Source organism: Panthera pardus, unplaced genomic scaffold (genome assembly GCF_024362965.1).
Source record: "Panthera pardus isolate Hobbes unplaced genomic scaffold, ASM2436296v1 HiC_scaffold_13, whole genome shotgun sequence".
In the NCBI taxonomy this organism is placed as follows: Eukaryota; Metazoa; Chordata; class Mammalia; order Carnivora; family Felidae; genus Panthera; species Panthera pardus.
Window position 1 is genome coordinate 190,804,211 of NW_026526688.1, and position 288,358 is coordinate 191,092,568.

General features: G+C 36.1%; 2 protein-coding genes and 1 pseudogene across 17 annotated transcripts; 1 reads left to right on the top strand and 2 right to left on the bottom strand.

Annotated features, from left to right (window-relative positions):
• The first annotated feature begins 71,370 nt into the window (after window positions 1-71,370).
• On the top strand, window positions 71,371-239,043 carry LCORL (ligand dependent nuclear receptor corepressor like). Of its 14 annotated transcripts, none has more exons than XM_019453616.2 (9): window positions 71,371-71,683; window positions 124,829-124,894; window positions 135,206-135,285; window positions 136,164-136,293; window positions 182,295-182,546; window positions 205,409-205,502; window positions 213,553-218,363; window positions 224,850-224,876; window positions 238,742-238,849. In XM_019453616.2, exons 1-8 carry the CDS (start codon window positions 71,533-71,535, stop codon window positions 224,873-224,875), a joined length of 5,610 nt encoding a protein of 1,869 aa, XP_019309161.2. In that variant the 5' UTR covers window positions 71,371-71,532; the 3' UTR covers window position 224,876; window positions 238,742-238,849. The 14 variants fall into 14 exon arrangements, with proteins under 14 accessions (XP_019309161.2, XP_053757635.1, XP_019309165.2 ...); XM_053901656.1 differs by having other exon boundaries at window positions 71,638-71,679; XM_053901654.1 differs by lacking the exon at window positions 71,371-71,683 and adding an exon at window positions 72,308-72,745.
• A 1,805-nt stretch (window positions 239,044-240,848) lies between these two features.
• NCAPG (non-SMC condensin I complex subunit G) lies at window positions 240,849-286,705 on the bottom strand. Of its 3 annotated transcripts, XM_019453623.2 has the most exons (21): window positions 286,397-286,702; window positions 285,002-285,205; window positions 284,293-284,521; window positions 281,460-281,605; window positions 281,119-281,203; window positions 279,889-280,081; window positions 279,051-279,200; window positions 274,307-274,447; window positions 273,208-273,331; window positions 271,351-271,437; window positions 270,851-271,030; window positions 268,558-268,668; window positions 265,036-265,155; window positions 257,933-258,160; window positions 248,327-248,508; window positions 247,888-248,062; window positions 245,056-245,217; window positions 244,448-244,586; window positions 243,963-244,049; window positions 242,472-242,541; window positions 240,849-241,538 (listed from the first exon to the last, which is right to left on the bottom strand). In XM_019453623.2, the coding sequence occupies exons 1-21, from the start codon at window positions 286,505-286,507 to the stop codon at window positions 241,415-241,417; spliced, it is 3,048 nt and encodes a 1,015-aa protein (XP_019309168.2). In that variant the 5' UTR covers window positions 286,508-286,702; the 3' UTR covers window positions 240,849-241,414. The 3 variants fall into 3 exon arrangements, with proteins under 3 accessions (XP_019309168.2, XP_019309169.2, XP_019309170.2); XM_019453624.2 differs by lacking the exon at window positions 274,307-274,447 and having other exon boundaries at window positions 286,397-286,705; XM_019453625.2 differs by lacking the exons at window positions 247,888-248,062; window positions 248,327-248,508 and having other exon boundaries at window positions 286,397-286,701.
• LOC128776813 (U6 spliceosomal RNA) lies at window positions 275,009-275,109 on the bottom strand (annotated as a pseudogene).
• Window positions 286,706-288,358: the final 1,653 nt, after the last annotated feature.

The following is a 288,358-nucleotide window of genomic DNA, read 5'->3' on the forward strand; positions in this document are numbered from 1 at the left end:
GGGATTATCTCTCCCCCACTCTTTCTGCCTCTCTCTCTCCCTCTCAAAATAAATAAATAAACATTTAAAAAATTACTTAAAAAAAATATTCTACCTCAAAAGGGACATCAATGGCAAACTGTTTAATGTCATCAACTCTACTGGTACTAAAGATTAGTCCTGAATAAGAAATTCTAAAATGCCCTAAAATCTTACAACTCCTATTTGGAAGGAATTTAATAGAAGTTTCTTTGAATTTGGCTATAGTCTTAAATAGTTGCATAGTCTATAAGCGAGTCATGACATTTTTCTAAAAGGAAAACTGTTCTAAAAAAATGTTAAAAAATCAAATTTTGATTACCAAAGAAACAACTGAATTTTAAACCTATGCTGTCTATAAAAGATATTATAAAATCACTGTCATATGAAAAAATGATCAAAAATTATGCAGCTAACAAATGAAGAATAGGTATTCCAGCAGTGTGGCAGAAATATTTATTTTTCTCAATTTTAGGATTTTTGTGGTATTTCTTGGATTTTTTAAATGTGTAATTTGTTGTATTTTCTTTTTTCATTCTTAATTAAAGGTTTACTTTTGTTCTTAATTTTTGTACTGATAATTTTGTGTTGTTTTTCTTAAAGAGGGTCCCCAAAATTGTATAAACACTAAACTCTACCCCTGAGTTTGGACATTATTGCAAGGCATTTTGTTCTCTTCTCTCTAGTCTATTCATCCTTTAATGCTCAGCCCAAATGCCATCTCTATACCACTGTTCTTTGTGTTGCTGCCTATTTTCACGAAGGAAAGAAGAAATTCAAACGTTTTAAGCAACTACTCTTCTGGACAAATCATGCTATGTGCTTTATGACATTACCTCACTTAATCCTATGTTTCTTGAAGGCAAGGCAATTGTTTTTCATATTTCCCAAAATAAAAAAATAAATGCCGGTAGTAATGACTCTTGCCTTTAATGAATGCTATTATGTTAATTTTATGTCTTAACTAGTCCCTCTTAAGTATGTTGACTGAAGATAACATTTAACCCTTTGGGTGACCCATTTTAAACGTGGACATAGTTTCCCAAAATGCAGCTTCTGGTTAAACCATAGTTTCTTTGCCCATACACACAGTCCTTCCAAATGTTACAGTTGCGGGGGCAAACTGTGCATTTATACCCAAGATAATCACACGCCTGTAATTGCACTTAAAACTCTTGGGACTCTGGTACACTATGTTTTCTGTATCTCACTCTGCCTGAATATATTCCCTTCTAACTAATCATAGTCAGTTCTTAACATCCCCACTGAGAATGACACTCTAATCCTCAGGGATTAAGCAGACACTGCCCCTGGTCTTCAGCATTACATTGTTAATCCATTAGGATTAACAAAAGTACAATTTGAAAAAATGAGGAAATAATTCCACTGCCCATAATTTAGGATGGCAAAATCAGATCGATTAAGGCTGCCAACATATGATATAATTAACACAACCATTGTATGGAGGATATTGCAGCACATATGGTATGATATGTAAAACCAAACAATGTTTTTTATAATGTGTGAATATAGATATTATAAAGTTAAAGATCAAGTGGAGATCTCTTCCTTAGTTCCTCCTTGGGCTGTGTTTTTAACATGACCCTGACTCTATCAAGTGTCAGTTTCATATTTGGTGATGAAATTGTCTATTTAAATAGAAAGTTATAACCAGCATTTTTTACTTTATATGTCAGGTTCTTAATAGTTTCCTAAATAACAAGGAACACTCTTAGTCAGTTGGCATTTTCCAGTGTTTTAATTGCCTGCTGTGATATAATTATTGTGACATTTTGGGATGTTTTTAACATCCTGAATTAAATATTCTGACATCCCACAGAGCACTTCATGAAAACAGTCAAACTGTATTCAAGTCATTAGCAGTCTACAGCTGTCCTTTAATATTAAAATTATTTTCCAACACAAAACACAGATGAAAATTAAAGTATTTAACAACTTTGAGCTCGGGTTAGATTTGAGTTCTATATTACCCTAATTTATCAGGGAAAGAAGATCAGGGTGACTCTGAGATTCTCCCATTAAACTTTATCTAAAGCACCAAATGAATTAGGGCCACCTCATGATAAAAGAAAATGAACAAAATGTACTGATTTTAAAAGTGCAATTAGCCTCCCATTACATAGCCACAAATTCTACATCAAGGATAATCACCAGAACACTACATCTCTTTATTGTCCTGGAGAGCTGGCTTGCTTTTTTTTTTTTTATTCATGCACTTGTCTACCCATCTATCTGTTTATTTTTTTAATATGGTATGTTCAAATAAAACCTGACAGATAATTCAGGTAACTGATATATTTTAAATAACAGACTCCACACTGTAATTCTGTGGCAAAGTCCTAATGGGTTTCCAAAGGGAAGGCCTGCTAGATGGACCACTGATTAGCATAGATAACGCACCATTGTCACCTGGATGTCTTATTAGCATCTCAAATTTAGCACATCTGAAACCTTCTCCTTGATTCCCTTACCTTCTCCTCCCACAGACTCCCCCATCTCAAGAAATGGCAACCCCATGCTTCCAGTGGCTCAGCCCACAATCTCATCAATATCACTGACTACTCTCTTGCTCTCAAATGTAATCCAAACCATCAGAAAATCCCATTGACTAACATTCAAAATATATGCAAAATTCAGCACTTCTCACCACCTCCTCCTTTGCCTCTTACTTAGTTCAAATCACCAGCATCTTTTTTTTTCAATTGAGGTAAAATACACATAAAATTTGCCAAGTTAACTATTTTTAAGTGGGTATTTCAGTGGAGTTAAGTACATTCACAGTGTTGTGCAACCATCACCACTATCCATTTCCAGACCTTTTTCATCATCCCAAACAGAAATTCTGTGTTCATTAAACAATAACTCCCCATCCCCATCCCTATCCCCATCCTTATCCCCATCCCCATCCTCATCCCCACCCCAGCCCCTGGTAACTTCTAGTCCACTTTCTCTATGAATCTGATTTTCCTAGATACTTCATATTAGTCAAATCATACACTATTTGTCTGGCTTATTTCACATGGCATAATGTTTTAGAGCTTCATCCAGATTGTAGAAGGATCAGAATTTCATTTTCTTCTTAATCTGACCACTGGATGTCTATACCACATTTTATTTACCCATTCATCTGTTGATGTACATTTGGGTTGTTTTAACCTTTTGGCTTTTGTGGATAACGCTGTTATGGAACCTGGTATACAAGTACCTGGTATATGGAACCTGGTATACAAAAATCTACTTTTGATTTCTTTGTGTACATATCTAAATGGAATTGCTAAACTATATGGTAACTCATTATCATCTTTTGAATGAACACTAGTATTCTGACTAGCCTCTCTGTATCCACCCTGGTAACTCCATAGTCCGTTCTCCCCACGGTAGTTAGGGTGATCCCTTTACAACTTAAATTACATCATGTCATTCTCCTGTACAAAGTACTCCATGGTATCTCATTGTTAGAATAAAATCTAAAGCCCTTCCTATGAACTGCAAGAATCTCCATGATCTGACCTCTGCGAGCCTTCCTGACCTAGCCCCTGTCACTCTTCACCTTTGCTCACCCTCCAGTCTACCAACCTCCCTTCTGTGCCTCAGACCTGACATTCACGCTTCTGCCTCAGGACCTTTCCACTGACTGCTTCCTCAGACTAGATAACCAGATAGATAACTGCATGGGTCCATCCCCCATTTCTTCAAGGTCTCTGCCCAGATATAACCTTACCAGCACTGCGTTCTTTACCTCCTTATCTAATGTAGCCCACAACACACACACACCATTCTCTATCTCTCTCTTAACCTGCTATATTTTTTCCATAGACCTTCTTACACCTGGAAAATCATAAATTTCTTGGTTTATTTATTAATTGGCTGTCTTCTCTCACTAGAAAGTAAAATTCCAAGGTCAGGGACATCATATTGTTTATTGCTGTGTTCCAGGAGCCTAGATGGATGTTCAGCACAAACAGGACCTTAGTAAGAGTGGCTGATGTTTCTGTGCTCACTGCCCTCCCTTCTGCTCTGAAAACAGGTTCTGGGTTTTATCCAAAGGGTCCTGAACATCAGAGATACCAGCCATTTGCAGTCAGTAATGGGCTCACTGGAAACTAGTATCTTCCTAATCATCTCAACTGCTCTTTCCATGGGAGTGATGGCGAATAGAGGGGATAGAACAGATTTGGGTTTTTTTCCAGTAATTTATTTTTCCTTATTATTTGTTATGTTCCTTCTAGAAAATGTAGGGAATCTAGGTGAACACAAAAAAGAAATTAAAAATCCGTAATGTGCTAACCAAAAGGTAATGATTCTTAATGCTTCCATGTATATCCTTCCAGTCTTTTTTCCTATTTATATTCATTTTTCCTAAAAAATGGAACCAAATACATATTTTTATATCCTGCCTTTTTCACTAAATGGCTTGGTCATGAAATATTCTCTGACAACATTATTCCCAATGGCTGGGTAATATCCATTGTGCATAAGTACCATAATTTAACCCTGTATATTGGGCATTTAAATAGTTTCCCATTTTTCTGTATTATCAGCAATGTGGCATCTTTAAAGCTAAATCTTGCAGGCTGCTCTGAAAATGTCCTCATGATTAATTCCTAAAAGTGGGATTTGGGGGTCAGTGACTACAAAGAGTTTTAAAGATTTTCATATGTACTATGAATTTACAATCTTCCAAGCAGGGCAGGAGAATATACACATTAGGGGTGCCTGAGAATTGTCACCAAAGCTACCACAGTTGCTCAGTGGAATAAGCAAAACTGACCTCAGGATTAGGCTCACGTGGGGTTGGACTGGGAGGAGCATAAGCAAAGGAGATTAGAATACAGGAAAAGTGCGTTGATGGGAACTAGAGCCAGAAATACAAAAACAGACTTTACCTTCTTCACAGTCTTTGCACTAAACTGAACAAGGTGATAAACAGTAGTACTTCACGCAGGCACAATGGTCACAGGAGAAAACAAACACGACAAACTTTAGTAACAACAGTGGATGAAATTTCAAATCACTGTAATTGTTTCAAATGCTTTGGGCCAACTTCTGATCAGATTAAATCACTGTGTGATGTGGTCATGTGACTGACAGAGAACTTGTACTAGAAGGGGGAGGAGCATGTTCTTCTTCTTTGTAGTTCAAATATTAAAATTTGTTTTATAATGCGGTTTAATTACAGGAACATTTTAAAGAAACATGTCTGTTTTTCGAAAGTTTATTTCATTAAAGCCTGATCATATAAGCTGTGCAACACCTTATCCAGATATAAGCTGAAATGGAACATACTACATGTCACTGAAAGTAAGCAAGCTAATGAGGTCAGTACCAGTGTCCACACTGTTTACAATCTGTTTATGAAAATGCCCACGTGGACCAAGGGACAGCACCACTGTCAATCTATTAAAAACTGGTAAAGCTAATTTTTCTCATTATTAGATGAAATTAGCATCTGCAAGTACTACTATTCCTTCTTGTACTCCACTTTGGAAATCACTGTTCTAAGGAAGAACGTGTTATGCCTTAGGAAAATATAATTACAATACCATATAATGTGATTTATACTTTTCAAAGCACATTAGTGTCTGCAAAGAGCTGTCAGTACTCACTGCCTCCACTTCTCACCATCCAGTGCTCAATGTCTTCCAAACACCCTTCACCTTTCGAATGAAGGCTTCCTTTTGGTGAAAAAATAAATTAAAAAAAAAAATACTTCTCAGTCTTCATCTGTCTCCATCCCCTTTCAACTGTCGAGATGGTTACTATGCCTTGTCTCTTTTTGCTTCACAGCTTATTGAGGCATAATTTACTTACCATAAAATCCAACCCTTTTAAGTAAAAAATTCAATTCTTCTCAGTAACTTTACAGAACCATGCAATCATTACCAAAGTCCAATTTTAGAACATTTCTATCACTCCGCAATCATTACCAAAGTCCAATTTTAGAACATTTCTATCACTCCAAAATATCCCTCAGGCCCATTCATCCCTTTTTTCTTAAAAATTCCCTTTGTTTGGTGCTGTGACAGCACATTCCTAATTTCTCTATTGTCTTTTTCCCTTGGCCTTTCCCTCCTACTCTATTTCACCTTTAAATATTGATATTCCCTTACACTCTGGTCTTAGGTTCTCCTTTCTTCTTACTCTGCACTACTTCCCCAAGCCACCCCGTCCTCTCCATGACTTTAATTGCCATCCCTTCTACATCAAAACCTCTTCTCCATCCGGGGTGCCTGGGTGGCTCAGTCGGTTAAGCGGCCGACTTCGGCTCCGGTCATGATCTCATGGTCAGTGAGTTCGAGCCCCGCGTCGGGAGCCTGTTTCAGATTCTGTGTCTCCCTCTCTCTGACCCTCCCCCATTCATGCTCTGTCTCTCTCTGTCTCAAAAATAAATAAACGTTAAAAAAAATTAAAAAAAAAAAAACCTCTTCTCCATCCATATCGCTTTCCTGAGCTCCAAACCTTTGTGTGTTCACTTGTGTACCTGCTGCTTTCCGTGGAAGTCTAGAGACATCTCCAACAGAACATCCCTAAAAATGAATTTGTTATTCTCAGCCAACCCAAACTTCTTCCTCCTCCACTGTCTCATCTCTCTATAAAGATGCCACTAGCATCTTTCACTTAGTAGCTCATACCAGAAAACCTGAACATTATCCTTAACTCCTGCCTCTAACTTATCATATCCAGTGCATCCCTGCTCTCCACCTCCAGGGGTACTCCCCAGCCCCAAAGCACCTACGTTTCTTACCTGGATAACTATCATAGCCTCCGAAGATTTTTCTGCATCCACTCTGCACACTTTCTACGCTTTCCCCCCTCCCCTGCCCCCACTGCTTTCACAAACAAAAAGTTCCTATAATGAAAATCTATTTAAAATGTTTCAATGGTTCCTATAACCCTTAAAGTAGATTCGAAGTTCTTTGGTTTTCCAAGTGTCCATGGATAAAGAAAATGTGGTATATAATACGATGGAATATTTGTAAGCCATAAAAAGGAAAGAAATCCTACCATTTGCTATAACATAGATGAACCTTAAGGGCATTATGTGAACTGAAATAAGGAAAAATTCATTACCACAGCCTACAAAGCCCTTCACCATCAGATCCCAAATGATCCCCTAAGTTCACATGCATCCCTCTCATTCTTGCTCACTGAAATTCCACCACAGTGTTAAGGCACCAAACTTCCCTCACAGAAGGTTATTTCCTCTCCCTGAGATGTTCTTCCCTGAGTCTCTCTACCTCTCAGTCTTACTCATCCTCAGGCCTTCACATATATGTCCCCCTCCCAAGAAAAACATTCCCATTCAGTTTCCCTGAAATACATACTCCCACGTAACACCCCCGTTTTATACTTGTAGTACTCATCATAACTGTAATTAAATAGCAATCTACATTATTTATGTCTGTTTCCCTCCCTAGGCTGTAATCTCCATGAGGACAGGGACAATGTTAGATTTGCCTCATGGCTATACCCTTAGGAGCTGGCTCGGTGCTTAACACATAGGAGGCACTCAGTAACTATTTACCCAAGGACTGCATGGTTTCATTTGGTCCTTGCTGAAATCCTCAAAGATAACCAAAAACATTCACACTGATTGGAAAAGAAACTAGCATTCAGAGAAGGTAGGTAACTTGCCCAAGATCAATCACAAAGGATTTTAGAAACATAAATAGAATAATGCATTGAGCAATTTAGAATGCTTGCTTAATCAAAACTGAGTAATGATTAATGATACTCATTTTCATTAATATTGTTCAGCTTTTAAACAAATGTTCCAGCCAAGGAACAAAAGGAATTAGTCAGCCTTAGGAAACAGAGTTACACTAACTCAAAAAATACTTGTGAGTTAGAAATTAACACATATTAAGTTACTCCCTCTCAGGAAAACCTAACCCATGGCCAGCCTACTATTTGTATGCACTATTCGTAGAAAGATGACTGATAAAAGCAATTCATGGTTTCTCCCATTGCTATACTCAATCACCACATACTGAATAAACTGCTATGAATCAAGGACTCACTGTATGGGATAGTATAGTAGACAGTACCACACCTATTAAGCACTTTACAAATGTTTGCTGACTGGATATACGAATGAGCCAAAACTTGAACCCCCAACTTTCTAATTTAAATTTTACATGTAACTTATACCTCAATTATAAAAAAATCTACACATAATTTCTTGAGCCTCCTTGTTTCTGGGAATTTACATGAACTAGCTTTTTAATGGTACTACCTACCAGATTACCACTACTAGGCACCTTAACATTGTCAGAACTCTCTGGAGAGAAAAAACAACAATTTGAAATAAGATGTGAATGTGTAACAGACACAAGAATCTTCTCTAATAACACAACAAATACACCAGTAAAAACGAAGGATTAAAAGCAACAGATATTATTCAACAAATACCTGTTGAATATCTACCATGTGACACATAGTGTCAATAATGATGTCAGCCACATTTGTGTAGTTCTTTAGAGTTTACAAAATCTTAATACCTACTCTTCCTGGTGCTTCTCAGGAATGAACTCTAACACTACAACCTGTGGTCTAATAGCCACTTGATTTCTGATCCAATCCCTCTGAGACCCAACAACCAACATAGTGACAGCAGATTAGTCCTATGAGTTTAGTACTCAGTGTGCTAAAATGAGTCCTGGTCTCTCCTAAGCACACCAAACCATGGCGTTGCCTTTAACACTTTTGGAAATAACCCCTATGACTGGTTCTTCCACAGGTCCTGAATAGGACTCCAGTTCTTTCCCTAGACCTGGAGTCTTGCCCTAAACCTCATCTAAATACAGCCTTGAAAATTACACTAAAACTTGCTGGTCCACTGTCAATGAGATTGAGACCATGTCTGTGAAATTTCCCCTTATAGCAGAACAGAGTAGGCCCAAGTCACTAGTCCAGCAGGTCAACCTCAAGAGTTGATATCAGGGCCAGACAAGCCTTGACCAGGCTCTGTAGACATCAACATTACCAGAAGTGATGGTCAGAAAAGCCAACGGTCACAAAGGCCGCACCTTAAACCTGGGCCAAGGATTTTACTTATAACCAACAAGAGTAGATGATACAGAAATATCAGGAACACAGTCTGAGTCAAGAATCAAAGTGGGTAAGAAGCAAAAGGTTCCCAGGATTTAATTTTGAGACTCCATTCCTATTAGTACTGAGTTAGTAAATGGCTGGGTTAAAGGCACAGGCATGAAGGGAAAACTGGAACTTGCAACCAAAAGAAAACTAGGGCGGGTCCTTATAACAAGATAAAGTGTATTATTCCCATTTTACAAATAGAAAACTGAGGCTTGAAACCTCAAGTGATTTGCCCAAAGAAGAACCCTGGTCAAGGGCTAAGATACACCTAGCACCAGACATCCTAATAAACACTATAAAAGCTTGTTGACTGGATAAAGGAATGAGCCAAAATTTGAGCCCTAATTTTCTGATTCATATTTTACATGTAACTCTTGAGCCTCACTATATATAGAGTTTCACATAAACTTGCCCTTTAATGGTATTTTCTACCACCACCCTGCCTCCATTAGTGCTAAAGGAAAGCCAAATAACTCATGATTAGAGTCAGGCGGGTCTAATGTGAGTCACTTTTGCAGAGGCAAGTTTTAAAAGAGAAACAGGAATCTGCAGAAAGATCTGCCTTACAGTGGCAATAAGTTAAAATGTAAAAATGGAAGCCATCTATTTGCATGTTCCTGAGAGAAACCAAATTTGCCTCCCTGGAGAAGCATTACAGTTTATTTCTGTACCCCAAAGGCAAAATCACAGTGGACACAAAAGTGCTAACTTAAATGACATCCCGGAAATGACAACCTCTACATAAAATATTCCTCTCTCAACCCTCTTTTCTCTATACGCTGTCTGGTCAAAGCAAGGGGTGGAGAGTACCTATATGTTAATGCACTGAATATATTAATAATAAACATTTGTTTTGAACTCTATTTTAAATTAGTAATGAGACTTTCAGACAGAGAGCTCAGTGGAAGTCTGTGTTTGTGAATAACATAGGTTAATCATTGAACCACCCTATGAACTCACCGGGCACTATATAGAATAAACATATGACTACAGTGTGTCCTTTTTTGCCCCTGTGTTACTTAACTAACAGCCTAAGCTTGAGAGGACATTCTTGTAAATGATAGAATAAAATGTAGAAAATAACAATGAGACAAGCCAAAAATCTCAACAGATGGAGACATGAAAGGTTAAGGCTGACATTCCTTCTTTAAAGTCACTGTGATAGGATGAGGGTAGAGAAATGTCAAACAGAAGGGAGGTAAAACAAATGAAATTCACCACAGTAGCTGGCTTATGTCAAAATCTCAAAGGTGACTAGAAAGGCCTTTCAAGTCTAAATAAAGATGGAAAAATACCAATAATTATGTCTTCTATTTATCACCTTTCAGTAGCTGGAGACATTTTACAAACTTTAACTCATTAATCCTCACCACATGACTGTGAGTCAAGTGGTTGACAACTGGTCTACCTTGTTTCACAGAAAAATGATGAGACCCAGGGGATGGAATGAGTGGCAGAGTTTCTGCACCATGCCTGTAGGGCAGTCGGGGAAGGAATTTAAGAAATTCTAGCAATTCTAAAATTCAGACGCTAAACCCACAGAAACTTGGGCTCCCAAAAGAAATGTACCATTATAGCACAATCCAAAATCCTAAGACTGGAGAGCTATTTTCTTCTAATTAGCTGCTGGAACTATAATTCTCTGATCTGTTCCTTCTAGGTGTTAATGAGAATTTTTCATTTTTGAAGAGAATCTTGATACTGTCAGTAATAATAAATTCGGAACCAGAGCTTTAAGGTCATATGCCATTATGATGAGGTCCACATATTACCCTGTACCCATATTACCCTGTACCTGTATCATTGTTCAAAATATTTGTTGTCACTCTCTGAAGAACATTGTAATCAAGTGTGGTCTGGTGACTTGTGTTGCCCTTCTCTGTGAGAAGATGAAATAACCCTACCCTGTTGATGTTACGCCTGACCATGTATCTATCTTTGGCCAATGAAAGGTAGGCAAAGTCGCATCTGTCACTTGTGAGGAAGCTTTAAGGATTAACACATAGTTAGCCATGTGCATTTCCCCTCTGCTGTGAGACCTGCAAGTTGCAGACAGAGATCATGCCATCAGTTCTCCCAGTCACACAGCTAAAAATGGACAGAGCTGTGATTTGAACAGAGACTACTGAGCTCCGGCACCTGTTCTCCTAGCCATTATTCTGTAATTCCACCACTGTAACAGTGTGGCCTGAAAGAGTCTGGTTGAATTATTCAGTAGAAACCATATAATCAGCAATTTCTTTAGGCACTGGTGAGAAACAGGCTGAGGCTTAGAAAGGTAATGATCAATTAAATGTTTTTATTTTTTGTATGCATGTTTGAGATCTTTATGTAAGAAGTATATTTTAATATTAGGTAGAAACCTGTTTATACTTTAAGAAAGAAGAGACTCTGTCTAATAGGCTAACACCTGCCCTCAAGGATTTCAATTCCAATTCTTCACTCCCAACAAAAGCTGGCCAACTGAAAACTTCTGAGTTCCACTCTCCTCTTTGTAGGGCCTTTTAACAATGGTTACTCTTCCCAATCATTAATTCTTCTTCGTTTCTGTTTTTCTACTCTGGAAACAGAGATCCAAACTACAACCTTTGAATATAAGCTCCTATGCCATTCTGCCACTTCCCAGTCTTCCCCATGAGAGTAATCAGCACCTCCATTAAGCCAGTGACTCAGGACCCAAATCTGGAGACACTCTTTGATTCCTCTTTCACTCACATCATTCATTTAATTCTTCAGCATATATTATCATTCTATCTTCAAAATACATTATACATCCCACTATTTCATGCATATCCTACCACTACACCCAAACTCTGAGCATCAATGCTCCCAGGACTAAAGCAATAGACTCCTAACTGGTCTCCCTGCTCCCACTCTTGATCTCCTACAAATGGTTCTCCACAGAGCAGCCACAGTGATCCTTCTAAAAGATAAATGGGATTGTGCCATTCTCCTCCTTTTAACCCTCTAAGGGCTTCCCACCAGGGGTAAGCTGGTCAATGTTTAAAAACCTGTGTGAAATCACTGAGCACAGTGCTGGGAAGAGATGTTAACAGTCTGATCTTAAGTAGCATAAATGGGCTCCAAAATTTCATGGTTCCCACCACACTTAGAAAAAAGTCCAGAAGGCCTACTATGACTTCAAAGCCCTACATGGTCTGCTTCTACTACCCCTCAGACCTCAATGTTCTTATTCACGGTCCTCCAGTCATACTGGCCTCTTTGTTGTTTCTCAAACATCCCAAGGATATGCCCATCTCAGGGAATGCTCCTGCCACAGACACTCACAGTGAAGTGACATAGCCTCACTTCATTCAAGTCTCTACTGAAATGTTGCTTCCTCAATACACTAATTAGGACCCCTCCTTCTCCAAATCCTTACCCCTGACAGTTTTAACACATTCTACTAAAATTGAATTTATCTGTCTATAAATCCACTGGGGATGTAAGCTCCTTGCAGCAAAGGACATTGCCTTGTTCACTGCCATAGACCCAGCATCTAAAAAATTTCCCTTAACATTACAGATGCTCATTAAGTAATGACTGACTGAATATATGAATGAACAAAGCAACTAATGAATGATATTTCTCAAAATAAAAATACAGAAATATGACAATATGACAATATGGAAAGGAGTATGGGGCAAGGACAAGCATCTGTCCTAACGGAGTCCCTGAACAACAGTGAGACCCAACTTATAACTGCCTTGGTCTTTCAAGCAGGAGTTGGGGAAACAAATGACAAAAGTGAAGACTGAAGGCAAAAATAATGTGATAAAGAAAAAAGGCAAGACTCAGGTACAAGGAGCTAGAGTTGTTTTAAAGAAAGAAAAGAATAAGGACAAATTAAGCATAATTCTGATCTAGTAAAGAAGGTCCATGAGTAGTGGTCAGGATAGTCAGGCACTAATCCAAATACTGCCACACACATGCTAAGAGATCTCAGCCAAGGGATTCCACCCAGTTTCATAATCTATATTTAAAAATCTATAAAAAGAGGGAATGCAATGTCACGGTTTCTCAGACCATTTGTTACTGCATAAGATTATATGGTTGCAAGCAACAGAAACCAATTCTGGCTACCTTAGGCAGTAGAGAACTTTAGAAAGGGAGATCGAGTAGCTCTCAGAATCAAAGGGAAGCCTGGAGAACCAGATCAGGCAACTAAGCACAGGAACTAAGGTGGGACACAGTATTTCACAGCAAGAATAGAATGATAATACTACCAGTATTAGCAGCTGCAGTTATAACATATACTGTAGTAAAATATGTACCAGGCACATCCTAAACTGTTTTGATGTTCTAACTGATTTAATTTTTAATTTGAACCTAGGCTATTAGGCTCCTGAGTCTCTGTTCTCAGCCACTCAGTATACCACATGACTTCTCTGACGGGTAGTTACTTCAGGGCCCCCAGTGACTTTACCCATTTTCCTGCCCTTGTGTTATTTCACCAGGATTCAAACTCCCAGGAGAGGCAGCACAACTGAAAGGATTTGGGGCTATTTATTACCCAGCCCTTGGCTAAGGGTGGATGCTTCAGTTGTCGGATCTACTCCTGAGAATGCACAGAAAAGAGCAAAAGGAACTCTCTTAAAGGGAATTCTAGGTGGCACTGCCTAAAGCAATGGGAATGGATCTCGTGCAGCCAAATACAAAAGTCTCTTGCACACCATTCCATTTAATTTTGTAATTAAGGTTTCTAAGATTTCCGAGATCCCTCTCACCCCACTATGTGACTGATTTTCACAAAATCTCTTAAGAGTCAAGCAGAAACAGGCACAAGACAAACCAGAATAGGACACTAATGTACTTTATAGAAGGAAACAAGAATAAGAAAGAAAATTGAGGACTATTTCCTGACCTTTTAATGTGTATCAGAGCACTGTGCTAACAGCTTTACATGTAATCTCATTTCATTCTCTCAATGTTATGAGATAAGTATTTCACATGAGGATATTGAAGGTTAGAAAGATCTAATGATTTGCCCAAGGTCACACAGCCAGTAGAACTGAGACTTACCCCAATTTGTCAGTTTAGAATTTTAATTTTTATAATTTATAAGATATTAAGATATGCTTGACTGTACAAAAATTCGAGTGGTCTTTTAGGTGATGGGAAAACAATCCTAAGCATACATAATATGCAAATTATTTTATAATAAAAGCCTGAGAAGATTAAATTAAACCATAAATGTGAAAATAGCTTTAAAGCTAAAAGCACTAATTAGACTGAATGTATTATGTTATAATTAGTATTCGGATATTAAAATCACATATTGATTATTGAACCAGCAAAGTAATAAAAAAGAATTTCTTTTATAATAAAAGCATCAAAACCTTGAACTTTCCTTATAATCATGCATATTAGGTGTTGACAGCCCTGTTATCTCCAGCCCAGGGAAGGAGAAAGCAGGGAAAAATGGAGAAAACTGAGAAGGGAAAAAGGTTGAATGCTGATGATGCCTTCCAGTCACCCTCGAGTCAAGTGAGTTATCCATTCAATTTAACCCTCCATTTCCCTTACAAGGAAAAAAATCGGTTCACTTGTAGGAAAGTTTTTGCTGGCAATAACCATTATTTCAAATCGTTTTTTTTAATTAAGGGGAAGAGAATGCAGAGAAATTTCTTTTCTTCTCAAAATACAGAAGACGAAACATCAACGAGAAAGATGCAAATAAATAAATAATCAGTCTTACAGATCCACATATTTATCTATTTGTGAATATTTGCAGATAGGGGTGGCTACATCTACATATGCAGTATCCATACAATACACAGAACAGAAATAAACACACCAGAACTTTTAGCCACAGATAGAAACTGCAGGTAATGCAGGTTAAGTCATTAACTAATTACACGACTCTGGGCAAGTCACTTGATTTCCTTTTGCCCTTTGGTCCACACCCCCCCAGATGGGCACTACACAGAAACTCCCTGAAAACCAGATGTTACATCAAAGCCAATATTTCCTGGAGGCCAGCCTTGCTGACTTCTTTGAAAAGCACTAAATTTAGAAGTAGCGTGCAAATAACACTGCTCGGATTAAACTCGGTTATTAGTGGTCCAGATGATAATCAAAGACAAACAGATGGTCGCTTAATGAATGTTATTGGAAGGAAGGCATCTTTAAATATAGGATTTGTGTGAAAAGTTTGCTTTTTCTTACAAGTTATTTTGATGATTATGTTAGAATATTGGCATCTCTTTTTAGAATATAACCTTGTGGAGCCTCATAGACATGTTGAGCAAGATCAAAGCTTTGGAGAGCCAACGATAGGTTTCTCCAAGTCTAATAAGCAAAATTATGCAGTTAGAATGGAGATCAAAAGCCTCAAGAGAAAGCATATAGTTATTGAGAGTCAGAGTACATATCTTAAGGAATCAGAGATGTCAAGTATACCTAGCTTTTCAGAAACCTGGCATGTGAAATCATGTCTATACCACTGCCAGAATGAGGAATGGTTGTTTCTTTTACAAAAGATTTATAATAGGATTCCTTGTGACCCAGAGGAGCCTAACAGCATTTAAAACAGGTTTTATTTGTTTTTTGTTTGTTTGTTTGTTTGTTTTTTCACAAAGCATGCCATTCTCCTTGCTCAGTCAGTGGCTATATTTCAACCCCTTCTATAAGGAGGAAAGCACTACAAACTACATGCTAAACCAGGCAAGACAGCTTTCCATGTTACAACTGGAGACTGAACCAGCATCAACTCATGCAACTGATGTAAAAAGTGTCAGGCACTTGTTACAAAAGGCATTTGTCAAAAAAAATAAATAAAATAAAACAAAACTACTCACACTTACCAGTTTCCATGGAGTACAACTGGGGTTGATGGAGGCATAACTCTGAAGGTTATATATTACTCAGGGTCCATTCAGGATTCAGAAACCACACTAATTGAATAAAGAAAATATTCAACTAACTGAATGTTGACTATAAAGTATTCTTAACTAGATGTAAAGTTATTAACTAGGTAACTGAAGGAGTAAAAAGTAATCCTGGGCTTCTAAATGCTTCAACCAGCTCTCTGGTCGGAGAAACCTGATTTGCAGCATTCGCCAATTTCCATGGTGTAAATACTCCCAGTGTGGCAGACTGGCAGATTTCCAGCTACCAAAGTTTTACTGCCTTGCAAAATTTCTGAAAATTTAACAGTGGGTTTTCACAAGCCAATATGGGCTGATTACGAAAAGAGGTAGCAACTGTAGGAAACCGCTCACACCCTTGGGGCTGAAGAATACAAAGAGGCTGCAATTATTCAAATTTGGAAGCTTGGAGGGGCCCCACAGAGCTGAACCAGAGATCTGAGGAGGGAGCGCTGCTGCACAGCTGCTGCTGGTAAGAGAGCTGAAAAGAAGCCCATGGGCCTGAGATCCTAAAAAGGTGTGGGGAAGCCTGTCTGAGCCTTGCCATCCACCACAAGACCGCTGCCAGGCGCCAGCGCCTGCTCCACGGTAACCACGGTAACCACGTGCAACCAAAAGGCTGGATCAAAAACAGATATGTCGGAGGAGATGCAACAGCACTCTGTGCAGTGTGCTATTCAGATGTTGAAGAAACGTAACAGAAAAGGACCATTAGGAAGTTTGACAGGAAATACAACCCCGCATGGGTAGGCATCGTGGGGAACTTCGGTAGTCACCTGCCCCATGAAACCAAACGTATCTACTCCTACTTGGGCCAAGTCCTCATTTTCTGTTCAAACTGGATTACAAGCACAGACAGTGCCACACACCTAACGCTCCATCCAAAAAACAGGGACTGCAACCTAAATTCCACGTACCAGAGGCTGAGATCTTGAGGCTTGCCTAAGAGAACACTTCGATCTCTGTTTTGTGAACCTTTATCGCCCTGCTTTGTGCAGGGCATTCTTTGTCCTACCGTGTTGTGGTTACTTAAAAATTAGCAAAACAGCTTGCATCTGTATTTTCTATTCCATGCCTCTTGGCCTTTTTTTTTTTTTTTCCTCCTTACTCTGCTCCTTTCCAAAAACAAAAAACAAAAACAAAAAACATAATAAATCAACAAAAAGGAGATGTGTCTGGTGCTGCTACCTCCGAAGTGGCGCACAATATCTGGAAATGTCAGAAAAAAACGTAAACGAGGTTCAGTTACGAGTCCGGGAAGGAACTCCGTCGCATTACGGAAAAGCTTCACCACAGCGAAGGTCACAGGAACAGGAAACAGATTGGAAGCCAACAGGAAGCAGGCGGGAAGGAGCACACCCTTTCCGCCCCTTCCGCTCAGCCCCGCAGTCTCCCTCTAGGGCCCCCTAGTGGAGGAGTAGCAGGGAGTGTCTGCAAAGCCGCTCGTAGTTTGCAGAGTCTGAGCCTCAACCCTGCGGAGCTGAATCTAGGAAGGAGGGTTTGGAGCTGAAAGGCAATAGCTTAATAACTGGCACAGTTATAATCGGAAGAATTATGCCTTATACTTGTACAACTCTTCACAATTTGAAAAGCTTTTTAAAAAAAATTATTTGAAATAACGACTACGATTTACCACTGAATATTTACAACGTGCCAGGCACCATACTAAATTCTATACACAACCTATCTCGCTATTTTCACAATAATCTTGTAAGATATTGTTAGCCCCATTTTGTGTATGAAGAAATAGAAGTACAAAAAGATTAAAGAAGAGTTGCCAAACATTGCACAGGTTGATGGCAATGAAGTGGTTCTCAAACAAAAGTCCTTTGACTTCATTTCATCACTCTGCCTCTCAGCCACAAGGTATCATTTTCAGTCGAGGAAAGAAACCAAAATGTCAACACCAACTTCATCTAAGGTTTACTCAGGAAGATTTATATTAGAAGATTTATATTCTTAATGGGGCATAGCAGAGATGGCATTAGTCCTAACAGGGCTTGCTCTCAGCCATGGCTTGGAACAATTGTTGTGGTATGCAACAAAGACTCCAATTAAGAGGTCTATCTGTTAGAGTTGGAGGTCTGCTGGAAGTCACAGAACCACAATAATGACCAAAATAATTCAGGGGTTTCAGTTTTCTCATGTAAAATGAGCTCAGAGTTTGGCAGTCCAAGAATGATATGATAACACTGTGATGCCTTCGAGGATCTAGGTTCTTTCTAATTTTCCACTCCATCATTCTTCCCTTGCAGGTGTCTTCCTTTCTTGTGCTGCATCGCTGTGACAACGCTGTTCCTTCATATCAAATGTTGAGTCCATGTCTTAGTTAAGAGGGGAAAGACAAAGGGCAGCTAATTCCTTTACAAGAATTTTCTCAGAAGCCCCTCCCAGGAACGTCTGCTTATAAGTCATTGCCCAGAACTGTGTCCCATGAGTACTCACAGCTGAAAGGGAGGCTGGGAAATGCCTTTTGTAGCTAGGGATATTTTACACGATAAAATAGGAGTGCAGTGAGTTTGAAAAAAAGAAAGGCTGGATATTGGTTTGCCCATTATGCACATGAATCACAAAACATAAACAGGACTGGTAGGATCAACAGCATATCTCCCCTTTACCTATTTATCTGTACCTTTTCCCAACCTCTTCACTTTTCATTAACTCTGTGACCCAGATTTCACAAGGCAGCTTCAGTTGAAAGTATTCACCTCTTTGTCTCCATAAGTTCCCTCATACTTGCCAGCCCTGTGTCCTGACTATGGTTTAGAAAATGTGTCAGTATAAACTACTTACTTTTTTTCCTGTCGTATTATTTAACAATGCTTCAGTTTCTTTTATCTGTTGATTTAGGCAAGGCTGACTTTGAACCTAAAGTCCCAGAATGTCTGTCTGTTTGTCTGTAGTTGTTTTGTTTTGTTTCGTTTTGTTTGTTTACCATTTTGACAAACTTTTGTCTTTTCAGCAATTCAATTTAACATTCTTGAGGGTTTGGGCCCATTACTGAACCACACTGATATGTCAAGAGGGCATATTACACATATCATATGGAGTGATATTTTCCTTCAACCAAGTAGCTGCTCTCCTTTTCATTTAAGGTAATTGTGAATTTGACGAGTGAGGGTTGGGAGATCTAAAAGCTAGGCCTGTGAGCTATTTGCTCTCTCCCTCACCTCTCTTCATACTACCTTAACCATAATAAACAGACCCTTAAACAACAGGTGGAGTTCAAGAAGATGGGAAAGTATTCCAAGTAGGCACAGCACCCTGCACCTCTTTTCCTGTTTCTCTTCCTTCCTCTCCAAGAGATCATGGTCATGAGAATCAATGGTGGCCAAAGACTTACTAGGAAGATGTGTGAGGTAAAAGGCAGGTGACACACTATAATTACTTTGCAATATCTTAGACTTCATTTTACCAGATTTTCCTAAGATGTTGATCTCTGTGTGCATTTGTGTGTTTGTGTATGCCCTTAATTCTACACACCTATACCACCGCAGGAGGCCCTTATGCCTTTTTTTCCTCTTTCTCTCCTGTTTTTTTAAATAGATTTTTAGGACAATTTTAGAATTGCAGAGAAAATGAGCAAAGAGTACAGCATTCCCATGTTCCCATAAACCCCCCCTAACACACACTATACTTTATTATTAATATCTTACTTTAGTGTGGTACATATGTTACAATTAATGAGCCAATATTGGTGTATTATTATTAAATAAAGACCATAGTTTATTAAGATCACCTTAGTTTTTACTTAATGTCATTTTGCTGTTACAGGATCCCACCCAGAATACCACACACACATGTACTTGTCACGTCCCTTTGGCCTTTTCTTGGCTGTGACAGTTTCTCAGACTTTCCTTTTTTTAATGATCTAGACAGTTTTGAGTAGTACTGCTCAGGTGTATTGTAGGATGCCCCAAACATTTTTCTGGTGTTTTTCTCATGTTTAGTCTGGGGTTATGGGTTTGAGTGAAGAATATTATAGAGGTAAAGTGTCTTTTTCACCACATCATATCAAGGGTACATACCATCGACATGACTAGTTATTGTTGATGTCGACCTTGATCACCAGGCTGAAGTAGTGTTTGTCTGGTTTATCCACTATAAAAGTCACTCTTTTCCCCCCTTTCTATACTGTCTATGTTTTGCATGGAAGCCGATGTGTGCAGCCCACACTAAAAGAGTGAGAAGTTATGCGCCCCCTCTTTAGGGTAGAGTATTTACACAACTTACTTGGATGTTTTCTGCATTGGAGATTTGTCTCTTCTCCCCCATTTATTTATCTACTCAACCATTTGTCTATGTCAGTGTAGACTCATGGATATTTGTTGTATGCTTTGGGATATAATCCAATACTACTTTATTTTTAAATTAAATTATTTAAAATTAAATTTGTTTGGCTTAAATTGTTCCAGCTTTGGCTACTGTCATCTCTTTCCATTGCCTCCTGTGCCGCCTCAACATATACTTTTCAATGTGAGTGGTTTTTTTTTTTTGGGGGGGGGGGGGTTGGCCCTTCCTTACTTTTGGGCACTATTAAATACACCAGGCTCATCTTATATTATTTCCTGCCCCAGTCCTAGAATCAGACATTTCTCCCACTATATTTTCATTTTTACTGTCAATTTTAGTTCTTTCAACAATTGGGAGAAATGGTTTCTATCTAGCAATTAGCAGCCCTGGCAGGCAACTCCAAAGCAGCATGGGCAGTAGAAGGAACAGAAGGAATGACAGGAAGTAATCCTGTCACCATCCTCATCCCTTACCATTGAGTCATCTGCAGCAGCAGAGCCCTGGACAATTACCCTGGAGGACTAGCTGCTTCCAGCTTCTAGCCCACAAAAGCAGCCTAACTGGGAAACTGGCCTATCAAGGGCCTCCCTGGACATGTCCTGAGCCAGGGGGCAGGCAGTGGAGGATTCTTTGTTCAGTAAAGATGCATGAGGTGCCTGTTTCCTTTTGCTTCCAACAAAGAGATGAGAAGCAAACACAATAAAATAAGTTCAGAAGATGCAGATCCCTAAGCAATACAAGGAATAGGGGTTTCACATCGTCCTTTCCATGGAGTTCCCAGGAATGGAGTCATAATTTCAGATTGCCAGAAGAGGAAAGCCCATCTGCAATAGGAAGTCACTTCCTGGGCCCTAGAGTGGATGCTTTCCCTCTAGAAGAACCTCTTTTCTCTCTTTCCTGTAGGGAAAAGACTTTTCCCTTTACCTTACAAAGAGGGATCACCCATGCAGCACTTCTGCACCCTCCAGAAATGGTTCAAACTCTGATGCCAAAAAAGAGAAGGATGAAAGGAGCCCAGGGAAAATCTCTGGTGAAGATGGAGATATTCACAAGCCCCTCAAGATATCTAGATACCCTTATGAGAGTTGCCAGTATGTGCAAAGTGGCTAGTGAGTCGTTCAACAAAGCAACGTCAAATAAGAAACACTGCCATTTCCTGAAGGTGCTAGAAGTATGTTGGTGGGACCACCTTACAGAGAAGGGGATCCAGCAAAGTGTGTGCTCCTGAAAGTGTCAATAAATGGATGGAAGGAAAGAGATCCCAAAAAGCTGGCTGGAGTTTCCCTTCTGGTGGTTCTCAGAGGCTGCTTCTTCCAGAAACCCTCCTTGGTCCATGGGCTGGCCTGGGCTGGGCATCTCTGAGTATCTAAGGCTGTGAACTCTCATTCACTTATTAACAAATGATTACTCAGCCGCTAACAGGAGTCGAGCACTGAGCTAGGTGCCAGGGAGAAAGAGATGAATTATACTCTGCCTCAAAACTCACACACCAGAGAATAGGAAACCAGGGTGAGGGATTACAACATATCAGGATATAATCACAATATCTTTACCATGTTGAACGACAACAGTCAAGACAAAATAAGAATAATTGCCCAGGCTGGGAGGCAAAGGAAGGCAGCGTGGGTAAGGAAGAAACTAAACAGAGTCTTAAGGGATGACAATTAATCCTCCAATTCCACTCCTTGACCTTTCTTCATATTACCTGTTATAGTATTATCATATTCTTCTCTTTACTCAGTTATTTTTTTCTCTTTAATTTCTATTGTAGTTACTTCTTTGACTCACTCACTGTATCAGTCAGGGTTCCACCAGAAAAACAGAACCAATAGGATATATAAAGAAATAGGGATATATAAAAATAGAGAAAAAGAGAAAGAGAGATTCATTGAGGGTAGTTGGCTTACACAATTGTAAAGCTGGCTAGGCACGTCTAAGATCCTTCAGATAGGCCGTGAGGAAGGGTACCTTGGAAACTCTCCTACAGGAGCTGATGCTTCAGTCCACAGTTAGAATTTTTTCTTTCTCCAGGAAACCTCAGTTCTGTTCCTGAAGACTTTCAATGAGTTGGATCAGGCCCACCCAGATTTTTCAGGATAATCTCTTACTTAGAGTCAATGGATTATAGATGTTAATCATCTACAAATACCTTCACAGCAACACCCAAATAAGTATTTCATTGACTAACTGAGCTTCATGCCTAGCCAAGTTGACATTCATAGAACCGACCATCATACTCACCTATCTTTTCCTACGATTTGCCCTGAGGGCACCATTCACAGAGTGCCCTCTATCTCACACAATGAGATAGATTCCTCCAGGAGCTTCACAATGTGGTAGGCCTGTCTCTTCAATGATTCCCCATCTCTCCTGTCCCATCACCGACTACAACGTCAAGACTGCCTGGACACAGGCCTGGCCATAGCTGCCTGTCTAGGCATACCTAGTACACAGATCCCTACTGAGCATTTCCTGGATAAGCAAACAAGACTATTGTAATACATGTGGAAGGGGAAAGGACAGATAATCATTCAGAAAGATGGTAAATGCAAACCACATTATTTTAGACTCTCCAAAAAACTCTCCAAAAAACAAAAAAGAACTTCCATTCCTAACCCTTCCTTCCCTTCTCCTTTATTAAAATGTATAGAACAGGAGTTCCTGGATGGCTCAGTAAGTTAAGCATTTGACTTTTGATTTTGGCTCAGGTCATGGTCTAACAGTTCATTAGGTCAAGCCCCATGTCAGGCTCTGCCACCGAGTATGAAGCCTGCTTGGAATTCTCTCTCTCCTTCTCTCTCTGACCCTCCCCTGCTCACATGCACACATTCTTTCTCTCTCTCTCTCTCTCTTTTTCTCTCTCTCTCTCTCAAAAATAACAAATAAATAGACATTTTTTTCAAAATGTGTAGAACAGAAATTAATTGTTCAGTCCCTGTGGTCAAGTAGATTTGAAATCTACTTGACAATTTCATAACCACTGTGAACCTCAGTTTTTTCACCCATAGCATGGAAAAATAATAGATCATACCTTGGAGAACTGTTACAAGGATAAAATGAGAAAAAAATATATGCAAAAGCGCTAAGCACAAAGACAAGCATATTATAAAGTTTTTTTTTAATTAACTACTATTATCATTAAGTACCTACTATGTGCCAGATAGAGTAGGGAATACTGAGATTAGTAAGATCCTTGACTATGGGGACTATAAAATCCAATGAGAAATATCCGACATATAAACAGTCCGACAATACACTGTGAAAATTCCACAGATGAGTAAGCAGAGAAAGAAATAAGTACTCCAGCCTGGGGATTAGAAAGACTTCAGAGTAGAAACTCCAAATAAGCTGGGCTTCCAAGGACCAGTAAAGCCTCCCTGAACAGAAAGGTAGAGAAGGGCATTGTAAGCATAAGGAATAGCATGTGTAAGGGGCAGAACAATGGGAAAGCAGTGTGCCTAGACAAGAAGTTCAGTGTGAATGGAGCACAGGGGGCATGTGGTGGGGGGAGGAGATATAGGGGAAGGTAGAGGAGGTGAAGAAGTGGGGGGATGGCTACAAATGTATCCATCTGATGAAGACTGATATGGCATGCTGAAGAGTTTGGCCTCTATTCTGAAGGCAGTTGGAGGCTGACTTCCAACTCTGCTTTGGGCTATGGAGCAATTGTACTGTAAACTGATAAAGCAGAGTTTGTATTTACTCATCTACAAGCTAGACATAGCAAATGCACAGATCCCCATGGGTATATTCCTCACCAAGGTCATCAGTAATCGGAGCAGAGGAGGGCCAGGAGGGTTATATATACCAAAAACAAGTCAACCATGGCACCCATCCAAGCCCATCACCATACATCACCCCACATGGCTAAACTTACAGAGGATTTGGGGAAGAAGAAAATTCTCTTAGCTAAAACAAAGGACACATCTCCAAACTTCTCTCACTTCTCTTCCTTCTACATTCACCAGTTCTGTACCACTTTACCCATTTTACTATTCCCTCCTCCTTCAGCACCTGCTTCTCTTGGCTTCTAGGACCCCTCATTCTCCTGGTTGTCTTCCTGCCTCATGGGATGCACCTTCTCAATCTCTTTTGCTAGTTCTTAATGTTGTAGCCCCAGGTTGCAATCTTTGGACCTCTTCCCCATCTTCACTCATTCCCTAGGTGCTCTCATGCAAACATATTACTTTAAATACCATCAATATGCTGACAATTTCCAAATTTATATCTCCAGCTCAGACTTCTCCCTTGGATTCCAGACTCTGTGTTTGATTGCCTGCTCAATATTTCTACTTGAGATGTCAGGCATCTCAAACTTAAAATGGATAAAACTAAACTTTTTGGTCTTCCAAGCCACATCTGTTCAGTAAACATAAATCACATGAATCCTTTTAAGGTATAAATCTTATCATCTCATTCCTTTACTCAAACCTGTACAAAATTTTCTCTGTTTAATCACATAGTAAATGCCAAAGTCCTTACATTCTACAAAGCCTTAACTATTGAATTCCCACTCCTTTACCTGCCTGACATTGATCTCCTATGACTCTCTACCTTGATCTTTCCACTGCAGCCACACAGGCTCTGTTACTTTTTCTCAAATACATCAGGTGCACAGTAGCCTCAGAGCCTTAACACTTGCTGTCCCCTCTGCTCAGGATGCTTTTCCTCAGATGATCGAAGTTCAGATGTCATTTTCTCAGTAAAGTCTTCCCTAACCACATTATTTAAGATGTTAACTCCACCACCATCAATATCCTTTTCAGAACCTTCTATCTCTTCTGCTTCATTTTCTCCAAGGCACTAGTCACCATCTAACTGGACATGTCATACATTTTTACTTGTTAATTTATTGTCGTTTTTCTGCCTCCTGTGCTGCCAACACTAGAAAGTAACAACACATGAGGATTTTTTTTTCTGCTTTTTTTCACTGACTTATCCCAACTGCATAAAACAGAGCCTGACACAGAGGAGGTCAATAAATATTTTCTAAATCAGTGAAGCAATATAAGGAGAAAGAAATGGATTTAGAGCTTGAAGACACAGGTTTGAATGTAGATTCTGTAACTTATTTTATCTACCATTTTGTCAAATGATTTATCCTCTTGGCCTCAGGTTCCTCATCTGCAAATTGGGGATAATAACCTCTGTTTCACATGTATGTAGCAAACATTAATTAAGACTATGTATAAAAACACAATATAGTGGGCACTCAACAAATGATTATATACTCATTTACCTTCTTTAATTTTTCTGACAAATCAAAAAGCCAACCCTGTAATAGATTAGAGTTTCATCCATTGCTAAAAGTTCTTAGAAAAAGTATGATTTGTAAAAACTGAGTTTAAACATCTAAATTTCATAAACATTATCATTTCCATAATCTGCATTTTATAAACATTATTATTTTTATACTACATATTAACTCCTCAAACGTCAAAAGGAAGTTAGGGTCCAGATATATTTTGCTAATTAAGATGATAGACTAAAGTAACAGGTTGTCCGTTTTATGTCAGGTATTCATTCACAAAAAATTTTATTTTGCAAACATTTATTAAGTTCCTGCTATGTTCCATGCACTGTTCTAGGCCCTGAAGATAGAGTAGTGAAAAGTTGCTGACTTCATAGCATTCGTATTCTAGTGGGGAAAGAAATGAACAGATATATTGAGACAGTAATGTGTTACAACAGAAAAACAGTAGAAGGGAGCAGAAAGTGATACTGAAGACAGAGATATTTTTATAAGATAGTCTGATTAGGTGAAATATGATCAGAAGCCTGAATGAAACAAAGGACTAAGCTATGGGAACACCTAGGGAAAGAGTGTACCATGCATAGAAAACCATAAAGAGAAAAGCCCTAAGGTAGAAACAGATTTGATATGTTCAAAAAACAAAGAAACAAAAAGAGAGTCAGTGTGGCTATAGCTGTGTAAGTAAAGGAGAGAATAGTCAGAAATGAAGTGACAGATTACCTAGGGACCACAGCATGTAAGGAGTGACAGGCACTGGCTTAACTACTAGCCATTAACCTTTAAGAGATAGGATGTATTTTATAATTACATGGCTGATGTTTGGTTAATATTTTGGCATATGTCACACAGTTTTTTTCTAGGAATTTAGTAATGCTTTTTTGTTGTTTATTATTGTCATCACACTATAAATACAGTCTGGAAACTTGTTTGTTTGTTTGTTTGTTTTCAAATTTTTATTTACATTTTAGTTAGTTACTGCACTACTAGGTATTTACCCAAAGGACACAAAAATACATATTCAAAGAGGTATATGCATCCTGATGTTTATAGCAGAATGATCAACAATAGCCAACCTATGGAAAGAGCCCAAATGTCCATCAACTGATGAATGGATAAAGAAGAAATGGTGTATATATACAATGGAATATGACTCAGCCATCAAGAAGCTTGCTTTTTATAGTTCATGTATCACACATTTTGCACAGACCTTTGCATTCTTGGAACATATATATTTAATGGTTGTATGATGTATCACTATGCTTGTGTGCTCCAATTTAATTAACCATTCTCCACTGTAGTTGTTTTTTATATTTCACTATTGTACATAATGCTCAGACTTGGATTAAGATGGTGGGCCAGGCTAACTTTCCCTCCTATCTGTCCAAAATCTCTAGAAATGACAGAAGAAATATATCGGAAGGAGAGGGGAAAAGGAAGAGGAGAAAGTGGGCAAGAAAAAGAGAAAGATGAAAAGAGAGAAGAAAAAGAAAAGGATGAAGAAATAATTTTGCTATCTGTGGACCAGAAGTAAGCTCATCATCAGTGGACTAGAAATTGGTAGGAATCACTAAAAGATAAAAACCGAAGGGATCAGATGAACATAGGGAATCACAATACAAAATATACTCAGAAGGATGCTATGGAAGTCCTACCAATGTTCCAGGTCAGATACAATTAGTACAAGGAGCAGGAGAAACCTTTTAGCTCCTATCAGGGTGTCAGCTGAGGAACTATAATCAGAGAAGCTTTGCAAGTCAGCCCTTCTCTGAGCTCCTTCATATTGAAAAATTAACAGTAGATTCACTGCTCTGGACTACAGACATGCTTGTGATGGAGAGTTAGGAGAGTGCCTAGGGAGCTAGTTCCACCTGAGCCCCCATATCCATAAGTCCAGCATACCCTACCTATATCCACCTATATCCAGCATACCCTACCTATATCCACCCGTAATCACCAAATTCTGTAGCCAAAATTACCATTCACACTGAAGCACTGAGGATTTCTCAAACACGGAGATGAGCAAACAGCATGCATCTCTAAACACCACTAACTCCACAGAAGAGAAGTGAAAATGGTTCTGGAATAGCAGAATAAGAATCTCTCAAAATCTACCCCTCCATGAAAGCAATGAGCACACTGGAACATATTATATAAATTAATACTTTCAGAACTCTGAAAATTAACAAAAGGCTTGAAACAATCCAAGGAGTGTTTATTAAAGAAAAATGACTGGTTTTCAGTAATAACAGGAAGCCTTTGTGGTACTTTAACTTACCCTATTCCCATCCGCTCTCCCTAGTTTTATAGTAGGCTTGAAAACCAACAGCCTTGCAACTATAATACTTATGAAAAACAGCATCCCATAGCCAACGGGAGGTACAGAACACACTTGGAATCACCAAAAATCTCTGTTACAAGAGAATTATCATTATTTGACCTGTCAGGCAGCTCCCCGGTATCATAACAGTGTGTTCTTAGATTCTGCATGTTAATCTGGCATCTATTAAGCATAGGGCCAAACTAAAAGCTACATGTTTACCTCTCTTCTGCATGTCAGCTTCCTTGAAATTCACCTGTCATGTGCTGATCCAAGGCTGGGTCCCTATCCACCTTCTTATCTGACTCTCACACACCAAGCCAATATTTCCCCTGCCCTAAATCATCTTAAGGCCAGGTACCAGGCAACTAGAGACCACGCCTATAGCCCAAAGTATGTCAGAATTATTCAAACTGGTCGATCCTAAACTATTTATTCTGTCTTGCTTTGCCTTTCCTTCAGAAACCTCAATAAATGTTCCAGCTGAGTCTTTCCCCTTAAGTCTGCTTCTACCTAACCAAGCCTGGTATTTCCCCTGTGGCTTTACATGGTATGGTGCATCCCCTTCTATCAAGAAATATAAGTAAAAAATTCTTCTTTCAGTAGGCTTGGCCTCTGTGTGTCATCATTCAGTCATATCCCAGGTATAATTTTAAAACACCTAGAAATTCCCACTCAAAGGACTTATCTTTACTTGACCTGACTCAAGAGCTGAATCAATGTAAACAGCCTTTTCTACGGGGCATTTATTGGAAAAAAAAAAAAAACAGTGGCAATTATTTAATATTACAACTGCCTGGGTGAGGATTAACAGTTGGGGCAAACACAGAGCTAACTAAAAACTTCAAAACATATTTTTTTAAGCTAAGTAATGAGACGTTCATGGAAGGTTTTGAAAGCTCCCACATATTCCTGGGAATCTAGAAAATAAAGTGCATACACAGTACTGGGTACATGCCCAGGAAAGACCTGAGAAGGCCCTTATCTCTGACCTTTGACTGAGCTTAAGATTCTGCGAAGTAGAAGGTGAAGGCTGAGGCAGAGCTGTAAGTACCAGAACGTGGAAACTATGCCAAGCGTATGCACAGAACCCTTTGACAAAGCCAGGGAGAATTGGTTCAAAGCATTCAAGGAAATGCCTTCTAATCTTCAGTTGACCACTAAGCTAATTGAACAGAGACTTCAGTGACCACACATGACAAAAAAAAAAGTGGCTTTACAGAATTCATTCCAAAAAATTGCTACAACAAAATTCAACAACAACAAGCCATGGGGAAGGGGAGGAAAAACAGTTTTCAGAATTGGCACATTAGATTATTTTAAGTATCTAATTTTCAACAAAAAAAGAATGTGAGAAATAAAAAAAAAAAAAACAGGAAAATATGGCCACACACACACATACACACAGTAGAAACAGTTTCTGAGGAAATCTGAACATTGGACTTACTAGACAAAGATTTTAAATCAGCTGTGTTGAGGGACCCCAAGACCACTCTCTGGCTCATGATTCACTAGGACTCAGAGAATTCAAAAAACCTGTTATACTCATGATTACATCTTGTAACAGAAAAAAAATATATAGCTATTAAAATGAGAATGGAAAAAAGCACATAGGGTAGGGTCCAGGAAAAACAAGCTTCCAGCTGTCTTCCCCCAGTGGGATCATATGGACAATGTTTAATTTCCCAACAATGACTATGACAACATGTGCGGAGTACTGCCAATCAGGGAAGCTCCCTAATTTTGGAGCCCAAGCCTTTTATTTGGTAGTCATTCATGCCATCTCAATAGACCTAGAAAAAGCATCTGACTAAACTGGATCTCCAGTTAGGATAAAATACTCAGCAAACTACGAATAGAGAGGAACTCCTCAATCTGATCATGGAAATCTGAAAAAAAAAAAAAAAAATCAGAATTAACATCGTACTTCATGGTGAAAGACCGAATGTTTTTCCCCTTCTGATCAGGAATAATACAAAGATATCCACTCTCACCATTTATATTGGTGCACTGTACTGGAGGTTCTCACCAGGGACAGTAGACGAGAAAAATAAATAAAAGGTATCAGATTGGAAAGAAAGAAGTAAAATTATCTCATTCACAGATGACATGATTATGTAAACAGAAAGTTCTAAGCAATACACACACACACAAACTATTAGATCTAATAAAAGCGTTCAGCAAGATGCATTCAGCAATATCAGTTTATGAAAGTCATATACATTTTATATATTAGCAATGAACAATACAAATATGCAATTAAGAAAATAATTCCATTTATAATAGCATCTAAAGGAATAAAAATACTTAGAAATAAATTTAACAAAAGAAATGCAAGACGTATATACACTGATAACTACAAAACATTGTTCAAAGCAAATAAAGAAAATCCAAATAAATGGAAAGACAGATGTTTATGGATTTGGAAATCTTGGTATTATTAACATTGCAATACTCCTCACACTGATCCACACATTCAGTACAGTCTCTATAAAAAATCTCAGCAGCCATTTTAGCAGAAATTGACAAGTTAATTCTAAAATTCATATAGGAACACAAAGGACCCAGAAAAACCAAATCAATCTTGACAAAAAGCATAGTTGGGAACCTTGCTGATTTCAAAACCTGATACAGAGCTACAATAATCAGGGATGCCTGGGAGGCTCAGTCAGTTGAGCGTCTGACTTCAGCTCAGGTCATGATCTCTCAATCCATGAGTTCAAGATCTACATCGGGCTCTGTACTGACAGCCCAGAGCCTGGAACCTGCTTCAGATTCTTTGTCTCCCTCTCTCTGCCTCTTGAACTCTGTACTCTGTCCCTCTCTCTCTAAAATAAATAAACATTAAAAAAATTTTTTTTAAAAGCTACAGTAATCAAAACAGTGTGATATTGACATAAGAACAGATGTATAGATCCTGGAATAGAATTGAGCATCCAGAAAGAAACCCTTGCATTTATGATCAACTGATTTTCAACACAGGTGCCAAGAATATTCAATTGGGAAAGAATAATCATTTTAACTAATGGGGCTGGAACAATTGGATCTCCATATGCAAGAGAATGAGGTTGTATGTTATCCCTCACACCATCTGTAAAAATTAACTCAAAATGAACATATATGTGTAATTATTTTAAAACTCAACACATTAGGGCACTTAGGTGGCTCAGTCAGTTAAGTGTTTGACTCTTGGTTGCAGCTCAGGTCATGATCTCACAGGTTCATGAGTTCAAACCCCACATTGGGCTCTGTGCTGGCAGCATGTAGCCTGCTTGGGATTCTCTCTCTCTAGGACCCTCCCCTGCTCATGCTGTCTCTGAGTGTGATTATGAATATATAAATATAAAGAAAGAAAGAAAGAAACTAATGTTTATACATAATATAAATAAATGCATTTCAATAAATATATTTATAAATAAATATATATAATTTTAAAAACTCAAAACATAGATTTAATGTTTATACATAATATAAATAAATACATTTCAATAAATATATTTATAAATAAATATATATAATTTTAAAAACTCAAAACATAGATTGTATAACATAATGAACATAACTGAAGATTAATATGAGCCAATGCTCCCAGAACGCAGTATGAAAGGACAATGTGTTAAATATATAAAAGAAACTTCAAGAAATATGTCAACTGGATTCAGAAGTTTAGAACTCATTTAACAGGATTTCTGTAAATAACAGCACAGAGAATGTAGGAGAAGAAATAACCAATGAAATAAAAGAAGAAAATTTCTCAGAACTAAAGAAAGATACAAATTTTTCAATCCAAAGACTCTAAATAAATATGAATTTTCAGAATTCCAAGGAAAAGAAAAAAATTGTAAGTGCTTTCAAAGGAAGGTGACATGGGAAGAGGGGGGGATTAAAAGATCCACTACAAAGTTCTGAGAATTAGGTTGGCATCAGAATTTTCATTAATTTTAGATTCTAGATATAAGGGAGCATTATCTTCAAAGTTCGAAGGGGAAGTGATTATGAGCCTACACAAAAAAGTATTCGTATTATTCTAAAATTTTCACTTTTAAAAACTTGGTATAACAAAAACTTCTTAAAGGCATAAAACAATTTAAGACAATACAATTGGGATTCATTGAAAAATTAAGGCACACTATTTCCATTTATTCAACATATGTGTATTGTGTTCCTACTATATAGCAGGCAACATCGCAGTTACCAGCAACACAAAGATGAACAAGATACAGTCTATTCTCATTATCTTGGGTTCAGTATTTGCAAATCTGACTCCTTGATAAAATTTATTTGTAACCCCAAAAATCTATATTTACAGTCATTTCCAGGCATGCACAAATTTGAAAATTTTGAGATGTCTGATATACACATTCCCAAATGAGGGCAAACAGGAAGACACTGCCTTCTTATTTCATCTTTCATGTAAACAAGTATCTGTTTCATGGATTATTCATTACGACATTTTCCTCACTTTTGTGCCCTTTTTTTAGGGGGTGGTATCTAACTGGTATTTAAAATTTTAAATTTAAAAAGCACACCAAGCATGGTGGTATAGTGCTGCATAGTGTTCCTGAGCATAAGAAGCTTTTGATGTGCCTTATGGAGAAAATGTGTGTTAAATAAGCCTTGTAGTGCTGTAGTTCAATTGTTAATAAATCATCAATATATAGTAAATAAAGTGTATTAAACAGAAACACACAGTAAAAACAATACAACTGTATTGATCAGTTGCTGAAAAGATTGTGACCAAATGCTCACAGGAACCTGATCCTGTATTCATCTTAGGAACAAAGCTTCAGTATTCACTAATTCAGTGTTCACATGACCTTATAGAAATAACCGCAATGAGTAATGAGAGTAGACTGAATATTGTTTGCCCTCAAGTACAACACAAACTTTTACAAATATACATAATGTTGCATAAATTTAAAAAAAATTTAAATCCCCTAAAAGCCTGAAAATAAACTTCAACTATAGTCTTTAAACTTTCCCAGCTGCTTTATCTCTTCTTTCACTATCAAAAATGTTCTACACATAAACTACCAGTTCTATCCTTCTTAAATTCCTAAAAACATGGTAACATTTATGCCGGTGATTGCACCAGTCATCTTTTCTGGGTATTAAAGCTCATTGCATTTCTTCTTTATTTAAAAATCATTATATAGGGGTGCCTGGGTGGCTCAGTTGGTTAAGCGGCCGACTTCAGCTCAGGTCACGATCTCGTGGTCTGTGAGTTCGAGCCCCGCGTCGGACTCTGGGCTGATGGCTCAGAGCCTGGAGCCTGCTTCCGATTCTGTGTCTCCCTCTCTCTCTGCCCCTCCCCCGTTCATGCTCTGTCTCTCTCTGTCTCAAAAATAAATAAAACGTTAAAAAAAAAAAGTTTTAAAAATCATTATATAAAAAATAATAAATAAAAATCTATAATTATTGTTTTAGACATTTTTAGAATTTCTGTGGGCGTCTCAGATATAAAATCCATTTTATGAGGGGGGAAATTTCTATTTTTTAATCTTTAATATAGGTAACCACTTCCTTTTTTTAAATAAATTAGCCAATAATTAACTAGTGAGAAGTGGCGATACACAAACAAATAAAATTAATAGCACAAAAACTGGAGTACAAGAAATGGTGAGCTTAATGAAGACAAACTGGGAAAATTTATCTTCATATTAATTTTTCCAAAAAAGAGATTTTTAAATTTGTTTCTTACTCCCTCAAGAAACAGAACACATTCATCAAGAAATAACCTTTTCTTGTAATTATTCTCCTTTATTTGCATATTTGACAAGACTTGCTTCTGTCAACCACTTATCTGTAGTACCACGATTTATGAGAGAGCTAAAACGCAAGGATTAATGAGAATATCAGACTAACATATTTTGAAGGCATTGTTACTCTTGTAGTCTTTGAACAATAAAACTACTAAGCTTGTGTACCATTTTGTTAATACAGGGAATCAAAATTCAAGTGTGAGAGAGTGGAGAAGGAATTCTAAAATCCTTCAGCTGTTTTTTAATGTACCTAATTGTCTCTGTTGTGAGAACTAAGAGGACCACGATTCCCAGTTTGCTGGGGGAGGCTGTCCACTATATATCAACATAGTTTTTTTTTTAATTTTTTTAATGTTTATTTATTTTTGAGAGACACAGACAGACAGACAGAGCATGAGCAAGGGAAGAGCCAGAGACACACAATCCGAAGCAGGCTCCAGCCTCTGAGCTGTCAGCACAGAGCCAGACACAGGGCTCAAATCCATGAGCAATGAGATCATGACCTGAGTGGAAGTCCAACACTTAACCAACCAAACCATCTGGCACCCCCATAGTTCTTAATATCACTTCCTTCCACTGGAAAAAATGTCCTGGCAGTGAAGGATATGTGGAGAGAAGGATAGATAGATGGGGGTAAATATCATTCTCTTCTTTATTTTGCCATTCTCTTGTGTAGTATTCTTCCCTGTGGTCTACCATTGTTTGCTCTGGCCCAAGATAACACAGATTTTAGGATAAGAACCATATGATCCTGTCAATCGATGCAGAAAAATCATTTGACAAAATTCAGCATCCTTTCTTAATAAAAACTCTCGAGAAAGTCGGGATAGAAGGAGCATACTTAAACATCATAAAAGCCATTTATGAAAAGCCCACAGCTAATATCAGCCTCAATGGGGAAAAACTGAAAGCTTTCCCCCTGAGATCAGGAACAAGACAGGGATGTCCACTCTCACCGCTGTTGTTTAACATAGTGTTGGAAGTGCTAGCATCAGCAATCAGACAACAAAAGGAAATCAAAGGCATCAAAATTGGCAACAATGAAGTCAAGCTTTCACATTCTGCAGATGGCGTGATATTATACATGGAAAACCCGATAGACTCCACCAAAAGTCTGCTAGAACTGGTACATGAATTCAGCAAAGTTGCAGGATACAAAATCAATGTACAGAAATCAGTTGCATTCATTTTTTTTACTTTTTTTAACGTTTATTTATTTTTGAGACAGAGAGAGACAGAGCATGAATGGGGGAGGGTCAGACAGAGGGAGACTCAGAATCTGAAACAGGCTCCAGGCTCTGAGCTGTCAGCACAGAGCCTGACACGCGTCTCCAACTCACGGACCGCGAGATCATGACCTGAGCCGAAGTCGGCCGCTTAACCAACTGAGCCCCCCAGGGCGTCCCAGTTGTATTCTTATACACTAACAATGAAGTAACAGAAAGACAAATAAAGAAACTGATCCCATTCATAATTACACCAAGAATCATAAAATAACTAGGAATAAACCTAACCAAAGATGTAAAAGATCTGTATGCTGAAAACTATAGAAATCTTATGAAGGAAATTGAAGAAGATATAAAGAAATGGAAAAACATTCTGTGCTCAATGATTGAAAGAATAAACATTGTTAAAATGTCAATACTACCCAAAGCTATCTACACATTCAATGCAATCCCAATCAAAATTGCACCAGCATTCTTCTCAAAGCCAGAACAAGCAATCCTAAAATTTGTATGGAATCACAAAAGACCCTGAATAGCCAAAGTAATTTTGAAGAAGAAGACCAAAGCAGGAGGCATCACAATCCCAGACTTTAGCCTCTACTACAAAGCTGTAATCATCAAGACAGCATGGTATTGGCACAAAAACAGACACATAGACCAATGGAATAGAATAGAGATTCCAGAATTGGAACCACAAAAGTATGGCCAACTCATCTTTGACAAAGCAGAAAAGAATATCCAATGGAAAAAAGACAGTCTCTTTAACAAATGGTACTGGGAGAGATGGACAGCAACATGCAGAAGAATGAAAGTAGACCACTTTCTTACACCATTCACAAAAAAAAAAAAAAACCCTCAAAATGGAAAAAGGACCTGAATGTGAAATAGGAAACCATCAAAACCCTAGAGGAGAAAGCAGGAAAAGACCTCTCTGACCTCAGCCGCAGCAATTTCTTACTTGACACATCCCCAAAGGCAAGGGAATTAAAAGCAAAAATGAACTATTGGGACTTCATGAAGATAAAAAGCTTCTGCACAACAAAGGAAACAACCAACAAAACTAAAAGGCAACCAACGGAATGGGAAAAGATACTTGCAAATGACATATCAGACAAAGGGCTAGTATCCAAAATCTATAAAGAACTCACCAAACTCCACACCAGAAAAACAAATAATCCAGTGAAGAAATGGGCAGAAAACATCAATAGACACTTCTCTAAAGACATCCGGATGGCCAACAGGCACATGAAAAGATGCTCAACGTCACTCCTCATCAGGGAAATACAAATCAAAACCACACTCGGATATCACCTCACGCCATTCAGAGTGGCTAAAATGAATAAATCAAGAGACTATAGATGCTGGAGAGGATGTGGAGAAACGGGAACCCTCTTGCACTGTTGGTGGGAATGCAAACTGGTGCAGCCACTCTGGAAAACAGTGTGGAGGTTCTTCAAAAAATTAAAAATAGATCTACCCTATGACCCAGAAATAGCACTGCTAGGATTTACCCAAGGGATACAGGAGTACTGATGCATAGGGGCACTTGTACCCCAATGTTCATAGCAGCACTTTCAACAATAGCCCAATTATGGAAAGAGCCTAAATTTCCATCAGCTGATGAATGGATAAAGAAGTTGTGGTTTATATATACAATGGAATACTACGTGGCAATGAGAAAGAATGAAATGTGGCCTTTTGTAGCAACGTGGATGGAACTGGAAAGTGTTATGCTAAGTGAAATAAGCCATACAGAGAAAGACAGATAACATATGTTTTCACTCCTATGTGGATCCTGAGAAAGTTAACAGAAGACCATGGGGGAGGGGAAGAAAAAAAAAAGGTTAGAAATGGAGGGAGCCAAAACATAAGAGACTCTTAAAAACTGAGAACAGGGGCGCCTGGGTGGCGCAGTCGGTTGGGCGTCCGACTTCAGCTCAGGTCACGATCTCGCGGTCTGTGAGTTCGAGCCCCGCGTCGGGCTCTGGGCTGATGGCTCAGAGCCTGGAGCCTGCTTCCGATTCTGTGTCTCCCTCTCTCTCTGCCCCTCCCCTGTTCATGCTCTGTCTCTCTCTGTCTCAAAAATAAATAAACGTTAAAAAAAAAAAAAAAAAAAACTGAGAACAAACTGAGGGTTGAGGCGGGGTGGGAGGGAGGGGAGGGTGGGTGAGGGGTATTGAGGAGGGCACCTATTGGGATGAGCACTGGGTGTTGTATGTAGACCAATTTGACAATAAATTTCATATTAGAAAGAAAAAGAAAGAAAGAAAGAAAGAAAGAAAGAAAAAGAAAGAAAGAAAGAAACACAGGTCAAAAGCTGCTTCTTCTTATTGAGGAGTGAAATGAAAAATTTTTATCAGTTCATGTTACAGAAACAGTTTTATTTAATCTGATATAAAATTATAAGATAATTTTTTTTTTGTTTTCTGGCACCCAATCATAAATGTTATACCACCTCATACGAGCAATTGCAAAAATAAAGGTAGAAACAGACTTCTGTACCCTATCACATCACAGCTCAGTCAAAAGAAAAATTTGGTCGTCTGTGTCAATATGAGAATTCCAGGCCTTTGGGTGCAGACTAAAAATAGCACTTTGGACTACAAAGAAACCACAGACTTCCAAAGCATCGAGCAGAAGTAAGTTGAAGAAAAAAAGATTTCTCTGCAATGTTTTTTAGTTGACTTGCATTTTATTTAAAATAGTTGGTAATTTTCCTTACAAAGGAGTAGACAGCAAGTATTTCTTTTCCATTTTAATAATAATATTAATAATAATGATGATGATGGGGTGCCTGGGAGGCTCAGTCTGTTAAGCGTCCGACTTGGGCTCAGGTCGTGATCTCACGGTTTGTGAGTTCGAGCCCCAAGTCTGGCTCTGTGCTGACAGCTCAGAGCCTGGAGCCTGCTTCCGATTCTGTGTCTCCCTCTCTCTCTGCCCCTCCCCCGTTTATGCTCTGTCTCTCTCTGTCTCAAAAATAAATAAACGTTAAAATAAATAAGTAAATAAATAAATAAATAATGCTATTACCTTTCTTACCACATCTAATTGTTATAAGGAACAAATGACAAAATAGATATAAAATCAGGTTGAAAGTTGGCAAGTACAACACAAATCATTCAAATGGTTTATTAGTAGAAATAGCATTAACAGTTTAACTAATGCCTAATTTTAACAAATAAACATAAAACTTGTTAGAAATATAGCCAAAGTGTTAATGTGCATGCTTTTGATGTGTTTGGCAACAAAACATTTTTTTCTTTAAGAAATTAGATTCACTGTGATACAGTCTTCAGATGTTCATGAAAGGCCCTCATTATTTCAAATGAATGAAATTGTAAACTGAAAATATAGGGTTAAACAGAGCTTCATAATGCTTTTATGATCCTTATTCATTTTCTACTTTATATCATGGGTAAAAGTATATACCTTATATCTCATTCATATCCTAACCTCTCTGAGGACAAAGTTCCTGTTTGATTTATCTTTGTAACTTTCCCAGAACCTTTGCACATAGTTGAGAACTTAGTAATTTTAAGTCAAAGGCATCCAACAGAAAAAAAAGCAGCTAGTTTCAAATCCAGGTCTAGATAGATAACATCAAAAGCCTTGTCCTTTTCTGATACCATAGCAGTACCATAAGCAAGTCTCTCATTTTGTGAAACAGTGTTGAGGGTTCTACGGACAGCAGGTCTTACACATATTTCAGATGTAAGTCAACCTATACACTTGGCTTTAGGTTGGAAGTAATTTCAGCTCCCCAAGTTGTGTTCCAACGTCATGTTTTTCTCCCACCCCACCACCCCTGCTCTCCTCATCTCAAACCTTTGCCTCCTTGGTTCTTCTCCACAAAGAAAAAGTACCTAGAGCCCGTTAATCATATGAGCTCAAAGTAGATGCTGATAGTAACATCTCTACCTCCAGAAAGGACCCACAGAATTCCTCTGATTTGAATTCAAATTGATAATCCATATTTTGAAAACGTTAAAATACAAATGTTTTCCATCAGCATCCTTGTTGACATTAAACTACTGAAGAGCTTCACTACTTCAAAGCACTTGTATGCCATTTTGTCCCTGTGTCCCCAGTGCTGACCTCACCATGGCCAGGTGCACTCAGAGAACACTGGTATATAAAGTCATCAGTTGGGTTTGCCTCACTGCTTGCTTTTCCTGGCCTTGTTCTCTAGCATCTGGATTCTTAGGGAAAATACTGGAGAAAGTAATATCCAAGAAATCTATTAATAACTATTGTCCTACATTTTCCCAAAGCATGATCCTCAGAAAAATGGTCCCCAGAGATGCTCTACACACACACACACACACACACACACACACACACACACACACGAAGGAAGGAGGAAGAAGAGAGAGGGAAGGAGAGAGAAAGAGGAAAATAAGGAGGTGGAGAAAGAAGGAGAGAAGGAAGGAGGAAGGAAGGAAGGGAAGGAGGGAGGGAGGGAGGAAAAAAAGGAAAAAAGAAGTAAAAAGAAAAAAGAGAAACTGCATACCTTACATTTGATTGCAGGTTGACAAGAGATTTTCACAGCCCTTTCTTCCCTAAGGGCAGGAAAGAGGCCTCTGTTATGCCCCAAAAGCTAGTCAGGCCTGTGGAAAGTGCTTAACAAATATTTGTTCATCAAAAAAAAAAAAAAAAAAAAGTAAATGCATTTTAAATACTAAATACTCTGAGAAGAACTACAGTTTGAACTGTCTTTTTTCAGTTTTGCTTCACTCAGAATTACCCAAATGTATCTGAACACAAAATCGTTTTTTCAAAGAAATAGTGTTATGTGGATCACATTCTAAGAAATGTTGATAGGCATGGTAAATCAAACCAAGGAAAACCTATTTTGCTCTAAAGGTTAGGAAATATTTTGTTTGAATTCTCTAGAATCTTGACTAGCTCTGAAGACACTTCCACTTTTATCCAGTGGTCTGAATAACTCCCCTTAGAGAGGGATGTTCAAGAAGGAAGTAGCAACCTTAAAATCTTTTCAATTCTGCTCAGTTTCCTGACATCATGGGAAAATTAACCAGCTCAGTTGTAGGAGATAGCTCTGAGTTCTCAAATGGACTATTTTCCTCAGACTGTGTAAATACCAGTTTCTCAGATTTTTGAGATAAAAATACAACACTTTATCCCAATGTCAACATAATTTCTTAAAGGTGAAGAACAACAACAAAATCTTGAACACTACCAGTGACTTAGTTCTACAAGCATAGAAAGAACTAAGAATCCCCCCAAAATTTTAGAATTCAAACATCTGAGTTTTATATTTTTAAACGTTTTTTGAGACCAAATGTTAAAAGAAGTAGGTTGCATTCTTTCAAAATTGTTAACAGTGATCTTACACATATATGAGATTTTTTTTTAATTTACCCAAAGTTTGGTTAGCTCCAGTTCCTCAAAGGAGACCTAAATGCTTTTAGTTTTCAAGTAGATGTATAAACAAGATGGCTGTCCCCTCCTTTGTACAGAATTATATGTTTTTTAAATATACAAATAAACAGGGGCACCTAAGTGGCTCAGTCAGTTAAACATCTGACTCAGTCTCCGCTCAGGTCTTGATCTCAGGGTTGTGAGTTTGAGCCCCACTTTGAGCTCCACATTGGGCATAGAGCCTACTTATAATATATAGATATATAATATATAATATATATATATTAGAGATAGAGAGTCTCTATTCCAAGAAGTTCATTACCTTTCAGAAACCATACAGATACAAAGTATAAACACAAATATTGCACTGACATGACTCAGCTGAAGCAAATTAGTTAGCAGTCTGAGCCTCAGTTATCTCCTTGTGAAATAGGCATACTTAATAGACCTCACTCCATAGGTTATTGTAAAACTGATGGAAAAGTTCCTAGCACACAAAAATCATTCAATGTTAGCTTTCATTCTTAGCCTAAGCCCCTACTTTCCAGAAATTAAAAATAAGATCCAGACAGCATAAAAGGGGTGGGTGTCCAAAGCAACATAGCTAGTTAGTATCAGAGCAGGAATTGTAACTTAAATTTCCCAACACTGATGGAGTTATCATCATAACAACAAAAAAACAAAAACAACAAAAAAACAGCAGTGAGAAAAATAACTTGAAAACACATAAAACTCAATGCACAAAGGAACTGTAAATTGACACAACTGTGAGAAACAATTGATTTAAGAGTTACAGAAACACTTGAGGGAATGAAATGGTTATATCATAAGGTTGGTCAGGATGGCCACACAAGAATACTCCTAAATCAGGGCCCCCCGGGTGGTTCAGTCGATTAAGCACTGGGCTCTTGATTTTGGCTCAAGTCATGATCTCATGGTTCGTGAGTTTGAGCCCTGGATCAGACTCTGTGCTGACAGTGCAGAGCCTGCTTGGGTTCTCTCTCTCTCTCTGCCCCTCCCCTACACATGCTTTCTCTCTCTCTCAAAATAAACCAACTTAAAAAAAAAAAAAAAGAATACTTTTAAATCATATTTTGATTAAAAGCAGGAAGCGGAAAGATGGAGAGAAGGCAGCTGGGGGCAAGAGATGGTAGCAGACGTTTGAAGGCTGTTAACAAACTGCATGCCAGGACCAGCAAACAAGCTCTCCTTTCCACATTGAGACTAAGGCCTGGAGTAGTGATGACCAACATTTACTGAGAACTCTCTATGTGTCAGGCACTACTCTTACTTCTATCCAACATACAGGAACCCAGTAAAGTAGGTACTGGCATGATTTTCACTTCCAGGTGAAAAAAAATGAAGGTCGAATATCTTGCCTACAGCCAAATACTTCATAAGTGATGCAGCCAAGAGTTAAACCCAGGTAAGTCTAACATTAGACCCCAAACCAATTTTATGCTAGAAAGGAAAAAGGGAGAGGAAAAAAGCAAGGGAAATATGATTACTAAATGTTTTTGTTTTCTTTGTAGGCTTAAACTTAAAGTATTTTATTAAAAGATAAAGATATGTTTTTGCAAACATGTACATCCATGTAAATCATTGCATACATGATTTTTACCAATTTTCTGGTATATTTTAAGGAAACTGTTGAAAGTAGTATATAAGTTGGGCTTTTTTAAGTCAAAACAACCAAATTTGAGAGGAGAGGGTTCCATGTTTTACAAAAGTTCAAAAAACTTTCTGGTACAAAGAATAAGTTAAATCCAAAGATTCCAAACATAATCACAACTTATTTTTAAAATTCAGTCCTATCTGACTACATTTATAAGTGGTAAAGATTCAATAGCATGAAACTTCAAAATGATGTAAGGTGTAAATGAATCAACAACAAAAGGAACAAGAGATTGGTATAGTATATCACGAGGCTTGACAAGATGGGCAAATTCAGCTTTAAGGTGTTAAAATATGTTCATCTTGCCATGCTTATTAACAAGAGTGGAACATTAAGAACACAAGACTCTGGGATCCTACAAACCTGTTTCTATCCCAGATCTGCAACTCAACGGCCACGTGAACACAGCATATTACTTCATTTCACTAAGTTTCATTTTCTTTATGTGCATGAGGAAGATAATCTCTATTTCACATACAGTAATACACATAGAGTGTTTGTCACAGGGAGTGCTACATAGTAGGCATTACAATTAATTTTAACACTACACAGATTATATTTTGCTTTGAAATTTATAATTTTGTAAATGCTACCAGTGACAAATTGAATAAATTATACTTAGTTCTCATTTTCTTTGAACATTTACGTCTCATTCTCTTTGAATACTTCATCACTCATTTGATCCTTTGACTTCTCCTTGACCTTCTCTCCTTTCCTAACTTCTGTAATGTTGAACTTTATTGTCTTTCTGCCCATCTCTGTGATTGCAGTTATTCATTTCTTTCTTCTCCTATTCTCTTAGGGTGAAGTAGCCCAAAAATTAGCCCTTGGCATTCTTTCCTCTCTTCATACTCTCTTCCTTGAAGCAAACTCATCCACTCTCATAATTGCCTTAATCACATCTAGGTAGATAGCAACCTACTCTACCTCCATACTGACTCCTCACATGTACTCCTCGCACATATCCGGCTGACTCCAGACATTTCTATGTGACTGTCATGCAATTTGCTTTCACTCATCATGACTAAAATGCCAGTCACTGCTGACCTTGCTGTGGCCTCTGTGTATCATCATGCATCATTCCAAACAAAAGGAACATACTCTCAATGTAAGTAAAAAATGAATTGACTAGAAGGCTATGTGGGCTAGTTCACAGGATCCCTGGGAAGGTTGGAGAACCAGCCTCAGAAAATAGGCAGAAATGAAGGGGAGCAAAAACACAGCCAAAACCCCACAACAGACCCAGGTTGCTAAGGATGCTGCCCTTATGTCATGACTACCCAACACTTACTCTCTTGCTACTGGGCTCACAACTCTGCCTCCCAGAATTATCTCTGATCATAAATTGCTCCCTTACATCACTTCCTCAAGAACCAGAGCTCCAGATGGGAGCATATGATGTTCCCACACTAGGTCACAAAGTTACATTTTAGCTATTCAATGTAGAAGCTAAGAGACAGATGATGTGTTCCCATACACACACTTCTGGCTCCTATGGTGGAAGGTAGGACGCTGCCTTCCTATTTTAGGATCCTTTCAAAATAGAAAGAATATTTGGGTGCTGGGCAGCCAAATAAAACATATGCTTCTATACCTTCCAATAAAACTAGCTTTTCTGTCTGACCACACTGCTTTTGTCATCAGCCCACGATCGCTATGTGTATCCTTGATCATCAATATGTTTTGGGGTACTATAAAACTTTCCTCACAGTGTCTCTATCCTAGTCCAGTATCTCATCACCTCATATGGTGCCTTTGAATGATCTTCTCCCTGGATCCCTGCCTCTAGATTCTTTTCTTACACATTTGTGCTGGGCATTTGCTCTTTTAGTAACAGTGCTCCAATTTTCTTTAGATAATTAACTCTCCTTCATCGCATCTGGGACCGTTAATCAAGGTGACCTGATTTCCAATGCAATAGCTGATCCATGACCCATGATAGACCATCACATGCTTCCTCTTGGAATATAGATATTGACCAGATGTAACACAAAGACTGAAAATGGTCATATCTAATTTATTTCAGGTGATATGTTATAACAGTTCTGTACAGTAATTCCTTCTACCTAGACTCCTAGAGTGTACTTGATCCTGTGTTTTTCCAGTCTGATTCTCCTGACTTCCCATCTGTGGGTTCCCCCCCAAAATGACTTTTAACTTAGTTTTCAACCACAACTCTCTGATTAAACACTACTTTAAAATCCATTTTTTTCTGAAATATCTCTTTAATCATATGGCTGCTCTGTTCAAAAACTTTCAAAATCTTCCCACAGGACAAATACAAAATCTTTTCAAATGTTTTCCAAGGCCTTCCCCACCATGGTCACAATCTGTTATGGGTTGAATCATGCTCCCGCCTCTCCAAAATCATATGTTAAAGTCCTAATCCTTCAAAATATGACCTTACTTGGAAATAGGGTCATTGTGAGGTAATTAGTTAAGATGAGGTAACACTGGAGAAGGGTCAGCCCCTGATCTAATATGGCTATTGTCCTTATAAAAAGAACATGAGGTAAAGAGAGATACATACAAAAAGAAGACCACATGAAGACACAGAGAGAAGACTATCTATAAGGAATGCTGAAAATTGCCAACATTTTGATCTCAGACATCTAGACTCCAAACTTTGGGCAATAGTTTAAGCCATCCATGTTTGTGGGTGTTTTGTAGCCCTAGGAAACTAATACAGTATCTTTCTGGATTTAGCCTCTACACTTCCTAACAAAAATAATTTTCTCCAATAGAGAAAATTGTATAATAAAAATTGTATAATAAAAATTGTATTGTATAAACTATACAATTCTCTTTATTTTTATGTACACTTGAAATTTTTTTGTAATAAGAAATTTTTCTCAATCCCAACAGATTTTCTTCCAGGAACTTCACAAGCTGATTCTAAATTTTGTATACAGAAGACCCAAAAAATCTGGAGAAGAAAAACAAAGTGTGGGAAAATGCTTATCAAGATTTATTATGAAGTTATTTTAATTAAAACGGTGTCTTATGAACACAAAGATGAATAAATTAACCAATGGACCAGAATTAGAGTACAAAAAACAACAACAACAACAACAAAAACAGAACCATGCATGTATAGAATCTTGATATCTGGCAGGCACCACTCTACAGGTAACTGAATGCTGCTGGGACAGCTGGTAGTCCACATGGAAAAAATAAAAGTAAAATCAAATCCCTACCTTATGCCGTATATACAAATCAAATTCTAATGAATTAAAAACATGTGTGTGATGGTAAAACTTTAAAACTTTTAGAGGAAAATATAGGAGAATATCTTATGACCTTGGAAAAGCAAATGATTTCTTAAATGCAAACTATTAAAGAAAAGACTTATAAATTCTACTATAATAAGATTAAGAACTTCTTTTCATCAAAAGACACCATAAAAAGTGTGACAAGACAAATCACAAACTATTGAGGATAACTGTAACACAAATAACTGACAAAGGATTGGTTACCAAGATACATCAAGAACTTCTCTGGCTCAAAAAAAAAAAAAAAAAAAAAAAGTCAAAACAACTCAATAGAAAATTTTCCAAAGTAATGGGACAATCATTTCACTACAAAGGAAAGCTAACTGTCCAATAAACATGAAAATGCCCTCAACTCCATGAATAACAGAGAAATATAAACTAAGACCACAATGAAGCAGATGATATACCCTCTCGATTAACAGAAATTAGGAAAGATAACAATAACAGATACTGACCAGAATGCTGCTGGTGAGAACATAACTTGGTGCAATTACTTTAGAAAAGAATTCAGCATTATCTTGTAAAGTTGACCATTCGCATCCCTACAATCCAGTAATTTAACTCCTAGGTATATATCCTAGAGAAACAAGGAAACATATTTAAAAATATTCATGTCAGTGTTGTTTCTAGAAGCAAAAATAGTGGATCTAACAAAAATATCCAATAACAGAAGGTTGGATAAATTATAGTATGTTGACATACTGGATTATTATGTAGCAGTGAAATGCAATGAACAAAAGCTATATATGACAGTAAGAATATAATGTTAAAAACAACCTTGAGCAGGAAAAAGGCCACAGAAGCTTACACTGAGTATGATAAAACTCATAAACAAGCAAAATTGAATAATACATTGTCTAAGGATACATGTATATATGGAATTTATTGCTAATACAAACACAAGCAAAGGATAAACATAAACTTCAGGATAGAATTTATCTGACTGGGATAGAGAAGAGGAGGCCCGGAATAAGAAGGGAAGTGTCCTAAAAGAACACAAATGGTTTCAATAGCATTAGTAATATTCCATTTCTTAAATTTAGTGGTGGGCTGAATAGTGTTGGTTATGGTTATGCATCAAATCTTAATAGATATTGCATGAGTCCTTTTTTTTTTGATACCTGATATGTAATAAAAAAAAAATTAAGGAAAACGTCTCCACATTCTGAGATGATATAGATTAGTTTTATGGCTACATTCTTTGCACTGAAAGCATTAATGCTCATGGTGTTTATCTTGATGTATGACAGAGGGTGATTCTCTATGTTCATTTTTTTCCCAAAAAGTTAATACATCCATTTTCTATTGTCGCTAACACACTACCACAAATTTTGCCTAAAACAACATACATTTATTAGCTTATAGTTCTCTAGGTCAGAAGTAATGAAGTTCTTTGTTCAGGATCCCAAGGAACTAAAATCAAAAGTGTTGGCTGAACTACCTTTCTTCAGTGGCTCTGGGGAAGAATCTGCTTCCAAATTCTTTCAGACTGTTGGCCAAATTCTGGTCTTTGTGGTTGTGGGACTGAGGTCCACAATTATTGTCAGCTGGAGGCCACTTTTAGCTCCTGGAGGCTTCCCATATATGTAGTCAGCAATGGAGAACCTACCTCATATGAATCCCTCTCACATTTCAAGTCTCCTTCCAGAAAGAGCTTATCCCTTTATAGGGCTCATCTGATTAGATCTGGCCTACCTGGATCATCTCCCTATTTTTAAAATCAGCTGATTTAGGAACTTAGTTACATCTGCCAAATCCCTTCACAGCAGCACCTAGATTCATGTTTGACTGAATAACTGGGAGAATGTGTATCCACACCAAGAGTTACAAATTTTAAGGGTCATCTTTGAATTCTGCTTACCACTATTCTTAGTTATGAAACTTAATTTATTAAATAATTCCTCCCGTTGCCACTTAGTTTTTTATGGCTTCATCATATTGCATATGGTTATATATACATCAAGATCCTGTTTCTAGGCTACTTATACTTTAATACTGATCAGCTTATCTTTCTTATAGCATTTCAATGCAATAATTCTTAATTAGAATATTTATAATGTATTTCAATATCTGTTTGGCAAGTTTCCCCATTGGCAAATTTTCTCTCCATTGCTGGTGAAAGCAATCCAGTGCAAACTAACTGTTAACATTTGTAAATCATATTAAACAGTACCTAACATATGGTCAAGGTGTCTAATGCATAAAAAACTAACATTTTTGGACTTGTCTTAAATATTTTCCCATCAGAGAGGCCTCTGCTGACATTCCACACTAAAGTGGTCTTCCCATCACTTTCCATTCTAGGACCTCTTTTAATATTAATCACAGCCTTTATCTCTACCTAGTATTTTCTTATTTGTTTATTTATCTGTTTGTTTTATTTGTTTGTTCGTATAGTCTGTCACCATCCATTAGAATAAATGTATTCTATGAGCATAAGGAGACTTGCTCTGTATGTGCTAGATATTCAATAAATGTTGCAAAAAAGAAAAAAGATGTAGATTTACGGGAAGGATACTGAACTGGTCATAGAATGTAAAAATTTGTAAAAAAAAAAATATATATATATATACACACACACATATATATATATACGTATATATATATATATACGTATATGTATATACATATATATGGAACGAAAGCTCTGGAGAGCTCAACACCTGGAACTGGCAACTTCATACCTTCAAGACATTGCTGATCTTAAGGCTTGTCACTGCTTGTCTCTCAGGACTTTTATTTTCTGCTGCCACACATGAGTTTTCTCCAAGTGGTAGGAAACATGGCTGCATGCAGTCCCAGATTTATTCTTTCAGCTTCACGTCCTGAAAGCCAGTGGAATAACTCTCCTAGGTTCAGTTTTTTAAACACTGAGATGGTTTCAGATCGTCTCAGTTTGGTCTGAGCACTTAACTTTTTTTTTTTTTTTTTTTTGCCATTGCAAGTTTGTTTGTTTTTGGTAAGTCAAAAATTTTTTATGAATAAAATTTATTGTCAGATTGCCTTACATACAACACCCAGTGCTTATCCCAACAAGTGCCCTCCTCAATGCCCATCACCCATTTTCCCCTCACTCCCACCCCCCATCCACCCTCAGTTGGTTCTCTGTATTAAGAGTCTCTTATGGTTTGCCTCCCTCCCTCTCTGTTTGTAAGTTTGTGTTTTTTTCCTTTCCCTTCCCTTATGGTCTTCTGTTAAGTTTCTCAAGATCCACATATGAGTGAAAACATATATCTGTCCTTCTCTGACTGACTTATTTCACTCAGCATAATACCTTCCAGTTCCATCCACGTTGCTGCAAATGGCATGATTTCATTCTTGAGCACGCAAGTTTGTACCAGCTACTCTAACAAGGGAGATGAAGTATTATTTTAGGCCCGGTCTTGATTACTCACTTACCTCTGCATGCCTCACAAAATTGTGTCTACTACAGCCATCTCATCTATGAATATGGTTTATCTCTTTATGTCTTCCTTTTATTATCTCTCAACAGAGATTTGTACTTTTCTAGATATTATATTTTCTTGTTAACATTACTCTTATGTCTATTTTCTGTAGCTTTGTGAATTGCATTTTTTTTTCTTCTTCTCAGTAGTTATTCCTGCTAATATGGAAAATGCATTGATTAATTTGTATTTGTTTAATTGGCTACTTTGCTGAATTCTGTAGTTTGGAATGCCATAATAAAAATTCTCCTGTTTTTAATATTACAAAATAAGGAATCTACATTCGAGAACTTTTACTTTTCATAATGGCCATCTCTCCTACAGTTGTCATCTTGAAAGTCATACAATTCTAGAACATATGCCCATTACCTGCTCCTCTTCTCTGAGGACTTCTCCCAAGCCCATTCTGTTTCATCCAAAGTATTGGGCCTTTGTACTGGGTCAACTCTGTTACCCAACCACAGTCAATTAGACAAGGTGGACTAAGGAGCTCTCCCTATTGGGCATTGACAGCCTGGAATAAGGAGCACACATCAGTTATCTGGAGGTGCTGAGCTTGTATACTGAAGGCAGAACTCGTTTTTGATCAGCCGTCTTTTCCCCTCCTTACCATCACCATGTGCATAGAAAAGTAGAAAAAAAAAGACTAAAAAGGGAGTTGGACTGAGAAGTAATGATGCAGGTATGCAAATTATAATGGATTTTGTGGCTTCAGAGGAAAACAGAGAAAGAGTAAATTTGGATCATTTGTCAAATTCTGCTTTTAGATTTACCAAACACAGTTCTTTGTGTATTTGGATTTCTCCAAGATATTCTTGTTTATTTCAAATAAATTGCCCCTCATGTTAAGCTATTTTTGTGTGGGTTTCTGCTACTTGCAAATAAAGAAACTCTAAGAAAAGAAACTATATCCTATTCTAATCATTCTTTCATTGTGCAAGACATTTTTGACATAATTACTCTAGAATTGTCTTCCAAGATTTGGACATGATCTTACATTTGATGGCATATCTTAATCTTTAAAAAAATTACAACGACCAAAGTCTTTCAAAGATGTATAACTTACACACATGAGATTTGAAGAACACTCACTGAATATTCATTTTATGTTAAATAATAGGCTTAATTGTTTTATAATAACAACTTGTTTCTGGAGCATATATTCCTGGAGTTAGTGTATGAATGAAGTTATGAAGATAAGTTCAGGAATTAGATTTTCTTGGTTCCAATTCTGGCCCTGTCACTTACTGAGTAACAGCGAGTTATATAGTTGTTGTGAGAGGTAGATAAGATAATCTATAAAAACACTTAAAACAGTGTCTTTCATGTAGTAAGTGCTCAATAAATGTTAGCTATTGTTACTATTACTACTAATAACACTATTATTACTCTTACTATATGCACTGTGTAAAGCAATGTGGTTACAAGGGAATATCTACCGAACGTTAGAAATTTCTGTCTTCATGGATGCACAATCTACAAATAATCATTTGAACTTGAAAGGAATGGAAAATCATGCTCTCCTTAATGATATAATTGTGTGAAATTGTACACAGTAATACTTTAAATGAATTAAATAAATATAAGTAGCTTACATAACATAGTAATTTTCTCAGAAGACTGATTTAATGTAAAAAACATTTGGCCACTTTTGAGTAAATAACCTATTAGTGCTTTTGTCATTCGGAGCGTTTCTTTATTCCTGAATACTATTTAGTCTCTGGTATTTATTGAGCATTTACTATGTGCCATATTCTAGGTGCTGTGGATACAGCTATAAATACAAACAAGGTCCTGCCTGCATGTAGCTTGAGTTTTACTGTAGGGAATCAGGCAATAAATAAATAATATAATAATTTTGGGCACTGATAAGTTCTGTGAAGAGAAGAAAACAGAACAAAAGAAGAGTAACTGAGATGACAGATTACTCAGTGAGTCCCAGATATCTGAGGAAGTGACACTGAGTAAAATCTAAACAGTGATAAGGACCAGCCTAGAGTATTGTATGTGTCTGTCTCAGCCATAAAATCCCTTGTGGCCATAAACTCGGCCAAAGTTTGTTTAATTCCTTGTTTTTTAATTGCTGATCCTTCAAATCTTTTTTTTTTCACTAGTAGTATTTGGGCACAGAAAAAAGCATCTGAATTTAAAGCCTGTTGGCAACTCATACTGACTATTTTAAAAGAAGTCTATCTTCCTTGTCACATTTTGAACTGCACATAATGATACAAAACTAGGAGGAGGTGCAGTAAACACAAATTTTGTTACCCAATATCCCTCCTGGAATGACTGAGACCAGTTCTGGAGTCCAAGATATGGGGAACTTTGTGTGAACATACCAAGCAGAAATCCCTCCTCATTTTTTTAAAATTGAGGTATAATTGACATACTGTATTATTTTCAGATGTACAACATAATGATTTGTATGCATTGTGAAATGATCACCACAATAAGTCTAGTTAACATCCATCACTGTACATAGTTACAGAATTTTTTTCTTATGATGAGAACTTTTAATATCTGCTCTCAGCAAATTTTAAACAGGCAATCCAGTATTATTGACTATAGTCGTCATGCTATACCTTACATCCTGATGACTTAATTTATAACTGGAAGTTTGTACTTTTAGACTCCCTTCACTCATTTCACTGACCCTTCATCCCCACCTCTGGCAACCAACAGTCTGTTCTCGGTATCTTTGAGCTTGGGGCTTTTCTTTGTTTGTTTTTAGATTCCCTATATCAGATTGTACAGTATTTGTCTTTCTCTGTCTGATTTATTTCACTTTGCATTATGCCGTCAAGGTGCATCCATGTTGTCCCAGATGGCAAGTCTTCTTTTTTTATGGCTGAATAATATTTCATTGTGTACAACTTCAGTTTTGCATCAGAGATTTTGGCAACTCTTTCTAGTTCTGGGAGAATAATTAGGCCTCATGGGAAACCTGGACGAGCTCTCGGAGGAAATAAAATCCTTATATTATAATGTGTGTGTTTCACAATTGCTGCAAATTCTGAACATGCTAAATGCTAAATCAAGCTGTATTTGTGAACTTATTTCCAACGAGTCTACTAAAAACTCTTAGCAAAATAATGAGTTCTGTTACTTATAGGAAGGAAATAGAAGTAATATTCAAAGGCTAAACTGAAAAAGATGCAAAGAAATGTAAAATCAATGAGCCCAGGAATTTTTAGGTTAGGTGTCTTATGCGTCCCACCGCATCTGATCCACCTTTAGCCAATATCACCTCTAAATCTTATCCTTTAAGCCTCCATTGAAATGTCACTTTGAGGTTATATCCTGATCACTCTGTACCAAAAAAAAAAAAAAAAAAAAAAATCTACTCTATCCCCCTATTTTATGCTCTCATTACATTGGTTTTTTTTCTTCATTACCTTACTTTGTTTCTTTTAGAAACCTTCCCCCAATTTGCAGTAATTTGCAGTAATTTGCTTGCTGTCTGCTTGTTCATCATTAAACAACTAGACCGTAAGTTCCTAAGGGCAGGGAAGATGTCTACTCCAGTATGTTCTGGGTTGTATGTCAAGCACCTTCAGAGCACCTAGTATGGAGCAGATACTCAATAAATATTGGTGGAACGAGTGAACGAATGCCATCCTCTCTCCCTACTCAGCTCCATCGCCACCAGACGTTCCATTTTCATCAACTTGTTCTTGCCCACGTTCTCACTGCCCACACCTGACCATCAGCATCTACTTCCAGCCTCAGAACCACTGTTAGTTTGGGTTCTTCATGCACTGCAGAAAGACACTCTAATGACTGGATAAGAGGAGCTGAAATCTAGTTCTTAGTCTGTCTCCAGCTGTGAGTTCTGGCATGCACTGTGTCCACCTCAGAGGGAACACTTTTCTTAAATCTCAGTCTCCATACAGGCTAGCGGAGGCCCCTTCCTGACAAGTCTCACTTCTGTGCTCAAGTCCATCCTCTGCTTTGTACCCTGTTATGGATTGAGTTGTGCACCCCACTTGCATCTGCCACAAAAAGAACATACTGAAGTCCTAGGTGCCAGCACTTCAGATTGTGACCGTATTTTAAAAAGGGGTCATTGCAGATATAACTAGTTAAGATGAGGTCATACTAGAGCAGTGTGAGCCCCTAATCTAAAACGACTTGTGTCTTTATAAGAAGGCAACCATGAAAAGACAGAGACATGCAGGGACAATGCCAAGTGACAATGAAGTCAGAGATTAGAGTAATGCAGCTGCAAGCTGGATCTCCAAGATTGCCACCAAGTCACCAGAAGCTAAAAGAGGCAGGGAAGAATCTTCCCACAGACTCAGAGAATGGCCCTGGCTAAGGCTTGATTTCTGACCTCTGGCCTTCAGGCCTGTGGGATAATACATTCGTGTTGTTTTAAGCCACCCAGTTTGTGGTTCTTTGTTATGGCAACCCTAGGAAACTAATACACATGCCTAATATCTTCTTACTTTGTCAGGTGAGGTGGTAAACAGAGACCAAAAAATAAATGAACAAACAGACCCAAAAACCCTGTTTACTGTCTGCTTAGCAGATACCTTTCTCCCTGCATCAACCGTTTTTCTCCTCAGTTGGATAAAAGTCTATTACTCCAAGGCAGAAGCTATAATAAATTCAAGGAAGTCCTCTCTACACAATCAGTAATGTAGCTGATTTCATACCTGAGTTTGCACAGAAAGTCTATTGTGGAATCATTTCTTTGAACTTAGAAATTAGACTTTACACAAAGTTTCCCTGCTGCCTACTACATAGAGCTAGCTTTGCAAAATAAATCCAGTGATTAGAGGGGCGCCTGGGTTGCTCAGTCAGTTGAGCACCCGACTTCGGCTCAGGTCGTGAGCTCGTGGTTCATGGGTTCAAGCCCCGCGTCGGGCTCTGTGCTGACAGCTCAGAGTCTGGAGCCTTCTTCAGATTCTGTGTCTCCCTCTCTCTCTGCCCCTCCCCTGCTCATGCTCTGTCTGTCTCTGTCTCTCAACAATAAATAAATGTTAAAACAAATAAATGTTAAAATAAATAAATAAATAAATAAATAAATAAATCCAGTGATTAGATACTAATGGCTGTCACAAATGTATTTGGCCAGACGATGATTAGAAAGAATATCGGGGCGCCTGGGTGGCTCAGTCGGTTGAGCTTCCGACTTCGGCTCAGGTCATGATCTCACTGTTCGTGGGTTCGAGCCCCGCGTCGGGCTCTGTGCTGACAGCTCAGAGCCTGGAGCTTGTTTCAGATTCTGTGTCTCCCTCTCTCTCTGACCCGCCCCCACTCATGCTGTCTCTCTCTGTCTCAAAAATAAAATAAACATTAAAAAAAATTAAAAAAAAAAAAAAGGAAGAATAGAAGCTTCGTCACCCTAAAACATTCCAAAAAAAATTTCCCTTACCCCTGCCACGTGTTGAAAATTTTTAAAAATAAAATTTTCTTCACCCAATTGTATGCTCTTTTTATGTGTCTATCATAGACAGTCTGGGAGAAAAAAAAAATAACTAGTTGAAATACAAAGATATTAATGGCCAAAGAGACAATGAGGTATATTCAGACCAAGATATGAACATAGAACTTATTGATCCTATAACACTAGTTTCCCATCTGCAGACAGAACAGAGTATTTAAATATAAAGTAAGCAAGCTAGTAAAGCCAAGCCAAACACTTTTGAGTGGGTACTCTACCACTACAGTATTAACATTAATACTGCAGTATTACAAAGATTACTGAAATACCAAATTCATCCTTTTATCATAAGAATACTTTCAGAAAGAAATAAAACCAAGTTTATTAAAGCAGCATTCTTTGACCTCATTTCATGAATGGAATCCATGGTGCTGGCCCAAATGACGTTTTTATTTTTCACCTTTGCTAAAAAATTTAATCAAGTAAGTTATCTTTTTTTAAAATTATTTTTAATATTTATTATTATATCTTTCTTTTGAGAGAGACAGAACATGAGCAGGGGAGGGTAAGAGAGAGAAGGAGACACAGAAGCTGAAGCAAGCTCCAGGCTCTGAGCTGTCAGCACAGAGCCCGACGTGGGGCTTGAACCCACAAACCGTGAGATCATGACCTGAGCTGAAGTTGGATGCTTAACCAACTGAGCTACCCAGACACCCCTCAAGTAAGTTATTTTTGATAAAATTTACTAGTTAATAATTTTTTTGAACTTTTTGAAAAAGAAAATTATTATGCAAATACATTCTAATTCTAGAATGTTTGCAAATCCGGGCTTGAATTGAAGCTTGTAGATGTAGTTCTATATGGATTGGGAAACGTCACCTTTATGGCCATCTCATTAAAATGAGATGGTGGATAAAAATTTATTTTCTGGAACTTTCACAATATGAAATATTTTCCATTTGAATCCTCATGCAGCTATACCATGAAATTCTAAAAATTTCAAGCAAATTACCCTGCATGGTAGTATTTTTTTAGTGGAGCAAACAATTTTAAACTAGCCTTTCATGTATTTTAAGGATGAAAATGAGGGTTGTCTGGGTGGCTCAGTCAGTTGAGTGGCCGACTCGTGATTTTGGCTCAGGACTTGATCTCATGGCCTATGACATCCAGCCTCACATCAGGTCTGTGCCTACAGCTCACAGCGTGGAGCCTGCTTGTGATTCTCTCTTCCTCTCTCTGCCCCTCCCCAGCTTACCAACACATGCACTCTCTCTTTCTGTCTCAAAATAAATAAACATTTAAAAAAATCCTTTTAACAAGATGAAAATGAAATATTCACTGAACAGCTTCAGTTATTAGAAGAGTGAATACATTTAAGGCACATTTTCATGTATAATTCTGAAACTGTCTCACTTATCTGGGAGAGAAAAAGACAAATATTTTTTAAACTTCCCTGTCCTTCCAAGTGCTTCTTTTTAAAAAACTAGTTTCTTTTTATCCACTCATTCATTCATTTACTTATCCAAACACTTACTGAGTGTTTGCTTTCTGTAAAGCGCTGTTAGATGTTATTATTTTATTATTCTACATATGTGAGCTTTTTTTCTTTAATGTATATGATCTTTAACAAAATCCAGGTGTTTTCCTGGAAAAACAAAAGTAGTAGTGTTCTTCTCTAAAGGAATTAAGCAAATAATCTAGGGGAAATTATGGCAGCTGACCATAGCCATTAGTACCCATGGTAGACTGCATGATTGGCTCAAAATTCTTCTTTCCCTTCCACAATGTGCCAAGGGCCATCATGGGCAGAACACGCATCCCATCCCACTGACTTTGGACTTGACTGTGTGACTTGATTTGACCAGTGGGATGTTAGCCAATGTGATATAAGGAGAGGATTTAAATGTTATGTTTTCTTGCTTGTTCTCATGCACTTTTGCCATCTTCCTGATAAGACCATGCCCCAAGCAGCCACAGATTCCAAAATGAAACATGGAGAGTATATATAAGCCTGACCTGTGACCTCTAGCCAAGCCTACCTGATCCCAGAAAACCCATAAGCCTGTCAAGCTGAAAGAGGCAGAGAGAGGGAAGCAGGGAAGGAGGGAGGGAGAAAGAGAGAAATGAACTTAGGAAAATAAAAAATTAAACTCCTTGGCTATTCATTGAACATAGTCCTAACATGTTGACAACTTATTTTGGTTATAGATTTTTAGGATCAACCTGTAAAGCACAGAAGATTTAAATGTGATCACAGAATAGATTGTAAATGTTATCAAATTTGATGTAAAAATACAGATGATGAAAAGTAGAAACTGAAAGGGACAGAAAGAGCAAAGACAAAGGTAAGGGTGCTAAAAACCTTCATCTTGAGAGACAGAGAATCAAATATACTGTCTGTTGAAACAGGCAATAAAAGTATATTATATATATTTTAAAGTGTAATCACTGTATTAATTTTCTAGGACTGCCATAACAAAATACCACAGACTGAGTGGTTTAAACAGCAGATACTGATTTTCTCATAGTTTCAGAGCTGGAAGTCTGAGATCAAGGGGTGGGCAAAATTTATTTCATTCTGAGTCCTATCTCCTTGGCTTGCAGATGGCCATCTTCTCATCGTGTCCTCATGTGGTCTTTTGTCTTTGTGCACATTACCAGTGTCTCTTTGTGTCTAAATTTCCTCTTCTAATCAGCACACCGGGGCCTGTAGTTTGACTAATCACCTCTTTAAGGACACTGTCTCCAAGTGCAGTCATGTTCTGAGGTACAGGGTGTTAGGATTTCAACATATAAATTTTGGCAGAACACATTTCAGCCCATAATAATCACAAATGTATTGAAAAGTAAATATTAAAATAGTGATAGACCTATAATGAAAGATAGGAGGAGGAGAAAACGGGTAGTTTGATGGTATCTAAAATTGACATTGAGAAATACTGGCAGATGTAGATTACTAAGAGATGTGAAGCTAATTGAGGGCTGCCACACAGAGTCATGCAAATTCCACAGGGTACAACTGAATATGGCAGCTCTGATTGACCACAAGAATAAATATTAATATTAACAGTCAAAAATTAAAAGTAGTTTTCTTTGGGAGAACAGAACTGGGATTGAGGAAGGGAAAAACAGACTTTTTTTTTCACTAAAAAAAAAAAAAACATTCAATACTAATTTACCCTGAAATACACACACACACACACACACACACACACACACACACAACTTGGACAAAAAAATTGAACTGCCATTGAATAAAATAAATAAATAAGAATTTCATGTCTCCTTTGCCTTCTCCCCATTACTGCCTATTTCTAAACCTTATTAGGTCTTGAATAGATTATGATAAAGTCTTATAAGTGTTTTCCTTGCTTCTAGTACCCTCCAACACATCCTGCAATGCTTCTAGAGTATTCTGTCTCAAATAAAAATATGACCTTGTCAGTGATCCTTGCACCCCCTTTTTGATGTTCCTTATCATGGGAGATAAGAAGACTTTCTCTCTTATAACTCTCTGATAACTCTCTTAGTGCCACTTTTTGTTCTCCCCAGACTAATTGTTTGAGGTTTTTCCCATTCATCATGCTCTTTCTGCCTTTAGTCTCACATTATCTGGCTGAAATGCTTCCTTTTCTAAACTTCAACATTCCTCCTCCCCTCCCCAACTCATTGCCTCCATTTGGTTTATTCTTGTCTTTTCATCCAGTTGTCCAGGTAATTGGCTTTAGACAGAGCTCTTTTACAGGACTTAGCTTCCCTCTCTCCTTTTGTGAGCTCTGTTCTTTGGTGTTGGCTTCCCTCCTGAACTCAAAGTAGTTAACTGGTAGATGTGTGTAGCACATCTCATGGAAAAGAGCAAGGGTCTCTCCCAAACCTCACTGTGTCTCATTGGCCTTGGACAGGTAATGTGGCTATACTTGGGCCAATCACTATGCCAGGGGAACACCATGTTCTGATTGGCCAGTCCTGGGTCACCTGCCCACAGGAGATGGAGTCAACTCCATGGGAAGCAGATAAATTGGGAATAGGAGAGGGAATGGTCTTCAAGGGGAAATCAAAATGTAACTTCTAAAAGGGAAGTGTACAAATACTGCACAACAAATATTATACACTTAGGTCATGGTTACAAAAACGGATTCTGTGGCTTATCACTGAAGACCCACTACCTAGTGTAGTAGCACTTGACAAATGTTAGGTGCCCAAAATGTTTGTGGAATTTTTATGTCTGAGGTATTGTTTATGACTAAAAGATACATTTTATGATAATGTGTGTATCTTAAATACTGACATTTTAGGGGCGCCTGGGTGGCTTGGTCGGTTAAGCGTCCGACTTCGGCTCAGGTCATGATCTCACGGTCTGTGAGTTCGAGCCCCGCGTCGGGCTCTGTGCTGACAGCTCGGAGCCTGGAGCCTGTTTCAGATTCTGTGTCTCCCTCTCTCTCTGCTCCTCCCCTGTTCATGCTCTGTCTCTCTCTGTCTCAAAAATAAATAAACGTTAAAAAAAAAATACTGACATTTTAAAACCAAATCATCCACTTTATACAAATGCAAGTTGTTTAAGATATTTCTGTAAAAAATGAACAGTATTTTTGTAGCTGCATATAAATTCCAGTTGTATTAAGTATGCAAAGTGGAATTCTGTCACATTTTTATATTTACAGTTGACCCTCAAACCACATGGGTCTGAACTGCATGGGTCTACCTACACACGAATTTTTAAAAATAAATGGAATGCTACGTGGCAATGAGAAAGAATGAAATATGGCCCTTTGTAGCAACGTGGATGGAACTGGAGAGTGTTATGCTAAGTGAAATAAGTCATACAGAGAAAGACAGATACCATATGTTTTCACTCTTATGTGGATCCTCAGAAACTTAACAGAAGACCATGGGGGAGGGGAAGGAAAAAGAAAGGTTAGAGAGGGAGGGAATCAAAACATGAGAGAATCTTAAAAACTGAGAACAAACTAAGGGTTGATGGGGGTGGGAGGGAGAGGGGGGTGGGTAAGGGGTATTGAGGAGGGCACATGTTGGGATGAGCACTGGGTGTTGTATGGAAACCAATTTGACAATAAATTTCATATTAAAATAAATAAATAATAAAAAGTAAATAAATACATTACTATAAATATAGTTTCTCTTCCTTATGGTTTTGTAAACATGTTCTTTTCCCTAGCATTCTTTATTGTAAAAATACAGTATATGATACACATAACATACAAAATACATGTTCATCAACTGTTCATGTTATCTGTAAGGCTTCTGGTCCACAATAGCTAGTAATTTTTGGATAGCCAAAAGCTATACTTGGATTTTCAACTGTGCAGGGGCGTTGACACCCCTGACCCCTGCATTGTTCAAGAGCTGTCTGTACTGCTGTTTTGTTTGAACTGAGAAAGTCATGAGAAATCCATCCCAAAGTAGTTGACATTTTGGAGGGCTTTTTATTTTATTTCATTTTTAAAAAATCTATCTTAACTTAGAGTGCTTTACAACCAATGCTTTAAAAGAAAATGCTGCTTCGGCAGTAAGTTTTGCATAATCTTTAAAGTGCCAAAATAAACCCTCAGACAGATCAAGGGATTCATAATAGAACAAGAGTCTGCTTTTTAAATGCATAAAGAGCACATCTGAAGGTTTATTCTCAAAAGTGAGTATGTGCAAACCAGACCCCTTGGAGGAATGGAGGTGTGCTACCAGGCATTCATTCTATCTTGACAACTCAGTTTTTCCGGATAGCATGATGCAACTATTTCATTAGCTGCACGCGAGCCACTTGATTCTTCTCTCTCCCTATTCCTTGTAGAACCTATCTGGGCAGCTATTTAATGATACCAGGCCAAATTCTTTCTTCCCTTCTTCCTGCCAAATAGTACCATAATTGTCATCAAGATGTGATCATCTGTTTCACATTACTTTAACTCATGCTGAATGAAAGCACCAGTGTGATTTGCCATGTCACTTCTGCTCTTATTCTTGAAAAGTAGAAAATATGTGAACATTTCTTTTTATTCCTTTTTCCAAATCATAAGACCAGTGAATAAATTAACATTGTCCTATTCGAGGCATTATACTATTTTATTAGAGAAAAACAGATGGCTAGAATGGAAAGAGGTTTTAAGGGAAGAAATTTGTTGGGGGAGGGAGAGAATAAAGACTCTACTTAATAGAATATAAAAGCTTTCACAGTCCAGAAATGTTCTGCCCAGTATGGTAGCTTCTATCCACATGTTAACTATGAAATGTGGCTAATCTGAATCGAAATGTGCTGCAAGTGTAAAATACATACAGAATTTCAAGAATTTAGGATATATAAAGAACATAAAATACCTCACTAATAACTTTTATGTTGATTATATGTTGAAATGATGATGTCTTAGATGTATTGGACTAAATAACATATAGTCTTAAAATTAATTTCACTTTTACCTTTTAAATGTGGCTACTAGAAAATTTGTAATTGTGCATGTGCCTTGCACTGTGTCTCATATTTCTACTGAACAGAACTGGTTCACAATTTATATGCCAAGAAATGAGAATGATCAGATGAAATGTAAGGAAAAATAAAATCACATTTTTAAAGTTTATTTATTTATTTTGAGAGATAGAGGGAGAGAGAGTGAAGAACAAGGAGAGAGGGAGAGAAAGAATCCCAAGCAGGCTCTGTACGTCAGCGTGGAGCCCAACACTGGGGTCAATCTTGCCAACAGTGAAATCATGACCCGAGCTGAAATCAAAAGTCGATGCTTAACTAACTAAACCACCCAGGCACCACAGAAAAAATAAAGCCACATGTAACAAGCATTCTCAAACACTATTTTCTGTTCTGAAAAGGCTTATTTGTAAGAATATTTGTCTCTCTAATAGAAGTCAGGGCAAAGTAGGTAAATTTTTTTCAATAAAGTGGCTATTTGTTTTTGCCTGTCTGGATATCTATATTCCCTTTTTCTCTTAATAGCGCCCTGGTATTCCTTTGAGGAACCATCTTTCCCTGAATCTGAGTCCATGTGGTTAGAATGAAGTTGATTCATGATGCTAGAATTGGTCATGTCAGCCAGGCCTAGCCAATCAGAATATTCCCTTGCCTTGGTCACAATAATTGGCTCAGGAGATTGATATAAGTTGGTTAACAGTAAATTAGCTCTAGAGTTTGGACTAACTACTGAAAAAAGAGGTGTTTGGTAATCTGGAGGATTAAGTCTATAACTACTCATGGCCACCTTAGCCAGTATATGGGGAGATCTGATCTAAAAATGAAGACAACCAAGAGGAAAGCAGCGGTAAGAGACAGTAACAGATTATTATTATTCTTTTTAGAAGTGAGAGTTCTGCAAGCTGTAACTTCTTTTTTTTTCTTTTTTTTTAAACGTGTTTACTTATTTATTTTGAGAGAGAGAGAGAGAGAGAGCGAGCAGGGGAGGGGCAGAGAGGGAGGAAGAGAAAGAATGCTAAGCAGGCTCCATGCTGTCAGTGTAAAGCCTGACGCAGGGCTCAGCTGGATCTGACAAACTGTGAGATCATGACCTGAGCTGAAATCAAGAGTTGGGCACTTAACTGACTGAGACACCCAAGCACCCCAGAAACAGATTATTTTTAGTACTTAGATTCATTCTATGACTAAAGCTATCATCTGAAATTTTTCAGAATTTTAATAAATTCCTTTACTGATCAAACAAATTTAAATGTAATTTCTGTCCTTCAAAACAAAGAAATAAGACTAATGTAAAGGGATTATCAAATAGGTAAACAATCTGCATTCATACAGTCCAGTGAATACTCAAGGAGGTTTGTCTATGTTTGAGTAACTGTGCTAAGTGCTGATGGAGGAGGGCACAAATTTGTTCATTATTATCATCCATCCATCCATCCATCTGTCCATCTATCAAGGAAGCACTGAGTGAGATCCTCTTCCATGCCAGGCATTACTTTAATCACTGGAGAAGCAGAAATAAAAATTCAGACTGGCAGACACTGATTATTTTCCTATTTTCTAAGTTATCTATGGGCCTGTTACTAGTTCTTTTTGCTCTCTCCAATAGTGTTCCAAGTTTCCAATTTTTCACAAATCAAACCTGTTATATAATTTCTATTCCATTTTTGTCTCGGGAAATTCTTTCTTGGATCCCTCCCCATCCTACTCACATTTGGACTTGCTTTCAGGGTTTGCTCTCAATTCTCATCTGTGACTGCCCTTCCTTACCTTCAAAATTCCTTTGACCTCTCCCTTATGTTGGATTCCCTGTTTCTTTGTTGTGAAGAAACACATCCTCCAGCAGTATCCTGAAAAGGAGTATATGGGAGATAAATGTTTTGAGATCTTGCAAGCCTGAAAACCTCTATTCTATTCCCATAATTGACTGATAGTTTGGTTATTTCAGAATTCTAAATTGGAGATCATTTTTAGTTATAATTTTGAAGACACTGCTCCATTGCCATCTATCGAGAAGTCCAATACTGCTCTGTTCCTTATCCATTGTATATGGTCTACTTTTATTCTCGGAAGTTTTTAGAATTTTCTCGTTATTCCTGGGATCCTGAAATTTCATGGTTATGTCTTGGAGTGAAACCTAATAATCTAGAGACTCATTTCCCTCAGTTCTGAGAATTTTCCTTTTATTATTTCTTTGATAATACTCTTTCCTCATTTGTTCTTTTCTCTCCTCATGGAACTCATCTCTTGTTGGTCAAATACTGGACTTCCTGGATTGATCTTGAAATTTTCTTATCTCCTATTGTCTGTCTCCATATATTTTATTTTATTTTTATTTTAGAGGGGGAGAGAGAGTAGGGGAGAGCATCAGAGGAAGAGACCGAATCTTAAGCAGACTCCATGCCCAGTGCAGAGCCCGTCACAGGGTTTGATTCCACGACCCCAGGATCATGACCTGAGCTAAAATCAAGAGTCAGATGCTCAACCGACTGAGCCACCCAAGTGCCTCTCCATATTTTTTTAACACTACTTGGGAGAAATATTCTATCTCAACACTTCTATTGAATGCATATTTATGAATGAAACTCTTAAAACATTTATTGGATGCTCTGTCTACATGGGTAGGCTTGTGACTGATGGACTTTACTAAAGTGTGATCAGGCAGAAGGCCAGTTTTCTCTGGGGAGATTTTCAAATGTCAGCATTTGTAAGTCTTTTCTGTGATTCTTCTGAATTTCTTTTGAGAAGAATCTCCAGTTTCCTGCTAAAAGGTACAAATCAAAGTTATGAGTATTGTAAGAACAAGTTGGGGGAAATTTAGCAAAATTGTACTTAATCTGTGTTTAGTCTGCAACTTTAGCTCCTCCTTCTATCACACTTGTTGTCCTCAAATCCATAATCTCTCCAGTCCAATTTCTCCAAAGAATAAATTTCCTATCTCTTGCAGAAGTTGGGATAAAGCCTGGCTGTACCTGGTGCGGAGGCAGTCAAGAGGAGGAGGTGATTGTCACAGCTTTTTACACAATCTTCCAACCAATTCCAGGCTTTTAGCCCTGTCTCTCACCTCTACCTCTGCTTGTAAGTCTCTATTTCCTTGGGAAAAGGAGAAAGAAATCATGGAGACCAATGATATTCAAAATCGTTGCTGAGTTTTATATTTAGATTGTTTTTTCTTTCAAGTTTATGATTTAGAGCTTAATGACTTTAGTGCATAAGAATAAGATCACACCATTTTGCCTATTAAATTTGAAAGCCTCTAATAGGATAATATTAGATTGTTCTTTACTCCCATGGTTGCATAAGTGATTATTAATTATAATTTAAATCTATATTATAATTTAAATCTTCAAGTATGATACAATTTTGACATACTGACTACTAAGTTAAAAGGTGCTAAAGCAATATCCCAACTTCACATATTTATTCCCATATCTTCTTTATAAATGTGAATCATAGGTAATTTAACTGCTTCTTTCTTTTCTATCTTAATTTCACATCTGTTCCCTAGGTGGATATTAATATGGGCCACTATCATATTTACTGTTTAAATAAACCTTCTTTATGGTATTATTTTAAAGTAAACTTCAATCCACTGGATTTCACTTTGTAGCTATACTGCTGGGCCACTTCATGGGCCTCATCTTTATTTGCATTCTGTACTATTTTAATATCAAAATAAATATTTTTTATATGTTGAAACTGAGAACCAATTCCTAGCTATTGTCAACAGCATGGAAAAACAATCCCAAATTTGTAAATTGTTCATATTTCTGTTCCCTAAGGCATTTTGGTAAGTAAATCAATGAACTTTATTCATATGAGACATTACAGTTTATTCTGTATCAGGAGTTTCAACATACAGAAATGCCAAATGATGTTAATTTCTTGGTTTCGAATATAACCTCTGTAAAATCCACACCATCTCCTTTTGCCACTGTCTTGACATCAAGAATGAAAAATAAGTTTGAATTTATGAGTAGGGCTTAAGAATGGTGGTGGGACGGGAGTGAAAGAAGTCTTAAATCTTTCATATTTTCTTCCCAATTTGTTACCATTTCGTTTCAATTCAACAAAAGTCTCTTTGGTACCAACTAAGTATAGAACGCAGGTATACAGAAATGATGAATACTCAGGCCTTGACTTCACAATCTTCAAGGTGGTAGAGTAGAACAATAAGAAACATTCATAAATAATGATAATACATGGAGGAATATACTAATACCCATAAGAAAAAGTATAAATAAAATGTGTCAAGAGCACAGAAAGGAGTAGTTTGGAGGTACTTAGTTTGGAGGTACTGAACAAACTCAATGAGAGTAGAACAGCTTGCAAGTGTCAGATGGGGGGCAACAGAACACCTAGTTTGGCTGAATGATTGATATATTAAATACTGAAGGATGATACTTTTGTGTTTGTATCACTATATTCTTCCAAATCAACAGTGTTCCCTCATGAAAATCAGGTAAGTCTAGGTTTCTCAATTTCTGATTCCTTACAAGGCAGCTTTATCACCTTCTTTTCTGCTTGCCAATATAAAGCGGTGGTAAATCTGGAAAGACAGAGTTGGAAATTCTAGCTCCACCACTAACTACTTAATGATGTTGGATAAGTTCAACTCACTGAGCCAATTTCTAATTCCTTCTCTGAGAAATGGGAACAATAATAAAAGTACCGTGGCACTTGGATGGCTCAGTCAGTTAAGTGTCCAACTTTGGCTCAGGTCATGATCTCAAGGTTCATGAGTTTGAGCCCCACCTCAGGCTCTGCGCTGACAGTGCAGAGCCTGCTTTGGATCCTTTATCTCCCTCTCTGTGCCCTTCACCCACTCTCTCTCAAAAATAAATAAACATTAAAAAACTTAAAAAAAAATAAAAGTACTTGTTGCATAGGGTTATGGTAAAGGTTAAGTGAATTAATAATGCAAATAAATGCTCAAAAAATGATGGTTATTATTATTGTAAAAAGAATCAAAATTAGAAATTAGGAAATCTGATCTTCAGTTTGAGTACTACTACTTATAAGCTGTGTGACATACACAAATTGCTAATCTTCTCTGGGCCTCAATTTCTGTATCTGCAACAATAAGGAATTGACCTATATCATCTGTACTGTCTCTAAACTATAATAGTCTAGGTGACATTTTTATTTGACTTTGATACTAAACTATGCAATTGGACTAAATTGGCTCAAATCGCCACCATTAAGCATATAATACAGTGAAATTATTAAAAGGCTGAAAATGAAAGTGATATTGAGTTAGGCTGGGGGAGTAGTTTCAAGTGGACACAAAAAGAGTAATGATAGATCAGGTCCTATTATCATCTGCCTGGGTACAAGAGAAAATATATGTTAATAGTATTAAATTCAGATTCCAAACTCAAAGGTGTATGATTTTGTTTTTTTAAAAAAATTAGAAAACATGCTTACCCTAATTTCACTATTGGTTATCCTGACAGTTGAGGGCTTGACTCTTCCTAATACAGTGAAAATTGTGTCCAAATAAAATATATTTAATATGAAGATGGTAACAGGGTGTAATAGTAATGCTTAAAGAATACCTAATGGTGGAACTGAACAAAGAACATCAAGAAAAAATATCTGAGATAGCACCTATACTGGATCACCTATCATACCTATTTTTATGTCTATTAAGAACAGTCTTGAAATAGGAAATAGGTAGACATTATAATATAAGAAATGAAGTGCATCACTGTTTCTGCTTCTTCAATTTTTATTCCCTGCTGTGAAATTTTATCTTTGTTCCCGACAAAATGTACCAAAAAAATGTTGATAGTATCTGGAAATGCATCAAGAAGACAAAATTATTCCTCTATTTTAGATATCTCTTAATTATTTAACTGCAGTATTGAAATTAAATGCACCAGCATGTATATCTGAGATGATGGTATCCTTGGAGTCCATACTCTCATGAGAAAAAGAATGCTGAGAAATCTTTGGCTCATAAACCTGGATGAATCTAAGATGTTTGCATAAAATTTAGCATAATATGATTATGTGGCTGATTAGAAATTTTCTGAAAGGGGGCTATGTTCCATGCCCTAAATAATTGGTTGATCAAATTTGTCTTTGATTTTTAGATCTCTGACCAGTGCAGTGCACTATAGTTCAAAACTAAAGGAAATATAGTAAATTGTGATTTTTTAAAGCATCTAATAAAATTTACTAAAAAAAATGGCTTCTCAGAATTATGAATCATTTTATAGTTAATTAAGGCATTGAATATTATGCCTCATAATTACAAATATCTAATTCATACAAAAGCGTTCAGGTGTTATTAAATTAAAAAATGTATATTATGTTTGTGCTACATGTTGGTAATTCACAACTGAGTAGGTATTTTACAATCCTACTAGTATATTGAGCTGTTTCTTTTTGTTGCTAAGTATAAGAATAGCTTTCATTTTCGGTTAGTATCTCAAAAAACATGACTCTTCTCATACCCCTTTGTAAATTTTATATTTCTCTACTATGGAAACATGAGTATTTCAAGCCACTCCAATTTATTTGTATGTTTTAATTATCTTCTACTAAAATGTACCCCAGATTAAGAAATACTGCCAAACGGTCACATAAATCAAGAAACTTTTAATTTTTCCAGTAGTTTATATCTACATTTGGTACTATACAAAAACCACAGATGTGCTAATCAGTTTTAGGTAGAGAATAGTGAACTTGGGTGGATATTTATGGTGGTTTGATTATAGTAATGACCCCAATTTGCTCACACCCTTCTATATCCATGCCTTTGTTAGTATTCTCTTTTTCAGATTTGGGGCTCAGGCATGTGATTTGCCTTGGCCAATGGGAGAGTAGAAAACAACCAATGGAAGCAAAGACTTGAAAACACTTGCACATTAGTGCTTCCTCCACTGTTGTGCTTCACATGCCACCACTAGGTAAATAAGATCTAGCCAGTCTCTGGATGATGGGACACATGGCTCAGTCATTCCCATTACCCCAGCAAACACGGAGCCAAACTCCAGACCAGAGTGAGGCCACTCTGGATCAGGCAGCTTCCCACATTAGCAATCCCAGCCAAGATCAGAAAAACCTCTCCAGATCAGAACTTGCAATCTGACCTGTAGACTTTTGAACAAAAACACATGGCTGCTCATTTAAGCGCTAAGTTATGGATTGGTTTGTTACACAGAAATTAATAAATTATATGATATATGTAGGAAATAGCAGTACAAAAACATATTTCCAAAGAACATTAACATTTTCATATCATGTATCTGTTGTTATATGAAAATTCCTTTGTGAGTAACTAGATTTTTAGTGTGGGATGTGACCCTTACTTTATCCTTGGCTTTATAGATATCCTAAATATTTGTCAAACCAATAAAAAAAAAAATCAGGCACCAATTAAGTGCCTGGAACAGCACTAGATGCTGAGAACACAAGGGTGAATCAGCTAGCCTACTAAGGACTCTATGTTTATTGAGCTTACCCTGAAGTCAAGTTCTTGGACTATTACAATATACTCTCTGATACTTGCCATGGAAAATTCTTTGTTCTCCTAAGTCAAGCTGACTTCCAAAAATTGCTCCATTTATGTATTTCATTATATATGGCCATGATCTTTCCCTTCTCCCAGAAATTCTTCAGCAATGATATTCATTAGTTCTGTTCATTGATATTTCTATTCTCATTCTTTGGGGAAACATGGTAGCATTGTACTTTCCCATATGCAGTAGGCTGCAAAATGGCCACAAATTATTTCTTTCCCCTATCTATACCCCTTTGGAATGTGTCTTCCAGATATTTTTTAAAGACATAGAATCTATTTTACCATCCTGATGCTTGGCTTGGCTATATGATTTGCTTTAGCCATTGGAACTAGAGCAAATGGGACTCAAGCTGAAACTTAAAAAGTATTTGTGTATTGGGGCTTGCTCTTTTGCTGCTCTTAGAATACTGTAACTGCCACCATGTGAACAAGCCAGGGCTAGCCTCTTGATGATGAGGGACACCTGGCCAGATTGCTCTGTTGTCCTAGCCGATAGTCAGCTCACCCTCAGAAATAGAGCTGCCTTGCTGACAGGCAGATAATCACAAATACCCAAGTAAGCGCAGCCCAGGCCAGGAGAAGTGTCTGGCGGAGGCTAATACAAATTTCCATTCCATACAATCATGAGCTAAATGAATAGTTGATGTTTTAAGCTATTAAGTTTTGGAGTGGTTTGTTATGCCCTTAAAGCTATCTGATATATCTCTCCTTTGAAGTTAGGCATGACCACATGATTTACTTCATCCAGGGAACTATGTCACTTCTGGCAGAAGCTTTTAAAAGCTGGATTGTGATTCAGCATCTTATTTTTCTTGTCATAGGGTGCTTCCAAATGGTAGGGCTTCATAAACTTGGGTCCCTTTATGGACATGGAACAGTTCTCCCCATTCTCCCTGATACTTTTCAGAGAACATATAATTTAAGAAATAAATCTTTGTTGTAATGAGCACTGGGTATTATATGTAAGTGATGAATCACTAAATCCTACACCTGAAACCAATTTTACCATACATGTTACCTAACTAGAATTTAAATAAAACTTGAAATAAAAGAAATGGATCTTTGTATTAAACCTCTGAGATTTTGGGTTACTGTTACTAAACCATAATCTAGTCCATTCTAAAGTAGAAATTGGTACCCAGGAGGTATAGTTATGACAGAAAACCTAAAATATGTAGCTGTGATTTAGAAACTCAGTGGGTGGTGGCAAGGAAACTATTGTTAGTAGCTGGAAAGTTGGCAATCCATGCTAGCTGTGGTAAAATATTTGCTAAAACTATTCATGTGTGTCTCCCATTCTTCCCCTTTCTAAATAGGAATGTTTACCATGGTCATTCTGTCACTATTCCAGCACTGTTTGTTGAGTACGTGTGTGTGTGTGTGTGTGTGTGTGTGTGTGTGTGTGTATGTGTAGAAACAGGGAGGATAGATTATCTTTCACAAAAGAAGTTTTATCCTGTTTTAATAAGGGACTACCAAGATTCACCCAGAGATGTTGAACTTTGAGATTAATGCCTTTACTGAATGAAAATGTTAGAATTGTCTCATGTGTGATAGGAGTGAATGTATTCTGTATCATAAGTTGAGTGAACTATAGGTTGATGACTAGAAGAATGGACTGCAGTAATCATTGGTGCAGTTTACCTGTAAATTTGGGTTATCTACCTTCTGAGAAAAAAGAATTATACTTCCCTGCTCCTTTGAAGATAGTACGCTCATATGGTTTGCTTTTGTCAATGAAATGCGAGTAGAATTGACTTGTGTAAGTTTCAGGAAGAACCAGTTTGCCATGCATGTTCTTTCCGAATATCGTGAAAGTGGGGACATTCTAGAGATTGGAGCCTCCTTAAGTCATCTGGTTGCTTGGTGAGAACCATCTGCAGTCTTCCCTCTCTCCCATCCCTCACCACTCCATCCATTGATCATTCCGAAAGCATCTTCACTAGTGATTTCACTTGCTCCTCCAACTGTGACCATTCTGGGAAGGGTGACTGTGAAATTCAAATTTCATCCTTTTTTCTTTGTGAAAATGTAAAACTACATCTTCATTATTGAGAGGTAATGAACAATGAAACACTTTTTCATAGGAAGAAAAAAAAAAAGGAAGCAAGCAAGCAATCCAGAAAGCCAATAAGGATAAGCCACAAAACAGGGAGGGTGGAACTGAACTCAGAATGCATAGGAGTTTCCAAGAAGAATAAAACGTATTGTCCACAGACTTGGGCATACATTTCTGGTAATACACAGTACTTCTCAGCAAACTTTGGGTGTCTTAGCTTTGGCTTGACCCCTGCACATATACAGAACTTCATGCACACTCTGGTGCAAAAGTAAAAAATGTCATTGGAGTTTATATTTAATCAAAAGTTTTCTCTCTCTCTCTGAAGAAGAAATATTTTCTCTAGCACAGCGTAGAATTTATTCCATAACATTTGTAAAATGCTAAATCCCGTGCCATGCACTGTACTAGAGTCAGAGAAGTGAGAGATGTCAAGGTACAGCCGTCTCAGTGGGTCGCTGTCCTACGGGAGTTTACATTTTGCGGAACATAACAGTTTCCCCTTTCGGAGTTTTCACCTAGCCACACCCAATCCCCCCCGTAAATAATTTTCTATGAAAAGCCTCTTTTTTCCTAATCCTTGTAAATACTCTCGCTCTCGGAGATCTCTTTGCCCTGGAACTGAAGTCACTTTGGCATCTCCCTCTGGATGTTTGGCAGTTATTTCTGATGCGGCCGAATGGCCGGCTTGCTCTATTGCTGCATCTATTCCTGCTCTATTCCTGTCATCCCGGTGGCAGGATGACAGTGACCCCCAAAAGTTTCCAACACTTAAAGCACAAAGCGCAGACAACTCGGGCGGTTTCCACCGCTCTTCTATCTGGGAGCCCAGAGAATGCAAGGCGGCTGGGTCAGACCAGGCGACGCTGGCAGCGCAATCCTGATGGCGAGTTGGAGGCTAAACCCACAAGTCGCACAGCGCAAAGAAGTCAGAGGCCAGTCTACAAGCCCAAGTGTGAGACAACTAGTGAGTGTCCATCCCTGCTGGACTACAACGACCGGCAGGCATCGCGTCGCGGCGGCAAGCTCCGCTTCGGGACCCCGGCGCAACGGAGCCTGGGAAGTGAAGTCTCCAGGCGGCCTGAGTCGCGTCGCGAAGTCAGAAGGGAGGCGTTGCTAGTCCGCTCCATTTAGCACGCTGGTTTCTGGCCGGGCTCCGAGGCTCTCGCTCCCGCTCAGGATTTTCGCGGGCGGTGGGAGCGGTATGGCTTGCTTGAGTAAACTCCGGCGGGAGGAGGGAGATGGGAGTGGATGGGGAGGCGGGGTCAGCGGAAGCGGCAGGTTGCTTCCTTCTCCTCACGCTCCCTCCCCGCCTCTCCCTGAGGGAGTGGTGGGAGGGGGAGGGAAGGGCAGAGGGAAGGTAGTGACACGTGTCAATCAACCCCCCCTCCGGGGGGTGCGCGCTCCGGGGCTCGCGCCGAGGGCTCGCGCCCCTGCCTCGTGCCTGCGCCGCTCGTATGTAAATGAGGGCGCGTGACGCGGGACGCAGATGGACAAGGGAAGAGAGAGAATGGCCGCTGCCGCCGCCGCTGCTGCCGCCGCCGCCGCCGCTCAGTGCCGGAGCCCTCGGTGCGCGGCGGAGAGGAGAGGATTCCGGCGGGAACTCGACTCTTGGCGCCACCGCCTCATGCACTGTGTAGGTAAGAGAGACACGGGCCGGGGCCCCGGCTCCGCGCGGCGACGGCTGCAGCAGCCCGAGGAGTTTGTGGCTGAGGGGGTTAGTTCAGTCTCTCGTTCGGGTCAGTTCAATGGGGGAGCGCGATGGGAGCGGCGGCGGCGCGGCGGCCCCGGCGCTTGCCTTTTGTCTGGGGGCTCTCGCCCTGCGCGGTTCGCGCTCCTTCCCTTCTCAGCTCTTGGGCTCCTCAGGAACTGTTAGTTCGGACCCGCTCGCCGAGCCCCCGAGGAAGCCTCTGGCTCGCGCTCTCCCCGAAACTCCGCGGTGCCCCCTCGCCGCCCGCCGTCCACCCTGTCGGGGGGAGGCAGCGGCCCGGTGGGTCGGCGCCGGGGCGGAGGGGAGCCTGCGGGCAGGGCCGGCGGGAGGAAGGCGGGCTGGTCCGCGCCCCCGCCGGGCGCACACACACCCCCTTCTCGCCGCCGGGGGCCGGGCGGGTAGACGCGGCCGAGTTACCGGTGACTAGGACCGGGGCGACCCCCGGGCGCTCGCGGGGCGGGGGTCCCGGGTGGGCCGGCTGGGGGCGAGGGGCGGCGGGGGCGTCGCCCGAGGGGCGGGGGCACCCAACTCTGCCCTCTCGCGCTCGGCGGCGGCCGCGGCGGCGGCGGCGCTGTGTGTACCCCTTTAAGAAGGAGCTGCTCGAGCGCTGACGGTTGGGATTTGAAGTTCTTCCTCCCTCTTTGGAAGTCTGGACGGATGGGGGGTGTTGCCATGGCGACGGCACCCTTCTCCCCCCGCCCCCCTTTCCTCCTCGCGGACGCCGGGACGACTCTGGTCCTCTTGTACTGTCATGTGATGGACCCTTCCCTGCATGTACACGCACGTCGCCCTCCCCACCTCCCATCCCCGTTCTCTTGTAATTCGGTCTTCCCTTTTGGTGGGGTGGGAATCGTTTTGCTACAAACTTCTGGGCTTGGGGCTGTCATTCTGCGGGTTGCTCGGGGTGGCAGGAGGTGGTGGGAACTCCCCACCGTGCCGCCGTCGCTTTTTTGTCTGAGTGAGACGTATGCGAGGAGCTGTTATCCAGCAGGTTGGTTTAGTGGGCACAGAAGGGACAAGGAGGGTTATGGGATGGGGTGTGTTGTGCCTGTTTGTTTTGGAAGGCGGTTGCGGGTAGGAGAGTAGGGGAAAGAGGTAGAAAGGAGGGTTGCATTGTCTTAAGAAGTGGATGGATAGCGGCAGCAGCTTGCTCCACTGGCGATTAAATCTTAGCATTTGGAGTTGAGGAGTAACCTTAGTGCCTTAAGAAAACAACTCTCTCACCTTCTTTCCATCTGTTCTTGCGCCACCTCGCGCCCCTTTTCCCCCACCCCTCTCAGATTTGTTTGGTTAGCCTGAAGATCTTTCTCGTTTTTCACTAGTGAAAAGGAGATAGTGGTAGGATAAACTAATACAGCCTCAGCTCAGAAATGTGCACTGCAGAAAACGGTGGAAATAGGGAAATGACAAGAAAGAAGATTGCTCTGACTAGGAGCATTTAAGTTCACTTTAGGCAACTTAATGTTTTACCCTTATAAAATATATTTTAGTTTTATTTAGGGAAACATTCTGGGAAATAGCTTTCTTTAGTCAAGTATTTATGAATGATTTAGTTCTTAAAAAAAAGTAAAAAAAAAAAAAAAACCTTCACGGTATTATTCTTTTATAAAAATGTTAAGCTGACTGTTGCTAGTGCTTCCTAAATACAAAATGGACCCGTTTTCACAATTGCTTATCTAAAGATCTGTTCCACTGACAACCTGTGTAGAAATTGTTGAGTTCGTTGGGTTAGAATCAGGCAGGATGACAGCATTGAAACCCTGGCTCACGATATAATTGTGTTAAGTTTTGCCGCGGCACACAGTAATTCGGAGGCGTCTTAGGTCAGTTTTTATGTTTTAGAATTCTTTGGGTTTTTTCCCGTATCTTCTTACTTAGATCCATGAAATATGGCTCTGTATCACAAAAATATGTGTATTTCTGAAAAGTTGTCAAATTTTAATTAAACACGATGTTGGCTTTGATGGAAAAGGGGGTTTAGAATATCTTTCTGCTTTACCTACTTGGATACTCAAGTAGGATTGGAAGACATTGAAAATTGAGTGGATGTGGTATGTCTAACATGCAATCTCTATATTACATTTTTAATGTAATGTGTATAACTGTACTGTATTTGAAAGGAAATTTTTTCCTGGGCTCTAATTATATTTGAGAAATGTTTCCCATAGTCCCAGTCAGGAGACCTAGCAAAATCCATCTCATACTTTTTGTCATTGTTATTTTGAAATAAACAGTAAAACTCCTTTAAACAGGATATACACTTGTTGATTGGGTTCCCCCCCCCCCCCCCAGTATCCTATATGTGAAGCACCTATTCATAGTGTGAATTGGGATTAAATGTAGTTTGTGTAATTATTTTAAATTGCCTCTTGCTATTAATGTGCTTACTTTCAGTACTATGTAAACATATTTACAAAAAAGCCATATTCTTTTTCCTTTGCATGTGTGTGAATATTTATATGTATGTATTTTTGCATTGAATATATTCAGTGCTCTTATTGCTTGAAATAATTTTTATAAAACATTACACTTTGTACCTTTGAAAAGAAAATGAAATGACCCAAGTCTTTTTTTTTTTTTTAAATGTTTATTTGTTTTTGAGAGAGAGAGAGAGACAGAGTACGAGCAGAGAGAGGGAGACACAGAATCTGAAGCAGGCTTCAGGCTCTGAGCTGTCAACACAAAGCTGATTGCAGGGCTTGAACTGGTGAACAGCGAGATCATAACTTGAGCCGAAGTTGGATGCTCAACTGACTGAGCCACCCACGCGTCGCCCCGCCCCCTCCCGCCCCCACCACCAAAAGTCTTATTTTGAAATGAGACATAGGAATTGTAAGCAGTAATTTAGGGTCATATAACAAATTAATATTGAGCCAGTAGTGAAATTTTAAATCTCAGTTCTTAGCCTAGGTTTTTAAAGTAACCTGATTTTTTTAAATAACTCATCTATATTATTCTAATTTCATGGAGGAAAAAGATCATTTTAGTTGTCATGACTGCTGGTAGTTAGCTAAGATGTTTAACCCTTGATAAGGAAAGTGATGTTTGCCTTTCTCTATTTGTGGAACTCATGTCTTTAGGTTAGATTTCTGACTACTCTGTACTTTATTCCTGGTTTTTCTTTATAATTTAATTGAAAAGTTGTTCTACAAATTCTGTGTCCTAATCAGTAGCTCTATTTACAATTTATAATTCGATTATTTTTCTATCATCATCCTATACTATAATTTTGAGTATGCTCAGCTAACAAATGTTTGAGTGCTTACTGGATTTAATAAATAGTATCCTAGTACTCATTATGACTATGACTATGACTCATTAAGTGATAACAGACAAAGTCCTGGATTTTATGGAATATATAATACAGTTAGTATCTGATAAGTCATAAAATTTAAAACAAAGTAAAGTTGAGGATAAAGGAAATGCATTAGCATATTTTTAAGCATTACCAGAACTTGTATAGTCCATTAGGATAGTCAGTCTGGGAGACAGGCCAAGTTTTTGTTTTTCTACTTTTTCTTAACTTTTAATTTTGATAAAATTTCAAATTTACAAGAAAAGTTGGAAGAATAGTACAAGGAACTCCTGTATACCTTTACCCACATTCACCAGTTGTATTACATTTTGCTGCATTTGCTTTATCATTATTGCCTTGTATCTATTTATCTATTCTTATTTTTTCTGAATCATTTGAGGATAATTTGGTGACATCATACCTCTCTACGCCTAAATTCTTCAGTGTATATTTCCTAAAACCAAGGACATTATCTTACCTAATCACAGTATATTATTAAAACCAGGGCATTTAAAAATGATATAATACTATTATCTATTTCATAATTCATGCTCAATTTTTATCTTTTATCTATTAGTCCCCTTCCTCCCCCCACCCCACATCATGTATCCTGTGATCTCTTTAGTCCTATCTCTTTAGTCTCTCTTAACGTGGAACACTTCCTCAGCCTTTCTTGTATTTCTTGACCTTGACATTTTTTAAAAGTACAGAATGGTTATTTTGTACAATGTCCCTCAATTTGAATTTGTCTATTGTTTTCTCATGACTAGATTGGTTATACATTTTTGGCAGGAATACCTCTAAAGAGATATTCTCTCTTTATCAGTACATCATATCTTGAGGTTCGTGATGTTGGTTTGTCCCAATGTGATGATACTAGGTTTGAAAATTTGGTTAAGGTGGTGTTCTCCGTATTTCTCCCTGAAAGTTACTATTTATCCTTTTGTAATTGATATGTAATTTATGGGAAAATGTTTAGAGGAACAGAATATCTACATAGTCACACCCATATTTCACTCACAAGTTTTAACATCCTTTCATGATTTTCTATCTTCACCATTCCTTCTATAATTAGTAGTTGGTATTCTGTCATAAAGCCATCTTTCCCATCTCCTCTCCACTATTTATTTATCCAGTTATTTCTATTTGTATGAACTCCTGGATTATTATTATTATTTTTATTTTTATTTTTATTTTTTTAGAGAGAGCGCACCTATGAGCTGGGGAGAGAGAGGGAGAGAGGGGGAGAGAGAGAGAGAAAGGGAGGGAGAGGGAGAGAGAGAGAGAGAGAGAGAGAGCAAGAGAGAGAATCTTAAGCAGGCTCCACGCTCAATGTGGAGCCTGATGCAGGGCTTTATCCCAAGACCCTGGAATCATGACCTGAGCCAAAATCAAGAGTTGGATGTTCAACTGACAGGCACCCCTGAACTCATGGATTCTTACTTTATTTAATGGTTACATCCATTTCTGTCATTATTTTGATCCCAGATTGTCTCAGGTTTGGCCTTTGGGTGCCTCATCAAGCTGGTTCCAGTGTTTTTTACAAATCACACCTTTCTACAACCCCTCTCACCCTTATCTCTCAAATGATTTTTTTTTTTTAAAGTTCATTTATTTTATGAGAGAGAGAGAGCATGTGCAAGCACCTGAGCAGGGGAAGGGAAGAGAGAGAATCCCGAGCAGGCTCCATGCTGTCAGCGTAGAGCCCGATGTGGGGCTCGATCTCATGAACCTTGAGATCACGACCTGAGCTGAAACCAAGAGTCGGATGCTTAACCAACTGAGCCACCCAGGCGCCCCTCAAATGATTTTTTGAGCACTTCCTGCCAAAATAAGATATTCCAGGTTAATCTTGTACTTAACCTGTCCCAGCCCTTAAATCATCCATTTCTCCAAGGAGCATCTCCATTCTTTTTAGTGTAGAATAGAGATAGATACCAAAATCTGAACACTAGGTTTCAGCGCTGTTTTTAAACCCTATTTTTCTGATACAAAAGCTAATACTCAATGTAACTGATTTGCCTAAGGTTGCTACATCAAAACAAAATGGCAAAGATTTGATTAGAATCATTCTATAAACTCCAGTTTATTCCCTACATACCGGTGTTATGCAGTAGAAATATAATGGGAGCCAAATATTTAATTTAAAATTTCTGGTAGCCACATTTGAAAAGCACATTTTCTTTTTTTTCTTTTTTTTTTTTTTTTAATTTTTTAATATATGAAATTTACTGTCAAATTGGTTTCCATACAACACCCAGTGCTCATCCCAAAAGGTGCCCTCCTCAATACCCATCACCCACCCTGCCCTCCCTCCCACCCCCCATCAACCCTCAGTTTGTTCTCAGTTTTTAACAGTCTCTTATGGAAAAGCACATTTTCTAGGCCAGTGTGTTCAAAATATTTTAACATTAATCCATACAAAAATTATTAATGAGTTCGTTTCAATTCTTTTGTAATATTTAATTTTTGAAATCAGGTATTTAAAACTTTTTTTTAATGTTTATTTTTGAGAGAGAGAGAGAGAGAGAGAGAGAGTGAGAGCACAAACAGGGGAGGAGCAGAGAGAGAGGGGGACACAGAATCCGAAGCAGGCTCTAGGCTCTGAGCTGTCAGCACAGAGCCTGACGTGGGGCTCAAACCCAGGAACCATGAGATCATGACCTCAGCTGAAGTCAGACGCTTAACTGACTGAGCCACCCAGGTGCCCCTGAAATCAGATATTTTATACATCTAGCACATCTTAATTTGAACTAGCCACATTTCAGGTGCTTATTAGCCACATGTGGCAAATGGCTACCTCGTTGCCCGACGTAGTTCTGTGGGGTAGTAGCTCCAGCCAACTCTTGATACCATGGTGCCACTTACTTCAGATTGTTGATAATAACCACACCTATAGCTTAATTTATCTTCCCCCAAATCTTTTATTTGTATAGACTAATACAGCAAATAAGTAAGCTCTGGAGCTAGACTACCTTTGAAACCTAGTGTTACAACTCACAAGTTGCCTAATCTCTCTGTACTTTAGTTTCTTATCTGTAAATTGGAGATAATAAAGTGGCTTGAGAATTAATTATGTTGATATATGCTAATATGTGTCTGCCATATAAAAAACATTCCATAAATTTTAGGTGTTATTATTAGTGATTTATACAAGTTATTAGCAGCTTTGAGCTTTATGCTTTTGCCAGTAGATTCTGTCTGGTGGGAATGCTGGTACACGATAAAAGGATCATGAGGCATGTTAGTGGAAAAGATAGTGAGGGCTTGCATTATCTGTATTAAGGTTAGTTTAGAGCCACAGAGTCAGGGTTTTAGAATCACAGTATATCATTTAGTATAATCCTGTCTTTATATGGAGTGACTAAAAAGACATTTGATGCCTTCCTACACTCTAAGGAATCTTTTGGCTTTGTAGTAACTGAATACAAGAAATTAGTTTAAATTCATTAAAAAAAAAAAAATCCGTATCCTACTAGATCATACTAGATCATCTTGCAGCTACTCTTTGTTGGTACCTACTCTGTATTTTATGCTTCCTTAGAGCTTTGCACTCTGCAAGTGTTTGTAGAGTGCAACTTTCTTCCAAACTACCTGTGCCATTTATAATAGCAGTATCAGTGTTAGAGGATAGTCTCTTCCTCTATTTTTAACCTGTGAAGAAGTTATGGGAGCGACTCATAGAGCTGTGACACTTAAAAGATAGGGCAGTCCAGGTAAATAAAATTTTAGATAATCAACTTGACATTTCTTTCTGGCTACTTCTTGCCTTCTGATCTTTTGTCTCCCCACAAACCTCTTCGTCATCTTTTCATTACTGCCATGTAAATTCCAAAAGGGTAGATTTACTTAGAAATCTGGGGCGCCTGGGTGGCGCAGTCGGTTAAGCGTCCGACTTCAGCCAGGTCACGATCTCGCGGTCCGTGAGTTCGAGCCCCGCGTCAGGCTCTGGGCTGATGGCTCGGAGCCTGGAGCCTGTTTCCGATTCTGTGTCTCCCTCTCTCTCTGCCCCTCCCCTGTTCATGCTCTGTCTCTCTCTGTCCAAAAATAAATAAAAAACGTTGAAAAAAAAATTTAAAAAAAAGAAATCTTAATTTGATGAAGACTGGTATGGATGGGTCAGCCACCCAAAAACCTTGGCACTTGGCTGTAGCCAATTTTTTACCCATTTAAAAAGGTGTAAATTATGGCACTAATAATGTTCACCAGGAAAATGGAATCTGTGTTGATAATGAGTAGTTGGGTATTTAAGACATGTATCCAGTATGTCTTTAAAATAGGCATGTCTGGGGCACCTGGGTGGCTCAGTCTGTTAAGCGTCTCACTTTGGCTCAGGTTGTATCTCGCGGTTTGTGGGTTCAAGCCCTGTGTTAGGCTCTGTGCTAACAGGTCAGAGCCTGGAGCCTGCTTCAGATTCTGTGTCTCCCTCTCTCTCTGCCCCTCTCCCACTCACTCTCTCTCTCTCTCTCTCTCTCTCAAAAATAAACGTTAAAAAATTTTTTTAAATAGGCACGTCAATGGATTTTACATGTAAAATTTGAAATCCCTTATACTCCTGGATTATTTTATACTTGGGAGGGTAAAGTTCTGCCATCCTTAGAAACAAGTAGTGTGCGAATTTTGTATTTTTGCAAATGTTAGAGGCTACAGGTTGGTCTCTTCATGTCCATACTACTTCTGGTGACTGGCTATATATGTGTATCCCTCAAGGCTTGGCTGTGCACCTTGAGAAGTTGTTATTATGTATTTCCCCCATGCTCCCCTGACTTGTCTGACTTTCAGCCCTGGTGTTTAACTCTACAACAGTGCAGTCTTGAGAGGAGAAAGCAACAAAGGCATGTAGATTTTGGGGCATGCAATTTTTTCTCCCTTATTAGTAAATCTAGTCTTTCATTTATTCTACATTTTGTGTGTGGACTTCCTATCTTTTTCTTTTTTGATAGTATTCCTTCTTCTTGGTATATATATATATATATATATATATATATATATATATATATATATATATATATATAGCCAGCATTCATGGGTGATAACAGTTGGTTATCACTAAATTCGTAGGTTCAAAATTTTGGGGACCCATTTAACTTTATTAGAGTCCATACTTAGGGCTGAATCTATCATTAAGCAATTCTTTCAAAAGTTTTCATTCACCACAGAAGGTAAGAGAATGTGAAACTTAATGAAGGATCACTTTTCTCTATCTCCTCTCATTTTATACAGTTTTCTCATAATTGACAAGAAACCTAACCTCACTTACATTCACTTCTTGTTTTTCTTTTTTATTTTATTTGTTGTCAAGTTATTATTACTTTGTTTGCACTGTCTCATAGATTCAGTTTTTATCATGAAGTAAGCACTTTGGGGAGATTCAGATAAGATTTTGGTTTATATCAATATCTGCATTGCTGGTTTTATTGTGTTTCAGTCTATATTAAATCATTATTTGAAACAACTGCTTTGGTTTGTAGTTTACAAAGCAGTAATATCTCCCATTTGTCTTTCTTCATCAAGTAAATACTAATAACCATATTCAGGAAGTACATCATAACTTACTAGACTGCTTCTTCCTTATTTGTATGTCTAGCTTCTTCTTTAGACAGCCTATACATTTTCATCTGCTTTTACTTCTTTTTTGTATACATTGCCCCAAATTCTTGAGTATCTTTTTAGTTGTATGTTCTACCCTGCATCCTCAGTAACTTGTAATTGTAACCTAGAGTCTTTTCTAAAGTATTTACTGAAAAACAAGCTTTCATTAATTCATTCAGATTGGCCAATTCATTTCTTTTTTTTTCTTTTTTAAATATTCATTTATTTATTTTGAGAGAGAGAGACATAGAGAGTGAGCAGGGGAGGGGCAGAGAGAGAGAGGGAGACAGAGAATCCCAAGCAGGCTCCATGCTGGCAGCCCAGAACCCGTCATGGGGCTTGACCTGAGCCAAAATCAAGAGTCCGACACTCAAACAGTGGAGCCACCCAGGTGCCCTGGCCAATTTGTTTCTGATGGGTATGTGCAAGGTTTGTATGTAGGAAGTAACTTGCCCAGTAGTATTCATATTTAAGTAGTAAATCATTTAGGGACAAGGGACTGAGTCCTAACAAATGGTAGAAAGGACTAAGAATTGAAGGAATATGGTTTTTTTTTCTTAGCCTTAATCATTATAGCCTTTGGCACAAGTCATTTTTCTGTAAACTAAGATAATATCTGTCCTTACATGCTCACTATTTTTTGTTTTGGGGAAAGGTGCTGTAATACTTACACAGTAGTTTTTTTTTTTTTTTTCTGTGCTAAAGATATAAATTAAGGAATTATCAGCATAAAGATGATATTTAGGGGTGCCTGGGTGGCTCAGTCAGTTAAACATCCAACTGTTGATTTCAGCTCAGGTCATGATCTTAAGGTTCATGGGATTGAACCCTGCCTTGGGCTCTGTGCTGACAGCGTGGAGCCTGCTTGGGATTCTCTCTCCCTCTCCCTCTGCCCTTCCCCCACTCATTCTCTCTTCCTCTCCCTCCTCAAAATAAATAAATAAACATTTAAAAAGAGGACGATATTTACATCCATGGAAATGGATGAGATTACCTAGGGGTAAGGGATAATTAGAGAGTAGAGTACTCTATACCATGTCTTAAGAAATCTTAACATTCCCTGGGCAGATGAAGAGGAGCCCCAAGGTAAGGCCACTGAACTTTTACACTGAAAAGTAAGACACCAGGCTATAAGTAGGAAAACCAGGAAAGAGTAGTATCGCCAAATCTAAGAGGAGATTGTTACATGTTGTTGAGATGTTAAGTATCTTGAAATAGGGAAGTATACATTGTTTTTGGCAACATGGAGGTTCTAAGTGACATTATTAGTAAATTGCAGCAGTATGGTGGGGAGGGAAGCCACATTGTAATAGGTTAGAAAAATAAGAGATGTATATAAAGGATTATTAGACTACTCATTTGAGAAGCTACATTGTGAGGAAAAAGATAAAAGGGGCAGTAATTGGAAGACCCTGGGGTCTAGGGATGTTTGTTTCTTAAATAGGAGATACCATTATGGTGGGGACTGCTTTTTTGAATCAGTAATATCAATGATTAGTTTGTATGTTATTTAATTAATCTCAGACTTGATAGCAACAATATGTTGAGACAGATAAATAGGATGGGCTTGGTTTGAGTCACTGAATGTGATCTCTAAATGTATCTCTTTTTTTTCCTTCAAAAATTTTTTCCTAATTAAGTTCATCACTAAGATATGTGTGGAATTAATGTTATACAATTTAAAGAAATGATTTTTTTCCAATTAATTTACTGTTGTCAGTTAATCCTCACAGATCTTGAGTCCTACTGTGTGGCAGTTGATGGGGGGGGGGGGGCATTTAATTCTATGTTTCTTCCTTATTGGGTTCTGAACTGGAAATAGACTTAGGACTCAAAGATCAAAATGTTAGCTTTTTAGGTAATTAGGTTGTATTGGGGTTCCTGGGTGGCTCAGTCGGTTAAGCATCTGATTCTTGATTTTAGCTCAGGTCATGATCTCAACAGTTTCGTGAGTTTGGCTCCGTGTTTGGCTCTGAGCTGACCGCTGACCAAGTGGAGCCTGCTTGGGATTCTCTCTCTCTCTCTGACCCTCTCCCTGCTCGTGCTCTCATGGTCTCTCTCAAAATAAATAAATAAATTTAAATGGTGAGGTTGTATGGACAAATCAGACTTCTTTACTCCCTGTCCTCCTGAATTGACCTTACCAACAATCAAAGATAGAGCAGTTAGAACTGTAGACCTCTTCTAAAATACTGGGAAGTTCTGTGCCTGGTAGAACTTGGTGAGTTTACCATGTGATTTGCTTATTGCTAAGGTGTGACCATCTAGGCAGAGTAAGAGGGAAGCTTGGCCATGCATGAAAAGTGACCTTTAAAACAACAATTCATCCCACTAGGAACAACTATCAGGTTGCTGCCAATATTAGTCATTCTTCTTTCCTTTGGGAGGACTCAATAAGGGGTAGAGAAAAGGGCAGAAGCTTCTTTCAAAATACTTCCCCTAAGAATGAAAATTGTTGGGAGAGGTGGGGACTGTGGGTGTGTAAAAAGCTTAGTGTATAAGAAATAGGGCTTAGACTTTGCTTTTATTAAAGCACTCACAGTTGTCAGGGATGTTAAGTATCAGAGTTGGTATAATATAATGGAAAGACAGAAGAGGGAGCAATTAATTTTGATTTGAAGGATCTGAAATGATGAAACTTCGAAAGATTGAGTGAAAGCAAGAGTTGGCATACTTTTTTTATTCCCTACACTGTACTTTTCAGCTCCTGATTTATTTATTTTATAACTAGAAGTTTATACTTTTTTTTTTAATGTTTATTTTTGAGAGAGAGAAAGAGAGCAAGTGTGCGTACCAGCAGGGGAGGGGCAGAGAGAGAGGAGGACACAGAATCTGAAGCAGGCTCCAGGCTCTGAGCTGTCTACACAGAGCCTGACACGGGGCTCAAACTCGCAAACTGTGAGATCATGACCTGAATGGAAGTCGGATGCTTAACCAAAGTTGGATGCTTAACCGACTGAGCCATCCAGGTGCCCCTGGAAGTTTATACTACTTAATCTCCTTTGCCTGTTGGGCCCATCCTTGCACCCACTTTCCCTCTGGCAATCACCAGTTCTCTGTATTTAAGATTCTAGGGTTTTTTTGTTTGTTTATGTTTTTTTAGATTCCTCATATAAGTGAAATATTTGGTACTTGCTTTCTCTGATTTATTTCACTTAGCATAATACCCTCTAGTCCCATCAGTACTGTCACAAATGGCAAGATCTCATTCTTGTTTTATGGCTGACTTACGTCTCTGTCTATCACATCTTCATCCATCCATCAATGGACACTTGGGTTGGCTGTTGTAAATAATGCTGCAGTAAACATAGGGGTGCATATATCTTTTTGAATTAGTGTTTTTGTTTTCTGTGGCTAAATACCCAGTAGTGGATCATATGGTGTTTCTATTTTCAGTTTTTTGAGGAACCTCCATACTGTGTTTCCTAAAGTGGCTGCACCACTTTACATTCCTGCCAGAAGTGAAGAAGCACTCCCTTTACTCCACATACTCTTCAGCACTTGTTATTTCTTGTCTTTTTGATAGTAGCCATTCTGACTGGTGTGGGGTGATATCTCATTGTAGATTTGATTTGCATTCCTCTAATGATTAGTGAGTGATGTTGAGCATCTTTTCATGTGTCTGTTGACCATCTGTAGGTCTTCTTTGGAAAAATGTTTATTCAGGTAATCTCATTTTTAATTGGATTTGTGTGTGTGTGTGTGTGTGTGTGTGTGTGTTGAGTTGTATATGTTCTTTATATATTTTGGATATTAACCCCTTACCAGATAATATCATTTGCAGATTATCTTCTCTGCAGATATCATTCAGTAGGTTGCCCTTTTGTTTTGTTGATGAGGTTTCCTGTGTTGTGTAAAAGTTTTTATGTAAAGGGCTGGGTAGTAAATATTTTAGGCTTTGGGGGTTATATGGTCTCTGTTGCAGCTACTCAGCTTTACTGTTACAGTGCAAAAGCAATATATAAATAAATGAGCATGGCTGTATTCCAATAAATTGTTAACAAAATTCCAAAATTGTTTACAAAAATAGCTGGATTTGGCCTATAGACCATAGTTCTCTTATCCCTAAGTTAAATAATCTAGCAGGAGAGTAGGGTGGAGGGAACAGGCAGAGGGATAGTAAAAGCAAAAGGTATAGAAGTCTAAATAATGATATATTCTGAGAATATTCAGCACTCTAGAGTCATTGGAATATAGACTGGGAGTAGGGAGTGGGACTAGAAGTATAAATTATGGCCTCTATAAGGAGGAAATTATGAGTCTTGAAGTTTTTCTTTTTTTAATGGCTAATAAGCATGATCAGATAAGTTGGCTTATGTTCATTTTGAACATCTGCTGTTGGTTCAGGTTTAAGGGGTTTTTTTGTTTGTAATAGTTTTAAGAAGCTCAAATTGAAGCAGCCCTTTTAAGTCAAAACTGGGAAATGAGCAATCTCCACCTCAATATATTAATTAAGATGTTGGATTGCTGAAGTACTTGCAAATGGCACCCTTCTTTTCTGTCTGGGTTCTGAACAACTTGAAAAATGAAACAAGGAAAAAGATAGGAGCCAGAATATCACTTCTATTGCTGATTAGATCAGGTTAGAGGAACAGCTTGGGAGAATCACGTGGTCTGGCATAGGCCAACTTAGCCACCCTGTTCTAGGCATACTAGGGAAGCAGAACAAAATATGAGCTCTCTGCAGGTATGTTTTCCCAATAGCTGACTCCCAAGGGGAAAAGGAGCAGAACTGAGCTCTGTCTACTCAATTATTCTTTGCAAAATCACCAATTAGATCAGGCAGTTCACTTCCCTAGGGGTGAAGAGAGGCTGATATTATGCTTGTGAAGCATCCTTCCTCACAGAAACAAGGAGCAAGGAAAAGGTGTTATTCCTCCAATAATCCAAGCTACTTTTTGCAGTTATATCTGGAGGTAAGTTTACTGGAAACGATACAACTATTATTATACTGAAAACAAGTCAAACTTACATATTTTGGATGTTTAAAAAAATATTTCATTCTACTGTTTGAAACCACCATGTTTCTTCTTCTTCTTTTTTTTTTTTTTTTTTTTTTTTTTTTTTTTAGCGTATTTATTTTGAGAGAGTGCGCATACAGGGTGAAAGGGCGAGGGAGAGAGAGAGAATCCTAAGCAAGCTCCACACTTAGCACAGAGCCTGATCCTGGGCTCAACTCAGGAACCATGAGATCAAGACCTGAGCCAAAAAGTCAGATGCCTAACCAACTGAGCCACCCAGGTGCCCCACAACCATATTTTCTAAACTCACTCTTTTTAATGAACTAGATTTTCTACAGACCCGTGTAAGATACTTAAGTAAAATGTATGTTTGGTGAGAAAAGAAAGACAAGACTAACTTCTTTATCAAGTGACTTTTTAAATTTAGAAAGAATAGAGAACTGTTTTTTTAAGTGGAAAAAAACAGATACTTTGATAAAGAGATGATGCTTTTAATCAGTTCTGACTGTGGATACTTATCCAATTTATTCACTGTATCTCTTTCTTTAAAATGTTACCAATTTTTCCTTATCCTCTTCCTCTTCCCTTTCTGAACAATTCAGTACTAAAACCATCAGATGGGACCAAGTGAGGGTAAGTGTCTACACTGGATGGTGTATGTGGGAGAAGGAGCCATGTCCTTTTGGAGGAATGGCATGTCAGAGCCTGACAGGGATGAGGAGGGTCCCCATGTGGGTTGATGGAGTTTTGAGAGGTGAGGAGTAATCTGCCTAGAAGGGCATGCTGGTGCAAAGTGTCAGAGTCCAGGCAGGGTATCTATGAAGGATAGTAGACCTGGTATGAGGGAGGGTTGGTTGGTCCTCGAAAGGGGTGTCTAGACCTCAGCAGGGTAAGAGGATGATAAGGAGGACAGCTGCTGGAAGGTTGGGGGGGAAAGAAAGGAGGGTAGCCTAGTGTGGGTGTATTGAAGCAGATTGGATGAGGAGGGAGTCTGTGCATGGAGGCATCCCAGTGCAAGATATCAAAGCCTGAGGGTGGGGAGAGGAAGGCATCCCAATGGAAGGGTCAGCTCAGTATAGGTAGGGTATTACAGGAGGAGGAAGGTATTCTTGTAGGACAGATGCCAGGCTTGAGGAATAGGGACCTGAACAAGGTGAGGAAGTTATATACATGGAGAAGGCATGGGGGTGTTGGGGCAGAGAGGGTCAAGGAAAGCGTCCCTGTAGGGAAGGGAAGGCAGCCACAATGGGAGATTGGCTATATACAGGGAGACTGGTCAAAAAAATAAATATTAAAGATAATGGGAACCAGGCCTCTCATTGTCTGAGAAGGGAGTTACAAATATGGAATTGGAGAAAACTAGAATGCTCTCTGTAGTGTTGGACTGGAAATGAGATACTGGTATGAACTCATGATTTTCATAGTGTATAGTATATAGAAGTAAATGTGTGTGTATATATACACATGCCCTATACCATTCACTGAGAAGGGGCCTAAGAGCAGTGACTGTCCAGTAGCTTTGTGCCTAAAGTATCATCGTTAATTTCCTGATTTTGATACTTGTATTTGTAAGAGAATACCTCTGTAGGAATTACTTGTTGAAGAATTCAAGGGTCATGGGACATCCATTTATTCTCCAATAGTTGGAAAATAAAAGTTTTTACCATACTTAAGATTAAAACACTTTCTGTAAATTTAAGATTGTTACAAAGTAACAATAAGTATTTAAAAGCAAACTTATAGGGGTGCCTGGTGACTCAGTTGGCTAAGTGTCTGACTTTGGCTCAGGTCACGATCTCACGGTTTGTGAGTTTGAGCCCCGCGTCAGGCTCTGCACTGCCAGTTAGCACCTGCTTGGGATTCTTATTCTCTCCTCTCTCTACCCCTTCCCCATCATGCTTTCTCTCTCTCTGTCTCTCAAAATAAATAAACTTAAAAAAAAATAAAAGCAATGTTATGAGTCAAATATTACATTCTTTGAATTAATCACTTTCAGCCCTTAAAACCACATAGTTAATAACATGTAAATTGTCTTGCAGGTTTTTCAACACTAAGAATTGCTCTTTGGAATAATGATAGCTAATATCTACTGAGTGCTTATCATGTGTCATACACTATGTGTATATGTTTTAATCACATTTAATTTTCACATGCAAATTAGCACAATTTTTATCTTCATTTTACAGATTAGAAAACTGAAGTTTAGAGAGGCTGACTTTATGAAGGTGGAATTCAGATCCAGGTCTATATTTGCTCTCCTGGTCAAACCTGATTAAAAAATTAACAAGTCTGATCTTTCCTGAACAGGTAGTCATGTCTAAAGCTTTATGAAATACTGCGGTTCTCTGCTTCATTTCAGAACCCTGAGTTTCAATGGTAGGGAAAAGAATTCTGGATTTAGACCTCCTCAGCCCTTTGTTCCTGGTGAAGAATAGAAGAGAATAGGGGCTTCGGTTATTTAAAAAAATTTTTTAATGTTTATTTATTTTTGAGAGAGAGAGGAGAGAGATGGAGTGCGAGCAGAGAAGGGGCACAGAGGGAGAGGGAGACATAGAATCCAAAGCAGGCTCCAGGCTCTAAGCTGTCAGCACAGAGCCCAATGTGGGCTCAAACCCACAAACTGTGAGATCACCACTGGAGCCAAAGTCAGGCTCTTAACTGACTTAGCCACCGAGGCGCCTTGGGCTTCTGTTATTTAAAGGCACATATCTCAGTTAAGGGTTCTATGAATGTGGGTTAATCAGAAACAATATACCCAAATTTCTTTCTTGGTCCTTCAGTTGGGAATGGCCAGTGGTAGGAGCATGGAATTAGTGGGGCAAGGATTTTCCCCAGCACAGATTGTCAGTGTTTTTAATCTGGATATAAAGTTGCTCTCTATCCTAATTCCAAGAACGATGGCTATCACCTTTCTATCTCTTTTGAACTTTTCCAAAGAACGGCAAATGATCAAATAGAAGATAGCTAGTGACAATTTATTGTTTCATCTTAACTCTCCTTTGCCTGTGCTCCCTTAGACCCATTCAGAATATAGGAATGTAATGCCCTGGTAATTTTGTTTTTAACACACCAACATTATGGCATCAGCTTAATCATTACCTATTTTTTCTCCTTTGCCTTATTATTTGACCTTTTAATATTTCCATTATGACATAGGCATCATTTATAAGTGGGGTTGAATATCCCTGTGAGTATACATTAGCTTACTAATCTAGCTTATTTTACCAAGTTATGTTATTTATCTTCACACTTCTCATCAGTCTGAATCCACAGATCCTTTCATCCTCTGTCACAGAGTGAGTTTTTGCTGGCCCTCTCATTCTTTAGATCATTCTAAAATTGCTCTTTTATTTTATATCAAGAATGATAGGATTTTCAGTGTCAAAGGAAGCTTGGCCATCTGCTGTAATCCTCCTGTGCATCTCTTCCTCATAATTTTTTTTCAGTATTTATGGATCAGTCATTGTGCTAGGGGACTCAGATGCATTAGATTGTTTGCATGAAGCACAGTCTTGTAGGGCAGACAAAGTTCTCTTACTATAATAAATGCTGTAATAGAAGCATATACAATATTAAGGTTGTGACACAAAGGAAGAGAGTGATCAGGTTTCCTTGTATGGGTCCAAGAATGGTCATAGGATGATTGTGGGGTATGAGAAAAGAGAAAGAGAAGCTGAATCATGAACAAACTTCTAAGCAGAATATAATAGTAATTATTGTTATTTTTCATTATTTTTCTTTACTATGTGATTACACTTGAATTCACTTGATTTTCACAACAGTTATATAAAGAGGAACTATTTTTGTCATCTCCACTGTACAGATAAGGGAGTTAGGTAACTCATCTTAACTTCCATTGGTGGGTTAGTTTCATTTGTGGTTCTGTAAGATTACTCTGCCAGTAGACTAATAGGGGAATATGACAGGTAAATCAACCAGGGAGATGTCAAGATAGCCCAACCAAGTAATTATGAGGATCTGAAATAAGAGTTGTAGTAGAAATGGAGAAGGAAAAATTCAAAAGATATGATGCATTACAGTCAACAGATTTTAGATATTGATGAGCTATGGGCATACAGAAAAAGGAGGAAGAATAGAGAAAATAATTTGCAGGCTTCTTTTATAAGCCTAATTGGATTGTGAGACATTTATCCAGGATAGGATATAGAGCAGCATATTTTTCATATTTCACAGCTCTAAAGCTCCTACATCTGTTGTAGGAATAATGTGGTGCCTGTACATTCTTGTTTTCTTAATATTTGAAGGTCCAGGGATGGTTTTAGAGCTTGATTATTATTGTGTGTGTGGTATTTTGTTTTTTTTCTCTCCAAAATTTGATTCTTTATTATCTGTCAGGAAAATTTAATGTAGGTAAACTGAATGATTTTATATTGTAATCATATGTTAGTGAACAATTTTATAATACATGTAAGTAATTTGGACTGTGTCAAATCAGTTTTCCCTAATTGTATTGAAGTTGCTAGAGTGTAACATGGTTCACTGTAGGTTTTTAGACCCCCATACTTTGACATATAATGATTCCATCTTTATTTAAACAAAATCTCAAACACTACCTTTACCTTCATCTTCTCTATATCTTTCCAGTTACCTAACCTACTTCAGTATTTGATTTACTTGGTCTTTCTTCACTTACTTGTATGTCTTTCAGATATCCTAAGTACAACATACCTAAAACTAAACTCTTGATCTCCCTCTTTTTTTTTTTTTTCCCCCTCAAAAATTATTATAGCATCCCTGAGAGTTGCAACATGGCAGAAACCATGGGAGTACAAAAATTGGCTTCAGGACCAGATTGTGAATAGTTCTCTTTTGTTTTGCTTTTTAATATTGTCCTAAGGAATTAGCACTTATTCTGATATTTAACTGAGATTCAACTGATACTGTTAGCTTGTTTTTAAGTTTGGAGGGTCATAGGAATGCCAGTTTCCACATTCCATTCAGTGAATTTATGTTAACAGTTCTCTTGTTTTAGACCAACCCTATGCAAACCATGATTACTCTTTATTTAGGGGAATCAAAAGTAGCCTTCCCAGAAGAATATTTGAAAACTTGGGCATAATTTATAAAAATCATTATGGAAAAATTTAAATATGTGCAAAAGTAGAAGAAAGCATAATGAATATCCATATTCCTGTGACCCAGCTTTAACAATATTACAAATTCTGGCCTAATTTTTAATATTAAAATTTTTTTCAACATAATACTTAATTTTATTTTTTTTAATTTACATCCAAATTAGTTAGCATATAGTGCAACAATGATTTCAGAGTAGATTCCTTAATGCCCTTTACCCATTTAACCCATTCCCCCCTCCCACACCCCCTCCAGTAACCCTCTATTTGTTCTCCATATTTATGAGTCTCTTATGCTTTGTCCCCCTCCTTGTTTTTATATGACTTTTGTTTCCCTTCCCTTATGTTCATCTGTTTTGTCTGTTAAAGTCCTCATATGAGTGAAGTCATATGATATTTATCCTTCTCTGACTGACTAATTTCACTTAGCATGATACCCTCCAGTTTCATCCACGTAGTTGCAAATGGCAAGATTTCATTCTTTTTGATTGCCGAATAATACTCCATTGTACATATATACCACATCTTCTTTATCCATTCATCCATCGATGGACATTTGGGATCTTTCCATACTTTGGCTATTGTTGATAGTGCTGCTATAAACATGGGGGTGCATGTGTCCTTTCGAAACAGCACACCTGTATCCCCTGGATAAATGCCTAGTAGTGCAATTGCTGGGTCATAGGGTAGTTCTATTTTTAATTTTTTGAGGAACCTCCATACTGTTTTCCAGAGTGGCTACACCAGCTTGCATTCCCATAATATTAAAATTTTTAATCAGAACAAGGCATTTTATATATTGGTTGTCTGAATTCTGTAATCCTTTTCTTGTTCTAATATGAATAAACCCAGATTACACATTTCCTTGCAAGTAATTATGGATTTATGTAAGAGTTGTGAAAAATATGACATTTATGACATCATACTGCTTGCCTTTAAGCTTAATATAAACTATTTTGGGTTGATTATGCTTTGGTTATGAGCCAAAAAAATTGAGTTTAGACCCCAGAAGCTTACTCTCTCTCTCTTATTGTCTTTCTTACCCTTTTTCTCCCTCTCTTCCTCCCATCTTTATGCTCTGTGTTTTGAATAGCTCTAAAACCATTAAGAAACCATTGCTGCTTATGTCTTGGATCTGACATTTTCTATTCATGAAGCAAACCAAAGAAGATACTGTTTATTAATAGACTCATTGCATATGATGAAGAGCAGTTCATTGTTTTTTAATCTCGTAGAACCACTGAATTAACAGTGATATAGCTAATGTGTCAGAATCCCTCAGAGCACTCATCTTACTTGGTTGTTGTTGAAATAACAATAGCTTATTAAAATGTTTTCACATTAGTGTTATATTTGTCAGCACTCATGATAATTTGGTACTTAGGACTTGAGTGTTTATTAAAAGAGCCACAGCAAATTAATTTATGGCTTAGAAGATTTGAAGTTTATGAGATATAGATGGAGATATATATAGATGTATATAGATATAGATGTCTAGATATATATAGATATTCACCTATGTATAATTTTTTTTAGTGATAATAATTGTGATGGTTCTAGGAGACTTAAAAAATAAATGTTTTTGGTTTAATTTTAATGAACAATTGAACAGAATGTCCTGATGCCGTTTGTAACTTAAAGTTACAATTATATAAAAAGTATTAAATTGATATTTTTGCAGTAAACTGAATTTAGAGTAACTTTTATTCTAAGATGCCAATTAACTTTGTATCGTAAAAATTGTGGACCTCCCTGCAGTATTTGTTGCAGTCTCATTCTTCTTGATACCTTTTTTTTTTTTTTTAAAGCTTCACATCTTCTTTCTGTAGGTAATTTTCCTAAATTCAAATGTGATCATATGACTATAAAAGCTTCATTGGTTTTGTTCCAACCTTAGGATAGTCTAAATTCATAACATGGCTTGGAAAAGCAAACCTACTGACTCTATACTACCTTACCCTTTTTGTCATTCTGCCTTGGGCACTACCAACAATCAAATGCATCAGTAGCACAGTAATAGTAGTGTAGAAATAATACCAGGTAACATTTATTGAACACCTATTAATACTTGTGCCAGGTGTGTGCTTTGTATATGTTATCTCCCTTAATCCTCATAATAACTTTGAGTACAGGTATTGTAGTTGGTATTTTACAGAAGAGTCATACTGAACCATTTTGAGATTCTCAAGCACTGTGCCTCTGGGTTTTCCATATTTGTTTTCTCCTTGTGGATTACCAATAGCTGTTATTGGTGAACTTTTTTTTTTAAGTATAGCTACATAGAGAAAAGTATACAGTTACCAAAATGAGCATACTTGTATAACCACCACCAGATCAAGAAATAGAACCCCTCCCCAAGAAGTCCCCTCATATCCTCTCGCAATCACTAATCTCTGTCCCCTCTGCAAATGTACATAGTATTCTGACTTCTTAACATTATAGATCATTTTTGCCTGTTTTTGGAAACTCTGTTTGAATGGAATTATATAGCATTTTTTCTTTTGTATCTAGTTTCTTTAAACTCAACATTATATCTGTAAGATTCATTCATGCTATTGCCTTTAGATATAGTTTATTCATTTTCATTGCTCTATAATATTTTGATATATAAATATGTATAATTTATTCATCTGTTCTCATTTTGAGGGATATTTGGGTTGTTTCTCGTTTACATTATTGCAAACAATACAGTTAACATTTTTATACATTATACATTTTTAATTGTGGCTCAATTCCTGGGTTATTTTTCTGCCTCATCTTAGCTGACTAGACTTCACTTTTCTTAGGAAGCCTTCCTTAGCTTCTCCAAGTTTGGATTTGGTACCCTTTTCTGTGTGGTGGTATCACTCTCACCTTCCTTTATCATAAACATTTTTGCTATATTTTCCACCACATTCAAGGTATATGTGTATGCACTCAGAGAAAAAAACCATGTTTTATTATGTGTATGTGTGTTGCATGCAAAAAAAAAAAAAAAAAAAAAAAAAAAAAAAACCCAAAAAAAAACGTGTTTTCTCTTTCCCTGTCTTTTTGGTACTCACTGAGTACTTAAATGTTGAGTGAATGAATTTTTTCAATACAGTCACCCTTTCATTGCTAAAAACATAAACATAAATATAATGTAAATTGAATAATACACTTAATATTCTCTGCCTCTGTTTTATTCTCTTATGTGGTTATTTTAAGATAATAATCGAGTTATATTAAAATTTCTAATTTGTCAGGCATCTGTGTTGTCCCTTTTGTATTTTTGTCTACCATATGGCTATTTGTATAAAGTATGTTAGGAAAAATGTCTTACAACTCGTGGCACATTTAATAACCCCATTTGTGGCAAGTAATATTATTTGTCCTTTGAGGGTGGTCTTGACTTTTGGAAATAGGCAAAAGACATTTGGAGCTGAGACAAGAATTTTATGAATGATAAACTGTATCAAAAGTGAGTTGAGATTTCAAGGAGCATAAACTCTCCTCCCCTACCTCTTTCCCTTTCCGGGTTTAAGAACCAATTTCTTTATACAGAATTAAGTCACTAAATTCAAGTAAGTTAAGCCATGGTATATGTTGCTTTTGAGTTTCTTATGCCTTAAAAACTGCCTACCTTTGCAAGTTACTTATGTTATACTTGAGTATCATTTCTTTTATTTGTAAGAGTGTTTACTTTTCATCTTGAATTTGGCTTCTCTGATATTAAAATTATCTTTAACCAATGATCATCTTTAACATCTTTAATCATGCTTTAGCCACAATGCTCATTACTGACACTTGTTTCTCCCCTCCTCCAATTAAATAATACTGATGATATATTTTCTTATTTCTCCCACTTTCTCTTAGACTTAGCTCTCTAGTCTTTCTCATCTCACACATTTTATCATTTTATGTAGCGTTTATTGATCTTTGTTGTTTTGCCTTTCTTCCCCACTAAACTGTGACCTAAGACAAGTGCTTATTAGTTTAACAAAAATGTTTTTTGCATATATGAAAACTTTGTCACCTGTTTTAGTCTTCTCTAAGATACTGTCATTTGCCACAAATGCTCATTTTTATATTAGTCACCTTATTATTTAAAAACTCTTCTACCTCTTTATTAAAAAAGTGTTAAGAATAGATGGTCTCTCTCTCTCTTTCCTTTTATCCAAATCCTCTGTTAGCCATGAAATTCAACCACATATTATTGCATGAATCACTATGACAGACCTAAGGATAATACAACAAAGGCAATAATGTTGTCCCTGTTGACAAGGAGCTAAGATTTCTAGCTCCCTTCCTTAACAAGAACAAAAAAAAAAAAAAAAAAAAAGGAAAGAAAAAGAAAGAAAAAGTCTTGAATACTTAAAGAATGTGATAATAAATTCTGACAAATTAGGTTGTGAACATACTTGAAGAATGTGGTAACAATAAATTCTGAAAAATAAGATTGGAAAAGACTTTGTGATACCATTTAGACAGTACCTGTATACCAGCTCTACGTATTCTACACAAATAAACTTCTTAACATGATTACTCAGCTAGTTGTAAAGATAGAAGAAAATATTTTAGGTTAGTTTGGAAGACAGGATACTTGACAGATGAATAAAGATGATGGGGGAAAAACATTTCAGATAGACATGAGCAAAAAGCTCAGATGCGTAAAACATAATGAGTTGTTTCTTATAAGTGACATGTAATTTAATTATGATGAAACTATATAAAATAAGCTGGGAGAATAGGCAGAGGTTAGATCAGAGAAGGCCGTGTATGCTATTTTAGAACATCTGTAATTCATCTTGTAAGCAGTAGAGACCAATTGAAGAGTTTTAAGTAGAATTAATAAAGTCTTATGCTCTTTATTGTTATTATTATTTTTTATTTTTAGAGAACGTGAGTCGGAGAGAGGGACAGAGGGAGAGAATCTTTTTAAGTTTATTTCAGAGAGAGGGAGAGAGGGAGAGTGAGTGATGCGTGCACAAGCAGGGGAGGGGCAGAGAGAGAGGGAGAGAGAATCCCAAGCAGTTTCCACACTCTATGCTGAGCCCAACATGGGGCTCAATCCCACAACACTGGGATCATGACCTGAGTCAGTCAGGAGTTGGATGCTCAACCTACCGAGCTACCCAGATGCCCCTTGTTTTATGCTCTTTTAAATGGTGAAAGTTGATTAGAATAATGATTCTGATATCTATTATAAGAGCCTTAGTAATCAGAGAGATACTCCAGTTAACTTCACATTTTCTGTACTGCTAAGAATAATGTTCAATAGAGGTAAATCTTTAAGGTAACAAAGATTCACTGTTTGGAGTTATAAAATTTTTTTCAATTTGTGAATTGGATCAGGCTTCCAAAACTTACACAGGGTGTAATATGATGTATATTCAAGTACCTTTCATCTTAAAGGAATGAAACGTGACAAATGAAATTGAAATTCTCATCTATTGTTTACTGTCCCATTCCCTTTCCTTCATCCTGGACATGCATATTTTTCTCTTGCTGTCTCCTTTAAAGCATTCATAGTCTGCTTCCTACAAATGATTTCAATGTAAGAGTGGGTATACTTTATGTGCTAAGGTGTCTTTTGTAAAAGTTACACATTGAATTTTTCTGTGCTGGATTATTTAAATGTTCCACAAACTTTCTTCTTTAAGTTATTATGTTTTTTTCTAAAGCATATTATTACCCCATATTTTGCCTTTTTATTTGTGTATAAATCTAGTTGTTTTACTTATTAGTTTTATTTAAGGCAAGGCATTATCAGTGCTATAAATTGTGAATATTCTAGTATTACAACTTTATAAAAACAATTTACAAACTTAATAAAAGATAAAGGGAAATAATATGGACACAGTGTAGTTAGAATGTATTTCCTGAATTTGTCTCTATATACTTGGGTAGGAGTGAAGTCTAGTTCAGATACCTGTGTGTATTTCTAGTTTGTGAATAGTATTTAGCATTTTATTATTGCTTTACACTAAAAATTATATACATTTTTTAATAATTGACTCTGTCTTGGGATATGTGAGTTTTATTAAATATTTGATTATAGTTTGATTATAATAAGTAAATCTTCAACATATGAAGTGCTGATAATATTCCAAGTCTTATAGAAGAAAGATTAGTCATTCAGGGAAATTAGGTCATTTGTCCAAGATCATACAGCTGATGCAGTGACAAATCTGGGACTCCAGCCTGGATCTTAATTTCATATCCACTATCATCCTACATATATGAGAAGGCAAAACAGACTCAGATATAAAAACCAAGGAATGCTAATAGTTTCAATGAGAGGATGCGATCAGTTTTCCCAACAGTGACTAACAAGCATTTAAATTCAGTGAAATAATTATTATAGAATCAATCAAATCAACTGTGTTTAAGCCTTTTACAAGGTAACAATTTATTTTGTACATGTATTTATTCCTTGGGATTCCTTATGACTAATTTTATTTACACATGTTGCATAAATGTAACTCAGAGAAAGAGGTGGATAATTAAGATATTCTTTGGGTTTTCTCTTTTATTGTTATTTTTATTTTTTTTAGAGATTGAGAATGTGAGTGGGGGAGAGGGGCAGAGGAAAAGAGCCAGAGAACCTCAAGCAGGCTCCACACTCAGTGCAATCTGACACAGGGCTAAATCCCATGACTTGAGCTAAAATCAGGAGTCAGATATTCAAATGACTAAGCCACTCAGGCACCCCAGGCTTTTCTCTTTTAGTTATATTCAGACACATTGACCCATTTTTCGTAACACTGAGTTTTGAATCAACTTTGGCAATATTGACATTTTGAGTTGGACAATTCTTCTTGTGGAGTTTTGTGTATTGTAGGTTGTTCAGCAGCATCCTTGATATCAGTAGATACTAGTAGTTCCAATTATTTGCTCATGTTTGGGGATTAGGGAGACTATAAGACCTTATAATAGAGACATGTATATTAATAGAGGGACCACAATCCATAAGTCACAGTAGAAAACATATTTGATATATACTTATAGAAAGAACAGAAAAGTAAGAAACCACTTAAGAAAGAGGCAGTGGTTACATTGAAACAGTGTCTTAGGTTCTAAGAAATAGAAAAGGCACTAAACTAAGCAAGAGACAAATATGGATCTTTCTTCTTAAAACAAGATAGGATGTAAATAAATAAATGTGAATTTCAGAAAGAAATTTAATGTAAAGAAAGATAATTATTAAGAACAGGTAGTTTTTAACTTATAATTGGGCTGTGTTCCAAAAGTTCTTTTGAGAATGAATGTCTTTGGTCTCAGTGAAATTTTTTCCTTAAACATTTATTCAACAAATATTTGAGTGCCTTACATGGGCCAGACACTAGGGCTAACATAGCAGGTAAGATGACATGGCCCTTTACTCTTTGGAGCTTATAAAATTCCATGGCATTTATCAGATAAAATTTTCAAATAAAGATTTATGTAAATTTTTCCCTATTACCCTCTTTTTCCAGTTTGAGTTGAGGGCAGAATACTTGTCTCTTCTTACTTACTGATGTCTCCCCAGCTTCTAGAACACCTGGTAGATGTGCAAATATTTGCTAAATGAATAATTGATTAGTCAGGAAGAGACATTTAAAAAAATTACACATGATTAATTAGAATTGTGATAACTGCTCCAAAGGGAATAATACAGGTATTATATAATATGAAGCATGTAACAATGGGTCTAGTCTAAAGCTAGATTAGATGAGAGAGAGCTTTAAATTGAGGCAGTAGTTTTCCCCCAGCTTTACTGAGATACAATTGGCAAATAAAATTGTATATTTTTAAGTGTACAATGTGATGATTCAACATATGTATACTTTGTTCAGTGATTACCATAATAGAGTTAACACATCCATTACCTCACATAGTTACCTTTTTGTGTGTGTCTATGTGATGAAAAACTTAAAATCTACTCTTAACAGATTGCAAGTTCACAGCACAACATTACTAACTATGCTCTTAATTAGATCCCCAGAACTTATTCATCTTTTTTGTTTATTTATTTATTTATTTTGAGAGAAAGAGAAAGAAAGAAAGGAGGGAGGGAGGGAGGGAGGAAAGAAGGAAAGAAGGAAGGAAGGAAGGAAAGAATCAATCCCAGGCAGGCTCCATGCCCAGTGTGCAGCATGACTTGAGCTGAAACCAAGAGTTGGATGCTTAACCAACTGAGCCACCCAGGTGTCCCAGAACTTACTTATCTTATAACTGAAGGCTTGTTCTCCTGGACTAGCATCTCCCCATCTCCCCCACCACCCCCAGCCCCTGATAACCATCATTCTACTCTGTTTCTAGCAGTTTGACTTTTTTTTTTTTTTTTTAAGATTTCACATAAAAGTGAATCAGATCATATAGCATTTATTAGTCTTTCTCTCTGTGGCTAATTTCACTTAGCATCATGTCCTCTAGATCCATCCATGTTGTTGCAAATGTCAAGGTTTCTTTCGTTGTTGTGGCTGAATGATATTCTGTTGTTTGTATATACCACATTCCTTTATCCATTCATTAGTTGATGGACATTTAGGTTGTTTCTATGTCTTAGCTATTATAAATAATGTTGCAATGAAGGGGGAAGGGCCAGATATCTCTTCAAGATAGTGGCTTTGTTTCCTTCAGATATATACCCAGAAGTGAAATTGCTGGATCATATGGTAATTCCATTTTTAATGTTTTGAGGAACCTCTATACTGTTTTCCATAGTTGGTTATTTCCTTTGCTGTGCAGAAGCTTTTTAGTTTGATATAGTCTCACACGTTTACTTTTACTTTTGTTGCCATTGCTTTTGGTATCCTATCAAAAAAATCTTTGGCAAGACTAATGTCAAGTAATATTTTCCCTATGTTTTCTTCTAGGCGTTTTTGGTTTTAGTGATTCTTAATACCAAGATTTTTTAAGAATTAGTAGGAGTTATCCAGACAAGTTTTTGGGGTGGAAATGGGGGTTGGAATGTATTGTAGGCTGAAGGAACAGCTTTGTGTGAATGCCTGAGGTAGGATATAATGTGGCATTTTTTAAGGTTTGAGAGTTGGCAGGGGTGGAGGCCAGGGGTAGCATGGTACCAGATGGTATATTGACTTTTCGTCCATTGTATACTGAAATACTGAACATCTGTAGCAAAAAAACAGTATCATTACAATATTAAAAATTGAAATAGAAAAAAAGCTTTTAAATGGTAATTAAAATTTTTTTTATTCTGATACTTGAAAATTAATTAATTAGAAAATGGGACTCCATCTTTCATGTGTGTACTGATGGCTTTCAAGTCTTTGTTTCTACCTCTGGATGTTTTTGTTTGATTTATGCCCACATATCCAGGTTAGCATATCCACAAATGAACCCCTTTTATGTCTACCAATTATGTAAAACAAAAATAAAACCAAACCACTTCTTCATGGATTTTCTGTCTCAGTGAATGTTTATTCACTCAGTTTCTCAAGCCAGAAATCTTTACTGCTGTCAGTCTCACCTTAAAATAGTGAAGCTATGTTACCATTTAATTATTTTCACTTAATTGTACTATATCACTCAAAGCTACTTTTTCTTTAATTGGCTATCTCTTTCTTTTAGGTAAATTTCTGCCTAAGCTTAAGTTTCTGTTTTTTTCTCTGCTTTATTTCTGCAAGTTTTCTGCCATCTATCTTTATTCTTTTCCTCTTTAGTCTATATGCCACTTGCTGCTTGAGTGATCTTTTCTGAATGTAAAACTAATCCTGTCTCTTGACTACTTAAAGTCCTAGCATGGCTCATTCTGACCTTCCAAACTAAATATTAACTACTTGGCAAAATGCACTAGGCCGTTCAGGATCTGCATTGTGCTTCTCTCTCCAGCCATTTATATTTGCCCTTTCTTCATATCACATTCCTTACTTTTACCATACTTTTTCAATTTCTAGACATGGCTGTTTAAATTGAAATTAGTTAAAACCAAACAAAAATTTAAAATCTGATCCTCAACTCCTGTATTGAACAGCACAGATAGAACATTTCTATCATTATATAACAGTTCTATTGGGTAGTGCTACTTTTGAGTATATCAAGCTCTCTTTTCCCTGTCTTTATATATGCTCCTCTCCTTTTCTTTCCTTTTTAAAGAAATTTTTTAAGTTTATTTATTTTGAGAGAAACAGAGAGAGTGAGCGGGGGAGGTGCAGAGGGAGAGAGGATGAGAGAGATCCCAAGCTTTGCACTGTCAGTGTGGAGCCCCATGCAGGGCTTGAACTCATGATCTGTGAGATCATTACCTGAATCAAAACCTAAAGTTGACGTTTAACCAGCGGAGCCACCTAGGTGCCCCATGCTCTCTTTTTCTAAATATGTAATGTGCCTTTCCTTGTTTTGCCTAACTCTCTTATTCCATTAAGACTCAGTTTGGGTGTCATCCATTTCTGGAAAACCTTATCTGACACCATCTTTTTCTGTCTCCTCCAACCTTGAAGTCTGAATTCTTGCCTTCTGCCTTAATGTCTGTCACATTTAAATCCAGAAGTCAGTGTTTAGTAGCAAGATTCTAGCAGATACAAAATATTAGGGACGGAGGGAAGATGGCGGCGTAGGAGGACTCTGGGCTCACCGCGCATCCTGCTGATCACTTAGATTCCACCTACACCTGCCTAAATAACCCAGAAAACCGCCAGAGGATTAGCAGAACGGAGTCTTCGGAGCCAAGCGCAGACGAGAGGCCCACGGAAGAGGGTAGGAAGGGCGGCGAGGCGGTGCGCGCTCCACGGTCTGGCCGGAGGGAGCCGGGGCGGAGGGGCGGCTCGCGGCCAAGCAGAGCCCCCGAGTTGGCTGGCAAAAGCGGAGGGGCCTGACGGACTGTGTTCCGACAGCAAGCGCGACTTAGCGTCTGGGAGATCATAAGTTAACAGCTCTGCTCAGAAAGCGGGAAGGCTGGAGGACAAAGGGAGGGAGAGCTGCTGAGCCCCCGGACGACAGAGCTCACCTTGGCGGGGAACAAAGGCGCTCGCCAGCGCCATCTCCCCCGCCCATCCCCCAGCCAAACTTCCAAAGAGAACCAGTTCCTGCCAGGGAACTTGCTCGCTCCTCTGCGCAAACACCCAACTCTGTGCTTCTGCGGAGCCAAACCTCCGGCAGCGGATCTGACTCCCTCCCGCTGCCACAGGGCCCCTCCTGAAGTGGATCACCTAAGGAGAAGCAAGCTAAGCCTGCCCCTCCTGCCCCCGTGCACCTTGCCTACCCACCCCAGCTAATACGCCAGATCCCCAGCACCACAAGCCTGGCAGTGTGCAAGTAGCCCAGACGGGCCACGCCACCCCACAGTGAATCCCGCCCCTAGGAGAGGGGAAGAGAAGGCACACACCAGTCTGACTGTGGCCCCAGAGGTGGGCTGGGGGCAGACATCAGGTCGGACTGCGGCCCCGCCCACCAACTCCAGTTATACACCACAGCACAGGGGAAGTGCCCTGCAGGTCCTCACCACTCCAGGGACTATCCAAAATGACCAAACGGAAGAATTCCCCTCAGAAGAATCTCCAGGAAATAACAACAGCTAATGAACTGATCAAAAAGGATTTAAATAATATAACAGAAAGTGAATTTAGAATAATAGTCATAAAATTAATCGCTGGGCTTGAAAACAGTATAGAGGACAGCAGAGAATGTCTTGCCACAGAGATCAAAGGACTAAGGAACAGTCAGGAGGAGCTGAAAAGCGCTTTAAACGAAATGCAAAACAAAATGGAAACGACAGCTCGGATTGAAGAGGCAGAGGAGAGAATAGGTGAACTAGAAAATAAAGTTATGGAAAAAGAGGAAGCTGAGAGAAAGAGAGATAAAAAAATCCAGGAGTTTATGAGGGGAAAATTAGAGAACTAAGTGATACACTAAAAAGAAATAATATACGCATAATTGGTATCCCAGAGGAGGAAGAGAGAGGGAAAGGTGCTGAAGGGGTATTTGAAGAAATTAGAGCTGAGAACTTCCCTGAACTGGGGAAGGAAAAAGGCATTGAAATCCAAGAGGCACAGAGAACTCCCTTCAGACGTAACTTGAATCAATCTTCTGCACGACATATCATAGTGAAACTGGCAAAATACAAGGATAAAGAGAAAATTCTGAAAGCAGCAAGGGATAAACGTGCCCTCACATATAAAGGGAGACCTATAAGACTCGTGACTGATCTCTCTTTTGAAACTTGGCAGGCCAGAAAGGACTGGCACGATATCTTCAGTGTGCTAAACAGAAAAAATATGCAGCCGAGAATCCTTTATCCAGCAAGTCTGTCATTTAGAATAGGAGAGATAAAGGTCTTCCCAAACAAACAAAAACTGAAGGAATTTGTCACCGCTAAACCAGCCCTACAAGAGATCCTAAGGGGGATCCTGTGAGACAAAGTACCACAGACATCGCTACAAGCATAAAACATACAGACATCACAATGACTCTAAACCCGTATCTTTCTATAATAACACTGAATGTAAATGGATTAAATGCGCCAACCAAAAGACATAGGGTATCAGAATGGATAAAAAAACAAGACCCATCTATTTGCTGTCTACAAGAGACTCATTTTAGATCTGAGGACACCTTTAGATTGAGAGTGAGGGGATGGAGAACTATTTATCATGCTCCTGGAAGCCAAAAGAAAGCTGGAGTAGCCATACTTATATCAGACAAACTAGACTTTAAATTAAAGGCTGTAACAAGAGATGAAGAAGGGCATTATATAATAATCACAGGGTCTATCCACCAGGAAGAGCTAACTATTATAAATGTCTATGCGCCAAATACCCGAGCCCCCAGATATATAAAACAATTACTCATAAACATAAGCAACCTTATTGATACGAATGTGGTCATTGCAGGGGACTTTAACACCCCACTTACAGAAATGGATAGATCATCTAGACACACAGTCAATAAAGAAACAAGGGCCCTGAATGATACATTGGATCAGATGGACTTGACAGATATATTTAGAACTCTGCATCCCAAAGCAACAGAATATACTTTCTTCTCGAGTGCACATGGAACATTCTCCAAGATAGATCATATACTGGGTCACAAAACAGCCCTTCATAAGTTTACAAGAATTGAAATTATACCATGCATACTTTCAGACCACAATGCTATGAAGCTTGAAATCAACCACAGGAAAAAGTCTGGAAAACCTCCAAAAGCATGGAGGTTAAAGAACACCCTACTAACGAATGAGTGGGTCAACCAGGCAATTAGAGAAGAAATTAAAAAATATATGGAAACAAATGAAAATGAAAATACAACAATCCAAACGCTTTGGGACGCAGCGAAGGCAGTCCTGAGAGGAAAATACATCGCAATCCAGGCCTATCTCAAGAAACAAGAAAAATCCCAAATACAAAATCTAACAGCACACCTAAAGGAAATAGAAGCAGAACAGCAAAGGCAGCCTAAACCCAGCAGAAGAAGAGAAATAATAAAGATCAGAGCAGAAATAAACAATATAGAATCTAAAAAAACTTCGTAGAGCAGATCAACGAAACCAAGAGTTGGTTTTTTGAAAAAATAAACAAAATTGACAAACCTCTAGCCAGGCTTCTCAAAAAGAAAAGGGAGATGACCCAAATAGATAAAATCATGAATGAAAATGGAATTATTACAACCAATCCCTCAGAGATACAAACAATTATCAGGGAATACTATGAAAAATTATATGCCAACAAACTGGACAACCTGGAAGAAATGGACAAATTCCTAAACACCCACACTCTTCCAAAACTCAATCAGGAGGAAATAGAAAGCTTGAACAGACCCATAACCAGTGAAGAAATTGAATCGGTTATCAAAAATCTCCCAACAAATAAGAGTCCAGGACCAGATGGCTTCCCAGGGGAGTTCTACCAGACGTTTAAAGCAGAGATAATACCTATCCTTCTCAAGCTATTCCAAGAAATAGAAAGGGAAGGAAAACTTCCAGACTCATTCTATGAAGCCAGTATTACTTTGATTCCTAAACCAGACAGAGACCCAGTAAAAAAAGAGAACTACAGGCCAATATCCCTGATGAATATGGATGGAAAAATTCTCAATAAGATACTAGCAAATCGAATTCAACAGCATATAAAAAGAATTATTCACCATGATCAAGCGGATTCATTCCTGGGATGCAGGGCTGGTTCAACATTCGCAAATCAATCAACATGATACATCACATTAACAAAAAAAAAGAGAAGAACCATATGATCCTGTCAATCGATGCAGAAAAGGCCTTTGACAAAATCCAGCACCCTTTCTTAATAAAAACCCTTGAGAAAGTCGGGATAGACTTTCCCTATGTTCGGGGATAACTTTCCCTATGTTCGGGGATGTTCGGGGAAACATAGACTTTTCCCTATGTTCGGGATAGAAGGAACATACTTAAACATCATAAAAGCCATTTATGAAAAGCCCGCAGCTAACATCATCCTCAACGGGGAAAAACTGAGAGCTTTTTCCCTGAGATCAGGAACACGACAGGGATGCCCACTCTCACCGCTGTTGTTTAACATAGTGCTGGAAGTTCTAGCTTCAGCAATCACAACAAAAGGAAATCAAAGGCATCCAAATTGGCAAAGATGAAGCCAAGCTTTCGCTTTTTGCAGATGACATGATATTATACATGGAATATCCGATAGACTCCACCAAAAGTCTGCTAGAACTGATACATGAATTCAGCAAAATTGCAGGATACAAAATCAATATACAGAAATCAGTTGCATTCTTATACACTAACAATGAAGCAACAGAAAGACAAATAAAGAAACTGATCCCATTCACAATTGCACCAAGAAGCATAAAATACCTAGGAATAAATCTAACCAAAGATGTAAAAGATCTGTATGCTGAAAACTATAGAAAGCTTATGAAGGTAATTGAAGAAGATATAAAGAAATGGAAAGACATTCCCTGCTCATGGATTGGAAGAATAAATATTGTCAAAATGTCAATACTACCCAAAGCTATCTACACATTCAATGCAATCCCAATCAAAATTGCACCAGCATTCTTCTTGAAACTAGAACAAGCAATTCTAAAATTCATATGGAACCACAAAAGGCCCCGAATAGCCAAAGTAATTTTGAAGAAGAAGACCAAAGCAGGAGGCATCACAATCCCAGACTTTAGCCTCTACTACAAAGCTGTAATCATCAAGACAGCATGGTATTGGCACAAAAACAGACACATAGACCAATGGAATAGAATAGAAACCCAGAACTAGACCCACAAATGTATGGCCAACTAATCTTTGACAAAGCAGGAAAGAACATCCAATGGAAAAAAGACAGTCTCTTTAACAAATGGTGCTGGGAGAACTGGACAGCAACATGCAGAAGGTTGAAACTAGACCACTTTCTCACACCATTCACAAAAATAAACTCAAAATGGATAAAGGACCTGAATGTGAGACAGGAAACCATCAAAACCTTAGAGGAGAAAGCAGGAAAAGACCTCTCTGACCTCAGCCGTAGCAATCTCTTACTTGACACATCCCCAAAGGCAAGGGAATTAAAAGCAAAGTGAATTACTGGGACCTTATGAAGATAAAAAGCTTCTGCACAGCAAAGGAAACAACCAACAAAACTAAAAGGCAACCAATGGAATGGGAAAAGATATTTGCAAATGACATATCGGACGAAGGGCTAGTATCCAAAATCTATAAAGAGCTCACCAAACTCCACACCCGAAAAACAAATAACCCAGTGAAGAAATGGGCAGAAAACATGAATAGACACTTCTCTAAAGAAGACATCTGGATGGCCAACAGGCACATGAAAAGATGTTCAACGTCGCTCCTCATCAGGGAAATACAAATCAAAACCACACTCAGATATCACCTCACGCCAGTCAGAGTGGCCAAAATGAAGAAATCAGGAGACTATAGATGCTGGAGAGGATGTGGAGAAACGGGAACCCTCTTGCACTGTTGGTGGGAATGCAAATTGGTGCAGCCGCTCTGGAAAGCAGTGTGGAGGTTCCTCAGAAAATTAAAAATAGACCTACCCTATGACCCAGCAATAGCACTGCTAGGAATTTATCCAAGGGATACAGGAGTACTGATGCATAGGGGCACTTGTACCCCAATGTTTATAGCAGCACTCTCAACAATAGCCAAATTATGGAAAGAGCCTAAATGTCCATCAACTGATGAATGGATAAAGAAACTGTGGTTTATATACACAATGGAATACTACGTGGCAATGAGAAAAAATGAAATATGGCCTTTTGTAGCAACGTGGATGGAACTGGAGAGTGTGATGCTAAGTGAAGTAAGCCATACAGAGAAAGACAGATACCATATGTTTTCACTCTTATGTGGATCCTGAGAAACGTAACAGAAACCCATGGGGGAGGGGAAGGAAAAAAAAAAAAAAGAGGTTAGAGTGGGAGAGAGCCAAAGCATAAGAGACTGTTAAAAACTGAGAACAAACTGAGGGTTGATGGGGGGTGGGACGGAGGGTAGGGTGGGTGATGGGTATTGAGGAGGGCACCTTTTGGGATGAGCACTGGGTGGTGTATGGAAACCAATTTGACAGTAAATTTCATCTATTAAAAAAAGAAAGAAAAGAAAAAAGAAAAGAAAGAAAGAAAGAGAAAGCTGCAAGGACTTAAACAAAAAAAAAATTGAAATTTTGTATAAGCTATAGTTTTACTCAATATAGTTTTTTTTTTAAGTTTATTTATTTTGAGAAAGAGGGCATGCATGTGAGAGGGGCAGAGAGAGCGGGAGAGCAAGAGAGAGAGCGAGAGAGAGAGAGAAAATCCCAAGCAGGCTCAGCACTGTCAGCACGGAGCCTGATACAGGACTCAGCTTGACACAGGGCTCTCACTCACAAACTGTGGGGTCATGATCTAAGCCAAAATCAAGAGTCAGATGCTTAACTGACTGAGCCACCCAGGCGTCCCTACTCAGTATAGCTTATGTTGAGCGTAGTGCATGGATATACCGCTGTGGAAGTAAAAATACATTTAAATCGATTTACCATCTAAATTCTGACTGAAGAAGCACTTTATTGAATAATTGTGACCTTAAAGACAGTTTGTATGTTATGTGCATCAAAATTACTAGATTTGCTATATTTAGTAAGATTTTAAAACATAGAACTGAATCTAGCAACTCAATCTGTCCAAAGGTAACTTTACAGGTAGAAAGCATTGTAATCAGGTGTTTACATTTTCATTACAATTTACATATTTTATTACAAATATACCATATTAGATTTGTGCCCCTTTAATAATTAGCATTATGATAAGCAAAGTGGGGGAATGAAGAAAGCATCAGCATGGTATCTACCCTCAAGTTTATAATCTGGTTACTTATCAGCAAGTTTTACCTCTCCTCTATTTTAGTTATCCACTACTTCCTGTGTCTCACCATCGCTTGGTATATTTCACTTCTGTAATCATAAGTTCAGATATGCTCTGTTTGTCCAGAATGAGGAGAAAGTAGATTCAACTAAGTTTAAGCCATCAGAATGGTATTAGTGCCCAAAGACTAGAAAGGAAAATATGATTCTCTCCACGCCCCCAGGGAAAGCTTCACATTTTTGCCCAGGGCTAGACTTTTGTCCTAGGAAAGGGACAGAAAATATGTTCTTCTTGCCTCTGTAATAGATTTGGTGACTGTATTTTCCAAACCAAAGATCTGAATCCATCTTCTAAATAGAGGTGGGTTTTGGTTTTGGTTTTGGTTTTGGGGGTTGTGAATCTGTCTAGCAATATGAAATTACCCTGGAATAGGTTTAAATGCCAAATATAAGAATGCCACTTTATGGGATTATGGAAACAGTAGCTTTCCCAAAATATTTCTAGTTGCAAATATTCAAATTTGGAAGTTATAACTGCCAGAATCCCAGTTTTGTGAACTCATTTGAATTTAGCTACAGTTGGTATTGGAAAGGCTTCCTTGATATGTCATAGGTACTTAAATTGTGTAGCAGAAATAAATTCAGTCATCACTTAAAGACACACAGTTATTAGTGAGGAATAGTTTAATTAGGGGTGCTTTCTTAGAAGACATTGGATTTGAGTTGAGGCAAAAGAAGGGATGGAGAAGAAAAAGGAATAGACCCAATAAAGGCAGAGAAAAAGGAATGAATAGTGTTTTGATAATAGTTGATACAGGATAAGAACACCTAGCTAAAATAGAGGACTGACTGGTGGTGAGAGTAGTTTAGCTAAGTAAAGTAACTTAAATTTATATTAATTGTATACTTTTAAAAATAGCATTTTTCTAATTTCCCCTATACATATAGAAGTTGGTCTCACCTATGAAGGAAGGGGTTAGGAGCATCTGAGAAACTCTTTTATAAAATCTCATATTTATATGAACATATCATATTGTCCTTACATTTGCCTTCTCATCCTTTTAGTCTCAAAAACTTTTTTTAAAAAATTTTTCTGTGTGTATTCTGTATCATGCTTTTGCTTCAAATCATTGTTCTACCCCCATACAGAAGGCTCTTTATTTTTGAGAATCAGGGGATGTTTGGTATGCCATGAACATGCGGAAAGCTGAGTTGTGTTTACACATCACAGATGACTTTGACATCTAATTTTCAGTCTTCCATCTTTACATTAAACCCTGACATCATTTGTGGTTGACTTTTTTTTCTTAAGGATAACCCATCAAGCCATCTTACCTTATAGTTCATTTAATTCTCAATAATAACCTTCACGTTTCTCTGCTTTAATTCTCTTATGCCATATTAAAAAAAATTTTTTTAGCAGGTTTATTAAAATATAATTTACAGAGAACATTTTATGAATTCTGACACACAAACAGTTAGATAACCAGTTTCTTCAGCCATCAAGATAAAGAGCATTCTATCATCCCGAGAAGTTCTTTTGTGCTCATTGATAGTCCTCTCCTTACCTGTACATACTTTGGCACTCGCAACCATTGATCTGCTTTTTGACCCTACACTTTTGCTTTTTCCAGAGTGTTCTATAAATGGAATCATACAGTATAAACTTTTGAGTCTGTCTTCCCTCACTTAACAATATGCATTTGATTATATAGCCATGTTGTTGCATGTATCAGTAGTTTGTTCCTTTTGCTTAGTAGTATTCCATTGTACCATGGTTTGTTTATCCATTTAACAGTTGAAGGTCATTGGGTTGTTTCCAGTGTTGGGTAATTGTGAATGAAACTCCATGAACACTTGCTTGCAGGTTTTTGTGTAAATGTACTTTTCATTTCTCTTGGGTAAATAATGTCTAGGAGTGGGATTGTGGATTGTGTGATAGTATATGCTTAACTTACTAGAAATTGTCAAACTGTTTTCAAAAGTTGTTGGGCCATTTTGTATTCTTACCAGCAATTTGTGAGAAATTTAATTGCTGTACATCCTTACCAGCATGTGGTATTAGCAGTTTCTTATTAGTCATTCTAATAGGTGTATAGTTATATTTTATTGGAATTTTAATATGGATATCAATGATAAAAGATGTTGGGCACCTTTTCATGTGCTTATTTGCCATCTATATGCCTTCTTTGGTGATTGTGTTTATTTAAATCTATCTATTTGTTAAAAATTCGAGTTTGTTTTCTTACTGAGTTTTGAGAATTCTTTAGTCTAAATACAAGTCATTTATCAGTTATAGAATTTGCAAAAATTTTATGTATACTATTAACCAATATCACTTATTTTTACTTTAGACAGTTGATTATCTTTTAGAGTTATTAAAAATGAGAAAATCATCTTTCATATTTACCTTCATCTTAACAATTTTTGAGGAATCTTTATTTTTTTGGTATATATCCAAAGGTCTGTATTTCTTCTGCCTGAAATAATTCTTCTTCCTGCATAACTTCCTTTAGTATTTCTTGTATTGTGGGTATTATGATAATTTTGTCGCTTTTGGGAGAAGGGGGAGAGTCTGAAATGTCTTTATTTCACCTTCATTTTTGAAAGATATTTTTACTGAATGTAGAATTCTGGGTTGATAGTTTCTTTCAGTACTTCAAAGATGTCAGTCACTACATTGCCTTCTGGTGTGCACAGTTTTGGATGGGAAATGTGCTATCTTTGTTCTTATCTTTGTTCTGTGAATGTAATTTAGGGTGTTACCAAAAATAAACATTAAACAATTTTTAAAAAAATTCTAATTAAACAAATATAGACTTACATTTGGGGACTTCAGGGACATAAATGTAGCCTTACTAATCATTGGAAATTGTATAATGCTTGGGATACACTCGGGTTTCTATGTTAGACTGTTGCTAAAAAATGAATTTAAAAACTACATGTATAAAACAGAATTTCAGAATTCTTTACACACATATACACATATAAAATAATTATTTTTGACTTTCAAAAATTTTTCTTATCCAAGGAAAAAAGTACAAATCATAAATTAAAATACAAAAGTATCTATGCTATATTAACACAAAATAAACTGTGTGAGAGAACAAAATGAAAAGTCAAGCCATAATTGGGGGGTGAATGTTGTTCGTGAAATTGACAATTGTCATCCATAATACATGAAACTATGAATTTTTAAAAGGCCAACTATCAGTTGGATAGTGGCAAAAGGGCAGTTGGAACATAGAACAATTCAGCAATATGCTGAAGTTCAGTAATAACTTAAGAAACTTCAAATTAAAATGATAAATGATTTTATTTTCATGTGTTTGATGAATATAAAGTTGGATGATACCAAGTTTTGGTTATTTGGGGAAAATTGGAACTCTTTTTTTTTTTTTAATTTTTGTTTTTTAATTTTGTTTTTGTTTTTAATTTTGCAAGAGGAAGAACATGAATGGGGGAGGGACAGAGAAAGAGGGAAACACAGAATCCAAAGCAGGCTCCAGGCTCTGAGCTGTCAGCACAGAGCCTGACACGGGGCTTGAACCCACAGATTGCAGATCATGACCTGAGCCTAAGTTGGACACTTAACTGACTGAGCCACCCCGGTGCCTCTGGAAAATAGGAACTCTTAAACATTGCTGATAGACTTGTAAAGTGATTCAGCCATATAATGCCATATGTGGGAAAGTTGAAAATATGCATACATTAGGACCAAGTAATTCCACTTACAGATTTCCATGCACAAGAAACTAACACTTGGACAAGATGACACATTTATGAAGATTTTTAATGCAGCATTGTTTATAATACCAAAAAAAAAGTGAAAAGTCACATAGCCCTCAAAAAATGGATAAACTGCATATACTTATATAAATGAATTCTATATTAGGGTCAAACCGAATGCACAAGGAATTTTTGTTTTTTGGTAAGGGTGATCTAAATTATGTAAATCTTTCTGCTGAAAACAATGAAAAAACGTTAGATTTAAAATATTAAATTTTTTTAATGTTTATTTATTTCTGAGACAGAGAGAGACAGAGCATGAGTGGGGGAGGGGCAGAGAGAGAGGGAGACACAGAATCAGAAGCAGGCTCCAGGCTCTGAGCTGTCAGCACAGAGCCCGACGCGGGGCTCAAACTCACAGTCTGTGAGATCATGAGCTGAACCAAAGTTGGTCACTCAACTGACTGAGCCACGCAGGCGCCCCTTTAGATTTAAAATATTAAAGAACTGAAAAGACAGTTGGAAATACCCAGGCTAATGTTAGAGGTAAGTAGAAAATAAAGGCAAAGCTATTTAAGTTTGAAGTCCTTTTTAAATATTGTATACTTGTGCTTTTCTGGTTAACTAGGCAAAAGGATCAGAATCCAAGCCCAAGTTTGTCTAAGATAGACATTCTTACAGATCTTCTGCAGATTAAGCTAGGCTTCTCAGGGCCATGCCTTCAGTGTAAAAGCAACCAGACCTAAAATCATCCTTCCTCTCTGTAGTTCTGAAACTGTTGCCTGATGAGCAGAACAGGAAAAGGTGAAAAATATATGAGATTGAATTTGTCACAGACTGGCCTACTAGCAGATCTGTATCAAGTCCATCAAGGAACCTCAAGCTATAATATTGGTTTGAAGTGTTACTATGGTCTGAATTTTTGTGTTGCCCAAAATTCATATGTTGAAAACTTAATGCCCAAAGTAATATTAAGAGGTGGAGCCTTCTGGAGGTGATTAGATCATGAATGTGGAGCTCTCATGGGATTAGGATTAATGTGATTAGTACCCTTTTAAAGGTGGCCCCAGAGAGCTAGCTCACCCCTTCCACTTATGTGAGGACACATAGAGAAGTTGGCCTTCTGTATGTAACCCAGGGGAAAGCCTTCACCAAAATCTGACCATGCTGGCACTCTAGCCTGGACTTCTAGCCACCCAATTTCTGTTATTTTGTTGTAACAGCCTCAATGGAGTAATACAAATATTTATTAGTTTCCTACTGTTATAACAAATTAACACAGATTTAGTGGCTTATGGTAACACTAACACTAATTTACTATCTTAGAGTTCTGGGGTCCGAAGTCTGAAGTGGGCCTCAGTGGGCTAAAATCAAGTTGTTGGCAGTGCTGTATTACATTATGAGAGAAGCCCCAGGGAGAATACATTTTCTTGTGTTCTCCAAGTTTTAGAGGTTGCCAGCATTCTGTGGCTTGTGGTTTCTTTGTATCATTACAATTTTTTAATGTTTATTTATTTTTGAGAGAGAGAGAGTGAGCACACGAGATGGGGCGAGGCAGAGAGAGGGGGAGAAACAGAATCCAAAACAGGCCCCAGGATCCGAGCTGTCAGCTCAGAGCTCCATGCAGGGCTTGAACTCACAGATTGTGAGATCATGACCTGAGCCGAAGTCTGACGCTTAACTGACTGAGCCATACAGGCACCCCCACCTCTTTTCATCTTTAAAGCCAGAAATGGCCAGTTGAGTCTTTCTGATGATACCATTTCATTCTGACTCTTCTGCCTCTCTCATCCCAATTTAAATAAAGCTTTTTATGATTATAGTGCATCTACCAGTATGATCTTATTTTAAGGTCAGCTGATTGGCAACTGACCATTAAATTCCATCTGTAATCTTAGTTCCGTCTTGCCATGTAACATGATTTATTCATGGGTAGTGGATATTGGAACATGAACATTTCTGTGGGACTATTCATTATTCTACCTACCACAAGATGGTTTCTAACTGATAATTGCTTTACATGCCTTCTGGAAACCAACAGTAAGCATTTTGGGAAGGGGGTACATCCATCCTAGGCCTTAGGGAATATTTAATCTTTTGAAGGCAAAAGCCAGTAAGTGCTGAATTAAGTGAAAAAAGAAATAGGCAAGATAAGCAAGAACCAAGAGACAGCAGAACACACTCATATGCTGTAAGATATTGGAATGATGAGATACTTATCTTTGTTATTTTTATTTTTAATTATTGTTTGGAGTTTATTTATTTTGAGATAGAGCACAAGTAGGGGAGGAGCAGAGAGAGAGGGAGAGAGAGATATTCCTAAGCAGCCTCCACAGTGTCAGCGCAGAGCTCAATGCCAGCTCAGTCCTACGAACCATGAGATCATGACCTGAGCCGAAATCAAGAGTCACACACTTAACCAACTGAGCCACTGAGTGCCGCTTTATTATTTTTTGAATGTTTTGATATTTTGAGAGAGAGAGACAGAGTGAATGAGTGGGAGAGGAGCAGAGAGAGAGAGAGAGAGGGAGGGAGTGAGGGAGGGAGAGAGAAATCCCAAGCAGGTTCCATGCTGTCAGTACAGAGCCCAATGTGGGGCTTGATCCCAGAACTGTGAGATCATGACGTGAGCCAAAATCAAGAGCTGGTCACTTAACCAACTTAGCCACCCTGCCCCTTCCCAGATACTGATTTTTAAAATGATTATGCTTACCATATTTAAAAAATGACAGACCTCAATATTTGCAAGGAATGGGGAGCTATAAAAAAAAGACGTTAAATATTTAGGGCACTTGGCTGGTTCACTTGGAAGAGCCTGTGACTCTTGATCTTGGCATCATGGATTTGAGCCCCATGTTAGGTGTAGAGATTACTAAAATAAATAAAAGTTTAAAAAAGACGTTAAATATTTTAAAAAGAACATAGTAAAACTTGTATAAATAAAATTATTAAACTGACAAATCAGCAGATGAACTTCTGCCTCTGACCAGGGGAAAGTTGGAGGGCTTGGACTTATCCTCCTGTGTAGACAGATAGGAAACTGAAGTATGTACTTAAAATCATTTTTTTTTTCAGCATTGGAAAACAGGTAACATAGAAGTGTGATCCCTGAGAAAAATGGAATTAATGATACAGGCTTTATGATCACTCCACCATTTTGCTTGGAGGTCATATCCAGACTGTAGCACAAGCAGGATGAACCCAAAAAGAGCCCAGTGGTCTCACTGACTTGAGAAGATAGAAGTCAGCATTCATAGTGTTTCAAGTGGCTAGAATTTGTGGGGCCATACTACCAGAAAGCAGGCAGCTACACAGAAAAAGACGTCAAGAAACCAGCACGTGTTAATGCACGAATCTTTAAAAACCAGTTAATGCATATGTAATATGACATTCCACAAGGGCTGATAAATAACACTCTTAGAAAAAAATGATTACCAATGAGCTGTAATCTGAACAATTTCCAGGACGCACACAGGGTTGGGAGTCATTCAGGTTCCCACCAACCAGAGTAAGAACAATCATGGAATACAAGAGGTATTCAGTGGAGATCCATGAAAGTTAAACATAGTAGCGGGAAGACTTTTTTTGCTTCTGTTTGAAGAACCTTTTTTAAAAACCTCAAAATTATCTTCAAGTATTTTAACTTCCTGAATAAATAAAGTATGACACTCTTTAAAGGAAAAAAAAACCCCAGCACTCACAATGTAAAATTCATAATGTCTGGCATCCACATGCAATTATTAGATGTGCAAAAGAGCAGGAAAATGTGTCTCATCAGGAGAAATTGATATTAATAGAAATTAATTAATAGAAATTGATAGTTAATAATTAGACTAGAAATAATAGAATTAGCAGATCAGGATGTTAAAACTGCTTTTAGAATTTGCACAGTGTACTCACGGATCAAGGGATAACATACACATAATGAAGAGCAATATGGAGAATGTAAAAAGGAAAACGGTGTAAAAAGGAAACAAATGGTGCTGGATCAAATAGATGTCAATATAGAAAATATAGAAAAAAAGATGTCTGTATGGAAAAAATATCATTCCTATCACATCATTCACAAAAAAATAATCAAAAAGGACCATAAACCTAAATGTAAAACTTAAATCTAAAACTTTTTTAAAAAGGAGCGCAAGCAGAGGAGGGGCAGAGAGAGTAGAAGAGAGAGAATCCCAAGTAGGCTCCACACTGTCAGCGCAGAGCCCAGTGTGGGCCTCAATCCCATGAACCATGAGATCATGACTTGAGCCGAAATCAAGAGTTGGACACTTAACCAACTGAGCCACCCAGGCACCCCTAAATCTCTAAAATTTTTAAGAGAAAACCTTTGCAGCCCTATGGCAGCACTAAAAATCTGAAGAGGTATAGCTAATAAACTAATGGTGGCAATATAATAGAATACTAAAAATTGTTATTTAACCTAAAACAATATTGTGGGAGGTGAGAGTCAGAGAAGGGAACATATGATAGATGTGACAGAAAACAAATAACAAGATGATAGTTATAAACCCACTGATATTGATAATTACATTAAATGTTAATGGTCTACACATTTCAATTAAAAAGTAGAGATTTACAGACTGGATAAAAATGGAAGATTCAACTGTGTGTTGTAAGAAACTCCATGTAAGTATAAAGGGATAACATAAAGGTTAAAAAGGATGCAAAAAGATAAAATAAAAATGCTATGGGACATCTGGGTGGCTCAGTCAATTAAGTGTCTGACTCTTGGTTTCAGCTCAGGTCATGGATCTCATGGTTTGTGGGATCAAGCCCCGTGTCGGGCTCTGCACTGATAGCTCAGAGTCTGCTTGGGTTCTCTCTCTCTCTCTCTCTCTCTCTCTCTCTCTCTCTCTCTCTCTGCCCCTCCTCCACTGTCCCCACCTCTCAAGGAAACAAATGGTGCTGGATCAAATAGATGTCAATATAGAAAGTATAGAAATTTATATTATCTCAAAATAAACTTTATTATCTCAAAAATGAGTTTATTATCTCAAAAATAAACTTTAAAAAATTTTTTTAAAAAATGAAAAACGCTAATCATGAGAAAGTTGTTATGGCTGATGTGACATGAGACACAGTAGACATCAAGGAATAGGGCTTTAGAACAAGGGTAAAGAACATTTTGTTAATGATGATGAAGTAAATTCACAAAGAACCAATAAAAGACGTATGCACCAAAAAAACCCCACATATAAACACCTAATTAACAGAGCTTCAAAATACACAAAGCAAAAGCTGACAACCTAATGGAGAATGATCTACAGAAATACAGAAGATTTCAAAACAAAACAAAACAAACAAAAAAACAAAACTGTAGAAGACTTAAAGAACACTATCAGTCAAGTAGGCCTAACTGACATTCATAGTACAATCTACTCAATAACTGCAAATACACATTCTTTTCAAGTGTACATGGAATTCTCCAATGTACTTCATATGCTACTTGTAAACCTCAACAAATATAAAATGATTGCAATCTTACACAATATGCTTTATGGATCACAAGGATTCAGTTGGAATTTAGTAACAAAGATTTCCGGAAAATGACCAAATTTTTGGAAATTAAACAACACATTTATAGCCTGTGTGTAAGAGAAGACAACATAAGAGAAATTGCAAACATTTTGAACTGAATGAAAATGTAAAGATAGGTGATCAGAATTTATGAGATGGAGCTAAAATAATGAATATAGAGAAGCTTATAGCTTTAAATGCTTTTATTAGAAAAGGACAATTGGGGTGCCTGGGTGGCTCAGTCAGTTGAGTGTCTGACTCTTGATTGCAGCTCAGGTCATGATTCCAGGGTTGTAAGATTGAGCCCTGCATTGGCCTCTGTGCTGAGTGTGGATCCTACTTAAGATTCTGTCTCTTTCTCCCTCTGCCCCTCTCCTTCTCACACTTTCCCTCTCTAAAAATAAAAAATGTTTAAAAGGGCAATGGAAAAAATCTGTGATCTAAGCTTCCTCCTGGAAAACTTAGAAAAATTAAGTGCAAATGCAACAAAAGTAATTAGAAGGAAGGATGTAATAAAGGTATGGCAGAAATCAAAATCACAGAAATGGATGGACAATAAAGAAAATCATTGAAACCATCAGTGGTATTTTGAAAAGACCAATAAAATTGCTAAAATTTTGTCTGGGCTGATTAATGAAAAAGGAGAGAAGATACTTAAACCAATACAGAGGCGGGGGGCACTTAGCGCGGTCAGTTAAGCCATTAAGTGTCCAACTTTGGCTCAGGTCATGATCTCATGGTCCGTGAGTTTGAGCCCCATGTCCAGTTTTGTGCAGACAGCTCAGAGCCAGGAGCCTGCTTCGGATTCTGTGTCTCCCTCTCTCTCTCTCTGCACCTGCCCTGCTCGTGCTCTGTATCTCTCTCTCTCAAAAATAAACATTTTAAAAATTAAAAAAAAAAAATACTGGAAATGATAGAGGGCTATAACTACAGATTCTACAGACATTAAAGGGTAATAAGAAACTCTTTTGGACAACTTTCTGCAAATAAATACTATAACTTATAAGATACCAATGGCCAAAAATGACTTAGGTAAGAAATAGATAATCTGAGTATTTTTTATTGATTAAAAAAACTGAATTATAATTTAAAACCTTACCATAAAGCAAACTTCAGGTCTGATTTATAGTTAATGAATAAATATTAAAATATACAAACTCAGGGGGCGCCTGGGTGGCTTGGTCGGTTAAGCGTCCGACTTCGGCTCAGGTCATGATCTCACGGTCCGTGAGTTCGAGCCCCACGTCGGGCTCTGTGCTGACAGCTCAGAGCCTGGAGCCTGCTTCCGATTCTGTCTCTCCCTCTCTCTCTGACCCTTCCCCATTCATGCTCTGTCTCTCTCTGTCTCAAAAATAAATAAACGTTAAAAAAAAAATTTTAAAAATATACAAACTCAGGAAATAGAGAATAGCTATCTTCTCGGTTTGCTTTATGAGGCCAGCATTATTCTGTTACAAAACAGAATAGAGACATTTCAATAGAAAGAATGCTAACAGTTTTTAGTCATCAAGGAGCTGCAGATTACAACCACATGCACATTCATTAGAGTGCGAAAGTTGGTAAGGTTCTGGTGCAACTGGATCTCTTGTATTATTACTGGTGGGAATGTAAAAGACTACAGCCATTTTGCAAAAATGACTATTTGGTTTCTTAAAATTTTAACAACAAACCAAAGCAACTGTACAAGTAACTTCAGCAATAACAATCTTAGATATTTATTAGAGAAATATGATATATTTATAAAGATTTATACATGCATGTACATACCAGCTTTATTTATAATAATCACACATTCTAAATAACCCAAATGACCATTAACATGAGAATTGATAATTTATAATATATCCATATAACAGAATACATCTCCACAATTAAAAGGAAAATACTACTGATACGTGTAACACCATGAATAAATTTCAGACTATTGGTCAAAAGAAGCAAGATACAAAAGAGTGTATATTTTGTGATTCCATTTAGATGCAGCTCTAGAAAAGACAAGTCTAGTTTATAATGACAGAAAATAGTGTTTCTTTGGGCTTTGGATTATTTCAGGCAATTTACTCAAAATGGCACAAGGGTACCATTTGAGCTGATGGAAATATTCTGTCTTGATTGTGTTCTTGATTAAATGAAAGTATGCATTTGTCAAAATTTGTTGAACTTTATCCTTAAAATGGATACGTGGTATTGTATGAAAATTATATCTCTTTAAAGTTGACTCTAAATCAGAGGGTATGTTTGTCAGATTGTACAATAGAGGGAATTTGTGAAATGGAATATATATATAGAGTAGAAGAAATTAACCATAATACAGTTATGAAAAGAGAGAGGTAAAATACAGAAGAGAGCAACATAAAGTATATAATGAGGATGACTTAGACACTTTTATTCAGTCTTATGAAGGGTGTTGTCAGCAACAGATGCTCACTAAAGGAATTACTTTACGCAGAAGAAAAGTAGTCCAAGAAGCATGCTTTGAGTTATAATAAGTAACGAAGAGCAAAGACACGGGTAAATATGTCTCTAAACATAAAACAACATAATGCTCAGGAAAGTACACAGAGCGATAGCGTATGTAGGGAGGAGGTCTGAGTCTTGCAATGATGGGTAAAGATTTGATTAACTTTAGATTTATATCCTAATTTCAGGGTTAACTTAAGAAAAGCATAGAAATAAAGGACACAATTTTCAAACTGAGAAGAACAAATGGAATGAAGAATATTCAGTCAATTCCAGAATTTGCAAGAAAGGAGAGAAACAGAAACATAGCACCTTGATACAAATAGAAAAAAAGTAGATAAAAATTTAAACCCAAATATATTGGTAACTTTTAAATTTAAATTACTAACTTCAGACAAAATGTCAGAGTATTTTTATTTTATTTTTTTCCCTCAGAGTGTTTTTAAAAAGATATTCCACATTAACAATACAGGAAGTTTGTAAAATAATTGAAAAAGACCTATCATGGAAACAATACCAAAAAATGTTTTATTTTATAGCTGTATAATATTAGACCATATAGTCAATGTATAATATTAGACCATATAGTCTAATGCAAAACTCATTGCTAGAAATAAAATAGGTGACTTCATAATTGTATAAAGTTCTATTCACCGGGAAGCTATGAAAGTTATAAAATTATAAACACTTGATAATACAGCCTCAAAAATATATAAAACAACAAAGAAATAGAAAAAGTCACAATTTTATGGAAGATTTAAGATACTTTTCTCAACAATTGAGAAGAGACATAACAGAAATGAATAAGGATAATTTAAAGAGTACAGTTAACATGCTAACCTAATGAACAAATACAGAATGTTGTATCCACCAATTTAGAGTGCGTGTTCAAGTATATGTAGAGAATTTTCAAAAGTTGTCTGTATCAACCATATAAACAATCTCAGAAAATTTCAAAGGATTGAAATTATATTGGGCATTTTCTTCAAATAAATTAAGAAATATGCTTCCAAACCCCATGGGTCCAAAAAGTAGTCATAATAGAAATTAGGAAATATTTTGACCAAATGATGAGAGAATACGAATGTATCAAAAGTTGTGGAATGCAGCTTAAAGGAGTACTTAGATGGAAATTGATAGCTTTAAATACATGTTAGGAAAGAAGAACAGCTGAAAGTTAATGAGATAAACATTCATTTAAAAAGGAAAAATAAGAGCCAAATAAACTCAAAATAGAGGACATGAAATAAAAGCAGGAGCATAAATTAGTGGATAAGAAAACACACATACAAAAGAGAAGATCAAGGAATCAAAAGGTTCTTTTTAAACTAAAAAAAAAATTGAGAAATCTTTAATGAGCTTGATTGAGAAAAAAGAGAAAGCATAAATAACCAAAGTAAGGAATAAGAAGCAAAAAGGACACAGCTGCTGATGTTGTTGGACATTAGATAAGAACATATACTGAAACATTTTATGCAAGTAAATTGAGAAATATAGTTGAAATGGGCAGTAACGTAAGAAACAATACTTTGGGTGCAGGTGGCTCACTCAGTTAAGCCTCCGACTTTGGTTCAGGTCATGATCTCGTGGTTGGTGAGTTTAAGCCTTGTGTCAGGCTCTGTGCTAACAGCTTAGAGCCTGGAGCCCGCTTCAGTTTCTGCATCTCTCTCTTTAGAGGATCCGAAGCAGACTCCTCACTGAGAACAGAGAACCTGATGAGGGGTTGTACCCACTAACGTGAGATTATGAACTGGGCCAAAGTTGGATGCTTAACCGACTGAGCCCCCCAGGTGCCCCAAGTGGTGTTATTTTAAAAGAATGTAGCCAACATTATATTTAATGATGAAACTTTGAATGCTTTCACATTTAGATCGGACATAAGTAGTTAACCTTAAAAATAAAACTGACAGTTATTTTACCAGCAAAAGATGGATTTATTTAGGAATAGCAGAGAATTGTCATCCTGGACAAGCAAGCTGGGGCAAAACCATAGGCAAGTCCCCTGAACAAGTTTCTTTTTTTATAGAGGAAAAGGAGGAAGTTGGGTGGGCTCTTATAAACATTGGAGCCAACTGGGAGTTCAGAGTATAGTGGCCTTTCATTGGCTGAGTTATGACAGTCTCTCATTGGCTAAACTGTTGCCAGGTGAGGAGGAAAGCCTTCTTTTTTCCTTCTGGGACAGTCAGGTAGTATCCACATGCAAAGTCCCTCTCTTCATTTAGGCTGCAGTTGACAACTAGTGATAGGACATGAGAGTTCCCACTGCTGGCCTCCTGCCTCCTTTCTAAATGAAATTTCCTTTTATTAATTTTCACAAAGTCAAGGATGTCTACTATCATCACTAATTTTCGGTATCATAATGGAGGCTTTAGCTAAGGTGGTAAGTCAAGAACAGGAAAAAAGAAAGCAGTAAGGATTTGAAAGGAGAAAACAAAACTACCATTCTCTATAGATGATGTGTTTGTGTATGTAAAGAATATCCAGATAAGTTTTTATAGAGAATTTAGCAATGTTGCTAGATATTGAGTCAATATACAAACATCAATTATGTTTCCATAATTGATTTCCAGAAACAAAACTTTTGATTAAAGATGTTTATGGTAGCACCAACACTATGCACTATGAATAAGTATTAACAGGATATATGTAAGACCTTGGTGTTATCTAGGGAGGAGCTGAGAAACTCAATAAAACAAAAGTGTAAGTCCTTATTTGTTTTCTTCTTTTCAAACAAATCTAGGAAACATTCAGCATTTAAATTCAGTTGGCTTACATAGGGAATACATTATATAGGCTTATACATTTTGTCCAATATATGTCATAGAAAAACATCTTAAAATAATTGTTTACAATGTTATTTTTGGAGCACATTGGTAAATAGAATATCTTAGTAATAGAAAGAGATTTGGGGTTCTTTCAGTCTGAGTCTTTACCCAAACTGGAAGTCTTTTATATAGCATCCTTTTTTTTTTTTTTTAATTTTTTTAAATGTTTATTTATTTTTTTATTTTTTGGTTTATTTTATTTTTTAATTTTCTTTTTTAATATGAAATTTATTGTCAAATTGGTTTCCATATACAACACCTAGTGCTCATCCCAACAGGTGCCCTCCTCGATGCCCATCACCCACCCTCCCCACCCTCCCACCCCCCATCAACCCTCAGTTTATTCTCAGTTTTTTAAGAGTCTCTTATGGTTTGGCTCCCTCCCTCTCTAACTTTTTTTTTCCCTTCCCCTCCCCCCATGGTCTTCTGTTAAGTTTCTCAGGATCCACATAAGAGTGAAAACATATGGTATCTGTCTTTCTCTGTATGGCTTATTTCACTTAGCATAACACTCTCCAGTTCCATCCACGTTGCTACAAAAGGCCATATTTCATTCTTTCTCATTGCCACGTAGTATTCGATTGTGTATATAAACCACAGTTTCTTTATCCATTCATCAGTTGATGGACATTTAGGCTCTTTCCATAATTTGGCTATTGTTGAAAGTGCTGCTATAAACATTGGGGTACAAGTGCCCCTATACATCAGCACTCCTGTATCCCTGGGGTAAATTCCTAGCAGTGCTATTGCTGGGTCATAGGGTAGTTCTATTTTTAATTTTTTGAGGAACCTCCACACTGTTTTCCAGAGTGGCTGCACCCGTTTGCATTCCCACCAACGGTACAAGAGGGTTCCTGTTCCTCCACATCATCTCCAGCATCTATAGTCTCCTGGTTTGTTCATTTTAGCCACTCTGACTGGCATGAGGTGGTATCTCAGTGTGGTTTTGATTTGTATTTCCCTGATGAGGCATTCTTGAAAGCTCTCTCTGGTGATAGTTCATTCACTTTCTGCCTGAAATTTCTACTATTGGAACTAGTACTGAATCGTTTCACGAAGATTTTATTAAGTATGTGTTTACCAAGTATCATGATAACTACCTTGTCAAATCTAAGACATCAGTTGTAAGTTGTATTATTTCTTCATGTTCTACTAAATGAAAAAAATGTTGCCACTCCTTGGCTATAACACACCATTGATTTTAATATACATCTTGATTTCAAAGATACTAAAAAACATTTTTTTTAAAGCATCTTATGGGGGTGACTGGGTGACTCAGTCGGTTGACCATCCAGCTCTCAATTTTGGCTCACATCATGAGCTCATGGTTTGTGGGATCGAGCCCCATCCCGGGCTCCTTGTTGACAGCATGGAGCTTGCTTAGATTCTCTTTCTCATCTCTCCTTCCCCTGCTTGCACACGTTCTCTCTCAAAATAAATAAACATTTTTTAAAAATAAAACATTTTATGATTTATGAAACATTTCTATAGAAGTATTTCCACTGTTTTATAATTTAGGAATACCACTAAAAAAAAATCTACTTTAAATTTCTTTGTTCAGAGCCATCATGCTACCTTTAAGTTGTTTTCTTCCCTAAGTTCCTTTTCTTGGTTTCCTGGTTATTTTGCCGTTCTGGTCATTTTTCTTGAGATGCCTTGTAGTTTATTAAGTTGCTTAAAATTGAATAAGATACAGGTACAGACTTCAAAAAGAAAATTGTAAAATACTAAAATCAGTATATTCAGAAGGTAGAATACTCTTGTAAATTCATGAATTAGGGTCTTGTTAACCTGACAAGATATTCAGTAATTTTTTCCTTAAAACAAGGCAGTCCATAACCATGAAAAAATTGTTGTGTTTTCATTTATACAAGTATGTAGATTTAAATTTTGTACATCATACTTTTCACAGCAAGATTTTCTCATTCATTTACTCATTCTTTTAATTGGGGTTAAAGATGCTACTTTCTTTTACGTTAACATTTTTTATAACAAATATAAACTGGAATGTAGTACATGTTTGGTTTTTTATTCTGTCTACAAAATTATTACTGCTTATAATATTTCAACCTCAGAATATTTCTAAATAACAAAGATATTTACTTGTTTTAGTTGTGAATATTTACATTTGAATATTTTAATTTCACAATCATGTGATTTCTGATAGTCATTGTTTGATTGTTTATTGTGTGTTGCCTACTTCAGCTTAATACACGTTAAGGAAAAATGACACCTTATAATATGTAAAATTTATAAATTTCTAAATCATATAGAGTTCATGGTTTTTGATTATTATAAAATTAACTCTTCCAGTAGGTTATATATTTTTCTCTCTTTTACAACACAGGTTTTGAGAGTATTTTAGAAGGGCTTTATGGACCACGGCTACGAAGAGACCTCAGTTTATTTGAAGGTAATGCTTTTTAAATTTTATTTTAAAACTCTGTCCCATTTAATAAACGAAAAATGGTTGTTCTATGCTAACTTTATATTAAATATGAATTTGTGATCTTGTTTAATTAGTATTTTTAAATTAATAAATAAAATCCAAATATTTTGTTTTATAAATCTTTTTAAAAACTTTAGTACACTGATCAAAATGGAAACTGAAGCTTGTTTTTGGCTTAATGGTACAATTTAATTTTTATTACATATTATGTGTCCTCACTTAAAGAAGATTTAAATAAATATTTTCTGTTGCTCATGAGATAGGCAGCCTGGAAATCAGATTGTCATTCTGAAAAATCCTGCCATGTGTGTTCAGAATCTTATATTTATGTATAATACTATTTGTTATGTAGTATAGCCATCTCTTTCAAATGCTGTAGCATAAATCCTAGTGGAAGATTTTGATTTATGATATAACTACTGTGATACCCTAGTTCAATTGTCTTATTGCTTGCTTGGAAATGTAGAGCACTAGGAAAGAACAGTTTTGTAGACATCTGAAATTATATTCCTGTTTATTCACAAAATGGTAGGTAGTGCTAGTATAGATTTACTGCTTTGATTTTGATCAAATTATTTCTGAGTCTTGTATGGGGTCAGTTTTATGTGCTAACTCTGTTACCTTCTATCCTGTGGTACCTGCCATTCTACCAAGACCCAAGACATCTCTACAGGGCCTTCTCTCTTCTGTATAAATAAGTCTTTAAGTTGAGGGAGTGATGGTGGGAGTTGAGGAAGTGATGACGGGAGTAGTCAGAGTTTTCTGCTCTTTCTTTATTAATGTTGAGCAGGATAATTGAGTTATAAATTGTAGATCTGAAAGTATCTGTGAAAGATCATTTGTCCCAACCACCTGTCTTCAGTGAGATGAATTGATACACATGTAGAACACGACTTTAAGAATGAAGATTCCAAAATGTGCTTGTTCTTGTGTTTTATTATTCTTATAGCTAAGATCATTTTTTATTTCTTTTAACTTTAATCATTTCTCATCTTGTCATAATTCAACACTGAATTAAGTATTTTTACCTGATATATTTTTTAGCAGTACTAACTGTAGTTTCACCTATATTTCTGAGCTTACAAATGAACAAAGGAAACATTTAAAGAAACAAGAATTTAACCTATGCTTGACCTATTTCTTCAGCCTTCCTTTCTTAACCTGCTCTCCTCATTCATGTCAGAAGTCAACATTATACTTAATTGTCTTCTGGTAACCCAAATTACAACTTAAGACTCTTAGCCTGTTGCTTCCCCTACTTTCATTTGTTTATACATTGTATATATATGTGTATATTTATGTTCCTTCAGAAATTGTTTATTATGCAAAGGGCAGAATGTTCTAAGGAAATAAATACTTTGTTTTTTGTTTCTAGGCTAGTATTCCTTTAGTATGCACGTTGTACATGTTTATTTTAGGGAATTTGAAAATACAGATAAGCCAGAAAGAAAAACATTACTCCTAGTCCCACAATCCATAGATAACCTTTAAACATTTTTATGTAAATGTAAGATATGTGCTTGTGTATATTTATTCTTTTATTATAGTAGTGTATACTCTATGCACAGTGTATATAGTTTCTGTGCATATTGTGTTCACTGGTATATCATTTTGGTATATAACGCCTAGATCATCTTTCATCTTTCTTAACAGTATTTCATTGTAGATCTATTTATAATTAATTTACTTAGTTGATTTAATCACCCATTGCAGTATATCTCATTCCATTTATTTAAATTCAGATAGATCTTATACTTTATGTCCTTTTTAGTGCTTTTTTTGGTGAGAGGAGTTAACAAAATTAGCTAAGCTTTGGAACTTGCATATAAGCACATATTCATTGCCTTTTTTTCACCCTCAGATACTCTTTCATCAGGTTTCTTAGGTAAATTCTTCCTCCTTTTTCTGCTTTTATGATTAAAAAAAAAAGCTTCTAATTAAATTGTAGCTTTAAGAATGATAATATAATAGCAATAAATCTGTAATCTGTGCAAGGATGAAGACAGCCATATATTTTGAAGGAAAATTAAATAAAAAATGTAGAGCCTTTTGAAAAGACATGTAAAAACTATCCATTATAGACATCTCCAGCTTCTTTCTTACCTCTTATAAATAAGTGTGCTTGTTTTGTTGCCAATGTTAAAAATGGTTTAATATTTAGATGCTGAGACTACAAGTATAGGGATTTGTCACTAAAGAAATTTGTATGCAGAATTCAAATAGATTAGTGTATGTTTTCAGATAAATCATTGGAAATCTGAACCTTTATTACTTTGCAAAACCCAGAAACTAAGTATATTACGTAGCAAAAGATTCTTGTATATTACTCTAAATTATTTTTTATTAAAAAATTAAACTTTTAAGCAAAAATTCCCTCTTTTTTTCTGCTTTAGTCAGTCCTTTCTCATGTCTTATTTGTGAGCTGGTTTCTTCCACCTATGGGATCATCTGATTTATTTGTGACTGAATATTTACAAAAATATGAAAAGAGTGCAGTAGGCCTATGTAAACTGGCTGATAGATCCTTATTGGTTTTTCTCTAGGTGTGTCTACATTTGGAAGGGAGATTATATCAGAGGTCTGCAAGCTATAGCATGTGGGGCAAATACAGCTTGTTGACTTTTGAATGGCCTCTAAGCTATGAGTAATTTTTACATTTTTAAATAGTGGGGAAAAAAACAAAAGAAGATTAATAGTTCATGGCATGTGAAAATTATGTGAAGTTCAAATTTAATTGTCCTGTTAATAAAGTTTTATTGGAAACAGCCCCTCTTATTTGTTGAAACATTTTCTGTCTGCTTTTATACTACAACAGTAGAGTTGAATGGTGTGACAGATGGTATGGCCTGCAAAACCTAAAATATTTACTATTTGGCTGTTTATGGAAAAGTTTTGCTGACCCCTGCCTGTACCACTGACTGAAGTTTAATATTTTTGACATAATATCCTTTTTTCAACTCTAAACACTATGATGGTGGAGACAACAAAATTATTTTTTATTTTTTATTTGTTTTTATTTTTTTTTTTTTGAGAGAGAGAGAGTGTGTGAGTAGGGGAGAGGGGCAGAAGGAGAGAAAATATCAAGCAGACTCCATGCTTAGTGCAGAGCTCAGCTTGAGGCTGGATCCCATGACCCTGGATTATGACCTGAGCTGAAATCAAGGGTCAGATGCTCAACTGACTGAGCCACCCAGGTGCTGCACAAAACAATTTTTTAAGATTTATTAGGTGAAACATTAAAAAAAATTTTTTTTAATTTTAGAGAGAGACCACAAGTGGGGGAGAGGGGCAGAGGGAGAGATAGAATCTTAAGCAGATTCCATGCTCAGCACGGAGCTCGCACAAGGCTCAATCCCATGGTCATGACCCCAGCTGAAATCAAGAGTCAGACACTTAACTGACTGAGCCACTCTGGCTCCCCTCCCCCCCCAATTTTTTTTTTAATCTGAGTATAGTTGACACACAATGTCACATTAGTTTCAGGTGTGCACATAATGATTGGACTTCTCTATATGTTATGCTCACCCCAAGTGTAGCTATCACCTGTCATCATACAGTACTATTACAATATTGACTATATTCCCTGTGCTGTGCCTTTTATTCCTGTGACTTATTCATTCCATAACTGGAAGACTGTTATTCCCCCCCCCCCCCCACCGCCTTCATCCATTTTGCCTGTCCTCCCACCCCACCCACCCCTTCCTTACCTTTGGAACCACCAGTTTATTCTCTGTATAGGTCCAGTTGTGCTTTTGTTTATTGATTTGTTTTTGTTTGTTTGTTTGTTTGTTTTTTAGTTTCCACATGATTGAAATCATATGGTATTGATTTTTCCCAGTCTGACTTGTTTCACTTATAATACTCTCTAGCTCCACCCATGCTGTCACAAATGGCATAATCTCATCCTTTTTTAAGGCTGTGTAATATTTTAGTATGTGTGTGCATCTCACATCTTTCTTATCCATTCATCTATCAATGGACACTGGGTTGCTTCCCATCTTTAGGTTTTTGTAAATAATGCTTCAGTAAAACATAGGGGTGCATATATCTTTTTGAATTAGTGTTTTGGGGTTTTTTGGGGTAAATAGTATTGGAATTACTGGATCATATGGCATTTCTATTTTTAATTTTTTGAAGACTCTCCACACTGGTGTACCAATTTTTCTTCCCACTAACAGTGTACAAGAGTTTCTTTTTCTCTACATCCTCTCCAACTCTTGTTGTTTCTTGCATTTTTTAAATTAAGGTTTTATTTAAATTCTAGTCAGTTAACATACAGTGTAATATTAGTTTCAGGTATAGAAGTTAGTGATTCATCACTTACATACAACACCCAGTGTTCATCACAACAAGTGCCCTCCTTAATACCTATCACTTGTTTGCCTTTTTGATTTTAGCCATTCTGACAGGTATAAGGTGATATCTCATTGTACTTTTGATTTGCATTTCCGTGATGATGAGTGATGTTGAGCATCTTTTCATGTGCCTGTGGTCATTTGGAAAAATGTCTATTCATGTTCATATTTTAGGTGGATTATTTGTGGTTTTTTGGTATTGAGATGAATAAATTCTTTATATATTTTGGATGTTAACCTCTTATCAGATATATCATTTGCAAATATCTTTTCCCATTCTGTAGGCTGTCTTTTTGCTTTGTTGATGGTTTCCTTTCTCTGCAGAAACTTTTTATTTTGATGTGGTCCCAATAGTTTGTTTTTGTTTTTGTTTCCTTTGCCCTAGAAAAATATTGCTACCACTAATGTCAGAAATTACTGCTTGTGTTCTCTTTTAGGAATTTTAAGGTTTCAGGTCTCACAATTAGGTCGTTAATCCATTTTGACTTTATTTTTGTGTATGATGTGAGAAAGCGGTCCCGTTTCGTTCTTTTACATGTAGCTATTCGGTTTTCTTAGCATTTATTGAAGAGATGTCTTTTTCCCCATTGTGTATTACCTTTTTGTTAGATGAAATATTTTGAATGCTTATTTTGTGTAAGGAACTGTGATTAGCGGTGAGGAAAGGAACTACTAGGAATTCATGGCCTAGTATTAAGTCAGTAGTTTTCTAATATGAATTGATTATCTATATTAAAACCAGAGAATCTAATATTGCTGTATTTTATAGTTAGGTAAATTATATTAGCTCTTATCAATGTGTACACAAAAACTTATCCAAGTGTATTCATCATGCTATTTATAATCCCAAGACTAAGTATCCAAAAATAGGGTATTGATTAAATAAGTTACGATGCATCTGTTTGATGAACCATGCATATCTGTTAAAAATGATTTAGAAGTATATTTGAGCATAGGAAATATTTGTGACAAATAAACATGTGTATAATATCCTAATTTTTTAAATAGCATTTTTGGAGCAGTTTAAATTTACAGAAAAAAATCAAGTAGAAAGTACAAAGATTTCCCATATAATCCCCCTTCAAGGTTTCTCTATGTTAATATCTTTCATTAGTGTGGTACATTTGTTACAGTTAATGAGCCAATATCAATATATTTTATTAATTAAAGCCTCATAGTTAAGTCTACATGTTGTACAGTTGTCTGCATTTTGGCAAATGCACAGTCATGTATCCACACTATAATATCCAACACAATAGTTTCAGTGGCCTAAAAATCATCTGTATTCATCACCTTTTTAGTTCTTTCCTCTGTCCCCAATCCTCTGCTCTTTTTACTGTTTTTTTTTCTTCTCCATAATGTCATATAATTGAAATCATACAGTATTTAGTCTTTTCAGACTCACTTCTTTCACTGAACAATATGCATATAAGTTTCCTGTGTCTTTTCATGGCATCATAGCTCATTTCTTTTTATTACTGAATAATACTGCCTTGTTTAGATGTACCACAGTCTACTTAAAAGACATTTGGGCCACTTCCAAGTTTTGGTAATTAATAATAAAGCTACTGTAAACATTTGTGTACAGGTTTTATGTAGACATAACTTTCCAGCTCATTTGTGTAAATACTTAGGAGCCCCATTGCTAGATAAGTATGGAAAGATTATGTTAAACTTTGAAGAAACTGTAAGACTCATCTTCAAAAGTGGCCGTACTATTTTGTGTTCTTACCAGTGATGAATTTAAGTTCCTTTTGCTCTGCATCCACACCAGCATTTGATGTTGTCAGTGTTTCGGACTTAAACTATTCTAGTAGGTGTGTAGTGGTAGCTCATCTTAATTTGCAATTCTCTAGCAGCATATGATATTGAGCATCTCGGCAAATGATATTGAGCATCTTTTCATAAGCTTATTTGAGATCTGCGTATCTCCTTGGATGAGGTGTCTGTTCAGACAGTTTTTGGTAGTTAGGTAATGATGATAGATAATAATGATAGAATGAGGAAGTATTCCTTCTGCTTTTATTTTCTGGAACAGATTGTAGAGAAACCATCTGGATTGGAGTTTTCTTGTTTTGGTAGGTTATTGATTATTGATTTAATTTCTTTAGTAGATATAGTCCTATTGAGATTTTCTATTTTTTGTTTGAAATTTGGTAGATAGTGTCTTTCAAGGAATTTGTCCAACTAATATTGTTCATAATATTTTTTTATTTTTTTATTATTCATAGAATCTGTAGTGATGGCCCATCTTTCACTTCTGATATTTTCTTTTTCTTTACTTGGTTAGACTGGGTAGAGGTTTATCACTTTTATTGATGTTTTCAAAGAATCTGCTGATGCTCATTTTTGAAAAGACCTAGAATATAAACTGGAAGGATATATTGCAAAATTTAATCATTATCTCTAGATGATGGGATTACAAATAGTTTTCCTTCTTTGTACTTTTCAGTATAGTTACTATGTACTTTCATAATGAAATTTTATTTTTTAATAACATTGCCCAATGTTCAGTATCTTCCCTCAAGGTCAACATTTGTTAGTGGTAACCTGGGTGGCTCAGTTGGTTAAGCATTCGACTTCAGCTCAGGTCATGGTCTCCTGGTTTGTGAGTTGGAGCCCTGCCTCAGGCTCTGTGTGGACAGCTCAGAGCCTGGAGCCTGCTTTGGATTCTGTATCTCCCTCTCTCTCTGCCCCTCCACCGCTCATGCTCACTCCTGGGCACGCTGTCTCTCTCTCTCTCTCTCTCTCTCTCTCTCTCTCTCTCAAAAGTGAATGAACATTTATAAAATTAAAAAAAAATCAACATAGTTATAACTACTTTTTCATGACCTTCATGATCATTCTAGTTCAGTATTCTCTTTTTTCACTTTTCATTGGGCTTTGTCTTTGGGAACTTTACATTTATTTCTTGTGGTTAAAGGGTACTGAAGAGAATAAAAACATTCAAAGGAAGTATGATTATCTAAAAGAAAATGAGAGTACCACCAATTGGACTTGTTAGGTGTTCTTCATGCATTCTTGTTTAATTTTGTTACTACAGTCTTAAGGTGTAATTATTATCCTCATTTTAATGGATGAGGAAATTGACGCCAGGGAAAGTAACTTGCCAAAGGCCACATCTAGTATTTGGAAAGATATCTCAGTTCCAAGGCTCTCTAATTTCAAAGTCTGTTATCTTTCCAAGATAGATTAGGTAAAATGATTAGAACCAAACTTTGCCCATGAGTGTATACCCATGGTGAAAATGTTGATCTTTTGTTAGTCACTTACTATCCGTTTTCATTATGACATTGCCTTTTCTGTGAGATACAAACTTTGGCCCTTTTTTAATTTATAGCTTCATGTATTAAAATTTCAGAATAAGAGGCAACTTATTTTAGGGATATCTGATTTATTGTCTTATTTTGTTTGAGAAATAAAATGAATGTATTTTGTTGCAGTATTTATTTTTTGTGACATGAAAAGATAATCTGGACAAACAAATCTGGCTTAGAGTTTATTTTTCAAAACTTTTTTTCCAATAAGTAAAAAAAATGTGTCTCATCATCATTTATTTGAACTCAAAATCAAAAGTTGATGTAGAAAGAGTAGTTATTAAATATTTGTAAGTAAAGTCATAGTTTTTTTTAACCCAGCAAAATTTAATGGCATTTATATAATTGTTGATTTATTCAGTGCTGTTTATTTAACCACATAGGGATTTACTTTAATTAACATCTCTCTGAAGAACTTCTAAAATAACTAAAATAAATGAGATAATCTGAACATGCCCAATTTATTTTACAGCTGGTAATTGTTTTAATTAATCCAGAGTTGTTCCTCAGTTCAACATATTTATCACTGAAACTTCATGAAACCTTATAGTAGTTTTTCAAAATTACCTCTTCTCCAGGACTACCAGCTATTTTTTAAAAAATCACAGTGCTAGATATCTTTCATATTTTTTATTCATGAGGCCATAATAAAAAAGCAGTAAGTTTCCTTGATCTATCAAAGTTATTATGCTTAGCATATGAGTCAAGTTTTTGCACAGTATACTGCATAACAAAGAGCTCTTAAAATCTATTGCTTGCTCAATGGGTGATCTGATTCACTGGACTTCAGGAATCACGTCTCCTGATGATTTCAGGTGCCAGTCGGAAGGAGTAATGGCTGTGTTGGGCAAGTTCTTTTCGTGTTGCAAGGTAGAAACTCAACAGAACTGGGGGAACTTGCCATACCTTTTAAAGCATCAGCTTGGAAGAGTATACTTCCACTTCTCCCACATTCATTCCACTGATCAGGAAGAGACATTGCACAATTCCACATTCAGGAGTGTGAATGTATTATTCTATAGTGACAGGCTGAAAGGTTGAAGAAAATTATACACCTACATAACTACAGTTCTGGGTTTCTAATTGTACACATTGCTTAAACTTTTGATTAATCAGGTTGTTTACAAAAAAGTGATCAGTTTTCTTAAACTGATATATTAAAATTATCTGTCTTATGCAAATTAACCTTATTAAATATATTTGTGATTGTATAGATTTAAGAAATAATGACTGATGATCCTGTTTTGATAGTAACTAGCCTTTGCATGGTGTTTTAGAGTTTATAAAATATTTTCACATTTTTTCATGTGATCCACAAGTTAGGTAGTGGGATCCTTACTTTACAGATGTGAAAATTAAAACAAAAATGTTGTGACTTGACAAGGTTACAACCAGTAAGTTCCATTACAGATTTTTGGAGACTTTAAATCCAGTTATCTTTACATTGCCCTGTACTGGGTTTCATGCTCCCATTTCCTACCATTTCTAAGTTTAGATAAATAATAGGAATATTTCTGGACCACTGTTAAAACCTAAGGGAGCTATCACTATACACTTCATACTCCATCACATCATACTATCTTCTACTCTGATTTGTGTATCTGGATTGATGTAAAAATTGCTTAAAGGCTGATCCTCACTCTTATTTATTTATTATTATTCCAACAAAGGTAAGCTTATTTTTTGTGTAGTTTAGTAGAAACATGTATTCAACTTCATTATGTATTTCAAAAGTATGAGGGAAAATTACTGTGGTATACCCCAGTGCTTTTCAGATTAGTACCAGGGTAACTGCCTCAGGTGATAATGGTTTCATATATTTGAGGTTCTGTGTAAAAATTTATTTGGGAAAAGAGATGGAGAGTTTTACTGCAAGAAGAAACTTTGAAAAATCACTGTCTATACCAAGTATAGTTAGGATGGCAATGATATTCTATCTTCATAAAATTTCTTCATTATAAATGTTTGTTTCACACAAACTTTGTATTATAATAGTTGACTTATATGAAACATTCTTGTGAAAAAAAAATGTTTTGTGTTGAATAATATAACATGTTTACCTGCCTTCTACTCTAACTCTTGCAACAACACCTTTAAACAATGTAATAAAAATCAGATCTCTTTAGCTATGGATTTCTGTTTTTTTGGACAGCATTCCATTTTCTCAAATCTGTGGGCTTTTCTGGTGCTTTACTCCATTTTCTCTGTTTTATGTTGCTTTCATGATGTGCAAAATTTATTTATTTTGCCCCCATATCTCCCTGTTTTGATTTCTTTCATAGTGAAAATTAAAAATTAATAGGTAATGATAAATTGAATCTTTTAGAAGGTTAGATGATACTTAAGACCCTATTGTTAGAAAATTAATTTATAACCAGCTCATTGTTCTTGATACTTTGTCCCATAATAGTGCAAATTACTCTCCTTACAGCCTTCTCTGTTTATTTCTTTCTAGAGGTCATCACTTTAATTTCAAAGTTAGGCCTTCTCCCTTTACTATTAGTAGTTAGTTTTTTTATATGAGCCATTGCTGTGGAGAGTGGTAATTTTATTTGTTTTAATAAAGTTAGTATACTTAATGAATATTTTTCCCTCTTTTAAAGACTGTGAACCAGAAGAGCTGACTGACTGGTCTATGGATGAAAAATGTTCATTTTGTAATCTACAGAGAGAAGCAGTCAGTGTAAGTTTTAGTGCTATGAAATTATTTCTAAACTAATTGCACAATTGTAACACAATTTTTTTAACTGATTTTTTTTCTGAAAATTGGTGATTTACAGTGGAAATTTAAATACTTGATTTTGGTAATGTGAAGAATATTTTAAAGTCTAACATTTAGCTTAACTTGCAGGTGAAATCACAAAACACTCATCTTTTTTGCTTATTTCACATTTCTTCCTTATAGCTCCCTGACTCATGAAGTTCAGTTTAGACCTGTTTTGTATTTAGGTAGATGACAGTGAGTTTAGAGGCCTAGTTTGATTTGAGACCACCCTGTAGTCTTTCTTAGGAATCTGTAGCTGGAGGATAATGCGGTACTACTTTTTAGCCTTTTACTCTCTTGAAGTCTTTTGGATATCACAGTTATTTCCTGTGTAAATGATTAAATATTTAGTGTCTAATATAAACAGGGCATAAACTAGACAAGCAGCATCTTCTTGTATGGTGGAAAGTCCTAATTCTTTACTGTTGTGAGAAAGGCTGAAAAGAAATGACAACTTGAGAACCTGTACCCATTTTGGTCAGATTAGTGGGTAAACATACCTGCTTTGTTGTTACAACTCTCATTATTGGCATTGCTATCTAATGAATTTATTTAGCAATATATTTTATCTACTCTGCTCCCCCCTCCATTTTTGACTGTAGTTTTGCCAAAAAATAAGGCTAATTTGGTATCAAAGCTAAATTTCTTTTCTCCTGACTCCTGTCCCAAATTTTATGTTCTCTCTATATAATTTGATAGAATAAATGAACATTTAGAGAATATTTTTTTGCAATTTTTAATGGAATTTCATGTATAATAAAAAGTGATTTTTTTATGTTGTTTTCTTATAATTTTAGGATTGTATACCATCTCTTGATTCTTCACAGTCAACACCAACAGAGGAACTATCATCTCAGGGCCAGTCCAACACTGAAAAGATTGAATGCCAAGCAGAAAATTACCTAAATGCACTCTTTCGAAAGAAAGGTAATATTGGTATACTTTGTCATTTAAAATTTGCAGTAGAGGTCTAAAATGTTTGCAGTTTTCTCACACGCAAGTTTTGTCAGTCTTTACTCCATTTTTGATTATTTCTTTTTTTATCTTTAGTTTTTCTTCATATTAGGACATTAGAATTCTTAGTTACTGTAGGGCTAGTCTTCTATTAGCCATTCCTTTTCTCCACTTTTTCCTCAAATCTGTCCCTGACACTATCAGATATTTTGCTCATCTACTGTAGGCAGACAGGAAATGTTTTTATGCTTCTGGTCTTTATTTTGTTGCTGTTCTCAAGACTTCAAAAGTTCTTTCATGTTCAATAAGTGATGGATATATTATACTGTAAAGCTGTCTTTAGAAATCTAACAGTTAAGTCATTTATCAGCCAGATTGGAGTATTTTTGCTGGCTTGGGATTTCAGTGTTTCTTTGGTAGCTTGAATATGCTTACTTGACCTTAAATGTCAAATGTTCTTTTTCATTCACCTGTCTAAACTATTTAAACCAAATTAGGCTCGTTTCACTTGTTACCTTACTTGATACACATGTATTAGAGAAAAATATAGAAATATAGAACATTCCATTTTTTGTTCCTGGCAATTTCTGCAGTAGTAGAGTGTCTTAATTTTTACCACATAGATCTTTGGAGTGAGTCATGATACAGGGGGAATGTAAGATGGGAAGGGTTATCATTCTGCCTCCCACTTTCCAGAGACTGAGAAAAACATTATTGTATTTCATCTAGGTGTTGACCCCTGCTTTACTCCACTTTGAAATTAGGTTAACATCAGATACTGTTCTATTAAGTTGATAACTTTTAGATTTTAATCAATAATGTTGAAAATAGTCTTCACCTTTGAGCAAGGAGGCTTTTGTTTAGTCCTCAGTGTTATGAGTTTTATGTGTTGAAATATGAGAATTCTTTTATTAGAAGAATCATTAGTATATTAAAAGACCTAAAGTTAAGAACTGTATATTTTTTTTAAGTGCAGGAGACTGAAAATATTTTCCTGTATGTTACTAAAGTGCTTAGTGTTGAGAAATCGGCATTGTCTTTAAAAAAACATTATTTTTTTTAGAAATTTTCTATTTGAACCATATTAATATTTTACATGCTTTCCTTAAGAAGTTTATAACATATTAATTTAAAAAATTTTATTCTGCCAGTGTACTTATACTTACAAGAATTATGTTATCAGACTTATATCACTAATAGAGCTGGAGGAAATGTACACATTTACATACATGCACACGGTTTCACCTTAGAACTCTTTACTCAGTCTTCTTTTCCTTGAGTAATTTATAATGGTAGTCGCTGGAATTATCAATAGTTATGACCTATAATTTTTGATAGTATGGAGTAACCTGTGCTCCATTGCCCTATTAAGAGTAATCAGTAAACACTTGGTACTATTTCAGCTGATTCAAGCATCTGGGTCTTCAAGAGGTCTCCTACCAATGGTTGGGTGAGTGTTCATGGATATTTAGTGACCTCTCCATTTGAGGTGAATCTTGGCTTTCTTCCCAATCTTTGAAGGATTGCAAAGTTTTTAAATGAAAGATTCTTATTAGTATTTTTGCTTTAACTTCAGGTCGTATCTTTGTTAATTCCTTTATTTGTAGTCCAACATGATTTGCCAGGTTTAATTAAACATAAGGACTTTCCTACCCATTTACTTGGTTTTGATTTTGTTCTTTATTTTTTAATTTTCTTTGAATAAAATCATTTTAGAGGTTTCCAATATGGTCTGGATTAGGATAAGGCCAGAAGATAATAATAGTATCTTTAAGTGATGATAACATCTCTGTTTATTTAATTCCACTGTTAACCCTACTTGAAAATAAAAGGCATAAACATGTTTTTAAAGATAAGAAACACTTCTGAGCCTTTGGAGTAATAAATAAAATGTTGATAAAGCATATTGTTGGTGGAGCTTTTATTTGATTCCTGAAAATTTCCCAAACTCAGCCATTTTCAGGAATTCTGGATATTAGTAACATTAATGTTACTGATACTCAACAGATACTGATCTTTTGCTTAGTTTGAGGAATATATGCATGTTAATCATCTTGCCAAAACGTAAAGAAATCTTTTAATAGCTTTATTATAGCTTGTTTATTATTTTTCCTAACTGTGGTTTTAGGGACGAAGATAGTGATAAGTATAAACTGTTATTAAGAACCCACTACACAGGGTAATGAGATGGTTGATGTCATCAGTTATGATTGAGCACTGAAACCTTTTTATGCCTTAATCTCGTTTAATCTGAAAACAATGTTAAGAGATAGGTACTGTTATCATTTTAACAGGTAGAGACAGTGAAACACAGAGAAGTTAAGTAATGTGTCTTTTAGTCCTATTACAAACATTTGAATCCTCAGGAAGTTAAAAAAAAAAAAAAAAAAGAAAGTTAAAAAGTGTTCTGTGTGAGGAGCACCTAGATTCTTTTATGTACTAAGTAGGAAGACTTTCCTATTCTATACTTATTAGCCAGCTAGGATTAGAGCTATTTTAATTGAATTAGGCAGACTAGAGAGGACTATGAGAAATGCTATATTTCTTCTACACTTCAATTTTCCCTTTTATGAACCATGGACACTTTCAGCGATTAGTTTCCTTGTAGTGTTTAATAATAGATTGGAGGAAACTTAAATACTAAATAGTTTGGCAAATCCCCCATAATTAGAAGCTAGTCAAAAATACTTTTTCAGAGTTGAATAAATGGGGGGGGAGGGTATATTACTACAGAGATGAACTTTTAACTAGCTTTGAATATTATTCAGAAATTTTTCAAAATTTTTCAAAATAGAATTCCTTCCAGAGGTTTACCCTAAAATTGTCTATAGTGTTAAAATAGAATGAAAGCTCCATGAAAGCAGGCACTTTTTTTTTGTTAATTGCAGTATCCTCAGTATTTAGAACAATACTTATTACATCTGTCTTCAGGAAATACTTGTTGAACTTATGAATGCGTACTAATAAACTGTCCAGGTATCTTCCAGTTTCACTACCTATTCTAATATTACTACTTATTTGATTTGAAGAAAGAAATTAATTAGTATGTATATATAGTTTACCTTTCCCTACTCTGTACTTAAGTTTGTTACTGTGTATAGTTTGAGTATCAGTTTGTTTTGAAGTGTGTAGAAACAGCCATGTAGATATAAAATGCCTTTTCCAAAGTATCCCCATCAGATATAAACTAAATTATTTTTACTTTTTGCTTCGCATTCTCAGATTACCTGAAGCAGTGTAAGTCACCAGCTTATGATTCAGGAAGATGTCTCATCTTTTATTTTTAAATTAAAGAAGGTTACTTGACTAAATTGGAAAGATAGTAGTTGAATGAATCATACTGCTAAATATATGATAAAATGAAATCTTTCTTCATCAAAATACAATATGTTTCACCTGCTTTATCTTTTATCCACACACATATTAGCATTCATGCAACTACTATTCTGGTTTTTTTGTTTTCAGAGACCTTTCCTAATATATTTGATGCAGTTAGTTGAAAGCTGATATTAACCAACCCTTTCCCCTTAAATTAATTGGTAGCCAGGTTTTATATAAAGTCTTTCAGCCTTTTCTGAACTCAGATCCTTTTCCTTTTAAACTCTTAATTTTTAAATCTTATATCAAGAAATAAATATTAATATGGCTTGCTAAACAATTGGTTATGACTGTTAATAAAGCATTTGATTTCTTCTAAGAAATCTTTTAGATTGCTTTTCTCTAAATGCAGGCATCCATGAGTGACTGTGTAAATTTGACCTGATACATTCATGCCCAGAGTTTCTTACACAAATATGCCTTTGTGAGATCATTGTGGGTCATACATTGAATTTCTCCTATATGGGTTGCCATTTGGAACTTTCCGGAAACTGTGTATTAGTGCCATAAAATAACTCACATACTGTTATGGGCCACGTTCAAAGGTGTTTATGAAAATATTTTTCTTGTTTTGTCATAATCTGGAAGATATGAATGAAATTCTAAGAAAATACACTTAAAATTAGAACTGGATTTAAGATTTTTGCCTTCTGATAAAATCACTTTTCTACTTGCAATACCATCCATTACAGGAATTAAAGGCCAACTGTCAGGTCACTCATTATCATCTGCATTCTTATCTCCTTTTGTCTTTTTTATCCTCAGATTCGAGTCAGTTATCCCTTTACAAGCACCCATATTTCTACTTTGTCTTTTGAAACTTGTGGTCTTTAATCAGCAAAAATCTCCTGTGTCCTCAGGCTCTTCCTCTTAATGTTCCCTTTATTTTATTGTTGTCACTCAGATCTGCATATTCGTAAGAGATGCTTTTGTAGCCCTCCCCTTACTGGCTGTTTTTAATTTCTTGCTTTATGTAATATAGGATGATACCATTGGCAGGTAACCTCTAATATCTTTATAGCTGCTTTCCCATCATTTATTCACCCTCCTCACTCAAAACCCTGAGCTCCTTTGAAGCACATGACAGCAAACTATTCCATCTATATTATCATGTTGTGGACCTCTACCAACCTATTCACTTTATTCCTCCCAAATGTTATTCCCATCACAATTCTTAGTGACTTCAAATTCTATGTAGGTGATATATTCAACACTCTGGACACTCTGGACCTCTTCATTTCCAATGATCTTTTCCTCCATTCCCCTCCAGCTGTCTTTCTCCATGACCATTCCTAGACCTTTGCCGCCTCTCAAATCTAATTTCAGCCATCTCTTTCTGTGACTACAACTTCATTCCAGTACTCATCCTACTCCCCCATTTTTTTAACCTCATTACAATTTCCAGTCTATTGACCACACCAATTTTCAACTCTTCATTGTCTCCTCGACATGACTTCACTTCTCCTAGATGTGGCAGAAGTGAAGCTGCATAGCTCTGATAGTGTGCTTAATAATCACTGTGATCATCTTTCATATAAAAATCTTAACTCCGTTAATTCTCTCTTCCTGTGTCATATTTGCTTATTAGAACCTTATCTGTGTTTTAGTCCCATTCCTCATATATTACACACTTGCCCTGACCAGCTAAACTTGGCTAGAGTAAAACACCCAATTATGTTGACTTTATAAGTCTTGCCTAATCAGTTTCCTCTCTTTCAAGTAGTTATTTTCTCTTTTTCGTCAGCTCTCCAACAACTAAAAAGTTACTTTTTATTTTTGTAGCACAATTACATTCTAACATATATAATTTACTTCTTCCTTTATTTACTATGTATTGTCTTTCTTCTGCTGGAATATAAGCACCATGAAGAATTGGATTTTGTACTTCTGTTGACTAATATATCTCAAGCATCTGACACACAGATATTTAGTAAATATTTATTATCTGTACTTTTACTGTCTTCACTTCTCAATTCCCCTTTTCTTTTTAACCTGTCCCAATTAGACTTTCTTTCCTACTACTTCACTAATTGTTTTATCAGTTTCCTTGGTAATTCCATCTTGTATTATTCAGAGGGAAGCTATCAGTTCTCATCTTACTTAACCTTTCAGCATCGTTTGACAGAGTTGATCACTTCCTTATTCTGATTTCTAGGAAATTATATTCCAGATAATTTTTTCCATATACTGTAGTTTTATGAATGAGAAAATCTAGTGTAAAAATCACCTAAATTATAGGCCAGGCCTACCATATGAGCTTGCCTGTCTGTCTCATTTAATATGATCTATATTCTGTTTTAAAGAATTTCCTGGTCCCCATAGTACTTCAGAACCTCATTCTTTCTGAATTTCTCTTACTCACCAACATACAAGGAGTCTAGGATTCTAGTAGAGGGTTTTTTCAAATACCATACTTGTGAAATGTGATAAATTAGTTTGTAAATTGCCATCTTGCCATTTTTAGCTTACATAAATTTGAACTGTCAGTTACAGTTTACTATTTGCTGTTGGCTAGTTGTGCATAATCCACAACCTTCTCAGACTGTTTTATAAAGGTTATCAATTAATAATATTGATTTTTTAGTAATAACTAGTAGTTATCCCCTGCCTTTTCCATATGGATTTATATTTTGTGTGTGTGTGTGTGTGTGTGTGTGTGTGTGTGTGTGTGTGTGAGTTTTCCTCCTTAAAATGTTTTGAGTGAAGTCTTTAAACTGTTTCTATATTTAATGGAAGGGGCCAAAGCATAAGTTCACAATTGAACAGATAGGAATTCAAATCTGTCCCACCATATATTATGTGATTCTGACAAACTGCTAACCCTTTTTGTGACTTAAGTTTTCTCATCTGCAGAAGAGGCACAATAATTATAGATATTTATACTCTGTTGTCTGTCCTCATCCACCAAAAATGTAGTTTTGTTAAAATAGAAGATAATGGTTAAGGTTTTAATGTTTTAATCATGTGTGTTCAGTTGTAGCTTCTGGTGGAAAAAAGAATATGGGCTATGGAGTCAAACCTAAATGTGTTGCTTGCAGTTTTTTTCCATTAAATTAGCTATGATATTGGGCAAGTTATTTAACTTGGTGATACCATATCATTGTGAATTATATCATTAATATAATGTAGATGAAACATCTAGCTTAGTACCATATTATAATAGGCATTCAGTGAAAAGTAACTCCATGGTGGATTGCACTAATTTTTGTTGCTTTTGTTGTATGAGAAAGCTAGGCACTGGCATCTAAATGGCCTGCTCTTGTCATAGTAAGGCATAGTAGGTAAAATGTTGGGTTTTGGATTAGACCAAGAGTCTAGTCCTGGCTGATATATTCAGCCTTGTGTGACCTTGGGCAAACTTTTTAACTCTTTAAGACTTGTTTCCATTTCTATAGGATGGGAATAATTCTAGCTTTCTCAAGAGGATTATTGTGATGATTAGAAGAGTTAATGTATCCAAACCCACCAGGTTGTATGCATTAATTATGTGCAGTTTTTATATACCAGTTATACCTCAATAAGTTGAGGAGGAAGAGATAATGCATGTAAGCACTCAGTAATCTACAACTGCTGCTACTTTTATTTATTATCATTATCATCAATTACCTGGAATGACAATAAATCAACAAAGGGAGACCATTGAGAGTTTAGCTGCCACATTAAATCATCTGATTATTAAGAGTGTGGTCTTTAGGATTCCATGAATTAATAAGTAACATCAAGATGTAAGGTAGCATACAGTCTTAAAAGTGAGTAGTAATGCTTCAAAACTGTCAGCAGCAAATAGTATTCTTTGGATGTTTTGAGGGAGTAGAATTGTCCGCTAATAGGATACAAATTGCAAATTTGTATTGCAAATTACAGTATTGTGTTTGTTTTGTACAAATAAAAAGTCACTTTTGTGCATCAGTTTCTTAGTTAATAAAATGGAAAACTTTTCGCTAAGATGTGTTGGTATATATTGTTAGCCTATGTAACATTCAGGAAGTAAAACAAAACATAAAGAAATACTGGAAAAAATTATTTTGCAGACATTTATGTCAATCGACCACGTGGAACACTTTGAGGGAAAATTTCAGCATAGTTTGCAAAGTTGGCCAATTCTGGTAGCTATTTTTCTAATTCCTTCCATGTTCTGAACGCTCAGAGAACCAAAACTAATTTTAAAATATTAACTTAATAAAGTGAAAATCCTATATCAATATATTTGTGCAACGAAAGGACACATTTTCTGAAGCAAAATATAAAATATTTGGGGACTATTACGTTAGATTACTTTTTACTTCTTTAGATATGAGTAATTGAGAGTATACCTTTTTTTGAAGGGGGACATTGCAGGGAGGGACAGAGAGAATTTCAAGCAGGCTCCACACCTGGCACAGAGTCTGACGCAGGGCTAAGTCTCATGACCATGAGATCTTGAGCTGAGCTGAAATGAAGAGTTGGACATTTAACTGCTTAACTGACTAAGCCACTCAGGTGCCCCTTTAACTAGAAATGTTAAAATGCTTTCATGTGTATTTAAGAAAATTTATGTTTTATTTAAGCCAGTAAGGTATTAAAGTGGCTTGCCTAGAGTTACTTCTGTCGTGAACATACTAAATGAGGCTGCCAGTGTTTCTGATGAATAACTGGAACCACGATGCTAACCAAATATGCTAGCGAATCTGATCATATAACTCTAATTATCTGGTAGTGTTTGAACTCCAGAGCCTTTTGGGTATGCTATGGCCTACTGGCTCTTTGCAATTTTCTTTGCAATTACCTCATTCCTTCAACTTAAAACAATCTAGAGTTCTACAAACCATCTGTGAGCCCATATTAGATGCTAATTTTTTGTGTGTGTGAGTCTTTATCCATATTTGTTTTCCTAAAAACATACTTATTGTTCTGACAATACTGATTGAGGTTGTTTCTAAAAGAAATACCCTCTCTTTAGTGGAGTAGTGCTCAGTGCTTACCTAGACTAGGTATGTTTATGTAGCTCTGACATCCTCATTTCTTATAGTTATTGGAGTTCAGAGTTGCAGGCCTCACATGTCTATAAGGTATAGAGATAAAACTGTGGTGGACTATTAATAGTGTTCCATCATTATTGCTGAGTATTTTGTTAGAGCAAAAAAAATAATTATCATTATATAGCAGTGCTATAGAACAGAGCTTTCTAAAATCATTTCTGCATGAAGACGGGTTAAATAAGATGATCCACTGGAGTACAGGAATTCTATTTACATCAATATATGTACTTAATGAAATGAAACTTCTGCAATAAAAGGAACCAAAGATCCTTGGAGAAGTGGTTGCTTCCATTGCTGGGACTGAGAAAATATAAAATGAGTTTGGAACATTTTGTGGTACCAGAAAGTAAAAAAGTGCTCAGAAGAGGATAGGAATATATTGGGTGGGACACAGGAGGCAACCTGAAAGAGTTTGGAGGCCAAAACTGGAACAATTTGAGCAAAAAGATAAATAACAATATAATTCATAGAAATTCAGCAGACACCAACTTGACCCAGGCGATCAAGGGTTAATATCACCAGTAACAAAACATATCGAGTCTTAATGGTGCACTGATCTGATGCACTGAAAAAGGCACACTACTTCTGTCGTAGATTGCCAAAAATGCATAACTTGGAATTAATCATGAAAAAGCTTCACATATATTAAGGAACGTTCTTCCAAATAACTGACCAGAACTCCTCCAAGATGCCAGGATCATGAAAGACAAGGGAAGACTAGGGAACTTTAACTGATTAGAGCAAACAACTAAGTGCATTGTGGAATCTTGGATTGGATTCTGGAACAGAGGAAGAATGTTAGTGGAAAACTGATGAATTCAAATACAGTCTATGGTTTAGTTAATAGTATTATGCCAATGTTAATTTCTAGGTATTGCTAGTTGGTTATATAGGATGTTAACATTAGGAAAGAGGTGAAAGAAGAATATATAGGAACTCTGTGTGTACTGCTTTTGAAACTTATGTAGTCTAAAGTTACTTCAAAATTTAAAGTATTTTTAAAAGCATAATAAAAATAAAAGTTAATATTTACTATCTTTGACATATGGACTGACAGTGGCACCCTTACTTGGTCTTTATATCAGAAGACTCTTGTCATATAAGGGTGACCTAGTATCCTGGGAGAGAAGAGTGAGAGTCCAGTTTCTCATCCAAGGAGGAGTTGAAAATGGCGCCCTCATTCTTCGGTTTGCATTTTGAGTGATATATTTCAGTGCGTTGTGATATATTATAGTTTATATAGCCTAGCTAAATGAATTTATATACTCTGCTATGTAGTTTTATCTGAATTAAGTCAAAAAACAGATACGTGGCCTTACAATATTCTATCATTGATGAACCTTCCTCCAAGTATATGCTGTCCTTTGAGATGCTTAGCTCAGAATAAGAATGCTACTGTGTAATTTATAAATAGTATACATTAAAAAAATTTTTTTTTTAATATTTATTTATTTTTGAGAGAGAGAAAGTAGAGTGCAAGAGAGTGTGAGCCGGGAAGGGGCAGAGAGAGAAGGAGACACAGAATCTGAAGCAGGCTCCAAGCTCTGAGCTGTCAGCACAGAGCCTGACATGGGGCTTGAACCCATGAACTGTGAGATCATGACCTGAGCCAAAGTCGGATGCCTAACCAACTGAGCCACCCAGGCACCCCATAAAAAATATACATATTTTAAAGGTGCATTCTCAGTTTTGTTAATTGGTGAAGTTAAACGTTCAACAAAATTTGAAAACTCTGCTCTGAAGATACATTTTAGAGATTGATTATTCCCAAATCCAGAATTGGTGGGCTGATTTACAAGAATATTTAATAGCTAGAAGATCTAATAGGGAAAGTTGTAGTCACAGGGGAGTTGGACTTCTGTTTTAAGAAGGCTAGGAGGTTCACAAATACGGTGGTCAGTTCATGGTGTTAAAGATGCAAAAATACTGGGAGCAGATGGATAGGGAGAGGCAAAATGATTTAGGACTAAAAGGTGATATCATGTCCGTATCCTTTTTAAAAAAAAATTTTTTTTAATGTTTATTTTTCAGAGAGAGAGAGAGAGAGAGAGAGTTAGAGCATAAGTGGGGGAGGGGCAGAGAGAGAGAGAGAGAGACAGAATCCAAAGCAGGTTCCAGGCTCTGAACTGTCAGCACAGAGCCTGAGACAGGACTTGAACCCACGAAACAGGAGATCATGACCTGAGCTGAACGAAGTCAGACACTCAACCAGCGTTGACTGAGCCACCCAGTAGCTACATTAAGCTGTGTGGTAGGCCATGGCTTTTACTAAAATCTCAAGTGGGCTGTTAGAAATGAAACTTGCAAGTGTAAGTGGGGTGCAGCAAGAGTTTCCTTTTATGATAATGATGTGGATTCTTAAAATCAGATGGTTCTATCCTCCTTCCTACCTACCCCACCGCCTAAAAACCCTAAAATGTTATGAGGGAAAGATCATATGGTTCTATGTCTCTGTGTTCCTCTGATCTGGTGGATTCCTCATTCTGCATGGACGATTGAGACCATTAAATCTGTGGAATAAAAACAAGCTTCAGGAAACCCAGGTCTATTCATTTCATCTTTTGATTTTGTTTTTATCTTTTATAATGCATGTTTAGTAGAGACACAGTAAACCAAATTGAAAGCAGTTTAAACACATAGTGTTTAATGTTTAAGTCTTTATTCTTGGGGTACCTGGGTGGCTCAGTCAGTTAAGCATCTGACTTTGGCTCAGGTCATGATCTCAGGATTTGTGAGTTTGAGCCCCGCATCGGGCTCTCTGTTGTCAGCACAGAGCCAGTTTTGGATCCTCTGTCCCCATCTTTCTTTGCCTCTCCCCTGCTTTCTCACTCCCCAAAATAAATATTCTTTATTCTTCTTTTCTTTCCTCCTCTGAGCCAACTAGCTTATAAGACTTGGCGAAAAAAGAAAAAAAACCATTTTTCCTCTAATAATTTCCTTAAGTGACTGTTCAGTAGCCTTTTGTGTAAGGTGTGTGAGAGTAAAGGAATATTCTCTCCTTATTTTTCTATCTCCTGTAAATTAAAAAAAAAAAAAAAACAAACAGATCATCTTATCACCAAATTGTTCATGCAGTCCTTACTCCCTTTAAAGAGTGAAGAGTCATTTATTTATGAAATTTATTGAATTACCTTGTGTGTGGGACCATGGTAGATCACTGAAAAGGTAAATGAGTAAGACACGGTGCTCAGTCTCAAGGAGGACACTGGCATGTTGTAATGGGGTAAGTGGAGATAAAATAGAGTAGTTCATGTGCTCTTGGCTCACATGTCATCTTTAACCTCTTGTACTCTACTCAGGGATACTGAGGTGGAAGATCAAATGAATCTCAAGATACTCCTCCAAGAATATATATTCTTTACATTGTGTCCTTCCATATTGGATTGCTAACACCTAGTGAGCAGAAAATATGTGTTCTTTCTCACGATCTCTTTTATTACCCTGTGCCAAATGATCTTAGTTATTAGTCTTGATAATTGATTTTTAATAACTTCTAACAAAGAAAGATGATCTTCGGTTAAAATATGGCTCTGTGCCTCTGTAGCTATTCCATTATTCTCTAGATAGTGTTTTTTTTTAATAGTTTTTAATAGTAATTTATTTGAATTTTGTTTAGAGTCTCATTCCACATAAAATAAAAGATAATAAAGTAAAAAAAGCAATATTTGGGAGGGTCTTTTATGGCTCAAAATCAATAGACACGAAAGAGCAATAGTATTAGTCTTGCTAGTTGAGCATTAAGCCTCACTCCTCAGTTTACCTTTCTGTTTGTAAATGAATATTAGATACTCTACATGACCTGTCCAGATCATGTCCAGAAAAAATACATTTAAATCCTATAGTAGGCCCCATAGTAGTCCTTATCAAACTTTACTGTCTTAGAATAGTTTTTACAACCTTATTTTAGCTACACTCTATTGTAAAGTATTAGATTTTCTTTGATAGGGAGTCTGCTTTTTAATAATTTCACTTTGCTGGTTGTTTCTATTTGTCTTCTGTGTGTTCTCAGGAATGCCCCAGCTTTAACAGATCTAAAGCCTTGTTTGAAAAATGAATGAGTGAATGAATGATGAATGAATGAATGAATAAAAGCTTGTCTAGAGGGGTGCCTGGCTGGCTTAGTCACTAAAGCATGTGACTCTTGTTCTTGGGGTTGTGAGTTCGAGCCCCATGTCAGGCCTAGAGATTCCTTTAAAAAAAAATAAATAAAAGCTTATCTGGAGATGTTGGTATTTCTCTGGGTGCCACATTAGAGAGTTCTACAAGTGGTTATATTTACAAACACTTGTGCCATTCCCAGCCATAATTCTTCCACAGCAGCCTCTGGACAGTGACTTCTAAGCTCTGTTGTACGTGGCTATGGAGGAATAAGGTATTACCTAAACAAGTACTTTATTGGGTTAGAGATTGATACTACTTAATAGCAAGTACCATAGCTGCTGAGAGGCAGAAAAAAAAGCAACCTATCATGAGAAATGAGTCAGCATTCCAAATAATTTCTCATCAATTTTTTACTACAATACAGACTATTATGTCAAGAAATATGAGCATTAAGATAATGTACCTAGAATAGCTTGTGTGACTGCATCCCTATAAGAAGAAAATGGTTTACCCCTCCTGTTCAGTATCATAATGAAATGTTTCATATCCCTAGGGTAGCAGTTAGGCCAGCTGAAAAGACTTATGACATTATTATTCATCTGTTCTGACCCTGGCTTGCATGATAGAATTTATCAGTAGATTTTGTGAGAAACGGAAGCTGGATGAAGCAGGATGGGAGTGGATTGTCTGGTACATAGAATGATTATTGTATTGGCAGTCTGTGGTTATGGTGGTTTATCAGGTGATTCCTAATGGGGATATATATTTTAAAATTAGTTTAAATACAGTTATGATTTATTTTACTCAAAATATTCAGAAACCTCCGAACCTTTTCTACCTTACTTTGCTTAACATACCATTCTCTGATCTTTCTTATTCTACTTCACAATTGTAAGAAATGAAGCAGAAGCTGTGGGTACAAGATTTTTTCGCTGCACGTTAAAAATAGCATTTGCTATTTTGCTACTATAATTTCCATGATACCATCTCATCAAGGTTTTATGTCTCTTTAATTTTACTTCCTAACTCAGAGGTTCTTAACCTGGGATACTCCTCTAAAAGTTCATGGATAAGATTTCATGAAAAAAAAAAAATGACGTCTTTATTTTCACTAACTCCTACCTGAAATTAAATATTTCCTTCAAATATAAATGTTGACAACAAACAACAGTAGTAGTAATAATACCTGTTCCAGGAATTAAAATAATAGCTATTTTGTGTCATATAAATTATTGTTTATAATTCTCACTACTTTGAAATTATGGTAGATATTAGATTTACTACTAAATCTTATATTTTAATGTATTAAGAAAAACATATATAACAATATTTCAATGTAAACATTTTTTGACAGTTATAATTTCATTATAGTTGGTTTTTTTTATAATCTTATATATTTGTGCTTTAAAAAATTTTTTTTAACATTTATTTATTTTTGAGAGAAAGAGACAGAACATGAGGGGGAGAGGGACTGAGAGAGGGGGAGACACAGAATTGGAAGCAGGCTCCAGGCTTTGAGCTGTCAGCACAGAGCCGGCTGTGGGTCTCGAACTTACAAACCGTGAGATCATGACCTGAGCTGAAGTCAGTCAACTGACTGAGCCACCCAGGTGCCCCTATATTTGTGCTTTTAAAACATGATTGAGAAGGATCCCGTAATTGTTCCTTTTTTTTTTTTTTTTTTAAATTACATTTGAGAACCAGAGTGTGAGTGGAGGAGGGGCAGAGACAGCCCGACAGAGGATCCAAAGCAGGCTCCGCTTTGTCCCATGCAGGGCTGGCCTCATGCAGGGCCGAACTCAGGAACTGTAAGATCATGACCTGAGCCGAAGTCGGAGGCTCAAATGACTGAGCCACCCAGGCTCCCCGAGGATCCCATAGTTTTGACCACATTGCTGAAGGAATCCTTGAAAAAAAAAAAAAAAAAAGAGTTAAGAATTGTCTCCCTTACTCTTTGATCTTCATGCTGTCCTTCGAATGTTACACCTTAAAGACTGTGTCCTTATAATTTATATATTCACACATATGTATATTTATAAGCCTATACATATCTCTTTTTTACCCTTCCATATCTCATCCCCTTTTCCAGTGTCACATTTAACCTCTGTTTAGATGAGCCATAGCCCCTGTCTAGCTTCCATGCTATTTTCTAGACATTGTCATGTATATATTTGGGAAGAATTTTAAGTTCAGTGAATCTAAACTAATATTCCTTGTTAAACCTTCTATTTTTCCTATGTTTCCCATTTTTAGTGCCATTGACACCTTCCCAGTCACTCAGGATTAAAGTGCAAGAATCATTTTTGATTCTTTGTTCTTTCTTATTACCTCATCTGAAAGGAGTTATTAATAAGTAGCTAGGGATTCTTAATAAGGCTGCTATGAATGTTACTGTTATACTGTTTGAAGAGCTGTTTTATTTCTCTTGGGAAAATACACAGGAGTAGAATTGCTAGATCATAATGTCATGTATATTTTAAAATACATTGAAAACTTTTTTTTTTTAACGTTTATTTATTTTTGAGACAGAGAGAGACACAGCATGAACAGGGGAGGGTCAGAGAGAGGGAGACACAGAATCTGAAACAGGCTCCAGGCTCTGAGCTGTCAGCACAGAGCCCGATGCAGGGCTTTAACTCATGGACCGCGAGATCAAGACCTGAGCCGAAGTCGGCCGCTTAACAGACTGAGCCACCCAGGTGTCCCAAAATACATTGAAAACTTTTATGCCATTCTCCAAAATTAGTCAGTTTACAGACTCAGAAATGCATAAGAATTCTAGTTACTCCAGATCCCTGTTAGCAATGATTGTTACCAGTCTTTGTAACTAGCTAATCTAGTAGGTGTGAAATGGTATCTCATTTTGTTTTAAATCGCATTTCCCTGATAACTATGAGTTATCAGGGAATGATGTTGAGTGCCTTTTCAAGTTCTTATAGGCAGTTTGTATATTTTCTTTTGTTAAAAGATCTATTTAAGTCATTTGCCCATTTTTTGTTTGGGTTATTTACTCTCTATTATTGATTTGTACATATTCTTAAACATTCTGGATACAAGTCATTTATCAGGTCATTAGTAATGTCTTGTGTTTGACTAGTGCTTTAACCTTGTTGAAGTGCCTTTGTATCTACTAATCCATCCAGCCTTGTGAGGTTGAAGACATAGTTTTAATCTTCCATGTGGGAGCTAAAGAAACTAGACAGATGAAAGTAAGCTTAAGACTAAGAAAATAAAAAGGGGAATCTCTGAAAAGTTGAGAGAGGCTTAGCAACTTTACTTATTTCAGGTGGGCTATACCATCTATCGTGCATTTTAAATGTTTTGTGTAATAAATTAAGCCTTAAACACATTTATGAAATGAAATGAAATTATTATATTTACAGTGTCATTATTAGGTGTATAAAAAGTATTAATTTGTAATATCCAGTATTGTTTTGTAATTTCTAGGGATGGAAATTTGAAGTTTTAAGATGAAAGCCTGTTTTTTAGTCCTGTCATATAAAAATATATAACCTCATTTGAAGATGATATTAAAATTTTAATGTGTGGCAAATTTGTAAATGTGAAACCCAGGTCAGAGGACTCTCCTGGCTGCTTCTATGCTTTATTATAAGACTAGACCAGACTTTGTTTCACTTTGTCAGTCTTTAGTTCTTTTTCTTATTTGAGAAGTATATAGCTAGGCTTATCAATGGATAAATTGAAAATTAATATAGCAACCTAGAAATTTCCTTTTTATATGTCTTAGCTATACCTTTTAATGGAGTGGGCAAGAGTGTGTGCTGCTGTTTGTCCTCTGGTCTTATAAGTGTAATACTTGTTAATATCTTTTCCTGGAGAATGATTAGGAAAGGGAGGGGAAATCTAAGTCTGTGAGGTTTTCCCATTTATTGCTTCTATCGCAAGAGATTTTAGCTAAAGCAAGGATGAAATCATTAATGAAAATCAGGTGTTGGTTTTTTTTTTAATCTGAGAGATTTGGTTAACCATGTTCTTAAATTCTCTTACAAATTCTTAAACGGTTAGATATATTAATACTAATCTTTATATTGAGTAATTATCTTTTCTTGATAATACAGTGCAGTGATGCCAGAAGATAACATTCCATTGTTAATAGATGCTCCTTTTTAAATATTTTTTCCTAGTTGTTTGGTATAGTATGGATGCTAGAGCTTGTTGAAGTATATGTAGTAGTGGAAGTGTGTTACAACATGCTAGGAAAACAGTTGCAGTAGAGTGTTGGGAAAATTTGAAAAACTTTAAAATGATTAGAATATTATCCCACAGCATTGTTAATTTGGCATTAAGAAATACATGTGAGGAATAGAGACCCAACCTAAAACAAGGATGAATACCTCTGAATTGTTTAAGGAGATTGAAAGGGTATCACATATTTAGAAATTGTTTAACCCTATATGTAAATTATATATGATTATAAAATTTATATAATGAATTATGAGATTATTATAAAATAATGTAAATTGACCCATGCATACTGAGCATGTTGATTTATAACATATTTGTTCAGTTTAATCTACTTAATGTATTGTCTATACTTCTGCACATGGTAATTAGGAACCTTCTATAATATTGCATGTGAAGGGAGGTTTGGAGTTGAGGGGAAACTACAGTCTTCTTCTCTAATTAAACTAAATATTACCCTAAGAATAATAGAGACATTTCGGTGACTATAACTCCTGAGACTTGGTGGGATAGAATTAGAAACACGTGCACAAAAAGGAAAGGGATGGATTTTTTTCTTCCCCATCTTCTTATAAAATAGATTTTCTTTATTTGAACCCCCAGGAATTGAATAAATTCAGATAAATTTTCAAATAAATTTCTCTCTATTGAAGACTCAGAATCAAATAAGTTCAAATAACTGCAACCTGAACTTGCTCTTTAATTTCAAGAACCAAATAAATTTGAATAAGGAGTGATACTTGTATTTACTGTTTTTATAAGTAAGACGATGTGGTTAGGTAAAGAGTACAGTTTGGAAGATTAGGAAACTGTAGTTCTAAAGCCTGCCACTGTCTCTTGATTTGATCTTTCTGGATTTTCATTTCCTTCTCTATAAAATTATGAGGTTGGATTAGATTTTTGTCTCTCAGCCTGATGGAGACTGAAGTCTAATGGTCCTGAAAGTTGGTAAAAGTCATATATTTACTTGTAATAAGATTGTAAGCCAAACAGAAGTCTCCTTTATATTTGATTCAAGTTGATACTACTGTTTCTTCATAAAATTTGTCAGAAAATACAATTTATTGACATGGCTTTGAATTAAATTAGAGAATTAATATAAAAGATTGAGAGTCACTATGCTACATATTGTCCAAGGTATATTTCCCAAGATGTAGGTGACAATAGTTTACTCTTATAAGATTAACACATTTATTCTGGAAAAATCAGAGGTGCATCAGTGTCCATAATTTTGTATTCACTGGTAATGTTTAGTAGACTTTCACAGGATTCACTTCCAAGATTGGTTTTCAGTTACTGTGTACTCAGACTTAATCTCATTCTATTTCTATAGTTCCACAGCTGCAGTTAAACTGTGTTCCAAAAACTATTGATTGATTTGATTGGAACACTGAGTAATATTTTTTTTCTTGGAAATAAATGTTAAACAGTAATTCTCCAGTGTAGAGAAGACCATATTGGTAATTAAAATATAGTGTACTTCTTTATGTTACCATTTTAGCCACATGCTGCCATCGTTGATAATTTGGTTTCTGAAAATTGAATTCTAAATTTGGAAAAATAAGAATATATTTTACTATTGTATCCAGATAATTCTTTGATTCCTTCTTACCCTCTATCTCTTCTCTCCTATCCCCACCAAAGTAGCAGTGGTTCCACTAGTGGGTAAAGTACATCATAGCTGGGCTCCTGTATAATATCACTTTAAAATGATATAAATTAAGGTGGGAGAAGAGGTTGTGTTTTATAAGTCAAATCTACTTCATTTGCTCCACAAAACTGCATATTGACTATGTCAGTTTGAATGCCAGGGGGTGGACAGACAATAGTTGCTTCGTGGGTAATTAACATGGTTTCACCCTCTGCTTTTTAGAAAGACATAATGCTTGTTTTCTGTCCCAGTCTGAGGAGAAAATGAATTCTAAAATGCCTTGATGCCATATTTAGTGAGTGCTTTTAGTCTGTGGAGAGAGACAATTTACTAATGAGACTTGCTCACCATTAGTCAAGAAGTGTCAAATGGGTGTGCTATATTGTTGTCAAAATGTGAGTTGGAATTTGGTTTTTAAATAGCTTAATATAGCACCTTTTTTATTTACCCATAATGTAGAATTACTGTTGCTCCATAATTCAGATCCGCATTCCTAGATTTCCATGATTATTTACTTCTGGGATGATATAATTTGCACCTAAATTTAGCTGTCTCTAACACATCTTTTTTATGTCAATTATATTATTCAATGAATAAATACAATCTCAAAGCATGTATCAACAACATCAAGACTAAGCATTATGAATAGTACAATACATCTTATAATTCTTTATTCTAGAGGAACTCTGGTGCCATCTACTGCATAGTTTGTTAGAGGAAGAAAAGTATGTGACATCAAGTAGATGTTTCAATTAATCTGATTTTTTGTTTTTTTTTTAATTAACAATAAATAATTATTTATTTATAAATAAGTAATAAGAAATAAATTGATTGTTTTTTAGAGCAGTTTTAGGTTTACAGACAAATGGAGCAGATATACAGCGTTCCCATATTCTGCCCTCCCTCTACCCAGTTTCCCCTATTATCTATCATCTTTTGCTGGTGTGGTGCATCTATTACAGTTGATAAATAGTATTGATACATTATTATTAGATAAAGCCCAGAGTTTATATTAGTCTCACTCTGTGTGTGTTGTAAAGTTGTGTGGGTATTGCCAAATGTAGTTTCATGTATCCACCTGTTACAGTGTCATACACAATTGCCCTAAAAATCCTCTGTACTCTACCTACTCATCCCTTTACCCCATGCCTGCAGCCTGTGTCAAACACTGATCTTTCTACTGTCTCTGTAGTTTTGCCTTTTCCAGAATGCCATATAGTTGGAATCATATAGCATGTAGTCTTTTTAGATACTAACTTTTTAGATTCACGCCTTTCATTTAGCAATTTGCATTTAAGGTTTCTCTGTGTGTTTGTAGCTTGATAGCTGATTTCTTTTCATTACTGAATGATATTCCATGCTGTTGATGTACCACAGTTTGTTTATCCATTCACCTGTTGAAGGACATTTTGGTTGCCTCCAGTTTTTAGCAATTATAAATAAAGATGTTATTAAACAGTCACAGGTTTATATCTGGATATAAGTTTTCAACTTATGTGGGTAAAATCCTAGGACTGCAATTCCTGGATCTTAGCAAAACTGTCGAGCTTTGTAAAAAACTGCCAGACTGTACCATTTTACATTCCCACCAACAATGTGGGACTATACCATTTTACATTCCCACCAACAATGAATGAGAATTCCTGTTTTTCCATATCCTCACAAGCATTTGTTGTTAGTGTTTTAGTAGATGATGTCTTTTAAGGAATTGGTCTGTTTCATGTAGGTTATCAAATTTCTGGGTACAAAGTTATTCATAGTATTCCTATTCCTTTATTACCCTTTTAATGTCCATGAGATAAATAGTGATGACTGTTTTTTCATGTCTGTTTTTGAAATTTTTTTTTATGTTTTATTTCTTTCTTGAGAGAGAGAGAGAGACAGAGAGAGACACAGACCGAGCATGAGTGGGAGAGGGTCAGAGAGAGAGGGAGACACAGAATCTGAAGCAGGCTCCAGGCTCTGAGCTGTCAGCACAGAGCCAGATGCAGGGCTTGAACCCACAAACCATGAGATCATGACCTGAGCCAAAGTCAGACACTTAACTGACTGAGCCACCCAGGCACCCCCTTTTTAACATTTTTGTAATGTTTTATTTTTTTATATTTCTGTATTTTTAATTTGTGTCTTCCCTTTCTATCTTGGTATTCTAGCTAGGGGTTATCAAATTTATTGATCTTCTGAAAGAACCAGTTGATGTTAACTTTTTAAAAGGCATGGAATATAAACAACTCTTTTATTCTCTGATACCATCTACTGAATGGCTTTTTTTAAGGAAGAAAATATTATGAAAGCATATCATGGATTCTTTTTCTTAATCTGATTTTCAGTTTAATTGTTGTTGTAGATTTTTTAGGCCTTATTTTGCATTGGAACATAGAGACCTACCGGAAAGGTATCAGAGTTACTTTTTATCAGGGCGAGTAACTGCCCCAAGGAGGGTTTTCCTGTTAGAATTTAGCCATCTTACCTTTTCCTATGAGAATTCAATACTGAATCTCCAGGAATTTTCATGAGATCACGACACCATTGAAAAATCATTAAGTCTTTTGCTTATATTCTACTTTTAAATTTTTCCCACAGGGTTAGAGCTGTTCATAGTGGTCCCATAGGAAGTTTAAGTGTTTCACTATATCATTAAACTTCCAATTATTGAAGGTAGATTTCATAAGTCACTTTAGTGTGTTTATATTATCTAAAGAGATACTTTTGAACCTTTACATGAGTTATGTCTTTTAAAAATAAGGCACGTGGATGGTTGGTATTTAACAAACCACTAATTTTAAAATTATTTTGAAAAAAAGGTATTTTGAATATTCCATATGAATGGAAATTTGTCTGATCTGATTTGTTTCTAGAAGTAGAAAAGACTAGAAATATGAAACTCTCATTAAGGAACAGTAAAAAATACTAGACTGAAAAACAAAAGTTAAAGTAGATAGAAAATAAAAACATATATCTGTATCCCAAAGGAGAAAATCTCCTTGACTAGAGCCATTGACTATTTGACACAGGGTTTAGGAATCTGAATTCATACTAATTCATAATTCTAGAATTTAATTTAAAATCATCCTGGGTTAGAAACAACTCAAGTATCCATGGACAGATGAATGGATAAGCAAATTTGGTGTATACATATAATGGAATATTATTTAGTCTGAAAAGGAAGGAAATTCTGACAGATGGTGTAACATGGAGGAACCTTGAGGACATTACACCAAGTAAAATAAGCTGGTCACAGAAAGACACATACTGTATGCTTCTGCTTATAGGAAGTACTTGGAGTAGTCAAAATCATAGAAAGTAGAGTCTTGGTTGCCAGGGGTAAAGGGGAATAATGAGTGGTTGTTTAATGGGTGTGGAGTTTTCGTTTTATGAGATGAAAAGAGGTATGGAGATGGATGGTGGTGATGGTTGCACAACATTGTGAATGTATGTAATACCACTGGACTGTACATTTTAAGTTGTTAGGATGTATGGGCGCCTGGGTGGCTGTCAGTTAAGTGTCCGACTCTTGATTTCAGTTCGGGTCATGATCTCATGGTTCATGAGTTCGAGCCCCACATCTGCAGTTAGTGCAGAGCCTGCTTGGGATTCTCTCTCTCCCTCTGCCCCTCTCCCGCTGACATCCCTGCACTCCCTCTCAAAAAAATTGTAAAAGAAATTGTTAGGATGGCAAATTTTATGTGTGTTTTACTGCATTAAAAAAAAATTTTTTTTTTAATTATCTTGGTTTGGTAGCTCCTCCAGGCACCTGGAAGAACCAAAGGCACAGACTCTAACAACATATCCAAAACTTAAATCTCTAAACAGTCTCAATATGAAGTTATTTTAAAAATGAAATCATTCCTCGCAAAATAAACAAATCATAAAACACACAAGTAAACAAGTCATTGTTTGCAGTAATTGGCAAAAACAGTAAAAAAATAGGACCAAGCCTTCAGAAACTGTGGATTTTGTAATTAAAAGATAAAAATATAAAAAGAGTATACTTTATTTAAAGAAATACGAAGTTAAAAATTAAAAACATGAGTAAAAGAGACTATCAAAACTATCCAACATATATGAAAAAATAACCAAATAGAATATCTAAAAGTGAAGAGTGAAATAATAGAAATTAAAAATTTAATGAGAGTTTTAAACAGCCAGTTATATATAGTGAGGGTAATTGATAATTGGGAAGATCTGAAGAAGCCACAAAAAACAATGCAGCAAAGACATGAAAAATGTGGAAGATGCTAAGAGAGACATGGAGGATATAGTGAGATGAACTGTTGTTAGTCTAATCAGAATTTTGGGTGGAGATTATAAATAGAATTTAATAGGGTCAGTATTCAAAAAGATACTGCCTAAGAATTTTTTAGAATTTATATGAATCATTATATTCAGGGATGCTAGTGTTACCTAACAGGATGAAAGGAAATAAATTCACATCAGACCTAAAGAAGACTGAAGATTAGGGTGCCTGGGTGGCTCAGCTGGTTAAGCAGCCAGCTCTTGATTTCGGCTCAGGTCATGATCTCAGTTTGTGAGTTCAAGCCCTGCGTGGGGCTCTGTGCTGACAGCATTGGAGCCTGCTTGGGATTCTTTCTCTCCCTGTCTCCTTCTTTTTCTGCCCTTTTCCCGCTTGCATGCTCTCTCTCTCAAAATGAATAAACTTAATGAAAGAAAGAAAAGAAAGAAAGAAAGAAAGAAAGAAAGAAAGAAAGAAAGAAAGAAAGAAAGAAGAAAGAAAGGAAAACAAGACCAAAGAAAAAGAGAAAATCTTGAAAACAGCTAGAACTAAAGGACTACTTACAAACATAGACTGACAGCTGATTTCTAAGCAAAATGATCCCCTACAAAAGAAAATGGCTATCAATTTAGCATTTTATATTCTGGTAAAAGGTCTTTCAAGGAACAGATTTATTTGCAGGTTAAAAAGAAAATAGAGGCTTTACTTTTAACAGACTTCCTCTTTAAAAACAAAACACAACAGGGGCGCCTGTGTGGCGCTATCGGTTGAGCCTCGGACATCAGCTCAGGTCATGATCTCATGGTTCCTGAGTTCGAGCCCTGCATTGGGCTCTCTGCTGTCAGTGCAGAGCCTGCTTTAGATCCTCTATCTCCCTCTCTCTCTCTGCTCCTCCCCCACTCACGCTTGCTCTCATTAAAAAAAAAAAAAAAAAAAAACATTAAAAAGTACAGAAAAACAAAACAAAAAAGCCTCAGGTTTATACTTGAGGAAGAAACAAAACAATCTTGGAAAGAAAGTCTGAGATGCAAAGAGGAATGAAATTAAAAATTGATAATCATTGAAGTTAATCTCAAGAAAACCTAATTGCATAAAATAATAAAAGTAATATTTACCTGTGGCATTAAAGATGCTGTAATACCTGACAATGAGAACATGTAAGCCTAGAGTGGTGTGACAGTAAAGCATTGTACAGAGCTTTTAATAGGTCAGATATATTTAATGACTTTAGGCTTTGACAAGGGAAAATATGCATGTGAAAATTTCTGGGCTAAGTAATAATAGATCTAGAGATACTAGTTTCAAAGCAATAATCGAAGAGAGGAAATCATACGGAAAAAAATAATTTCAAAAGAAAAACTGGGGCCTTTAAAAGCAAAAAATAGAAATAAATGGAAATATTAGTTATCTAAAGAGAGTATGAGCTCTCTAATTAAAACAGGTGATCAGGTAGAATAAAAATTCAAATCCACCTATATGTTTTTCATAAAAGGTCCTTGAAAAGGTGATAGCCTGACCAGATACATGTAGCAACATATTAACATCAAATACAATGATTTATAAAGTCAAAGAGCAGTATTAAAAATTAATAGGAGTTTTATATGATGATAAAAGGTATTGTTCAATTATGAGTATGTATACCAGAATAACATAGCTTGAAAAGATGAAGTTATTAAATATATAAGAACATCATAGAGGGAAAGTTTGTCTTAGGTCAAACAGACTTAAAACTAATGAGAAGAAAGAATATTTGAACAACATAGTTAACAAGTTTGAGCTACTAGCCATATATAGAACCCTGAACCCAACCATCATCAAGTTGGTAGACAGAGAAAACATTGTAAACATTTTTTAAGTGTACTTGAAATTTTATAAAAATTGACTGCATTCTGTACATTAAGAAATTATCCACAAGTAAAACTGATATCATACAGACCATATTCCTTGATACAGTTCAATTAAGATGGCAATCAGTAACAAAAAGATAACTTTAAACAAATATATATATATATATTTATATATATATATATATATATATAAATTTTAAGACATTCCTAAGTAATTCAGGGGATAAAGAAGAACTAATACCTATTAGGATATATTTAGCTCTGGATGATATTCAAAAGATATTTGCAAACTTATTGGACAAGCTGGTTTGGTAAAAGGAAATTTATAAACTTAAATTCTTATACTAGGAAAAAAAATTAATGGGTGAACCATATATCTAACTGAAGGAGTTAAAACAAAAAGGGTAACCCTAAATAAGTTGGACAAAGGCAAATGAAGATGTTAACAAAATTAGTGAAATAGAATGCAAAGATAGAGAAGACAGACAAGGTTAAAAGGTCAATATTTTAAAAAGTCTTTAAAATTAAAATGTCACAGCCAGTATCTGAAATCTTATATTCTAAAATTTTAGGAATTTAATGCTTCATAGGTTTTGCTTATTTTTTAAACTTTTGATTTAGAGAAACTACCCAAATTACTATCTTTGATTTTTTTCTTCTCCTGATAGCGATTATTAGAAAATAGATGTATTATATAAAAATTAAATAATTAAATAATAATTTTAATTAAATAATTTAAAAAAGCTAATGCTTTTTGAGATCTATGTGATAGGCACTGGATATACACTATATATTCGTTCATTTAATCCTTGAAGCAATTCCTTTAGATGCTGTTAGTAGAATCACTTTACAGATAATGAAATTATGGCTTCTAAAGTTACTTGCCCAAAGTTTCACAGCCTGTAATCAACACAGCTTAAATTTGCTTCCAGGTGTACCTGACCACAAAGATGTACTTCCATCCAGTCTTGTATATTGCCTTCCAGTATACTATTTATTATGGGATAAAAATGTATTGGGTTTTTGTAGAGTGATGGTTCTCCAAGTGTGATGCATGGAACCCTGGGGTCCCTGAGACTCATTCAAGGAATCTGCAAGGTCAAAACTTTTTTTTTTTTTTTTAAATAATTCTAAGTTGTTATTTGCCACTTTGCTCTGTTGACATCTCCACTGATGATACAAAAACAACGTTGCATAAATTGCTGGATCCTTAGCATGAATCAAGCTAGTAGCAGGCTCTGTGGAAGGGAAAAAAAATAGTTACAAACAGAGAGGGAGGGAGGCAAAACTTGGGTTCTTCAGTACCACACACATTATAGTAAAAAAAGGACCATTACACTTAAGAGTGTCCTTGATGAAGGAATAATTTTTTTTCAATTTATGAAATTTTAATCCTTGGGCTAGACATTTTAAAAAATATTTTGTGTGATTAAATACGAAGTTCTCAAAATATTTCTGTTACATACCAGATTACATTGGTGGCCTTAACTTGAGGACAAAAGACTTTATTAAAGATCATAACATGAGTATCTAAGTACCAAATAACATAGCAAACATCTTCATAAAGCAGAAACTTACAGAAAATTCAGAGAAAAGAACAAACATATGGGAGTATTTAGTCCAAGATAGGTGAAGTGAATTTAAAATAAAGGTACAGAAGACCTAAAAGAATAGTAAGGGATAGTTTGTGGGTATGTATTGAACTCTATCCTAGATAGCATATAATATACTTTCTTCTCCAGTGTACAGAGAATGTTCATCAAAAAATTGATATACTAAGTCAAAAAGAATCCTAAAATAGTTCTATAAATCAGAAGGAACACATAAAAAGGTTTTCTATCATACTATAAAGATAGAACTAAATAACAAAAAATTTTAAAGTCCTGTCCACTACAGTATAAATATTCTCTTAACTTTAAGGTGTAAGGGAAGAAAACAAAATTGTTGATTCTATTTTCTACAATGTAGATGAAATGGGTAATTACATAGGAAAATCCAGTTTACCAGAATTCTTATCTCAGAAGAGATAAATAGATTTCTTTCAGAGGAGATAGAAAGCTTAAACAAGCCTCTTTTTTTTTTTTTTTTTTTTTCTTTTTAAGTTAGAAAATGTATCAAAAAGTTCAACAGTGGTGCACCTGGATGACTCAGTTGGTTAAATGTCTGACTCTTGATTTCAGCTCAGGTCATGATCTCAGGGGTGTGAGATCAAGCCCTGCCTTGATGTGGAGTCTGCTTAAGATTCTGTCTTTCTTTCTCCACCCCACTCACATGCTTGCTGTCTCTAAAATAATAATGATGATGATGGCAGCATTCTTTAAAAAAACAAACAAACAAAAGCACCAAGCCCAGAAGATTTGAAAATTTTATTTTACCAAACCTAAGATTAGCCAATTTCAATGCTCTATAAATTTTTCCAGAACATAAAAAAAGAAAGTACTCTAATTATTTTAACATGACTGTGAAGTTGATCTATATAAAAATCTCATAAAGATAGTTAACATCTGTACAACTACAGAACAGTCTCACATCACTACAAAAACATCAGATAGAATTCTATGCTACAGTAAGAAAATAATACTTCATGATCCAATGAGATGTGTTCCAATAATGCAGGAATGGTTCCATTTTAGGAAATCTATTAATATAAATAACCTATTAATCTAAGAAGGAACAAAAAATAAAGTTCATCTCCACTGATGCTGATAAGACCTTTGGCAGAATGCAACCTGTGTTCATGATAAAAATAATCAATAAAAAAGGAGTTGATGCATATTTCTTAAATAAAACACATATACCCTAGTTTTATTTATTTTTTATTTTTTTAAATATAATTTGTTGCCAAATTGGCTAATATTATAGAGTGTAAAGTATGTTCTTCATTTTTGGGGTAGATTCCCATGGTTCATCACTTACATACAACACCCAGTGGTCATCCCAACAAGTGCCTTCCTCAGTGCCCATCACCCATTTTCCCCTCTCCCCCACCCCCTACCCACCCTCACTTTGTTCTCTGTATTAAGAGTCTCTTATGGTTTGCCTCCCTCCCTCTCTGTTGGTAACTATTTTTTCCCCCTTCCCTTCCCCCATGGTCTTCTGTTAAGTTTCTCAAGATCCATATAGAGTGAAAACATGATATCTGTCCTTTTCTGACTGACTTATTTTATTCAGCATAATACCTTCCAGTTCCATCCATGTTGCTGCAAATGGCATGATTTCATTCTTTCTCATTGCCAAGTAGTATTCCATTGCATATATAAACCACATCTTCTTTATCCATTCATCTGTTGATGGGCATTTAGGCTCTTCCCATAATTTGGCTATTGTTGAAAGTGCTGCTATAAATATTGGAATACATGTGCCCCTATGAGAACCAGCACTCCTGTATCCCTTGGATAAATTCCTAGTAGTGCCATTGCTGGGCCGTAGGGTAGTTCGGTTTTTAATTTTTTGAGGAACCTGTACACTGTTCCAGAGCGGCTGCACCAATTTGCATTTTCACCAACAGTGCAAGAGGGTTGCTGTTTCTCCACATCATCGCCAGCATCCTGTTGTTTCCTGATTTGTTCATTTTAGCCACTCTGACTGGTGTGAGGTGGTATCTCAGTGTATATACCCTAGTTTAAATACAGCGTAATATTTAGTGTGGAAACAGTGTTAGCATTCCCATTAAATTGGAACAAGACAGGACTGTTCTCAGTCTCAACTATGTATTTAACATTGTATTAGAGGTGTGGACAATTAGACAAGAGAGAACTGCTTTAGATTTCTACAAATTGGTAAAGAAGAAATACAACTAGTTCTCTTTGCAAATGATAATAGAAAACCAAGAGTAATGATAATACTAACTCAGACAGTAAAACAATTCAGTACAGTGTCACGATACATAAAATGAACAATCAGTGGGTTTTATATACATATAATCAGATGATATAATACCATTTACAATAGCAAAAAAAAAAAAAGACAAAATGCTTTGCAATAAACCCAAATGATTTCATTTTTCCCTAAATTAATATATAAATTTCATATGATTCCTTTAGAAAGTTCTCTTCCCCTCCCAACACCCCATCTTTCCTTGAAGCTAACATATGGAATATAAATATACAAGAATATATATTTTTTTTAAGTGCTGGCACTGTGTCTTCCAAGCATTAAAACCTGTATAATTAAAATTGTAGTCCTATCACCTGAATGGACAAGCAATCTTGTTGAGAAATAGACCCAAATACCCAAGGAAGTTCATATGATGCAAATGTCTTTACAAATAGTGGGGGAAATGATGGACTGTTTAATAAATGGTCTTAGGACAGCTTGAAAACCAACTGGAAAAAGATAAAATTAGATCCATACTTCATGTATAGTTGAATACATTTTATTGCATTGAGTATGTAGATGGCACTGGATAGTATTGCCATCTTTTTTTTTAAATTTTTTAAAAATGTTTATTATTTTTGAGAGAGCGCGCACAAGTGGGGGAGGGGCAGAGAGAGAGAGGGAGACACAGAATCCGAAGCAGGCTCCAGGCTCTGAGCTGTCAGCACAGAGTCCGAAGCGGGGCTCAAACCCGCAAGCTGTGAGATCATGACCTGAGCCTAAGTGGGACACCCAACCAACTGAGCCACCCAGGTGTCCCAGTGTTGCCATCTTAATAATGTTAAGTCTTCCAATTCACAGACTTGATGTCTTTTTGTTTATTCAGGTCATCTTTAATTTTTTTCAAAAGTGTTTTGAAGTTTTCCAGGTATAAGTCTTTGTTTTTCTTTGTTAAATATATTCTTATGTATTTGGATCCTTTGTAAATGGTACTGTTTTCTAAATTTCCATTTTGGATGGTTCATTGATTTTTGCATAGAAACTCAATTGGGTTTCTTGTGTGTTTATTTGATTTGGTATTCAACTTTGCTGCATTCACTTTTTAACTCTTGTAGTTTTTTTGTGTGTGAATTCTTTGGGATTTACTCTGTATAGGATCACGCCATCTGTGAAGAGACATTGTTTCAGCTCTTCCTTCCCAGCTTGTATGTCCTTTATTTTTCTATTTTCTTTCTTTCTTTCTTTCTTTCTTTCTTTCTTTCTTTCTTTCTTTCTTTCTTTCCTTTTCTTTTCTTTTCTTTTCTTTTTTTTTTTTTTGCCTATTTTTTTTTGCCTATTTTGTCAATTTCTCTAACTGGAACCTCCAGTACACTGTTGAGCAGCAGTTGTTAAAGTGTCTTTGGCGTGCCTGGGTGGCTCAGTTGGTTGAGCATCCAATTCTTGATTTTGGCTCAGGTCATAATCCCAGGGTCATGGGATCAGGCCTCACATTGGGCTCTGTGCTGAATGTGCAAGCTTGCTTAATATCCTCTCTCTCTCTCTCTCTCTCTCTCTCTCTCTCTCCCCCCCCCTTCTCTCCCCCTCTCCCTTCGGCTCCCCTCCCCCACTCCCTTTCTTTTTCTAAAAACAAGATATAAGAGATTTAAATATAAAATAACCATTTTATACTGTAAGAAAGGATCCATTAATTCTATTATAACCTGGATGAAGGGCAAAGGATTTCTATCTATTACTTAAAGTCCGGATGTCATAAAATAAAATACTGACTACATTTAAGAGTCATTTATATTAAGAAAGAAAAAAATAATTTACCCAGGAAGAAAGCTCCATAGTCAAAGTTGAAAGACAAAGACAGGGGTGCCTGGGTGGCTCAGTCAGTTAAGTGTCCAACTTCAGCTCAGGTCATGATCTCCCAGTTTACGAGTTCAAGCCCTGCATTGGGATCTGTGCTGATAGCTCAGAGACTGGAAGTTGCTTTGAAGTCTGTGTTTCCCTCTCTCTCTGCCCCTCCACTGCTCGTGCATTCTCTCTCTTTCTCTTTCTCACACACTCTTTCTCACACAAATAAACATTAAAAAAAATTTTTTAATGAAGTAAAAAAGAATTTAAAAAAAAGACAGAGAAAATATTTGCAAAATGTGTCACAAAGAGTTAATCTCCCTATTACATAAGTAAGTTTTTTAAATTAAGAGGGGGGAAAGAAAGACCACACACCCAATAGAAATTTGACCAAAGGCATGAGCAGAGTATTACACACAGAAAAATAAGACATTCAAATGGCCCTTGAATTTATAATAGAACTGCAAATTAAAACAATAGTGAGTTACCATTTCTCTTCTGTTAGATTGGCCAAAATTCAAAAGTCTTACAGCACTCTGTTAGGGAACCTATGAAACAATCACTTTTATCCGTTGACATGGGAAGCACAAAATGATACACTTCCTACAAACAGTATTAGGCAATATCTATTAAAACTACATATGTGGGCGCCTGAGTGGGTGAGTCACTTAAGCATCTGACTCTTGATTTTGACTCTGGTCATGACCTCACAGTCGTGAGACCAAGCCACGCATGGGACTCAGTGCTGGACAGGGAGCCTGTTTAAGATTCTTACTCTCTCCCTCTGCCCCTCCCTTGCTCACACACACGTTTGCATGCGCGCTCTCTCTCTCTCTCTCTCTGTCTCTCAAAAAAAAAAAAAACAAACTACATATGAATTTACCCTTTATTCCAGTAATCCCACTTTTTAGAATTTACCTGAACATATTTGTTTGACAATATGCACAAAATTCTTCATTTCAGTGTTTTATAATAGTGACGTATTAGAAATCAGTTACATGCCATCCACATGTTGACTATTCTGTGGTAGAAACATATAGTGGCTAGATAGACATAGAGCTAGAGAATGAAGAACGTCCCTGAACTGATAAGAATGATTAATTCCCAGGGGCACCCAGGGGCACCTGTTGAGGAGCCAACTCTTGGTTTTGCCTCAGGTCATGATCTCAGGGTCATGCAAGGTGGGCTCTGTGCTGAGCACGGAGCCTGCCTGAGATTCTCTCTCCCTCTCCCTCTGATGCTCCCCTGCTTACACTCGTGCATGTGCTTTCCCTCTCTCTCTCTCAAAAAAAAAAAAAAAAAAAAAAAAGATTAATTCCCTGGGTATATATTTTTAAAAGAAAAAATATACCACATATTGTATGTAACATATTCACTTTTAAGAAGTAAGAGGGAAGAATACATTAATTTGTTTATTTTTATGCAAAAACAAAAGGATAAACTAGAAACTAATGAAATTGGTTACTTTGGGAGTGGTGGAAAATAAAGGAAAATAAGTAAAGCCTTACTTGTATAGTTTTGTTTTTGAAACATGTTAATTTTTTACATTAAAAAAATAAAATCAGCAAGGATGGGGGAGGGAACCCTGTGATTGAGTACCAACTACTACAAAAAAAGCAAATACACCTAACTGTATACCATATTGATAATACAGAACAGAGGAAAAACATTAATTCAAATAATTAACCTAGCAGTCTAACTTTAATCTCAGTGGGACATATTTTAAGGATAAACATTTTTCAGTGGTGGTATTGGTATAGTAATTCCGAGAGTCTTTACTGTCAGAGAAAGGAATAGAAATACTAAATGAGGGAAGAAAAAGAACAGTCCTGTGTTATTAGAGGTATCTGAGAATTCATGATTCAAATATATAATCCATATATGTATAGTACTTATTAGCTTTGCCTACTGTAAGATTCTAGAAGCAGTGACACCACAAGTAGCAGTGACCACACTTAACATCCAGACCTTGATGTCTAAATAGCACTCTCTACCACAAAAAGGAAAAATTAGTATATTTGCAATATTGGTTGATTCTAAGTCAGAGACAGGAAAAGTAGAAAGTGGACATGGAGTATCTTTTTTTATGCCAAACACCAAGTCCCCACAAATAAGTGATACATCAAAAGGATACAGGACCAACTTGAAGGGGTTTCCTTTGGCTAAATTTGGAACAGGTTGTATATTAAAATGAATAGTGATGGCATGGATGATAACATTGGAGAACAGGAAACAATCCATGAGTCCATACTGGTAAAAACAAACAAAACAAAAGATAAGGGTCACAGAAGAGAAGACACTTTTTAAAAATAATGCTACATAAAAGAGAATGAATAATGGAATTACAAAATTATCATTTTGCAATCACTTAGTGTAACAATTGATTCTGGCAGGAATCATCAATTGATGCTAAAACAATTGAATATAGAATGTTGGGAAACAGAATAGTCACATTAAAGTATTACTCCACAGATTGCTAATTACAAAGGAGAAAAGGTAACTTCACAATGGAGAGATTTGTTGGATATCACCAAGCAAGACATCAATGACATCACTGATATGGGGACCAAATGATAAAATAACACCAAGCAGGAATATCACCTATGATATTATTCCTGTAAAAAAAAAAAAAAAAAAAAAAAAAAAAAAAAGATTAATCTGAATCTAAATTGTGAGGAATGTAACCCAGATTGTGGAACGTGTTATAAACTAAATGGCATGAAAGTAACAACAACAACAACAACAACAACAGCAACAACAACAACAAGGCAGGAGAAAAGACTGGGGACACATGATAGTCAAATAGAACATGTAGTTCTTTTTTTTTTTTTTTTTAAGTCTTATTTATTTATTTATTGAGAGCCAGCGAGTGCATGTGTGAGTAGAGAAGGGGTAGAAAGAGAGGGAGAGAGAGAATTCCAAGCAGGAGTCGGATGCTCAACTGACCAAGCCACCCAGCCTCCCCTAGAACATGAAGTTCTTGGTTGCATACTGAAATCAGGAAGAAAAAAGGCTATAAAGGACGTAATTTGGAAAGCTGAGGGCATTACACTTTGTTAAATTTATTGAAAGGGATAAGGCATTATAGTTATGTATCGTAGTGTTCTTTATTACTCAAGTATTTCATATTAAGTATTCATAATATCTTCAAATGCTTCTCCCCTAAATAACCTGTGCATATGTAAATCAAATGATAAAAAAAAATGTCAACAGTTGTTGAATTTATAGAGGTAAAATTTTGTGGAAGTACATTGTAACTTTTCTGTAGATTGAAATGTTTAGAAGAAAAAAAATGGGAAAAAATAAAAAGCAAGGGCAAAAACTGTGTACCATAAATGATTCCATAGGACTTTGCTTCCCTTTTAACTATATCATTATTTGCACTGATATGATACTTGTCATTAAATGATATCAATATATGTCAGTTCTATAAGTGCTAAATCGGTGTTAACTGTTGTTAATATAGCTATCAAAATGAAGAGAAGGGAAATGGAGATGGGGAAAGCATACAAAAATGCCACCATCCTGGCCTTTAAAAATTTTTTTTGGATTAGTGACATATTTTCCACATTCATGATCTCATAATTGAGACAACACAATCAATATTCTTAGATTGCTTTCAAGAGCAGCTATTCCTCTTAGGTAAATAATGCTACCTATCAGTGTGTGATAAACAAAGGTGTGAATACAAGGAAGTTAAAATCTTTAGGTCCCCAGTGATTCACGTCTCTCTCTATTTGCAAAATATACTCATCTTTGCCCAAGACCTCCAAAAATCTTACCGTTACTACCATATTATCTCGTGATCTGATTTAGTTCCAGGTGCAAGCAGGGTTCTTTGGGTATAGCTCTTTAAGTACAGTGCTTCAAATGTAGTTCCTCTTGTTCTATAGACCTTTAAGGGGCACCTGGGTGGCTCAGTTGGTTAAGCGACCGACTTCGGCTCAGGTCATCTTGAGGTTCATGGTTTCGATCCCCGAGTTGGGCTTTGTCCTGACAGCTCAGAGCCTGGAGCCTACTTCAGATTCTTTGTGTCTCTCTCTCTGCCCCTCCACCCACTCGTGGTCTCTCTCTCCAAAAAATGAATAAACAATTTTTTTAAAAAGTGGAGTGTTTTTTTGTTTTTAAGTAAAAAGGCAAGTTACCTGCCCACACACACCCAACAAACAGTGGTGGGACAGGCATAGGATAACTGTTGTAAACACTCTTCAGAATTGGGGAAATGGGGCGCACATGGAGGTCACTATTCATAGCAATTCTGAAATCCAGCTGGGCAAAAGTTGGAACTTGTTTTGATCTTAAGGCCTAAGAATGATTCTTTATGACTTGGATCTGTCATGTTCCACTTTCTGAGTTATTCCTTTCTGTTTTTTTTTAATTGAGATATAATCCACATATTATAAAATTAACTATTTTAAAAGTATACAATTTAGTGGGTTTTAGTGTACTCATTCACTGAGTTTTGCAACCATCACTGCTATCCGATTCCTGAACATTTCATCATCCTAAACCCCTTAACAGATTAACACTCTCTCATCCTTTTCCTACCTTCCCTCAGGCTCTGGCAACCACTAAACATACTCTCTGTCTCAATAGATTGGTCTGTTTTAGACATTTCATATGAATAGAATCATACCATGTATAGCCTTCATTTAGCATGTTTTCAAGGTTCATCCTTATAATATGTATCAGTTCTTCATTCCTTTTTATGATTGAATAATACTCTGTTGTATGGATACGTGCATTCACCAGTTGATGTTCATTTGGGTTGTTTCCACTTCTTGGCTATTGCAAATAATGCTACCATGAACATTCATGCACTTGTTTTTGGTTAGACATATGTTTTCACTTTCCTTGGGTATATACCTTGAAGTGGAATTTGCTGGATCATAATGGTAATTATTTGTTTACATTTTTGAAGAACTGCCAGTGTGTTTTCTGAAATGGCTACACCATTTTGCAGTCTCACCGGCAGTGTTTGAGGGTTCAGATTTCTTAATATCCTCATGAACACTTTATCCTTTTGGGTGTGAAATGATATCTCATTGTGGTTTTGACTTGCATTTTTTTCCCTCATGGGAAATGATGTTAAGCATCTTTTTTCATGTACTTATTGGCCATTAGCAATATCTTCTTTGGAGAACTATCTACTCAAATCATTTGCCATTTTTTATTTGGGCATTTTTTTTATTGCTGATTTGTAGGAGTTTGTTATATGCTGTGGACACTGGATTCTTATCAGACATGATTTATAAATATTTACGCCCATTGAGTGGACTGTCCTTTCACTTCACAAAGGTAGTGTCCTTTGAAGCACAAAAGTTTTTAATATTGATCAAGTCTAGTGTATCTATTTTTTTCTTTTGTTGCTTATGCTTTTGGTGTCATGCGTAAGGAATCGGTGCCTTAATCCAAGGTTTTGAAGTTTTACACATATATTTTCTTCTAAGATTTTTAAGGTTCTAGCTCCCCTATTTAGGTCTTTGATCCATTTTCAGTTAATTACTATAAAGGGTATGAGGTAGAGATCAAACTTCATTTTGTATGTAAATATCCAGTTGTCCCAGTACCGTTTGTTGAAAAGACTTCTTTCCCCCATTGAATTGTCTTGATACTCTTATCAAAAATAAATTGACTGTAGATGTAAGGGTTTATTTTGGGGCTCAGTTCTACTCCATTCATCTATATGTCTAACCTTATACTAGTAATACCTTGTCTTGATTATTGCACTTTATAGTAATTTTCAAAATCAGGAAGTGCTAATCTTTCAATTTAGTTCTTTTTTTTCAAGATGTTTTGGCTATTCTGGATTCCTTGCATTTCCTTATGCATTTTAGATCAACCTGCCAATTTCTGCAAAAATGCCATCTGGGATTTTGGTAGAGATTGTATTGAATCTCTTTGTGGGGTGTTACCATATTAACAATATTACATCTTCCAGTCATGAACATAGGATGTATTTCTATTTACTTAGGCTGTCTTTGAGTTTCATCATTTTTTTTTTTTGGTTTGTTTTTATTTATTTTATTTTTTAATGTTTATTTATTTATTTCTTTTTTTAGTGTTTAATTTTTTTTAATATGAAATTTATTGTCAAATTGGTTTCCATACAACATCCAGTGCTCATGCCAACAGGTGCCTTCCTCAATGCCCATCACCCACCCTCCCCTCCCTCCCACCCCCCATCAACCCTCAGTTTGTTCTCAGTTCTTTTTTTTTTTTTTTTGACAATAAATTTCATATATTAAAAAAATAAAAAAAGACTTTAAAAAAGAAAAAAAATAAAAGTGTGTTTCATCATTTTTAGCATACAAAACTTCCACTTCTTTGTTAACTTACTCCTCTGAGTATTTTATTCTTTGTTCCTGTTGTAAATGGAATCACTTTCTTACTTATTTCATTTTGGAAATGTTTAATGCCATTGTATAGGAGTAAAATTAATTTTTGTTTATTTATATGATTTCTTGTTGTCTTGCTGAACTTAATTATTATCTCTAAAATTGTGTGTGTGTGGATTCCTTAGAAATTTATCTATATAAGATTTTATTATGAATCACTTTGTTGCATACCTGAAACTAATATAACACTGTATGTTAACTATAGAATTAAAATAACATTAAAAAAATTTTTTTTAAAGTTTTTTTATTTATTTTTGAGACAGAGAGAGGCAGAGCATGAATGGGGGAGGGGCAGAGAGAGAGGGAGACACAGAATCGGAAGCAGGCTCCAGGCTCTGAGCCATCAGCCCAGAGCCCGACGCGGGGCTCGAACTCACGGACCGCGAGATCGTGACCTGAGCTGAAGTCGGCTGCTTAACCGACTGAGCCACCCAGGCGCCCCTAAAATAACATTTTTAAAAAAGATTGTTATGTACAGAGTTTTACTTCTACTTTTCCAAACTAAATGTCTTTTATTTATTTTTCTTACCTAATTGCCTTGGTTGGAACCTCTAGTATATGAATGAAAGTGAATAGTGAGTAGTGTATGAATAAAAGTGGTGAAAATATATATCCTTGTCTTGTGTCTTGTTCCTGATCTTAGAGGGAAAGCTTTTGATCTTTCACCATTAAATATGATGTTACCTGTGATTTTTCATAGGTGCCCTTTCTTAAATTGAGGTAGTTTTCTTCTGTTCCTAGCTTGTTTAGTGTTTTGTGTATGAATGGTTACTGGATTTTGTCAAGTGCTTTTCTACATCTATGGAGATTATTCGGCTTTTGTCCTTTATTAATGTTATATTACAGTGACTAATTGGTTTTTATATGTTGAATTGACCTTGCATTCTTGGGATAAATTCTTGGTATATAGTTCTTTTTTATGTATTGCTGGATTCTGTTTGCTAGTATTTCATTTAGGATTTTTGTGTCTCTTCATAATGGATAGTTTTTATTTGGCTTGGTAGTTTTCTTTTCTTGTGATATCCTTGTCTAGTTTGATATTAGGTTAATGTTGCTGTCACAGAATGAGTTGGGAAGTGTTCCTTCCTCTTCCCTTTTTTAAAATTTGTGAAGCATTTGTGTTAATTTTTTTTTTAATGTCTAATAGAATTCACCAGTAAAATCTGTCTATCCCTGGGCTATTCTTTGTGGCAAGTTTTTTAATTATTCACTGTTTTTTTTATTTATTACAGATCTATTTAGATTTTCTATTACATCTTTGAGTCAGTTTGGTAGTGTGTGCCTTTATAGGAAATTAGTCATTTTGTCTAGGATATCTAGGTTTTTTTTTCTTTTTTTAAATTTTACTTTTATTACTGTGTAGCTAACATAGTGTTATATTAGTTTAGGATATCTACTTTGTTGATGTATGATTTTTAATGTTATTTTCTGATTCTCTTTTATGTTTCTTTAAGGTTAATGGTGATGTCTCTTCCTTTATTCCTGATTTTAACAACTTAAATCTTCTCTTTTTTTTTTCTTTCTTGGTCAGTCTAGCGACAGGTTTATAAATTTGTTGATCTTTTCAAAGAACCAACCTTTGGTTTCATTGATCTTCTGTGTTGTTTTTCTGTTCTTTTTTTTTCTGCTCTAACCTTTTATTTATTTCCTTCTTTTTGTTTGCTTTGAGTTTAGTTTTCAATTCATTTACTCTCAAGGCAGGTTAGGCTAATGGGTTTTTGGTATGAATTTCTTTAAAAATATGTTTTTTTACAGCTATAAATTGCCCTCCAAGCACTGCTTTAGCTGCATCTCATACTGTTTGGTATGTTGTATTTTCCTTTTCATTCAAATTTCAGTATATTCTAATATCTTTTGTGACCCAATATTTTACTCATTTGGTGTTTAGGAATATGTTTTTTTAAATTTTCATATTTCGTGAATTTCCCAAATTTCCTTTTGTTACTTGTTTCTTTTTCATTTCTTTGATGTTGGAGAACAGACTTTTTAAGTTTTTAATCTTTTTGTTTTGTGGCCTAACATATGGTCTATCTTGGAGAATTTCTACCTGCATTTGACACAAATATATATTCTGCTGTTTTGGGAATGGAGTGCTCCATATATGTTTGTTAGATCTAGTTGATTTATAGTGTTGTTGAAGTCTTCTATTAGTTGATCTATTTTCTCGTTTTTCTATCCATTATTAAAAGTGTTTTATTGAAGTTTCCAACTGTTAGTATTGAATATTTTATGTCTCCCTTTAATTGTTATGTCTTCATGTATTTTTGGACTCTATTGTTAGGTACATATATGTTTATAATTATTATAACTTCTCAATAGATTGAACCTTTATCATTATAAAGTGACCTCCATTTTTATGGACAATATTTGTCATAGAATAGATTTTTCCTGGTATCAGTAGAACCACACCAGTTTTCTTTTGGTTACTGTTTGCATAATGGGATGTTTTCCCCCCCGTCCTGTTTCTTTCAGAATTTTTCCATCTTTGAATTTAAAGTCTCTCTTTTGGAGCACCTGGGTGGCTCAGTTAGTTGAGTGTCCAACTCTTGATTTTGGCTGGGGTCATGATCCCAGGGTCGTGGAATCGAGCCCCACATTGGGCTCCACACTGAGCATGAAGGCTGCTTAAGATTCTTTATTTCTCTCTCTCTCTCTCTCTCTCTCTCTCTCTCTCTCTGCCCCTCTCCCCTGCTCACTTGCTCTCTTAAAAAAAAAAAAAAAAGTCTGTTTTGACCGCATATAGTTGGGTTATTCTTTTTAATACATTTTGCCAGTCTCTGCTTTTCCATTTATCTTTAAAGTAATTACTGATGAGGTAGGATTTACATCTATCGTTTGCTATTTGTTTTCAATCTGTCTTATTTCTTTTTGTTTTCTCTGTTTCCATTATTACTTTCTTTTGTGTTCAATAGATATTTAATTCCTTTGTTGTGTATTTTACTATATTTTTTCAGGTATTTTCTTAAATGGTTGTCTGAGGATTACAGTTAGCATCCTAATAGACAATAGTTCAGATTAATACCAATTCAATTTCAGTAGTATATAAAAAATATGATCCTATATGTCTCCATTTCATTTCCCCTTCTCTGTGCTGCTTTTGTTCTCCATGTTACATCTTCATACATTGTCCACTGAGAGATATTTGCAATTATTGCTTTAGCAGTTATATTCTAAATTAGATAGGAAAAACAGAACCAAAAAATATATTTATGCTGTATTTTTACCTATATAGTTACTGTACTGATGCTTATTATTTCTTTGTGGGGATTTGAGTTACTGTCCAGTGTCCTTTTATTAGGTCAGGTCTGCTTGCAGCAAGTTTTCTGTTTTTGTTTATCTGAGAATGTCTAAATTTCTCCTGTGTCTCTAAAGGATACTTTTGCAGAATATGGAATTCTTAGTTGACAGTCTTTTCTTTCAGTTCCTTGAGTAGGTCATCTCACTGCCTTCTGGCCTTCATCGTTTCTGGTGTGATATTGGCACTTAATCTCATTGAGGATCTTGTATGTGATGAATTGAGGTTTTTTTCCTTGGTACTTTCAGGACTTGCTCTTTGGTTTCTGACCACTTGATTAAGTTGCTTTTAAATGTAGCTTTCTTTGAGTTTACCCTACTTGGTGTTTGTTGAGCTTCTTGGATATGTAGATACGGTTTTTCATCAAATCTGAGACGTTGTTAGCCATCGTTTCTTCCACTATTCTTTGTGCCTCTTTCTCTCCTCTCCTTCTAGGACTACCATTTGTAATGTTGGTATATTTGATAGTATTCCATAGGTCTCTGAGACTCTTACTTATTTTTCTTTCTTTTTTTCCTTCCTCCTTCCCTCCTTTACCCTCCCCCTCCCCTCACCTACCTACCACCCGTCTGTCCATCATTCCTTTTTTCCTTCTTTGCTTCCTTCCCACTCTTCCTACCTTCTTTTCTCTCTCTCAGAATGGCTTATTATCAATGGGCTTTCTCTCTCTCCTCAGAATGGGTAATATCAATGAGCCTATCTTCAAATTCATTGATTCTTTTTTCTGCCAGTTCAGATCTGTTGTTGTATCCAACCTAGTGAATTTTGCATTTTATTTTATTTTATTTTTAATGTTTTATTTATTTTTGAGAGAGAAAGAGTGCAAATGGGGGAGGGACAGAGAGAGAGAGGGAAACAGAAGATCCAAAGTGGGCTCTGTGCTGACAGCAGCAAGCCTGATGTGAGGCTCAAACTCACAAACTGCGAGATCATGAACTGAGCCGAAGTCAGATCTTTAACTGACTGAGCCACCCAGGGACCCCGAATTTTGCATTTTAATTAGTGTACTTTTCAATAATTTCTAGTTGGTTCTTTTTAAAAACTGTGTTTTTATTTGCTGAGATATCCTCCTGATACTTTCCTTTATTCCTTTACACATGGTTTCCTTTAGTGTTTTTAATATATTGAAAATGTCTGATTTTAAGTTTTTGTCTAGTAATTTCAATATCTGGGCTTCCTCAGAGACATTTTCTGTTGGTTGTTTTCTTCCTGTGTGTATGGGCCATATTTCCTTGTTTTGTTTGTTTGTTTGTTTTGTTTTTTATTTGTTTTTTTGCATTTTTTATAATGTTTTGTTTAAAAAACTGGATATTTTAAATACTACAGTTTGGCACTGGTAGAAATCAGATTATTCTCCACCTCAGGGTTCGTTGTTGCTATATGTTGTTGTTTGTTTGTTTAATAACTTTTCTGATCTATTCTATGAAGTCATTAAAGTCAGTATTCTTTGTATTGTGTGGCTGTAACATCTCTGCTCGGTTAGCTTAGTGGTCAGCTGATGGTTGGACAGGGATCGCTTTAAATATCTAGAACCGTAACATTGTTTGTCTTTGCCTGGGAACAGGCTACCTCAGAAGTAGGAAGGGAGAGTAGGAATAGAGCAACTGAAAACATTCTTACTATTCTTACCAAGATCTAGCCAATATTCTTGAATAGACACTTCCTGCAAAGATTTGGTTAATTCCAGAGTTCTTTTGTTTAAAGGAATGACGCACCCCACCCACAAAAAAATTAAAATTAAAAATTCACATGAGTCCCACAACATTAAGAGAGTCAAATCGGGAGAAAAGCCACCCTTTTGAAGCCGTGTTCCTGGCTATTCCCCCGATTTGGTCTTTGCTCAACCTTTTTTCATTTTAGCCTCATTTGCTGTATGTATGTATGTATGTATGTATGTATGTATGTATGTGTGTGTGTGTATTGTGTGTGTGTGTACACACACACACACACACTGAAAAATTTCAAAATAATCAAGACCTGGTTTCTTTTTGTTTAACAATACTCCCTTTAGTATAGCTCTCCTCTTACATTTTATATAATTACTAAGAGACCAGAGGGCATCTCAACACTTTCCTTAGGAGTTTCCCTAGATAGATCACCTAATTTATTGCTTACATTTTCTACTTTCCAGATTACTGTAAACAATAGTGTTATAGAACTTTCTGCCACTACAAAATAAGTATATTCTTTCCTCTACTTTCCAATAACATTTACATCATTGTCCTACAAATCCTCACTGTACACACCTTATCAAAGACCATGAAGCTCCTATTAGCAACTTCTTCCATACTGTTCAATTTACAATGTTAGTTCTCCCCAAAGCCCACTGCCTGGTTCTAAAGCCAAACATGCATTTTTCTTACAGCAATATCTCAACTAACACATACAAAAATTTGTTTTATTTATTTTTGCCATTTATCCCCAAAATTTGGCAGTTTAAAATAGCAAACATTTATTATCTCACATTTTCTCTGAGCTGGGACCCTCAGAGCAGCATAGCTGGATGTTTCCAGTGTGGTTTGTCACTTGGCTGTAATCAAAGGGTCAGCTAGGGTTCCAGTCATCTGGGATTTGATTGATCTAGAGTATCTTCTTCCAAGTTCATTCATTGGTTGTTTGCAGGAGACCAGTTCCTCTCCATGTGAGTCTCTCTATAGAGCTTCTAACAGTATGGTCTCCTCTGGAGTGAGTAATAAGAGAGATTGAAGGACAGAATAGGGGATGGGGAGTGAGGGTGTGGGGAGACAGGAAACACTAACATTCAAGAGTTACTTGATACTTTATTCTTTTATAACTTAATCTTGGAAGCGACATGCTTCTTTAGTATGCTCTTGATCACCCACACCACAGCTGATGTAACATGGAAGAGAGTACACAACAGAATGAAACCAGGAGTTGGAATCATTGAGGAAGCATCTTGAAACTGGCTATTACAAAGAGCTTGTTAAACTTTGAATTAGTTAAATTTGAAAAGTGAGGAGACACGGTAAAAAAGTTGTTTTTGTCTTCTTGGGGCAATAGACACTATTTCCATGTGGCAGCATTCTCTCTTCTAGCCAAATATTACTTGCCTGACCTTTAAAAACATTATGATTCCTGGTCTGTATCTCTAGTTAACTCATTTGCTTGTGCACATAATCTGAAAGGCTCAGTGGCTAATCAGCAGCGTTTTCTTGGTCTCTTTGTCTTTCTCTTTTTTAATTAATTAAACATACACGTATTCCCCAATACAAAGGGCCAAAACTGAGTACGTGAAAAGAATAGGCAGCATTATGTATTCTGCTTTAAACTTAGGTATAAACTCAACCCTAAACTGTAGCCCTAGGGAGATGACATGAATCCAGATATGTTTCTGTTCTTTTTTTGGTAAATTTAATCATTTTGAATTTATAAGTTGACATTATTCAATAAATTGTAGGATAGTTAAACAAAATACCTAGAAGTAAATCCAGTATCTCCTTTTCTCACATATTACAAAGCAAAATTAGGCTTGAAAAAAGATGGAAAAGAATGTTCACAGAAGCCTTCAACAATTCCTGTAGGTAATAATCAAGAAATGATACATACTGGGAATCCCTATGTATACAACATGAAAATTTCTTGTTTTAGTGAATCACGTCATTTAAGGTACCTGTGCTAATATTGCCTATTCTGGACCAAAAAGTATTTACATGTACTTAGAAATTAGGTCCTTTCTATTTTTCTATTAGTTAATAATTTTATGCTAACCTAGTTAATATTTTTACTTATTTGGCAGTTTGTGACTTAAATAAAATACAACTGCTCAGTCTGCATCTTAATAGCTAATGTTTACTAGACTGTTAAAATGTGCCAAGTACAGGAATTCAGTATTTTATCTCCAATCCTGTGTAACTTTAAAATATCCTGTGAGCAAGCTCTATTATGATTTCTAAGATTCTGTTATCATTTCCATTTTTATGAACAGAGAAACTAAAACATAGAGGGGTATGTGATTACCCTGAGCTCATAAACATGGCTAAGATTGCAACCTATAGCTAAGCCTTTTTCCCCCCCTAGTACCTAAAAACAGTAGTGCCTCTCTTCCCTATTGGGTTCTAAATGAATAAATGTGAAGGCTAAAATGTTATTTTTTTATAGATCCACAGTTCCTTCTCTCAGATGTTTTTTTGAGAATTTAATTTTTTTGTTTTGAAAGAGGTAATGTAACCAGGATGTTTATTATGTAACATCTCCAGCAGGTCCAAAACAGTACCCTGTGATCAAATATATTGATACTTCTGGGGGACTATAAATAGATTCATTTCAGCCTAGATCACATTTTGCTATCACATTTGGTAGTGGTCATGGTAGAGACAGTTTGTTGCTTCTCCTCACCTCCAAATAGTACATGTTTTCAAACCATTTCGCACTTAAAAAAATTTTTTATCTATGTTTTTATTTTAGAGAGAGCATACACAAGCTGGCAAGAGAGCTTGTTGGGGGGTGGAGAGAGAGAGAGAGAGACAGAGACAGAGAATGAGAGAGAGAGAGAATCCTAAGCAGGCTCCACACTCAGCATGGGGCCTGATGCAGGGTTCAATCCCACGACCCTGGGATCATGATCTGAACTGAAATCAAGAGTCAGACACTCAACCAGCTGAGCCACCCAGGCAAACTGCCGCCCTTATATTTTAGAGTCATGGATCTATAACAGTAGATGTTTTGGGGAACTTGTCTTCAAATCTCTTAGACATGTGCTTCAGCTAATACTGAACCCCAAAACTAAAGAGACTTTTTTTTTTTTAATTTTTTTTTTTTTCAATGTTTTTCATTTATTTTTGGGACAGAGAGAGACAGAGCATGAACGGGGGAGGGGCAGAGAGAGAGGGAGACACAGAATCGGAAACAGGCTCCAGGCTCCGAGCCATCAGCCCATAGCCTGACGTGGGGCTCGAACTCACAGACCGCGAGATCGTGACCTGGCTGAAGTCGGACGCTTAACCGACTGCGCCACCCAGGCGCCCCCAAAACTAAAGAGACTTAATCCTTCAGTCTCAGACAGCCCTGGATCAAGGCATGCCTATTCAAATAACACTAATCTGCCTGGGTAAGAGTTAAGGTATTTAAGGAGCAAAGGCTTAGTATCTCAAGGTTCAGTTCTAAGAGGAAGAAGTATGCAGCCTAATCACATCTGCATAGTTAATCCTTTCCAATTTACCAATAGGTCTACCTCTGAAGGAGCAGAATAAATGAAAGGATTGGAGGCCAGAAGCACGTGTGTAGAAAAACCACCACTACCTAGTCTCCCCAGTACCAAAACTCCTTATCACTATACTGTGTTTACAAGTAGTCTGTCCTTATTCCACACCTCTTATATAAATCATTCAATTGTTTTACCTCTTGTACAAGTTCAACCAGAATTGTCTATCATTGCTGACCTTCATTATAGTTATAGCAGATCAACATGTTTTGAGGTCAAGAATTAAGACCCTCAATAATGGTATTGCCGTTTTTATAGGAGAGTCTTAATAGATACATGCTAAAATATTTAGGAGTGAAACGTCATAATTCTACAATTTGCTTTCAGTGGTTCTGCAAACAAACAAAAAAGTTTAAAAACTAAGTATGGTCGAATACTAACAATTCTTGAATCTTGGTAGAAGCCGCCTGTGTCACTGTAGAGTTCTTTACCTTTTCTTTATGATTGGAATTTCTCAGTGTAGGTTGAGGAAAGAAAAATTTTTGATGACCTTCAGGTTATTCTATATAGGATTCTATATAGAGTACACATTTGATAGAATTGAAAATTTTAATGGTAATAGTTATAAGAATTTAGATGTTTTGTTTAATAGTTAATGCATGCACTTACTTTGTATATTAAGTTAGAAATTGCCTAGTTACAATTTATGTTCACATTGTGTTTTAATATCTAGTAGAATACCTTTGAATTAAAACTGAAAATAAGCTGTTTTGCTTCTCTAATTCTTTGTCTGTATTTTAGTTTGGAACCAAAAGTGTTTGTTTTTAAGAAATGATTAAATATGCCAAGTTTTGGGTTGATGTAATACTAATCAAATCTACAAGGTTTCTGTTGCTAAGTCCTAGAAACCATTAGCCATTGTGGACTGAACTAAAAGACTTCTGAAACCTTTAATTTTTAATAAAAATAAATTTAAGTGTTGGTATTTTGCATTTCTCCTTTTTAATGCTTATCATATTTATTTCTTCCCTAGATCTTCCTCAGAACTGTGATCCTAACATTCCCTTAGTTGCTCAGGAATTAATGAAAAAGATGATACGTCAGTTTGCAATTGAGTATATTTCAAAAAGCGGTAAAATTCAAGAAAATAGAAATGGTTCAATTGGACCAAGTCTAATATGTAAAAGTATCCAAATGAATCAAGCAGAAAACTCCCTTCAGGAAGAGCAGGAAGGCCCCTTAGACCTCACTGTGAATCGAATGCAAGAACAAAACACTCAGCAAGGTAAGACTGTGTGTGTGTGTGTGTGTGTGTGTGTGTGTGTGTGTGTGTTTATGTGTGTGTGTGTAAAACATAATGCTTTGTTTTAGTATTATTTAATATATATAAACCTTATATTCATAAAGAAATATATTTTAGAAGTAATATTATGTGTAATTGGCCTATGTGATATGAACTAGAGAGAAGTGCTGAATTTTATATTCATTTGACTTTGTTTATTATATGAGAGGAAATTTGAGTTGCTCTTTGTCTCTTTTCATAATAAAGTATATGGTAAGACTATCATTTGTATTCTTTATTTATTTAATTTAAAAAAAGTTTTTTAATTTTATTTTTTTTTGAGAGAGCAAGTGAGCAGGGGAGGGTCAGAGGGAGAGGGAGAGAGGGAGGGAGAGAGAGAAAGAGAGAGAGAGAGAGAGAGCTCTAAGAAAGAGAGGGAGAGGGAGAAGGGAGGGAGGGAGGGAGAGAGGGAGATAGAGAGAGAGAGAGGGAGAGAGAGAGAGAATCCCAAGCAGGCTCTTCACTGTCAGAGCGGAGCCCAATGCGAGGCTTGAACTCACGACTATGAGATCATGACCTGAGCTGAAACCAAGAGTCGGATGCTTAACCAACTGAGCCACCCAGGCATCCCATAAAAACATATTTTTAAAATGTACAGCTGAGAATATTAATTAAGCACTTGCTGTTCAGTTTTTTATACTTAAGTGAAAAATAAAAATGAATTGATTTTTCATCAATTAGTTATAATGTAACTGGGGAAGAGAAAAGTAAATATATGTGATAAATATAATATAATCACACAGTTAACTATATAGAGATACATTTTTCATAGGAGTCCTGAATGATGAAAGGTATGTCGGACTTATCTAATACTTAATTGAAGGAAGAGTGATGATTCACAGAGGAAAGGAAGGAAGGGCCTTCTAAATGCTTGTGGCAGTTGCCAAATAAGCGTTTGCCTGGAGAAGAGAGAACAAGTATCTTTTGTTAACACAAGTTAGGGATCGTGTTGTCAATCCTTGAAGACAGGAAAATATCAGCATTAAGTTTGATCACAGAAGGCAGTGTGTTTTGGAGTTCTAAAGAAGAGTACCCAGTCAATGTTTAAAAAGATAGTCTTTTCATTATATGAAACAGATTAAAATTGAAAGGGGATGAAATATGGAAATAATTTTCTCTTTTTGCTTCCCTAATTTTGGGTCATGGGTGTTTATATAGAAAAATCTGAGAAATATTAAGATAATAATTAGTTTATAAGACAGAAAGGTCCAAGATGACACATCATAAGTCCTGAGGAAAAAATACATCAATACATAGAATTTTGGAAGTTAGAAAGTATAGGATTTTTAGAGTTTTGCTTGCTTTCTTTTTGCTCTTCCATGTTTCATACCCTCTTTGAGCTCTTTGTGGGAGGCAGTTCAGTGTTGTAACAATACTGAAACATAGCCTTTGGTGTCTAACAAACTTGTAGTTGAAATCTCAGCTCTGCAACTTACTTGAAAAGGTAACTTTACCTATTGGAGCATTAGTTTCCCCATTTGTTACTTGGCAGTAATAATAACAAACTAATTAGAGCAATGTGAAAGTCAAATATGAGCTAACCAACTCATAAAAGATAGCCAAACCCTGGCCTCCATACTCTGTACCTCCTGTTCCTTACTACCACAGAAGAGAAGCCTTAGCAGTAACATAGTGATCTGTAAATATTTGTATGGCCATTAGACTAAAGTAGGATGGAACTTTCTTTGAATAACCCAGGAGTAGAATTAGGATCTGGAAATTATATGGAAACAGATTTCAGGTCCATTTATGAAAGAATATTTCTAAGGATCAGACATTTCTCCAAGTGGAAAGTGGTTGCCTTATCATTAGAGGTTTACAAAAGCATCAGATGAGTGGCTGGAATAAATGACATTTTAAAAGTAAATTTCCAATCTTTACATTCTGTGATTCTGTGAACTTAAGTGATAAGGCAGACTCAACTATATGTAGAAAACAAGTAAATTATTTAAATGACTGTGCTGTTCTCAGCAAAGTACACAAATATGTGTGTGAAAATCCTTTTCATCTGATGGTTGAAAACCATCAGTAATGATAGTATATATAAATCTATACCTTAAATAGTCTTCTTGATGATTTGGGGGGATAACTTCTTGTCTTATGTAATTTCAGTGCTCATACTTCAGGATAGGAACCATTTAGTCTAATGTGGCTTGTACCATAGAGAGCAAGGGAGAGAATGTTAATAGATTAAGCCAAAGAAATAAGGATCAGATTATGAAAAAGCTATGTAGGAAATAATAAGATTTTCTTTCTTAGGACCACAGAGAGCTGCTAGATTGCTTCAAGTGGACAGTAATGAAATTAGATTTTTTTAATAAAACCATTCTGCTGTGGTACAGATGGGTAGGCTCTAACTTTGCATACTTGCACACCAAATCTTTAAAAAAAAAAATGGAGCACATATCCTTTGAGGCATTTATGTGTGGATTCGTGTGTGTATGTATACACATCAATATCTGCACTAATCTTTCCACAAATTAAAATTTTTAAGGTTGAAGTAAAGATGTTATAAACAATTTTTAAATGTCTTGCTAATCATGACTTCACTGCCAGTATCTTATTACACAGTATAGACTTTGGGAGAATTTTATTAGTCATGATAGAAGCTATACATCCATATTTTAAATGGTTTTCTTAAGAATTAAAATTTTTGGCCTGAATTCACTGTTCTTACCTATAATCAATAAAGTGCTCACACTAGCAGTAGCAGTGTTCTTCCTTTGTTTGCTAGTGCTTACATTTTTCGTATTATTCTCACTTTATGTCTTAACAGTACTCATTTAAGCCCATTGTTCATTTTGTGAGTTGATTTATTCAAATTAGATCATGTAATCCATAGGTTTAATACCTAATCTAACCATAAGTAATGTAGGCAACTTATAGGCAGTTAGTGTAACTTATTAATCTTTAAATTATCAAACACAAATGGTTTTATAAGGTTCATATAGTTAAAGCAACAGATAATTTTTGTCTTTTGTGGACTATCTTAAAGAATAGAAAAGAAAAAAATATTGATCTAATCTTAATACCAAAACCAGACAGAATAGCAAAAGAAAGAAATTTGCAAACCAGTCTGACTTACAAACATAGGTGCAAACATCCTAAATAAATACTAGCAAATTGAATACAGTGAAGTGTAAAAACATAATAAATAATGACAGGGAGGCATGGATGAGTCCACATTTGAAAAACCTCCATGATTTTCCACATTACCAAGAAAAAGAAAAAAGAAAAGAAATGTATCATCCTAATATATACATTTAAAAATTCTACAAAAGCTGATACATATATAATAAAAAATACTTATAAAAATGAACAGTAAATGGGCACTGGCACTACCAAAAATATTGTAACCTAATGATTTAAAGTAATGGACAAAACAACAATGTACACTGTTGCCAATTTTCAACATTTTCCCTGACCATAAGAAGTCCTGACTTCTGTAACATGATGAGAAAAAAATGGAAGTATGAAAATAAGGAATAATAAATAATGTGTTATAAGGAAAGAATGAACAAAATTGTGGTGGCTTATAAATAATATGGTTATGGATGTAGAAAATATGAAAGAATAGGATAACGTTTATCAGAACTGATAAAAAGTTCCAAAAAGGTACTGCTCACAAGATCAGTATATATTACTGCATATCAGCAACCACCTAGTTAGACAATCCTGTGTTTAAAAAATCTTATTTACAATAGCAACAAAAGCAGTAAATGCACCAAAACATCTAAGAATGAAACTAATAAGCCATTTAAAACTTTATGGATAACATAAAACTAGTGAAGGACACAAGACTCCCAAAATAAGCAATTGTATTTTAAATGGATGGACAGACTCTAAAAGATGGCATTTCATGCTTAATATGTTTACAGATTCATTCCCATTAAAATTCTCATAGGGTTTATTGTCAGAAATGACTTGCCAATCCTAAAATTTATGAGCAATACTTAAAAGAGCTAAGAAAAACTAAGCGTGGCTGAGGGAGTCACTCTAAAACGTATGAACACTTACTTGGTGCAGTAAAGTTAAAACATGGTTCTGCTGGCCATATAAAAATGAGTAGAACAATTTAGCAATCCGGAAACTCTCCAAACATTGGTGGAATCTGGTACAAGACAGAGATGTCATTATAAATCACTGGGAAAGATGGCGTATTGAATTAATGGTTCCAGGGGAACTGGTTACCCATTGTAGTACCCCATAAAGAAAAAAGATGATTCCTATTTTACACCACTCACAAAAGTAATTCAAGTGGGCTCAAGGATTAAATGTGAAAAGAAAAACTGAAAGAAAATATAAACAATTACATCCTACCAAACTCAAAATAAGAAGGAAGAATTTCTTAAGATGCAAGAATAACAATCCCTATAGCAATGTTGTAAATTTTATTGTATTGAAATGAACTTAAGTATTATAAAGGCACTATGAACAGAGTGAAAATTCAAGCCTCAAATGGAGATAGTATTTATAACTGATGTAACTGGCAACCATTCAACTAACAGAACAAAACTGCAGCAAATGAGAAAAACACAACTATGTAGAAGAATAGGCAAAAACAGTTGGCAGAATAGAATTAGCCATTTAAGCAAAGAAAAAGATACTCAAAAGAATATCCTATCCAGCCTCTGCCCCAGTATAGGGTTCTTTTATTCTCTACTGTAAGAGATGGTAATTCAACCGCTGATTGACAGTAAATACTTGCAAAAAATCTTTGTTTGACAGCTCTGACAATTAAGGTCATATATCTGAAATATCCATCCTTCATTTTAATTTTTTCTATCTGCAACAATGTTTTACTTAACAGTACTATAAATAATTTATAGAAATTATTGTATCTTTAAGACTTCTATTTTCCATGCTAATCTTTAAGAGTTTTTCCTCCCATCTGTAGCAATTTAGTCCTTCTACTAGTGCTGTAAATATTTATTGAAACTATTATGTCTCTCTAAACTTATGTTTTCCATGGAAATCTTTTCATCTTTTTGATTGTTCTTCATAAGTCAGTTTCCATATTCATCATTTTCCTGCCCTCTCTTCCACAAACTCTAGACTAACTTAAAATATAGTTACCCCAAAGGAAACATTCCCATTTATCTCTCCATTGTACATTCCAGCCAGGTATTTCAAATGTTAGAGATATTTCTTTGTGTACTTCCATTTCTACAGATTTGTATAAATACTCTGAACCTCAGAAACTGGGAGGAAGTAAGTCATGCATTGCTTGTACCAGTGATTCTTTTTTGCCCTGGCACACTGTTAAAAACAGGTAGAAATAACGTTAGCATATTATGTTTTTTTTAATTTTCGCTTTAATCTAGGCCCAAAGTAAAAACCTTCTAAATTGCAAAATACAGGAAGAGCTTACCAGTCCTATACAAAACAAGATCAAATGTGGGCAGAGATGAAACAGCGTGTCATTGGCCCTTGGTATAAATCTGCCATGAAGTCCAGTGGATATTCTGGTAGAGCTTTCATTATAGTAAATTTCTCGTTGCATTGCCATTGTTTCCATGTTTATCTTTCCACTATAATATATCCTTTGGAAGTAGGAACCTCTCTCTTCATTTTTGTATTCCTACTACATGTATGATGTATGATGTATTGGATTAAAAATCGTTATTGTAGGGGCTCCTGGGTGGGTCAGTCAGTTAAGCGTCTGACTTCAGCTCAGGTCATGATCTCACAGTTCGTGAGTTCGAGCCCTGCGTCGGGCTCTGTGCTGACAGCTCAGAGCCTGGAGCCTGCTTCTGTTTCTGTGTCTCCCTCTTTCTGCCCCTCCCTGACTCACACTCTGTCTCTCTCTAAAAATAAATAAACATTTTTAAAAAAATCATCATTGATTTCAAATGCTACTGACAAGAAAAATGAGAACTGAGACTTGGTCATTGGATTTATGATTTTTTAGCAGTGAATTTTTTTTATTTGAAACATTCTAGATGGAAAATACCCTGAAATACCTTAATACTTTCCTAAACAACATATGGTACATTAAGTGTCATGGTGAACATTAGTTGTTGCACTGCCTTGCAATGTCTTGGCACTTTTAGAATTATTTTCCCTCAAGCTAATTGGCAATAAATAAGTAAAAAAAAAAAAAAAAATTTTTTTTTTTTAATTACTACTTCACACTGCTACCAGTAAACTAACCTTTGGAAAGCATAGCTCCTAGTTTGAATAAGATTTTCTTAAAAAAAATCAAATTATGTATGAGATTAATATCAACTAGGCTTCAAGTGAGCAATGGGAGACTGCATTGAATAAATTATATGAATTTCAGTGATATGTTTAGTTGTTATTAAGTATCCTTTGCTGGTGTTACTGTCACTACTAGTCTGGTTTCTTGGCTAAGATTAAGGTGGGTGAAGCTGTCAGCTGAGATGTTAAACTGTCATTAAGAGAGCCATTATGGTTTTATGGTATTATGTTTACAGTAAATGAAGTCTTTTGTTATTCTATTAGGAGAATACAGAATTCAGAAGATATTTCTGTGTCTACCAGTGAAGGCAATAAAATGACTCGTCTTGATTTCTATGTTGAGCTTTTGTTTTCCAAGGCTAAAGACATGGAGGAAAATGTTATGTTCTATGCTTAAAATTATACCATATTTTATTTAAACTGAAGAAGAAAACATAATATATCTAGATTATCCATGCCCTTTTCAAACTAATACGCCCTGACTCTAGGGATAGAAGATACTTAAAAATTCCAAATCAAGGCAAACCAGTCCACTGCTTAAAACCTTTTAATGGCTTCTCATTGTCCTTAGGATAAAATCTAAAATCTCTTTTGTTTTAGTCCTCATTCTGGCTTTTTCTCATTTTCTTCAATATGTCATACACTCAGGCCTCAGAACATTCACACATACCATTGCCTTTTTGTAGAAGCCACTCTCTACCCACACCAATTTATTCTAAATAAAACTTGGCTTTTTTCAAGTCTTTTAAACACCACGTCTCTAAGAAAACCTCCTCCACACTTCCTAAATTGCATGCACACATACACATGTGTACACATTCTTATTAATTCCCACCAAAATTTAGTTTGGGTCTCTTATTATATTTTCTTATAGCAGCTTGTGTTCTTTTGTAGCACTTCTCACCCTTCTAATTATTTGTTTCCACCATCTTATTTTGTACTTTCTGTTTGTTTAGCTCTTTCCCCTCCTTCATTATTTTCTTTTAGGTTTCATTTTTTCCTTTATTTCACTTTTTTTTCTTTGCTGATTTTGAAGTTATATACTCTCTTGCTATTCTGTTAGTGGTTATGCTAGAAATTTTTTAGTGTGTAATTAACTGAACACTTAATGTAAAGAACTTAGAGTATCTTGTCACCTATCCCAATGCATACAGCCATTTTATCAGAACTTTAGTTCTCTTTTTATCACACCACAATCTAACCTAATCTAAATAATCTAATCTAATTATAACTATTTGTTTTATATTATCAATTTTTGTTTAGCTTTACATATATGATGACCATTTCCTTTGCTCACCATTCCTTCCTTTATCTCATATCTCAGATTTACTCTGGGAACAGAAATTTTAATTCTTTTAATTCTATTGATAGTGAACTCCAAGGTTTTTTTCAGTTTCTTCTACTACTACTTCATCTCTTTCTTCTTCTTCCCTCTCCCTTCTTTCTTCTTCTTTCCTCCTCCCCCTCCTCCTCCTCCCCCTCCTCCTTCTCCTCCTCCTCCTCTTCCCCTCCTCCTCCTCCTCCTCTTCCTCCTCCTCCTCCTTCTTCTCCTTTTTTTGTTTTTTAATTTTAGAGAGCATGCAGGCGGGGGAGAAGGACAGAGGGAAAGAGAGAGAGAGAGCATCTTAATAAGCAGGCTTCCATGCTCAGCATGGAGCCTGACACAGGGCTTGATCTGACAACCCTTGGATCATGACCTGAGCTGAAACGAAGAGTCAGGTGCTGAACCGACTGAGACACCTAGGCACCCTGATTCTTTTTATGTTTAATGTATGTTATTCAAAGATAATTTTTCTGGGTATACTAGTTTAGACTGACAATTATTTTTTTCTCAGCACTTAGCAGTGCTGATAGTGTCTTGGCTTCCATTGTTACTAAAACTTCCAACTCATCATCTTTCCTTTATAGGTAATCTTCATACTCTGTACTTCTAGTGTCTCTGTCTTTGTCTCTTTCTCTGTTTTGTTTGTGGTGTTCTGCAGGTTGTCTGGAATATGTTTGGGTGTAGTTTTACTTTATTCTGATTGTTAATCATGTGGTTTCTATTAACAGGCCAAATATCTTTCATCAATTGTTAGTTTTTTAGCCATTATCTTTTCAAATGTATTGTAGCTCTCACTTTATCGCCTGTCAAAATCTACCGAGACATATTTTGGATACTCTCATTCTATCCTGTCTCTTATCTTCTCTTTTATATATTCCACCTCTTTGTCTCCTTGTTTTGCATCTTGATTAGTTTATTTAGAACAATCTCCAAATTCACTAATTCTCTCTTGAGCTATTCTAATCACTGCTTAACCTGTATCTTGAGTTTCTAATTTGTTATTACATTTTTCATTTCCAGAAGTTATTTGTAACATTTTAAAATATGCCTGTCAGTGTGCCCCTTATTTTCCAAAAGAATCAATAAGCAAGATATCAAGAGTGACTAGGAAGATTATTTTAGGTAAGATGGTCAGGTATTTAGATCAGATTATTTAGGTAAGGTCTTCTTGAGGAAATGAGTTTGAGCAGAGACTTGAATAATGAGAAGTACTCCATATGAAGATCTGAGGGCAAGACATTCCAGGTAGAAGAAATAACAGATACAAAGACAAAAATATCAGAAATCAATAAAAGCAGGAACAAGTCAGTTATGTTTGAGGAACTATATGAAGATTGCCTCAGTTACTTAAAAATCAAGAGGCTATTGAAAGCTTTTTCTATAGTCAAGATTATAGAGTGGCAAGAAATATAATTGTTACAGAATATATGAACTGGATTTTTCATTTTTCTGTCTTATAAAGAATATCACAAAAAATCATGCTCTTTGCAGTCAGATGTTCCATAAATGTTGCCATGTAAACAACCCATCACTTGGCTAACATAATTAGTTGTATGAAGCATAAAAAGAAAGAAAGAAGGACAGAAAGGAAGAAAAGATCAACTTCCTTTGTGGCCATTACATTTTTCCTGAATATTTGTTATAGTTTGATACTAAATTGGCCACTTTAGCACCACATGGTTTCTAAGTGACATCAGATTTTAGTTTTCTTTGTAATTTCATCTGTTTTCCTTCTGAAGAGATAACTTTCATAATGAATATCTTAACATAACTTTGAATTTATCAGTTTGCCAAAATTGTATTCTCATGCTCAGATTGAATAAAGTAAAGCTTACATTACTTCTGTATTTAAAATCTTCCTCTTAGTTTTCTATTACATAAAGAACAAAATTTAAGTTTATTTTCAAGACTTGTATGGCTTTGCTAAGATCTTGTTCATGTCCACCTCTCTGTTTTATATGGAGAGAATATATGTGTATATATGTTTAAGGTTTTTCATTGAGGACATTATTTATAATAGCAAAGGGTTAGAAATATATTCTGGTTTGCAAAAACAAAGCAGGAAAGATAAAAACTAACAGCATGGTTACCTATAAGGGGTGACGTAGATGAGGCAGAGAGGAAAGGATGGAAGTTCTGTGAATAGACCTTGTGTAATTTTATGTAAATATCCTACATATTCCAAAGAATACACACTTAAAAAAAATAATAAAGCAATCCCTAAACATGTGAGAAAGAATGTAGCATATAAACCTGACTACATTATATGACACAGAAGAAAGAATTATGTGAGGTGACTTTAACCAGTATTTTGACTGTACATTCTTAGTGGAATATATTCTAAGGACAAGGAGATGCTTCAAAGAAATGCTTTTGGTAATATTAGTAATAGTATTGCCATTGTTATTTTGAAATTTAAATGATAAATATGTAATCATGTTAACATTGTTAGGAAACCAAGATTTTCAGGGTAAGGGAAAAAAAAAACAAGAGTAAAATGAAAGAAGTAAAAACACTTTAATATTATATGTGAATTGGAAATGTCAGTGCAAATTCATGAATTTCTTTTCTTTTCAAAAATATGCATTTCCTAGTTTGGTCACTGAAGTACCTAAAAGCAGTGACCACTCAATCACATTGAACTAGACCTGGATTGTGGTCTTTAAACATTATTTTCCTTCGGGTGCCTGGGTGGCTCAGTCAGTTAAAATGCCTCTGACTCTTGGTTTTAGCTAGGACATGATCTTACAGCTTCAGGGGTTCAAACCCTGCATCAGGCATGGAACCTGCTTGCGATTCTCTCTCTCTCCTCTCTCTCTGCTCCTCCCTCACTTGAGTTGTCCCTCTCAAAATAAACTTTAAAAACAATCTTCTTAAGATAATAGAATAAAAATAAACATTATTTGCCTTTAGGGGCACCTGGATGCTCAGTCAGTTGAGCATCAGACTCTTGATCTCGGCGTGGGTCGTGATCTCTTGATTCATGAGTTCAAGTCCCACATGGGTCTCTGTGCTTGGGGATTCTTTTTTTCATTCTCTCTCTGCCCCTCCCCCACTCATGCTCATGCTCTCTCTGTCTCAAAATAAATAACTTAAAAAAATAAACATTTTTTTTCCTTTAAAAGGAAGCTAGCTGCTTCTTTGCAGTCCTGGTCTAGATTAGAAAGTGTACAGAATGAGCCTAGAACATCTTGTTCCAACAAGCAAGGAAGCTCTAAAGGCTGAATTGTCAACAGAATACAGAAGCCAATGTTAAGGGTTCCCCATTGGCCAATATGAGAACATTTGAGCATCAAAAGGAAGAACAATTGCAACTGAAGCATGCTGAATGTTTTAAAATCCATTAGTTTATGATAATCAGAAAATAGAAGTGCCTCTCGAAGCCTTTAGTCCACACTGGAGATACAGTAGTGTACCAGCTCCTTACTGTGCAAATGAGCAATTAAAGGAAAAAGTTACGCATAATTCCTTTTTTTTTTCTTAAACAAATTGTATTTAAGGAAGATTCTTAAAGAAGAATCTTTAAGATAATAAATATGGAAGACGTGATAGTCTAAAAATATTACTATTTTGCATCTGCTAATAAGATAATTGAATCAAACATCATCATCAGAAGATAAAACTATTAGAGGAAAGATTGTTTGGGGAGCTTTACAATGGATGGTGGGGTCAGACTATCACCATCAGAACACAGTGATCACTTGAGCATCATTGAAATTAGACTTTATGTGCCTTCTGAAATGTTGTATCACTTTTGAAGTATTCTTGCAGAAAACATTGAATATGAATCTAAGCAGTTCTTTTTTAAGTTTATTTATTTTGAGAGAACAAGCGAGCATGAGTGGGGAGGGGCAGAGAGAGAGAAGGAGAGAGAGAATCCCAAACAGGCTCTGTGCTGTCAGCACAGAGCTGGACACAGGGCTCAATCCCACGAATTGTGAGATTATGTCCTGGGCTGAGCCACAATCAAGAGTCCAGGTGCCCCTCTAAGTAATTCTTTAGGCCAATGGTTCTCAAATGTCGTTTAGGAAGCTCTTGGAACCCCTGAAACTTTTTCAGGGGATACCCCGGGTGAAAACTAAATAAGTTATTTGTCATTTTCACTCTCATTCTCTCACAAATATGTAATGAAGTCAGCTAGAGACTACATGATCTAGTAAATTTAAATACATTGAATACAGAAGCATATATGACTAGCTATCTTCTATTGAGCTAGACATTAGAGATTTGCAAAATTATAAGAAAAACCCTCATTGTTTTACTTTGAAAGTGTTATTTTTCGTTAAAATGTTTTTAAAAACACATTTATAGAGTTATTATCAATTAGAGATATTTTTTAAATTTATTGGTTTAATTTATAATATGGTAAATATAAACGGATATAACTCACCTAAACAAAAGCTCTTTGAGGTCCACAGTAATTTTTAAGACTGAAATTATGAGATTCAGAAGTTTGAGAACCATTTGCTTTAGAATTAATTCAAGTCTTATCAGAATTACTGGGAAATAGAACAAAGTGACCACAAGAAACAAAACAAAGTGTAATGTAAAATGGTCTGTAGTAGAACTGATGACCTAGCTTCTTCAAAAAGTTAATATCCTAAGGACTCAGTAGAGCAAATTTCAGTACAAACCAGGCGTTAGAGGATAGCAAGGAATTGGTATAGTTATGTATGAAAATGCTTATATGTTTTAAAGATGCATGATATAGAAATGATGTGACATCTGTAATTAGCTTTAAAATACTTTAGTAATTAGGGATAAATGGAGCAAGTATAGCAAAAATGTAGGTAATTGTTGAAACTGAAGAGTGGATATAATGGGAGGATCATTCTATATTTTTGTGTGTTTGAATTTTATCTTGATATAATTTACTTTTTAAAAAGAACACATGCACCTTCTCAGAGGCTTTGCCTGATCATTTATTCCAACATAGTAACCTCTTTCCACCTGCTGTTGTTATTACTGTGTCCTGTTAGTGGGTTTTATTTTCATGGTAAGTCTTATCACCTTGTGAAATTTTTTTTTATTGATTTATCTTTTCTTTGTCTTCCCCTCTAGACAATAAGTTCCATGAGAGCAGGAACATTTTCTGTCTTGTTTTCTGTTATCTCCTGTGTGCCTAAGAAAATGACTGGCTTATTATATCCACTCAATAAGTACTAATTGAATGAATGAAGTATAAAAGCTATGTGTTATAGAAAAATTAGAAAATAAATAAGCAGATGAAGAAAATAAAAATTATCCTTCCTTAGCCACCCAGAGGTAACTGTTCCTGTTAAGTTTTCAATCCTTCCAAATCATTTTCTGGGAAAAAAAATACACACACATTCACACTCTGTCTTCCTAGAGCTCACTCCCACAAATCATACATAATATAATCGTCTGCAACTTGTGTTTTTAAAATCATACTTTTAAGGGTACCTGGGTGACTCAGTTGGTTGTGTCCAACAATTGATTTCAGCTCAGGTCATGATCCTAGGGTTGTGGGATCAAGCCCCACATGGGGCTCTGTGCTGAGCATGGAGCCTGCTTAAGATTCTCCCCACTTCTCTCTTGCTTGTGTACACTCTCTCTCAGTTTAAAAATATATAATAATATTTTTAAACATTCTTATGTTACTAAATATTTTTCTACAGAATCATTTACTTTTTTGAGTAGTATTCAATTTTGTGGATAACATTATATTTAATCCTGTCTTCAGATATATAAGTAAACATATGTTTGAACTAAGATATTGCACTGTCTTTTTTTTTTTTTTTTTGAGAGACAAAGACAGAGCATGAGCAGGAGAGGGACAGAGAGAAGGGGAGACACAGAATCCGAAGCAGGCTCCAGGCTCTGAGCTGTCAGCACAGAGCCCAACGTGGGGCTCGAACTCACAAACCGCGAGATCATGATCTGAGCCGAAGTCGGACACTTAACCAACTAAGCCACCCAGGCGCCCCAATATTGCACTCAATCTTGATTTTTACCTTAGGACACATTCCTAGAAGTGAAATTGCTGCGTCAAGGTGCACACATACAAAGCTGTTAGAAGTTGGAGTGTTCATTCAGTTAAGCAGGTCTTAATCTCAGGATTGTGAGTTCAAGCCCCATGTTGGGTTCAGCGTTGGGCATGAACCCTACTTTAAACAAACAAACAAACAAACAAAAGCTGTTAGAAGTCAGGATATGTGGGGGCGGGGTGAGTTGATGATTAGAGGGTGATATGGTGGGGGTGTCTCTTGGTTGAAAGGTGGTAATCTAGGCGCTGTTTACATAGGACTGTTTAGTTTGTGAAAATTTATTAAACTGTATATACTTCTGTGCATTTTTATTATGAATATTTCAGTAAAAAGTTTTTTAAAAAACATAAATAAGTTTTGAATAAGCATGACAGACACTATCAAATGTGTGGTCAACAAATGTAAAGTCTTCCAATATGACATTGTTGTAATAAGTATACATCCCACATTTAAAGTAAAATGTTAAAACTTGAACTTATAGAGTAGTGCAATACATGGGATGAAAAATAACCTGTTTAAAAAATATTTTTCAAGTATGGACTTGAAGCCTTTGAAACTTTGTTTTAATTCAGTACTTGTAGGAATAACTGAAGAAAGAAAAAGAGCTGCATTGAAATTCTAAAATGGTATTTGGTGAAATTGTTGAAATGTCATTTAACTTTACCAGTAATATTTGTCTAATGAAATTTAGTGTTATTTATTTTTACATCCTAAATTCACTGTAAGTACTTTAATTTACATGTAGATGAATGAATTCTGTGGGTTTCAGGAATATATACACTAAAAATGCATCAGAAAGACTATAACTTTCCCTTTTAAAAACATGCTTATAGAGGGAGCCAAATAAGGGAAGGAAAAACTGAATCGATGTGCTACTCTGATAGTTTATTGGTTATTTCCTCTATGACTCTGAACTTGGTGGTTAAACTAGTAACAATAAAAACAATTTAAAAATAAAATGTGGGTAAACCCAAGGGAATGCTTTTTCCACTTTGGATTATTTTGTCAATAAGTCTGTATTAATAAGTTTTATTAATAAGTTTGGGTTAAGAGGGGCACCTGGGTGGCTCAGTTGGTTAAGCGTCTGACTTCGGCTCAGGTCACAATCTTGCGGTTTGTGAGTTCGAGCCCCGCGTAGGGCTCTGTGCTGACAGCTCGGAGCCTGGAGCCTGCTTCGGATTCTGTGTCTCCCTCTCTCTCTGCCCCTCCCCCACTTGTGCTCTGTCTCTGTCTATCAAAAATAAATAAATGTAAAAAAGAATTAAAAGAAATAAGTTTGGGTTAAGAATTTTTAATATATGCATGCAAGTAAGTGTCCACACACATATTTTAACTACCCAGATCCTTATTAGAAACCACCACTGGTGTCATTTGGTATATTTACTTTCAGGTTTTATTCTATATTTGATTTTTTGGCTTTCTGTATGGTTAATGTCTATATCTCTATTCAAGTTTATATACTACCTTTTTTTTTTTTTTAAATGTTTACTTATTTTTGTGTGAGAGAGAGAGAGGCAGAGCATGAGCAGAGGAAGTGAAAGAGGGAGACACAGAATCCAAAGCAGTCTCCAGGCTCTGAACTGTCAGCACAAAGCCCCAATGCAGGGCTCGAACCCACAAACCACAAGGTCATGACCTCAGCCAAAGTTGGACACTTAACCGACTGAACCACCGAGGCACCTTATCTCCTACCTTTTAAAAACATTATAATAGCAGTTGCAGTATTCCATGTTTTGTTTTGTTTTGTTTTGTTTTGTTTTTTAATTTATTTTTGAGAGAGAGAGAGAGAGAGTGTGTGAGTGTGGGCGGGGCAGAGAGAGGGAAACACGGAATCCAAAGCAGGCTCTAGGCTCCGAGCTGTTAGCACAGAGCCTGATGCAGGGCCCGAACCCACAAACCACAAGATCATGACCTGAGCTGAAGTCAGATGCTCAGCCAGCTGAGCCACCCAGGCGCCCCTTCCATGTTTTATTAATTACCTTAATGGATATGTTAGACCTAATTCTCAAGCAGGTGAAAGTACCATAATTTATATAACTATTTGTTAAATATTTATGGTTGTAAAAAAATTACATTTATCAGTCATATTGAAATCTTTCATTTGTCTTTGTACATGAAAACATTTTCATGTTAAATATTTTCTTAAAATGCCTAAAAAAGTGTGAGCATTTTTTTTAAGGCCAAGAAGCAGTTTTTTTAATTTTAGAGAGTGCGCTAGCAGGGGAGAGGGGCAGGAGAAGAGAGAGAGAATCACAAAAAAGCTTCACACTCAACGCAGAGCCCAACGTGGGGCTCAGTCCCACAACCCTGGGATCACAACCTGAGCTGAAATCAAGAATCGGACACTCAACTGACTTAGCCACCCAGGCACCCCAAAATGTGTAAACATTTTTAAGCTTTTTGATAACATGTTGCTATGTTTCCAAAAGCATTATGTTCCTGAGCTAGTCGTGTTTGGCCATGCAAGCTTATTACACCATTGCCAACATTATAATCTGTTTTGTTAAAACATCACAGATTAGAATTTTGGTTAAAGGCAGACTCTAGAACGTGGCTGCCTGAATTTGAATGGCATTTTCACTACTTACAACTGTATGATTGTGGGCAAGATAATTGACCTGTCTTTCACTTTCAATGTTATTAAAATTTGCGAATTTATAAAACCTATTAATATATTGGGTTGTATAAGCACTAAATGGGGTAAGACAGGTAATGCTGTTTGTTTTTGCATACTTTATTTGCACTAAAGAAAAATACTGGTTTTATATATTTAGATTTTTTGTGAGTTACTAATATGTTCTAGAAGTCAGCTGAATATGAATAAATTAATAATTTAAATCATAGGAATCTCCTAGAGAGTACAGGAAGAAAAGACCAGAAAGAGCCAAAGGCTGACTAGGACCATACATTGAGGGGCGAAAAGAAAGACAAGACCCATTTAGGGAGATAGATAAGAAGTGATCTGAGACATAAGGTAGAAATAACATTAAGGTATTTATTAACATAGGTTTGCAGTTTGCATCAAGCATTATTAAATGTTAAGTAGCAGTATTTTGATGAAAGTTTTATTGCTAGTAATTACCATTTTTGTGAAATTTCATTTGGAATATTCTTCCCTCTAGGCAACATAAAATTTATGTGATATTTTCGGGGCGCCTGGGTGGCTCAGTCAGTTAAGCGTCCGACTTCGGCTCAGGTCATGGTTTTGTAGTCCGTGGGTTTGAGCCCCGCATTGGACTCTGCGCTAACAGCTCAGAACCTGGAGCCTGCGTCAGATTCTGTCTCCCTTTCTCTGCCCCTCCTCTGCTCATGCTCTGTTTCTCTCTCAAAAATAAATAAATATTAAAAAATTTTTTTGAATTTAAAATTTATGTGATATTGTCTCCTCTCATTAAAGTGTACTTGCTTTGGGGTGCCTGGTTGGCTCAGTTGGTTTAGCGTCTGGCTCTTGATTTTGACTCATGTCATGATCCCAGGGTCATAGGATTGAGCCTTGTGTCCAACTCTCTGGGCATGCAACCTGCTTCAGATTCTCTCTCCTTCTATCCCTTTCTCCTGCTCATGCTTGCTCACTCTCTCTCTCTCAAAAAAAATTAACTTGTCTTCGTGAACTGAATCTTACTAATGTTTATATATTTAATATTGGTAATAGATAACGTGGCTTCAAAGACCCATGCCATACTCCAATATGGACTGAGCTTCATGATTTGCCTTGTATAGCAACTGAAGACCCAAAGTGTTGTGAGGAGTTAATAAATATGTTTTTAATGTACGTAATATTCACAATTAATTGATTAATGATCATCAGTCTTGACAATAATTTCTGAAGAAAAATCTGTATGATTATTAAACCTAACGAATATAGAAATTGAAAACCATTCTTAGCCTCTTTATCTTAAGCAGAGTTTCTCTATGTGACGCTAACCCTCTCTTCCATATAAATATCAACCTTTTGACTGTGTTGTCATTTTCTGAGTGGCTGAACAAAGTTAATTGATTACATGACTATTTTGTTAGAGTCAGTTGTATGCAGTGCTTATTATTATGACAAAATTGAGTGAGTCATTGATGAGTCCGTGAATAAGTATTGGAGTACTGTTGCTTTCAGGCTCCGGCTTAGGGAGTGGGTATTGTGAGAAAATCAGCCAGGTAATTATGCTTAATTCAATATAAATCTTAAATAGATTCCAAACATACTTACTAACTCCCCTATTGGAGTTTAGGTGCTAAATTAGGCAAATTATAATAATATGTCATAAATACAGTATAGAAGAATACAAAGGGTATTGTATGTTGTGGGGAAAATTAGAAAAATGTTTGAGGGGATGATTCTGAAGGATGTGTAGAAGTTAGCCAGGCCAAGAGAACACAGAGCATACTTTGAAGAATGGACAAAGGCCATAAGATTAGAGATAGGAAAGAATGGTGTCCTTGGAGTGGTGAAATACAATTCTATGTTATAACAGTTGCATTTGTCTCCTTTAAATAGATCCTTGATCAGGAATTTGTATGAAAATACAGAACTGAAAATCTGTTAATGAAAATTCAAATCTTGGTTTTAACAGAAGGTGAATTCTAAAAAAATTAACCCAGTAAAGTGTTGATATCAAGAAATTTCCCAGTTTAGTCATGATTTCAGTTTTTCAAGCATTGGTCCATTTAAAAAGTTATCTCTTGTAGTATAATATATACAGTTTACCTGACCTTGTTGAAAGATTACACTGGCCCCTCTTTAATTCTATACGTGTCATATTAGTGTTTGATCGACAATAAGTAAACTGTAGTGTTCAGACCCAGTCTATAACTAGTAAATGGAAATAATCTGTATTTATTATTAGGAAATTTTCAATTGTATAGACGTATACAGTATAATAGTCATGTTCCTGTCACCCAGAACCAATAATATGTTATTTGATCATGTTTACTTCTGATATGCTTTCTCTTAAGGAACTATCACATCCTTTTGTTTGCTTTTGGAAGCAACCCCTGATAATAACCTATTCATACATTACTAAGCAAAATCTTTTTGTGTGCTTTAAAAGTTTGCATTAATGCATACTAAATGCACTCTTGTTAATTTACTCCTGCAACTTGCTTTTCTTACCAAATTAGCAAAAATTAAAAATCTCAACACCACCAAGTGTTGTCAAGGATGTGGGAAAGAAATTTGGTGATATCTACTAAAGTTCAAAATGTAAAGTCCGGCACTTATACTTCTAGTGTATAACTTAGAAAAATTCTTATACATGAGCACAAGAAAGCATTCAGAAGGATTTTCATTTCAATATAGTTTGTAATAGTGTAAAACGAAAACAACCTTATGTACCTGCCAATAGTTGAATGGTAAATAAATTTCAGTCTGTCTTCTACTTAGTTTATATTGCCCTAGAGCATACATAATAAGTACTTAGTTTTTATCCATCAAGTTAATTATTAGTACTTTGGAAACATATACACACAAGACAATCTAGTTATGGTGTGCTAACTCCATTCTGAAGGAGTGATGCTTCTAGATGTTATCACTACAGCTAGATCTAAATCAGCAGCAGGAGCAAGAAAATCCCCTTTACCCCCATTCCTGATCTTTTCATTTTCTGTCATTCTTCCCAAGCTGTCTCTCTCCTTTTCTTGTTTTTGCTTTTCTAATTTGGACAATCCTAGAGGTGACTCTTTATGGTTTTTCTAGCTCTTGAGCTACCGGGTTCATGATATCAGCAAAATACTTTAGTATAGGCTAAGGCACTGCTAACAAAAAGTGAGATTTTCTGTGATAACTAAAATTTTTCTAAAGATTCTTTACTTACATATTTATGTATCCTGTATTCACTACATAAGTGTTCATTGATTGAGTGATTTTACTGTGTGACAGAAATATGCTGAAGGAGTATATTTGCCATTTTAACTGGATAACAAACTATAATGTGTTCCTTAAGTTCTCAAATACGTTTAAAGCAAAACGTTTAACATAGGTACCCTAGGATGGGGACAAGGCTGTGGGGAAAAAAATTAAAGCATTTCTCACTCTGGTCACTGTTTAGAGTTTTGAAAAAAGAAGAATCAGGAGTATAAGCCTGATTTGGGTAGCTCTCTTAACGATGGAACAGGACTTAGGTCTAGTTCATCCTTAAAATTATCTCCAGCCAGGTCCTTGTCTCTAGGAGTGGTCCAAAAAGGACAAGAATGCCTTTATTGCCCTAGCTAGGGAGCAACAACCTAATTTGCGTAGTTACTGTAAAGGAGGAAGAGGAGTTCCTTGTATCTCCTTTTCTTATTTCTGGACTGTGGAATAATTAACTTTAAATCAACCATATCAAAAGTCTAGAAGAGTTTTTTGTTTGTTTGTTTTTTGTGTTTTTTTTTAATTAACTCATTTATTGTTGGTGTTGCTTTTGTTTGAAGAGTTTAGAATTGGAGAAATTTCATTAATTCATTTTGTAACATTGACTAGGAATAACAGACTTACGGAGAGCATGTTTTATGTGCTACAAACTACATAAAACAGGAGCAGAATCAAAACTAATGAATTCAGTGTTAAATTTGAATATAAATTAGGTAGTAATGATTTTTTGAAGAAGATGATTTTATAAGGTCTTGAGTTAGCAAAATTTAGTTGTTGAAGAAGAGAAATGAGATAGTAAAGGAAAGGACATTTCTCTCTTCTTTCAGTGGGTTACAGCACTCTATTCTTTATGAAATACAAATAAATAGATCCCTGGCCTGAGGAATTCAGTCTTGTGGGAGAAAAAGATCTATAAGTCAGTTATTATAAGACAGTGTCATAAGTGTTATAGCATGCTGTTGACACAAGGGAAACAAAACTCTGCTTCTGCTTGGGAGCATGTGGATCTTTAAAGATGAGTAGGAGTTTGACAAATCGAAAAGGTAGAACACTCTAGGCAGAGGGAACTGTGCACTGCAGTTTGAGAGACCTGACACCACATAGCATGTTTGAGGAACTGCAAGTGGTTAGGGACACAGGAAGTATGAGGGTTGAGTTAAGTTGGAGACAAAGCATAAAAAATTGAGCTTCATGGGCAGCATGGGATGAGATGCTTCACTTAACAATTTTTTAAGGTTCTGTGTACCATATTCTGTGTTTACTTGTCCAGTCTCCCCTTTTAATTCCTCCAAATTCTATTCAGCAAGTATTTACTGAACACTTATTGTGTGCCAGGCACTATTCTAGGCAGTGGGGATATCTGGCTGAATAAAATAGACATGGTCTTTGCCTTCACATAGCTTAGAGTCTGCATGGCTAACAGTGGTAAGTATATAAGCAACTAGAATATAGCATGCTAAGTGCTAAATAATGTAGTGTTGCAGGTATAGGAACCTAGAACAATGACAACCAACCAAATCCAAGTTGGGTCCTGAATGATTGAGAGTAAGATTTGGTGAGAATTAGGAGGAGTGTGGGGATAGAAAGAGAGGATTAGGAGTATTCTAACAGGAAACTAACAAAGTGTGTGAGCCCAGAGTTGAGAAATATCATACCACTTTCCCAACAGGTTTCCCTCCTCCACCCTTAGCCCCTTGCAGTCCATTCTCACCACAGCAGATTGATCCTTTAAAAGCATAAATTAAAATTGTGTCAGTCTTATGCTCAGAATACTCCAATCCTCCTTTCCTGTCTCTCTCAAAGTAAAATAGAAATTTCTTACTATGGCCCATAAGGCCTAATGTGATCTGCCTTCCTACATTTCTTTCTTTCTTTCTTTTTAACGTTATTTGTTTTTGAGAGAGAGACAGAGTGCAAGCAGGGAAGGGGCAGAGAGAGAGAGAGAGGGAGACACAGAATCCGAAGCAGGCTCCAGGCTCTGAGCTGTCCGCACAAAGCCTGATGTGGGGCTCAAACTCACGAACAGCGAGATCATGACGTGAGCCTAAGTCAGCCTCTTAACCGACTGAGCCACCCAGGCGCTCCTGCCTTCCTACACTTCTGATCTCATTTCACTCAGCCTGGGTTACTCCACTCCAGCCACCCTGGCTTCTTTGCTATTCCACAAACATTTTAGAAATGATTCCGTATCACAACCTTTGCACAAACTGTTCCTTATAGAAGCTTTCCCCCAGGTAACATGTTTGGTTGGTCATGGTTGGTACCATGACAGTAAGTACTTTTTATTTTTATACCTTTGTTACTGCTGCTTCTAAATTCCTAAAATAGTGCTTTTCACATAGTAGGCATTCCATAAAATTATTATTGAATTATACACAATAATAATAGGTTATGAGTGAGACTGTTTTATTTTCCTGTATTTGTATCTTGCAGGGCACTTAAGTGTTAGATGAATTTATATGGTAACAATAAAACCCAGTTGAATTTTTTTTAAACCAGCTTGAATTTTTTAGTATATTTTTTAGACATATGTTTTCTTATAATGATTCTTTATAACTTTTCAGTTTTTTAACTATCAGTAAAGAAATATTCACAGTATTATTGAGTGCTGTGTTTTCAATTCATAGTTTATGTTTATTCTTTTTGACCCTCAGATTTGTCAGATTAACATGTCTGAGTCATTGATTTTATTTATGGAAATTCAATATTATAACAATAATAAAAATAACTACATTTTAATAAATACTTAAGCAGTTGTTTTCTAACAGGCTATTTTTCCTAAGATGTCATATTCTTACTGGTTATGTCTTCATTCAGTAACAGATAGAAACACTATATTATGTAGACAGTGATTCAACTGTCTATGTTTCAGTTATTTAAAACTGTAAAATTTTACACTGAATTCTAAAAATACATTGGTTATACATAAGAGTCACAGTTTACTACCCAAAGTATATGTTCCACATATTGCTAGTCCTAGTAAATGCTAGTTATTGTTCTCTTATTCATCATCATTTTTTTCTGTGGTCTCTGTTTTGTACAACTTATATCATTCCTACTTTCTCAGAGCATCATCTGGGCAGCCTTGAATAGAAAAAAAATCATGGATAAGCAATTAAATGGCTGTTCACTGCACAACAGTGGGAAAGGTGACCAAGTGTTGCTTTTAAACAGATTTTGTATCATAGCCTGTTTGTTTCTTCATATCACTTATGATATGCCAGCTCCTTCTCTGTTCTTTTTTCCTATGTAGTGCCTTCCCAGTCATGTCCTGTTGCTAAAACCACCAAATGAGTTGGTAATGGCCACATGTCAAATACAGGTGTTAATTTTTAGGTCATGAATTAGTAGATCAGCAAAATATGAAATGTTAAAATGTAAGGATTACCTATTTGTCACAAATATAAAGTTTTTTCTCTTGCAAAAATTATAGGGGATGGAGTGTTAGATCTCTCTACAAAGAAAACCAGCATAAAATCTGAAGAGTCATCCATATGTGATCCTTCTTCTGAAAATTCAATGGCTGGGTAAGCAATATCTAGGAAATATAATTTAATATTAATATAAAATTATCTCTACAGAGAACTCTTAATACTACTTTGAGTAGATTGACATATATAGCTTTCCTCCAGAATTTTTGTCACTCATAAGTGTGTGTCTCTCATACCTTTCATTCGTCCTTTCTCTTTCTTTTTTATTCTTTCTGTTAAAGAAAAGTTATCAGAACAATCACCAAACTTTAGTTCATGTTACTAAAATGAACTACCAACTTAACCATAGACTACAAACCAAGAAGCAGGACGAGTAAAGAAAATTTAAAATTCAGTACTCAGGAGGCAATTTTAAGGGAAATATGTGATTTCACTATTTAATTTTTTTTTAAACAATCAACAAATTTTAAAAGTACTGTACTTACTAATTCTTACAGTTAGCTTATAATGTTTACATTTTTTTTTCACTGTGCTTTAGGTGTGGTGGCAAACTTTATATAATATATACAATAATATATATCTAGTAAGCACCACAAAAAGTCCTTTCATGCTTTCAAAGTTCTCATTAATTAAATAAATAATTAGCAGTGAAAATAATTAGCAGTGAAATGCTGTTCTGTTGGATTTTTGGATTTTTATTTAGTAACTTTTGCATCTTCCCATTAACAAACTGCATAGGAAGCTTTTTTGTCACATTTAAATCTTCGATGTAGAGTGTAATTTGTTTCAACTAAGACTGTAGTAGCTTTGAGTCTTAAGGTACAGTTAGCTTCTGTTTGAGAAACTTTGAAAATTACAATGATATGTTTGAAATAGAGATAACATTTATAGTATCAAATTATTTTACCCAAATATACCTTGTCTACTTGTTTCAAATTTTAAGTTTTTGTCTAGAGAAACATTAGTCTTGTGGAAATATGGGATGTTTGTGTTTGGAAATATTCTTGCTGCTACAAATTTCCTTTAAAGGGGTTGACTCTTTTATTACTTGTTTAGCGGTAACGTCACGTTTCTACTAACAAAAACTCCTTTAGGATTTGGGTATTTTTTATAATGGAACTCTAATTGTACAAATAAAAATTATAAGTATTGCTCTGCAAGCATCTTTCAGAGGAATAGCAACATCATGAGAATATTTTTACAAATACTGAGTTAGGATTTTATGTTCTTGGAAGGTCTGCCTGTTGAGGCCACCGTATGATTGACACATTGTCCTACCAGGACTGTAGCGTTTGCTTTGATAAGGAGTAACTACTACATCTCACAGACTTAAAAAGAGTCATAAGCAGTGATGTTACCTAAGCAAGGAGTATAATAAAGGAGTGGACCCTTCCCTTCCATAGCTGTGTGAGAGTCTCTCATGCATCAGTTTACCATCGTTTCATTCCATCCATCCAGGAGACTACACAGAAACAGAGAGGACTATGTGGAAAGAAGTGCTGAGTTTGCAGATGGTTTGCTCTCAAAAGCTTTGAAAGACATTCAGTCTGGAGCACTGGACATAAATAAAGCAGGCATACTTTATGGCATACCTCAAAAAACTTTACTTCTCCACTTAGAAGCCTTACCAGCAGGGAAGCCTGCATCTTTTAAAAACAAAACTCGAGATTTCAATGATAGTTACTCATATAAAGACAGTAAAGAAACTTGTGCAGTGCTGCAAAAGGTAGCCTTGTGGGCAAGAGCTCAAGCAGAGCGCACAGAAAAAAGTAAACTCAATCTACTTGAAACCTCAGAATTAAAATTCCCAACAGCTTCCAGTTACCTCCATCAGTTAACTCTACAGAAAATGGTTACTCAATTTAAAGAAAAAAATGAAAGTCTACAATATGAAACTTCACATCCTACTGTACAGTTAAAAATTCCTCAGCTCCGAGTAAGTTCTGTTTCAAAATCACAACCTGATGGTCCTGGTCTGCTGGATGTTATGTATCAAGTTTCCAAAACCTCTCCAGTCCTAGAAGGATCAGCTCTCCAAAAACTGAAAAATATACTCCCTAAACAGAACAAAGTAGAATGTTCTGGGCCTGTAACTCACTCAAGTGTTGACTCTTATTTTCTACATGGGGACCTCTCTCCTTTGTGTCTTAATTCTAAAAATGGAACAGTTGATGGAACCTCTGAAAATACTGAAGATGGATTGGATCGAAAAGATAATAAGCAGCCCAGGAAAAAACGTGGCCGTTATCGCCAATATGATCATGAAATAATGGAAGAGGCTATTGCAATGGTAATGAGCGGAAAGATGAGTGTTTCCAAAGCACAAGGAATTTATGGGGTACCTCACAGCACTTTAGAATACAAGGTAAAAGAAAGATCTGGAACACTGAAGACTCCTCCGAAGAAGAAACTCCGATTACCAGACACTGGGTTATATAATATGACAGATTCAGGGACTGGCAGCTGCAAAAACAGCAAGCCTGTGTAGATTACTTGTTAGGAAGATGTTTGTGTGTGTGTGTGTGTGTGTGTGTGTGTGTATGTGTGTTTGCGTGTGTGTGAGTATGTGCACAGGTGTGTATTTGTGTGTCTGTATACACACATGTGGGAATTACAGATGCTCACTCTGACAGGAGACATGAAATTTTACAGTTCAAAAACCACTTACATGCCTTTTGAAAAAAAGTTTTATTCAGGGTTTTCACTGTGGACAGAATTATATAGTTACTTACTTAATTCTGATAGTTTGTATTTAATCCTTGTATAAATAGGTGGAAAAGATTCAGGTTTTCTTTAGTAGTCAATAGCATAAAGCGTTGTGGGAAAACAAGTAATTGTCGAGTGAAACATTTTTATTGGTGAAAGACCACTCCAGCCATTCAGTTGAACCATCTTATAATGGAAATATGATATTAATAGTTTGTAAACATTTTTACATAATATACTTACGGCTATTGTAAGTATATCAGACAACCAATCAAAGTTTAAATAGACAGCTATCTCCATACTAAGAAAAATTAATATATACAGTATTAGTACACTACAGTGTATTCTATGAAATATGAAATGCACTCAAGTGCATCCACCAGGAATAGAAAAGAAAACCTTAAATGATATGTATAATGAAATTTAATATTTATCATTTAATAGTTGATTTGCAGGAAGTTGGGGTTTATAAGGTATATACTTTTTAAGAAAACTGACACATAGTTAACCCCAGCAGCTATAGAATCCTTTAATATAAGATGGAATACTAAGAACAAAAAGTAATTTAAATTTAATTATTAAAATAATTTAATTTTGTTTTTCATTTGAAAAATAAGCTAATGTGTAAGGTTAGAAAAGAAAGTTGGAATGCAACTTAGAGCATGTTTATAATGTGCACAGAAAAAGCTTGAGAATGATAATTTTGGTTTAAATGTGCTGGTTAGTTGATGTTATGACTACTTTAAATTTTAAGGATTGTGACACACTCCTACTATTGAAAAACCTCAGTGTAACTTTAATATATTTGCTGCTGTGACATTTCAAAACATTTTCAGTTTATCAAAATGAATTACAGATTTCATTTTGGTGGGCGATACATTATCATTTTGCTAATAACCAAATTTGCAGTTTGTTCAGGGTCTTGAATAGATTTACAGATATTTAACACTGAAGCTGTTTTGAACTTTCAGTAATGTAAACTCTACTAATTGGGTAGTTAGAAGCTGGGCAGTGCATTTTAACTTTTACAGACTCATAAGAGAGACCAATAATTTTTATATAGCAGTTTTAAAATGTGGTTCAGAGTATCCATGTTGGATTTATGGAGTATGCAGTGGTAAAATGTTATAAAGCATGTGCCTCCATATAAAGAATGGGGATTTGCTTCATATATTCAGAATTCTCCGAGTGCCCCTTTCTCTGTTAAAATTCAGGTTCTGATCATTTTTCTAAGCCAATTTTCCTAAGTCCAAAAGGAATACTTAAAGCTGAATTTAAAAAATAAGTGCACCTTGTCAAATACTTGTGTTTTTACACTTGTGTTTGTGTGTAACTAATAATCTCATATACATGTAATACTAAAGAGATTTTCAGCTATTACATTTAAAAACTGCTTACATATGTTTAAAGAAACTGAAGAGTGGGAAGCTACACAACCAAGTAGTTATTTGGTCTCTTAGAGCTACACTGAACCCTCTTCAGCTTAATGTTACCTGCATACTAGGGTATGAATCCTCTTGCTCTGTTTGTTTTTGTTTTTTTTTTTTTTCCAAGTAAGTATACATAACGGATTGCAAAACAGCAGATGTCAGGGTCATCTTTCTTTTTAAAGAATTAAGCCATATTTTGTGAGGGCCAGAACTTGGATTATTTAATATATTTCCCCTCCCCCCCCCCCCCCATTGAAAAACACAGTTAAAAGATAAAGTAAATGTTTCAACACAATTTTATTGACCTCTTTATACAGAATTTTACTTGCAAAATTTGGGGGCCTGAATGCATTACATAATATTTATATTGAGCTTTTTTATTCCTCACACTATATTTACATTAATAAATTGATTGAGAAGTTTATAGAAAAGGGATACTTACAGAACACTTTTATATCATTTAAAAGATGACCTGACCAAAAACTTTACAGGATTCATAAAATCAGGGATCATTTTGCTATTGACTTCACAGTGATCAGTAGTTTTATAGGTAATATTATAGTTAATTTGCAGCATTTAGTATTTGTATTATTTATTTTTGGTCAGAAATAGTAAATTAAATATTTTTTGATAGTTTATAGGTAATGATCAACCCATAACTTTTGAAAGAAACAAAATGTTTCTAATTATTGAGTTAACTTTTGATTATACAAACTAGGAAAGGCAGGGAAATTTATGGGTTCCCCTTCTCCCCAATGATTCTATTAAGATGTTCTTTATGTTAAACTTTCAAAGTACTTTATAAATTTAGTTACCAGTTACTACTTATTAATTGACAGTTTTATGAAAAATCCAGTTTCAGCAGACTTTTAATGAAGGTGAAAGCAACCCTTATATGCTTTCTACTTATTTGAATGTTCCTCAAGTATTTTATATTTAAAAAAAAAAAAAAGAAGGAAAAGAAAAAACAGTGCCTCTGTTTTTAGAAAACTACTGCTCAGTAAAGTTGTTTAAACCATTTCTGGTAGCTAATGACAATTTTATATTAAATTGTATACTAACTTTAGTGAGACTGATTTTTTTAGTTGTTTACAGTACAAATACTTGTATTTGTTTTTTAATTGCAGTATTTCCATTGTCGCAGTAATTTAGTAAAACTCTGTGGCTGCCTTGATTTTGACAGATTTTGTTAATATAAACTGATTGTTAGGCAATTAGTTATATTTATGCATAAATCAATTGCACTATAATTCATGAATTATTTATTACAATATTTTCTAATGAATTCATGTATCTGTCTTGTGTTGTAAATGTACTGTAATTCTGTTCCTACTTTGTGTTGTTATATATCTAAATCTGATTGTATGAATCTTAATTGTTCAGTTAACGTGTTTCTAGGTTGTAATTTGTAGTAAAGCACTTCAATGCTTTTGCACTTAAATTTACAACACTGTTGGTGTGTGATTGATTTACTCATTCAGTAAAAGAAAAGAAAAGAAAGAAAAGAAAAAGACTGACTACACTGACTTTTTTGATTCACTATAGGAATGAGTTTTATTTTTATTAATGTGAGAAATTGACTTTCTCCAAAGAACTATTTCAACAACAAAATTTGCAATGGGCAAAACTGATAGTAACATACAAAAAATGGGCAGGATGTTTTGGTTTGTAAATCTTAACAGGAAAAGGTTAGAAAAAATTTTAACATTAAAAACAAGGGAGCTGTGAAAGATACGATTATGGTAACTTTACATATAATCACTTGAGAATAGAGTCTAGTTTGGAGATTTATGTGTATTCAACTATTATTTACTCATATTAGGTTTTCTTTGAGACTCTGAACTGCAAGAAAGATGGAAAAGAAAAAATTTGGAGCCAAATAAAAGTATTACGGAATTTTATAGTTTGAGAATTTAGTTCTCTAATATCTGATATGTGTGTATCAGATATAATCTAATACTTGAATATCCAGTTAGTAACTTTATGAAGTTATTCTTCATATACCATTAGATGGAAATTACTGACCACTGTGGTATTTTGGAATTTCCATTATTGGAAGTAATAAACTGAAAAGATAAAAGTAATAAACTGAATAAGAAACCTTTTTAAAGTTTAGACTTCCTTGAAATCTCAGAAGAGATGTAAAAATCTTGTGGTTTTCAGAATAGTTAACACGTCATTAGTTTTAATTATTTCTACTTCTATACTTGACTTACTAACAGATAAAACATTTAAGCATTGAGGAAGTGTTATGAAAGCATATTAATCTTTAAAATATGGTGCAATGTATTTTTCTAAGAAACATAAAATCTCTTTAATTATTTAATAACAGGTATGTTTAATAGCCCATAGCATAACTTTAAAGAAACTGTTGAAGTGCATCTATCAGAACGTTTTTGGGTTTTCTTTTGCTTATATGAAAATTACAGTTTTTACTTTGCTGGAAAAGAGAATAATATCACATATCTTCATATTTGATAGTTAACATTTCCTAATGTCCTTGTTCTCCATATATTTTTTGAATTACCTAATAGTGAATCTTGAGAATCAGTTCCATCATTTACTCCCAAACGTGATAAAATTTACAAAAAAAAAAAAAAAAAAATATATATATATATATATATATTTTTTTTTTTTTTTTCAGAAAGGAAAGGATATTGGGGTCATGTCTGTGGACTTAAAACATTTTATTATCAATTTCACATCTTTTCTCACTTTGATAACTGCTTTTTGTCAAACCACATGTTAGTTTTGGTGAAATATTGGTTGAATCTAGTAGAGTTATCATTTTTCTAGAAAACTTCTGATCTAGTGTTCAAAATTTACTTTGGTGTTTTTGCTTCTTAAATAACATAATATTTTTTAAGTGTAGGTAAAATATTGCATATTTATCTGTGATACAAGCAAGTTTTAATGAGCAAAATAAATTTAATTTAATTTTTCATTTTAAAATTCCTTTAATTTTAATATATATGAATATAATAACCCTTTATTTAAACAAAATACAGTCTTCTGTAGCACTTCATAATCAGTATATCCTAATTCCAACCCTAAATAAAATTTCTACAAACCAGGAACTACTAACAATAATAGCAAACATAAGAAATCATGAATGGGAGGCTATTTTCATGTACAGAGTTTGGTGATATGTTTAATTTAAATAGATACTTTTCTGAAACAGAATTCTTTTAATACATTTTATTCTTCTTGCTGCTGGTATTGGATTAAAAAATTTTTTGTAGACTTCTACCTTGGTTGCTAAGTAATCCTGAGTCTTAGTTAAAATTAGATGTATATTAGTTTCTTCAGTGGGACATTTTCCAGCATTTGAAATTAGATAATTAGGTAAGTAATGCCTTTAGTCTTCATGTAATTACTTTAGTATTTAAAATCAATTCAAAATAGATTTTATTTTTAAATAGCTTAAATTTTTTTTATTATTAGGTTAAAATGCCTGCAGCTTAATCTTAGAAAAGATACTCTGTTATTTATATGAAATCCAAATTCTTTAATTTTCCTTGTAAGTATGCAAAGATTTCTTTTATTAATAATTTTATTTCACTACCTTGAAAAATATCTTAAAGTTTTCTCCTACATCTTATTTTTCTTATTTGCACTAAATCGGATTGATAATTATCAAAATAACTTCTAAAATGTCTACTTTATAAAAATGTAACTCCTTCTGAAGCACTTTCCATTAAATATTCTTAGTACATCCAAAGCACTAAACATTAGCAATCTGTAAATATAATCATATCTTTAATCAGATTTTGTATCCTAAAACTAGGGCTCTCTTTCGACTATTATACTTGCCATAGGAAATTAATTATCATCAGTGCTTCATTATATTTTTGCTGAATGATAATCAAGATGTCATTGTTGCAGCTCTATAGGAGTTAGGAGTCCCACAATACCAAAATTTCTTTTGTTCAAACTCTGTTAAAATTATAACTCCTTATAATACTGGTATTTTTGCTGTAATTCATTTTTTGTTTGATTTTTATTTTTAGTTCAACTGTTGATGCAAAATCAGAGGAAGCTACTAAAATGGAAAAAGGAAAATCAGCATTAAGCAAAGTTTTGGAATCTTTGTGCATACATCACCAGCAACAAGTCTTGGCCATGTTGAAATTTCTAGTCCAAGAGCAAAATGCTGCTTCTCTTTGCTATTGTAATACATCATATACTGTGTCTTCAGAATCTCAAAAGCCCCTAATTGAAGATGATTTACATGGTCTATTCTGTAGTTGTGAATATAGGCTGGCAGAAAGAGGGTGTTTACAAAATGAAAGACAAAGCCCTGGTGTTGTGCCTCTGCCAGTCTGTATTAAAGATTTACATTGTTTATCTTGCCAAACTATAACTATTGAACACATTATGACAGTAGTGAATAGAGGAATTGCAAACAGTTATAGTTCTCACAGGTGCTGTTCTGGACTATTACCAAACATTCACTCTACAAAATCAACCTTTCACACTCCTCTTTCATCAAGGGACGTATGTGATGTTTCAGTCAGTCTTAAGGATGTTTGTAGATCTCGAAGTCCATCACCCCCACCATTATCACCTGTACAGACAGAAGGATTTGAAAAATTAAAAGATGTTGTCTCAGAGCTCTCAGCCTTAGAAAATAACAGACTTGAAATAAACATTAACCAGCCTCCCTCTCTCACACCAGCAGAAATAAACAGTGACAAGACTGATCACGAAGGTAAAATACATAAAACTAAAAAATTCAGCAACTCGGATTCTTTGCTCCTGGAAGGCAGTGGTAATTGTACTACAAATCAGGAAAAAGGTGAAACTACTGTAATTTTTCAAGATTTAATGGATCGTATTAATGAAAAATTAAAATCAATAGAAACTACAGATATGGGAAACCTTGTAAAATTATCTAGCAGTGATTGTAATACAGATAATGATTTAAAATTAAGAGATTTAATAGCCTCTCTCTTGCATAATGCCAAGGCCAGTGATTACAGTTTTATGGAATTGCTGAGTCAACATGATAAAAAGGTAGAGAATAAAATTATTCAGACAAGATTTCGAAAGCGTCAAGAAACTTTACTTTCAGTGCACAACTCTCCTGATTCACCCACGTTTAGAAGGCAGTCTTTGCAAATAAAAAGAGAACTTGCCAGTCTTGATGAAAATTTTGTAAGAAAAAAATACACTGAAAAAAATTCAAGGAAGTTGACACGCAACGATGAGATATTTTCAATGGACAGAGAAGAATTCTGTCATTGCCAAGGGTCTTTACAAAATTCTAAAAGCTTGCAAGAAAATAATCATGCAGAAACATTTTCACCAGATTGTGCATTGCAGTCATTGCAACTACCTCTTCATAGTTTAGAAACTAACTTAGCTTTTGATGCATTTTCAGAAAGCTTTAAGACAACTTCCCCTGGGAAAATGAGCATAACAAAATTACAGGAGAAATCTGCACCTGGGAAAAGACTTTTGCAAAATCACAGGAAGAATCCAAAACTGGAGAATACCAAAACTCCTTTGAAAAGTGATGTTCCTGGACTTTTGAGCAGAACTAAACGACATATTGTGCCCCCAGGATGGTATTCTATATATGTAACAAATAATTATGTTTTCAAAAAATCCCCTAAGGCCAAAAAAATTTCTGATTCTGTAAAAAAAAAAGATCCAGTGAAAAATACTCAAATTGAAAGCCCACACAATATAGATCTAAACAAAATTGCAATGAATTCCAATTTACAAGTTGTTGTGGAACGTTTGGAAGATACAATAAATATGGCCAAAAAGTCTTGGAATAATCACTCATTATCTGAAGGATGTAAGACATCCAAGAAATTGATAGAAATTGATGGTAAAGATCAAGATGCAGGAAGAAACATGACTCTAACTGTAAGCAGAATGACATGCAAAGAGCAGAGTTTATCAAAATCTGTGGTAGCAGCCAGTAATATCAAAAGCAATCATATACCTACAATAGATTTGAATAGCAAAAGACTTGATAATCTGGGAAATTCATCTATTTTAGATACGAGTAGCTTGATTTCCGGTGTTCAAAATGTGCCAACAAAATACGAGGCCATTGAAAGCTCTTTTTCCAGCTATTCTAGTCCTATCAAACTCATGTTTTTATCTGAGGTTAAAAGCAGTGAAGGAGTCAAATATACTTTAACTTCAGTCGGTACTTCCAAGTCAAATGCTGATTTTCCTTCTGAAAAATATCCAAGTCATGATGCAATTGAAAAACAACCAGAAACAAATGAGGATATCCCAGATGCTAACTTTGAAAATTATAGTTCTAGTCATAATGGTAGTGACACTCTTCAGGGAGAACTAAACAAATTTAATTGTGCAAAAGAAACTACAGAATCCCCTGCAATGTTTATAGATGATGTGAACAGTGATAAGCCACAAGACAAACCTAAGGAAAATCCAAGCAATGATACTGATTCATCTTTTAAACGAAAACCAGGTAGACCTAAAAAGATAGGTCCCCAGGTTGTGAAACAAATTAAGCGGCCAATTGGAAGACCACCAAAACCTAAAACCGATCAAACAGACATCACCATTTGCCAAAATGAATCGTCTAGTACTGGAAAGAAAAGTCCAGAATCCCTCCTATCAGAAGTGAAAGAAGGTATCTATAAAAAGAGTATTACCGTAACTGTTATTTATGGAAGATCAAGAAGAACTAAAAGGCATGTTTCTGAAGGAACTGTAAACATAAGCAATGTTATATCTTTCAGCAATAATGCTGATTTTCCAACTGAATGTAATAGTCTCAGAAATATTAGAGAATACAAAATTGACTCAGGTGAAAGAAGTGCTATTTCAACTTTGACTACTGAAAGTGAGATCTTGGGGTCTGGCTTTGAATATATTAGGCCCATCAAGAACAAGTCTGTGATACCTCAACCTTCCAAGAACATTATCCGACCAAATCAGAAGCCTTTTGCAGTAATTAGGAAGCCTGGTAGACCTGCAAAAGTGAAAATCTCTGGCATATCTGTGACTATTAATAGAGTTTCACCTCAGGAGAGAGAAGTAAGTATTAGCAGCTGTTTGCCTCCTTTAGAACAAGAAAATATATTAGAGAAAAATCTGGCTGAAGAAAAGTATGATCACCAATGCAATAAGATGGACGCAAGGCACACTGAAGCTGCAATATTTAAGAATGGATCAAAAAGTATGGTTGCTGCTATACCTTTGAGACATTCTATTAGGGATAGAAAGCCATCTCTCCATCTCGTACATCCATTAGCATCTTCCAGCTCACTTATTTATAGAAATACTCTGCTCCGTAAATCATATAAACTCCATTTGCAGAAAGGTAAAAGTGAGAAGGAAAAACATAGGCAGTCAAGGATAAAAATAGCTTCAAAAGGTACCCCTGGACCTAGAAATTCAAAGAATGCAAAAATGTGTTTGGAAGATAACAAATTAATACCCATTTCTGAAGTATCCTTGGACCCTATAATTTCATCAAACCCTTTGCTCAGGTGGTGGGCTGCTTCTACTTCAAATGATTCCTTATTAGAGGAATTAAACAATAGATTTGAGCAAATAACAAATGCTTGGGTGCAAGTGAGTGGAGATGAAGCTGAAAACTGTGTTCATAAAAAAAGAGAATGCATTGAAAGTGATAATTTCAAAATAGCAAACCCTTTGGAAACCTGTCTTTTAGAACTTGAAGTTTCACCTGTAAAAATGCTTTTTCGGAAAAAGTATGATTTGAATGAACTCTGTATCTGGTTTATGCAAACAACAGAAACACAGTCTCTTTCACTAGTTAGAAAAGCAAATGCTCGAAACCCTTTGGAAGTAATAAATACCAGAGGAATTAAATTAGGGACCAAATATTCTCATTTTAATACTAGCCCCTTCAGAAAGCACTTTAAAAAATTTGCACTGTCTTCTCCTTCAAAATCAGCAGGGAAGTTGCATATACTACATAAAATAGTTAGCTCTCCACTGTTAAATGTGAGAAGTAATTTAACATTAGCTAGATTAAAAAGAACTGAGTTTAAGAGGTTGCAGCACGAAAGGTGGAAAAGAGAGGGAAAGCCGCACAACCATGGAACAGTTGATTGGATCTCTAAAAGAAGGAACTTAAGGTTTTTCTGCCAGAATCAATTTTTAAAAAAGACTGAGGGGGGAACAAATGCTGACATCCCACTCCAAGGAAAAAACACAATAGATAATCAGTTTATTTTGCCACCTGAGATCAGAGATGACTCTTTGCAACAGAAGGTGGCGATGTCTGACTTGAAAACACATGCTAATTTAGAGAATAATTTTAAGACAGAAGCAAAGGAGAATGGAACAAATTGCAGCCAAAAAGGTTTTGAAAAGGGATCAAGACTAGGAAATGTATGTTCACATAATTGGAGGTCAAAAACCTTAAAAGATTGTAGAATATTTTTGAGGAAGATCAACTATCTTGAACACAAAAATACTTTTAAGCTAAATACAATCATTTACTCTCCTGAATCTATTGGCAGTGGAACTAATCATCAGACTCACATAGAAGAATCAAAGCGCTTTACCTTAAGATCCCATTCTGCTAGGCAAAATTCTTTTAAAAAGCAATCTAAAGAAATAGAATATGCTAAAACAAATAGTCCTTCAACCGATAAATTTCCTGGCCAACTTGACAATAGTAGATTAAATAAATGTGTTAACTATGACAAGAATCCTGATAGTTCTGACGTTCTTAGCAAATTGAACAAAAGAAAAAGACCGCCATGGAAGACCACAGAAATGTCAACAAAAAGACATAAACGACAGTCTTGCAACAGTGGACAAATGGCAAACTATTATTCAAAATCCCAACTAGGTAAGTTTTTCTCTACTTAATTTTAAAGTTTCATTGTAGGTGCCTTGAGTAAAGTATGAGATAATGGGTAGAAAAGGAACAGCTGATTTAGTTTCAATTTATTTCCAAAATATTTGGACGACCTAATTTCTTGGCACCTAGTATGAAACTCAATGAAATTAGGTTCTACTAAATGTACCCGTGCGCTTCCCTACATCTTAATGAGTCCAAGATTTTAAACAAATTAAAATATATTTAGTAGAGTCATAGCTTCTAAACAAATCATTAATTTACAAGTTATATTATCTGTTTTTGTATTTGATCTAATATAAAATATAGAAAACAGTTTGGTAAATATGCCTAAGGAGCTATCTAAAAATTAACTGCTACACTACAGGATAATATATATTTATTGTCTTGATAAATTAATAACTTTGAGACCATGTGGAAAGAAGTAAAGACTATCTCACTGCTAAATTGATGAGGTCTGTAACATATATAATAATTATGGGATATCAGTTGCACTTTCACCATTAAGTTGTTACACCCTTTGGTACTGATTCGGGAACCATTTTAAGACTCCGCATATTTAAATAGAGTCAAAGAACAAGATATTTTCTTCAGTAAATAAGCAAACTTGTTGAATAGTTTTTTTCATAGTAGACATTGAACTAGATTCTATGGATATAAAGATGAGGATTTCTTTCCAGGGATAATCTATAGCTTAGCAAGGGAGAAAGTCATATGCAGGTAATTTTAAGGTAATACTAAATTTAGAATGCAAACGGAAATTACTTTAGTAAGTAATTATGTGCTTTACTTACTATGCAGGCCTGACATTGGTGCCTTGAGGAGACTGTTACCCTTAGAACCTAGCAAAGCAGGATTATGAGCACCATAATTGCCAATGTAGCCATTTCCATCTCTGCTTGATAGGTGCTAGACAGTTCAGGATGTAAAAGAGTGCCAGGTTACATTTGTAAATTTAAGGAAATTTTATCAAATGGTTGCATTATTACATTGTATATTTTAGGGGCCTTTTTGAGGGGCTTATGGAGATATTGGTGGCTTTATTTTTGTTACCTTTTTAAAACATTTTTAAAAGCTAAAAAAACACTATCGAGTCTTATATTAAGATATTAAAAGCAATAATTAAACTCAAGTTTTAATAAGTAGATGATTATAATGACCCCCAAAATTTGATTAATTGAATGACTTTAAAATACCTATTCCACAATATTTAACATGCATTAAATAAAAATTTTAACTTTGCAACATGCAATGATTAAAGCTTTATTATTGGGCAAATTAGAGTCTCCATTATGAAAGATGAATCAAATCTAAAAATAATGTCCTTTGTTTCTTGTCCTCAGGATAACTAAAAACAACATAACAAATAGTATGTCAGGAAAAGAGGGAAGAAGCCTGATAGTGATTTTTTAAAAAAACTTATAATTCACCTACAACCATACACACATATTTTTAAAAGACTGTCGTGAATGCAGTATAAAGTACAGTGTTTCATTCTTAATTCTTTATATCATTCTCATTTCATGTCGTTAGAGTTTACCAAAGACAGTTTGCATTAACTCATTTTACAACAGAACCGTATTTTGTCCTTTTAGCTTCTTAACCATTGTATCTTCCTAAGTTATAAACATAAGGTTTATTTTAATTATTATCTCACTAAATATGAGATCACCCAAGAAAAATAAGATGGAAGATGCCTAAATATTACTTTCCAAATTAATCTCAAAATTCTTCTGTTAAATTTTAAAAATTTTAGTATCATATGTTAAGAGTTGTTTTTCACCTTTTCTCATTTTTAAAATTACTGGTACGATTTCTTGTTCTGCTTAAAATTTTATTTATCTTCTACTGATAACTTTCCTTCTTTATTTTTTAACATTCTTTTTTTTTTTTAATCAACAAGGACATTATTTTTACAGAGTTGTATTTATAGCAATATTTGTTATATTTATCTGATTTTAAAATGTTTCTTAAGGTGTTATTTTTTTCTCATTATTTTTGGTATTCCATACTTCTTAATGCCTTTTTGGAAATGACACAAATTCATTATTAGTTTTATATGTGTTTTTCTTCTTCATAGAATAATTAGTGATTGGAGATTTGAGAAAGTCTTAATTAACAACAAGGAGTTCTCTAGGAAAATTCATAAGGCAATGTATATAATGAATTATGGAATATTTCTATTGATGAAAAGTTTTGTTTCTACCATAAGTGTCTTGTTTTTGTACATTTCAAAATTACTGTCCGATAAAAGTTTAATACATAGGAATTTTAGAATTTATACTTCACTACATTTGTACTACTATATATCAATTGTAGACATGGAAAGCAAAGAAGTGCAATTCTGTCCTATTCTTAGTTCAGTAAATACTTAATGAATGCCTACAATATGCTCTTAGACACCATAGGAAGTTCAGAAAGTTCCCTTTCCATCTAAATAAGAAAACAAGACTTGTATGTATGTATTCAACAAATAGAGTATATCTTATGTTTTAAGTGGGGTATTATATTACTACTAATTAAAGGGATAGAATGGTTAAAGTCATGGTTTGTGTTCTCATGGAGTTTATCATTTTCATGGGGGACAGTGAATAGGCAATTACAGTAGAAAGTGGAGTGCTGTGACTGGGGAGAGAGATAGCTTATAGAAATATATAGGACAGAAGTTGAACCCATGTTTAGAAAATTAGGCAAGGACTCTTACAAAGTCACATCCAAGCTGAGATTTGAAGGCTGCCAAAGTATTAGCAGTCAGGAGAGGAGTTTTTCTGGTAGAGCAAACTGCATGTGGAAAAGTTGGGTGACAAAGCAGGCTAGTAGAACACTGAGTAATTTAATTCATAAAGCTGAGGCATAAAAAAGGAATGAAGAATAGGGCAGGGCATGGATGGAAAAATGGCAAAAAATAAAGCTACTGAAGGAAGCATAGCCCAAATTGTGGGGCCAACATCAGTTAACGAAAAAAATGTTTCAAACCCTAACAGTGGCAGTAATAGAGGAGAATAGATATATTTGACGGAGGCCTCTGAAATAGTATCAGTGTGTCTAAGAGAGTAGAGGAATAAAGGGTAATGTCCAGGTTTGAGTTCGAACATGTAGATAATAGATGATAGTAACATTCACTGAGATATAAGAGAACATTCAGAGTGTGCAGTTTTAGACATAAGGAATTTAAGTAGTATGTCCAAGAGAGATGTTTAGGAAGTAATCACAGTAGACCCTTGGACAATGCAGGGGTTAGGGGTACTGATTCTCCGTGCATTAGAAATCTGCATGTAACTTTTGACTCCCCAAAACCTTAACTACCAATATCCTGTTGACCTGAGCCTTGCTGATAACATGAAGAGTCAATTGACACATATTTTTCTGTTATAGGTATTATATACAGTATTATTATAAGAAAGTAAGCTAGAGAAAAGAAAATTTTATTAAGAAAATCATAAGGAAGAGAAAATGTATTTACAATAATGTATATATCTTTATGGGAAAAAAATCTGCATGTAAGTGAACCCATGCAGTTTAAACCCGTGTTGTTAAAGGGTCAACTGTGGTTAATATGGGAAAGAGGTCTGAGCTAGAGATAAAGATTTTGGAGTCCAATAATAACTGAAGTCATGAGAGTGGAATAGATTATTCAGCGTAAAATGGGAAGAGCCTAGGATCTGATCCCCAAATACACAGAGAAAAAAGAAAAAAAGAAAAAAAGATATACACAGAAGGAGACTGATGAGGCTAGTCAGAAAGTAAGAGGAAAGTCAGGAGAGTGTGGTAGAAAGGAAATGTGTTTTAAGAAGGGATAAAACAAGTGTAAACTGTTGATGAGAGGTCAGTTAAGCCCTGAAACATTTCCATCTAAGGTAGCCCAAAGGTTATTGTAATGATTTTGGTTTTGGCGGGGAAATGCAGTGAGAATCTTATGATTGAGTTAATGCAGGAAGAGGAAGTGAAGAAAATTAACACAGAAAACTGTAAATGGCTATGACTGGAGAGGAGATAGGGAGATAGCAAGAGGAAGCTCTAATGAAGACTGGTTTTAAAAAAATTTAGATGCCAATGGGAAGAAGCCAGTAGAAAATGAAAGGTTGAAGATACAAACATGAGATGGCAAGCAGTGGAAATGGAGTGAAGCGCCAGAGTTGATTATTGGACATTATGGGCCATCATTAGATAGATGGATTTTGGCCAGAAGAGTCATTTCTCTCTTAAAACATGAGAATAGTGGGAACAACATATGGGGATGTAAATCAGTTTACAAATTCATGGGCAGAATATTGAGGCTATTAGATCTATTTTCAGTGAGTCCAGACATAATTTAAGGGTAATATGATGGGCATTGTACAAAGTAGGTAACATTTGAAATCTATCTCAAGAAATAACAGGATTTAACAGCTTTGTGACTTTTATCTCAGCTGCCAGAACGTAAGCTTGGACAAAGGTGGGCCCTTAGATTCAATTGGGTCAATCAGATTCACCAGTAAACAAAGAAATCAAGCCTAGAATTCATTCTGTGAATAGTGATGAGAAACTATATGATCAAAGTGTAATTCTAATTCTAGAGGGTCTTTTCTGATAATAGCACACAGTATAAATTTGAGGGGAGGGGGGGATAAAATGGGGTGTGTAAAAGGCTAGCTCTAAGAGATGATTTTTGAGGTGATTATGGCCTAAAATGGAGTGTGGCTATTGAAAATATTAAGAACTTTTGAATATCAGTGTCTTTTGAGTTACCAAGTAAATATGTGCCTTTCCTAATTGACAAATATCTGGATGTAAATAAGCTTACTTTGGACACATTTAAGGAAATTTTCAGACTAGAATAACTTATGTGGGCTTGAGGTTGCTATACTCAGTGTATCATCTAAAACATCAAATTTTGCTGTAAAAAATCAGAATTCAAATTGATACTTTGAATTAGATTGAGATGACCTACAACAGCTCAGTTTGTCAGCGTCTCCTGTTTTGTCATCTGTCCTCAAAAATGACCAAATACACATTTTCCCATTCAGCATTCTGGTTTTCACACAGGTATATAACTGATGGGTGATTTTTAACTAACAGTATACTCCTTTAGCTACCTGAAACTGAAGCCAACCATGCATTCTCCTCTGGTCCTGGTCATGAATGGTTTACCACGTTTTTTGCGTCCTAACTCAAAATGTCCTTTTAGATTTGTATGGTTGAGGCATACCTTGGCACAGAATAGCCTAAACATTTTCACATAAAATCTAGAGTTAGCATTTCTTCATGTGCTATTATTCAGCTTCATAATTATCATTTAATGGAAGAACTGTGAAGCACAGAGTAGATGATTTTCTAAATTTCATTTTGATAAACATTTCTAGATGACTCACTGTCACCTTAATCTAGTTTGCTACACAAGCATTCCAGATACAGAGTCCAAGATGCAGTAGTCCTGCATCTGTGGTCCTGGTTCTGTGGTCCAATAGCTTTGGAAAATGCTGAGTTCTCTTTCCTGTGCCTGTTGAATCACAGCGCCCCATTGAATGTTAAACTGCATTCTTCACACTTTATATATCACAACTTTTTATATCCTGCAGTTTGGGAAACATAATTGGAAAATACTGCTCTATATAGTTTCCTGAGTAAGGAGAAGAGTTTTAGGTTTTGAAGAGTTTCTAACTCTTGCTGTAATACTTTATTAAAAAATATAGAACAGTGACTTAGATAATCCCCTGTCTTGATGTTTTTTCTTAGAATTTTTCTTGGATATTTTATATCCTGTTGCTTTGTCAACCATTACTTAGTTTTTCACAGTATTCTGTTTCACTAATTGTCCTGCATCTTTCATGGAAAAACCATCCAGTTTATTCAACAAATTAGATACTTTTTCTTTTTGATCTGTTAGGCATTGTGTTAGATATCAGAGCTACAAAGGAACTCAGGGAACTTATTTTTTTAAAAAAGTCAAATTATTTTTACTTTGGCAACATAGTATAATTTGAAGAAAGATAATTTGGTTGATCTCTATTACTAGTTGGTATGGAGTATAGAATTATTTTCAAACATAAGATTATCTAAATCAGAGAGTCTGGCCCATGGCCCATTTGTAAGTAAGTTTTATTGTAACACTGCCATGTTCATTCACTTATATATTGTCTACTGGTGTTTGTGCCACACGAGCTTAACCGAGTAATTGTGTAAAGCCCATAAAACTTCAACTGCTGATTACGTGGCCCTTGGTGGAAAAGTTTGCTGACCCGTTTATATCAGTAGAATTTGGTATGTGGCTAGAAAAAGTCATTGGATTTTTAAAAGTAGATTAAAGTTATTATATCCAGTTTATTTCCAACACCCCATCCTCTCCCTCCTCCTGCACAATACATTTCTGACTTGTAGTTGTTTTGTTTTGCTTTATCTCTATGGGACAAGACCTATCTTTATCCAGCAGAGTGGTGCTGGGGGAGCCATAGTGGCAGTTTTATTCTGTTTTTGTAAATCTTTATTCTCTCCCCGCAGCCTCCAGACCTGCTTTGTCTATCTGAGGTAAGTGCAAGGGTCACCTTCCCTCTCTTCCTTTACCAGTGGCTGCCACCTGTTAAAGTGATTTCAGTGCTTTATACCTTAAATTCCTTCCTCAAGTGTTCTCTTTCCCCCTTCTCTACCCTGGTTTTCTTCTTTATTTCTTCACTTAGGAATTTGGAATTCTTAGTTCAGCTCCCCTAGCTTCCATTTCCCCCCCCCCCCCCCACCTCATTTTTCCTAGGCAGTTAACACTTTTCTTTGTAGAGGAGCTGAGCATTCTGTGATTATAATGCTAACTCTATTGAATTCACCTATTGTTTAATTATGGGAGGGGAGTCAGAGTAGGTATCTGAATGTTTCATCCTGCCAGTTTTTTTCTTGATTGTTTTTGTTTAATTTAAATAAGACCTTGGCTTATTTTTCCTACCCCACCCCCATTCCAATTCCAGGCAATCTGGAAAATTTATTTACTTGCTACTTTGTTTCTATATATAGAAACAGAGAAAACTGGATAGACCCCATTAATTTATTCTTCAAAAAATATCTCCTATGTGCCAGGCAATATGCTAGGCTATATGTAGGATAAAATGGGGGACAAAACCATGTATTGTTCTGTCCTCATGGTTCAAGTTTATTAGGAGAGGCAGACATTGAGTAAATAGTTACACGAATCTTACAAGTTCATAACTGTAGGTGGTACTAAAGAATTCTTTTTGGGTACTATAAGAATTCCTTCTCCCTATAAGGAGAAGACTTCTCTAAGGAAATTGACCATTGAACTGAGCTGTGAAGAGTGAGTAGGAATTAACTAGGCCAAGTAGCAGACAACTGGGCCGGGAGGGGAGAGGACTGACTTTCAGGAAGAGTTGCATGTGGAAAAAGTACAGCATGGTGTTCTTTGCAGGTAAGACAATGACTGTGTGTCTTGGGTCAAAAGAGAAAGGAGGAGCATGGTGTCAGATGTAAAGATTGAGGAGTAGGTGAAGGATAGACCATGTAGGTTCTCATAAGTCATGTTTATGTGTTTCCGATAGCTTCCCATTGCTCTTAAAGTAGAGATTGAAATTGGGAGTGGATGGGGAAGGTATATGACATCATCAGATTCTCCTTCCTAAAGGATCTGACTGCCTTGTGAAACATGAATGGTAGAGGGCATGAATGAAGGCATAGACCATCATGGTGGTCCTAATGAGAACTGTGCTACTTGAAAACAATGCTTTACAAACTTTAGTGTGCATGAGAATCACCAGGAGGGCTTATTGAAAAAGAAATTGTTAGGCTCCAAGCACTTTCTATTTCAATAGGTTATGTAGTGGGGCCCAAGTGATGCTTATTTTGCTGACCCAAGGACCACACTTTGAGAACCATTGGTATAGAGTGTAGAGTGTTGTGGTGGAAAGAAGATTAGTTCCTTACTAATATGATCATTGTGTTATAAATTACCCTCTAAATACCACTTTAGCTATATTCCACAAAGTTTGCTCTGCTGTATTTTCATTTCCACTAAATTAGAAATATTTTCTAATTTCCCTTGTAGTTTTTTATTTAACCCATGGATTACTTAGAGATGTATTGGTCACTTTTCAAATGTTTAGGGATTTTCCAGATACCTTTCTCTTACTGATTTCTAATTTGATTCTGCTATGCTTATAAAATATACTTTGTATGATTTTAATTCTTTTGAATTTATTGAGATTTGTTTTATGGTCCAGAGTCTATCCAGATCTACTTTAATAACTGTTCTCTGTGTTCTTGAAAATAATGTTCATTCTGCTGCTGCTGGGTGGTGTTCCTTTAAGCAAGTTGATAGTGCTGTTCAACTCTTTTGCATCCTTCCTGAGTTTCAGTCTACTTATATTTATTCTTGAGAGAAGCATTTTGAAATCTGCAGCTATGATTCTAGATTTTCCTATTTATCCTTTTAGTTCTATCAGGTTTTGCATCATGTATTTTGAAGCTCTGTTATTAGGTACATACACATTTGGAATTTTTATGTACTTTTGATGTATTTACTCCTTTTTCATATGAAACTAACCTCTTCATCTCTAGAAGTATTCCTTGGTCTGAAATATTTTTTTGTCTGATAGTTATTCCAGCCTACTTTTCCCTAGTTTTAACATGGTATATCTTTTCCCACACTTTTATTTCTAACCTATATGTGTCTATATTAAAAGTGAGTTTCTTTGAGGCAGCATACACTTGAGGCTTGCTTTCTCATTCAGTCTGACAATCTCTGCCTTTTAATATACCATTTTCCATCTCATGTGACTTTTGATGTGGTTGTTTGAGTCAGCCAACTTTATTTTTTTTAATTGAGGTATAATTGACATACAACATATTAGTTTCAGGTGTACAACATAATGATATATATTTGTATATATTGTGAAGTGATCACCAAATAAGTCTAGCTAATATTTGTCACCATAGTTACAATTTTTTTCTTGTGATGAAAACTTTTACAATCTATTAGCAACTTTCAAATATGCAATACAGTATTATTATATACTCAGCCACCATGTATACATTACATCCCCATGACTTATTTGTATTATAACTAGAAGTTTGACTCACTTCACCCATTTTGCTCTCACCTCTGGCATCCACCAGTCTGCTTTCTGTATCTGCGAGCTTGGTTGATTTTGGTTTTTGTTATTTTAGATTCTACATATAGGTGGAATCATCTGATATTTGTCTTTCTCTGACTTAATTCACTTACGATAATGCCCTCAATGTCCATCCATGTTGTTGCAAATGGCAAGATTTCCTTACTTTTTGGATAATATTCCAGTGTGTGTGTGTGTGTGTGTGTGTGTGTGTGTATGAGAGAGAGAGAGAGAGAGGATTCTCTTTATCCGTTCATCCATTGATAGACACTTAAGTTGTTTCCATATCTTGGTTATTGTAAATAATATTGCAATGAACATGATGGGGAATGCATATATCTTTTCAAGTTATTTTCATTTTTTGGGTAAATATCCAGAAATGGAATTGTGGATCATATGGTTGTTCTATTCTTAATTTTTTGAGGAACATCCATACTGTTTTCTATATTGGGTATGTGAATTTACATTCCCACTCATAGTACACAGGTTTGCCTTTTCTCCACATCTTCACCAATACTTGTTATTTCTTGTCTTTTTGATAATAGCCCAACTTTCTATTTTCTGTTTGTCCAATCTATTATTTAGTTCCTTTTTCTCTTTTCTTGCCTTCTTTTAGACAAGTTGAGTATATTTTATTATTCTATTTAATCTCTTAGTTTTTAAGTAGTACTTGCTGTCAAGTTTACCCTATATATCATTAACTTACTATAAACTACCTTCAGATAATGTTATATTACTTCATGTATAATCTTAAGAACTTTACAGTACATGTGCCTTTCCTCCCTTCAAGCCTTTGTGCTATTATTATTGTCATATGTTGTGCTTCCATAAATGTTATAATCCTTCCAATATAGTGTTACTATTTTTCCTCCGCACAGTTATTCAAAGAGGTTTTCAAAATAGGAAAAGTATTTTCTCCATGAATTTTCCATTTCTGATGCTTTTCATTCTTTTGCACAAATCCAGGTTTCTATCTGATGTCATTTTACTTCTGCCTGAAAACTTCCTTTAGCAATTCTTGTTGTGTGGGTTTGCTGTTTAATAATTCACTCAGCCCTGCCTTTTTATGTCTTAAAAAGTCTTCATTTCACTTTTGTTTTGAAAGATATTTTTGCTGAATATGAAATTCAAATGTGACCATATACTTTTTAGTACTTTGAAGATGTTGCTCCACTGTCATTTAGTTTGCATTGTTTCTGAAGAGAAGTCTGCTGTGATTCTTATATTTGCTACTCTGTATTGTTTTTTCCTCTAGTTCTTTGTAAGATTTTATCACTGGTTATCAGCAGTTTGATTATAAATGGGTTTGGCTTTGTTGCCTTTATGTTTTTTCTACCTGGAGTCTTTTTTAACTACTTGGATATGGGAGTTTAGTTTTTATCATATTTGGAAATATTTCAGCCATACTTTCTTCAAGTGTGTTCCTATCCCTCTTGTCTCTACTCTCCTTTTGGGATTCCAATCACATGTATTTTGTTACATAGATCACTGATACCTACTCATTTTTGTTAATTTTTTTAAGTTTATTTATTTATTTTGAGAGCGAGAGCATGCAGGAAGGGCAGAGAGAGGGAGAGAGATAAAGAGAATCCCAACCTGCACTGTCAGCACAGAGCCTAATGCAGGGCTCAAGCTCACGAACCAGGAGATCATGACCTGAGCCAAAACCAAGAGACAGACATTCAATCGACTGAGCCACCCAGGCACCCCTTTGTTCATTTTTTTTATGTTTCATTTTGGATTATGCTATTTCTATGTTTTTAAGTTTGATAGCCTTTTCTTTGGGTTGTCTAATCTGCTGTTAATAACACCCAGGATATTTTCATTTCAGAAATTATATTTTCATCTCCAGAAGTTTAAATTTAGTCTTCTTTGTATCTACTATATTTCCCCTCATGCTCATGCTTTCCTCAGCTTCTTGACTATAATGGAGTATATTTTAAATATCTGCATGAACATCCTTGTGTGCTAATTTTATAATCTGTATTATTTATCAGTTCCTACTGATTGATTTTTCTCCTCATTTTGGATATTTTCCTGTTTTGTACATGCCTGGTAATTTTGGATTGGATGCTAGACATCATCGGTTTTACATTGTGTGCTGGGGTTGTTTGTTTTTACAGTGCCTTCAATGTTTTGGGGCTCTGTTCTGAGACACCACGAACTTATTAAGAAAAACCTTTGTCCTTTCAAATCTTGCTTTTGGGCATTGATAGGCAGCCTGTAGTCTAGGACAGTGGTTCTCACCAGGGGATGTCCTACAGGGGATAATTGGTGACATAGGGAGACATTTTGGATTGTCACACCTAGTGGGTAGAGGCCGGTGATTCTGCTAAACATTCTACAGTGCATAGTAAGACAGCTCCCCACAAAAAAGAATCACTCAGCCCCAAATGTCAGTAGTGCTGAGGTTGAGAAATCCTGCTCTAGGGCTAATTTTACCCCCACTAGTGAGGCACTACCAATACCTATTCAATGCCGTATGTATTAGGAGATTTATCCATTCTTGCTGGTGGGAACACAAATTTTATCCAGTCCTATATGGTCTCTGGGGATTTTCCAGCTGGTCCTTTTCAGTGGTCTTTTTCACAGCCTTGGGAAACATTCATGCACTGATCAGTATTTATCTACGGATTCCAGGGAAACCAATGTTGCTCTCTGGCACTGTCAGTGCAGCTCTGTCTCCTGTTACCTGCCCCACAGACTCTAGTTGCCTTGGTCTCCCTCACCTCCAAACTTTGTCCTCTCATCTCAGGAAGGCTTCCAAGCTTCCTTTGGATTCCTCTTCCTATACTGCAGCCTGGAAACTATTCAGGCAGTAAGCCAGAGCAAGTGTTATGACTTACCTCCTTTGTTCCCTTCTTTCAGGGGTCACTGTCATCCTGTACTTTCTTTCATCCATGGTCTTAAAAATATTTCATATATTTTTGTTCCTGTTACTTCATCATGGCCAGAAGCAGAAGTCTAGATTTATTCTTTTGACAGATATCTATCCAGTTTCTATAATGCAAGGTGCTGGAAATAATATGTTGAACAAGACCAATATGTTGTACTCTCATCAAACTTGTATTTTAACTGGAGGGAGGAAAAACATAAGCAGTTTAAGTTCTGTGTCAATGAAATTAGATGGTATAAAGAGTTTTCTAGGGGTAGTTACTTTAGGTTGAGTACACAGGGAAATCCTTTCTGAAGAAGTAATGAGTGAACTGTGGGATGAGTTGAGATGTCTGCGAGATCTTTGATAACTGAAACTGAGTATGGATGAGAACCCCTAAATAGAGATTATAGAAGAAGAAAAGGAAGCCTGGGACTTGGTCTTAAGAAATTCTAAGCCATCCAAGAATAGGATGACTTGGAGTAAAAGGAAGAGGAAAAAGGAAGCCAGTATTGTGTTTTGTATCAAAATCCAAGAAAAATGAGTTTCAAGAAAGAGGTTTACTTCTCAGGCTGCCATAACAAAATACCATGGACTGCATGGCTTAAAACAGAGATTTGTTTTCTCACAGTTCTGGAGGCTAGAAAGTCCAAGATCAAGGTCTGGAGGGTTCAGTTTCTGGTGAGGGGTCTCTTGCTGGTTTGCACATAGCTACCTTCCCATTCTCTGGTGTCTTCTTCTCCTTTTATGGAGATAACAAACCCATCAAATTAGGACTCAGATTGTGACCTCATTTTACCTTAGTTACCTCCTAAAGGCCCTGTATTTCTTAATATAGGGGGTTAGGGCTTCAACATATGAATCTGGGGGGTACACGGTTCAGTCTGTAGCAGAGGAAATGGCCATTAGTGTTGAATGTTGTTAGGAAGGCAAAATAGTTGAAAAATTAAGGATCATTCATTGGCTTTATCAATTCATTGGTGACTTTAGTAGGTGTTTTTGTGGAATGAAAGGGCCTGGAAGCCAGACTGGAGTAGGTTAAGAATAGGAGATAAGAAAATGGTGATATCAAGTATAGGATAATTCATTAAAGTAATCTAGCTCTAAACATGAAGAAAATAAAAGATTGAGTGAAGTTTTGTTTTTTAAGGAAGGAGAGACCTTGCACTTGTTTAATCATTATCTATTGCTACAACAATGCTGTATTACAAACCACCCGAAAACTTACTGCCTGAAAGTAAATGAGCACTTACTGCACTCCTATATCTGGGACTGGCAAATAAGGCTAAGAGGTTCTTTTGATTTTGGCCAGGCTCCCTCACATGCCTTTGTACGAGCTGGCTACCAGGTGTGACACCTTAGCCCTGCGCCATACCTCCCACGCATGCTGCAGGCCAGCCCAGGCAGTGCTCTCCTGGCAAAAGCAGAGGTATACGAGGGAGCATAAGTGACCGAGTAGTTTCTCATGCTTCAGCTTGCATGCCTCTGCCAGTTTACAGTTCATACTTGTTAACCAACATCTTATCGGCCCAAGCAAGTCACATGGGTGAGGCCAGAATGAGAGGACATTGCAAAGTGATAAAGAGTAAGTATAGGCATGGGTGAAGAATTTGGGCTGTGAATGCAGTTAATCTGCCACAGATGGTATATTAAAAAAACAAAACAAAACAAAAAAAGGGATCATTGATTATAATCATTGTTAAGTTCCTCAGAAGGCAGATGTGAACAGGGTCCAAAATCATTCTAAGTCATGTCAGGCTCAGCAACCTTTCACAATTAGTTGGTTGGCATTATTTTAGATTAATAACTGCTAATTGCTTTTAATATCACATTAATTTAGTACTAAAATTTCCCATTTTATTTTTTATGAATGTATGTAAATCACATTTGTGTATTTATTGAATATCTGAATACCTATTATATGTAAGATACTGCTTTAGGCACAGCTGTGTTATATTAATTAAATATACAAGTTAATTAAGAAATTCAGGTAAATGTTTTGTCCTTACATGGTCATTGATCACTTCTAAATCACACAGCAGTGCAAAATGTTCATTGATTTCTGAAGAGAATTGGTTTTGTGCCTTTGCTCTGACTATAATTTCCCTCATTGTATTCTTTCATTCTATTCCTTCAAATAAAAATTCAGGTAGATCTATTTATCAGGAGAAACTATTCTTTTTATTCTAGATGTTTTCTTGTGAATCCCCAATTATGGTTTGCTCTAATAATCACGATAACCCTTACTAGTTAAGCACATAATATGCTAATCTTTATGTTAAAGTAATTCTCCTAAAATTGGTTGGAGTAAATTGCAAATCTAGGATTCTAATTCAAGAATATGAGACTTCAAAGTCTTACTCTTAACCGCCAGGTTCTTCTGTTCCTCCACATAACTACATCAAATAATCAAAAGCAAGTCAGAAAAAATGTCTGACTTAAAATCTACCACTTAACAATCTGCCAAGGCCTTTAAATTCTTCAGTATTCTACCAAAAAGAAATTTTACTCTTGAGATAAATTAAGTCTTTAAAAACAAAAAATCTGTACAACCTAACTGTTAACAGAGTTTGCCGGCAAAAGAAAGGATTTACTCATACCTTTGACCTCATGGTCTGCTGGTAGACCATGTTTAACTGGCTAGATCCCTATGGCTCTTAATTTGAATCCCCCACCCCACCCCTTTAAGCCCAGATTTTAAATTAAATGGTTGTACAATTGCAGAAACAAATTATACACATATCTGTCATCTTTTATCCCACACATGTATCTTTTGACTTTTTGTTAGTAGTACTAATATTAACATTTATTGAGTCCTTATTATGTGTTCAGCCAGGCATTTTACATGCCTTCTCTATGCCACCTGCTTTATATAAACTCATTTACTAATCACATTTCCCTCAAGAGGTGGGTACTCTCATTATCTTCACTTTCCAGTTAAATTGAAGCTTAGAGTTTAGGAAATGTACACTTAGCAGGTGAGTGATTTGATTTGGAATCAGAACTTAGGCTCTACAAAGCCTCTCTGCTTCCCAGTTTACTAAAATCCTTACCCCTTTAGGCCTATTTCAAATGACTTTTCCCCAGTCTCGCCACTGCTAAGATTAAGTTCCCTTCTCTGTTATCCCTTAGTCTGTAGTTACCTCTTCTGTATTTACTGTGTACTGCTTTTTATTTTGGTAATTCATGAATACTTCTCCCTTCTGGCTCCTTACCGAACTGGAAAACCCTTGAAGACAGACACCATCACACTATTTTATATTCTTAATATATTGGGTAGGTAGCGGTTAGAGTCCAGTAGACCAAGGATTTCATTTTTCTAACTTCTTACTACATCAGAAACATGGAAACACACTTGATGACTTCATAAAGGTTCTCTGATCTAGTTTTGCACATTTAGCAACCCTACTGATTTGGATAGATTTGAGGAGAATCAGGCTCAGGGTATAGCTAGAATAGCTATTCAGTAAATTTTTACTGACTTAACATTAGATGACATCATTTCCAGAGGAAATAAACCAGTCACTCAGAATTTGGAGTTAAAACAAATGAGTTCAAATTCAGTAGTTTCATGTACATTATAGTAACTGTTCTAATTCCAAATCGTATACCAGAATTCAGTTTATCCATGCATACGGCTGACTTTTCTCCCTTTGAAAAGATTAACTTGGTTCTTGAAACCCTTAACCTAAAGAATACTCTTTTGGTAGCTATCAAAAAACATGTCTATGCCCTAACATATTTTCTTTTACCTTGAGAAATTGAAAGATGTAATAGCTCCTTATTTAGTTAAATATGAGGAAACTTGATGCTCTAAATATATCTTTCTAGATACAGTTATGGCTGTAGGCCTTCAGGATGTCTTTCTGTCTGAAATCTGTAGACCAAACACATCTATAGACCAAACAATGCATTAAGTATTTTGAAGAAATAGATAAATGGGTATTAACATGAAGGCAGAATCACGACAGAATTGCAACCCAAGAGTTCGTATGCAGGATAGAGGGAGGGATACATCCTAGACTCTGAACTTGCACTTACTAGTTGAGTGACTTTGATATGTCATTTTACTTCTTTGAGCCTCAATGGTGGTTGTTAGAACTGAATAAAATATTGTCAGGGAGGTTTTTAGCATAGTGCCTGGCATGTAGCAACTGCTCTAGAAATGATATTTTCAGACCTGTCCTGATCACACTAAAATTTGTTTCCTGTGATTTGGCTAGTTCACATTAAGGTTTATTGTGTGTGACAGAAATGAACTATCCCATATCTCTAGTAATAAGTAAAACAAGTTTGAGTTATTAGAGCTAGATATATGTTAAAAATTCTTTTTGTTAGAATTATCAGTAATCATTAATTTAAATGTTTATTTTGAGAGAAAGGGAGAGAGCGCAAGCACGAGCTGGGGGAGGGGCTGAGAGGGAGAATCCCAAGCGGGCTCCGCACCCAGTGCAGAGCCCAACATGAGGCTCATCTCACAAACTGCGATCATGACCTGAGCTGAAATCAAGAGTCAGATGCTCAACTGACTGAGCCACCAGGCGCCCCAGTCATCATTAATTTAAATCACACATTATGACTGTTTGGATTTCCATGACCCACCAGAGATTTTCATCTTTTATACTTCCCAAATGCACATATTCTTATAAACCTCCATTCAGATGCTGGAGAGAGGCTCTATCTAGGGTGGATGAAATTACCCAAGTATTGAAAATAGGCTTAGATGTCTAGATGATCATTTCAGGTGCCCCTTCTTTGTCCTCATTCCCTCCTCACCTACCATCTGTCTAGATTGCTAGTTTGATAGAAGCCTTACTTAGGGTGAGTATCTCTCTTCCAGTTTTGTCCCCCATTCACCAAAATACAGTGTTAAACTAAACCTTTGCATTTGTCTATAGCTCCATATGATTTTTAAATCATGTTAAATGGTATTCATTAGATCATCAGGAATGTAAAGGTAAGTAGGAAGATGTCGTTTAATTTTTTTTTAACATGAGGAAAAGGAGACTGAATGAAGCTGTTACTTGTCCAACATCATAAGGCTGATTATTAATATTCCCAGAATTGGAACCCAGGTCTTTATGTTCCTTTTCCCAGTTCTTTACTTGCAAGAGTACCGCTGAATACACTACACCATTGCTAAGCTTTCAATAGAATCCTGGATGTGGATATATAAAGCCACTTGATACGATGATTTAAATGCTGCTGCTTCGAATTTTGAACCATATATGTAAGACAGAGAAGCCATGAAATAAGACTGATAAATCTGATGATCTAAAATTTAGAATGGATTCATGACAAAACCACCATAAGCAGATATAAACAACTAATGAACAAGGCAGGATGGGGAGGGAAGTGGGAGTGTAAATCACATAGAACAAAACACTGATCTTAACTAAATATCAAAATAGATCATCTCAATGGGCAAAGAACACAGAGAAGGAAAAACAAGTGGCTTCTAAATATGAAAATAAGCCAAACCTTCCTCATAAGAGAAGTGCAAATTAAACAACGGCATACCATTTTTAACCTAGTTTTTTTTTTACAAAGATCCATAACTTTTATTATACATTATTGATAAGAAAATGAGGGAAGAAAGATATTTTCATACATTGTTGGTCAGAGTGTAAATGGCATGTTGTCTACAAAGGATAATTTGGTAATCTCTATCCAAAATCTTTAAAGCACCTTTGACTCCGTTTATCCTACTCCTAGACATCAACCCCATAGATACAGTTGAATACATAGACATACAAGAATATTCGATTTTCCTGTTCAAAACCTAAAGAAAAAAAGCTTAAAAAGTACATCAAGAAAATTTGAGGGGCACCTGGCTGGTTCAGTCAGTAGAGCATGTGACTCGACCTCAGGGTCATGAGTTCAAGCCCCACATTGGGTGTAGAGATTATTTTAAAAAAGAAAAAGTTGAGGAACATGTATTAATCTTTCACTTGGTACAAATGTATATGATTGTCCCATAACCTCCTGACATTAAACCTAACAAGTCCAATTTTTTAACTTACAAATATGAAGGAATATTTGTTAAAAAATTCCTCTAGGTTGCAAATTCCCTGAAAGCATGCACTGTGTCCACCTCCCCATCTTCGTGCCTCACAAGTGCTTTCTAGTGGATACTCAATGTAGAATAATTTGGTATAGAAGATAGAATTGAAAAGTGCTTTGGTTATAACTGAAGATGCAGGTTGTTATACTAGTCTGAATGCATCTGGTTAGAACACTCCAAAAAAGAGCAGTTTATTTTTCTATTTTCCTATACCTTAGTTTCCCCATTTTAAAAATGAGTTATCTAGAAAGGTCCCTTCTAGCTCTTATTATTCTAATGCCTCTGTTTCTGGCCCTTGAAGATAGCTATGTTCTTCTACTCAGTACTCTGTAGATAGGTAGTGCCTAAAGTTTGCACACCACTTTTCTTTTTTTTAATGTTTATTTACTTTTGAGAGAGAGCGCGAGCAGAGGGCGGGGCAGAGAGAGAGGGAGACACAGAATCCGAAGCAGGCTCCGGGCTCAGAGCTGTCAGCACAGAGCCCGACGCGGGGCTCAAACTCATGGACCGCGAGATCATGACCTGAGCCGAAGTCGGCCACTTAACCGACTGAGCCACCCAGGCGCCCCTGCACTCCACCTTTTTTTTTTTTTTTTTTTTTCTTCACACCACCGAGTTTTAAGTGGGTATTTATGAATTAAATGTGTCAGTCTATCTATTGGTACTAACGTATAGTTCTTGAACTGGTATTTTCTTCCCATGATGTGTATACTTTTGTGTACTCCTGGAGTTCGTGTACCCAAATTTCGAGTATACTCTCTAGAAAAGTAAATTAATGTTAAAAGTATTAAAAAGAACAATAATGTAGTTATTAAAGTATTCTGATGAATAGCAAAGAGCAAAAATTGTTTTTGTCACCATGATTTGTTGCTTTGTGCCATCATTTTCTTCTTCTGGCAATGATACTTGATATACTTATCTACCAAGCTGTCTTAGTATAATTGTATTTTTATAGCTTGCCCTAGAGTTTCTCGGAGGCATACATACACATACTACAAATATGAAGACTGGCAGTCCGTGTAAGATGGAAAAACATTACTGCTTTATCTGAGCTTTGCTGCCTTGAAAAACAAAAATATCTTGAGGTCCATGAGGCTATCAGTCTAATAGTAACCAGTGCAAATGTTTTCAAAAACCAGTCAGGATTTCTGCTATGAATGAGAGTATTGTTTTTTTGGATCTCTTTGTCATATATCAGGCCATGATTTAAGTACATTCTTATTTATTCACCTCTATGTTCTTTCGGTTTTTTTTAAAGTGATTTTCTATATGATGAGTAACCTTTTAGGCTACTTGTAGTTTATCATTCTGTTTCATAAACTTGAAACTATGTTATTTGGTGGAACCGGGAGTCCATTTGCTTGAAGAGAGCTCAGTGGCAACATGACAACTGTTAAAATATAACAGGTTAAATCTCTCTGGTTTACTGAACAGCAAATGAGTAGGTTGTTGAGGTTGCAAGGAGAAATCAGGAAAAAGTCACTGATGTCTGGCAGTGGCTGCCACTTAAAACAAGTCACTTAAATACTGCACAGCAGTTTCCTCTTTATAATAGGAAGAATCATGGACCTGTGGTTGGAGAAAGCTTGGGAATGATGTAGTCCAACTAATAGCTAATGTATAACAAGCTATGACATAGTTTATAAACATGAGGATCTACATCTGAAAACGTGAATGGGCTATCAATATTATTTTTAAGATGTGGGTTTACATGTCCATTATATGTGGACTAGCTACCCTTTGGACTCTCAAGTTTCTATGTTTCTAAAGATTCTCTTTAGAGAGCCAGTAGACAAGAATAAGGGAAAGAGAAAGGACTATACCAATTTGGTGACTGTAACTTGAGGCGTATCTGTACTTGAGTCTGAGACTCACTTTTATCATTTATCATGAGAAGTATACCAACATTGCTTGGTTTGCTTTGAAATTTATGAGATAATCCATGCGAGTGTCTCTAGAACACAATAGGCTTTCAAAGGTTAATTCCTTCTTGTCTCAAAGTGGCTCTGATCCCGGTAAGTTAAAGGACAAATGAAAAGGGCTGAATCCTACCAAGTTCAGTACGTTAAATGTCCAGAGTATGCTGATGGAATCCATATATGCAGTGGTTTTTGTCCAGTGCTATCTGGGTGACCTTTTAAATACCTGGCTAACATAGGTAAAGTATTCAATTCAGTAAGGAGGCCAGAGGTAAGGAACACAACAAAACTCTGTACTTTCAGAATAAAATGCCCTAATTCTAATGTCTGGAGGTCCAAACAATAAGATGATTGAATTTCTTTTACAAGGTCGATAATTTATTTGAAATTAAAGAACTAAAATGCTTTACACTTTTTTTTTCCAGCATGCTACAAATGAAAACTGATGAGAAACTGAATTTGTCCGATGGGAATACAGCAAGTTGCCCTTTGAGCCCCATTAAGATGTGCCTTAATCGTCCCATTGAATGGAATCTGAATTTGACAGCAGCATCTCTAGCGAGCTGTACAGTTCATAACCAAAATCTCAAAAGTGAAGAGAAATAGATTACAGTTCTTCTTGCACTATCCTCATTTTGTACATCAGTATTCCTTCTGCATTTATCAATTGATCTTGAAATATTTCTAGTCCTGTGATGTCTTTATATTAAATCATTAGCATTAATCATTTTGATTATATTCTTTGTATGTTTTTTTATGTTTTACACCGGACCATTGTGGAATTTTACAGTACAGATGGATTTTGATGTTTCTCTTTTTAATGGTATTTTGTGAATTTTTTATGCCCTAAGTTTAAATACATAATTGTTCCCGGTTTTATTTCTGTGCACAAAGTTTTAATATATAACGCATTATGTGATTTAGAAGGCTAGTATTGTAAAGAGTTGTGATGATGACCTGACCCAGGATATAATAGGTGGATACCAACTACCTCGAAGCAAACTGGTAAAAGGCAAAGGTATCTCTTAGAAGTATATTATCTCCTTCAGAGTTATATATGTATAGAAAAGTTGATCATAGTTTATCATCAAGTAGCATGTTTCCATTCATAGGAGAATCTGAGCTGATCAGTTCTTTCTCGTACTTTTAAACCTATAAAATCTGTGGGCTGTAAGATGAATGGCACAATTGCATGTTTACTCGTTAGCAAAGCTGTGCCTCTTACAGACAAGAATACTATTTGGTGTAAGTTACCAGTTTTGAATGAAAAATGGTAAATGGATTTACATCTATTGATTTTACTGTATTTTAGCCATTTAAGTGTAAAATGTCTTTTAAAATCAGGATACTATTCCTTACCTTTATAATTGTGCAAAAGCATAGCTTCAGCAGTGGCTTATGTGATTGTGTCTAAAACTTGAATAGTAAGAATCCTAAAGGTTTGGTGCTTACATTTATTTTTCCCCATGCCAGAGGAAAAAAGCTTTGGTATGGTGGTCCGTGTAAGTATGTAAGAACATGGCTCCTTCCCTTTGGATAGCCTGGCTGTAGGGTAAATGGGATTTAGTTTATGGTGTTTCTAAAGACTTTTCCTTCTAGCACATTCTGTGTACACTTTATGTCCTTATTTCTCCCTTTACCCCACCCACAAAAATTATTTTTAAAGTGACAGGGATTTAACAAAAGAAGACTTACATAAGGAATTTGAAGCACAGAAAGACACAGAGCCAACAGAATGAAAAACAATCATCTATTTTTTATTGTTTTATATCACCACCATATCTGCCTTTTCCTTTTGCTTAATAAGCATTCTTACTTTGTAACTTTCAGACTCCTTTTATATTTCTGAGTTTTATAAAGCACATATATATGTAATATAGCAATTTGGTTCTAAAAAGCACAACGATCTTAATTTAGCTCTTACAACATCACCTAAAAAAAAAATGGCCTCTAGTGAATAAACCTTAAAAAGCACAATCATTATTAGTACAGATCCAATGTTTGTTAGGACATTTGTGTTCTGGATAATAAAGAGAAAAGGTAAGTACCAGAGAGAGAAGAACGTGCATTTTGCTGGGTGTTGCAGCAGGAAGCAGGGCTCAGTTCACACGCTAGAAGTTCCCCAAGTCAGGCAAGTGCCAGTTTGAGAAGAAAAGTGAAATGGACAGTGACAGAACAAGTGCTCATAAACTAGTATGTAAAGGATTTCCTGTCACACTTTTCTCACTAGCATTCTCTTTTATTATCCACAATATTATTTTGTTATGCCAAAAACACAGAAAGCAACTCCAGCATTAATATGTGTAAGGGGGGGGGGGGGGGGGGGCGGGGCACCCAGTTGGCTCAGTTGGTAGAGCCGGTGACTCTTGATTTTGGGGTCAAGTTCAAGCCCCACACTGGGTATAGGGATTACTTATATATACATATACATATATGTGAACAGCTCCCTAACCCAAGAAACACCATCACAACCATAAGCAAACGAGGGCTCTCAGATACAAATATTTTACGAAGAGAAATTACCCATTCAGGTAGCATTACCAAAATATTTTTAGTGTAAGAATCACAAAACAAAATTATCAAAATAACTTTGACTTAGATGCTGGGTACTTTAAGTTCATTGTACTGTTCCTCCCTTAAGGTAAGCTCCTTTCTAGCCAGTTTGTGGTACTTCATTTGCCCTTGAGATGTCCCTTTTTAATGTGTTCTGAAGTGTTTTCATTGATGCTGCATGGGCCACACCTAAATCAAAGCTTCCTAAATGCAAGCTACTAGCTAGTTACGCTGAAAAGCTGTCCATAATGCCATACTAAACATGAGAGTTCATAAGCATCCCCTGGAAACCTACTGAAGCAGCAGGTTCCTAGGCCCACCTTAGATCCTGATTAAATCCACGTGACCGATGCAGGTGTCCGTGGAGCACACTGACAGGCGCTGTCCTGATGCTTCAGTACAGGCAAAGTAATGAATCGCACAGCACAAATTGCTACATGAGGCATTTTCTAATTTTGATACAAGAGTAACTGTATTAGAGCAGAGAACTGAACATAATTTTAAAGGACATGGTCAAAAGGACTTCACCTCCATCATCTCTTCTCCTAACTTGTATCTTCATTGAGAAACTGTGCAAGGTTAACTTTACTTTTTTCTAGTGCTGCTGTTTTGGCTCGTCTTGGTAATCTCCTCTTCATTTCTGATTCTGGCTCTGGAACTTCAGGGTCACTAAATAGATGTTGAAAATACACCAATTTAAATACAAGCTTTAAACCCTCAAGTTTATTTATCAATAAAGCTCTTTGCTTCTGTCATTTTATCAGTGTGTAATTGATATCCTGATTTCACTAGGTTTAAAACTAAAAGCAAAAAGACTAACTGGCTATCCTGCCAAGTAAATCATGGGAAACCTAGGTAATTGCTTTTTATATCTATATAGAACCTTGTGTTATAAAGAAAAAACCAAATTTTGTAATGAAGCGTGTGATTAAACAGGAACAACTGCCCAAAAGAATTCTGGAGGACAACACAAAGTGAAAAAAAAATTTAAGTTCTCTTAATTCAGGCAATAAATTCTTAAAACACTCTGGAAATAGCAAGTTTCCTGAAAACATTTTAAATTTAGTCAAAATTTAACCTAAAGTTCTATACTAACAGTATACACATTACAGTTTTACCAATGAATAGATGAATTCAAGAGAACTTTCAGCTTCCAACAGTGGCTTAATTTGCAGAATCTAAAAGTAAACGCTATACCACAAATATATGCAATTTACAATGATAGGAATAATCCTGCTATGTCAAGAACCCAAATCTAAATCCTAAGAGTTTGCTAATTCAGTATCAGAGGAGTCATACATCCAATCACATAATCAGAAGTATACATGGAAATATAAATTGAAAGGATGTATTAAAGATGACCACCTAGGACTAGGAGCCATCCCAGTAGGAAAAGCACACAGCCATGGGAGGTCAAATGCCCTTGATAATGGAATTTGAGATTTGAGATATATATCTCCAAGACCTCGCTATTTACAGTTTCCACTGAGTATTGTGTTACACACTGAGCTTTTCACAGTGGAAGGAAACTACATTTTTTTTCTTTTTCTAGACCAAAAAAAAAAAAAAGGCCTCTACATTTTCTAGATGTGCGTGGCATACCTTTCAGAGTCAACCTGAGCAGTATGGTGTCTCCTGTTCATCCTAGCTGAAGCTGTCACTTTTCTCTGTCCTTAAAGAAAGTATATAATTCATTATTAAAATTTATTACCATTTCTGGGCTACTCAAATCCTTTCTTTTCCCTCTACAACACATTTCCTCCTAGATTCCAGCCATTTATTCATTTTTTTGGTAAGCTTGGATAATAGGCAAGGGAAAATACGGAAATCAAATTATAAGGAGGCAAATTTTAAATATATTTGAGAGAAAGAAGAATGTGAAAAATAAGCTATATAAACAGAAGTACTTCTATTACGGCTATAGCCTAAGACATATGGAGAAACATGAATATTAAGATTAGAAAAGTAGGGTAAGCCCAGAAAGGCTTAAGCCCATAACAGGTCCGAAAGAAAGAGAATTTAGTGGCTTGTAAAATATTCAGACGTATACATGGCCAATTCAAATACGTGTTCTAAAACATTTTTCAGTGTAAAAACTAGACCTTTTAACAATATGCTGAAGATTGCAAAAATTCCACTTGCTAGAAATTTGTAAGGTGAAGAAGACAAAGCTTATTAGCCTGTGATGCTCCTCAATTATGATAAGAATCTGATCACTCAGTATGAGTATTTGGTTGAAATTTATACACCCTATTTATTCATGTTTTTCTCCAAAACCTTACATATTTGCTTATAATACAGCTAGCCCCGAGAAAACATCCAACAATATGGGACTACTTTGGAACAACACCCAACAATAAGCATTTAAATAACTGATTGGCTACAAAAATATTATGGCCAGATTCCATTTAGAAAAAAAATTAAATCTGCATAGGAAAGGGTCTCAAAATTGTTTTGTTTTTTTTTTTTAAGAATTCAAATGGTTGGTTCATGGGTGGGATTATTAGTGTTCTTTATATTAGTTTGCTGCATGTATTTTCTGATTCTTCTGTAATAAGCATGAACTGCTTTTGTAATAATAATAAAATAATAAAAAGATCTTGAATTTCAGATTTTTTCCAAGTGATCCCTTGATAGTCAACATTTACTTTATTCCAACAAAGCCCCTATTGTTGGATATTCCTTGGGAAATAAATTATGTTGAGAAATTATGAAATAAAATGGGAAAAAGGAAAACAGAAGCCCTATAGGGAAAAAAGGACAAAACTACTTAACATATAAGGATAGAATACAAACAACTGCTAACATAAAATCATCAATGATCATTTGATAAAAAAAATTTTAATTTGACCCAAATAGTCCTTTACAATATGATACACCGCATCCTATCTCTTTCAGTCAAAAGCACTTGGAGCAACACTGATACAATCTTTCAGACATGGAGCAAAACCTAATATCCACTGAGAGAACTGAAAATAAAGTTAAGGATATCTGAGACATTTAAAAATCTCTATCAATAAGGAAACTCGCAAAATGAGTATTTCATTGGAAAACAAAATTGCAAAGTTTTATTATACTCAATCCATACACTACCTCTGTTAGTCTTCTGCTGAGTGGATTTTGATGCTCCCGTTGCTTTTACATCCCTGAGAGGGGTTCGATATGCTTCTTTACGATTTTCTAGGAAAGGAAATAATACAACAATGTAAATCTTAAAAAGCTTAATTAATTACTTTAAATGGTCTTTCCAAATCAATTTTTCATAAAACAGAAATGACAACCAGTACAATTAATAGCTACTGAAAATGAAAAGTATCATAAACCAGTTTCAAAAAGAATGTGAATACTGTAAAGTAAGCAAACAAAACCCCTAAGATAGTATGCAGTCATGTGGTGAAAAACATACACACTAAAAAAACGAAGTAGAATAAACACTTATCAGTAATTTGTTTTCCAGGGGAATTAGAAAATTTTTTCTTTCGTTTCTGAAATCGAACCACATGCTAGAGGAGAAAAAATGTGCTTCAGTAAAGACGAAAAGGAGAGAATATAAATACACAGGGTTAGTATGTTATTACCATCTTCAATTTGAAAACCAGTCATATTCATGTTGGCATCCTGTGCTGCTACCACTTGGTCACCATACTCTTTATTTCCTTTTTCTAACTGAATCTTGATTTTCTCCAGAGCTCTCAGACATGTCCTATCTTTTACTTCCTATAATAGAAAACATTATTAACACTTTTTTTAATACAGCATTTCCTAATCTCTCAAAAAGCTACATACTGTTATTCAGTAGTTTAAAAACATGTTAGGGACGCCTGGGTGGCTCAGTCAGTTAAGCGTCCGACTTTGGCTCAGGTCATGATCTCACAGTTCATGGGTTCAAGTCTCATGTCACGCTCCTTGCAGACAGCTTGGAGCCTGGGGCCTGCTTCAGATTCTGTGTCTCCCTCTCTCTCTGCCCCTCCTCCAGCTCATACTCCCTCCCTCTCCTTCTCTCTCTCAAAAATAGAGAAAATTTAAAAAAAATTTTTTTTAAATTCTATTAAATTTATGAAGGAAACATTTACTTCAAATGAGCAGACACAGTTTGCCAACGTATGTATAATTTAATACAAGCACATAAAGTCTACTTTGATAAAAAAAATTTATGCACGTTAAGAGTAATTAGAAACTACTTTACCTCCAGCATCTCATTCAACAGAAACAAAAGATCTTGAGCAAGATTGCTACTGAGTTCTAAAGAACTCAAGGCTTTCGTATAGACCCGAATTTCTGGTGAACATGGACATGTTAAGATCTCATTGCAAATTTTTATAGCCAAATTGTCATGAACTGTTAAGGCCTAGAAGATCAAGAGAAAAAGCTTTGTAAATGCAAAATGGTATCATTACAATATAGTTCCCTACACATCTAACAAGCATTTCCAACTAATTATCTTGCCATAATCCCAAATGCAAAATTTCTGAAACCAAATTTAACATATTCCTTGCAAACTGAACTGCCCCTCGCCCCTTTTTCTAGAAGATGCTGCGGTACAGGATCGAGATCTGCCCCCTTCACAACTAAAGCATTCATCCTCCAGCTACTATGAGTTCTGGAGGCTAAAAGTTCCCACGTGCAGAACTGATCCAGGCTGAAGACAGTGGGGCCCTGCCACATTCTTAGTTCACATTCAGTGGCTGGAAGATGTACAGGTACAACAGCTCAGCCTTGTCTCAATTCTGGACAACTCAAAGGACTATCTCAGTTCTAGAACTACCTATGGGATGAGTTGGGACTTTAAGACTTCATGACAGTTCAACTTCTTTCTCTCCCCCAACCTACTTCCCTCACTTTCACATTAAAAGATGTCAACACCTTCTTCGAGGTCTTCTGTAACCCATACTGGGTTATCTGGGACTCCATCTTCCTTGCCTCTCCAAGCTCTTTCTTCATGGCTTTTATACCCATAATCTTCTTCCATCTCAGCTTCTATTCTTTCTACTTTCTATTACTACTATTATTCTTTTCCTGTAAGCTTTTATCTCTTAATTATATAGATTTCCAACTACTCTCTTTGATAATACTCTATTCTTCTCACCAATTCACCTTATGTAACAATACTGACCACCAACTTCATCTTTCTATTAGGTAACTTTCATCCCACTAAGCCTTTTAATAATATACCCTGCGTTGTTACGGCAAATACAGCCAACTCCAAATTCCCTACCTTAATGTTCTGCCTTCAACAGGGCCATTCTGGTCCTTAGGCAGAATGATTCTTCCCTAGTTCTCCTGTAGGACTTGCACAACCAGCTTCATTTAATCACTTCTACCGAAAGTCTTTTTCTCTCTACCCAAACCACTCCCCAAATCCCAACAAGACTTCACTGAATTTTACTAGTAATGCTGTACTCATCACTCCTAAAACATGAACCCTGCCTTCTAAAGTCGTAAAGGACTTAGAGCTCTATCACCACCCTGATTATATTTTGCCTTAACATTCATTGTAATCTTCTTTCCAATCACTTGTAACATAATGACTTGAAAGCGGTATGCAAACACTAAATATCAATTAAAATAAAAAAGCAATACTTTCAACTTAATTAGTTGGCATCTGAAATCATTAATAACACGTTAATTTTCAACATGATAAGTGTGATTAAATGACTTATTCAAGGAGTGGGACACCTGGGTGGTTCAGTCAGTTAAGCATCTGACTCTTGGTTTCAGCTCAGGTCATGATCTCACAGTTTGTGAGATGGAGCCCCACATCGGGCTCTGCACTGATGGCATCGAGCCTGCTTGGGATTCTCTCTCTTTCTCTCTCTCTCTCTCTCCCCCTCCTCTGCTCACACTCTATCTGTCTCAAAATAAAACAAAAATTTTAAAAATAATATTAAAGGATTAAAACCCAGCTTAAGTTTAAACTATGGGACAGTTTGCAGTTCAATTATCTTCTCTGAATTAAAAACAAAAATAAGGGAGCCTGCGTGGCTCAGTTGAACATCTGACTCTTGATTTCAGCTAGGGTCATGATTCCAGGGTCATGGCATCATGGCCCACATCAGGCTTGGGATTCTCTCTCCTTCTGCCCCTCTCCCCCATTCATACTCTCTCTAAAAAAAAAAAAAAAATGAAAATAAAAATTTAAATAAGCTTGAGGTGACCTTCATTCTTTGAATTCTTCCTTGTCTCAGAAACAGATAAGATAATGTTTGAAGACTCGATCTGAGTCCTAGATAAACAGGACATTTTCAGAATGTTTAAAAGCCAGCACTATAGTAGTCAGGAGGGGGTAGTGAGAGAGATGAAATTTTGGCAAATTCTTTTCAGGAGCAAAATATTAGCACTTATTACTTCTATCTTTATAGGATTACGACTATTCCCAAAAGGTCTTTTTTTCTTCAGTTTTTTTTATAAGTTTATTTATTCATTTTGAGAGAGACAGAGAGAATGAATGGGGGAGGGCGAAAAGAGAGGGAGAGAATCCCAAGCAGGCTCCTCACTGTCAGTGTGGAGCCTGATGTAGAGCTCAAACTCATGAAACAGGAGATCATGACCTGAGCTGAAACCAAGAGTTGGACGCTTATTAACCCACTGAACCACCCAGGGCACCCCAGCAAAAGGTCTTTTTCTTCCTTTGTGTTATGTGCCACCATATAGACCAGAAATCTCTAGAGGCACCTGGGCGGCTCAGCTGGTTAAGCATCTGCCTTCAGCTCGAGTCATGATCTCATGGTTCGTGGGTTCAAGCCCCACATCAGGTTCTGTGCTGAGAGCTCAGAGCCTGGAGCCTGCTTCAGATTCTGTGTTTCCTTCTTTGCCCCTCCCCTGCTCATTCTCTGCTTCTAAAAAATAAATAAATGCTAAAAAAAAAAAAAAAAAAAAAAAAAAATAGAAAAAAGAAATCTCAAGATCAAAATGTGGCTTCTATTTCAAAGAACATAAAAGAAAAGATTATTTTACCAAAACAACAGTGACCTGCATGATAGTTATCATCCTTACCATCCATAGGCCAACTTTCACCCACCTGATAATCTTGTGAATTTTTGGCCTGAGGATTTAATCCACTTGGTCTTGTCAAATCTACAAGTAACTCAGCAACATTAGTGATATCTATTTCAGCTAAGGGAGAAGATGCAGGGGCACTGGCCAGTGTTTGCAAAGTTGGAAGAAAGGCTTCTTCAAAACATTCTTGATTAGTCCTATTGAAAAATAATTCGGAAGTATGTTGGCAAAGAAAAGGCATGTGATTCTCAAAAAAAAAAAATGTATAAAATTCACCCCATTAAGATACAGTATATTTTCATCTAGGAAACAAATAATTGAGGTAAATAAAATCTAAGTAAGTTATCCTCATTTTCATCACTAACCACTGAAGAAAAACAAAATTATATTACAGATATGACTCATGGGGAGCCTGAATTTAACTTCAAGTCAGATTCTGATTTATCCGTTTAACTAAATACCTGCTCGCATAAGCAAACATGGGGAAGAACACGCCCAGGCAATGTCGAAGTCGAACATCCTCTTCAGTCACAGGATTGTACCATAACAAGATAAGGCGAGAAAGAATCCTGCTGCTGACCAAAAGCCCTGAGAACATCAGCTTGGCTAATCCTTCTGCAGCTCCTGTTCTGAGTTCAGACACCTAATAAAAATGACTTTTATTAAAAGAAATATTTTTATTTGTATCTCCTTTTTAAGCCTTACATAATGTAGCCTGTCCTACAATATTTTTCTATGAATTATCAAAAAATCACTCATACTATGTATTTGTTAAAGACACAGAAAAAGATTTTGTATCTTCCTTTTAGATCAAGGCAAATTATTAGTCTAGCTAAGAAAACTTCAATTCCCTTAAAATTCTTTGGAAGAACCAAAAGGTCTTTTAAACACTGTGAAACCAAAAGTCAAAACGTTATGTATTACATGCTTATCATGATGTAGTATCTAGAAAACACTCACTAATGATCCCTGCCATCAGAGGAAGGTGGCCTGTAAATGGAAGCTCAGAGGTAGGAGTGGCACTGTGTCGGAATGAAGGGGAAATGTGAACAGAAGCTGTACTGGTAGAAAAAGACATTTCTAGAATTAGTAACCAAAACACTCTTAAGACAAGGAAATGGAAAAGATATAGAGATATTCAAATGGAGGTACAGGCATAAAAGAGGGATAACAAAAAATACTAATTATTGAGACTGAATGAAAGTCGAGCCTTTGACACTTCCCAGAGGCATGATCCTGTGCATATGAACTTTGCACTCCACTTTTTTCATATAAAAAGAGGATAATAAAATTACAGTTACAAGGACAAAGAAATACTACAAATAAAACTCTTCATAAGTACTAGCCACATAGTAAATCCTCAACAAATATCAGTTATTATTTATTATCACTGATGAACAGTAAGGTTTGCTCAGTGAACACATTACAGAGATCTTAAAACTCAGGTGAAAAAACTCAACCGCCCTGAGGAAGGATATGGAACCAATGAAGGTTTTTGAAACGATGGAGAAATAAGATTTAAATGAGGTTTCAGGAAAATCATCTTTAGATTATAATCTACGAATGTAAAACAAATCTAAACTAGGGAGAATTAAAAAGAAAAAAATGGAACGAGCAAATATAAGAACTATTTCAAAAAAAACTCAAAAGTAAGATTTAGAGGTCAATAAGATTAATAAGTGCTAAGGCACTAGCATGTGCTTTCCACACACTAACTCATTTAGGGCTCACAACCTGAAAGGGCAGAGACTTTGTTCCACACAGCACCGTACTCTCCAGAACATACAGTGACTAGCACATTACTAACCCTCAAGTATTTGTTGACTTATTTAAAGAACCATCCACTGAATAGATATCATTATCCCCACTTTACAGATGAGGAAAAAGACCAGAGACCATAAACACCTTATTGAAGATTTACACATATGCAACCAGAACACAAATCTACAAGTCTACAACTCCAAAGGCTGCATGCATGCTCCCCATCTTTTTAAAATGTTAAACTACGGGGTTGCCTGGGTAGCTCAGTTGGTTAAAGATCCAACTCTTAGTTTCGGCTCAGGTTGATCTCATGATTCGTGAGATCAAGCCCGGCATCGGGCTCTGCACTGACCACACCGACACTGCTTGGGATTCTCTCTCTCTGCCCCTCTCCCTCACTCACGCTGTCTCTCTCTCCCTGAAAAATAAATAAATAAAATGTTAAACTATGACATAGCTTCCTCATAGCAACTGTAATCCATCTGAAGTTCAATGTCAGAATTTTGAAATGGGACAGAACTTTATGTCTTTAAAAGACTTTTAAATGTTAAAAGATTCTTATTATGGACCAGAGGACAATGAAGTAAATCCAGAATTTTTTTTAGTGTTGATGACAAAAATAAAGTCAAAATCACAGAATCAAGTTTATCCAGAAAGAGATTAAGGTGCCAGTACTATTTTAAAAAAAAAACAAAAAAAAAGATTAATTCCTTCATTGTCACACTATTGAATATTGTTCAATAGTTTTCCTACCAATGCAATGTCACCAAGCCCACAGCACTGGATATTTCCCAACAGGAAATCAGTATGTCACTTGAGTATTAACTCAAAATTTAAAAAGCCAACATCAGCCTTTTGATTGGTGAATTTAATTTACTTACACTTAAATTACTGACAAGGACTGACAACTGCCATTTTGCAATCAAAATGTATGTAGTCAAAAACTTTTAACAAAGGGTAATAAATTCTGATATTAAAAAGGTTAATTCATCAAAAAAGAGGAAAAAAAAAAAAGAGAATTAGAAGTATAGACATAACAAATAACAGAGCCTCCAAATACATAAGCAAGCACTGACAGAAATGCAGAAAGGAATAGCTCAACAGTAATAATTAAAGAGCTTTCTGTAATGGACAGAACACCCGGACAGATCAACAGGGAAACAGAGGGCTCAAACAACACTACAGATCAACCAGACCTACCACACACGTATTCACTCCACCTTACTATAGCGGAATGTATTTTCTTCTCAAGTGCACATGGACTATCCTCATGGACAGACATCATGTTAGGCCAAAACAACTCTAAATAAATTTAAAAGAATGAAAACATTGAAATTTCTTCTCAAACCACAACAGAATACACCTAGAAAGCAGTAACAGAAGGAAACTGTAAAATTCACAAACGTGCCAACAATACACTCTTTTCACACACCAATGATCAAAGAAGACATCAAAAGGGAATTTAGAAAATACTTAGAGATGAACTAAAATGAAAATACAAAAAACTAAAGCTTACAAAGTGCAACAAAAGCAGTGCACACACAGGGCCATTTATAGCAGTAAATGCTTACACTAAAAAAAAAAAAAAGAAAGAAAGAAAGAAAGGAGCCACTTGGGTGGCTGAGTCAGTTAAGTGTCTAACTTTTGATTTTGGCTCAGGTCATGATCTCACGGATCACGGGTTAGAGTCTGGTGTCAGGCTCTGTGAAGACAGAATCTGTTTGGGATTCTCTTTCTCCCCCTCTCTCTGCCCCTCACCCACTCGCACACGAAAGCACGTGCACGCGCACTCTCTCTCAAAATAAAAAACTTAAAAAAAAAAAAAAAAAAGAAGATGCAAACCACTGAAATCAGAAATAAAAGCAGGAACGTTACAGCTGACCTTATACTAATAAAAAGAATTATAAGAAAATACTATGCGCTGACCACCAAAATATTAAAAAACTTAGATGAAATGGACAATTTCCTAAAATTTACTCAGTAAAAAACAAGATCCAAATAGCCCTCTAATAATACCCAGAGTAAGTAATTCATAGAAACCTCCCCAAGAGAAAAGTCCAACACTAGATGTCTTTACAGGTAAATCCCCACCAAGCAGTTAAAGAAGAATTAACACCAATCTTCTCACAGTCTTCCAATAAATACAAGAGGAGCAAACAATTCCCAACTCAATAAATGAAGTCAGTATTACCCTAACACCAAAGCCTGGCAAAGACAATGCAAGACAGCTACAGTCCAATTTCCCTTATGAATACAGACACAAAAACATTCAACAAAATGCTACCAAACAAACAACATATTAAAAAGATTATACACCGGGGCGCCTGGGTGGCTCAGTCGGTTAAGCATCCGACTTCGGCTCAGGTCATGATCTCGTGGTCTGTGAGTTCGAGCCCCGCGTCGGGCTCTGTGCTGACAGCTCAGAGCCTGGAGCCTGCTTCGGATTCTGTGTCTCCCTCTCTCTCTGACCCTCCCCCGTTCATGCTCTGTCTCTGACTCAAAAATAAATAAACATTAAAAAAAATTAAAAAAAATAAAATAAAATAAAAGATTATACACCATAACCAAGTGGGATTTTTCCCAAGAATACAAGGGTCATTCAACAGAAGAAAATCAAGCAATGTAATATATATATCAATAAAGGAACAAAAACCCACATGAGCATCTCAACTGATGTAGAAACATGCTTTCATGATAAAAACAAAACAAAGAAAAAAGAGTAGAAAGAAACTCTCAAAATGATAAAGATCATTTATGATGAATCCACATCATACTCAATAGTTAAAGACTGAAGAAGTTCCCCTAACATCAGAGACAAAACAAAGATGCTTGTTTTCATTTTTGTTTTGCTTTCAGAGAGAGGGAGTAGGTGAAGGAGGTAGAGGGAGAGAAAGAGAGAATCTTAAGCATGCTGCACACTCAGCAAGGAGTCCAACATGAGGCTCAGTCCCATTACACTGGGATCATGACCTGAGCCGAAATCAAAAGTCAGATGCTCAACTGACTGAGCCACCCAGAAACGCCAAAAGATGCTTGTTTTAACCCCTGCTGCTCCACAGTGTACTGGAGGTTCCAGTTAGAACCATCAGGCAAAGAAAGAAGTGCGAGATGCAGGAGAGAAGAATCAAAGGAAAACACTTCAAAAGAGAAGGGCTGAAGAAGGTGCAAGGCCTTAGGACAAGTTTACAAAGCCTCAGCTAGGCTTGTAATGAATGCCTAGAGCCATTAACATTGTCCAGGGCTGGATCCTCCTTCACACCTGACCCTTCCTAGTGTTATAGAAACCAATTAACTCGTAATTCAACCTTGAAAAGCTAAACCATTAGATTGATTAACACACTTGCTTAGCTGACTTTATGCACATAGTCTTTAGCAATTATCCTAATAAAAAGAAGCTTCATTCTGGAGGGGCCTCATTCCGACTTGAGTATGTGGATGTTCACTTAACTGCACTTTGTTTGCAGACTCATCATTTGCGACTCCAGCCATACTCCCTGCAACAGAAAGGAAAAAAAGGAAAACGGGAAAAGGAAAGAAAGAAAGAAAGAAAGAAAGAAAGAAAGAAAGAAAGAAAGAAAGAAAGAAAGAAAGAAAGAAAGAGAGAGAAAGAAAGAAAAAGAAAGAAAGAAAGAAAAGAAAGAAAAGAAAGGAAAGAAAGGAAAGAAAGGAAAGAAGGAAGAGAAATAAAAGACATATGAACTGGAAAGGGAAGAACTGAAACAATGTCTCTTCACAGATGACATGATCCTATACAGAGAAAATCCCAAAGAATTCACACACAAAAAAACTACAGGAGTTTAATACGTAAATGGAGTAAAGTTGAAAACCAAATCAAATAAACACATAAAAAACCCAATTGAGTTTCTATACAAAATCAATGAGCCATCCAAAAAGCAAATTAAGAAAACAATACCATTTACAATAGCATGCAAATACATAAGAATAAATTTAACCAAGAAAATTAAAGAGTTATACCTTGAAAACTACAAACCACTCTGAAAGTAATTAAATTTCTGAAAGAAATTAAAGATGACCTAAATAAATGGAAAGACATCCAAGTTTATGGACTGTAAGATTTTAACATTATTAAGATAGCATTACTATCCAGTGCAATCTACATATTCAATGCAAGCCCTATCAAAATTCTAGTGGACTTTTTTGCAGAAATGGAAAAACTAATCCTCAAATTCATAAAGAACTGCAAAGGACCCGAAATAGCCAAACAATACTGAACATAATGAACAAAGTTGGAGGACTCAACTCCCCAATTTCAAAACTTATTATGAAGTTAAACCAATTAAAACAGTCTGGTACTGGCAAAGGACACACACAGGGAATGGAATATAATTGAGAGTTCAGAAATAAACTCACACACCTAGGTCAGCTGATTCTCCACAAAGGTGCCAAAACAATTCAGTGGGAAAAGAAGAGTCTCTTCAACTAACACAAACTGCATGTCCACAAGCAAAACAATGAAACTGGACTTCTACCTAAAACCATGTGGAAATATTATTTGAAAATGCATCAAAGACCTAAATATAAAAAGCTAAAAAAGTAAAACTCTTAGAAGAAAATACAGAAACAAATCTCCATGACTTGGATTTAGCAATATATTCTTAGATATGACATCAAAAAACACATAAGCAATAAAAGGAAAAAATACATAAATTAGTCTATCAAAATTAAAAATGTTTTCTATATCTAAGGACATTATTAAGAAAGTGAAAAGATAATGTATATGGAGAAAATATTTGCATATCATATATTTGATAAGGATCTACTACTCAGAATATATGAAGAAACTCAAAAAGCACAACCCAACTTAAAACTGGGAAAAGGATTTGAAGACATTTTTCCAAACAAGACATACAAATAGGTAATAAGCACATAAAGATACTCATTAATCATTAGGGAAATGCGATTCAAAACCATTTGAGGTATCTTTTTAATCTACTAAAATGGTTAAAAAAAAAAACTTTACTGGAAAATAGTAAGTGTTGATATGAATGTGGAAAAACTGAAATCATTTAACGATGTTGATAAAAATGTAAAATGGTTTGGCTGCTGTGAAATAGTTTGGCAGGTCCTCAAAAAAGTTAAAGAAATTATCACATGAAACCATAAAACTCCTAGAAGAAAACATAAGAGGTAAGCTCCCTGACATAAATCTTGGTGATTTTTTGGATTTGACAACAAAAGCAAAGACAACATAAGCAAAATAAACAAGCTGGACTACATCAAACTGGAAAGCTCTACAAAGCAGCGGAAACCATTAACAAAATGAAAAGGCAACCTCAAAATGCAAGAAAATATTTGCAAACTATGTATTTGATAAGGGATTAATATTCAAAATATATAGGAACTCCTATAACTCAACAGCAAAAAACCACCAAAGAATCCAATTAAAATACAAATCAAAACTACAATGAGAAAGCACCTCACACCTGAAAGCACCTCACACCTGACAGAATGGCTAAAATCAACAACACAAGAAACAACAGGTGTTGGCAAGGATGTGGAGAAAGGGGAACCCTCTTACACTGTTGGTGGGAATGCAAACTGCTGTAGCCACTCTGGAAAACAGTGTGGAGGTTCCTTAAAAAGTTAAAAATAGAATTACCCTGCAATCCAGCAATTGCACTACTAGGTATTTATCCAAGAAATACAAAAATACTAATTCAAAGAGATACATGCAACCCGATGTTTACAGCAACATTATCAACAATACCAATTACGGAAACAGTCCAAGTGTCCATTGACTGATGAATGGATAAAGAAGAGGTGGGTATATATATTTTTATTCAGCCATAAAAAATAAAATCTTGCCATTTGTAACAACATGGATGGATCTAGAGAGTATTATGCTAAGCGAAATAAGTTAAAGACACTCATATGTGGACTATAAGAAACAAAACAAATAAGGCGGGGGGGGGGGGGGGGGGGGGGGGCGGAGGGAAAGGTAAGGCCAGAAACAGACTCTAACTATTCAGAACAAACTGATGGTCACCAGAGGGGAGGTAGGTGAGAGGAAAGGTTAAATAAGTGATGGGGATTAAGGAGGACACTTGTTGTGATGAGCATTGGTTGTTGTATGGAAGTGTTGAATAACTATATTGTACACCTAAAACTAATATTATTGTATGTTAACTAACTGGAATTTAAATAAAAACTTAAAAAAAATGTGCAGAGGAACTGAAATGACATTTTTCCAAAAACAACACAGAAATAGCCAACAGGAAGATGAAAAAGTGCTTAATATCACTAATCTTTGAGGAAATGCAAACCAAAACTACAATGCAATATCACTTCACACTGTTTGAATCAACAAAAAAAAGCTAAGTGCTGGTGAGGATGTAGAGAAAAGGGATGTTTTGTGCCCTGCTGGTGGGAATATAAACTGGTGCAGCCACTACAGAAAACAATATGAAGTTTCCTCAAAAAAATTAAAAATAGAACTATCATATGGTCGAGCAATTCCACTTCTTGATACATATATCCAAAGGAAGTGCAAACAGAATCTCAAAGAGAGATCTGCACTCCCATGTTCATTGTAGCATTATTTACAATAGCCAAGATATGGAAACAACCTAAGTGTCCATCAATGGGTGAATGGATGAAGGTGTGGTATAGATGCATATACAACAGAATATATTTGGAGGTAAAAAAGAAGGAAATCCTGCCATCTGCAACATGGAGAGTCCTTCAGGATGCTGTGCTAAGTGAAATAGCCAGACAAAGATAACTACTGTATGGTATCACTTTATATGTAGAATCTTAAAAAAAAAAAAAAGTCAGACTCATAGAAATAGAGTAGAAAAGTAGTTGCCAGGACTGGTGGCAGGGTTGGGAGGAGATACAGAGACATTGGTAAAAGCATACAAACTTTCAGTTGTAAGTTCTTAAAAAATTAGAATTAAAATTAAAAAATTCTGAAGACCTAATGTAAAACATGGTGACTACAGTTGATAACGCTGTATTGTATAAATGAATTTTGCTACTAGGAGAGTAGAAATGTTCTCACATTCTGAATAAGTAGATAAATATGTGAATTGTTGGAATGTCAATTAACTAGATTGGGAGTAAATCATTAAAAAAAAAAAAAAAATCACCAATATGACCTAGTAAACCCCTCCTAGATATATACCCCAAAAACAGAAAATACATATCCGTGCATGTTCACAATAGCACTATACGCAATAGCCAAAACGTGGAAACAGCCCAAATATCTTTCAATGGATGAGTGGCTAAACAAATTGTGGTACATACATAAAATGATAGATTGTTCTACCATAAGAAGGAATAAAGTACCAATACAAACTACAACATGGAGGAGCCTTGAAAATAAGCTAAATGAAAGAAAGTAGACACAGTCATATACTATATAATTAATTCCATTTATATGAAACATCTAGAATAGTTAAATCCATGGAAACAAAATGCATATTGGTGACTGTCAGGAACTGGCAGGAGGGGAAATAGGGAGCAATTGCTCAATGGATCCAGTTTCCTTTTAGGATAATGAAAATGTTTTTAAAAATTGGACAGAGGTGGCAGTTGTATTACCTTGTGGATGTACTAAACACCATTGTCCACTTTAAAATTGTTGTATCAGTTGAAATATCAATTTCACCTCAATAAAAAAATATTAAAAAGTTTATTTATATATGCTATAAAAATGTAGTTCAAGGGTACCTTAAGGAAAAGGGTCTAATCCCATACTCTGTCTCAGACCTTCCACTGACCCAACATAAAATTACTTTAAATTATTTCTTAAGACTCTTGGGGGAAAAACTTTAAGTCATAAAACACAAAGACAGGGGAAAAGATGGGAAAAAAAAAACCAGAACCCCCTCTAATAGTCATTTTTGTTTATACTTCAAAACTCTGCAAGGGCGCCTGGGTAGCTCAGTCGGTTAAGCATCTGACTTTGGCTCAGGTCATGATGTCACATGGTTCGTGAGTTGGGAGTCCTGCGTTGGGTTCTGTGCTGACAGCTCAGAGCCTGGAGCCTGGTTCAGATTCTGTGCCTCCCTCTCTCTCTGCCCCTCCCCAGCTTGCATTCTGTCTCTCTCTCTCTCTCTCAAAAATAAACATTAAAAAAAAATTTTTTTTTTAAACTCTGCACTTGCAATCAATCTGAGGGTGAGAAACGAGGTCTATCAGTATTGGAAGTGGGATTGATTACATTTAAAAGGCAAAAGTTTTAAACGGCCAAATTTAAGCTTCAGCCTAAAAGAAATAAAGAGTATAAATATATACACAATAAAAAGAAATTTCATAATAACAGGGCTATGATCATTTCTTACCTCACTATCTAAGAAATCAGAAAGGAGTTTCAGAACATTCTTGGCTGTAGCAGTCTCTTCTTCAGCTTCTTTTACCTCTTGGTCTCCATCAGTGTTTATTTCTGCATGTTCACTTTGAAGGGCTTTGATTTTTTTAGTTTTAAAAGGTTCAATCCCAAATGTCATCAGTTGGTCAAAGATTGCCTTTAAAGCACTTATTTTTATTGTCACATCATCAATTTGCAAAACCTAAATTAAAATATCCCCCACCAAAAAAAGTAAATTTGGTAAAGTTTTCAGTCTGTTTATACTGCATAAAATTAACATGCACCTTATTTTCTTAGTCTAATTTCAACAGTCAAGTCCACATGAAATACCATTTTTCAAAAATTAAAATTTCCATTTTAAAGTTAATATTTTTATTTCTACCATAACATTTTTCACATAAATAAATAAATAAAATTATTCGAGAGAGAGAGAGAGTGCGCGTGTAAGTTGGGAATAAGGGCAGAGGCAGAGAGAGAATCTTAAGCAAGCTCCACACTTAGTATGGAACCCAACAACCCTGGGATCGTGACCTGAGCCGAAATCAAGAGTCAGATGCTTAACTGACTGGGCTACCCGGCACCCGGTACCATAACATTTAGACTTCTATTTCATCCAGAAAAAGTTCACCTTCAGTACAAACTTCCTAGAACTAGAGTCAGGCTGTATTATTGTTCCTTTTATTTGAAAATGAATGGGGCACCTGGATGGCTCGGTCGGTTAAGCATCCAACTCCTGGTTTCAGCTCAGGTCACAAGCTCATGGTTCCTGAGTTCAAGCCCCACATCAGGCTCCATGCTGACAGTGCAGAGCCTGCTTGGGATTCTCTCTCCCCACTTCCCCCACCTGCTCTCTCTGGCTCTCAAAATTAAACTTAAAAAAAAAAATTTTTTTTAAAAGAATGAATATATTATATTCACTATGATTTTCTTCTAAGATCTAGAAAAAGAGTTTAATTACATTGAAATTGTTTTGGGCCACCTATTAAGACAAAAACATTACATTCCAACCAATGAAAAGCATTCATTAAAAACATCAGTACTCTTAGTACTATTCTAGGTTATCAAGCTTCACTAAAGATAAAATTTTCTCTTATTAGCTCAATAAATTCAGAATTCATTAAAAGTGAATTCAGTTCTCAATGAACTGGACTCCTTTATAAAAGGAGGTGAACCTAGGGGCGCCTGGGTGGCGCAGTCGGTTAAGCGTCCGACTTCAGCCAGGTCACGATCTCGCGGTCCGTGAGTTCGAGCCCCGCGTCAGGCTCTGGGCTGATGGCTCGGAGCCTGGAGCCTGTTTCCGATTCTGTGTCTCCCTCTCTCTCTGCCCCTCCCCCGTTCATGCTCTGTCTCTCTCTGTCCCAAAAAAAAAAAAAAAAAAAAAAAAAAACGTTGGGAAAAAGGAGGTGAACCTTATAAAACCCATTGGTTTGTAGGAGTCTGTCCTAAGTTAAGAACACTGATTTCCTATATACCAAATTTCAAAGCCATGAAAAAGAACCGAATATTTCTATTACGAAGAGATTAATTATATTCCTTACTGCCCTTAAGTTGTGGACACTGATAAATTATTTGGCTACATGGCTTAGCCTTTCTTTAGAATGAATGAAAATTACCTGCATGTTGGTCAAGTTAGTGAACTGAGAAAAATAGCTCAAAACTTTGAAAGAAATTTCAAGACTGTATCTATTATGGTAAGACCAACATATTTGCCAAAGCCAAATATAGTTTTCTTGACTGTTCTCTACAAATTCTAAACATGATACTCTTTCAGCAGTAACTTTGTTTTCCTTGCCCTTCTCAGTCCCTTACTGGCTAGCAATAGCTCTCAATACTGAATATTTATCTAAGAAAGACTTTAAAATGAAATAATCTCCCTCTCCCACCTAACAAGTGTATATATATGTCTTCAATCAATTTTTATTACTAAAACCTGATTTAAAAAAGAACTGATTTCTTACTCCCAAAACACAGCTATTTTCCCTTAATCTAAAATCTTCTAACAATAGCCCTAAGAATAATTTTATAAATATAAACAATTGAATTTATTCAGTGGTTAACTACTTTTGATCATGACCCACTTTAAGGACCTGATAAAGAGTTTAAAACCCCACCCCAGAAAAACATACAAAACAACAGGGGCGCCTGAGTGGCTCAGTTGGTTAAGCGTACGACTTCGGCTCAGGTCATAATCTCACAGTTTGTGAGGTTCGAGCCCCGCATCAGGCTCTGGACTGACAGCTCAGAGCCTGGAGCCTGCTTCAGATTCTGTGTCTCCCTCTGTCTGCCCCTCCACCGATTGCACTCTGTCTCTTGCATTGTCTCAAAAATACACAAACATAAAAAAATAAAAATAAAAAAATATAGGCAAAATCATACATATAATTTATTTTACTGCATTTGAAACTTTTATCATTCACATTTTTAATTTACAAAAAATTATACCTATTTTTAAGGCAAATATTAATAGCTAGTCCTTGAAAAAAGTTTAGAGATCACAGCTGTTTATACTTTAAAAAAAAAAAAAAGGCAAACTTTACTTCATTAAAACTTTAATTCCATGACAAGGCTGCTATTCTGTTGACTGGCTTGATTTGGAAGAGAGTAAAATTGTGGAATGGTCTTCATAAAAAACATCATTTATCTTTCACACCTGCCTCATTTTGACAATTCCTTTCTACTACAGAAAATCACATATATAAATACAAACAGTAACAAGCTCTCTCTGTCAAGTGGAAGATGAGGTAGTATTAAATAACTTCAGAATGGTCCAGGCCACTCTTAAGCATTACATTCATACTGCATTTCTTTGGACTAAAATGACCACAGCACTTATTACTGATATTATGCCAGCAAAAATTAAAAGGATCAAAATCCACATTTCATCTTTAAAGGTTAACTGAACTTAATTATTTTCTGGGAAAGTTCTATGGTATTTCCTTTGCTGCAATACTAGAAATTTTATATAACTGTCTACCTTCAATCTTCTCTATCAGACTTCCAGCCTGACTACAACTTATAATTTTTCAGCAGCATTCTTAATGGTATACAGAATATCTTAATGTTTTATCCCATTTTTAGAACAAAAAAAAAAAAAAATACACTTAACTAGACATAAATGAATCGTTCACTATCAAACATTCTAATAAGATTTTTCTTCCACGTTAAAAAAAAAAAAAAAAAGTAATGACCACGGGTCAATCTAGTACAAGATCCATCTTCTAGGAAGACAGGAAAGTAGAGAGTTTATTGTACACTAATTTCTTAGTAAAATCTCTTTGAAAATACAGGATTTTATTCCCTGGGTACCTATAAAGCCATAAAATTTCACAATAGTAAACAAGACTTTCTTGAGAATTACTAGCAGAACCACTGATGCCAATACCTGCTGATGTAAAAAGAATGTCTCACTATACATGGAGATTCACTCTGCATGTTGGAGCAAAACCAGATATATGGCCAAGCACTAAAAATGATTCATCTGAACAAAGTACCAATATTTTTCTTTCAGTTTCTTTGAGAAAGGAACTTCACATCATTTTAAATACTGACATTTCAAGTTTCCAAAAGGACCTAACAATAACAGAAATGTTCCTGTGACAACAGTAGCATAGGATGATAAATATAAACAAAACAGCAACAGTAATTTCATCACTGCATTAAATAAATTGATCAGATGCCAAACGTTCCAAAAAAAGAAACTAGAACAAAACCCTGAAATTTCTTATGACTGTCTTTTGACGTAAGTACAATTTTAATTTTCTTCCTTTGATACAAGCCACAAACAATTTGACCATTTCCAGAACACATGACTTCCCCAAGTTCTCTTTAATTGTATACTTTCTTTTTCCTGGTAATGTGATTGCAACATTAAAGGATGCTCCAAGATAAGGGTTTCTTGCTGAGGGAATATTCTATTATTGGTGGAGTTCAGTCTTTTAAAATAATCTTTTCATGAAAATGACGATCTGTGTTGTCACATGTTATTTTCAAATTGAGCACACAAAGTATTCCCATTTAACCTGTTGGCAAGCAATCTGCACTAAAATTCCTCGCAATTTTTTATACCATTTGGTAACACCAGATGCTACATTAATCACATCGTCTTTTTATATGGGAAATGGAGGGAGGTGTATTTTTGAAGTTAAGCCAGGCCCAAACGTTAAAGACAGATGTCCAAGGGAGTCATACTCCACTGGTATACTCGATGCCACCCCTTCTTGTCTACCCAATAGCACTCTAGCAACTGCCTTCTCTTCCCTATATTATCAATTTTTTCCTCTCACTAGGCCATTGTCCTTAGTATTACAAACATACTGTAACTTTCTCGACCTTAAAAAAAAATTGAAACCAAAAATATTTTGGGGCGCCAAGGTGGCTCTGTTGGTTAAACGTCCAACTCTTGGTTTCAAATCAGGTCACAATCTCACAGTTTGTAGGATCCAGCCCTGCATCAGGCTCTGTGTTGACAGAGCAGGGCCTGCTTAGGATTCTCTCTCCCTCTTCTCTCTGTACCTCCCATGCTCACGTGCATGCTCTCTCTCTCAAAATAAATAAACTTAAAAAAAAAACAAACAAACCCACCTCTTCTTTTTATCCCATATCCTTCTCTTGCTACCTCCCCATTTCTATTAGTCCTAACAAAAACAAAACCTTGAAAGAGTAGTCTACACTGGCTATCTCCAATTCCCCTCTCATAATTCTCTCTTCAGCCCACTCCTATGAAACTTTAACCTCCATATAAGCTACGCTCATGAAAGTCACCAAATATTTCCTTATTTGCCCCAAATGGGCACTTATAAATCCTTATCAACCTGTCACCAGCAATAGACAGTTAGGTGATGCTAGCCCTTGGAAAATAACATCTTCACTTGCCTTCTAGGACATCACATTCTCCCCTTACTGTCCACTTCACCTTGGTCTTTACTGGTTCCTCTTTATCTCCCCTTCCTTTAAATGTTACCTAAGCCCTAGGGAACTACAACGGCAAGACTGCTACTCATTCTACATTCATCCCTCAGGTAACATCCAGTCTCTAAGCATTGGATACTATTATAAAGACTTAGATCCCTCTCTCCAACTCGCATGTCCCTCCTATCTCTGACTCACATACAACTGCCTATTCAATATATCCACTTGCAACTCAAACTTCAAACTTATCACACCCAAAACTGAACTCCTTATCTCATCCACCATAAAATTTGTTCCTGTTTTCCCCATACAGGAAAGGGCAAGTCTATCTTTCCCAATTATTTTAACTAAAATTTTTAGTTATCTTCAATTTCTTTCTTTCACATCCACATCAGATTCATCAGCAAATTCTATAGATACCATCTTCAAATGTAGATTACCAACACTTCTCAAGACCCCAGTAACCACTTGAACATTGGTCCAAGTCATCATCATCTCTTTCCAGGATTATTGCAATACCCTCCTATGAGCCATCTCCGCTTCCATACTTGTACCCCTAAATACTAGAGACCTGCAAACTATGGGTGAGGGGCCAAACCCAGTCTGCTGCCTGTTTTTGCACAGCCTTCAAATAAAGAAGAGTTGCACATCTTTAAATGATTAAAAAAAAAATTACCTCGTTGCATGTGAAAATTGTATGAAATTCAAATTTTAGTGTCCATAAATAAATTTTTTAAACTACAGCCACACAAACTCATTTATATATTGCCATGGCTGTTTGCACACCTGCATCACAGAATAGTACTTGAGACACACCATGTGGCCTGCAGAGTAAAATATATTTACTCTCTAGCCCTTTATAGAAAAGGTATGCCAACCCCTAGTCTACATCAACATTATACCCAGTCAGATCATAATAATCCTGTATGCAGAATCCTCCCATTCTTTACCATTTCATTCACTGCGAAGTCTGCAAGTCCCCAGAAGACATGTACATCCTATTACCTGCAAATCCTTTCTCCTACCCTTCTCCTCTTTGCTCAATCTGCCCCAGCCATAGTTCCCCTTGTCCCTTGACCATGTGAAACAAAGTCCTACTTCAGGGGCCCTTCCCCTGTTCTTCCCTCTCATCAGAAACAACTTACCCAGATATCTACATGGCTCATTCTCCAACTTTCCTGGGACTGGTCCAAATTTCAATTTATTAGTCAGGCCTTTCTTGACCAAACAGATCCTTCTGCCTATTTCCATTCCTTACTCTCTTTTTTTTTTCAATTTGACATGCTATTTTTCACTGTGTGTCTCCTCTTCTAAAATGTAAGCTCCATTAGGACAGCAACTTTTATCTTGTTTTTTTCATTACCTATCTTATTTTTTCCTAAGCATAAAATAATGCTGAGCATATCATACTCAACAAATATTTGCTATAATTTTTGTTATATATATTTTATATATATTTTTGTTATATATAATTTAAAAATACTTTAAATAATTGACATTTCGGGGTGCCTGGGTGGCTCAGTCGGTTAAGCGGCCGACTTCGGCTCAGGTCATGATCTCACGGTCCGTGAGTTTGAGCCCCGCATCGGGCTCTGTGCTGACAGCTCAGAGCCTGGAGCCTGTTTCAGATTCTGTGTCTCCCTCTCTCTGACCCTCCCCCGTTCATGCTCTGTCTCTCTCTGTCTCAAAAATAAATAAACGTTAAAAAAAATTTTTTTTTAAATAAATAAATAATTGACATTTCATCTTTTCTCAACTTTATTAAGAAAGAAATCAAAAGATAAAAATCAGAGTCCCTAGGAGTGCCTGGGTGGCTCAGTTAAGCATCTGACTTTGGTTCAGGTCCTGATCCCATGGTTTGTAGGTTCAAGCCCCACATCAGGCTCTGTGCTGACAGCTCAGGGCCTGGAGCCTGCTTCAGATTCTTTGTCTCCCTCTCTCTCTGCCCCTCCCCACACTCATGCTGTCTCTCTTTCTCTCTCTCTCTCAAAAATAAGCAAACATTAAAAAAGAAAAAAAATCAGAGTCCCTAAAAGTCATCCATAATAGTCACTGTCATCAATAAGCCCTGGAACAGAATAAATGTAGAGTACTCACATTATCACCACAGATTCTGAGTATCTATTTCAGGAAAATACAGTCAAGATTTTGTCACAAGATAAATCCTACCTGCAATAATAATACGAAGTGTTTACTTGCAAAATCCTGATCCTGTAGTCCACAGCAGCCCAAGCATAAAATAGCCAGATTTCTTACTATAGGATGAACACTTACTATTCCAGGAAGAATCTAAAATGAATTAGAAATTAAAAGAGTTTTGACCAGGATAAGAAATTTATAACAGCATTATTAAAAACATGGTCAAAGAGGTAATTTCTATATGATTTCCTAGATCTACTTCTTATCCATACTGTCGACATCAATTTTCAGATTAAAAAAAAAGGTAAATATTAAATTGCTAAAACAGAGAATATAGCCAGAGTGAAATACAGTCTGATCATGAGACACGTCCCCCTCCACCTGCTAAAAGTGACTCAATAGCTTCCCAATGCTCATAAGACAAAGATAAAACTCCTTTACACGACATTTGTCTCATTATGTGGTATTTCTTAGTGTCATCTTATACCATGCTACCCCCTTACTCTTTGCTTAACGATGGTCTGATTTTGATGCCTTCCATGCAGTGCTACTCAACAGAAATATAATGTAAGCCATATGTCATTTTAAATTTTCTAGTAGGCACATTAAAAAGAAACATGTGAAACTAATTTTAATACATTTTATTATTCTCAATATAACCAAAATATTACCATTACAACATGTAATCAAAATTTAAAAATTGAGGGAGTGCCAGGGTGGCTCAGTCGATTAAGTGCCCAACTCTTTTAATTTTGGCTCAGGTCATAATCTCAGTTCATGAGTTCAAGCTCCACATCGGGCTCCATGATGACGGTGTGGCACCTGTTTAGGATTCTGTCCCTCTCTTTCTCTGCCCTACTTCACTTGCGCGCGCGCACACTCTCTCTCAAAATAAATAAACTTGAAAAAATTTTCAGATAATCTACGTTGTGTTGTTTGTGCTAAGTTTTCAAAACCAAATGTGTTTTGAAACAGCACATCTCAGTTTGGACTAGTTGTTAATACCCACAAGTTTGTTTTTAATGTTTATTTTTGAGAGAGAGCAGAAGAAAGAGGTACATGCAAGCGGGAGAGGGGCAGAGAAAGAGAGGGACAGAGGATATGAAGTGAGCTCTGCACTGACAGCAGAAAGCCAGATGCAGGGCTTGAAGTTACCAACTGTGAGATCACAACCTGAGCTGAGGTCAGATACTTAACCAACTGAGCCACCCAGGAGCTCCTAGCCACAGGTTTTTAACAGCCACATGTGTCTGGCCATATTGGAGAGAAGAAATCTAGAACATTCTTCCCTCCCCTTTTCACATAGTGAAGGTCTACTCAAATATCAGATTATGGTCACCTTCCCTGAATGGAACAAATCCCATATTTTAAGTTCACATAGGACCATACAGCTCTTCTTCATAGCAATTATCAATGTCAAAACCTTCCATTTATTTATTTGATTGATGTCCCAATCACTGGACCAGAATATCCACAAGGGCAGTCTATATATGTTTTGTATACCGTGTACACTCTATCATTGGCATTTAGTATATAGATGTTCAATAAATAGTTGCTCAACTAGTAACTTTATGATTCTAATTTTAATTTTTTTTTTTTTTTTGAGAGAGAACACCTGCATGAGCAGTGGGAAGAAAGGCAGAGGGAAAGAGAGAGAATCTTAAGCAGGCTCCACGTTCAGTGCAGAGCTCGACACAGGGCTCAATCCCCCAACCCTGGGATTGTGACCTGAGCTGAAATCAAGAGTCAGACACTCAACTGACTGAACTACCCAGGCACCTCGATTTTTATTTTAAAAATGGTAATTTCACTAAAATATAACTCCTCTGTCTAAATATCTTACTCATTTACATCCCTCTAGTTTCCTTCAACCTTTATTTTTTAGTGTTTATTGTTGAGAGAGAGTTGAGACAGAGTGAGTAGGGGAAGGGCAGAGAAGAGATGGAGACACAGAATCCAAAGCAGTCTCCAGGCTCTGAGCTGACAGCCTCAGCTGATGCGGGGCTCGAACTCACGAACTGTGAGATCACGACCTGAGTCAAAGTCAGACACTTAACCAACTGAGCCACCCAGGCACCCCTTCCTTCAATCTTTAGACATAAATTGTTTTTGTACACTTAAAATCATTATGACTATTCAATTTTGTGTTCTTCCTTCACTCAAATTTGTGTATCTTCTCCCTACATGTATAGTCTTCATATTTACTACTCCAATTATGTAATTATACCATACTTTACCATCTTCTTGCAATAGGACCAGACATAAAGTATGCAAGTAGAACTTTAAAACTACTACTTTTCACTAAAGACATTTGCTCCACTAAGAATGAAACTAAATTTTAATGGTTTAGTAAAAGCTACTTTTAATCAGAAGTTCTACATTGTCGTAAACAAGAACTGGCATCTTTACTGCATTTAGAAACTCATGACAATTCAGGGAACTAGATTTTAAATTTCTTTGTGGTTTTGTGGGTTTTTTCTAATTTATTTTTGAGAGAGCCTGAGTGGGGGAGGGGTAGAGAGAGGCGGGGACAGAGGATCCGAAGTGGGCGTACTGACGGGGCAATCCGGATGTGGGGCCGTACCCACAAACCACGAGATCATGACCTGAGCTGAAGTCAGACGCTCAACTGAATGAGCCACCCAGGCACCCCAGGGAACTAGATTTTAGATTACATCCATGGGCTGTTTTTCATTAATCCCAAGTAAAAACAATTGAGGGAGGATCCTGGAAGAGCCTAGATACAATCAAAATTTGCTTTGAATAAGTAGCATTGGTAAGAATACCCTACTATGGAATACTGTCGCCATAAACCACATGTGGCTACTGAATGCTTGGAATGTGCTAGTCCACACTGAGATGTGCTATTAAGATTTAGTATGAAGAACAGAATGTAAAATGTCTCGACAGTTTAATATTGAGCAAATGATGCCATTAAAATATTTGGGGTATATTCGGTTAAGTATACTAAAATTATATTTCACCTATTTACTTTTAATTTTTAAATGTGGCTACTAGAAAATGTTAAGTTACATGCGGTCTGCATTATACTGCTATCAGACAATGTTGTTTTACTAGAGTCTTGCAGTATTTGTGTCCCTATAGTTAATAAAATCTCTATGAAGAGTTACTTTAGTAAAACGTCTTTAAATATATAGGAAAAAAACCCCAAATTCCTTTCACAGGGCTCATAAAGTAAGTCTCAGAGTCTTTCTATATAGCAAGACTCCAGGACTTAAATATACCTAATATGTTTCAGTATTTCCTGTTACTATTCAAAGAATGAAAATATTTTACATCTCCTCCTAGTATAACTTTTCAAACTTGTTAAAGGGATACGTATAACTTATATACGAGGTCTTTTATATACATTACCTTAATTTAATCTTCACAATATGAAGTACCCACTATATAATTTTTTTATTTTACCATTTATATTTATCAGATGCTAAAGATGATTATCTTTTTATTCTTTTGAACCCCAAGGAACATGTTACTTACAAACTAAGGAAGGAGTGGGCTAAAATAAAGCTTCAAAGGCCACCAACTTACCAACGATTCAATGATGCCATTCATGGTTGCACCTATACCTGTTGAAGTGGACATCTGCTTCAACAATTCATAGCACAAAATAAGACACTTCTGTAGTGTTTCAGCATCATTCTAAAATGAAACACAAAATATTCTACATTAGTACAAATATCCTCTGCCCATCCTTTAAATATTAGCTTTTTCAGGGCTTTCTCTAAGGCATATTGTCTCTTTGGGCAATCTTATCCAATCATACAACTCCATTTACCATCCATGAGCTCACCCAGCCATTTCCTAAGTTTCAGATTCATATATACAATTGCTACATTTCCTCTTGTATGTTTCACAGGTTTCTCAAACTCAAAATTTCCAAAAGAACTCATCATTACCCAAATCCTTTCTCTTCTTGTGCTACCTCCATAAATAACACTGCTATCTACCAAATGTCCAAACCAAAAAACCTAGGGTACATTCTGGATTCACTCTTCTCCCTGTTACTAATTCCTAAATACTCCTCAAATCCATCACTTCTTTCCACATCCACCATCACTGTCTTCTTCTGGCTGTATACATATCAAGGCTACATTACTATAACAGTCTCCAACTACTATGCCTGCCTAGGCTTTTATCACTCTGCACTCTATTTTCTAACTAAGATATAAATCTTATCCTACCACTGAAAACCTTTAGTCATTCACCATGATCCCTGGCTAAAGCAGAAAATTTTATATACTGCTTATACAAGACCTTAACAGGCCTGGCCCTTAATTTTTCCACAAGATTTATCTCTTACTTCTCTCCCCTCACTTCCCTAGTCATATGGACCTGAAGTTTTTAAACACAGCAGGTACTCTTTAAACTTCTAGACCCTCATATAAGCCATTCCATGGGCCTACAGGATTCCTTTAAAAACACATCAAGAAGAAACAATACAGTGCATTAAAGGCACAAATCTAAAGCCTGACTCGGCTGGGTTTGAATCCTGCCTCTACCATTTACTATCTGTGTAATTTTGGGCAAGTTACTTTTCCTATATAAAATGAAAATAGCACCAACCCCACAAGGTTATAGTGAGAATCAAATACTTGTGAAGTGCTTGAAGCAGTGACTACCACAGAAAAAGCATCCTGTAACTGTTAGCTTACATTATTATTTTTACTCCAATGTCAAGTGAAAACACTTCTTCCCCTGGGGAAGCCAACAACAAGAATAGATTTATAACCCTTAAATAAGACAAATGAAGACACAAATAGTCAAAGCAAGTCAAGTTAAATAAATGATATTAATCATGATAGGCCATGTTTGTTCACAATTTCCCAATTCAGACCTGCAGTTTGTATCATTTTTCAGTTTACATTTTTATTTTTCACTTTAAATCCGTTCCTCAAATTAAGCACCCATAATGATCCATACTTTGTCAAACAAGATAAGATGCTAGCTATGAAAATAAAATTCAGGCATATTCAATGGGAAAGTGGAGTGTTGGAGCAGGGATGTCTATAACTAGAGAAATCAAGGATATGGTATAACTTACAAAATGCTCCTGAACAGTAAACTCTTTCCTATCCAGCATTCTCTTTGAGCATACATCAATTGGCACTTCCCAAACTCAAAAAGTAAAATAATAAATGATGTTTACTACAAAAGGACAAATTCTAAAAGATGTCCTGAATGAAAGTTAACATCAAATATTACAGCAACTGATACCATTCTATCTTAAAGTGACAAGTTTATCAAATACAACTAAGTTAAAAAAAATGACTGCTGAAACTAAACTTTAAATGTTACTAGATAAAATGTTTAGTATTTCATTTAAAATAACAAAACTCCTTAGCTTTTTCTAAGAACAAAAAGTTAAGCTTTAAAAACTACATGTACAATCGTATGGTTACCATAGAAATTCTTTTCCTCAGCTCAGAAAGGTCATGAGTCTTCCATGAAGAGAGGGATGGATAGATGGATGCATTTTCTTTTTCTAAAGCATTCAAAACACACACACACACACACACAACCAAACAGAAGAAAATACTAGAAGGTAAGTTTCCTTAGCAAGGAAGAAAAGACTATAGGCTCCAGAGATGAGCATGACAAGGGAGCAAATAAAGTCCTAGTTATAATAATTAAAGCTAACTGAGGCCTTTCAAAGTCTAAAATAAAAAGGAACAAAAGGGAAAAACTATTTTCGCATTAATTCATGATACTGCTAAAAACCCCTCCAAAGTAAACATACACTGGCAGGAGTTAAGAAAGAAAATAAAGTGTAGTTGAGATGATTAATAACTGCTGACATTTAGTATGAAAAAGTTATCTATACCTTCTCTATGTGAACTTCTTTGATTTCAAGTTGCTCTGTCTCTTTCAATAGCTTTACTTTGGCATCTTCTAATGCTTTTATTTCTTCTTTTAATTCTGATGCTTGATTAAAATCCTGTAAGTTAATGCAATTTTCCAAAGCTTCTTTTGCCTCAATCAGTTTAACTTTTATTTCAGCCATCTAAGGAAAGATATAAATTGCTTTAACAAAAACCATTAATATAAAAATCTATAGCAAACTGAAGAGTATTATTTAAAATCACAACAACCCAAAAGTTCAGCCGAGTCCAGCATATACAAAAAAAGTTGTATTCTTCCTGAATCAGAGACAGGCAAATCTTTCAGACAGCATAATCTGGTAACATTTTAGATACTCTTACAATTTATAGTTAGTAATGTGACTTTGTGAGGACAATTTTGAAAATATGCAGCAAAAGGAAATAAAAGACTTATACAACTACATTATTCTCAAAACATTTCTTTAATTTAGAAGAAATTTACCCTGAGTTCTTTCTTTCTTACATCAGCGGGATCATCAACACCAACGGTAACAATGGGCGCCCGAATCTCAGAGATAATTTCTGTAACCTGATAAATTATAATTCAGAGTACATGATTTAATATATGTTCTATATGATAAAATGACACCAAATTTGCTATACATAATTCCAAATAGTATCCACAATCTCCTAAAAAATAGAGCAAAACACACAAGTAAAAATAGCACATATTCTACCTTCTAGACAATTTGGGGGAAAAAATGACCAAACAAATATATCTAACTAAAAGTTCCAAGATTATAAGAAGGTAAACAGGCACACAGATGTTGAAGATAAATTCTCTCATGTAATACTCAAAAAAAACAAGAAAAATGAGTATAATATCTAATGTTAGGGACCAAAAACTAAAACTTTCTGCCCGTAATCCTCAATTCCCTCTTGCATAAATAATGACAGCATAACTAAAGACTTTTCCTCTCACAGCCACTGGGACATCAGAGTTGGCTGATTTAGGAAAAGGCTACATCCCCAGTGAAGGTACTTAAGGAGATGTGGATAACCACTAACTGGGAATGCTGTATTGTAGAAAGGATTTATGTTTAAGTACGTATAAGGAAGGGTTGGAAAAAGCCAACCTCCGAATTAACTTGCAACTCAGAGAGTACATGAATTTATGAAAAACACTGACAGAGCTGTCTTTTTTGACTATCTCGAGAAAATACTTGGCAATATTATAATAGATAACATTTATCTCTGTATTTACCAAGCACCTCATGAACATTATTTCATTGAACAAGAAAAGGTAGGTTTTATTGCTATTCTCATTCTGTACAAGAGTAAATTCAATAACGTGCTCAAAGTCACAAAGCCAGAAAGTACCAGAAGGGATTTGAACCTAGGTATGGATAACTTGAGCCAGCTCTCAAAACCCCTATGACTAAGGTACATGTGTCACCTCTTCCCTAACCTGCTCTATTTCAAACTGATTCAACAGAATGATGGACTAACAGAAGAAAGGAGAGAATTTTTAAAATGTGCGTGTGGGGCTCAGTCAGCTGAGCATCCAACTTTGGCTTAGGTTATCATCTCACAGTTCGTGAGTTTGAGCCCCGACATCAGGCTCACTGCTATTTGTGTGGAGCCTGCCTCGGATGCTCTGTCCCCCTCTCTCTACTTCTCACCTGCTCACGCTCTCTCTCTCAAAAATAAATTTAAAAGGGGCGCCTGGGTGGCTCAGTCGGTTAAGTGTCCGGCTTCAGCTCAGGTCATGATCTCACAGTCCGTGAGTTCGAGCCCCGCGTCGGGCTCTGTGCTGACAGCTCAGAGCCTGGAGCCTGCTGTGGACTCTGTGTCTCCCTCTCTCTCTGCCCCTCCCCTGCTCATGCTCTGTCTCTCTCGGTCTCAAGAATGAATAAAAAACATTAAGTAAATAAATAAATAAATAAATAAATAAATAATAAATTTAAAAAACATGTAGGGGTGCCTGGGTGTGATTCAGTCGGTTAAGTGTCTGCCTCTTGATTTCAGCTCAGATCATGATCTCATAGGTTGTGATTTGAAACCTCACATTAGGCTCCACACTGACAGTGCAGAGCCTGCTTGGGATTCTCTGCCTCCCTCTCTCTCTGCCCTGCCCCACTTGTTCTCTTTCTCAAAATAAATACATAAACTTTAAAAATAAATAAAAAGTGTGTGTGGGAGAAAGACTCAGTTTTAAGAAGTTTAAAAACTTAACAGAAAAGACTAAAACAAAAAGCAATTAAAGACAAAAAAGCAAAAACTACTGAAAACAATACAATCCTAAATATCATTAGCCAAAACCTCTTAACCTTTACCAGCAATGAAGATAATTACTTACAATTTGTGTTCTCTTATTATCATCTGTAACAATGCAGAGCAATCTCTCAACAAGAAAAGAAAGTAGGGATATTGGGGTTGTGGGCAGAGTAAGAATCTCCTGTAAAATAGCCAGTAGTCGTTTCCTGCATTCAAAAACAAATATTTTAATTTAAACATGACCTTAAAAACACATTTTATCTGTAACATTTCACTTATCCTGCAGACTTAATTACATTTGTCTCAGTTCTTTTTTTATCACTATAAATACAAAAATGTGTACAGACTTTAGGTCAAAAATTCATGTCCTGCAAAAAAATAATATTTATAAATGATCCTACAATCTTTCATAAATCAACATGATGAAATGACAAAATATCAGAAGTGAATCAAATCTTTAGATAGATTACTAATCCTGCCTGTTATAAATGTTTTTAAGCAAAACCTGCAATTTTATTTATTCTGAAAAAAACTGAATGAGGAACTTGTACTTTCCATATATATGAACAAAATGGATACGAGCTGTACAGGTCCACCTATATGCATATTTTTGCCCATAAATACAGTACGGTACAATTCCATAAATACAATATAGTACTGTATTTTCTCTTAAGATTTTAATTTTTTTCTCTAGCTTCCTTTATTATAAGAATATGGTATATAACAGAAAACACATGTTAATCAACTGTTGATGTCGATTTTTATGTTTATGCTTATTGGTAAGGCTTTCAGTCAAGAGACTGTTAATAATTAGGTTTTTTATGAGTCAAAAGTTATACATGCATTTCTGACTCCATGGGGGGGGATGAGGGATCAGTGCCCTTACCCCCTCCCTCTGTTACTCAAGAGTTAATCATATATACATATATGCATATATATGTATGGATATATGCATGTATACATACACATACATGTGTGTATTCACACATACACACAGAGAGGGAGGAAGAGAAACGGTGTATTTTCCTGTTATATGTTATATGTATAAGAGGAAAGAAAAAACTCTTTATTAGCACTTTAGAAAGGTAGTTTAAATACATTTAATCACGCTGTAACAGACTGTATTTCAATATAGGATATTAGAAGAGCAAATTAGGACTAGGGCTAATATTTAGACATACCTTCCTCCTTCTTCACTTGTATCCAAAGATTTGATAATTAGAATCAATTGTTGACCTATAAACTCTTTTGACATCAAATTTCCAATATAGGAAAAATCACTTTTCTTCTCATCTTTAACAACTGGAATACTCTGAATATAACTAAAACAAGTAGAATAAAATGTAAAATCTGTTAAAAAAACATTAAACAGCTCCCCGTGAAGTCAGAAAGAATCTTTTTCAGTTCATTATTAGTCCAAATATATATGGATGCTTATAACACATTATACTAATTCGGCTTCAAGAGTAAACTCTATGCTATTGTTACAAATTTTCACAAACTTATAGGCTTGCATCAAAAATATATTCCTTAAGTACATGAAATATATTATATTATGTTATATATTATATATAATAATGTTATACATATTATATCGTATTATATTGTATTATATGAAAATGTTTTAATTAAAGATTCAAATTTCTTACGGGGAATTTTCAAAAAGCAGTATTTATGTCTCTCAAGTTGGTAACATTATTTCAGTCACCAGTATTCTCAGTTATAAAGTTCTGCATCCCTTTAACAAAACACAATTTTTCATAAAGAGCACGTCTTCTCTCATCATCCCTAAGTGACCATTACTCTTTTGTTTAAAAAAATACTAATAATCAATGCTAATTACATGAGTAATCCATGAATATAATGACATTTTAAAAAATCAGAAAAATATAGATAGCTTCATGAATTTGTATTTTCCTTGCTTAGGGGCCCTACTAACATCTGTATTGTTCTTATTTTAGTGTAGATACTCCTAAATAAGCACCATCAACTACCCTTTTATCCTTACCACCACTACCCAAATTAATGCTTACCCTCATCTAGATTATATTCAACAGCCTACCAGAAGGTTTCCCTATCTTGTGTGAACAAAAAAAGCTACTTAAAGGCAGAATTAGGGGCACCTGGGTGGCTCAGTTGGTTGAGCATCTGACTTCAGCTCAGGATCTCATGGTTCATCAGTTCAAACCCCGAGTTGGGCTCTGTACTGACAGCTCAGAGCCTGGAGGCTGCTTTAAATTCTGTGTCTCCCTCTCTCTCTGCCCCTCCCCTGCTTGCATTCTCTCTCTCTCTCTCTCTCAAAAATAAATAAACATTAAAAAAAATTGTTTTAAGACAGATTTAAGAATTTAAGCTTAGACAATTAGGTACCTTTAGGTTGGAAAGTAATATGAAAAACAACAATCCTGATGAAAAATGTCATTTTTAAATTTTTTTTTTTTTTTAATGTTTATTTATTTTTGAGACAGAGTGAGACAGAGCATGAACGGGGGAGGGGCAGAGAGAGAGGGAGACACAGAATCAGAAGCAGGCTCCAGGCTCTGAGCCATCAGCCCAGAGCCCGACGCGGGGCTCGAACTCACGGACCGTGAGATCGTGACCTGGGCCGAAGTCGGACGTCTAACCGACTGAGCCACCCAGGCGCCCCGAAAAATGTCATTTTTAAAATGCCAACAAAAATCAGGGCAACTAGGTAGCTCAGTTGGTTAAGCATACAACTTTTTTTAAAAATTTTTTTTCAATGTTTATTTATTTTTGAGAGACAGGTCGAGAGAGAGAGAGAGAGAGAGAGAGAGAGAGAGAGAGAGAGGAAGGAGGTGGAGCAGATTGAGAGGGAGACACAGAATCCGAAGCAGGCTCCAGGCTTTCAGCACAGAGCCTGATGCAGGACTCGAACTCATGAACCGCGATATCATGACCTGAGCCTAAGTCAGACCCTTAACCAACTGAGCCACCCAGGCACCCCAAGCATACAACTCTTGATTGTGGCTCAGGTCATGATCTCACGGTTGTAAGATCCAGCCCCTCATTGAGCTCTGGGTAGAGCGTGGAGCCTGCTTGGGATTTTCTCTCTCTGCCCTTCCCCCACTCACATGCACACAGGCATGTACTCTTTCAAAATAAATTAATGAACTTAAAAAAAATTAAAAATTGGGGCACCTGTGGCACCTGGGTTGCTCAGTCGGTTAAGCATCCGACTTCGGCTCAAGTCATGATCTCACAGTTCGTGGGTTTGAGCCCAACGTCGGGTTCTGTGCTGACAGCTCAGAGCCTGGAGCCTGTTTCAGATTCTGTGTCTCCCTCTCTCTCTGCCCCTCCCTTGTTCATGTCCTCTGTCTCAAAAATAAATACACAGTTTAAAAAAAAAAAAATTTTTTTTTTGTTTTTGTGGGGGCACCTGGGTGAGTCAGTCGGTTAAAGTGTTCAACTTCAGCTCAGGTCATGATTCACAGTTCACGAGTTCAGGCCCCACACCAGGCTCTATGCTGACAGCTCAGAGTCTGGAGCCTGCTTCAGATTCTGTGTCTCCCTTTCTCTCTGCCCCTCCCCTGCTCATGCTCTCTCTCTCACTCTTCTCTCAAAAATAAACTAACAAAAAAAATCCCTGATTTCTTTATGTGAATACGTCAGTTAACAGGAAATTGTTTCATATCAAAATTATGAATCACTAACTCTTCCTGCTACAAAATGTCTGAAAATATATTCCTGAGATTATCAGGAAGCAATTTTCCATTTAATTTTGTTTCTGTACCTGAATAAACTAATCCCATCCAGTGATGTTCCTCCAAAAAGAAAACCATTCTGTTTCCTAAAGTATTCTTTCATTAGTAATTAAACTACAATTTTTAAAGTTTTCTTCTTTACAAGTGAAAAAACCCAAGTTGATTAAAGTTACCTATTTCAAAATCCACAGATTAAGTGACAAAGGAAATATAAGAATCCCTGACTTCTTAGAGCCAAAAGAACCAAGCTCCTTACCTGTATTTCAGTAAGAATTAATCTGTGAAGCAATCCTTGAGGAGAGGCTCTCCCTGTTATTTAAGTATTTATTTCCTAATATTTTCTTTATCTTCTATAAGCATCTATTACTTTTATATCAAGTCATATTGTTAAGCATTGCATCAAACTCCTTAATTTTGGAAACACTGCAACATGGCCCAAACAGCATTATAATGAATACTCTAAATATTAAAGCCTGAAACAACTACTATTGAAACAGTAGATGCACACATATTTTTTTATGATATTACTATGAACTGAGGCTATAAGTTTCCATATTGGGCTCACATTTAAGATATTTACCCTGGATTCAATATTTTGCACACAAATTAAAATGCATTTATAGTTTCGACTCCTGACTTATGTTGAATCATCATTAAGCAAAAGCAGAATACTATATTTATATTCCACACAAAGAGAATTCAGGCTTGTAATTCATATTATATGGAAGAAGCTTTTTAAAAAATGCATCAAAAGCATAAAGTTAAAAACTCTCCACACCAAAACCTACCAAAATATACATAACCTTTGGTCCAGCAATTTTACTTCTGGGAATCAACGCCACAAAATCCCAAACATACATAACAATGTATGATTTAACAAAACTTTATCTGTGAAAACTGGAAATCATGTTAAATGTCCATTAACAGAGGAGTAAATCAAATATTGCCTTCATACTATGAAATGGCATCTTGTTAAGAGTGTGATAAATTTATACGTACCAACGTATAATGATCTCAGATATAAGTAGTTGAGGAAAAATGTGTAGTGTGATATCTTAAAAAAAATCATGCATTTTCATATATGTGCATGTAAATGTAGAGAAAGAGATTTGAATGTATATACCCCAAATTGTTAACTCTAAGATAAATGGAATTGAGGAATTAGAGGGTGATAGAAAAATTCCAGGGGCACCTGGGTGGCTCAGGCAGTTAAGTGACCGACTCTTTAGATCTCTGCTCAGGTCATGATCTCATGGTTGTGAGATTGAGCCATGTGACAGGCTACGCACTGAGCCTGGAGCCTGCTTGGGAGTCTCTCTCTCCCTCTCTGTGTCCATCCCACGAATGCTTTCACTCTCTCAAAAGAAATAAACATTTAAAAGAAAAGAACTTCCACATTTTTCTTCTACATATTTCTGTATTTGAATTTTGACAAGAATTGCATTCATGTTTTAATGGTATGATTTTAAAATAAAATTAAAAATCAGAATAATGAAAAAGGTGTATTTTGAAAAAATTTTTTAAAAAACAAAAAGCCAAACAGTGACAGTCTTAATTAATACTAAAACTGGCCTCAAAGGTGCACCCTGTCAGTCAGAAAACTATGGCCTATGCACCAGATACAGCCTGCCGCTTGTTCTTATACAGCGTGCAAGCTAAGAGTTTTACATTTTTAAATGAAAGCTTGTTTATATATGGATGTATACACACACATCTGAAAATACATATGAAAATTACATGAAGTTCAAATTTTAGTGTCTATAAACGTTGACAAAAGTTTTATCGGAAAACAGTTACAATCATTCATCACATACTCTTTGGCTGCTTTTGTAACACCACAATTTTCATTATGACACAGTATGGCCTACAGACCTAAATATTTACTGTCTGACCCTTAAGGAAAGGTTTGCCAACCAATTTCAAGAGTAACACATCATCACCTTTATGTAGAAGTGTTCATATTCATACCCTAACAGCTTTAAGGAAATACAGTAAACATGTTGACTTTCTGCTCTTTCAGTATACTGTCCAGTACAGAGTATTCTTCAGAAAGACTCAATGTACATTCCTATTTATCCTTGCCTATCCAAAAAAAAATGGTTCTGAACTGATTCCCAATCCAGCTTTACTTTGACAGAGGGGGATAGAGGACTGAAACATACAGCACCAAAAGTACAATACAAACAAAAGCAAAGAATTTTACCTTAGTAAATACTCTGCATATACTACAGGCTCTGGCAAAATCTGCTCCAAAACTTCTTCACCTTCATCTCCTTTCGATTTCACATATTCACAAAGGACACGCCAATACAAAGCGTTTTCAGGAGTTAATGTTTCCAATGGAATCAGTTTCCTTAATTTAAAAGGGAGAGAATAAGACAAAACATAAGCTTAATATCCAGGCAAAAGTTTGAACTGAGTAGGGGCACCCAGGTAGCTCAAGTCAGTTAAGCGTCCATCTCTTGATTTTGGCTCAGGTCATGACCTCACAGTTCATGAGATCAACCCCCACATTGGGCTCTGCACTGACAGCAAGGAGCCTGCTTTGGATTCTCTCTCCCTTTCTCACTGCCCATCTCCCATTCATACATGCTCTCTCTTGCTCTTTCAAAATAAATAAACTTAAAAAAGAATTTTGAACTGAGTATAAAAAATGGGAAAAGCAGACTTGATTTATAACCAGCATCCTTTCATTGCAAAGTCATTAACTTATTCACACATACACAAATAAAAACATTCAAAGCAAAAGAAAAAAAAAAGAATCAAACATACAATAGGGATGCATGTTGTTGGACTTTCCATGGTAAGCTAATGCAAAAACCAAAGTAACAAAATGAGAAAAAAAAATGCAGCTAAAGTTGTCTATGCAGATAAAGTAATGAGCTCTTATACAAAAAGAATAAAAAAGACATCCACCACAGTAAAGAAAACACAAGTGGGGTAGATAAAAAGTACTGATACAATCTGAAGTAATCAGAAAAGGGGACTAATTTTAATTGCAAAAGTTCATCATTATCACATTTCAAATAATGAGTATATACCTGCCATCGTTATTTTTACAGATTTCTGCCAGCTCATTAAGAGGAGTCACTGAAAATAAGGCATTCAGAACAGAGACTGCCACTTCAGAAGAATTTTCCACATCTAACCGATGAAGCAACTCTAATATATTTCCTTCAGTGAAACGTAACCAGCCTTGGAGAAGATGCTTCTGCATTGCTTGTTTTACAGCATCTGTTAAGTCATTTGAAATATAAGTGAACAGAGGCTCCCTCTAGCTTCCATTTCCTATATTTTGTCTGTATTAATCACCTTTTATCATGAGATCAGTGTTGACACAAAATCAGTATTTATAATAAAAATAGAGACTAAGAGGAAGAACAAGGAAAAATACTGGAGAAGAAAATAAAAGTACAATAATATTGCAAAAGTCACTATGCTGTCCACTTCCAAGTAATAACGGAAAAGTTCAAATCAAATACCCAACTACTATCACAGCCTATAAAAATATCTGCATTCCTTCTCCCCTGGATTCACTGGACTTCAAGTGTTAGTCCTGACATTATGATACCTATTATTTCACCCATTGCCTGACTTCATCTGTTACACGCTTGCTATTTGCAATAGTGAATCACATAAGCATATATCACTGAACAAAATTTATTCTTAGTTTTTAAGTCATCCTCTTAGTCATTAGTCTTCTGACAATGTTTTGAAACTCAAGTTTTCTTGCTACAGCAAAATTAAGCCATCTGAGCCTTCTCATGGGGACTAGAAATTTAACATATATCATTCCTCATCATTCCCATAAGCAGATTCTCTAGTTTTAACAAAGACAAAAAGAATTTTAAAAAGGTAGGAAAATTATACTAGTCTGATAATTCCTAAATTCTGTTTCTACAGCACAGGACACCTTCCTATCAAGATATACACAAAGGGGATAGATGGCACATTTTTAGAATATAGAGAGTTCAAAAAGATATCCTGCACTACATCTGATATAAATTAGCTATACATCCTTAAGATATAGTTTCTTCATCTTTACAGATGTGTTTTACAACACAGGAAAATTAAAACAAATTCTGCTCCTTTAATTACCACGACCTTGAACCTTATGAAATGTTTTCTACATGACATACCAAGCTAAATTTTGACAGACTGAGGCAATGGTAGGCTTACTTCACATAATTAAGGAAACATGTTTTCTAAACCTTGTAAGTCTACTAAACCAAAATCTTCTAAAGTTATGTATTTAAAGAAGTCGATCTTACCTGATCTGTCATTAAGACCTTGTTGAAGAAGCATGACTCTCTGAGCAATGGACATAGCTCTCATATGAACCTTTTCAGCTAAAACCTTAAAAAGATAAGGTGGTCATTAAACTCAACATAGTCTATATATTTTGTAACTAGTAATATCTCCTTCATCTAAGAAAATAACCCATAATTTCTAAAACAAATTAATATCTGGAACACATTTAATGCAATAAGATTTTACCTAAATTACCTATAGTCTCTATCCATAAATATCTCACTGAAGAAATCATTATATGCCAAATATTCTTCAAAAGCATTTTAAGAATATACCTACGCAAGTTATTAGATTGACTTACTTGATAAGCCAGCTTTCTCACAGCCTCCTTCACATCCTTGGTGCGCCCTACAATTTTTGGTAAAGTTTTTGCTGATGGTGCAATACATGATAACACTGCCCGCCTAACTTCTGGATTTGAATCATTTTCAATCAAAGTAGCATATGCTAAAAAAAGAGCAATACATTTTAGTACATTAAAGAAATATTTAACAAGTCATAAGATAGCCCACATTTTGATATTTAACAATATCCTTAAAATGATATTCACTTTTTTTAGTCTTACACATTTAATTTTACCTGAAGATTTTTTTCTGCCAACTTGCCTAAAAAAAAAAAAAAAAAAAAAAAAAAAAAAAAAAAAAAAAAAAAACCAGAATAAGAGAAGCACCTGGGTGGTTCAGTCAACTGAGCATCTGACTCTTGATTTTGGCTCAGGTCACGATCTCACAGCTGGTTAGTTGGAGCCACACACTGCACTGGCAGGGCAGAGCCTGCTTGGGATTCTCTCTCCTGTTTCTCTGACCCTCCCTCTCTCTCCAAATAAACTTTTAAAAAGAATAGAATAAGAAATTTGTCAAAGGACTAGGCACATAGGCTAAAACTGAAAACAAAGAGCCCTAAAGATCATGGAAAAATTTATCATTAAGATTATGTCTTCGCCACTCTTCAAGATTTAGAAGAAAGTCTAGTATTGCAGGCAGTTTATTTTAAACTAATAATGCTTTTTAAAGGGCTAATTATTTTGATTTTTAATGAGTCCTAAAGAAGTTACTTCTGATTTTGCTCACTGAAACAAAATCCATTTCCTGTATTTAAGTATTTATTCACCTCTACTTCTCAAATTTTCCCCATCTTTATTATTAAGTACATGTTGGCTACTAAACATATATTTTATACAATACTATGTGTACCATTTAACACCAAAAATATTAACTATCATTAGTTATCAAAATTGATTATAAAGCTAGTAAGAGGGACAAAGACAAAAGTGAAAAAGGTCCCATAATGTAGCCAGACCTATATAGAAAAGTGGAATATGACTATCTTTATGAGCCCAGAAGTAGGGAATAATTTCTTAAATGTAAGAAAATGCAAATCAAAAGAAAAAAAAGTGCAAATCATAATAAAGGCAGAGACCGAGTAATGTTGACATTAGGAATTTCTGTCCAACAAGACGTCCCAACGAGAGTGAAACAAAGAGCCATCTAAAGTTGAAAGAGATCAACAATTCATATAAGCCAAAAATTTCTTTCCAAAATATATAAAGAATTCCAGTAAATCAATAAGACAAACCAACAGGAAAAAATGAGAACACATTGACATTATATAGAAGAAATGTAACTGTTAAATAAATGAAAAGATGCATAAAAAGGATATATATCATACACACAACTGGATTAAAAAAAATTATTAAATCTGACAATATCAAACACTGGAGAGAATATGGATCAACGAATGCTTTTATTCACTGTTACTGGGAATATTAATTGGTAAACTATTTTGTAGAACAACTGTACCTTATCTGATAAAGTTGAATGCACACATATCCCAACAAGTCCACACTAGGTATATACCCTAGAAACTCTTAAAAAAAAAATTTTTTTAACGTTTATTTATTTTTGAGACAGAGAGAGACAGAGCATGAACGGGGGAGGGTCAGATAGAGGGAGACACAGAATCTGAAACAGGCTCCAGGCTCTGAGCTGTCAGCACAGAGCCCGACGCGGGGCTCGAACTCACGGACCACGAGATCATGACCTGAGCCGAAGTCAGCCGCTTAACCGACTGAGCCACCCAGGCGCCCCCCCTAGAAACTCTTTAACCTGTGTACCAGAAGCCAGGTATAAGGAAGTTCATAGCAACAACATTACTTTTTCAGAGCAAAATAACTGGAAACTAGAAGGTCTATCAATATTAGAAATAATAAACCGTGTTACATTTATACAACACAATGCTATAAAACAGTAAATAAGGGGCACCTGGGTGGCTCAGTCAGTTAAGCATCTGACTTCGGGTCATGATCTCACGGTTCAGTTTGTTAGTTCGAACCCCACATCGGGGTTTCTGTTGTCAGCACAAAGCTCACTTGGGATCTTCTGTCTCTCTCTCACTCTCTGCTCCTTCCCCGTTCCCACTATCTCTCTCTCAAAAATAAACATTTTAAAAAATTTAAAAAAACAAAACAGTAAATAAATATTATCAACACGGATGAATGTTACAATTATAAATAATTGTTGAAAGCAGAAAAATATGATTCACATAGCATACAAAATGATAGGCAAAACTTTTTAGAGATACACACAAATGGCTGTTTAAACACAAAGGCAAAAGAATAATTAACACAAAATTCAGGGTAATCATGAACTGTGAGGGCAAGTGATGTAATTGGGGTGGGATGTAAAACAGGCTTCAAAGGTACTGATGATTCTATTTTATTTTAACGTTTATTTATTTTTGAGAGAGAGAGAGAGAGAATGCGACCAGGGGAGGGGCACAGAGACACAGAATCCAAAATAGGCTCCAGGCTCTGAGCTGTCAGTACAGAGCCCAACACGGAGTTCCAACTCATGAACCATGACATCGTGACCTGAGCCAAAGTCAGACACTTAACCGACTGAGCCACCCAGGTGCCTTGAGGCTCTATTTTTTTAAGCTGGGTGGTAGCTACTTGGGTATTTTTAAAAGTCATATATTTATACATATACATATAAAACCTATACTTTTCCATAGAGAGAAAGAGAGAGCCAGGGAGAGAATATATTCAAAAACAAAACAAAAAACAAAAAACCCTCTCTAATGAGAATTTAACAAAGTCAAGGAAACTGAAAAGGAATTTAGGAGGCTACACATACCTTTAACCACTGGACACTCATCATCTTTGGGATCCTGAAGTCGTGAAAGAGCCAGAACTGCCTGTATCCTCACATTTGGAATTTTATCTTTCAATCTAATAAGCATGGCTTCATTAATTTTATCAAACAAATCATCATCAATCTGGGCATTTTCTGGCATACTTCCCAAGAGCTTGTTTATGAGCTGGCATGCTCTAAATCTAACTGCATTGCTGTTTGCTTCATGAGACTGAAACGGAAACAAATCAAAATTTATTTACAATCACATAGCATTTGAATTCCATAGGTTTAGAATACAAAAAGTTACCAAATCCATTACCTGCAGAGAAACAAGATTACCTTGATCCCTATGTATACTAAACATACATGACATCAAGTCCCACAATATACACAGCTCAAAGTAAGTATAAGCTCAACTACAAGAGCATACTTCTGTTGTAGGAATTCTTACTTCCAAAATAGCTCATTTAAAACAAATGACGTGAGAACTGGCTCACAGAGGCCATTAAAAATTTAATGCTGGAATTACTTTAAGTCCACTTTTTAATCCTAATGACAGTTCTCATATTTCCTACAAAAGGCAGACTCATTCAGACATTTTCTCAGTTACGAAATATTTCACTCTCTAACACATACAAACGTCCATGGATGGCCCTTTTAATATTGCAAAATTTTCCACAATGCTTCCCCAAAGTTCTAGTTTTCATACCTTTAAAAGAAAGGTAAACAAATAATTTAAAATGCCATGATCTTCCTCTTCCTCATCGTCTTCCGTATCTGATTGGTGAAATGAAGTAACAAACTTTGCTGCAAATTCTATTACTCTCTCCACGGCTGGCTCACGTTTATAGACCACCATAGCATACTTAAGATAATGAACAAACTCCTCATGAAAAATGGTCTTATCATCCATCTGAAAGGCAAAAAGAAACCCTTCACAAACTGCATTGCTATAATCCCTTTTTCCCAAGAGTACCCTAAGACTGCTGAAAGCACTACTCATAATTACTCACACTAAAATCATTATTTAGTAAACTCTCAGGTGAGTTTCCAAACTGTTGAAGGAAAAATATTTGCACAAATTTCTCTCCAGAGCAATTTACTTCTCCAAGGAAGAAAACAAACATGAATTTTGACAGTGAAAGGATTCCTTTCATTTTTTTTTTTTTAAATACCCTTGGGGGTGCCTGGGTGGCTCAGTCGGTTGAGTGACCGACTTCAACTCAGGTCATGATCTCGCGGTCTGTGAGTTCGAGACCCGCGTCGGGCTCTGTGCTGACAGCTCAGAGCCTGGAGCCTGCTTCTGATTCTACCTCTCCCTCTCTCTCTCTGCCCCTCCCCCGCTCATGCTCTGTCTCTGTCTCAGAAATAAATAAACTTAAAAAATGTTTTTAATTAATTAAAAAAAAAATACCCTTGAATCCTCAATATGCCTTGGTGCCAGTTTAGTTTAAAAAAAAAAAAAAAAAGAGCTTCTTCCTGAAACAACCCAAAATCAACAGTGGCTTTCTTATTTTACCACAGTTAGCCTTCCTTTTCCACGGCAATTTCCTTTTAATATAACTTTCACATCCTATCTCACTCATATCCTTAAGCCCGATTATACTGACAATTTTTCTTGGACCTCAAGATAATTTCTTTTCCCAAAATTCACTGTCCTATTCTCAGGGCACCACCTAAAACAGTATTTACATAAATAGGAAGAGCCAGGTACTAAGGGTTCATTTGTTATTTGGTGATTCAACTCAATTTAACTGTGATTAATTTGACCGACGGTCGGCCTTCCCGAGGTGGGCGGTGACCTGAGGGACAACCACCCACGAACCACGTTCGGGATCTACTAAGCGGCCCAGCACTTGGCGCCGGGCCGCTTCGGTGATCGTAAACGTCGCTCTCCAAATTCACAAAGAATTAGCGGTCCGCGCCGGAGGCCGCAGGGAAGAGGGGCTGCGCGGACGACCTCGGGGAGGTCTCCAGACCTTTCCGAACTGGGTGCGGAAGGTTAAGAAGATTGGAATCCGGGGGGCCACCCACAGAAGACCCCTTTGGGAGGCTGGTCCCGGGAGCGCAGGGGGACGGCGGCCGAGGCTGGGGCCGCGCTTACCGTGCAGTAGGTGCGGCTCAGCGCCACCACGAGCTTCGCCTGGTTCTGGTGCGGCTGCTGCGCCAACTGAAAGGCCTCCTTAACCGACAGCAGCTTCTTCTCCGCCCCCATGGCGCCGTGACTTGGCTGGGACGAGCCTCGTCCGCGCAGGGGTACAGCGGGCCCCACCGACCGCAGGACAAAACTCCAAGGTTGCCTCAGGCTCGGGTCAGCCGGCAGCTAAGCACCCAGGGTGGGGTTACCGCCAGAGCGTTCAAAAAACTCCCGCGGGAGAAGCAAATACCGCGAGACTGTCGCGAGAGCGGGAAGAGATGGCTCCACCTTCCTCAATTACGGCAGTTTGGACGCATGCGCTTAGAATCGTTGCAGCGGGTCTTCGAGAGGGAAGTGGCGTTTGTAAGAGGAGGGGGCGTTGGCCCGCCCGGAAGTGAAATCGGCCGCTCGCCGAACCGAGATGCGACTGTCGGGGCAGAGCTGGTGGTGCTAGGCCTAGCCGGGTCGTGCAGCTGGGCGTGGGGCGAGAAAGAAGAAAGGATCCTCCATGGGTGAGAACAGGGAATCTGCTGAGGGGAAGATTTCCTTCTCCGGCTAAAGGGGAGCAGGGGATCCCAGGTGTAAGGGTTCTTTTGGAGATCTGTCGAGAAGGGCGTGCTGGAAGTTGAGCTGCGGCCGGGTTTCCATTGAGAAAGCAGACGTTCTTGTTCCGCAGAGGGGGCGTTACGTGGTGCCCTGATGGAAGCGGGCCTCGGTCATTTTAACCCTTAGGTAGCTGGCGGAGGGTCTGCAAGAAGTACGCAGTTTGGGAAGAGCTGCGGAGAGAGGCACGATTTAATTTGGATCCAGCTTATTCCAGCTTTCGAGGCCTGGTTTACAAAGATGCCTAACAGCGATGTATTCAACCAAGAACACAGGGGATGGTGTTTAGGGTAGTGGTAACGATAAATTTGCAGTGCCTTCGAGCAGGAATTGACTCTTTAAACTAAAAAAAAAGAGGTGGGGGGGGCGCCTGGATGCCTCAGTCGGTTAAGCGTCTGACTTCAGCTCAGGTCATGATCTTCACAGTCTGTGGGATCGAGCTCCCCTCCCCCCCATCGGTCTCTGTGCCGACAGCTCAGAGCCTGGAGCCTGCTTCAAATTGTGTGTGTGTCTCTCTCTCTGCCCTTATCTCTCTCTCTCTCTCTCTCTCTCTCTCTCTCAAAAATAAACATTGAAAAAATTAATGGAAAAAAAAGAGGGGGATTATATCAGACAAAAACAAACATCTCAGTACATACAGCCAGCTAAGATAAAAAAGATTACAAAGTCACCTGTATACCTTTTTCCTATTGAATTACATTCTCTCTACAGCATTAACGGCTTTTCTGAACTTTATATATTAAAGACATATGAATAAGTCTCTGAATAAATATACTGTATTATTTTTATGTTCTAACATTATATAATCATTTGCCAAAAAAAAAAAAAATCCTTTGCACCTTGCTTTTTTTTTCAGTTAGTATTGTTTTTGAGGTTTATTCATATGAATACTTTCATAATGATAACTTATACCTTATGGACCCTTATGTGCCAGACACTGTTCTAAGCACTTTACTAAGTTCAATCCTCACAAACAACCCCTATAAGGTAACTTCTAGCTCCTTTTAAGGTAAGGAAACCAAGGCACAGACAGGTTGCTGCAGTATTCTTTTGTATGAATATGTGATAATTTCTTCATCCATTCTCTTTATATTATACATACAACACTATAGGTATTCAAATGCCAGTTAAAGTAATGAATATGGTAGTATTGGGTTGCCTATAATTTCAAAATTATCAAGAGGTCTATTATTGAAAAGGCAAGAAGGATGAGTGTTTTAGGTTAATCAGCTAGAGCAAAAGCAGAGGCCCATGAATTCATGGACACACTGCTAACATAATCTATAGCTAAAAGTATAGAATGCCTGGAAAGCTGTGGAGAGAGAA

Excerpts from the sequence above, each read along its gene's own strand:
- LCORL (XM_053901654.1), top strand. The coding sequence starts at position 72,412 with ATGGGGGGTGTTGCCATGGCGACGGCACCCTTCTCCCCCCGCCCCCCT. Across the intron at positions 72,746-124,828 it reads GAGGAGCTGTTATCCAGCAG|GTTTTGAGAGTATTTTAGAA; the intron begins GTTGGTTTAGTG and ends TTTACAACACAG. Across the intron at positions 124,895-135,205 it reads AGACCTCAGTTTATTTGAAG|ACTGTGAACCAGAAGAGCTG; the intron begins GTAATGCTTTTT and ends CCTCTTTTAAAG.
- NCAPG (XM_019453623.2), bottom strand. The coding sequence starts at position 286,507 with ATGGGGGCGGAGAAGAAGCTGCTGTCGGTTAAGGAGGCCTTTCAGTTG. Across the intron at positions 281,606-284,292 it reads TGAGTGTCCAGTGGTTAAAG|CATATGCTACTTTGATTGAA; the intron begins GTATGTGTAGCC and ends CTCTTTTTTTAG. Across the intron at positions 279,201-279,888 it reads TGTAAAAATAACGATGGCAG|GAAACTGATTCCATTGGAAA; the intron begins GTATATACTCAT and ends TTTTAAATTAAG.